We start from the raw sequence: 288,358 nt of genomic DNA, 5'->3' as shown, positions 1-288,358 counted from the left end.
GTTTGAGTAATTTCAAGTTCCTGGGTGTCAATATCTCTGAGGATCTAATGATCACAACATATTGATGCAACTATAAAGAAGGCAAGACAGTGGCTATATTTCATTAGGAGCTTGAGGAGATTTGGTTTGTCACCTAAAACACTCGAAACCTCCTATAGATGTACCATGGAGAGCATTCTGACTGGCTGCATCAGAGTCATGGGGCAGGCTTACCACACCGGATTGAGGTAAGTTGCAGAAAGTTGTAAACTCAGGAAGACAGCATCCATTATTAAGGACCATCACCATGCTGTCTTCCCATTGTTACCGAGGAAGAAAGTACAGAAGCTTGAAGGCACACACTCAGTGATTCAGGAACAGCTTCTTCCCCTCTGCCATCCAATTCCTAAATAGACATTGAACCCCATGAACACTACCTCACTACATTTTTTTTTAATTTTTTTTTGTATTACTTATATAACAACTATTTAATCTACATTATGGATGTAGAGGATGTGGAGGATGAGAGGTGACTTGATAGATGTGTATAAGATGATGAAAGGCATTGATCATGTGGATAGAAACATAGAAACATAGAAAACCTACAGCACAATACAGGCCCTTTGGCCCACCAAGTTTTTCCAAACATGTCCCTACCTTAGAAATTACTAGGCTTACCTATAGCCTTCTATTTTACTAAGCTCCTTGTGCCTGTCTAAAAGTCTCTTAAAAGACCCTATTGTATCCACCTCCTCCACCGTTGCCAGCAGCCCATTCCACGCACTCACCACTCTCTGAGCAAAAAAACTTACCCCTGACATCTCCGCTGTATCTACTCCCCAGCACCTTAAACCTGTGTCCTCTTGTTGCAAACATTTCAGCCCTGGGAAAAAGGCTCTGACTATCCTCATGATCAATGTCTCTCATCATCTTATACATCTCTATCAGGTCACCTCTCATCCTCCATCACTCCAAGGAGAAAAGGCCGAGTTCACACAAGCTATTCTCATAAGGAATGCTCCCCAATCCAGGCAACATCTTTGTAAATCTCCTCTGCACCATTTATATGGCTTTCACATCCTTCCCGTAGTGAGGTGACCAGAACTGAGCACAGTACCCCAAGTGGGGTCTGACCAGGGTCCCATATAGCTGCAACATTACCTCTCGGCTCCTAAATTCAATTCCACGATTAATGAAGGCCAATACACAGTATGCCTTCTTAACCACAAGGCTTTTGATTGTCAGAGGCTTTTTCCCAGGGCTGAAATGGGCACAAGAGGGCACAGTTTTAAAGTGCTTGGAAGTTGGTACAGAGAAGATGTCAGGTATAAGTTTTTTTTATGCAGAGAGTGGTGAGTGCGTGGAATGGGCTGTTGGTAATGGTGGTGGAGGCAGATACAATAGGGTCTTTTAAGAGACATGGAGCTTAGAAAAATAGAGTACTACAGGTAAGTACATGTTTGGCACAGCAGGAAGGACCTGTATTGTGCTGTATGTTTTCTATGTTTCTTACATATGTATTTACTTAAAATAATTCAGTTTTTTCCTACATTTATCACATATTGCATTGTACTGCTGCCACAAAGTTAACAAATTTCATGACATATGCCAGTGTACTTAAACCTGATTCTGATTCTTCTATAGTATCCTTGAAGCCTCTCCATTTCCTTCTCACAAGCTTAGTATGACACAGCCTACAATCAGAAACAAACTTCCATATATTGTATGTGAATCCCCATCTAATTGATTGGCAGAAATAGTATTGGAGGGACTGCAATAACTGTTTATCAGATTGATTTCCATGAAATGAGATTCAGCACACTGGAGCAATACATGTTTGAGTTTAGAAGAATATAACATGATCTCATTGAAGAATAAAATATTCTTTGCGGGTTTAATAAACGAGATGCTGGGATGAAGTTGCTCCTAATGTCTAGAATGAGGGTTCACTCCACTGGTCATATCTACCCATGGAGTTTGCGATAATTTGCCTTCAGATTTTAGAACTGGCTTATTTATATTGTTTTATTGAAGGAATTATTCAGTGCACACATTTTGCTGGCACTGGGCAAAAATTGCACAGCACAAGATTTTTGTGCACACTGGTCATTACAAATTAAAAGGAACACTGTTGGTCGGTACCCTGTCTGGGCTGGATGCTTTCTGTGGGTTCACCTTTCTAAAGGATTTTCTCATGTCAGCCTCAGATACTGAAATCACAGTCTTTGGGGGCTATGGGAGTTTGTGAAGATGTCTCCATGTTTTGATTATCAAAGCGAGCATAAAAGGCATTGAGCTCATCTGGGAGCAAAGCCTTGTTATCACCTATGTCATTTGGTTTCACTTTGTTGGTGGCATTCGAGCCCTGCCTCAACTGTTCCTTCAGGTCCTGAATTGCCACTTTGCATGTGAGATGGCTTTTTGGAGATTGTACCTGGACCAGACCTGAACACACTGATCTGGCCCTCAGCAGACTGCGGATTTCTTGGTTCATCCAGGTATTCTGGTTAGGAAAAACTCTGAATGATTTGTGGGGACAGTCTTTATAAAGTTTGTAACAGCCGTGATGTTTTCATTCAGATCTCTGATGAGTCCCTGAAAATGACCCAGTCCACCATCTCAAAGCAATCCCCTAGCCGCTGCTCTGCATCCCACGACCATCTCTTTGTTGTCCTTAATTCTGCAGTCTTACACTTTAGCCTCTGCCTGAATGCAGGCAGAAGGACAGCCAAATGGTTGGATTTCCTGAACTGCGGTCTACGGATGGAACAGTACACCAGGTGCAACCTCACTGGTACCCTGCACAGTTGCAGCATAACCTCCCTGCTCTTAAATTCCATCCCCCTAGCAATAAAGGCCAACATTCCATTTGCCTTCTTGATAGCCTGCTGCACCTGCAAACCAACCTTTAGAGATTCATGCACAAGCACTCCCAAGTCCCTCTGCACAGGAGCGTGCTACAGTTTTTAGCATTTAAATAATAACCTGCTCTTACATTGTTCATTTCAAAGTGGATGACCTTGCATTTGACAACAATGTACTCCATGTGCCAGGCCCTTGCCCACTCACTTAAGCTATCTATATCGCTCTGCAGACTCTCCATATATTCTGCACAATTTGCTTTTCCATTCAATTTAGTATCATCAGCAAATTTAGATGCATGACACTCAGTCCCTCTTCCAGATCATTAATATATATTGTGAACAGTTGCAGGTCCTGCACCAACCCCTGCAGCACGCTGCTCACCACTGATTACCAACCAGAGAAACACCCATGTATCCCAGTTCTCTGCGTTCTATTAGTTAACCAATCCTCTATCCATGCTAATACATCACCCCCAACTCTGTGAATCCTTATCCTATGGATAAGTATTTTATGTGTCACTTTATGTGTCTTCTGGAAATCCAAGTAAATAACATCCATCTGTTCCCCTCTGTCCACTGTGCTTGTCAAACAGGACCTGCCTTTGTTGAATCCATGCTGTGTCTGCCTATTGGATCCATTTCCTTCCAGAATACAACCCTGAGATTAATTTTCTTGTGGGCACATTTAATAAATCCATAACAGAATCAATGAAAGACGGCTCCAAGTTTGTGTTCAACCAGTGTGCCGAAACAACAAACTATGGAAATACAAAAAGAAAGGAATAAATAAGCAATAAGTATCATGAAAATTAGAAGATGAGTCTTTAAAAGTAAATCCATCAGCTGTGGGAGCATTTCAATGTTGGGGCAAGTGAAGATGAATGAAGTTATCCCCACTGGTTCAAGAGGCTGATGGTCGAGGGTAGTAACTGTCCCTGTGGTGTGAGTTCTAATAAGGATAAGAACAACAGTTAACAAATTTCATGATATATGCCATTGATATTAAATCTGATTCTGAGATTGTAAATCAAAAAACTCCTACTCAAGCTATATAACATGTAGATCAGGTCCTATCTTCAACATAATATTTTCTTGGTTCAACAAGATCTAAACTCCCAAAATAGTTTAGACTGAATTATAACCTACATGATCTATGAAGAAACTCCAGTCTTAATTAATTGGATAAATCTTAAAGGCTCTTCACAAGACCTTAGATCACCTGGATGATACAAACACCTAAGTCAGGATGTTGTTTATTGACTATAGCTCAGCGTTCAACACCATCATTCCTACAGCCCTGATCGATAAGCTATGGAACCTGGGTCTCTGTACCTCCCTTACAACTAGACACTTGACTTCCTAACTGGAAGAGCACAAACTATGGGGATTGGTATTAATAACTCCCCCCTCACTGATGATGAACACCTCAAGGATGTGTGCTTAGCCCATTGCTTTACTCTTCCTACACCCATGACTATGGCTAGGCACAGCTCAAATGCCATCTAAAAATTTGCTGATGATACAACCACTGTTGGCAGAATCTCAGATGGAGATGAGAGGAGTACAGGAGCGAGACATACCAGCTAGTTGAACGGTGCCGCAGCAACAACCTTGCACTCAATGTCAATAAGATCAAAGAGTTGATTGTGGCCTCAGAAAGGATAAGATGAGGGAACACAAACCAATCCTCATAGAGGGATCAGAAGTAGAGAGAGTAAGCAATTTCAAGTTCTTGGATGTCAAGATCTCTGAGAATCTAACTTGGTCCCAACACATAGATGCAGCTATAAAGATGGAAAGACAGTGGCTCTATTCCATTAGGACTTGGAGCAGATTTGATTTATCACTTAAGATACTCTAAAACTTTAACAGGTGTACTGTGGAGAGCATTCTGACAGGCTGCATCACTGTTTGGTGAGGGGAGGGGCTGGGCTATTGCATGGGATCCGAAAGACGATACAGAAATTTGTAAAATTAGTCAGCACCATCATGGGTAGTAGCCTCCATAGTATCCAAGATATTTTCAAGGAGCCAAGTCTCAGAAAGGAAGCATCCTTTATTAAGGACCCCCAACACCCAGGACATGCTCTCTTCTCATTGCTATCATCAGGAAGGAGGTACAGAAGTCTGAAGGCACACACTCAATGATTCAGGAACAGGAATCCCTCTGCCATCCAATTCCGAAATGGACATTGAACCCATGAACATTACCTCACTTTTATTATTTCTGTTTTTGCACTATTTTTAATGTAACTATTTAATACACATATATACATATCTACACTTACTGTAATTGATTTACTTATTTATTTTTTTCTCCTATATTATCATGTATAACATTTTATTGCAGCTGCTAAGTTTAACATATTTCACAACACATGCCGGTGATATGAAACCTGATTCTCAACTAGGTGTTGATTCTAAAAGCCATTTAAAGATTTAAAGATCCAATTTGGAAAGAAATAATTTCTTTTTGTAAATCTGGAACATTAAATCACACCTCAACTGTGAACTCCACAAGTGTTACACAAGAGATGCCTATATCTATTCTTTCTGAGACAGCGCCATCAGTTCCCTTCCCATCAGCACCTGAATTGTGATCAGCAACAAAACGCGACAAGTTCGATGCCATTCGGAAAGATATCCATTGCAACCTCCCGAGCAGATTTGGTTTTAATTGAGGACAAGCTCTTATCTAACACAGGAAGTGAGATCTGTTACATGGTTTCCAATGTAGCAGCACAGCTAGAGGAACTCAATAGGTCAGGCAGCACCTACAGAAACGTTCCAGGCTGAGATCCTGCATCAAGACGGTGAAGGGTCTCAGTCCTGAAGAAGGTCTCGGCCAGAAGCGTTGACTGTTTATTCATTTCCATAAATGTTGCCTGACCTGCTACATTCCTCCAGCATTTTCTATGTGTTGCTCTGGATTTCCAGCATCTGCAGAATCTCTTGTGTCTCTGAGTAGCAGGTCTGTATAACATTGACACTTTCTTGAGTGTTGGTAAATTAAACCCTTGTAATTTGTGAAAGTATCAAGAAATCAGGAATAGCAGTTAAGAGCTGTGCAAACCCATTACAGTACAAAGGATGTGGTGACAGGACAGGTTGAAAAATAATAATAGAAATGGAAAAGGTCAATACTGACAATGTAAAAAGGAACAATTATTTAACAAATGAGTTGGAGTTTTTCGTGCAGTTGCAAAGAGCAAAACAGTTAAGATGAATCTAGTTACAGAGGCATATTCACTAAGATGCCAGGCATGAGATTCTTAACAGAAACAAGAGAAAATCTGCAGACACTGGAAATCTGAGCAACACACACAAAGTGCTGGAGGAACTCAAGCAGGCCAAGCAGCTTCTGTGGAAAAAAGTACAGTCGACGTCTTGGGCCAAAACTTTCAGAAGGACTGGATAGAGTGCTCGGTATTGGGGATGGTAAGATGGCTTCGTTAATGGATAGAAAGCAGGAACCAGAAATAAAGCAACATAAAACCAAATTCTGGAGGAACTCAGCAGGTCAGGCAGCATCTATAGAAATGAAGAAACAGTCGATATTTTGGGCCGAGACCTTTCTTCAGGACTGGAAAGGAAAGGTGAAAACATCAGAATAAATAGGTCAGGTGGGAGGGGGAATGAGACTAGTTGGAAGGTGATGGGTGAAGCCAGGTGGGTGGGAAAGGTAGAGGGCTGGAAGGTATCTGAGAGGAGAGTGGATTATAGGAAAAAGATAAGGAATTAGGGACCTAGTTGTAAGGAATAAGCAGGTGAGGAGAGGTAGAAGGCCAGTGGGGAATAGTGGAAAGGGAGATTATACTTTACTGGAAGGAGAAATCAATATTCATGCCATCTAGTTGGAGGCTACCCAGATGGAATATAAGGTCTTGTTCTCCACCCTGAGGGGTGCCTCATCTTGGCACAGGAGGAGACCATGCACTGACATGTTGGAACAGGAATAGAAATCGGAATTATAATGTGTGGCCACCGGGAAGTTCCACTTTTGGTGGATGGAGCAGAGGTGCTTGGCAAAGCAGTACCCCAATTGACAACAGGGCTCACCAGTGTAGAGGAGCACTGGGCCACAATAGACGACCTCAGTAGATTCTCAGTTCAAGTGTTGCCTCAACTGGATGAACTCTTTGGGTCCTGAAAGGAGGTGAGGGAGGAGATGTGGACTAACGTATACAATTATCAATTGTATACTTTTTGTCTATACCAAGGTTTATTTTGTACCACATGTCAAATAAAATAGGAATCCAAAAATCAGAAGAGTAAGTGTTCAGAATTGCTAATGTTAATACTCTCTTACAGTTACTGTCATAGAAAGACAAGGTGAGTGCTGGAAATAAAATTAACATGATTGGTACTTGATGGCCAGCATGGGCATGATGGATTAAAGGGCCTATGTCTGTGCTCTGTGACTTTATGACATTAAGACCTTTTATACATGGTACTGATATCACAATACTCCCTGAAATATAAACTTGTCATAAAATTTAGAATTAAATCATCAGTAGTACTCAAGTAAAGTTGATTGTTATTTAACTATATACATATATACTGGCAAATGAGACATTTCTCTGGACCTGTCTGCTCTTGGCTTTATGCATCAGAGTCCCCTGACTGACGGTAAAATGTCAAATAGGATGCTGGATGGATGGGTGGGATAATGCTAACGGCCCTGTGTATGCAGCACTCCCGATAAATGTCACCACTGGATGGTAGGGAGATCCCTGTAATCTTCTCGAACGTTCACGCAGACCTTTGTAGGGACTTCCTGCCTGATGCTCTGCTGCTGTTCCCATGCCAGATGGAGACACAGCTTGTCAGGATGCTCTTAGTGGTGCTTCTGTAAAACTCAGTTAAGGTGGGGGTGTGGAGCCGGGGGAGCCTCACTTGCTTTGGAGCACAGAGATATAGGAGACTGTAGGCCACCTCATGCTCAAGTGCTGTGGCATCACAAATATTCATTCCAATAAAATGTTAAGCCATGAACAAGTTGTCATGGAAGCAATGAGCTTAAACAGAAAATTAAACTGTTATTTAGTTGTTTTGATACATAACCCGTAATCTAAAGAACATACTAAATTACTAGCTTGCAAGCACATAATTTTAAACTAGGACAACCCCGGCAGCACATCAATTGCACTTTGGAGTTACAGATATTAAAAACACTGCAAATCTATCAGAGATAAATGAGTCAGATGGAAAATAGCTACAAAAATATGAATAAACAGCTTAAGTAACTAAGCATAGAAAGCAAACTTTCTTGCATCTAATAAATCTCCATAAGGTTATTCTGGATTCTTAAATTGAATCGAATTATTCCATCAAAATCTCATGACATAAGATCAACTATTACAACATCAGTAACTATTCAGGGAGTCATAAGAGTTATACGGCATTAAACAGCTCTTTTTCCCAACTCATCCCTGCTAACCAAGGTGCTTATCCAAGCTACTTCTATTTGACAGTGTTTGGTTCATATCTCTCTAAATATTTTCTATCCATTTACCTGTCAAAATGACTTTTAAACATTTGTAATTGTCTCAAATCTTCCAGCTCCTTCTAGCAGCACATTACATGCATCTCTGTGTGAAAAAAGTATCCTTTTAAGTCCTTTTAAATCTTTGCCTTCATATTAAATCTATGCCCTATAGCTTTAGTCTCCCCTATCTTAGGATAGGACAACAGGGTGGAGATACATCTTTATCAAAGGATGCAAAAGACACTCCTTCCCTCCACTAGCCTGCAGGTCACTCTTGGACAAGGTGTAGCTCCTGCTTAGCCCCTTAAACAGGGTCACATGAAGCCATGAGAGCCGGTGGTGGATGGTCGTATGAGCAACTGGTGCACATCACAAGTCCCGGTTTTGTGACCATTGACGACAAGCAGAAATTCTCTGAAGAGTTTTGATTATGTCTGGAGTCACCTGTCTTGCAAAGATATTGCCAAGAAGAAAGCAATGGCAAATGATTTCTGTAGAAAAAAATTGCCAAGAACAATCATGGTCCAAGACAAGGAACACCCATGTCATACGACATGACTCATAATGATATGATATCCTAGGATAAAGACACCTTATCAATGCCCCTAATTAGTTTATATACCTGTGTCAACTTTCAACTTCCTATGCTGCAGGGAAAAAGCTCTCTGCGTATCCAGCCTCCTCCTTATAACCCATGCCTACTTTCAGTAACATCCTTGTGAATCTTTTTTTGCACCCTTCCCAGTTTAATGGCATCCTTCCTAAAGGAAACACACAATACTCATTGTACTTTCACAACATGATGACCCATTCCTAAATTCTTTACCCTAAATGGTGAAGGCAAGCATGCGAAGTGCCTTCTCAGCTACCCTGTCTATCTTTCTTCAAACTTTCAAGAAACTATATACCTAAACCCAAAGAGAACACTCTTAAATTAGAGGCATGGGATCACCCTCCAGGGCCCTACAATTTTCCTTAGCCAGATGGTGATGAATCTGTAGAATCCTTTGCCTCAGGCAGCTGTGAAGGCCAAGTCTTTATGTATATCTAAGGCAGAGGTTGACAGTTTCTTGATTGGTCAGGGCATGAAGGGATATGTGGAGAAGGTAGGACATTGGGGTTGAGAGGAAAATTGGATCAGCTATGATGAAATGGCAGAGCAGACTCGATGGGCCAAATGGCCTAATTCTGCTCTTATATCTTATGGTCTTACAACACCGACTCAGTTTCTCTCATCAATGTTGCTGCTTGATCTGTTTGTTTCCATTAGATTATTTGTGTGTTTTCTTTTCCAGAGATAATAGGCACAGTTTACTCAATATTTACTTGCAAGACAACTCTTCGCCTCAATAATCAGTCCAGTAATTCTTTTCACTGCTTTCAAGGCAAGTACACTCTTCAAATGAGACATTTTTCAATATAACTTCAATTTTAGCTTCAGAAGTCATCCCCTTCATAATTGTGACAAAGGAAAATGTTTCTTTTGTACGCGTTAGCAAAAATACTGACTGAACCTAACCAGATATACTGTATATTCAACAGACAGAAAATCCTTGTGAAGGAGGCTACTTCCTATACCTTGGCCTGGCACTACGTGGAAAGCAACAACAGTAACTATATGTATCTACAAGAAAAAATATCAGCTTTGTTTCTTCACTTTGGCTGAAACTGGCTGGCAAATGGATGCAATTACAAAGAAGGCACAACAGTGGCTGTACTTCATTGGAAGTTTGAGGAGAGTTGGTACGTCACTTGCAAATATCTACAACTGTACTATGGAGCACATTCTAACTGGTTACATCATCATCTGGTGTGGTGGGGGCACAGCACAGAATCAGAAAAGCTGCAGAAAGTTGTAAACTCAGCCAGCAGCATCGTGAGCACTAGCCTTCCCAACATCCAGGACACGTTCAAAAGGCAATGCCTCAGGAGGGCGGCATCCATCATTGAGGACCCCCATCACCCTGGCATGCCCTCTTCTCATTGCTACCATCAAGGAGGAGTTACAGGAGTCTGAAGATACACACTCAACAATTCAGGAACAGCTTCTTTCCCTGCAGCATCAGATTTCTGAATGGACACTGACCCCACGAACACTTCCTCAATATTTCCCTCTCTTTTTGCACTACTTACATAATTTATTTATTGTTAATATGTCTTATTGTAATTTATAGACTTTATTCATGTACATTGCAATGCACTGCTGCTGCTAAACAATAGATTTCTTGACAAAATCCAGTGATATTAAACCTGACTCTGATTCTGACATCTTGATTACTACCCTTCAGGTTCAGATTGACAGCATCTGTTTCTTACTTCCAAACTCCATTTATTTACAACATTTTATCTGCGGGAGGCCTTAAAGCACCTGACAGGAATTATATCAAGTTTTAAGTCTGAGTAACAAGAAGACAGAAACATAGAAAACCCACAGCACAATACAGACCCTTTGGCCCACAAAGCTGTGCCGAACATGTCCTTACCTTAGAACTACCTAGGGTTACCCATAGCCCTCCATTTTTCTGAGCTCCATGTACCTGTCCAGGAATCTCTTAAAAGACCCTATCGTATCCACCGGCAGCCCATTCTACGCACTCACCACTCTCTGCATTAAAAAAAACTTACCCCTGACATCTCCTCTGTACCTAAGAGGTGATAGAGCTCTAGCTCTAAGAGCTAGAGGTGATCTTTAAGAAGCATTTTGAAAAAAAGAAAATTGGCAGAGAAGCAGTAAGGTTTGGAATAGACTCAGCAGGTTGGGCAGCATCCGTTGAAATGAGCAGTCAACGTTTCGGGCCAAGGCCGAAACTTCTTTGAGTCCTGATGAATGGTCTCGGCCCGATACATTGACTGCTCATTTCAACGGATGCAGCATGACCTGCTGAGTTCATCCAGCTTGTTTGTACGTGTTGATTTGACCACAGCAACTGCTGTGTACTTTTTTGTATAGGTTTAGAATAGATATTCTAGGGTTTAGGGGATTGGTATGTGCAGGCATGGTACGAACAAGTTTGTTGACGTGAGACAGGGCAGATCCAATACAAGCTGACTGCCATGCTTGCTCTGAAAACTGTACTAACAGAATTTAACCCTACACCAGCTGTACCTCACTGAGTGAGAGTCAAAAGTTGAGTAACCCACAATACAACATGGGCCATGCTGGCTGCACTATGCAACTTGCAGTTGCCATTCTCAGAAACTAGTACAATTTCACCACATCCTAAAGATCACTTGGTATGTTGAACCTCACTAACTTCTTTGAAGCATTGATTGAAAAGAAGTGGGAAAGAATGTGGTTAGTTTTCTTCTCCATTGACCATTGAGTGCCTGCATTACTTTATAGAATTTATGTCATACACATAATCAAATATATGCAACTTAAAGTTTTCTCTTCCATGCCAGCAAGGACGATGACGCTTTTCGGGGCATCTCCTGTGTCACTGGTTTGCTGTTTGCCAGTTGCTGTTTATTGCTGTCTCTGTCATGGCTGTGCTTGCAGACACATGCACTCAGGAAGTGTGAAGAAAATGAATCAACCTCAGAGGATGAAACTTGGGTTCCACCTCATCTGCTTGTTAAGATATCACATAGTGACAATGAGGGAAGTAGTTCCAAAAATCATTACGGCTAAAAACAGACATTTTTCAAGAAAACTTATTGGAAGAGAAAGGACGTCTAATTACATCTGCTTTAGCACTTGGCTCTCAAATTCGCACATGGGATGAATGTTATGTGATATAATCACATTTATTCCATGAAAACAGCATTGATAATGGGAATAAACAAAAGTCTCTCCTTACCGCTGTGGTAAAGGTAATAATCTAGAACTGGGAACTTGGGACATACAATAATACAGTACAGGAACAGGCCCATCTGCCCATAATGTTGTGCCAAACTAATTAAATTAATATTTAAATGTCTAACTAAATTAATCCCTTCTGCCTACATAATGTCCATATCCTTTCATTTTCTGTACATCCATGTGTCACTCGAAAAGCACTTTAACACCTCAATCATACCAGCCAATTACGGGCCCTTCAGTACATGATGCTTTGTCAACTGTTTACCCAACTCCAAGATCAACCTTACCCTTCCCTCCCACACAACCCTTCCCTCCCACATTTTTCTGTCATCCAGGTGCCTGTGTAAGAGTCTCTTAGAAGTCCCTAATGTATCTGCCTCAACCACCACCTTGACAGCGTGATTCAAGCATCCTATCAGTCTCTGTGTAAGAAGAACCATCACCCTCATACTTTCCTCCAATCGTCTTAACATTATGCCCTCTTGTACTAGTCATTGCCGCCCTGGGAAATAGTTGCTGACTGCACACTTTATCAATGCCTGTTATCATCTTATACATCTCAATCAAGTATCTCTTACCCTCCTTCACTCCAAAAAAAAAGCCTTTGCTCATTCAAACTTTCCTGATAAGACATGCTTTCTAATCCAGACAACATCCCGATCAATCTCATCTGTACCCTCTCTGAAGCTTCCACATCCTTCCTATTATGAGATGATCTTATCAGAACACAATACTCCAGATATGGTTTAAGCAGAGTGTAATAAAACTGCAACATTACCTCACGGGTCTCGAACTCAACCTGCCAACACACTATATGCCTTCTTAACCACCTTATCAAATTGGGTGACAACTTTGAGGGATTGACGGTTGTGGACCTCAAGATCCATCTGTTACTCCCCATTGCTAAGAATCTGTTGTTAACCTGTACTCTGCCTGCAAGTTCAACCTTTTAAAGTGCATCACTTCACACTTCTCAAGATTAAACTCTGCCAGTTCTCAACCCAGCTCTGCATCCTATCAATGTCCTGTTCTAACCTACCATATGACAATCTATCCACAAAACCACCAACTTTCATGACATCTGCAAACTTACTAACCCACCCTTCCACTTCCTCATCTAAGAAAATCACAAAGATCAGGGGTCCCAGAACAGATCCCTACAGAACATAACTAGTCACAGCCCTCCAGGCAGAATATGCCCCACCTCCTCCTACTACTACTCACTGCCTTCTGTGGGCAAGCCAATTCAGAATCCAAGCAGCCAAGTTTCTCTCTGAATTCCATGCCTCCAGACTTTCAGAATGAGCCAACCATGGAAACCTTATCGAATGCCTTACCTTGTTTGAAAAACTGCAACATTACTTTCTGAGCCTTGAACTCAATGCCTTAACTAATAAAGACAATTTTGCTATATGCCATCTTTATCATCTTATCAACCTGTGTAGCCATTTTCAGTAAGCTATGAACTTTGACCCAAGACCCCTCTGTACATCAATTAATATTCTTTTTACATTTGATCTCCCAAAGTGCAACACCTCACATTTTGCCAGACTTAAATTCCACTGACATTTCTCCTTCCATATCTGCAACTGGTCTATACCCACTGTACCCTTTGGCAATCTTCTGTGCTATCCTTAAAAACACTAATCTTTGTATCATATTGTGATTGTTGTCAATATTGTAGCTTACTGAGAATCCTACTAAACCTGAAGAAAACAGTTCAACAAAATATTGATGGAATTGATAGATTTTGTGAAGAATCACTTTAACCTCAAGCAATGCAAGATAATGCAGTGGTGTAAGTTTGATTCAGTCAGGAAACCTAATGGAACAGTGACTTAGTTATGCAGCCAAATTGGGGAAATTATCACAAGACAGTAATTACAACACCATGCTTTCATAGGTAGGTTAGAGTGCACAATTGATGATGAGTGGATGCAAAAGATTGCTATCAGAGGTGAATCTGACCTTTGAGAACGTGTTGAAAATTGCCAAAGTAGTAAAGTCAGCAATTGATAATGTGCAGGACTTACAAATTCCACCTAACAGTGAGCATGGTGGACAGGCGATAAAACACATTGGTCTGAAGCAAAGTGGAATGCTTTAAGAAGGTAAATAAATGGCTGTTATAACACTATGGTGGGAAGCACACTTTCTCAATGCAGATACAAGCAAGAAAAATGTCAACGGGGTGCTTTAAAAAGCCACATTGCCAGATCTTAACATAATCCATTTAAAGTTGAGCAAACAAAATGAAAGTGAGAATGTAAATGAACTTCCAAAATTTCTTCTGTCTTCAGCATAATCAAGTGAAGATTGTAATACTGAGCTAGTATCCACCTTTAGCACAAAGTTCTCCCTAACTTGTAATGACCAGTGTCTGCAAGATTCTTGAGCTGTGCAATTTTTTTGCCCGGTGACAACAACGTGTGTGCACTGAATAATTTCTTCTATAAAAACAGTATAAATAAGCCAGTTCTAAACTCTGCAGACAAATTATCGCAAACGCCACACTGTCAACACCATCCGCATCAGAAACCAGAAAAGGAAATGTGATTGTGTACGATTGTGAAATACACTTAACATGACATGAGGTGGAGGATGACAACCTTTTGTGTGCAGTTTAAGTTCCTTTGTACACTCAGCAAATCACACACACACACACACACACACAAACTCCCCCCCCCCCCCAAAAGGGAACATTTGGTTGTAGGATATTTTCCGTGATGCATCAATAAAAATTTGTGAGGAGCAAATTTCTTTAGTATCCCAAGGAAGCAGTGGCACTGGTGAGCTTTCTTGGTGGTGGTGTCAACATGGTTGCACCAGGACAGGCTATTATTGGTGATATTCGCTCCAAGGAACTTGAAGCTCTCAGCCCTTTTGACTTCAGAACTGTTGATGTATATAGAAGAGTGTGCACTGCTCCCCTTCATGAAGTCAAAGACTAACTCTTTTGTTTTGCTAATATATAGGTAAGGTTGTTGTCAAGACACCATGTCATTATGCTCTCTATCTACTCCCTGTAGACCATTTCATTTGTATTTGTAAAATGGCCCATTGAAGTGGTACCATCTGTAAATGTTTGCAAAACACAATGCAGCCAAACAAGTCATCAATCACAGAAACCAAAGTTGGAGTAATGTATTCTAGTCCACCCTGTTTTTCTTCGATGTTTCTCCTTGATATTCCTTACCCCATTCCTGATAAGCCAGAACCACTCTCTACATTTAAACCCTTTTCTCCAACTTGGATGACTTCATATCCATATGATATTTCCTCAGATATCCTTTTAACACAAATGGTCTAAAAGTGTTTTGGAGACATGAACTTTAGCTAAGGTCTGTAAATGCTGTGTTTTTAACTTCAAGCTGATTACTGATGCCATTTACATTTTAGGAACTAAAGACTGACTTCCATTTATGATCAGAAAGTAAACAACACATATAATTGGAAGTTTACTTACATCTTTTTTTGTTCTTATAAGTGGCAGATGCTATGTTTAGAAAGCTGACATTAGCAAACATAAGCCAGGAAGTGAATATCTATCGCTGCCCACTCCTCGCGAAGTGAAGCTTTCTAACCCAGCTTCTTCTTTCCGATATCAGCTTCAAGATCAAGGCTTCTGCCGAGACTCCTTCTAGGAAAACACTATCACTCCACCATCAATTCTAGCAGGTTACCAGAGCTAGAAAGGGCTCTCTTCACTCTGATGCTCAAATAACTCAATGTAGGAGTTCCTGTGTGATTTTCTCTTTAGAGTATCCACTTCTTCAATCTGTACATACCTCCCAAACCTCAAATGAATGTCACCATTATAATTTTCCATAAACGCACAACAACCACACATCAACGTCCATGTTATAAATCCGTATTATTCCGTCTTTAAAATCATCTTCCCCGCAAACATTTCTTCCCATTTCCCGATGCAAATTTGAATCACCGTCTCTGTCACCACAGTTCATTAGGTCAGCTGGCTCTCAATAAGCTGAAGGAAGCTCATCTCTTTCACAGAACTGTTCGAGTTGCTTTCGATGCGATGCACAACTTTACTCAGTTTTCCTGAAAATGAGTCAAAGCATCGACTGTTTGTTCTTTTCCATGGGTGCTGCCTGGCCTGCTGAGTTCCTCCATCATTTTATATGTGCAGCTTTGGATTTCCAGCATCTGCAGAATTTTTCATGTTCCATACAGTATATAACTGTTCAGGTCTTTTCCTTTACTTTGCTAAGGATTGGACCTAACTGAAAATAGTTGACACACCTTCCCAACTTGCGTGTTTCCCAGAAAGCTTTAACTGAGCAAGGCTGTTCCAACAAACCCTGGGATTTTATCAAACAAATATACAAATTATTCTTGTAACATTAAGTATAATACAAATAGCAATATTACTAGGCTTTGTGCTCCTACATCACATTGTAGAAGCAGTACATACATAATATAGGCTTATACCCAAATAGTAAGAAAATCACATTCAAATCGTTCTACCTTGTGACAATATAACACTTTGTAAACCTCGAAGGTTCTGGGATTACATCTTCATTTCACAACAGGATAGGTAAAAAGGTTATCAGGAGTACAGAATTCCTCAAGGGTAGCTATCTTACTCCTCCTAGTAAGTCTTTACCACTGTATAATATACACACAAAATACAGCAAGATCGATGGTTTTAAAAGTCAAAGGACAAACCATGATAGCATAATGTCATCATTAGCAATGAACAACACACTACATTATATAAAGTATTAACCATATATAAAATAATGCATATATAAAAATAAAACATATAAAATTACCCATGTCAAAAAGTAAATATGCAACACCCAAATAAGTAAGTGAAAAATAATGTTTTCCAATTCACCTTTCCATGGGATTTTGTTATTAGACCAATGGTTCATGACAGACATATCACAACGTTCCCTCAAGATGAGGCAAAAACATACATCCCTTACCCATTAGTGGTCAAGACTAAAAGAGAGGAACAAGCATAATATGATCAGGGCAGTTCCTGTTCTTCACTCTTTAGCGAATATTTATCACAGCAATGGACATTTTCCAATTGGAAACCTTTCCACCTGGTGGAATGCCAGGAAAGTTTTGGGTAGTTGTTGAGAAGCTGTGTCATTCTACCATCTCCAATAGAGCAGAATAGCATGACATGGGGTAGTAATTAGTAATGTATGGTTGGGCATGGGGAAGGTGGATATGTAATATCCTGACGGGATATGTCAAGTGGATCCTGACAGAGCAATTAAAGGGAGCTTTGCCACTAATTTGGAGCTCAGTAATAATTAGGGGCTGATTCACTTGGAAGATTGTGTTCGGTTCTGGTCACCTCCTTACAGGAAAGATGTGGTAGCTTGAGAGAGGCACCCTAGAAGAATTACCAAGATGCTGCCTGGATTAGAGGACATGTCTTATGAAGATCGGTTGAGCGAGCTAGGGCTTTTCTCCTTGAAGTGAAGGATGAGAGCAGACTTGATAGAGGGGTACAAGTTGATAAGAAGCATAGACAGAGTGGATAGATGGAGACTTTTTCCATGGACAGAAATGACTAATACAAAGAGGGCATAGTTTTCAGGTGATTGCAGCAAAGTATAAGGGGATGTAAGAGATAAGTTCTTTACACAGAGAGTGCTGAGTGCATGGAACACTTTGCCAGGGATGGTGGTAGAGGTAGACACATTTGGGGCATTTTTAAAAAACTCTTAGATAGGTACATGGATGATTATGTTGGAGGAAAGGGTTAGATTGATCTTAGATTGGGGTACCACGTTCTATTACAGCTTGGGGTGCCAGCGTACGGAGCTCATTTCCAGCGCCATCTGTAATGAGCTTGTATGTTCTCCCCGTGACTGTCTAGGTTACCTCTAGGTGCTCTCGTTTCCTCCCACATTCCAAAGAGCTACTCTTAAATTGTCCTGTGATTAGGCTCGGGTTAAGTTGGTGGGTTGCTGGGCTGCACAGCTTGTTGGGTTGGAAGAGCCTGTTATGTGCTGTATTTTTGAATAAATAAAAATAAAGGCTGGCACAATATCATGGGCTGAAAGTCCTGTACTGTGCTGTAATGCTCCTTTTGTCCTTGATGAATATTATAATTTCATGTGTATTTGAGACAAACTATTTGAGTCAGGAGACTGCCAGCTAATCATTAATCATAACCTCAGTGGGTGATTTGGCACCATCAGGGGAAATAACTCAAACAATCTTGGTGCCTGTTTTACTGACTTTCCATTGAGATTACAATGGATGATCAGGAACACTTCTTGGTGAAATTCATTCCGAGTGAAGCCAAGTCCACCGGAGATAAGATGGAGGCCCATTTTGAGACACAGAATCTACAAACCGTTGTTGGAAAACAAGTTGGTAGTAAAGTAAGCCTGGGGTAGTTACGTGGATTGCAATGCTAAGTGTGGAGGAGGGGATGGAATGCCAGCGTGATGTGGTCCAGAAGAGACTCCTGCTGACAGCTGGTCATATAATACTAAAACAAGGTAAGGTCCAGCTTCTTGATAGCTCGGGTTTGGCAGTGGGGGCCAGCACCAGGAGATCCATAGGATACTCTCTGTCATGAAGTCAATTAAATGTGCTGGGAGCTAAATCTCAGGCAGGGCTGCTGGGAAGGGAGGACCTTGGGACCTAGGAAAGAGGAGTGAAGGAGCTCCTTGAAGCCCGCAAAGTAAGGATGGTGTGAAACCCACTTTGGGGGAGGGGGAGGAGAGAGGGAGAGGGGGCATTGCTAAGGCAGACTTCAAGCTGGATTATAGCATTGAGGCCTGACAGTTTAAAAAAAACAAACTGACTTCCTGCCTCACTACTTCATGCCAGCCTACCCCACCTGCCTGGGTTTGACCTGCCTCCCTGTCTTCTCGCGAGTACCATTGGGCAGGGGTCCCACGCGGTCAGGCCTGCAACCACTGGTCTCCTGGGCCAGACTCTCTTGACCCAGCGCTGAGCTGGCTCAGACACATTGCAGCTCAGTTATAGAGTTGGAAAGCACTACAGCGCAGGGAAAGGCCCTTCAGCCCATCCAGTATTGTTTTTATTACTTGCACGACTTGTCCTCTTTTGCACATTGGATGTTTGTAAATCTTCGTTGCATGTGGATTTTCAGGGATTCCATTGTATTTCTTTACATTCCTGTGTATGCCTTCAAGAAACAATCTCAAGGTCATGTATGGTATACCTACATTGATAATAACTTTATTTTGAACTTTAACTGAGAAGTCTTCACACAGACCTCAGGTCAAAATAGTGCATGAAGCACAGATGAAGTCCCTGAAGACCAGTGACAAAGTTGGTGCAGATGATATCTGTGATTAGAAAATTAAGTTGGACAGATGTGGACTGAAGAGGAGTATGACCACTTATTCCTTTCCTTGATAAATTAAAATTGATAAATGATCAATTGAAAATTGATAAATGCAGTTTTCTCCTTTTGCTTTCTTGACTGCAAGGCAACATAGCTCAGTTCTGATCATTTACACCTTTCCACATCCAGAATTCGCTAATGAGAGCATTTAACATGTGGGAGTGTAAATGGGAGGTGAGTTTAGAGTACATGATGTTCTCAGCAATCCTGAAAAGGAAGAGGCGCTGTGAGAGTTGTAAAAACCTACAAATCTCTCCATTGAACACAGGCAGCAGAGTAAGCATTTCACTCTGCTGTCAGACCTATGATTCACTGTCAATCTGCCCACAAGTTTCAAGAAAGTGCTTCAGTTGTACCACTGAAATGAATTAAACACCACAAGGATGAGACCTAGAATTTAAGATGTACAGAACCTCTTAATTGCCAGATTCTGTTCCTGTAAATTAAAATAAATCTCCAAGATTGAAAGGGAAAAAATATTGAAGACACATTTACACATTCATCAGTGTGTAGGGTAGTGAAGAAGGTACTCGACTGGCAGCTATAGCTCTGGACCACTGCTCCAGAGACACCAATTCAATTTCTACCAAGGAACCTCTGCAGTAGCAGCCTTGAAACTACTGTAATGTCATTAAAACACAACTGGTTTTCCAATGTACTTCAGGAAAACAAAATCTAGTATCCTTACATAGTGATTATAGTGTCAATCTGATACTGAATGGAAACCGTTAACACACCTTGTCAATGCTGACCATTGAGTATCTAATTACATTAATCAAATTTCCCAGCACTTGGTCCTTGGCCTACTTATCCTGCAGTGTTTCATTAGATCATCTAGATACAAATGATTTTACATAGACACTGTGAAAGTCACCATATACAACCCTGAGATTCACTTTCTTCTGGGCAATCGGAGTAAATACAAGGAGCACAATAAAATACAAAAATCAATGAAAGACCACACCAATAGGATGGACAACAACCAATTTGCAAAAAAAAACATAAACTGTGCAAATACATAAAGAAAGAGAACAAAGAAATAATAATAATAAACAAACAATACATATTGAGAACATGCGATGAAGAGTCCCTGAAAGTGAGTCCATAGCTTGTGGGAAGAGTTCAGTGATGGAGCAAGTGAAGATGAATGAAGTTATCCCCTCTGGTTCAGGAGCCTGATGGTTGAGGGGTAATAACTGTTCCCCAACCTAATGGTGCGGGTCCTGAGAATCCTGTACTTTCTTCCTGTTGGCAACAGCAAGAAGAGAGCATGGTCTGGATGGTATAGGTCCTTGATGATGGATGCTGCTTTCCTGTGACATGTAGATGTGCTCAGTGGTGGGGAGGGCTTTACCCATGACAGACTGGTTTGCATCCAATACTTTTTGTAGGCTTCTCTGTACAAAGATATTGGTAGTTCCATACCAGGCCATGATGCAACCAACCAATTAATAGACTCTCCACCTCACATCTATAGAAGTTTGTCAAAGTTTTAGATGGTAGGCCAAATCTTTTCAAACAGCTAAGAAATAGAGGCACTGCCTGTCTTCTTCGTAATGGCACATGTGTGCTGGATCCGGGACAGATCCTCTGAAGTTATAATGCAAAGGAATTTCAAGTTGCTGACCCTTTCCACTTCCAATAACCTGATGAGGACTGGCTCATCAAACTCCGGTTTCCTCTTCCTGAACTCAATAAGCATCTCCTTGGTCTTGCTGACCTTGAGTGAGATGCTGGTATTATGGCATCACTCAGCCTGATTTTCAGTCTCCCTCTGATATGCTGATTTGTCACCATCTTTGATTCAGACAACGGCAAAGGTGTTGTCAGCAAACATAAATCTGGCATTGGAGTTGTGCTTAGCCACACAGACATAAATGTAAAGCGAGTGGAGCAGGGGGCTAAGCACACAACGTTGTGGTGTAGCTTTGCAGATGGCGATTGTGGAGGACACGGTATTGTAATCAGAACTGACTGGGGTCTGCAAGTGGTGGTGAAGGCAGAAACGATAGGGTCTTTTAAGAGACTCCGGGATAGGTACGTGGAGCTTAATACAACAGAGGGCTACAGGTAACCCTACTTAATTACTAAGGTAAGGACATGTTCAGCACAGATTTGTGGGCCGAAGGGCCTGTATTGTGCTGTCAGTTTTCTGTTTCTATGTTTCCAGATACTTCCTGACCTGCTGAGTTCTTCTGGCACTCTGTGTGTGTGTGTGTGTGTGTGTGTGTGTGTGTGTGTGTGTGTGTGTGTGTGTGTGTGTGTGTGTGTGTGTGTGTGTGTGTGTGTGTGTGTGTGTGTGTGTGTGTGTGTGTGTGTGTGTGAGAGAGAGAGAGAGAGAGAGAGAGAGAGAGAGAGAGAGAGAGAGAGAGAGAGAGAGAGAGAGAGAGAGAGAGAGAGAGAGAGAGAGAGAGAGAGAGAGAGAGAGAGAGAGAGAGAGAGAGAGAGAGAGAAAGCAAGCAAAAGCAGGCTTCCAGATTTTGTAGAATCTCTTGTGTCTACCACGTCTCCCCATTGTACCAACTAATCAATATCTTTACTTAGCCCAAGACTACCTTCCTGATTGTCAGCAACACTAACAACCTTAACGCTATTTGGTCTAGTTCCAGCCACACACTGTTACTCCTGTACTTGTCTCTTCAGTTCATAGGCAATTATGACAGGCCACTAATGATGACAAGGCCATTAATAGCCATATCCCATCGGGAAACACGTGGTACAAACATTTAATAAGTAAAATAAATGGCACTTGTCACAAAAAAGCAAAGCTAAGCACTGAGCTGGACATGAGATGTAGCTGATTTCAAGCGCTCGTACTTATTTGGCTATGTCCTCGAAACCTTCCTTATCAACATGTTCTACTTTCCATTTCTATACCTCAACAATTAACTCTGCATCTCACTCCCGATCCTTACTCACGGAGGAAACGGTGAACAATGTGGTAGGTGAAAGCGCTCGGATTTGTATTTGCCCGCGTGGGCACGTGCATGTTCTTGTTACCGGGGTGTTTTATTCGATGCTGAAGCGCATGATTGTGTCCGCCACTCGGGGCCACTGTCCATTCGCGCCGTTGTGAAACGCTTCCAGCAATATTCTGGTGGGATGGAAGCTCACGGAGTTTCCCGCTGTTCTCCATGGACAGAGTCGCTCGCTGACTGCGGCGGAAAATCCCTGAAACCAAAGCGCACGTTTTCAAGCACTGCTCGCAGCTGATAGAGGAAACGTCGGAGGACTTCCGCTACTTTCTTGGAAAGCTCTGTAGGTATGCAAATCTCCTTGGTTACGTGCATCGAAAAACACACTTTGTTTTATATATGCAAATTATATAGGTAAGCATTAGTTCTCGGCATTATAGGATGTACGTGCACAGAAATCTGCAAATATGCACTTTAAACACCCCCCCCCCCAAATAATGCATTGTCTTTTTTTTAATCAGAGTGGCTTCAATTAATCCTGCAATAAAATGATTCTGTTTCAGATCCGTTCCCGATATGAAACAGAAGAGATTCTCTTCACAATAGACAAGGTATCCGGAGTAACATACAGTGACAATGCGGGAGGAACTCAGCATGCAGGGCAGGCAGCACCCATGGGCGGGGGTCGATCGAGACTCATTCTCAAGAAGGAAGGATATTTATGCTGCATCAACGGTTGATCGGCAAGGAAATCAGGGAAGCCGGATCTCCTCATCAGTTCTGTCCACCATTCCTCAGCTGCTTTGCAGAGAGTTATTGAAAAATATTTTAATAGCTCCTGTCGAGTGTAAATGGCAGCAAAACAACCATTTGTGGCACTCTTTGCAGTTGATGGATGTTACTAGTGCACGGGGCACAGTAGCCTTCTTAACTGCTAATGCATTTTTTGGGTTCAATCCACATTTTGCTTTAAGAATTAAATCCTTGTCGAAAAGAAGGTTCACTCCGAAAGTGGTAACACCAAGCTGACATTTACGGTTAACTCTTATACGTATAGATGACAAAGTCATTATTTTTACAACTAACATTACTCTGTTGACTTCTCGGACTGCAAATATTTTCACTATATTGCATGTAAAGTTAAAGTTAGATTACACTTTTCATAGCAATAATTTTACTGTAAAGTTTTAGCAACTAGCTAACAATTTTAGTTCTCAAAATGAACAGACACAGAACAAAAAAATTAATTAAGGATTAAGAAAAACGGAGACAATTTTTTAATGATGTGAGACTACATGGTGTTGGTGATCAGACGTGAATCACTGAATGTTAACATGCAGAAATAGTGAGCAATTAGTTTGCTGTGTCTAAAGCTAGAGGGCATTGGTTTACAGAAGAGCTTAACAGATTGAGTGAGATTTTTCATACAAAGATGAGGCTGCAGGAAAAGTAGCAACATTTAGGAGAGATCTTGACAGATATTTGAAAGAGCATGGCATCGATGGATATGGAATACAAGTAGCCAGTTGGATTAGTATAGGTAGGCATGGTAGGTTGGCATAGTCACAATGAACTAATAGGCCTCCTTCTACACTGTCCAATTCTAAGAGTCCATCATAAATTGTATATTTGGGATGTATTGTAAGAGGATTTAAGTGTAAGAGTGTCAGGACGCTGGAGCAGGGATCAAATCGCAGACCCAGTACCATGCACACAGTGATATTAATTGAGTAACAAATCTCGAGGTGCAAGCAAAGTTGGCGTCAACGTGCAGGCAGCGATCAAAACATCCCAAGAAATCCAAAAACCAGAATCGGGATACAGGCAGGGCCAATATTCAGACAGACAGAGTACAGATACAAATGCTGGAAAGGCTCAGGAAATTTCACTGGCTCAATCTGGCCACAAACAGGTGAAAATACAGCACTAAAATACACTGAGCAATAAACAGGGAGGCAGATGATAGGTGCAGCACAATGAGACAGAAGTGGCAGCAAAACAGGTAATAATGAGAAACCGGTGAGAGGTGGAGTACTCAGCAATACAGGGGCCGGAACAGAGCAGGAGTGGGGACATGAGCACATGGCAATACGAAACCACAGACTGATGGCTAGGAGGAAAACACACGCAATGACAAAGTTCAACCGGAGGTACTGACAAAGTCTTGCTTTGTCTTGCTCCAATTGTACAGGAGACTGGCAAGCCTCATGTGGAAAATTGCTTATAGACCTGACCTTCCTACATAAGTAAGTATAGGAGCCATGCATCTGTTCTCTATCTGCATTGTATTCTCTGTTGCACATTTATTATGGTAACTAATCACATTAGTAGGGGTGTGGTAAAAACTAAGGGAATAAGTTGCATCTTCATGCTTTGTTCTAGGCAGTTTGAGCTTGGGACCAGTAATGTATCCTTTGCTGACTGCTCAATGTCACTCAATAATATTTAATTATGCTTTGCTTATACTTGGGCTTAAGTTTTATTGCTTCAAGATTGTATGTTTGCTAATTGTTAATAAAAGGTTGAGTAAAGGATTCAACTTTTGGAGCAATCTTTGGAACTGGGGGTGCGACATGCAAGTATAACAACTCCGTAGGTTTGCAGGCAGGGGCAAATGCTTTGCCACTACAAACAATATGATGAAGAGTTTGCAAGAAAGATTCATTTGGTTGATTCTTGAGATTGGACAGTTAGTTGTATGAGAAGGTTAAACAGACTGCATGAGGAGATCAGTGTTTCAGGAACAGCTTCTTCTGCTCCGCCATCAAATTTCTGAACGGACAATGAACACTTACTCATTATTTCTTTCTCCCTCTCTGTGCTACTTAATAAATTTATTTTTATATATGCTTATTTTAATTTATAGTTTATTATAATTATGTATTGCAATGTACTGCTGCTGCAAAACAACAAATTTAACGACATTTGCCAATGATATTAAACCTGATTCTAACAGAAATTTTGAAATTCTTACATTTCAAAGAGTGAGAGTTGATCTCATTGAGACTTAAGATTTTTTTAAATGGGATTTGAGAGGAGAAATGCAGAATTGACATTTTTCCTGGTTGGGTGTCTAAGACAAAAGGTCACATTCTCAAGGCAGAGATCCAGGGTTCAGGGCAGAGATGAGGAGAAATCTCTTCACACACAAAACAATTTCCAACCAAGAAGGTCAGTAGAGTCAGTCAGCCAGCATGTTCAGGACAGAAATAGATTTTTTAGAATTTATTAAAGAAATCAAAGGATGGGGAGAATTTAAGAGAGTGGCAGTAAAGGATCAGTCATGATTTTTAGAATGGGTGAACAGGTAAAGGAGGCTGAATAGGCAATTGCTATTTCTATTTCTTAAGTTCCATTATCTTTATAAGCTTGCACAATTTATACAATTAATAGCTAAATGAGGAAAAAGCTTTATTCTAGTATCATATGTATTAGCTGTATTTAATGTTGGAATAGCCAAATACTGTATCGCGGACAACTTTGTATTTTGAAATCTTCAGTCAACGTCTCACATATACATTTGGTGTATTAGATGCACCCATACACCTGCTCATTAATGCAAATATTTAATAAGCAAATCATGCGGCAGCAACTCAGACACGGTCAAGAGGTTCAGCTGTTGTTCAGATCAAACATTAGAATGGGAGGAAATGTGATCTCAGTGACTATGGAATGATTTGTTAGTGTTAGATGGGGTGGTTGGAGTATCATAGGAACTGCTGAAATCCTGGGATTTTCATGTATGATAGTCTCTAGAGTTCTCGGTGCGAAAGACAAAAGACATTCAAGTGAGTGGCAGTTGTGTGGGTGAAAAAGCCTTGTTAATGGGAGAGGTCAGAGGAGAATGGCCAGAGTGTTCAACCTAACAGGAAGGCAACAGTAACTCAAATAACAATACAAGAGTGGTATGTAAAAGAGCTTCTCTGAACACAGAACACATCAAACCTTGAAATGGATGAACTACTGCTACTGAAGAGCACAGACATTTACTCACTGGCCGCTTTATTAGGTATGGGAGGTACCTAATTAAATGGCCACTGAGAGTATCTTTGCATCTGGTTAAATAGGTTAACTATATGGTGCTATAAACTAAGATCCCGGCATTAATCTTGAATGACTATATTTGTATTTACAGTATTCTAAATTTTGACCATGTAAAAAGGTGAAGCTTTATCCAAATTCATTGCAAAATTGAGACACACCCACATCAATCTGATACCAATTTCAATAAATTAACTAGCAATTACCTTTTAACACTGCACACACTACTGAATTTCTGAAAGCATATCTTTGTCTTCACAATTCTAAGAGATCCATTTCATGTTCTTCATCAATTCACACCAATTTCATGCTGACTGAAAGGGTAGCAACATTTGTGATACCATCTTCTATTGTATCATTTTATTTTAGTGTGGCTTTCGGTGAGGAGATAGATATTTCTATTGTGCATTAGCAATATTATCATCCTAAAAACAGGAATAGACATTTCATTGCCATGGAATATTCTGTATACATAACCTATTTGTTTTGGTCATAGCAATAATTCCGTTGACCATATACATAACAATAACATTTAACAATGAGATGTTTCAGACATCTTTGAAACACATGTCATGATAGATGATGATTAATCTGTTTGATGTCAGCAAAACAAAACTCATTTGATACTACTTTGTAAATAAAAGCTGGGCTTTTTCCTGTCAAAAGCACAAAAACTAAAAAAAAAATGCTCTTCCTTTCTTATTTTGCATGATCTTGTCCTGGTTAATTGGTCTTTATAATCTGTACCTTGTAAAGTCCAGCGCTGTTGTGCAGGGGATACGAGGAGTCTGTAGAGGGATATAGATAGGTTAAGTGAGTGGGGAAGGGTCTAGCAGATGGAGTACAAAGTTGGTAAATATGATCTCATCCACTTTGGAAAGGAAAATGGAAAATTAGATTATTATCCAAATGGTAAATGATTGGAACATGCTGCTGTGCAGAAGGACTTGGCAGTGCTTGTGCATGAATCACAAAACGTTGGTTTTCAGGTGCAGCAGGCTATCAAGAAGGCAAATGAAATGTTGGTCTTCATTGCTAGAGGGATTGAATTTAAGAGCGGGGAGGTTATGTTGCAACTGCATAGGGTACTGGCGAGGCTGCAACTGGAGTACCGTGTGCAGTTCTGGTCTCCTTACTTGAGGGAGGATATACTGACTTTAGAGTTGGTGCACAGGAGGTTCACCAGGTTGATTCGAGCAGAGATGGAGTCGTCTGGGATTGTACTCGCTGGAATTTAGAAGGATGAGAGGAGATGCTATAGAAACATATAACATTATGGAAGAGATAGATAAGATAGAGGCAGGAAAGTTGTTTCCACTGGTAGGTGAGTCTAGATATAGGGGACATAGCCTCAAGGTTCAGGGGAGTAAATTTAGGACGGAGATGAAGAGGAATTACTTTTCCCAAAGAGTGGTGAATCTGTGGAATTCTCTGTCCAATGAATCAATGGAGGCTATATCAGTAAATATATTTAAGGAAAGGCCAGATAGATTTTTGCATAGTAGGGGAATTAAGGTTATGGGGAAAAGGCAGGAGATGAGTGCATGGCTAGCTCAGCCACGATCATATTGAATGGCGCTGCAGGCTCAACGGGCCAGATGGTCTACTCCTGCTCTTATTTCTTAAGTTCTTATGTTATGATAAAATCACTGAGTAATCTTCAATATTAAATGTGCATTCCACAGCTCTCAAAGTTCCTTCACTTTTGACATGAAGGAAAAGAATTAGTTTTCATAATTTTTCTTCTTATCACAAGCTTTGATTATACTGTAGGTTTACCGTTTACTTAGAGAAATCAATACTTTAAAAGCATAATCACTTGCTTTAAAATTCAATGCATAATACAGATTGAAAATGGAAAGTAATGAAACAACAGGAATTCATTGGTTGAAGATGTGTACTACAGCTCAATAGCTCCCTCAAAAAGGCATTTTTGAAATTACATCAAGATGAATTCAAAGCTGCAAAATACTGTATATATTAATTGGAGATAAAATGACTATTTTTAGTGAGGTACTTAACTCTGAATATTGAAGTAGCTACAAATGTAATCACACTTACTTATTTACAATTTTGCATTAGTCACTGTGCAGCTACTTACCAACGTTACCCAAGCATTTACCTACTCATCTGGATCGGTGCAGTACAACCCAGATTTAACCTGGGTGACAGAGGACCACTTTAACCGGCATTAAATTTAAGTTCAAAGTAAATCTATTATCAAAGTACACACTGTATATGTCACCATATACAACCCTAAGATTCGTTTTCTTGCAGGCATGCTCAGAAAATCCAAGAAACATGATGAAATCAATGAAAGACCACACCCAACTGGACGGACAAATGACCAATGTGCAAAGGACAACAACCAGTGCAAATACAGAAGAGAAAAAGAAATAATTAACATTAAATAAATAAGCAATAAGTATTGAGAACATGCGATGAAAAGTCCTTGAAAGGGTGTCCATAGGTTGTGGGAACAATTCAGTGATGAGGCAAATGATGTTAAAGTTCTGGTATAGGACCCTGATGGTTGAGGGGTAATTGCTATTCCTGAACCTGGTGGTGTGAGTCCTGAGGTTTCTGTACCTTCTTCCTGATGCCAGCAGCAAGAAGAGAGCATGGCCAGGGTGATGGGGGTCCCTGATGATGGATTCTGCTTTCCTGCGGCAGAGCTCTGTGTAGATGTGCTCAATAGTGTGGAGGGCTTTTTCCATGATGGGCTAAAACATATCCAGAACATAAAACGTACTTTTTGTAGGATTCTTAGTTCAAGGGCTCTGGTGTTTCCATAATAAGTTATCTACATTATTTGTAGCTAACACACACCTAGTTCCATCTTGGAAGACATGATCAAATTAGGGTATTTCTAGAGCCACAATCTAATGAGGTTGTATTACATTGAAAATGCATTGAATTTTGCTTCTTCATATTCATGTGGGCAAGACAACAAAAGTATTCAGATTTAATGTGACTGGAAAATAAATCCAAATGGTATTAATTCGAAAACAAAATTTATTGTTTATATTGTGCTTTTATATTGTAATATTATGTAAGACTTTTGTTTAAGATGCTTTTGATTTTTGTGGATTCGTACATTTAGAAGCAATTTCCCGATTCCTGTTTCTGATCTTTCCAAGTTGACTCATTGGTTTAACAAGACAGTAATCATTATTATTATTATTTAATAATTATTATTTTGAATAAATGAAAATGAGAAGTCGATTGTCATTTTCCACAACTATGTTCCTTTAATTATGATAGCGAATTTCCTAATCACAAAGAAAATATTTTTTGGAGGAAACTTATAGGAGACACTGCCGAAAAGAGTGTCTGCAGGAGATGGATGGATTTTAAGGATAAATTTTTAAAAAATTAGACTATAGTTCACAGATAATGGATATACAGTATTGTATTCTATATATAAACTGATTCAAAATGCACATAAAATCTTACACCAACTCTGTCAACACCATTATTAATATGTTCTATGAGGTTAGCTTCTACTAAGTAGACAAAGTTGTATTAAGCTGAAACAGAAGATTTCCTAATAATGGAAAACAAAACAGTACAGAGAAAGCAGGTTTCTTTACTGCCCACCCAAGCTCTCACCTAAAATATTTTCAGTCCGGTCCTCTCTGAACTGGCTGTCTCCATATCCCTAATGATTTAAACCTTTTCAATTGAGTTTGCTTACCCCTCTTTGATTTCCCCAGCCTAGCTTTTTACATTTTAACTTTACTGTGCAAATGCTCCAATCAGGACCAAGGGGGCCGACACAAATGTGAGAATTCCTAGAGAGGAACACCAACAACAGCACACTGAGGATGTGACCTTGATTGGCAATGAAACGTCTGCAAGTTAATCACTAAACTCTGTGAACACTGCAACATCAAGCCCCTCAACCTGAGCTACCGATGGTCACCACCATCCAAAACCCCAATTTATTTTCAATCAATTCCTCGACCAGACTGAGCTGTCACTGATCTCTTCCTTATATTCTTCATCAGTCTGCCTTTCCCCTCCTTGCAACACCACATTTATTCATGTCTACACACCATTTGACCTCACCTGGAGAAGAGGGATGTATATGTTAGAATGCTGTTCCTGGACTGCAGCTCAGCATTCGACACCGTAATTCCTCCAATCTTCACAGGGAGCTCAGAGACCGTGGCCTGCAACCCACCTTGTGCAGCTTGATCCTAGATTTCCTATTGGATCACTGACAGGTGGTAAGGATGGGCTCCCTCACTTCTGACCCTCAGCAGAGGCCCTCCCCCACCAGGGTTGTGTTCTGAGGCCCCTCCTCCACTCCCTTTACACCCATGACTGTACTGCCACACACAACTCGAACCTGCTGATCAAATTCGCAGATGACACTATTTGATCGGCCTTATTTCTAGCAGTGATGAGACAGCCTACAAAGGAGAGGTTGACACCCTGACACAGTGGAGCCAAGATAACAACCTCTCCCTCAACGTCCAAAAATTATAAGAGCTGATTGTGGATTACAGGAGGAATGGAGACAGGCCCTGCGGTTGAGAGGGTGAGTAGTTTCAAGTTCCTCAGTGTACATATCACAAAAGATCTCAGCTGGACTGTACTTACCGGCTGTGTGGCAAAAAAAGCACAACAGCATCTCTTCCAACTCTGGCGACTGAAGAAGTTCAGCGTGGGTCCCCAAATCCTCAAGACATTCTACAGGGGCACCATTGAGAGCATCCTGACTGACTGTTTCACTGCCCTATATGGGATCTGCACCAACCTTGATCGCTGGGCACTTCAGAGAGTGGTGCGGGCAGCCCAACGCATCTGTGAATGTGAACTTCCCTCCATTGAGGACATTTATAGCAGCAGGTGCCAAGAGAAGGCCTGGGAGATCACCAGTCACCCAAATAATGAACTGTTACAGCTGCTTCCATCTGGCAAACAGTACTACAAATTAAAGCCAGGACCAACAGGCTATGGGACCAGTAGACTTATAAATTCACATGTCTGTACAATGCAGCAGAGTCATAATGCAAAGATTTTTACTCCCTCACATTGTGGGATGGATGTAAGATTTCAATAAGTTCTAAACTCTAACAGCCTATCTCCAACTCTGTCCCTTCCACAGCTACTAAACCATTTTCACGTATTTCATTTTAATCGTTCATCTGGACAATGCTCTTATAGACATGTTGCCTTTTCCAATGCACAAGAAACTTCAGACATCCCTGAAAATAGACTTGCGCCTCCAGAATTCACTTACCTGATGTCACCAACGTCTAGTGCCTCCTGCTCCAAATTTAAAGCAGGTCCCTCCATCACCTCAGTTCTACTCCTCACTCCAAACCCCACAACCCATCTGCCTGACACATTCCACTTATAAAATTCCATTGATTTGATCCACATTTTGGAAGTGATGAACCAACTCTGGTCTCTTACCCCTTGTCTCTTCTGCACTATTTGCAAAACTTTTGGTGACTATACCTTCAGTTGTTTTAGATATTACATTGAATTTAATGTGATGCCTCATCTTCCCCAGGACCCATGATAAAACGTAACTCTTGAGCCTAGCTATCGCTGTTCCTCCTAATACTGAGTGAAATTTTTGTCTAATTATACTTCTGTATGGTACCTGTGGATGTATTCCTGTTAAATATGCTACATAAATCCGAGTCATTATTCCATTTAGGAAGCTCAGATTAATTCCGCACAAATACTGCAGTTGTATCAAGTATCTGGTTTATAATGCATGGAACAGGAATAAACAGACATATCCACCTAACTCAAGCTGACAGATTTCCCAAAATGCATTTTGTACATTTAGACAGAAACACATCGTGAACAGCAGTTGTTCTAGCTGACCTAATTTCACGGACAGCTCAACTGAGGGACTAATGCTATTTTTATTGTAAAATATGGTGTAAAATGAATCTGAATAATTTAATGTATCTGAAAAGTACAAAATATACTCTTTGTCTTTGAATTAGTACAATTGGTTAGGTGATCATCATACCAGGTTAAAGAGGTATTTTTGGATTTTCTTATAATGGACTCTGGGCATTAATTGAATGAAATTATTGCTATTTTAAATGTGCATGTACTGAGTAGATTACACCATGCAATACAAAGCAAGGTCAAAAATACCTGCAACACACACAAAATGCTGGAGGAACTCAGCAGGACATCTCAGGCATCTATGGAAAAAAGTATAATCAACGTTTCAGGCTGAAACACTTCGGCAGGACTGGAGGGAAAAAAAGCCGAGGAGAAGATTTGACAGGTGGGGGGGGGGGAAGGGGAGAGAAAAATGCCAGGCGTTAGGTGAAATCTGGAGGGGGAGGGATGAAGCAAAGAGCTAGGAAGTTGATTGGTGAAAGAGATAGAAGGCCATGTAAGAAAGAAGAAAGGGTGGGGGGGGAGCACCAGACGGAGGTGATGGGCGTGCAAGGAGCTAACATGAGAGAGGGACAAGGGGATGGGAGTGGGTGTAGGCATTACTGGAAGTTTGAGAAATCAATGTTCATGCCATCAGGTTGGAGGCTACCCAAACGGAATATCAGGTGTTGTTCCTGCAACCTAAGTGTGGCCTTATCCCGACAGTGGAGGCGGCCAGGGATGGACCTATCGGAATGGGAATGGGAAGTGGAATTAAAATAGGCGGCCACTGGGAGATCCCACTTGTTCTGGTGGACAGAGCGTAGATGCTTGGCGAAGTGATCTCCCAATCTACGTCGGGTCTCACCAATATACAAGAAGCCACACTGGGAGCACTGAACACAGTACGTGACCCCAGCAGACTCACAGGTGAAGTGTCGCCTCACCTGGAAGGCCTGTTTGGAGCCCTGAATGGTAGTGAGGGAGGAGGTGTTGAGGCAGGTGAAGCATTTGTTCCTCTTGCAAGGATAAGTGCCAGTAGGGAGATCAGTGGGGAGGGACAAATGGACAAGGGAGTCATGTGGGAATGATCCCTGCGGAAAGCAGAAAGTGTGGGGGGGGAGGGAGAGAAAGATGTTTGGTGGTGGAATCCAGTTGGAGGTGGCAGAAGTTTCGGAGAATTATGTGCTGGATGCAGAGGCTGGTGGGGTGGTAGGTGAGAATAAGAGGAATTCTCTCCCTGGTGGTATGGTGGGAGGATGGGGTAAGAGCAGACAGCATGAAGTGTTAGAGATGCAGTTGAGGGCAGTGTTGATGGTGGAAGAAGGGAAGCCCCTTTCTTTGAAAAAGGAGGATACCTCCTTCATTCTAGAATGAAAAGCCTCATCCTGAGAGCAGATGCAGCAGAGATGGAGGAATTGAGAGAAGGGGATGGCATTTTTACAAGTAGCAGGGTGGGACGAGGTGTAGTTCAGGTAGCTGTGAGAGTCCATTGGTTTGTAGTAGACACTGGCAGATAAACTGTCTCTGGAGATAGAGACAGTGAGATCGAGAAAGGAAAGGGAGGTGTCAGAAAAGGACCAGGTGAATTTGAGGGCGGGGTGGAAGTTGGAGGCAAAGTGGATGAAATCAATGAGTTCAGCACAAGTGCAGGAATCAACACCAATGCAGTCATCAATGTAGCGAAGAAAAAGTGTGGGATAGTCAGCAGTGTAGGCTTGGAACATGGATTGTTCCACCTAGCCGACAAACAAGCAGATATAGCTGTGACCCACATGAGTGCCCATGGCTGCCCCTTTGTTTGAAGTAAGTGGGATGACCCAAAAGAGAAATTATTTAGAGTGAGGACTAAGCGGAGGAGAGTGGTGGTGGAGGGGAACTGGCTGGGTCTGGTGTCCAGAAAGAAAGGGAGAGCTTTAAGGCCTTTAAGGTGGGGGACGGACATCCATAGTAAAAATAAGATGATGGGGGCCAGGGAACCTGAAATCCTTGAAAAGATCAGAAGTGCGCTTTTTGTTTTGCCAGTGGGGAGAGGGGAGATTGTTGTTCGCCGTACTTACGTGCGGGAGGGCAGAGGGGGGGTGGAGGGGGGACTTCGGGCTTCTCATGTTTAACTGTTGTTCATTCTTTGGGGCACTTCTATGTTTTGCGAAGAAAAAGCATTTCAGGATGTATATTGTATACATTTCTCTGACATTAAATTGAACCTGAACCTTTGATTGTGTCAGGTGTTGCGATGTAGGTTGGAAGGTGAACCGGGGGGGGGGGGGGGGATAAAACAGAGTCGAAGTATACAGATATGAGTTAAGGGGGCAGGAACAAGCTGAGACAATGGGTCTACCTGGACAGGCAGGTTTGTGGATTTTGGGCAGGAGGTAGAAATGGGAAGTGCAGGGTGTGTGAACTATGAGGTTGATGGCAGTGAATGGGAGATTCCCAGAGTCAATGAGGTTGGTGATGGTGTGGGAGACAATGGCCTGGTTTTTCTTAGTGGGGTCCTGTCGAGGTAAGAGTAGGTGTCTGAGAGCTGGCGCAGGGCCTCGCAAGGTAGAAGTCAGTTTGCCGGACTACTACAGATATCTGTACTGCCTGTTCAATAGCCAGTCAACTTACCCATTTGACTTTTACAAACAAATAGTTGCTAATACACCTCCCTTACCTCTTCCACCATTCAGTCTTCAACTCTGCATTTTTCTGGTGTATTTAACTAACCCACCAATTACAAAAAAAGATCATCTTTAATATTGACAGTGCTCCCCCTACCTTCCCATCTTGAAGAATCTATTAGAGACTCAGTAGGTGGAACACTGAATCGTTGCACAAAATAGAGGGAAAATCTGAGCTCTTTCCAAAACTTGTGTTCTCATTTCTATATATTGACATTAACATTGCCTTTCAACTATATAAAAAATTCAAATAACCTCTACCTTGAATTTGACAAATATTAATACCAATCCTACCAATTTGTGATGAAAAGGCAGGAAAAACAGAGGACTTGCCACCAATAGTTGGCAATAATTTCCCTTCTCCCAGAGATGGAAAACGTTACCCCGGCCAGGAGCTGCTGCAACAGAAAGACCAGCTTGAATTAAGAGTTCCCTTTGTAACACCTGAATACAAAGCATTCCTATGGTTAACGAATCTTGACAACAAACTAAAATTACCTCTTGATGACTGCCGTACTCAATAGATTTGATGAGCCACGACTTGTCTGTGGGAACTTTTCAGGATCAGTGTAGCTCTAACAACATTCAAGAAGTTGACACTACCCAAGACAAAGAGGTCCATTTGATTGGTGCTTTGTTGACCGCCCTAATATATATTTTATATGTGATTCTACAGGCAGTGGGAAAAGTATCCCTCTAACTGTTTGTAGATCTCCTACTGGAGATGCAGTATCACTTCACACTGCCACTTTGTCTTCATCAACCAAGTCCCCCATTTGCCTTCATTAGGATCTTCCTCCTTGTTAAATCCGTTTAAAAGTTTAAGGTTACCAGTATGATAAGGTGATGAGGTTGTTACTTAGGCTTAATGTTGGAGAGGTTTGAATATAGGGAATGGGTGCTGTGATTTGAGGGGTTATGCACCAACTTCTTTAGGTGTGGAGGGAAGGCCGGGAATGGGGGTAGGATTGGACAATGGAGGTGGAGGCTACAAGGCAAAGGTAGGGGGTTACTGGCAGTGCAGGTGAGGGCTGGTGCAAAACCTGACAGTGTGGGGGTGAGGGGGGTTAGGGAAGAGGAAAAGAACTGATGGTGCTGTGGGCTGAGCCTGGTCCCCTGGTTGGGAGAAAGCTCAGGTTTATATAAATGTGTGTGTGTAAAGGTATGAATGTTTTATTAGTACTGCAGTAAATGCTATGTTTACCATTTACAAAATCACTCCAGTTACTTGCTATTTCTTCAATAACATCTATAACGGCAAACTCTACCACCAAGAACAAAAGCAGTGAATTAGGAACTCTGCAAGTAGTATACCACCCTGACTTAAAACTTACATTGTAGCTCAATCAGCATCATTGGATCTAAATCCTCAATTTTCCTCTTTAGTGGTATTGTAAGTGTACCATCACCGAAAGATTCCTGAGGTTCAAGAACACATCTCAAGGATTTTCACAGACTTCTACAGACGTGCTATAGAAAGCAATGTGGCAGGCTGCACTTCAGCCTGGTGATGCAGCTCTACTCTGGACCATCAGAATCTGCAGAGAGCGGTAAATGCTGCCAGGTCCATCACAGACTCAAAGCATCCTTCCATCCAGTCCATTTTCACAATATGTTGCATCGTGAAGGCTAACTGTATCATAAAGGATGCCTTCTGCCTTCCAGGACAAGAGATGGGAGCTTGAAAGCCTGTATATGAGAATAAAACAGTCTGAACGTGAGCATTCTAAATGGCAATTAGGAATGAACAATATAAGTTGGCCTTGCCAACTATACGCACCTCTGAGAAATAAATAAATAAACAAACATTCCATTAATAAGAGATAAATAAAATTGATTGTAATGTAGACTATTGCAAGCTGTTTCACTGGTAACATAGAATACTGCAATCCCAGTTCCTGGTTCATTGGTGAGACTGATGGCAGGGAAGCTGCGTTGCCTTGGTTGTTGAGCAGACAAGGCCCACATGCCTTCGAATCACCTGTTCCAGTCATCAGTGAGGGAGACTCTGGAGTTGGCTGTGTGCTGGTGGATTTTCTACTGGGTTGGGGACTGGCTCCTCCAGTTGGTGTTACCCTCAAGTGTTCGCTCAATGGAAGAAAAAGCTGGACCAGGACAACTTAGGGGCTTGGGCTATATATTTTTTTCTCTTTGTGACTGTTTTTTTGAAATCATAACCACATGTGTTTTGTGTAAGGTGCTGTGAGCTGTTGGTAATGTGTTCTGCATCTTGGCTCAAGACAAACGCTGTTTCGTTTGGCTATATTCATGTATGGCTGAATGATTGTTAACCTTGAAGCTTGGAACTTGAACTTGATTAATAACAAAAGGGTATTCGGCAAAAAACATTATAGGCAAGTAATGCTGAAGGAAGTCCTTTCCTATACTCATCAGGATAAGAAAAAATGAGCACCAGAGGAAGTGACATCAGCTCCATCATGCACCTGAGTGTTAGATTGATGGATGTAGGAAATGAGATGAGAGAGAAAATGAGGACTTGCAAAGGATTCAATTGAAGATTACCAGAGAACAAATGAGAGGGAAACTGTGGGGGGGGGGGGGGGGTGAGGAAAAACCAATGAAAGGTTATAATAACTGAAAGGTTTAGAATAAACCCCACTTGTACGCCCATAGTTGACAATGAAGTTCAGGCATTACCCCAGCATTTACGATGGGGAATCTGCCTAGATTTGGAAGTCCGAACATTACAGTAACAGCAAATCCGTTTACTTTAACAGACCAGGTGAAATATTGGACAGGTAACTTTTAAAATTAATTTTAATATTTTAATTGTTGCTGAAATACTTTCATTAAAATAATTTAATTGTATGATTAATTTAATAGCTTGTAAAATCAGTAACTAAAACCTTGGGCTTTCATTTCCTCCCACAGTTATTATCATTTGTAACCATTTTCAAAATAGAAGGGCTTTTATTTTCCCTAGAACTTACTAAAATCATCTGGATTAGATGTGCAAACCTCTGGCATTACCTCACAGAAGCACCATAAATCAGTCATACATTTTGCCTGATTATCTTCAAAATTTCTAGGTACTGTATTCTGCTATAACAAATTCTAATATTTTCCCTATAACAGTCATTAAGCTACCTGGTCTGTAACTCCTTTCTTTCTGTCGTCCAACAGTTTTTGAACATTTTGAGCTCCATTAGCAGTTTTCTAATCTGAAGGAAGCTTCACCTAATTTAGTGAATTCAGAAAATTAAAGCCAATGCTACCTCAATGATTGCTTTTTTAGGACCCTGGAATGAAGTCCATCAAGATCTGGAGACTTTTGACTTCTTGCACTTCCAAACTTTGCTCTTTGTGATATCCCTGTGACTGGAATTTTCCTGAATTCCTTCCTCCCTTCCAATTCTCATTAAGTATTTCTGGTATATTATTTGTGACTCCCTAAAGTGAAGAATATGCTAAATATTTGTTTGATTCATTTGCTATATTCTTATTTTCTTTGTGTTCAAGACGCACTTTCTACAAGATCAACACTCACTATTTGTTTTAAAAATAGCTGTAAAAACTCATCGAGTAACACATACAAAATGCTAGGACCCTTCACCAGGATTGAAAAGAAGGGGTAAGAAGTCAGATGAAGGTTCTTGGCTTGAAATATTTATTCATGCTAGAATCTTTCCTGTAATACCATGGGCTGGTAGCTTGTGAAGCAGCATCACATGTTGCACCTTGTCAAAGTCCTCCTAAAAATCCAAGTACACAACATCAAGCAATTCTCCTTAGTCCTATCTTGCTTGTTATTTTATTAACTTCCTATATTTTGACACTGATGAACTATAACTGTTATATTAAATCTAAGGTTGAAAACTTGGCTGAGTGGCGTAATAACAACAGCCTCTCACTCAATGTCAATAAGACCAAGGAACTGTTTGTAGACTTCAGGAGAGGGAAACCAGATGCCCATGAGCCAGTAATCATCAGAGGATCAGAGATGGAGAGGGTCAGTAACTTTAAATTCCTGGGTGTCACTATGTCAGATGATCCACTCTGGACCCATCATATAAGTATTATTGTAAAGAAAGCATGACACCAGCTCTACTTCCTCAGGCGTCTACAGAGGTTTGCCATGTCATTGAAAACCTTGGCAAACTTCATTAGATGTGAAGTGGAAAGTGCACTGACCGGCTGCATTACAGCCTGGTATGGGAACACCAATATCTCATAGCAGAAAATCCTACAAAAGGCAGTGGATTTGGCCTTATACATCACAGGTAAAACCCTCCCAACCACTAAGCACATCTACGTGAAATGTTGCTGTAGAAAAGCAGCATGAATCATCAAAGATCCTCACCACCCAGGCCATGCTCTTTCCTCGCTGCTGCCTTCAGGTAGACGGTACTCGAGCTCAGGACTCCCACCACCAGGTTCAAGGACAGTTACTCCCCCTCAACCATCAGGCTCTTGAACAAAAGGGGATAACTACATTCATTTAAGGACTTTGTTATTTCATCCTCGTTATTTATTGCTATTTATTTATATCTGCACTTGCACAGTTGGCTTTGTTGTTGTCTTGATACTTTAAACTGTTTTGTGCTTAGAACACTTTACAGCATCAAGAAAGATTCATTCAAAGAATATTTAGACCTCAAAATTAAATCACACTGAACTCTGTTGTTAAGATGTAAAAGAAATGCACAGAGTCTTACCTTCATTCACCCAGCATGTGAACAATGTCCATTCTCTGTTAATGGAGAAGGCCAGAGAAGAAATAAAACTAACATCTCAGATTCTGTGAATAAAAAAATTTACATTTATGTATACGACAGCTTCTTCCCCTCAATTAGCTGCTTAAACGAGCTTAATGTTTTTGCTGTTGGCCATAAATGTCCACAAACAATTTACCACATATGTTAAAGAAAAAGAACTCTTAATATGCTTATAATTATTTTCCAAAAATGTATCTTATCAGTATTTTCATTAAAAGACAATATGGATCTTCTCAGTTTCAGATATTTTAGTATTGAAATAAATTTACTAGTGAACTGATTAAATCACCACAGAAAAAAAGGGGGTCAGGGTGTAGCTGAACATGAGATCACAGATGTGCTATTCTCATTAAAGATTCTTGGAGTGTCACAGGAGTGTATTATTATTTATTTTTAAATCATTTACATTTTAAAAATTAAATATGCTCTGAGATGGAATTGGCGTATTATCCCCAGCATTGCAACTGATTGTTCTAAAATTTCCACAAATAGAAGCATAAACATTAAAACCTGACGAGATTCCATGATATTGCTACAAGACGAGGTTCAGCTAAGTTGAAATGTAATTAGAGGAGTGGAGGAGTATTAATATTGAATGTCCTTCTGTTCCAATGCAGTTTGTTTTTAAATCATGGCTTCCCCACAGCAATTAGAATTACAAATGCATTAATATTTACTGCACTTCTGATAAAGAGCATCTAACTGCATTATTTACAACTTGCTGAATAAACATGTCATTAGGATTAAAGATCTTAAGGTTCCTACTTTGAATTAATTTTAAAATCATTATATTTTTGTAAATTCTCACAAACAAAAGAATAACCATTAAGTCCAACCACCCTAACACTTTCTTGGCAGCTTTAAATGAAAGTTACCATGGAAACAATATTAAGGTGCAGACAAAACCAGGTATCGTTCAAGAAACTAGTGACTAGTGGAGTGCCGCAGGGATTAGTGCCTGGTCCGATGTTGTTTGTCATCTATATCAATAGTTTGGATAATAATGTGGTTAACTAGGTCAGCAAGTTTGCAAATGACACCAAGGTTGGAGGTGTAGTGGACAGCGAGGAACACTATCAAAGCTAGGCAGTTGAAATAGTATGCCACAGTCTAGATGGGCTGAAGGGCTTGTTTCTGTGCAGTAGTTTTCTATGACTCTAAACTGAATTCTAAGAAATTATGTATTGGAAGCTCCTTTTAAAAATGTTCAGTAGTCTGGCCTGTATGTGAATTCTGGCCCACACATGTGCTGTCTCTTTAAATCTCCCTTAAATAGCTTACATTTGCAATTAAGTTGTCTGATAACTGCTACACTGAAAGAATAAAAACGGACATACCAATTACATTGACTGGGGCACCAAATTTAGGCAGAGGAAAGTCACTCCCAGTTTCAAAGTCTGTTGTATAAACAAATGGCGACTGATGATTAAATTGTCCCAGAACGCTGGTTAAGCAACAGGCTGACTTTGTTATTCTCACTCACACATAACATACCAAACTCCTCCATCATAATCCCTATGTGTGTCCTGTCTATCTGACAGGATCAACCCATCAGACGGAGGAGCAGAGGTACATAGAGACAATCTGGAGTCTAAACATTGACATCAGTCCCTTTGAATTCTCGAGTACCAGACCAGATATGGGCAAGAAAATCTCTTCCTGATTACCATCATCTGTGCTCCTCCAGATGATGAATTTTTGCTGCACTGTGTATGTGGCTTAGTGCCAAGAGTTGAAAATGCAACATGTTAGATATTGTTTGGTTTCAAATACAGTGAATTCCAGTTAATTGAGCCCATTGATTAATCAGGGCAGCTGCATATTTGGGACAACTCTTTAAAAAAAAACAAATCAAGAAAATTGCTGGCATTCCCTTTGTTTATTTGGGACACTATGCTGATTGGGACAGAAGACTTGCCGAACAGGTTCAAACTGGCTGTTAGACACAGTTTTCAATTAGTGTAGTTGCATGTGTTTGTGTTCAAAGAGCAGTTACTGTATACCTTACACTGATAGTTGGTGAGAAATAAGCTGTAAGACAAATCAGGACTGTTTTGCTCACTGTCGTTTTAAGCACTGAGGCTTCGACATGCCTGAAATAGCCAGGAATGAAAATGAAACTGTTTCACTGTTTCAACAAGTTAGGAACTACAAAGAATTTGAAGGTATCGACAATCATCTTGAATGTTTCCTTTGTTCCCCACAGGACACTCAGCTCTCACCTGTGGTACCAAGTACCTGTTTGCATGTGACAGCGGTCACACCCCAGTACACCTCTTCGACAGGTGGGCTAAACCAGGTGAGAGTAACTGTCAGGTTTCATTCCCTGGTGAGATAGGGACATATCTGCCCTAATGTGCAAAATCTGCTCCAGTGGACAGGGCAGATGAGATCTACAGTGAGATCCAATGGCCAGGAAGGCGGTACTGCAACACTCCGTGGAGAGCGAGGGGCATGACAAGGCACAGAAGAGGTCATGGTCATCTACTGCAACCAGGGAATACCCCAACTGAGATGTCTATTCATAGCACTAGACCCAGACTTCTGAGGTCAAGAGTGGAACTGTCTCAGTTTAATGGCTTTTCCACTTAGAAAAACCTCTGCCGCTCAGATTTCCTGTCATTGTCAGATATGACCAGTAACCGCCAGCAGGTAGTGTCATAATTTATTCTGTATTCCACTTACATGCATAATTTGTCACTCAGTTAAATAATAGCTTTTTGTTTTTATAACTTTTAAACTATTTCCTGAAAACTTCGGCTATGTGAAACAGCCGCTTAATTGGGCCAAAATTTATTAGTCCAAATGTGTGTTCAGAATCCACACATTCTTAAAGCTTTACTAACAAGCTGGTGCAGTTCAGAACTGTATTCTTGTGGGTGGTATTTGATCCTTTCTGAGGTTTTTTAGCATTAGTGAAAAGGTCCTGTGGATAATCATTTGGTGATCACTAATCACCATTAAAGTTATTTTTGTTCTTTCAATCCCTCCAACTTTTTTTGCAAGTTTGAGTATGTTGTGCCACATTGGGTGGCAACCTTGCTGTTTCTTTAACATTTTTGCCTGCTTTTTACGAGGTCAAGCTGCTAGCTCGACACTCAACTCCCACCACAGAAGGAAAGCATGCAAGGAGCCGGCTGGATTCGAACCCGGGACCACTCGACTTGAAGTCCGGTGCGGATGCCACTATACTACCAGCCAGCTAGTAGCTTAAATGTGGTATATCCTAAAATGTGGTAAATCCTAAAACATTCAAGAAAGGATGTTGATCTGAAAAGTTAACTGTTTTTCTCTTTATAGATGTTAACTGAACTGCTGAGGTATTTCCAACATTTTCAATTTTTATTCTAAAATTCAAATCTATTTAACCATATTTATACCTACCTCTTCAATTTCTTTCCATTGTTCTCAGATTGCATCATAATCCTAATTTCAAATGTCACTCACTTATTAGCACTCCAGCACCTGATTAAAAAGGATCTTGGGTTCAGGTCTATCGGAGCCATCAAAAATCCGGGTGAATACAACTGCACTCTTCTTCTGCATAAGATGTACAGCATAATAAAATGCTACATCATTCAATGTGCTGTTTTTCAGTTAAGGTATTATATCTGAGGCCCTCTTTAGGCATAAAAGATCCCACTGCACTACTTAAAAGAAGAGCAGGTCCAATCCCCCGTTGCCTTAGCCAATTAATGTAAGATCCAGTGGATAAGCCATTTTTCTTTTGGGGATTTCAATTTTCAGAAAACACATTTCTTGGAAAATCCTCCCATCTAATGCTGTGGTGTCGGCTGAGCTTGGCGATTAGCTTGCAGCTGTTTCATCAGCAGTCAAGGCGACATCCTCAGTGCACTGTTGTTGTTGTTTCTCTTGGTCTGCTTGCATTTATATAGGGCCCCATTCTCTTCCTCAGTCCTGATTTTCTACCCCTTCAGTTGGCCTTTGAATTCTATTGGCTTGCATTTTTCTTAGGGGTTTGTAGATATCGTCTATTTCAATATGTTTGTTTACAAAGTTATCGGGATGGAACAATGCTTCAAATTATTCTCGTGCCTGCTTCATGTGTGCCCATGCACGAATCCCTGTGGTGTCCTTTTTTGTCTTCATGTACCGAGATCAATGGCAGTGGATCATGACTCCGTACCGCCCATTTGTATTCCCATAAACGAGTTGAGAGCCTACATCCTGACTGGCCGACGTAGTTCTTGCTGAAGTCTCCACAGGAGATCCTGTACACCACATTGCTTTTGTCAAAGGTTAACTGAAGGGGTAGCCAATCAGGACTGAGGCTAGCCAACAGGGTCCTATACAAACACGAGCACTCCCAGAGTGAAACACCAACAACTGCGCACTGAAGGTGTTAGCTCGACTGGTGATGAAATGTCATGTTTATGTTAGAGCATTTTATTAGTGAACTGTTCTGGTCACTCTTTTCTTTCTCGTCGACTGCTCGAGACAGCAAATCAGCAGCAAACTTATTTTCCTGGTGTGTAGATTATCTTCACATTATACTTTTGCATGGTTGTCACCTCCCTTCCACTATCAACGTGCGCTATACCCTCATGGGACAGTCATTCAGTGGTCTGGACATAATTCAGACCAGTGGTTTATGGTCTGTCTCCACATCAAAAGCTTGTCCATAGATTTACTGATGGAACCTTTCGCACGCATATGTGCTGGTGAGAATCTCTTTCTCTATCTCTGCACAGTTGGCTTCCACACTTGTTAAAGTCTTGATGCCAAGGTCACTGGTTGCCATGTGTCATCATGCAGCTGCAGTAGTACTGCTCAAGGCCATGCCGGGACGCATGAGCCGAGATCCTAGACACCTTTCTGGATCATAACATTTCAGCACCAGCTCTTCAGTTAGGATTCATTCCAGCCTCTGGAAAACCTCTTTCTTGCTCGTGAAACCAAATTCACTCATTTTGCTGCTCAAGGAGTTTCTCAAGTGGTGCTGACACAGGGAACCATCCCCAAGAAACATCTCATCTCCTCTTTGTTTTGGGGCCTCTCCATTTTTTCAAAGGCTGACATCTTTTTTTGGGTGAGGTTTCACCTCCTCTTCAGATATGACATCTCCTAAACTCACACTTCTCTTGACTTAATTTCAAATTGAAATTCTGTGTCACATCCGCACTTGTCTCAGTCATGCATTATTGATGCACCATCAATAACTCACTCTGAGATGTAAAGGCGAGATATCGGCTTTTATTGACTGGAAGAAGGAACAAACAGTGAGTGACCACCATACTACATCCTGGAGACTGAGAGGCCGGGCTCAGGCCTCAGTCGCCTTTATACCAGGGTCTGTGGGAGGAGCCACAGGAGCAGTCAGCAGGGGGCGTGTCCAGACAGGTATATGTAGTTCACCACAATTATGTTCATCCTTGGTGGACTCCCAGACGATTGTGTCATCCATCGACACCAGGTATGCTGTCGAAGATCATGTGGATGATTTTATGGTAGTGCAGACAGAATCCCATATTGCAGCCAAAGAAAGCAATATCTTCCCTGTAGTGTGTTAAAAGTACACAGTCTTGAACTTGCCTCATCAAGCTTCATCTGCCAAAACCTAGATGACCCAGTGAGCTTGCTAAACCACTTGGCACCTGCAAACTGGGACATGGTCTCATCCTGTGTTAATAATTTAAAATCCCTCTCTTGATGGCTTTATTGACCCCTCTTGGGTCTAGAATGATCCTTTTTTTTGCATGATGGCCAGTGAGCTCACTCAATCTGTTGGTTCTTCAATTTTCTGTTTGATATTCATCCATTCCTTGCATGCTAGTTCTTGTTTAAGTTTGTCTCTAAGTGGGACTTCCCTGCATGCATGGACAACAGGAGCCACTATCTCATCTATTTGAATTTGGTGTCCACCAGGAAAGCATCTGAGCCCCTCAAACACATCTGTGTACTCTCCCATGAGTACTGGGTTGTCATCTTTGGTGTGTGAAGACACTATGAGAACTCTTTTCACCAGGTTGAGCTATTTTCATGTACTCAGACCTAATGTTGGCTGTACTCTTTTTTCTACAGTCAGTAGCTGTGCCTTCAGGTGCTGCCCCTTGTGCACGAAGGTCACCATACAGCCCCCATTTACTTGAACATTCTCTCCAGCATAGACTGTCACTTTTAACTTCACTGGGTAAATCTTGCTCTTTACAGTGAGAATCTTGTAATCATCCATGGACAACAGCTTCACCTGGGCTCCAGTGTCAAAATTGGATGGAATTACTTTCTCATCCACAGTCGGTGGATTGACCCATTCTGTTTTACCAGCACCAGCAGTCGGCAGAGAATCTACAAAGAATTCCTCTATTTCTTCACCAACCATGTGCACCTTTCTCTTGGTAGGGCCACCTTTGCAGCACTTTGCAAAATAATTCTTCTTCCCACAACTATTGTAGGACTCTCCATAAGCATGACATGTCTTTGGAATGTGCCTACCTCCACATTTGCTGTTTGGACCTTCCTCTTTGATTTGGGAAACACCTTGTGGATTGCTCCTCTGTTTTCACAGCATGCACTGTTGTGTCTGCCCTGTGCAACTCCTTAGCTTGTGCTTGTATGGTCTCTGCTGCCCTACACATATTCACAGCCTTTTCCAGTGTCAGATCTTTTTCACGCAGCAGTCTTTCACTGAATCCATTATCTGGAATTCCACAAACTATTCTGTCTCTACCTAGTGAGTATCTCAAATCTCCAACTTCACAGGACTTACTCAGAGTGTGAAGTTCAGTCAAAGCTAACACCTTGTTTCTGGTCACAAGAAAAGAAACTTTTATCTCTCAAACATGGTGTCCTTACTTGGGGCAAAATACTTCTCAAATTTTGTCATCAGAATGACCAACTTAAAAGTAGCCTTATAATTTTGAAAGCTGTTATTGATATCCACAGCATCTTTGCCATTTACATGCCAAAAAATTCAGTCCCTCCTGCTCTACTAGCAGCTAAATACATATTGAATCACTGTTTGAAGTGTTTTCAGTTATCAGTTAGAATGCTGTTAAACTGCATAGTGCGGGAGGACTTAGCTTATCCACAACGGGAACTTTCGCCCACTCTCTTGGTGAATCCGGGGACTGCTGAACTTCAGGAACAGCGAGCTCCCTCATCTCACTGGCCAGCTTCTCTCCGTCGTAACTGCTGTCCGACCTCATTTCCTGCTGGCACCTTTCGTACTCACGCACACCTATTCTCATTTGTGCACGGTATTCATTTGCTCTCCATGTTTAGACCTCATGCTATCTTCTGACACCATGTTATGTTTGCGCTTAATAAAGACAAACTTGGCTTGGGTTTACATTAGAACATCTTATTACTGAGCTGCTCTGTTCTGTCAGGAGATGGTGGAAGAGAGGTGACAATCACATCAACATAGGCCTGTAGATCTGCATTAACCTCTTGGTTACTTCTCTTTCTTGACGACTGCTCGAGACAGCGCATCAAGCTGTCACTTTTATTGTCATTTTGACCATAACTGCTGGTACAATACATAGTAAAAATGAGGCAACATTTTTCAGGACCATGGTGTTACATGACACAGATCAAAAACTAGACTGAACTACATGAAAAACACACAACAACTACACTAGACTACAGACCTACCCAGGACTGCATAAAGTGCACAAAACAGTGCAGGCATTACAATAAATAATAAACAGGACAATAGGGCAAGGTGTCAGTCCAGGCTCTGGGTATTGAGGAGTCTGATAGCTTGGGGGAAGAAACTGTTACTGTTGTGAGAGCCTGAATGTTTTGGTGCCTTTTCCCAGATGGCAGGAGGGAGAAAAGTTTGTATGAGGGGTGCATGGGATCCTTCATAATGCTGTTTCCTTTGCGGATGCAGCGTGTAGTGTAAATGTCTGTGATGGCTGGAAGAGAGACTCCAATGATCTTCTCAGCTGACCTCACTATCTGCTGCAGGGCCTTGCGATCCGAGATGGTGCAATTTCCGAACCAGGCAGTGATGCAGCTGCTCAGGGTGCTCTCAATACAACCCTTGTAGAATGTGATGAGAATTGGGGGGTGGGAGATGGACTTTCCTCAGCCTTTGCAGAAAGTAGAGACGCTGCTGGGCTTTCTTTGCTATGGAGCTGGTGTTGAGGGACCAGGTGAGATTCTCTGCCAGATGAACACCAAGAAATTTGATGCTCTTAACGATCTCTACCGAGGAGCTGTTAATGTTCAGCGGAGAGTGGTCGCTCTGAGCCCTTCTGAAGTCAACAACCACCTCTTTTGTTTTGTTCACATTAGGAGACAGGTTGTTGGCTCTGCACCAGTCCGTTAGCCGCTGCACCTCCTCTCTGTAAGCTGACTCGTCATTCTTGCTATTGAGATCCACCACGGTCATCGGCGATCTTAATGATGTGGTTCGAGCTGTGTGTTGCAGCAGTCGTGGGTCAGCAGAGTGAACAGCAGTGGACTGACCACACAGCCCTGGGGGGCCCCGTGCTCAGTGTGATGGTGTTGGAGATGCTGCTCCCGATCTGGACTGACAGAGGTCTCCCAGTCAGGAAGTCTAGGATCCAGTTGCAGAGGGAGGTGTTCAGGCCCAGGAGGCTCAGCTTTCCAGTCAGTTTCTGAGGAATGATTGTGCTGAATGCTGAACTGAAGTCTATGAACAGCATCAGCAGTAAACATAATTTCCCTCTGTGTAGGTCACAGATCACCCATGGGCAAGATGTAGCACCTGCTTAGCACCACCTACCCCCATCTCCCGATCAGGGGAGCAGGTGGTGGATGGTCATATGAGCCACTGGTGCACATCACAAATCCTGGTTATGCAGCCACTGATGCCAGGCAGACAATCTCTGAGGAGTATTGATCATGAACAGTGTCACCCATCCAGTGAAGACATTGCCCAGAAGAAGGCAATGGCAAACCACCTCTGTAGAAAACTTTGCCAAGAACAATCATGGTCATAGAAAGAGCAACAGCATAAAGAGGGGGTTTCCCTCCTCTGCAGGCAACAATTCCTCACTCAGTAGTCAGATTAAAGGCAGATGGATGACCATGATCATCCACATGGCATATAATGATGATAATTAAAATTAAAGCCCTCTTTAGCCATGAAAGATCCCATTGCACTTTTCAAAAGAAGAGGTCACACTCCCCATTTCCTTAACCAATAATGTAAGATTTAATGTATAAGCCATTCTTTTCTTGAAAAATCCTCCCATCTTTTCACAAACTATTCTCTCTATCCATCTGAATGAGAGCTGTTTGCTTTGGCAATCAATTCACAGTATGCAAAAAACAGAAATGTTGGAAGAACTCAGCCAGTCAGGCAGCATCTGGGGGAAGAGAAATCAGTCATCATTTCTGGTCAACAAACTTCCTTTGGGTTTCAGATTCCAGCGTCTACAGTTTTATTTGTTTGCCAAAGTACGGGAAAACCTGGCGTCTATAATGCAAAATCTGAAAATCTGCAAAGCAGAACTTGAAACCTCACCCGTAATTGCAGTCTGTGGACCCAGTGGGTAAGTTAAACATTGGCCACCCAAACAGGGAGAGGAGATGGGCTCTAATAGCAGAATAGGCAGAACAACAACGAGAGTCAAAAGAACAGTCCAATGGTTTGGGAGATTAGTTTATGCAGCAAGAGTAGAGAAGTCAGTCTGAGAGTGCGAGTGAAGAGGCCCACCTTTCACCTGAAGAAGTTATACCAGCAGCCCCGCGTGTAAGAGATGCCAATCAGTGAATGGGCATATGGAGCCCAGAACCATATACAGGAGAGACAAATCTGAAGAGTGGAAGAGGTCAAAGTCACAGGAGAGGAGAGGGCAGTCCAGCAGCAGAAGGAAAGGGTGATCTAGCAGCAAACGTGCAGGAAGTCTGAGCAAATGTCCAAGGAAACATGATGAACTAAGTGTGACCAAGCTGAAGACATTACTCACATTTTGGTATGACTGAACTGTGATAGATGGAAGTCACTCTGCCGCTCTGCTGTATCTGTTGCTTTACACTCACTGCTGTGTTGTCACCTGTTTTCTATGTGAGTTTCCTGCAAGCAAGGAATTTCATTGCACCCTGGTGTATATGTCAAAACCTGTGAGTTTCACACGAGCAAGGAATCTTATTGCACCCTGGTGTATGATGACAATAAACTATCCTGAATCTGAATCCAGCTCTGAAGAATCAACCCCTTTGTGGGCTTTTCAATAAACATTCTTAGAAAATGAATTAACATACCAGATTTTACAGTACCCTTCAATCAACATTACAAGAAAACAATGATCTTAGTCATTATTTTGTTGATGCTCTGAAGGAATTGATAGTACAAATTGCTGCCAATTTTCTTATGTTACATAAGAGATCATTTCAAAAGGTAATGTTTCAGCTGGTTTGTGGTTTGGGACATCTTGAGGTCATGCAAGGTACTGAAATATTAAAAGTCATTTGGCAAAGTTCATTGGCCATTTCTGCTCAAGTCAAATACAGGTGGATTCAGCTTATTATAGCTATTTAAGTCTAATTGAAAATAGTTTAAAAATAAACAACAATGTTTAAAATGTGATACAAACACGAGGAAATCTGCAGATGCTGGAAATTCAAGCAACACACGCAAAATGCTGGTGGAATGCAGCAGGCCAGGTAGCATCTATAGGGAGAAGTGCTCAGTCCTAACAAAGGGTCTCGGCCTGAAACGTCAACAGCGCTTCTCCCTATCGATGCTGCCTGGTCTGCTGCGTTCCACCAGCATTTAGTGTGTGTTGCTTTAAAATGTAATAAATGTTCAACTTGCAACTCAAGTCTGTTATGGGCACAGGAGAAAAGCTACAGCCTACTCATCCATTGAAAGAACCCAGGATCTAGTGAATAAAAAAAAACTTAAATAATGAAATTATTTGGCTTTGGAACAAGGATATAAAATGCTCTTTGATTAATACTTTTTGATAAAAAATGTAGTTTCAGTTTAAAGAAAACTTCTTTCAACATTATAGCCATTACCAATAAAGGCCAAATGCAGCTCTCCATAGAAGATACTATTCTTAGAGCTCTGATCAGCCGAGTATGACCTTTCCAATTGCTTGACAATTGTTCAAATTGCAGAACCGACAGGGTGTTGCGTACTTTGAAACAGTCAAATGATCTTTCACCTTGGATCTCTAGCCTTAAAGCCTTTTGTAAGGAACAGTAACCGTGTACGTCGTTGAGGAAATTCTGATTGTTTCAACTGAATGTAAAAGTATTGCTCCAATAAAATATGTACAGTGGTGCTAGAAAGTTCTGTGAACCCTTTAGAATCTTCTCTATTTCGCATAAATATGATCTAAAATATGATCAGATCTTCATGCAATTCCTAAAACTAGACAGAGAACACAATTAAATAATTAACATACAAAATTTATACTTGTTCATTTAATTATTTTCCGGTAACTGTAAATCAGTTCTGTACATCAGCTTGGAGGAATTTTAGACCATTGCTTCATACAAAACTGTTCCATTCCATCAATATTTCTGGGGTACCTTGTATGAACAACTCTTCGCAGGTCATGGCACAGCATCTTAATTGGGTTAAGGTCTGGACTCTGACTTGGCCCTTCCAAAAAAAAACATTCTGTTGTTGATTTGCTCTTGTGTTTCAGATCATTGCCTTGTTGCATTATCCAACTTCTATTTAGCTTCAACTGACAGACCGCTACCCTGACATTCTCCTGTAAAATGTCTTGATAAAATAATCCCTCAACGATTGCAAGCTGTCCAGGACCTGAGGCCAAAGCAGCCCCAAAACATGAGGCTCCTTCCATCATGCTCCACAGACGTTTTGAGGTTTTGGTGTTGGTGTGCAGTGCCCTTTTTCCTCCAAACATAGCAGTATGTATTTCTGCCAAAAAAAGTTCAGCTTTTGTCTCATCTGACCACAGAATATTGTCCCGGAAGCATTGCAGAACATCCAGGTAGTCCTTGCAAACTTGAGACACACAATTTTTTTTTGGAGAGCAGTGGTTTCCTTCCTGTTATCCTCCCATGAGCACCATTTTTGTTCAGTGTTTTTCTTATAGTGGACACATGAACAGAGACTTTAGCAAGTCCTAGAGATTTCTGCAGGTCTTTTGCTGTTACCCTTAGGTTCTTTTTCACCTCCTTCAGCATTGCATGTTGGTGCTCTTGGCAATCTTTGCAGGACACCTACTACAAGTGAGAGTAGCAACAGAACCAAATTTCCTCCTTTTGGAGACAATTTCTCTTACTGTGGACTGATGAACACTCGGGTCTTTAGAAATGGTTTTGTTCTTCTTCCAAGGTTCTCTGAAAGTTGTTTTGATTGAGGCATGTTGCACACAAAGAGATCTTCCTGGAGAAGCGCAGGCTGTTAGTAACTTGACATAGTGCATCTTTTTTTAAAGGGCAAAGGTATCTCTACAATCCACACCTCTCATTGATTGGAACACCTGACTCCAAATAGCTTTTGTAGAAGGCATTATCCCAGAGGTTCACATACTTTTTTGAACCTAGACTGTGATTACTTAAATGGTGTACTCAGTAATGATGAGAAGAAATACAATTGTTTGTGTGTTATTAGTTTAGGCAGATTGTGTTTGTCTATTATTGTGACTTAGATAAAGGTCAGACCACATTTTATGAGTAGTTAATCCACAAAACAGGTAATTAATTGCAAGAGGTTCACAAACTTTTTCTTTCAGCTGTAGATTTGCATCCCTCCAGACAATGGAATTTATTGGTGGTTAGAACTTGTGAAAACACCCATAAAGAAAAATAACTGATGTAATATCCTGTAAGCCGCTCTATTAATTTACTTGCACAACATGTTCTAAAACTTTATTTGTCAATTTGTATTTATACTTCTCAGCACAGTTAGTAAAATTGTCCGGAATTGGGTGTGACTAATCATCAGTTTTTCACACGAGCAGCTGGACTCCTAGGGTGAAGGTGTGATAAATATAAAGTATTTTAAATTCAGTGCTCAATATCAAACTGAACAGTGAGGGGGTGGAAGAGCAGAAAATATTCCCTAAATAGCACATAACAAAATGTTATGGAACCTCTCCCCTCTGAGGAACTATGTATGGGAGATATTTGGATGCATCCAAACCTTGCCTGTTCAATACAAATTAAGTCCAAAGCCTAATTTCAAACTTCAAATTCAAGTTAAGTTTATTGTCATTCAACTATGCACATGTATATAATCAAACAGAACAACATTCCGCCAGACCAAAGTGCACAATGCAGTACACATAACTCACACGCATAACAAGTTTGGTGGTGTTCTGGACAGTGTATAAGTTTGTCACAGTTTACAATGGGATATAGACAGAATGCATAGCTGAGCAGAGGAGTGGCAGATGGGGTTCAATCTGGAAGAGTGTGAAGTGATACACTTTGGAAGATCATAGTTGAAGACAGAATACAAGGTTAATGATAGGATTCTTAACAGTAGATTGGAACAGAGGGATCTTGAGGTCCAAGTGCATAGATCCATCAAAGTTACCATGCAAGTTGATAGCACTACTAAGAAGGTATATGGTGTGTTGGCCTTCATTAGTTAGGGGATTGAGTTCAAGAGCTGCAAAGTAATCTTTCAGCTCTGTAAGACTCTGGTTAGAGCACACTTCAATTGTGTTCAGTTCTGGTTGCTCAATATAGGAATGATGTGGAAATTTCACATACGGTGGAGAGGAGATTTGCCAAAATGCTGCCTGGATTTGTCTTATAAGGGAAAGTTGAGCCAACTAGGGATTTTCTTTTTGGAGTGAATGAGGAAGGAAGTGACCTGATAACAGTGTATAAGATGATAAGAGGCATGGACAGAGTGGATAGCCACCATCTTTTCCCCATAGTGGGAATGGCTAATTATAATGGCATTCTTTTAAGGTGAGTGGAGGAAGGTGTAGAAGAGATGCCATAGATAACTTTTTTTTTTACATAGAGAGCAGGGTAAGTGGAATTGCTGCAGGGGATAGTGGTAAAGGCTGATACATTAGGGACGCTTAAGAAACTTTTAGATAGATACATGGATGGGGATAACCCCATGGGGCTCTGTTAGAAAGAATGGCTAGATTGATTGTAGAGTAGGTCAAAAGGTTTGCACAACATTGTGGGCTGAAGGGCTCATACTGTGCTATACTGTTCTATGCTTTAAAAGGCCAGAAAAACCCTGGAAGCTCTTGACCACAAAATCTAGACCAGCATCACTTATTTAATGTTAAAAGACAATGAAATTACTCCCATTCATATTCTAATCCAATTATCTATCTGAATGTCTTATCAAAAGAAGTACTGTAATAAATCATAAATTCCTTATCACAAATTGAAATTAGGCATGACTTTGAAATTATTTTAAGTGCTGTTCCCAGAACTTCATTGCTGACAGTCCTTTATTTCTTGGCTTGGGATAAGTGTTCTCTCTCTTTTGTTCTTCAGTTAACTGTGGGCCTTTTTTGAAACTGCATATTATGTGCAAAAAGGAAACTCAATTTCAGAAGTCCAATCAAATCTTCATTTTAGATCTAAATGAAACATACAGAAGTGGTGTTCTAATTGAACTGCACAATACCTTTATAAGGTTTGACACTGAGATGCAGGGCTGATGTTAACCCAAGCTGAGCTGCCTAATTCCTGGCATCACAGTGCAAGATAAAAGGGTTCTTCCATTCTGGGCAAAGATGAGTGAAAACAACTCTTCAACCAATGATTCTTTTGGAATTCACCAAACAAAAGAGAAGTGAAGTTTTAGTCACTGAGTACAATTAAGAGAGATTGATAGACCAAAAACAAGAGAAAATCAGCAGGTGCTGGAAAACCGAGCAAAACACACAAAATGCTAGAGGAACTCAGCAGGCCAGGCAGCATCTACGGAAAAAAGTACAGTCAACGTTTCAGCCAGAAATGTCGACTGTACTTTTTTTCTATGGATGCTGCCTGGCCTGCTGAGTTTCTCCAGCATTTTGTGTTGTGAGAGATTGATAGAATCCAGGGATATGGGGTTAATATTGAAGGTAGTATGGAGGTAACAGATCAGCCATGATTTTATTGCATGGTGGAGCAAACACTAGCGGTCCAAATAGCCTATTTCTGCTTCAGTTTCTTAGGTTTTTAATTTATCCGTTAAGAATCAGAACTAAGTATAAATAAATATCACAGAAACATTGACCTATCCAATATATCCAGTGGTAATCAGGCTACCTTGTCCTGCCTAAAAATGATACAGTACACTTGCAGAGATAGGAAACCAGACAACTGCATGGGCCAATGAGTTTTAAAGCAATCTGGGAAAATGGTTTCTGAAAATGGACTGCACAAGAACTTTATACAAACTTAAACGTTCATGCCTGAATGAAATGTAGACAATGATTATTAGGCAGGATGAATAGCTTAAGCTTGCCTCTCCCCAGTAACCCTGTGTATTCCCCCATTTCTGACCAAATCAGAAACTATAAATTTTGTTGAATGTTATACATTTTTTTGTGAAACCATATAACCACAATCTCAGCCCAAAGCATACCTGACTGGGAGCATTTGGTGAACAGACGTACATTATATGAGCCATCTAACTGCTAGGTAAAGAACCAATGTTTCCTCTAATTTGTAATGACCAGTGTGCACTAAAATCTTGTGCTATGCCATTTTTTGCCTAGTGACAACATGTGCCCACTGAATAATTTCTTCAATAAAAAATAAATAAGCCAGTTCTAAAATCAGCAGACAAATCATCGCAAACTCCACGTCAACATGGTCCGCATCAGCAACCGGAAAAGGAAACGTGATTGTGTACAATCATGAAATATACTTAACATTGCCAACGAGGTAGTGGGTGACCACCTTTTTTGTGCAGTTTAAATTCCTTTGTGCGTTGGTCGCAAAAGATGTGTGCACATGCACTCGGGCACACCTTACAAGGAGCATTGAGAACAACCACATTTTATTATCACGCTTTTCCCTTTACATAATGTGAGATGGAGTTGGAGATTCCCTAGCCTTTCTTGCTCTGTAAACAAATCAACTTTATCCTTGCTGCATTCAAAATCATAGTGAAAATATATTTATAAATATGTCAGGTTTAGACTTCATCTTGCTGTTATAGGTTTTAGACCAAGACATAGCCTCTCAGGATGGATAAACTAAATATCTGAAATTAAAAAGTTTAGTTGATGATGCTTAATTATTATTTTGTTTGGAGAAATCTATGAAGGGAGCACATCAAAGGAGTTTGATAGTGCAGTATGAAAATATTGCTGTCATGATGTTTTTATACTTAGATTTCATACTTTGTAAAGCTAAATCAAAAACACTTCAACACCTTATTTAAATATACAGCTTACATTATCTTCTCTATTATGGGCGCAGTAGTGTAGTGTTTAGCACAACGCTTTACAGTACCAGTGATCTGGGTTCAATTCCTGCTGCTACCTGTAGGGAGTTTATACATTCTCCACGTCACTCTGTGGGTTTCTCCAGGTGCTCCGGTTTCCTCCCACAATCCAAAGTCATACCAGTTGGTAGAATAATTGGTCATTTGTAAATTGTCCAGTGATCAGACTAGTATTAAATTGGGGGGATTACTAGGTGGCGTGGTTTGAAGGCCTATCTCAATAAATAAAATAAATAAATTACTTCTCTCTAAATGGATACATAACAGTTTAGTTACTTTTGTATTTGGATCCCTTTTAGATATCTCCTTGACACATGCCTGAATGACGTTCATTAATTTGACCAATTCTATACATTTCCAAACTATTATACTGTACAAATTAAAAATGAAGAAATTAGATGTATGATTTTGGAAATGGATTCAGTAATGTTATTACAGATTGAGTACCTCTTATCCAAAAATTTTTTGCACACTGACACAACGTCACAAATGAAAAATTCCACAAGGCACTGGGAAAGTTCCCAGGTGATGCACAGACCTCAGTGCATCACAGACATTTCTGGGAAGTGACATCACATACGTAATGAACAGAAGTTAATGAAAAATGGAAAAACACTGCATTAAGCAAAATATGAAGATCTCAATCATGTATTGAAAGAATGAATTCGTCAGCATCAGAGTGAACATATGCTGCTTAATGGTGTGCTGATCATGAAACAAGCAAAGAGCTATCAAGATGAACTGAAAATTGAAGGTAATTGTGAATATTCAGCAGGATGGTTGCAGAAATTTAAGAAGGGCATGGCATTAAAGATAAAGCATCTGCTAATCACGAAGCAGCAGATAAATTCATTGCGAGCATCATCGCTGATGAAAATCTAATACCAGAACAAGTCTACATGCTGATTGTTTTTATACCTTAAGATAAAGATTGCTTGCTGATAGCACATAAATTCAGAGTCAGAAATGAGGGTGATCCCAAACTATCTCATTATATATTCCAAACTTTGAAAAAATCCAAAATATGAAACATTTCCAACCCCAAGCATTTTGGCCACCTGCAGTACTATTTGATGGTCTGCATTGTTTTAGAGGTTTTAAATAGCAAGGAGAATTGCTGTACAATGGAAAATCTATAGTCAAATTAATTTATTTGTAACTACCATCCTTCTAATCTCCCAATTTGAGTTTACTAACTCTGCAGGACGATTTTTTACCTATTCCACTGCATCTTTATTATCCTCACTCCCCACTCAAGTGCTTCAGATGAAATATAATAATTATTATGATGTTAAAACTCACTGCCTTTCCTTCAGTTTAATTAAATAAATGATACTAGTCATAGTGAACTAGGTGTCTATGGTTTTCTAACATTGTCATAGGGCTTATTTAAGGCTGATATTGGATGCCATCATTGAAAGCAACCAGAGCCTGCTGAGACATTGACAGATATTTCACAAATACCTTGATGAGTGCAGGAACCAATTCAAGATTGTTTAATATAATTTCCTGTACCACAAGTGTAAAGGAGAAAGAAATATTGTTACTCCAGATCAGATGCAGCACAAAAAAACCCACAAAGGATAAAGAATACAAAAATAATAATAATAAACACAATAAATGTAATTACATAGATAGCTTATATACATGGATTAATTGTATGTCCATAAAGTGACACTAGGCTATACATCAGGAGACTGGAGGGAATTGATAGAGTAAATGGGTGGAGTTGTTGATCAGCTTTACTGCTTAGGGAAAGCAACTGTTTTTGAGGCTGGTGGTCCTGGTATGGCTGTTATGTAGCCTCCTCCCTGATGGGAGTGGGGCAAACAGTCCATGAGCTGTTTGGGATCCTTCATCATGTTACTGGCCCTTTTCCAGCACTTTCTGTATACATGTCCTTGATGGTGGGTAGACTGGTGCCAGTGATGCATTGGGCATTTCTGACTAACAGTTGTAGAGCCTCCTGTCTGCCGTAGTGCAGCTTCCATACCAAGCAATGATGCAGCTTGTCAGGGTACTCTCTACCACACATCTGTAGAATGACGTGAGTATGGATGTGCGAAGACCAGCTCTCTTCAGCCTCCTCAGAAAGTAGAGGCGTTTGTGAACTTTCTTGACTGAGTAGAATGTGTGCGACCCCGAGAGGTTGTGTGTGATGTGCACTCCCAGAGGTCTGAAATTACTATGCCGCCGCTGTAAGGTTGGGGGGTGGGGGGTGATGGTGGTGTGAGTGATGTGAGGTCTCCTGAAGTTGATAACCATCTCCGTTGTCTGTTCACATTCAGCAAACTTGACTATGTGGTTATTCAGATGTTTGGCGGTGCAAGCATGTGTAAGCAGAGTATACAACAATGGACACAGCACACAGCCCTGGGTGGGGGACAACCATGTTGAGGATGATGGGGAGGGAGGGGCAGCTGTGCATCCTGGCTACCTGAGGTCTGTTCATTAGGAAAACCAACACCCAGCTGCACAGCAGTGTATCTACATGAAGGAGTTGGGAGTTTGTTCACCAAGGTCACCAATAAACAGGCACTAATTGATATTACATTGCAGTATCAATAAGTCATGTGCCTTCATATATCTGTTAACATTTATGGTCAACAAATAATAAATTATCCCAACAGGAATATACCACAATCTAAAACACTTAGCAAATAGATATTAAGAAATCACACACTTTCAGTTGGGAGCATCAGTCACAAAAATCACTTTCCACAATGCGCAGAACATTTGGAAAGGTCTAAAATCTCCCGGTTAAAGAAATGCAGAGAAATCTAATGTTATAACACCAGGCAAAATTCCAAGCTAATCGCTTGCAGAATGAAGAGCAATTGCATCCTCCTAACCCTCATATTGCACGCTTACCTCATTATTCGATTAAATTGATTAACCAAAACCAATGAATTGCAATTAAACGCTGAAATGGAAAATGAGACCCAGATTACTGCAGCAGGCTGTAGCTAAAACAATAATAATGGGCATATTATTGAAGCCTCCAGGAAAATATATACAGGCAACTATAGCAACAGATTAAAGATTTTATAAATGGGGTACTTTTCATTCTTGTGATCTTACTTCCCGAAAGACTAAGTCTCAACATTTATAGTAGGAACTGCCAAAATAAAATAACAAAAATAAAATTCTTGTCAGTTGTAATCTTAACAGAAATATACAGAGGAACCAGGTGAACAGTTAATTCTCAGCCTATAGTTTAATTTCAATTTGTAGGTGTATGGATGAATCATGCTTGAGTGGGCTCAGTGAGTCATCTCAATTAACCAGTATGAGATGAAATGAAATTAATTTATTATTTCTCCACTAAGTCACCCCACAGATGCTAAGTGAAAAAAATACTCTTGTCAAATCATCAAGAAAGAAGCCAGTGCACACATCATGTACGAAACATTTTTACTTGTTACAAACCACAAACTTTGCTTGCAGGAGCACTTAAGAGATATTCATAAATGTAATCAGTGTTACCAAGCATTTGAGTTGCAAATCAATAATGTTTAGTTACTTAACAAAATGAGTAGCAAAGTTAAGACTACCAAGCCAGTAAATCACTGCAAATCAGCACTAACAGCTGCAGGTTATTAACTAGAGCAGTGAGCAGCCCGATATTATAAACTGGAGAGATTATGTTGACTAATACCTCAGAGACCTAACAAATTAACAGCTTTGAGTGGCTTCAATCAAATAGCTATCTTTACGTATGATTTACAGTGGTTACATGACCTAATCCTTTTGAGCAGTCTGCTTGTATTTTATCTCCTTTCTGTGCCAGAACGTGGCCAAAATGCTCTACTGTTAAGGCAGTGGATTGGGTAGAATGGTCAAGTCAAGTTTTTGTCATTTATCTATATATAGGTATACCATCAAACAAGACAACATTTCTCCAGACCAGGTGTAAAGCACAGTAGTACACATAACACACAATAACTTGGGAAAGTAAGAATTAAATCTACAAATGATTTACACATAAATAAAGTGCATAAATTCAATGTTGTAGGGTGCTTTTAGGAATAGCCACATTCTTACGTTCTCCAATTTAATCTACTCCCAATTAAATTTACTCTTCAACTCTGCTTACAAGAGGTCTATGTTTCTACAGCTTTGGTATTAGCTTTTGACATTCTACCCTTAAAAGGGTACATTTTACAGTGGTTGGAGATTATATTTTAACGCAAACAGCTCCCATTTATCACTGACAATCAGAAGTTTGAAAATAAAAACAAAGGATATCAGCAATGAGAAATGATAAAAATTACAAATACAAGTTATGACAATGCACAGCAACCACAGATCAGACACAAGACTGATTTGTACCTCAAAGTAAGATCCAAGACAGCTTTTGCTCCCCACTCCTAATTTCACCAGTCTACTGAGAAAAGATTTGTCAAGCCTAACAACTAGAGAAAAAAAATGCAATGCATAAAGACCCACTGAAGGGACAAATCTTTGAAATCTGAAAGGACTGCAGTTCTGTAATCCTGAACTTCAATGAGTTGGTTTACTTCTGAAATCAGACCTATAAATAAGACCTAGCACAACTAGTAAACAAGAAATCCTCATTTACCCACCATAGAACAAGAAACATGGACTAAAAATTTGTTACACTATCATCATGAAGCTTCCAATTAGCCTGATTTTCAAGATTTAAGAGATTGTCTAGAAAGGCCTTCAATACATCTAAGAGTATTCCAGGCACCAGGCTTACCACAACAACTGAAAACAAGTATTAACTATTCACTTGAATGATTCCCGATGAGCAATCAAGTAACCTTTCACCCCACTTTTTTAAAAACTAAATGTAACCATTAAATTGAAAACAAAATTTTTTTTTTTAGCATTCTGATACTTTTGCTTTATTGTCACAAACAGTTATGTCCTTGATGCTTTGGAGGCAATGCTGTTGACGAGTAAAAATGAAAAGGAAAGATTACGAAGTGATAAGATGTGGTATAATGGGATTCAAAGAAATAGATTTGGTTCCTGTTGTCCACAAAAAGCTTTAAGACCTGCTTACCAATTCCCAGAGAGTTTCATTATGTATTGTCATTCATCTCCAAAGCTTATTACAGCCATTAGCTTTGCAGTGACTCAAGGAGGTGGTCCATTAGTTTATTACCAATGGTAGCCATAAATGCTGGTAGCAATCCAAAGAAAAAAAGATATGAAGGATGTGATGTTTGTAGGTACCATAACAGTGAGACAAGGTCGAAGACTTTGGGATGACGATGGTGTTAAATAGTTAGAAAGTTTAAACATGAGTATATGATAAATTTGTAGTCAGTGAGATTGAAAGAGATAGATGTAGGTTCAGTGACCTAGAGGGAGACAGAGATGGATTCAGTGAGATATCGTGAGAGAGGGAGATGAGGAAGGATTCTATGAGAGATAGGGAGGGGTGGGTTCAGTGACCGAGAGGGAGACAGAGATGGATTCAGTGAGATATAGTGAAAGAGGGAGATGAGGAAGGATTCTGTGAGAGATAGGGAGGGATTGATTTGGTGAGATGGAGAGAGATAGGAATGGATTCAGTGAGATGGAGGGATATGGATGGATTCAGTGAGGTGAAAATACAATTAGATAAAGAGAGATGGGGTGGATCTAGCAAGATGAAGATGTAATTACAGAGGTAGACGGTGAGATAGGGGCGGGGATGCAATGAGATGGAGTAAGATAGGGATGGATTGAGCGGGGTGGGAAAAGGGGGTCAGCGGGATGGAGACCGGGGGACAGAGGAATCGGGAGCGCGCCGCGTGCTGACGTCAGGCGGTGACTGCGGCCGGTGGCGGCGCTGACGACAGAAGCTGAAGTGGAGGCGGCCTGAGTGCGACTCGAGTGGCCGCCCCGCACTTCACATCGCGCCGAGCGACCGCGGGCTCCCCTCCCTCCCTCCCGGTGAGTGACCGACCAGGATGCCGGGCGCAGGGAGGGCCAAGCCCTGAGCGACGGGCCGGCCGAGGCTTGTGTGCGGGTGGCCGGAGTGCAGTGGCCAGGGCGGGGACGGGGGCGGGGGCGGTGATGGTAGAGGGGAAGCCGGTGACTTGCCGCTTCGGGCGTGCGGAACTGTCGGCGGGTAGTGCCCGTAAGATGGCGGAGCGGGGTCCTGGAAGGAGCGGGGCGCCCACTGTGTCCGCGGTCCCGCGGGAGTCAGGGATGCTGGCTCTCAGAACCCATCCCTTCCTCTGGCCGCCCACTGGGCTGCGAATGAGACGGGCGGGGCCAGCATCTGTAAGGTGGGTCTGGCCCGTGGGGGAATATAGGGTGGTCCCGCCGGGCCCCGTGTGTTGGGCCGCGACCTCCGCTCTGGCTACCGCGGGTTGAAGTTAGCAAGACAGAAATATAAACTTGTACTTTCCATCCGAAAGATGTCTGGACAGCTCCGGAACCATAGAATTTAAGCGAAAATCGACCATTGCTATTTGTGGTCTTTTTTTTACCCTCCTCGGTACTTTATGTATTCAGCAGTAATTTATATTCTTGCCAGTGACAGGCTTGATGTGAGTGAGGCAAGAACCCCGCCTCAGTATCCCCGGAGGCCGCTGTACAGTCAGGGCGGATGCTGTATTCGGATGCCTGCTTTATGCCGTCTAAAACCACCCATTAATCCAGAATCGATTTGAGCCGAAATAGGGTACCGATTCATTAGATTTCAGCACGTCTCCCTACTTTTACTTTTAGAACTGATTGCATTCATAATATGGCGAATGTGCCACAAGTTTGAATTTCAGTTGGGGAAGTACTTTACTGAAAATCGTATTGTTGTATGCTTTTTTTTGTGCGCAGTTTGCTTAATGTTGAAGGGTTGCCTGTTTAACATGATTTCTTGTACCTACTTGTGTTTTTATCTTGGAGAGACTGTCACTGAAATTTGTCAGATTCAGCATTGTGGATTGAAGCCTTGATTTTTATCCTATGGGGGAATGTGGGAACATAAGGGCGAATTCCTGTGCTTCATTAAGTCAAAATGACAGGAAGTGTTTTTTGGTAATCCTCTCGAGTTTTGGTTTAAATATCATATGGTATGTTTTCTTGTGTGAAAAATGTGAAAGCGAGAAGCTGTCTTTTAGATTTGTTAATGTAGATTAAACTTTTAAATTAGTATGGCAATATTAAAAATGAAACGTGTTGAGTAAAATGGAATGTTTTAGCAAGTTGTCCTAAAAAGCACCCTATGATAGAATGTACTGTAATTTGAAGAACTTGTTTTGTGTGTATATTTATTAATTGTTGCTTTGGTTGTGGTAGAAATTCTCCAGAATGCTCACTTCAGCCCAGAAGAAAAGAGCTAAATTTCAATGCTGCCATTAAGGTAACGTCTAACTTGGGCGTGATACCTGGGTGCCCCTCCCAAATAAAACTAAGTGGGAATCAAGAGAAGTATACTTCCCTGCTGCAGTTCTATTTTGTACAAAAACGGTTGTGATTTTGGAGGCTAATTTTCTTGCCCAGGCATATCACTCTGTACAATTTCTTCAGAATAATGTCTTAGCCTAACAATTGTTAATTGTTTTAATAGCCTTCACTGAGTGAGGTCAGAAATGAGGGTGTTTGCTGATTGGACAATATTCAGTTCATTTGCATTTCCATAGAAAATGAAGTCAGCATATCCAGGTCTTGCTGCATGCAGCATGCATGATGAATGGCAAATTCATGCTGTGTACTAGAAGCGATAATTACCATTATGAGATTAAAGCCATGCATCTCTGTTCAACCGCATTGCCATCACAGATATCCCTTCCTCGACACCAGAGAGAGATGGGAATTGGGGTTTAAACTCAAAAACAATAAACCCTGGTCATGCCACAGATCCTGTAACTTTGAGAGGAGGTCAGAGGCTGGGTATCCTGCTGTACGTGACTCACTTCCTGATTCTGCAAGGTCCCTTTCCATCATCTGCAAGTTGCAAATCGGAAGTGTGATGGAATAAACCTTCACTTGCCTGGATGAGTGCAGTTCCTATACTCAAAAGCCACACCATCCAGAAACAAAGTGGCATGCTTGATTGGCACCTCATTCTTCACCCTAAATTTTTTCATGTTCCCTAAATGGTTCCTAATGGTAATTTTTGTCCTAATTTTAGCTGATGGAAGGATATATTTGCATTAAGGTAGAATATTGACAGGCTCTGATTGACTAGTTTGAAGTCAATTTTGACTGGTCATATGGTAAAGACACCTGCCAGTAGTGTAAAATTGTATGCCTGAGCCACTACTCTCAACTAATCCCTGGTTTGCACTAAAATTAAGCAAACCTAGTCCATGATTTTAGATTAGGTTCTGTAAACTAGCTGAACAACTTGAAACAGTGCAGTTTGTCTTGGTTCAAACTTAAGTAGAAATCTAATTGGGTCAGTGGTGCAGCTTGTAGAGCTCCTGCTGTGCAACTCCACCAATTTAAATTCAATTCTAGTCTGAGCTATGTGTGTGGAGTTTGCATATTCTACATTCTCTCTGTGATTGCATGGGATTTCTCCAGGTTTTGCAGCTTTCTCCCCAAAAATTGGGCTGATGGCTAGGCTAATTGGTCACTGTAAATTTTTCTTAGTGTATAGTTGAGGGAAAAAATCTGGGGAGAGATTATTAGAATGGTATAAATTGGTGCTTGATTATGAACTGTTTCCGTATGAGATTCTGCAGTGAATCCTTAGAAACTTAATAGCTGATTCTTACTTAGTTTTGACAATATCTTCAACAATTAACTTCAATTTTCAGTCATAGTTTTAAATTGCATTGATTCAAGGTAATTGGAAATTGGTTTAATAGAAAGGTCATCTTTTTAAAAATATCAAAATATATTTAGATGGTGGGGTAGAAGCACTATTTTATCTCTAGGCATTTAGTTTTAATACATCTGACAGAAATCTTTGGATTAGGGGTCTAAATACACCAGTGTAGAACTGGGTGTTGTATTTCATAACCAATGGACCTCAGTTAGGATACAAAAACACTCCTCATCATTGTCAGCACAAGTGCCCCTCCCCCCTTCCCGGGCTGCTTGCTGAGCCCACAGCTGTACACTCTACTCATACATGACTGCATGGCCAAACACCTGACTCATCACATCATCAAGTTCGCTGATGACTAGACAGTGCTGGGACTCCTCACCAACAATGTTGATATGGCCTATTGAGAGGAGGTGAAAAAGCTTGAGGTGTGGTGCCAGGCGAATAACCTCTTCCTCAATGTCAGCAAGACAAAGGAAATGGTTGTCAATTTCAGGAGAACTCGCTCCACTCACATTCCATGAGACACAGGTACAGAATTAGGCCATTCAGCCCATTGAGTCTGCTCCACCATTCCATCACGGCTGATCCTGGGTCCCACTCAAACGCATACACCTGCCTTCTTGCCATATCTTTTGATGCCCTGACCGATTAGGAAACTTTCAACTTCTGCCTTGGCCTCCACTACTGTCTGTGGCAGAGCATTCCACAGATTTACTACTCTGGCTAAAAAAATTCCTCCTTACCTCTTTTAAAGGGTCACACCTGAATTTTGAGCTGTGCCCTCTGGTTCTGGATACCACCACCATAGGAGACATCCTCTCCACATCCACCCTAGTCCTTTTAACATTCAGTACATTTCAATCGGATCTTCCCCCCCCCCCCCCACATTCTTAAGTTCCAGTGAGCCCAGGCCCAAAGCTGAAACGCTCCTCATGTTAACCCCTTCATTCCCAGAATCATCCTCATGAACAACCTCTGGACTCTCTCTAATGACAACACATCCTTTCTGAGAATGGGGCCCAAAACTGTTGACAATTCTCCAAGTGCAGCCTGACTAGTGTCTTACAAAGGCTCAGCATTACCTCCTCGTTTTTATATTCTACTACCCTTGAAATAAATGCCAACATTGCATTTGCCTTCTTTACCACAGACTCAACCTGTAAACTAACCTCTGGGAACTTTACATGAGGACTCCCAACTGATGTTTAAACCACCTCCCCATTTATATAGTCTACACCATTGTTCCTTTTACCAAAATGCATTATTGTACATTTCTCAACACTGTATTCCATCTGCCATTTTTTTTGCACACGCTTCCAATTTGTCATAAGTCCTGCTGCAATTGCATTGCTTCCTCAGTACTACCTACCCCTCCACCTCTTTTTGTATCATCCACAAACTTTGCCACAAAGCCATCAATTCCATTATCTAAATCATTGACAAACAATGTGAAAAGTAACAGTCCCAATACTGACCCTTGTGGAACATCACTAGTCACTAGAAGCCAAACAGAAAGGCTTCCTTTTATTCCTACTCACTGCTTCCTGCCATTCTGCTGTCCATGCCAGTATCTTTCCTGTAACTGCATAGGATTTTATCTTGTTAAGCAGCCTTGTGTGGCACCTTATTAAACGCCTTCTGAAAATCCAAGTAAATGACATCCACTGCCTCTTCTTTGTCCACCCTGCTTGTTAGTTCCTCAAAGAACTCTAACAGACTTGTAAGGGAAGATTTCCCTTTACAGAAAGCAAGCTGATCTTGACTTATCACTAGTCTCCAAGTACCTCAAAACCTCATCCTTAACAATAGACTACAACACTTTCCCAACCACTGAGGTTAGGCTAATAGGCCTATAATTTCCTTTCTTTTGCTTTCCTTTCTTCTTAAAGAGTAGAGCGACATTTGCAATCTTCCAGTCTTCTGGAACTATGATGCCAGAATCCATGATTCTTGAAAGATCCATGACCATTGCATCTGTTACCTCTTCAGCAACCTCTCTGGGGTCTCTGGGATGTAGTCCATCTGATCCAGGTAACTTATCCACCTTAAGACCTTTGAGTTTGCCTCGCACTTTTTCCTTTGTAATAGCAATGGCACTCACTCCTGCTCCCTGACACTCTCAGACATCTGGTACACTGCTAGTGTCTTCCACAGTGAAGACAGACCAACTCTTTCCTCCTTTTTACTCTTTATATAGCTGAAAAAAAACTTCAGTTTCCTGCTTTATATTATTGGTTAGTCTGCCCTCATTAAATCTGTTCCCTTTTAGCTTTTTTAGTTAGCTTTTGCTGTATTTTAAAAGCTTCCCAATCATTCAACTTCCCACTCACTTTTGCTACCTTGTATGCCCTTGCCTTGGCTTTTATGTAGTCTGTAACTTCCTTTGTTAGCCTTGGTTGCCTGCCCCTGCCATTTGAGAACTACTTCCTCTAAGGGACAAATCTATCCTGCCTCTTGTGAACTATTCCCAGAAACTAAAACCATCTCTGCTCAGCCAGTATCCTCCTTCAATCTACCTAGGTAAGCTCCTCTCTTATGCCTTTATTCCATTGCGATACTGATGCAGGTGACTTGTGCTTCTCCGTCTTGTCATTGGTGGCACACAGTTCAAACTCCTGCACGCAGACATTTTGCACAACCTCTGATTGTCCCAGAACACATCCTACACAACCAGGAAAGTTCACCAATACCTGTGCTTTCTGATGAATGAAAGTTGGAGTATGCACGTTTATATTCTCATCATTCTACAGATGCACAGTAGAGAGCATTAACAAGCTGCATCACTGTGTGGTATGGAAACCTCAAAGTGATGGCAGGAAAGCTCTACGAGTAGTTAAAACTACCCGATACTTCACCAGCACCAGCCCATCAAGGACATATATATAGCAACAAGCTGGAGGAACTCAGCAGGTCAGGCAGCATCCGTGGAAACGAGCAGTCAATTTTTCTGATGTTGACTGCTCGTTTCCACCGATGCTGCCTGACCTGCTGAGTTCCTCCAGCTTGTTGTACATATTGCTTTGACCCCAGCATCTGTAGTGTTCTTTATATACTGCAAATTGCCAGAAAAGGGTGAGTAACAGAAGGATTGCAGTCACCCTGCTCATGAGTTGTTCCTCCCACTCGCATAGGGAGGAAACTACATAGAATCCACACCAGGACCACCAGACTCAAAAATAGTTGTTTTCCCTAAGCAGTCAAGGCTGATCAACATCTCCACCCACTAACCCACCCCTCGACACCCCAATCACCACTACTTTATCATTTCCTGTCAGTCACCTTAAGTGCAGGCACTTCTGTGGCTATTATCTCTTTATGGACATACAATCAATTCATGTATATAAGCTATCTTATGTATTGTTTTTAAATTATTATTGTGGTCTTTATTTTTTTGCTGTGCCAGATCTTACTTACTGGAAATGACATTAAACAATTTTGAATCTTGAATCTATCTTAAACTTGTATTTCAGTTCATTGCCTAAAAGATATAATCTAACTCATAACTCCCTCCATAGTAGGTATTAAATATTCTTCAGAGAAACATCATAACAGTTGAAATAGAAAATGTGACTTTCATGTGCAGAGGTTTTTATAGTTACAATCAAATTTTTTTATTTGGCATGTTATTGAAATTTGAAATTCCTTCGGCTCCAATGATGCTATGATAACACAACATATGGTATTCAATTTTATTTATATAGCATGAATGACATTGTTTTCAGCTGAGTCAATGTGGTTTTGAGAACTTTACATAATATATATATACACGCACACACGCGCACACACACACACACACGCACACACACACACACACACACACACACACTGGAAAGGTTTGGTTTGTGAATCATTACACAATGTGCTGGAATTCTTTGAATCCAGACACTAGAACATGAGAATGCTTTGATTAGTGTAGATTATGTGCATTAAGGCACTGTTAATGTTTACCCCAAAACAGACATTCATTGCTACTTCCATTGAAGTGAACATTGCAGCTGCTCATTGAAGAAATCGGAAAATGCACAGTGACATCAATCACAAAAGTTGGTTGCTGTTCACTAGTAGCAGCAGCAATAATCTCACACCAGTTTTATTTTGCTTTAACTACTATGGCTAGAAACATTAAACAAAATAAATTATGATATTATGTACTGTGATGTGATGGAATTTTTGTAGCCCATCATTTTAGTTTGTTCCTATTATCTTTAGATTAGGTTTAACAAGGAATTATTTTTGCAATTTTCCAATTACTGTTAATTATGTATTAATGAGTGCAAATCAAAACTAATGTATGCTCAAGTATAGTACACAAAACTGGTCAAAATCAATTCAAAGTAACTAATGGAATGCAACTGTCAAAATGCATTTTACCATGAGAATTTAGAGAAAGTTTCTGTATTGTCATTGAGTGTGAACACAAAATCTTCCAAGGTTAAACAGTGTAATGGATCCAAACTGTTTTGTGACTGGAACAGATCATTCTCAGTGTAACAGTGGAGTTGACAGAATCAGTTGAATAATGGTGTTATCTTCCAGCTTGTTACAATTGACTACTTTGATCTGTCCATGGCCCAAATGACCTATGACCAATAACCAACTGAAATTGTACATAGAAAAGTAAAGCACATAAACAGGCTGTTTGGCTCATCTAGTCCATGCTGAAAGCACTTAAGCTGCCTACTCCCATCGACATGTACCAGAAACGTAGCCCTCTATGCCTATTATCCATGTACCTATCCAAACTTTTCAATGTTGAAATCAAGCTTGTATGCACCACTTGTTCTGGCAGCTTGTTCCACACGCTCATGACCCTCTGAGTGAAGAACTTGCCCCTAGTGCTTCCCTTAAACATTTCACCTTTCACCTTTAACCCATGACCTCTGGTTGTTGTCCCAGTGGGAAAAGCCTGCTTGCATTTACTCTATCTATACCCCTCATAATTTTGTATACTTCTATCAAATCTCCTCTCAGTCTTCTATATTCTAAGGAATAAAGTCCTAACCTATTCAATCTTTCCTTATAACTCAGGTCCTCCAGACTCACAGCATCCTTGTAAATTTTCTCTATACTCTTTCAACTTTATTTACATCTTTTCTGGTTATCCACCAGATACCAAAGCTGCACACAATACTCTAAATTAAGCCTCACCAAAATCTTATACAACTTAAACTTAACATCCCATTTCCTTTGCTTAATACTTTGATTAATGAAGGCCAATGTGCCATAAGCTCTCTTTATGACCCCATCTACCTGGCACGCCACTTTCAATGAAGTATGGACCTGTATTCCCAGAGCCCATTGTTCTACCACATACATTCCTCTGTGCCTCAATAATTCCTACTATGCTGTTATTAAAAAGCTCTCAGACCAGTTTCTAATTGCAGTGGTTTTAATGACATAGCCAATTGAGACCAGTATATGAGTGCCAAAGCTGAAGCATTTCCAATCATATTCAGCCTGAAGAATTGAGTGGATGATACATTTCTGCACATTCGTGAAGATCCCTACCATCACAGAAGACAAACTTTTTATTTGTATGATACCAAAAAATTATTGATTGCACTTGAGGCTAATAGACCAGTCTATCCCAGCTGTGGTACTGAATCCCTGTAGTCAAGCTTTTCTAATACAATTGGAGAAATTCACAGGCTGGATTCTTGAGAGAAGCAACTGAACAACATACTCCAACTCAAAGATTAGTATGTGGAGTGGTACCACCATTGAAAATACGTTTTTTCATATTTATAGAAATATTTAACTGCAATTTTTCTTCCATTTAAGATCACAGCAGTTTGTCCTGATTTATTAGGATAATAAGCCTTCACTGAATTCATTACTGTCATACTCACATAATGATTTAATGCTCTAAAGGTGTGCCATCTGAAGATTTTGACAGAAGTAGTCTTGGAAGTTGAGACTTATTCAAAGGGTATTGCTACAATGTGTCATGTTACTGTTGAAGAACTGAAAAAATATTCTTGTATACTGTGAGTTAACAGCTTAAGGGTTTGTGATCTAGTATAAGTGGGCAGCAAGCATCCAGTAGTCAGAATCGAAATCAGTATCATTGGTTTATTATCACTAACATAAGTAATGAAATTTGTTGTTTTGTTGCAGCAGCACAGTGCAAGACATTTAAAAAACTATTATAAGTTAAAACAGGAAATAAAATAATGCAAAAGAAGAATAGTGTGGAAGTGTTCATGGGTTAATGGACCATTCAGAAATTTGTTGACAGAAGAAAGAAACTATTTTGAAAACATTGAGTATGTAACATCAGGCTCCTGTACCACCTCCCTGATGGCAATAATGAGAAGGCATGTCCCACCATATGCTGCCTACATTTGGCCCATCTCATTCTATACCTGTCCTATTCATGTAATGTCCAAGCATCAAAAATTTAAGTACGATTAATGTTAGTCTATTAAGGGATGAGGTTTTGGCTTACATGGTAACTTGCTCCAGTTGAGGATCACAAACCTTAGTAACTTTCCAGCAGAAATCTATCTGATGAACCTGTTACAGGATAGGCCTGTCACAGGTTCAGTGACTCTATCCATTAACATGGAGAGGGATCTGTGCGGCATGTCGGTTTGGTAAGTTTGTGGTATGCTCATACTTTGTGTAGTGAAGAGTATATTGACTGGCTGCATCATGGCTAGGTATTGAATGGAAAATCCTACAGAAGGTAGTGGATTCAGCCCAGTACATCATGGGTAAAGCCCTCCATTCAACACATTCACATGAAAGGCTGTTGTATGAAAACAGCATTGATCATTAGAGATCTTTACCACCCAGGCCATGCTCTCTTTTCACTGCTGTCAAGAGCCTCAGGACTCGTACCAGCAGGTTCCAGAGCAGTTACTACCCATCTCAATCATCAGGCTCTTAAACAAAAGGTTAACTAGACTCTCTTGCCCCTTACATTAACATGTTCCTACAACCAATTAACTCACTTTAAGGATGCTTTATCTTGTTATCTCATGTTCTCGTTGTTTATTGCTATTTATTGATATTTGCATTTTCACAGTTTATTGTCTTCTGCACTTTAGTTGATCTTTCATTAATCGTGTTATAGTTACTATTCTGTAGATATGTTGAGTATGCCTTGCAGAAAACGAATCTCAGGAATGTATATGGTGGCATATATGAACATGGATTAGAACGTACTTTGAACTTGCTTTTTTTTGATTTGAGAAACTTTAAACCGATTTTAAATGTTTTCCTGTGACTTTTTGTGCTAATTTGTTTTTTTAAAGATTTTTAAAAGATAGTTTAATCTCTTAAGAGCTGTGGGTTAAAGCCAACAGCTTTGGCTGGTACAGCATAGGGTTGTGGCTTCAGTGGCTGAGAAAACAATCTGCTGGTTTGGTTGGAAGAGTTGGCTGCTATGACTCTAAAACATGGAGCAAGCATGCGCACTAAGTCAGTCTGTATGTGCTGTTTGTGTTTCCCACACTGATTTCAACCTATTTGCAAAAAGTTTTCTTTATTCAAAGTCTTTTCCTAAAAGCATATTTGAGTAGCAAATCAAAAATAAATGAACATGGTAGATAAGTGCATTAAAATAGTACCTACATTTTAAAAGAACCTTGTCTGTATAGTCTTTGAGGCACAAGGTCTTATAGGCACTTCATAGACAGATCTCAATTTGAGTAGTAAAAACAATACAGTATTATATAGTATGTTTAGTCAAATTGGACCCCGTGGTTTACTCACATTGAGCAAATGCAGGATCATTGGGTTGTAAAGAAAGTGCTTTTCTTTGGCAGCTTATGAAGAGTTGTAGAATGGGATAATTTGAAAACATAATATATAAAGCACATTATCAGCTTTGATAGGAGAAGAATGTAATCCCACTCAAACTCTAATCCTGCAGATTGTGCCTTTTCAAGTAGACATCCAAGTATCTTTTAAATGTGATAATGGTTTCTGCCTCTGCTACCCTGTCAGCCTTGAGTTCCAGAAACATACTACCCTCTGAGTGGAAGAATGCTTTTTTAAATAATCTTCCATCTATGTTCCCTAATTTTTGAGAGAAATAGAACCCTATCTCTTCAATAACTTTACATGGTTTTGATTTAATTTACTCTTTTCTAATGGACAGAGACATACATTGTTTAGTCTTGTCAAAATATTGAATTTCTGGAAGCTTTCACATAAATCCATTATGTAGTCTCTCAGAGCAGTCACATTTTTCAAATAATCTCACTGGAGCTGTACTTAATACTTGACCTGTGTAGCATAGTATACATTAATAGCATAACATCCCTCCTCCTACTCTCTTAGCTGAAGCATAGAGTAAAGAATCTCATGCATCTTTTTAACCACTTTATTGACCTATTCTGCTTTTCGGGATATGATGTACACACCAAGGTCTCAGTATCCCTGAAGGTCACTGGAGTTTATGGAATGAATGCAAAGGTAATTTAGTATCTTTTGTCTGACTAGGAAAGGAATGTCACTGTATGTCACAAAGAGTTTAATAGATGGACTAAGTTGTTACAAGGCAGGCAGGATGAAGTATTGTCATGAGTGATGTCAAGGGAAAATAGTCTGTTGTGCAAATTTAGAGCATTGCAGCTATAAGGGTGTGTCCTAGATACTGTCACCGGCATATCACACCCAGCAATACATACACTGCATAACATAATGTTAAAAGCGACTGTAGCATTTTTGTATTTTGGGCATCTAGAATCTGGTTTATTTCAGCTTTAGTAAGATGGTTGGTTGGGCTGTGAACTCGTGGAAGGAAGAAGTGATCAGGCCAAAAGCAAAAATTGAAATTCTATAATCCTCATGTGATATATGACTGCTTTGATAACTTTTTTCTTTCAGTGAGAAGGAGCAGGATAAGTTTATGAGAGATAAAATATGCATGTAGTTCAAATGCTAATCAAACAATTGGGTGAATTCTTTGTTGAGAACCAGAACTTTTCAAAACGCATGAAATAGTTTCTCAATGCAAACTCACCGCCACTACCAATAGGATCTTTCAGCAAGTTGCCAATCTTGATCCTCGCAGGAAGTCCAATATAAATACATCTTGTACTCAATTGAACTGAAATTTATTTGCCTCAGCAGAAAATATTCCCCTTTTTTTTATATATAAAGCTATGCACAGTTCTTGTATTATATTAACCTTTAGGACTAAAGAAGTCACTTTTGTGAATGTGGTCATATTGCCATATAGCACCTAGATATTCCTAAATTGTTATTTTGTCAAATATTTTTATACATGTAGTGAAATAGTCCACAGAAGTTAATTTTACTGAGACTATCAAACATGTTGCACAAATAGGTTATTAGGTTCTGCAAGTGGTAGTTGCGGAAATGTGTATCAAAACACAGTATTCTGACCTTGTAAGCCTTTATGACAGTCCAGCTAATTTAGGCTTGATCTATCTTTACAATTGACAAAGGGCATATTTGAAGAAAATCTCATGTCTAATATTTGAGGTTAGGGTCCAAAGGTGACTTGATATGAATATTTTAAAGGGAAGAATAAAGTTAAAGGGTGAAAGGTGACATATTTAAGGGGAACATGAGTGGGAACTCTTTCACTCAAGAGTGTGGTGAGACTGGAACGAGCTACCAGTGCAAATGGTGTATTTTGAAATTTTAAGAGAAATTTGGATAAGTACACAACTGAGAGGGGTATGGAGAGCTATATTCCATGTGTGGGTTAATGGGGCTAGGCAGAATGGCCTGTTTCTGTGCTGTGGTGCTCCACAACTTTTAAATTGCTGTCCTCTTTCTCAGTTATGATTTACTTAGTCAAATTGTTTGAAGTGTCTTTTTTTAAACATCTATATCATTGTTTCAATGGTCAAAGTAAATTTATTGTCAGAAGTACATGAGTCACCACGTACAACCTGAGATTCATTTTCTCGTGGGCATTCACAGTAAATGCAAGAAACACAATAGTCAATGAAAGGCAGCACCCAATAGGATGTACAATTAATGTGCAAAAGACAACAAACTGCAAATACAAAATGAAAAAAACATAATAATAAGCAATAAATATCAAAAGCATGAGATGGGGTGGGGGAGCAGTTGCTTCAAAAGCCTAATGGCCTGAACTGCCCTGAACCTGGTTCCCAGTAACTGAAATTTCAAATGTATAAATAGTTGTAAGTAAATCTATATTTTAAAAATACATTTTACAAAATTTATCAAGTTGGTGTTGTGTCTTAAAATGTCATTCACTTTTTGTTTGCTTCCAATCCTTTTACCTGAATAAATGTAACATCCTGTAGTATGAGAGTTTACAGCTGCAAGAGCATTGAAGTTGAGAATAGGATCATGCAACTTTTCATGCTAATTTGAGATTATTTACTCTAAAAAGACTGAAAGAACAAGGAGAAAAAAACACCAGTGTTTGCAGAGATGTTATTCAGTCACCATGTGATATGCCATTCCACATTTTAGATATGGGCTGTTACTGAGAATTTGCATTATCTCAATTGCTACTCAATTGACCTTGCTCAGTGTAAGGTATTTCATTCATACTCAACACTCTTGGAGAGTTCAGTCAAAATTAGTTTTGAGGTAGGGCTTTAGAGTAGATTGGCAGGAGAAATAGAGTTGATGAGCAGGACCATGAGTGTGGACAGATGAAGTGATGACCAGGATAGAGTTAGCAGATTGATAAATTGGTGATGTGTGGGTTTGATTTGTTGGGGCAGGTTGAAGTGGCTATTATTCCAAGGAAACTTGTAAATAAACAACTTAAAAGATCTGCCCAAGTTGCGTCCCATCCCAAGGGAGGCTTCCTTTCATATTGCACATCTGCATTACATAAACCAGGTTGTTTTGTGAATAACTAAAAGCACAGGCATTTTGGAGCTATTGAATGTAAGTTCACTAGATTTTGTTGCAAACAAGGATTAAAGTTGTAATGATGAAGACATGAGGCTGCAGATGCTGGAATCTGGATCAACAAACAAGAAGCTGGAGGAGCTCAGTGAGTCAGGTAGCATTGTAAAGGGAAGTGGGAAGCCAATATTTTGTGATGCAAGTTTCCTTTCCAATTGAAGAGCTTTTATGCAGAGTATTGACTGTAGAAGGACCACTGTTGGATGTGTTGGTTGTTGCTGCAAATAACACTTCATTGTTTTGATGTATGTGTGATAAATGTGAATCTGGAATGAACATGTACTAATTTGATGCTGTTCTAAGACTCAATCTGAGAGTTGTTAATGGCATGTTGCATCAAAATTTTGTGAAATATTATCTTTGTTTCTGAAATAATGCAGCGTATGTTGGAAAAATATACCAAATGTGCAGTTTATTGCACAAGTGTCAAGTTCTAATCAACGTCCTTCATATTGGTACTTAATGAAGCTTGTGAGACTGAAGAATTTGGTTTAATTTTTTGCTTTTTGTTCAAACGTGCATTGTATTTATTTGTATTAGTACATATTGGAAAAGATTACTTTTTTATTTTGCCTGCCTTATGGAAAAGTGTGTATATTGGCAGGTGTGGAAAATAATGACCTTAATTTAGCACTGATTTAGATTTATAACTAAACTTGAAGGTTCATTTATTCTACAATTTTGCTAATTTTTTTCTTTTGTAGGTGGAAGCTATTGAAAGCATAATTCTATTACATAAAGGAGCAGTGTACTGAAAAATTGTAAGTAATCAAGATTTGTGATAAATACTGTAACTTTTTATATTCAAACTTTTGATATTTTCAAAATTTTAATTACGCTATGTTTTAGAATTTGTTGGCACAATTTGTATTTGGAAATGTGCAGCAGTTTGAGCCTTGTAGTTAAAATGTCACTGTTCAAGATGTCTTTATAACGTTATCGTATATTCTGGATCACCACCTAGAACCAAACCCTTTAATTGCTCTGTTCTGTGTCTGGGGTGAGACAGATTTACGTCTGAGTTCGTCTAAGTGTCGAATATTATCATTTGCCTCTCTCCTGGCTAGACATTTAATCCTTCTTAGATGGAGAGATGTTGCCCCGCCCATGCATGCTCAATGGCTTAATGATATTATGGCCTGCTTGGACCTTGAAAAAATTCATTATTCAATTCTTAATTCGGACAAAGTTCCATAAGGTCTGGGGACCTTCTATTGAGTACTTTCATAACCTTCCTCCTAACTAAGGTTTTTTTTTCGGTCCCTTGCTTTCAGCTCCTTTTTCTTTTGGTAGTAGGCATTGATATCGTCTGTTGCTAAGTGTATTCACAGTTTGGGGGTTTGATTGTCCTGATTTATATTCTCTATATTGTGTTGTGGGTGGTCTGAAGTTTCCTTTTTTTTGTGTTGTGGGGCTTGGGGAGGACACTAATTTTGTCTTCAATTTGGTTGTTTTTTTCAATTATCTTTCTCTGTATCAGATTGTTATTGTATGCTTATTTTTGCACTGTATCAATGTTCTTCATTTTGATCTGGGTTTTTTTTTAATCTGTAGCTATGTAGAAAATGTATAAAAAAAACTAATAAAAAATGTCACTGTTGTTGGAGAATGAGAATTTGGGGATTTGAATAATTCTATCGCGTAGTTTTGAGCAATGAGCCAAATGGAACAATTTCTGGTCCTTCAGGAACTGCTAGAGGGAGCAATTGATGGCTCCAGTGTTGGTAAGATTGAGGGGGAGGGGAGTTGGAGTGGGAGTAGAAGCAGAAAGTTTGCTGCGGGTTCATGTTTTCTCAATTTAATGAACGCTGTTGAAAGTGTATTTGAAAGTAGTTACATCACCCTGAGGAATCTACAAGTCTGTACCAAAGTAACAGCCTGGTACTTTGACACTATTTGACTAATCCATGCAAAAGATTCTTTAGGCAGTCTGCACATGTTATGATACTCAAATGTTGCCAACGTGGATTGCTATTAGATTATTAAAGAAAATTGTGAAGCACAATTAACCTATGGGTGCAGTTATCTTTGTGTTTGGTAGTGCTGTATATAAAATAAATGATCTAAAATATAAAATTACCAGGTTTATGGTTCAACTTGTTTGTTGTTCCCATCCTTGTCAATTTCATCTTGCAGCAGAAAACCTGATTTTTGTACTTGGTTTTTTATTATGATAAAATAACATACCGTTCACTTCCTCTTTCACCTCCATTCAGGGCCTCAAACAGTCCTAGGTGAGGCAATGCATCACCTGCAAATCTGCTGGGGTTGTTTATTGTGTCTGGTGCTCTTGAAGGGGCCTCCTCTACATAGGTGAGAACTGTCATAAATTGGGGGACCTCTTTGTTGAGCACCTCCTGTCCACCTGTCAAAAGTGGAACTTTCTGGTGGCCGAGCATTTTAATTCCAATTCCAATTCCCATTCCCATTCTGACACATCAGCCATGGCCTTCTCTGTGTCATGATAAGGCCACTGTTGGTGGAGGAGCAGCTCCTTTTTCCATTTAGGTAACTTCCATGCTGTTGGCATGAATATTGATTTCTCCTTCCAGTTTAAAAAAAGTCCATCACCCTTCCCTCTTCCATTCTCCACATTCCCCGCTCTGTCCTCTTCTCACCAGCATTTCACCTCCTGCTGGCTCCCTTCCTCCTTCTCTCTCTCCTCTCAGATTCCTTCTTCTCCAGCCCTTGACTGTTCTGACCCATCTGTCTTCACCTATCACCTTCTGTCCTCCTCCCAATCCCTCCACATTTTTATTCTGGCATCTTTTCCCCTTCCTTTCCAATTCTGAAGAAAGGTCTCAGCTCAAAACTTTGTTTATTCATTTCCATAGATGCTTCTTGACCCGCTGAGTTCCTCTAGCATTTTGTGTATGTACATGTGTGTGCTGCTTTGGATTTCCAGCATTGCAGAATTTTTGGTGTTTATAACATGCATGTATATTTATACTGCTGTGGTGAGCTGGCCTTGCACTAGATGAGTTCTCAGAAAATTCACAAGCTTTTTCCAATCCACTTAAACTGGTTTAAAAGAAAATAGCTTTGTCGTGTGTACATCGAAAGATACAGTGAAGTGTGCATCAACGACCATCACAGTCTGAGGATTTTATTAGGGGCAACCTGCAAGAGTTGCCATGCTTCGAACACCAACTTGGCAAGCCCACAATTCACTAATCTTAACCCAAGTCTTAAAATGTGGAGGACCCAGAGGAACCCTATGCTCTCATGGGAGGAACGTGCAAACTCATAACATACAGCAGCGGAAGCCAAGCCCCAGTCAGTGATGCTGTGCTGTAAAGCAACTATGCTAACTGCTGAGCTACTGTGTCACCTAGGTTCTAGGTATCTATGGCTGACCACTAGAAGCAGTGTGAGATTCTTATACTGTCAGTTTATCTCCTCTTCAGTTTATTTCCCATTTGCGGTACAATGAGTGTTGTGGGATTGATATTGGAGTAGGTTAGCACACATTGTGGGATGAGGGGCCTGTATTGTGGTGTACTATTCTATGTGCTATGCTGGAAATCTAAAGTAAAAACTGAAAATGTTGCAGACATTCAACTGATCAGTGCAGCATTTGTAGAAATTGAACCAAAGTTAACATTTCAGGTCAGGCGACAACACTGGCCTCGCCCTCCCTGCAACTTAGTTAATTTTAGCATCCTTGACCTGAAACAGGAAGTTTATCTAATCTGAGTTTTAACAGCATTTTGCTTACATTTGGGGTTAAAGACACAACCATTGTGTTAAACATTTCAATTCCAATCCCCATACTGGCTTGTTGGTTCACGGCCGCCTCTTCTGTCAAGATGAGGTCACTGTCAGGTTGGAGGAGCAGCACCTCATATTCTGTCTGGGTATCATCCAACCAGATTTCTCCAACTTCTGGTAATTTTCCCCATTTATCTCCCTTCAATTCCCCATTCTGGCTCCCTTCTTGCCCCTTTTCCTCATTTGTCTGTCAACTCCTTCCCTGTTTCTAATGGTCCACCCTCCTCTCCTTTACCATTTCCACCTGTTCCTTCCTCCTCTCCCAGGTTCCTACTGCATCCCTCTACTCCTAGCCACTTGTCACCATCTATCTTTGTACTCATTTCCCTCCCACCCCCACTTTATTCTGGCATCACCCCCCCCCTTCCTTGCAGTGCTGATGAAGGGTGTCAGGCCAAAACCTCAGTGTTTATTCATTTCCATAGATGCCTAACCTGCTGAGTTCCTCCAACATTGTGTGTGTTGATTAGTGCAATTCTAATTTATTTATTAGTGATCAAGTTTCTCATTACTGGTGAAATCATTCCAGACCAACACTAGATTGATCTAGCATTTTGACATGGCCCATGGATTAGCTTCCCTCGTTGAACTGATCACATTCATCTAAGCATGAGAATTAGTCATCATAAATGTTACTAACATAGTATTTAACTGTTAAATTGTAACAGTAAATTGTTAAAAATATCTGGTGTTAATGGAAAGAGCATTATATAAAGTTAAGTCTTTTGACCACTAAAATCAAAGTTTAATAAGTTTAATATTTAGTCATCCAGAATGTCTGTCAAAACAGGAAAGCACTGTCCTGCAGAGCAACCAATACTGGGGCACTGAAAATAATCATATTGACAAATTACTCTACCAAAATAAAGTTTACAAAAATGTATACAAACTTGTATAATCAAAAAACAAAAACTGCAATACTAGAGGCCTGAAACAAAAAAAATGCTGATAATACTGGGAAGATCAGGCAACGTGTGGAGAGGGAAACCGCTGACATCACAGTGGCATTTTTCTGCCTCTGAATTCCATTTATAGCATTACTATAATTGTGAAGCATTTCAATGTCCCCACATTAAACAATTTTGGTTATGAAACTAGAGTTCAACTTAACAGAGCTTTAACAACAATGAGGTTTACGAAGTGGATAATTTGCAGTGCACATACGTTAACTTAATTGATGTGGTTTATTCAACATATTTCACTATTCCAATAATTTGTATTGTGTTCCACACATAGCATGCATATCAAGATATCTTATTGTAATTATATAAGGCTACATTTGAACTATTTTGAATAAGTCTTGTCATCCTCTAAGGAATGATGTCCTTATGATGAAGGGAATGTCTTGAGAAAAGTTCACCAGATTGATTCCTGTTTTTGGGGATGATTGTCCTAAGATGAGAAGTAGATTAGGTCTAGTCTCAAAGAATAGAAGGTCAGCTCAATGGAACATACACAATTTTTATGGAGTTGATGGTGTAAACGTAAAGCTGATGTTCCCCTTAGCTGTGGTGCCTAGGACCTAGGCTCAAAGATTCGAGGGATTGGCTGTTCGGAACAGAACTGGAAGAAATCGCTTCATCCAAAAAGTAGCAGGAATTTGGAATTCTCAGTCCAAGTAGCTGTGGAAGCCCATCACTGATGCATTCAAGACAGATGAGTAGATTTTTGTAAAAGGAATCAAGGGATGTGCAGTTAGTGTCGAAAAATCATTACAAACAATAAAAGCAAGCAACAGCATTCAGAGTGAAAGTGAGTCTATAGACACAAAGCCCAGAGCAGGCTCACTGCCTCAGCCTGAGTTCATCACACACTGGAGCACAACGTCATGAAGCTCGCAGACACGAAGCTTACAGCAGCTGGAGTACGCCCTCAGCCTCAGTGCAGTGGAGAGCAGAGCAAATGTCGCAAAGCAGTGAGCAGAACCAACTCGACCCTTGCCTCCAGACCTAAAACCTGACCTGACGTTTAGATTGTCCAAACATCAGGTTGTTCTTTGCTATATTCTGTACAACTAGAGTCTTGCAGCTTCTGTACTACACAATGATGCAACCAGACAGGACACACTCGATGATACTCCCGTTGAATGTTGTTAGAATGGGTTTAGGGAGCCTTGTGTGTCTAAATCTTCTCAAAGTGTAGATCATGCTGTGACTAGTGAGGAGGTGTTGTGGATCCAGGTTAGATCATCCATTATGTGCACATCAAGAAATTCCATTGCAGAGCCAGTGATGTGCAATGGATAGTGGTCGATCTGTGCCTTCCTGAAGCCCACAATCATTTCTTTGGACTCAGGTTGTTGTTCTTGCACTTTTTGTCAAGCCTCTGTGCCACTTGGTATGCCAACTAATCATTGTAGCTGATGAGCCTAACCACGGTAGTATCATCAGCAAACCTGGTGTCATTTAAGCTGAATTTGGCAGTGCAGTCATGAGTCAGCAGCAGACTGCGCTCAAAACCCTGGGGGGGGTGGGGGGGGGGGCTGGGGGGAGTTTTTACCAGTGCGCAACACAATGGAGCTTGAAATGCTGCCGCAAACTCGTAGAAAGCATTCAGCCCATCAGGAAGGGAAGCATTGCTGTCATTGACGCACAGGGTGGACGTAATCATCTATGGTGTATACGTCTTGCTGAATGTCCCTGCTGTCACAAAGGTGTCTGTGGATTTTCTGTACATACTTAGGCTTTGCTACCTTAATGACATGGGAGAGCTTGGCTCTTGCAGTCCTTTGAGTTGTCCTGTCCCCCGATCTAAAGGCAGCGTCCTGATCCCTAAACATTGCACAAGCTTCTGCAGTCAGCCATTGTTCTGGTTTGCCCTGGCAGTGTAATGTTTAATTATCTTAATGTCCTCAACGCACTTTCCTATGTAGCCAGTCTCTGATCTCACATAGTCATCAATATTGATGTGATGATTGCAGCTTGCCGCCATGAAGCAGTTCTGCAGAACTGAGGTGACACCTCCTGGCTAGGTCCTGTGAACTGGTTTGACTTGTTTAACCAGGGGTTATGCAGGGGTTAGCAAAATGGATCTGTGGTCTGAGTATCCAAGATGAGGACAGTGTTGTAGGTTCCATGAATGTTGATATAAACCAGGTCCAATATATTCTCTCCTCTGGTTGTGAAGTTAATGTGCTGATAGAACTTTGGCAGGACTGTTGTTAAATTGGCATGATTGAAGTCACCAGCAACAATGAAATCATCAGGGTGAGTGGCTTCGAGGCTGCAGATTGCACCGTAGAGCTCCTGTAGCGATCCCCAAAACAAGCTCAAGGAGATGTAAACAGCAATAATTACAATGGCAGTGAACCATTGGTACAGGCCAAATGGCTGCCATCTGCTTTTGCTTCTCCTATTCATATAATAGCAAATAACTTGAGTACAGCTGTTTGATAATACTGAATAAATGTTCTTTTTATGTCATTTAGTGATTAAAACTTGTTACAAAAAATGTTCTTCCACATTATGGAACTGAAAAACCTAAATGGCAGACTGTTGTGGATACATGTTTTGAGGAAAGAGATTAGGAAGAGTCATAAAAAAGCAATGAAGGCTTGAAAGTGAAAAGTAGAATCAAGATGAAAAAGATAAAGAAATGAAACTGTGATGCTGGAGAGTAGTAATGGGGGACAAAGAAGTGGTGGATGAACTGTATAAGTACTTTATGTCAGTCTTCACTATGGAAGACCCCAGTGAATGCCAGAAATGTGAGGGCATCAGGAGGCAGAAGTGAGTGTCATTGGTATTATAGAGAGACAGACGTACTTTATTGATCCCGAGGGAAATTGGGTTTCGTTACAGCCGCACCAACCAAGAATAGTGTAGAAATATAGCATTATAAAACCATAAATAATAAGTTAATCATGCCAAGTGGAAATAAGTCCAGGACCAGCCTATTGGCTCAGGGTGTCTGACACTCCGAGGGAGAAGTTGTAAAGCTTGATGGCCACAGGCAGGAATGACTTCCTTTGACACTGTGTTACATCTTGGTGGAAGCGAAAGGTGCTTGACAAGCTAAGAAGTCTGAAGGTAATGTCACGAATCCCGTGACAAGTTGTAAAGGACCAGCAGAAATGGAACACACCTGGAGTCTGGTTTACTATTAATTAAGACTATATTTATTACTACTATGAATTAATATCATTAAAACCGGATAATACGATACAGGTTATAAACTATTTTTTTATATATATCTCTGTGTGTGTGTGTGTATATATATATACACGTACAAAGATAATAGTCCTGGAGGTAGATATCAGTCTCATGGTATTATGAACGTTTAAGCAGTTCAGTTCACTTTCTGTTGCATCGAGTTGAATTGATGGGGGGAGAGAGAGAGTTAATTGAGTTGATGTTTAAGTTGACAGCTTTTGTTGTTCTTGCTTCCAAAGTCTTTAGAGTCACTTTGTGTGAACGCCACACAGACACAGATGGACAGAGCCCCTTCTAGGGAATGGTCTACTAACCCACGGCACGGGTTCACCACCAGCAGACCCCCACAGGCAAGCTCTTACCCACACTGGTAATTACAGGTCGAAATTAATCGGTCCGTGGCCTCCACCCTCATAGTGGTCTTAAACTCCACCAGTGGTTTCTTGGTTAGCTTCCGCAATTCTCCTTTGTCGTGTCTCCTCTGCCGTAATCAGACCAACAGCCTCAACTTTTTATAATCCATTCTAAATTCCAGCCATCCGTTAATTCAACCGCTCTGAGCTGTTACCATGGTGACTTCCCAGCTCGTGTCTCAGCTGGCGCTGTACTCTCTCTCTCAAGGTCACAATCAAAAGTGTTATCAAAACCAAGTCAGTCATCTGTCTCTTTTAATTACTTCCTTGTTCATTAGACTGCTGAATTTTCTAGCAGCTTCTCACCTGTGTGACAGTAAGTATAGACCAGGTGGACTACACCCAAGGGTTTTGCAAGAGGTAGGAAAGAGATTGTGGAGGCATTCATAATGATCTTTCAAGACTCACTGGATTCTGGAGTGCTTCCAGAGGACTGGAAAACTGCAGATGTCCACTATTAAAGGAGGGAGACAGAAGAAAGGAAGTTATGGGTCAGTTAGCCTGAATTCAGTGGTTGGAAAGATGTTGGAGTCTATTATTAAGGATGAGGTTTAGGGGTACTGTACTTGGAGGTACATGACAAAATAGGCCAAAGTCAGGATGATTTTCTAAAGGGATACTCTTGCCTGGCAAATATGTTGGAATTTGTTGAGGAAATAACAGGCAGGATAGACAAAGGAGAGTCAGTGGGTGTTGTATACATGCATTTTCAGAAGGCTTTTACAAGGTGCCTCACAGGCTACTTAATGAGCCCATAGTATTACAGGAAAGATACTAGCATGGCCAGAAGATTGGCTGTCTGACAGGCGAAGAGTGGGATAAAACTGGCTTTTTCTGGTTGGCTACTGGTGAATTGTGGTGTGCCACAGGTGTCGGTGATAGGATCACTTCTTTTCATGTTATATGTCAGTGATTTGAATGATGGAATTTATAGCTTTGTAGCCAAGTTTAACAATGAAAGGAAAATAGGTGGAGTGGCATGTAGTGTTGAGGAAGCAGGGTGTCTGCAGAAGGACTGAGACAGATTAGAGAATGTGCAAAGAAGTGGCAGGTAGAATGTAGTGTAGGAAAATACATGATTATACACTTTGGTAGAAGGAATAACCGTATGGACTATTTTCTAAATGGAGAGAAAATTCAGAATTCTGAGGTGCAAAGGGATTTGGGTGTCTTCATGCAGGATTCCCCAAAGGTTAACTTGCATGTTGAGTCAGTGGTGAGGAAGGTAAATGTAATGTTAGCATTCATTTTGAGAGGACTAGAATACAAAAGTAAGGATGCAATACTGAGACTTTATAAGGCATCAGTCAGAGCGCAGTTAAGTTGCAGCTATATAGGACACTGGTCAGACTCCACTTGGAGTACTGTGCTCAGTTCTGGTCGCTTCACTACAGGAAGGATGTGGAAGCCATAGAAAGGGTGCAGAGGAGATTTACAAGGATGTTGCCCGGATTGGGGAACATGCCTTATGAGAATAGGTTGAGTGAACTCGGCCTTTTTTCCTTGGAGCAACAGAGGATGAGAGGTGACCTGATAGAGGTGTATAAGATGATGAGAGGCATTGATCGTGTGGATAATCAGAGGCTTTTTCCCAGGGCTGAAATGGCTGCCACAAGAGGGCACAGGTTTAAGGTGCTGGGGAGTAGGTACAGAGGAGACGTCAGGGGTAAGTTCTTTACTCAGAGAGTGGTGAGTGCGTGGAATGGGCTGCCAGCAACAGCAGTGGAGGTGAATACAATAGGGTCTTTTAAGAGCCTTTTGGATAGGTACATAGAGCTTAGAAAAATAGAGGTCCTGTAATTTCTAAGGTAGGGACGTGTTCGGCACAACTTTAAGGGCTGAAGGGCCTGTATTGTGGTGTAGGTTTTTTTATGTTTCTGTTGTCAGTGGTTTTATGCTCCTTATCTAAGAAAAGATGTCCTGGCATTGGAGAGAGTCCAGAGAAAGTTCATGAGAATGATTCTGGGAATGAAAGGGTTAACATGTGAGGCGTGTTTGAGTCTGGATCTGTACTCACTTGAGTTTAGAAGGGGGAAATCTGATTGAAACCTATTGAATATTGAAAGGCGTAGAAGATGGGATATGGAAAGGATGTTTCTTAAAGTGGGGGAAGTCCTGGACCGGAGGACACAGGTTCAGAATTGAAGGCAGTCCATTTAGTACAAAGATTAAGAAGAATTTCTTTAGCTAGAACCTGTGGAATTCATTGCCACAGATGGCTTTATAGGCCAAGTCATTGGGTATATTCAAGATGGAGGTTGATAGATTTTGAATAATCAGGGTGTCAAAGGTTACAGGAAGAAGGCAGGAGAATAGGGTTGAGAAGGACAATAGATAAGCCAATTTGAAATTGCAGAGCAGTCTCTGCGCCAAATGGATTAATTCTACTCATACGTCTTGTGGTCCTGTATGCCTGTTTATCCAAATATACCCTGGCTTGGGAATTTACCAAGATTATGCCAAGATATGGTCTAAAAGGCCGAGATGGCCTGTTTCCGTGCTGTAATTGTTATATGCCCTCTTGCTTGGTTAGCTGTTTTAATTAAGACTTCCACTTCCACATTAATGATTCGAAACATCTACAATTCACTGCTAAGTTGACAGATTTTCCTTGGTATTTCTGATTTCGTCTGTATTTGTGTCTCCGTAGATGGTGCCTGAGTTCCAAAGAATTTCTAGGATTTTCAGTTCATCTGTAATCAGGGCATTTCTCATGGTTTTTTTTTAATGTCCCATGCTTAATTCTGAAATCCCACAAAATTCTGTCCTTGGCACCGTGCATAATACACCATTGCAAAACTACTTGTAGACTTTGGAGACTAGTGTCAGCCACTTCTAACTTCTCATTATTTTGCTTGACCCCTCTATTGCCTTGTTCTGCAAGGTTACCTAGTAATGGAAAAATCTACAGTTAATTATTATGAAAACTGAAACCACCATCTGTACTCCTATCAGGAATGGTCTGACTGCTCGTGATTCTGTCTCCTTAATGTCATTGTCTTAAACTAAACCAGAATTTTCATAGCTCTGTGCTCTGTTGCTCCTGATTTGAACCATAGTCACAAAAGTCATCTATGTTCTTTAACATTATCTGCTCCTGTCTTTGCTTTAGCATATTTGAGAACAATCGAAGTTGTTGATCAACACAGTGTATACCTGCATTTGGTCTATTAGTCCAATTCTAGGTGCTGTACTTCAGGAAAAATGCAGAAGCTGTAGAGAGAATGCAGAAGGTGCTTACCAAAATGGCTCCAGTGAAAAGTGACTTGTAATATATGGAAAAACTTAAGAAGCTGAAGAAACATAGAAATGTAGGCTTATCATGTCTGTGTTGTTGCAGTCCCATCTGCCTGCAAGTGATCCACATCCCTCTTTTTAATGCCTGTTAATGTGAGTCTAGATGCCATTTAAACAAAACTTTCAAATCTCCTTTAAACTTGCCCTCTGTCATCTTAAACCTATGCCCTCTAGTTGGTTTTGACATTTTAGAAAAATGATTGACTCTCTACCCTGTTTTTGCCTCTCATAATTTTATTTGCTTCTATGAAGTCACATCACTGCCTTCAATCTTCCAGAGAATATATTTCTAAGTTTGTTCAATCTCTACTTGAATTTAATGCACTCCAGTGAAAGTCTTATCCTTGTGAACCTCTTCTGCATTGTTCCTTTCCATGCCTTGTGGTGCATTGGGTGGCAACTTTGCCTTTTCTTTAGCACTTTTGTCTGTTTTTTACATGGCCAAGTTGCTAGCTTGATGCTCAATCCAGCACAGCTGGAAAGCGTGCAAGGAGCTGGCCAGTTTCAAACTGGGGGCCACATGCCTCGAAGTCCAGTGCAGATGTCTTTGACACCCTATCCACTTGTACTACTGCTTTCAGGGAACGAGGGACTTGCATTCCAAGATCCCTCTGCCATTTACTGTATATTTTTTGCAGATGACCTCATACTTGTCTGGATTAAACTCCATATGCCATTTCTCCTCCCAAGCCTCCAACTGCTTTATCCTTTGTCAATCTTTCTTTTTATTCACAACTCCGCCAATTTTCATGGTATCTGCAAGCATACTACTAATCAGACCACCAACATTTTCATCTAAATCATTAATATGACTTCTTCTTGGAACAGCAAATATTACGAGGTCTGCGATTTGCATTTTCAAGATTCAGTGCCTTGAAAATGTATTCAGCCCCCACAACTATATTCACATTTTACTGTCTCATTTTCTAAATTGAGACAGGATTTTTGAGCTAATCTACAAAACATTATGTATCATGTCAAATCAAAAGAAAAATTCCAAAACCTGTCAACAATTTATGAAAAATTAAAAACCAAAAATTGTGAGGCTGAAGAAGTATTCACCTTCTTTGTAATTACTACGCTAAATTTCCTCAGGTGTAATAATGTATTTTACCTTACCAACTCATCCAATTTGTTGATGTAGAAAATTGGATCACCTGCTTTTAATTACCGTAAATTCCGGACTATAAGCCGCTACTTTTTTCCCACGCTTTGAACACTGCGGCCTATACTACGGTGCGGCTAATGCATGTTTTTTTTCATGCCGCCAAAAACATTTTGCCTCGTAACAGTAGACCAATAAAATTGATGAGTAGTTCACATAGGTCCAATGAAATTGTACGATAAATCAAGCGCACTTTCACAATTAAATTATTGTAAATCATTCATTTGTACTCACCCTCATCAACATGGAAAACACTCGAAGAAAAGCATATGATGCAGCTTTTAAGTTAAAGGCGATCAATCTGGCGGTTGAAGAAGGAAATCGAGCTGCTGCACATAATCTTGGCATAAATGAATCGATGGTGAGACGGTGGAGACGCCAGCGTGAAGAACTGAGTCAATGCAAAAAGACGACAAAAGCTTTCAGAGGTAATCATAGCAGATGGCCCGAACTTGAAAACTTTCTTGAAGACTGGGTTAACACACAGAGAGCAGGTGGCTGCGGTGTTTCCACCGTGCAGATCAGACTGAAGGCTAAAGCAATCGCCACCAAAATGAAAATCGAAGATTTTAGAGGTGGGCCATCATGGTGTTTTAGATTTATGAGACGAAAAGGCCTGTCCGTCAGGGTACGCACGACTCTGTGTCATCAGCTCCCTCCTGACCACGAGGGAAAAACTTGCTAACTTCCGCACATTCACTCAAACAAAGATAGCGGAGAATTCCATCGGGCCAGATGATATCATAAATATAGATGAAGTACCTTTGACGTTTGACCTGCCTCTCACTCGGACTGTTAATAAAAAATGTGACTCGTCTATCACACCGAAAACAAGTGGCCATGAGAGAACGCATTTTACTTGTGTTCTGAGCTGCACAGCATCCGGACTAAAGCTTCCACCGATGGTGATTTTTAACTGGCTGACAATGCCAAAGGAAAAATTCCCAAAAGAAATCATGGTGAAAGTCAATAAGAAAGGTTGGATGATGGAGAGTCTAATGAAGGATTGGCTGAGAGAGTGCTACGCCAAGCGACCAGGGGGATTTTTTCACAGAAAAAAAGCATTGCTCATTATGGACAGCATGAGGGCCCATATAACAGATTCAGTGAAAGCTGCCATCAAGAGTACAAACTCAATTCCAGCTGTGATTCCTGGGGGCACCACGAAGTATTTGCGGCCACTGGACATCAGCGTGAACCGGGCATTTAAAGTGGCGCTGCGCGTTGAGTGGGAGACTTAGAGGACGAGCGGCGAGAAATCTTTTACCAAAACAGGCCACATGCGAAGAGCATCTTTAACTCAAGTCTGCCAGTAGATCCTAAATGCGTGGAGCCGTGTCACAACATCCACCATCACCAACGGGTTTCGAAAGGCTGGACTGCTGCGTGATGAAGAGGACCGCTTGCGCTCAAGTGAGAGCAACAGCGAAGAGACTGAAGTGAGTGACGAGATCCTGAGGTTGTTCAATTCGGACACTGAAGAAGAGGACTTTGATGGTTTTAGTGCGCAGGAGGAAGATGAAGAAGGCGATCAATAACTTTTCCTGGTAGGCTGCAGTATATTTATTTTTTTTACCAGTCGTTAGGAGATATTGGAATGTTGTTCGTGCACTGTTCAGTAAAAAAGTATACGCAACGTAATTTGTGTGTTACCGATACGTATGTATATTTAAAAGTAGCTGAGGGGGGTGGAGTTTCAAAATGGCGACGTAAGCATCTGCCTTTTAGGCGCTCTTCATTTTTTCAACTATAATCACCCTTTAATCAAATCTTTTTGAACCTAATCATATGAGTTGATACTTTTGATTAACATTTTTTTTCCTAAAACAATATTTGATTTAATCTTGTCAAACTTAAAATGGCTACAAGCAAGAAATTGTCTAAGGATCCTTTATCCATCGACAGATCTTCTGGATGCTAAACTTGCAACTCTGGAAAGCAGGCTAGAAAGTAAATTGGAAAGTAAACTGGCAAGTTTGGAAAACAAGCTTACCACGAAAATATCTGAACTCGAAGGAGTTGTTAGATCGCTTGATACTAAGCTTCAATCGCAGGCATCGGATATTCAGCGGCATGAAGATAAGATCACGACTCTTGAAAAATTAATTTGTGAAAAAGTATGTACAATTGAAGCGCTGGAGAAGAAGGTACATTCGACTGTTAAAACATTAGATCAGTATAAGTTTAAAATTACTGATCTCGAAAACCGATCTCGCAGACAGAATTTGCGAATTATCGGGTTCCCTGAAAAAGTTGAGTCCGGTGATTTAACTGAATTTTTCTCTAAATTATTGTGGGAAATTTTCGGTGGTGAAGGTTTGCATACTAAACCTGTTATCGACCGCGCGCACAGAGTTGCGAGGTTTTCGGCTGCGAGTGGCAAACCACGAGCTGTGATTGTTCACCTTCATTATCCTCGGGGGAGAGAGAGCTTTTAATTCGATTAGCTCGTAAAAAAGGTATGATTTCTCACAATAGCAACACATTTCGAATTGTTGAAGATTACTCATTCGAAGTAATGAGAGCGAGAATCGCTTTTAAGCCAGTGATGGCAGAGATTCATTCGATTGGACTTAAACAAGCTTTAAGATTTCCAGCGAATCTTAGAATTACGTTGAACGACAACAGTCAGCAATTTTTTAATACTCTGGAAGAAGTGAAGAAATTCGTTGAAGAATATCAATCTTCTAGTGCAAGTTGAACTATGTGTTATGCTGAAGATTTTTTGGAGAGAAGATGCCATTTCATTTTAAGTTTTAACCTATGAAGCTGGGTTATAACCTTATCCTGATCCACGGGTCTGGTTTCTTTTTTTTTACTATCTCCATCGTTTATAGATGTTTTTTTAGTTTTTTATAATATCTCTTTTTTTTATTACTATTCTTTTTTCTGTTTCGGATATACACGTTTATATTTTGTAATAAGGATTTACTTTTTTTAAGATGTCGTTTCTTCTTCCCATAAGACTTTGCTTTCTGTAAGCATTTATTTGTTTGCCTGCACTTGGAAATGGGACGAATGTTTTGGATTTTTTGGTCTTGTTTTTATTATATATTGTAGTGTCTATTAAATCTTTTTTTAATCCTATTTTGATAACTTTTTTTTATTAATTTTTTTAATAAATCGTTGAACTTACATTTATATTTTGTAATATGGCTTTTTCAAAATGTCGTTTCTTCTTCCCATAAGTCTTTGCTTTTGAAACGTCATTTTTCTTGTATTTGAACATGGAATTTTTTTTTAAAGGTATATTACACTTTCAAATTTTAATTTTTATACTTTTTTTATTAATGATCGTTTGTTTTATTATTTTTTTTCATTCTGATTGATATACATTTTCTCTTTGCAACCCTATATTTAAATCTGGGTGTTATATAGTTTTTTTAAAATCTTTTCATGGAGCTGCCATCTTGAAATGGGGGTAATATTAGTGTTAGTTTATGCGCCTGCCGCTTGGCTTTCTTTCGAGGGGAGGGGGTGTGGGATCTTTTTTCACGCCTTTGCTTTTTATATTTTTGCTTTTTGTTCATGGGCCAACTTCAAATTATTAATATTGGTGAGGTGTCATGTTCTCCGGTTGCTCCTGTACCATTTTTTCTTCTTCCTGAATTATGGGTTATGTGTTTTTTTCAACCTTTCATGGTATATACAATTAATATTAGCATGATGGATAAGTCTATTAATTTTATTTCTTGGAATACTAATGGTTTAAATCATCCGATTAAACGTAAAAAAAAATATTTAAAGTATTCCATAGACTAAATGCTAATATTATCTTTGTACAGGAGACCCATATTAGGAGGGAGGATAATCAACGCTTTTTTAGGTTCTGGAAGGGTCAACAATTTCATTCGAATTGTACTGCTAAAATTAGGGGTGTGTCTATTTTTATAGACCCCTCAATCTTGTTTATACATCATGAAATTATATCTGATCCACAGGGCAGATTTTTGTTGATTACTGGTTCACTTTTTAACCGAAAAGTGGCTTTAGTTAATATTTACGCTCCAAATTTTGACTGCCCTAATTTTTTTAAATGTTTATTTACTACCCTTCCTAATCTAAATGAATATATGTTGATAATGGGTGGAGATTTCAATTGTTGTTTGAATCCTTTGATGGATAGATCTAAACCTATTCGAACTCTTCCGAATAGATCAGCTTTACTTATTAACTCTTTTATGGTTGATTCGGGAATTACTGAAATATGGCGGTTTTTGAACCCTAAAGGTAAAGAATTTTTGTTTTTTTCACATGTATATCATAGTTATTCTAGAATTGATTATTTTCTTATTGATCATCATTTATTAGCAGATGTTATTGACTGTAAATATGATTCTATTGCTATTTCGGATCATGCACCTTTAAAGTTATCTATCAAGATTTCGGACTCTTTCATTAATACTAGATCTTGGAGACTCGACGCTACTTTGCTTCAAGATCCAGAATTTATTACCTTCATAAAACAGCAAATTGACTTATTTTTTTCAACAAACTATACCGAAGAGATTGACAGAGGAATACTTTGGGACTCTCTTCAGGCTTTTATTCGTGGACAAATTATCTCATATTCTGCTGGTAAAAGAAAACAAAGATATTTAAATATAGCTTTATTGGTGGATAAAATTAAAGAAATTGATAAGATTTATTCCGTTACTCCTACCAAGGAACTTTATAAGAAGAGAGTTGAACTGCAAATGAACATAGCTTATTGTTATCTTCTTCAATTGAGAATCAATTAATTAAGACCAGGGCTCAATTTTATATCCATAGTGATCGAACTGGTAAATTGTTAGCTAATCAATTAAAAGCTATTTCGACTAAGTGACAAATTATTAAAATTTGTAAACAAGATGGTAATCTGACTACTGATCATAAAGAAATTAATAATACTTTCCAAGATTTTTATAAATCTTTATATCAATCAGAATTTGATGGTGATCTGTCTATGATGGATAATTTTTTTAACAATTTGAATATTCCCAAATTGACAGATGAAGATCGAAGTTTATTTGATGCTCCTATTTCTGTGGCTGAGGTAGGAGAGGCTATTTCATCGATGAATTCAGGGAAAGCTCCTGCCCCTGATGGTTATATTATAGAATTTTTTAAAACTTTTTCTTCTTTGCTTTCCCCTTGGCTATGTGAAATCTTTAATGATGCATTTATTAAGAAGAGACTACCCCAGTCCTTTTATGAAGCTACTATCTCTTTAATTCTTAAAAAAGATAAAGACCCTACTTTATGTGCATCTTATCGCCCTATATCGTTATTAAATGTAGACTCTAAGATTCTTACAAAAATTTTAGCTATTAGGTTAGAAAAGGTACTATCACAGATTATTTCAGGAGATCAAACTGGTTTCATTAGGAACCGATACTCCTTTTTTAGAAAATTGATTAATATAATTTACACTTCCTCACCCACAACCCCAGAATGTCTTATTTCATTAGATGCTGAAAAAGCTTTTGATAGAGTTGAATGGACATACTTTTTTAATGCCTTGAAGAATTTTAATTTTAGTTCTAATTTTATATCATGGATTAAATTAATATATTATAAACCTGTTGCTTCTGTTCTTACGAATAATTATAGATCCTCTTTTTTTCAATTATCTGGTGGTACGAGACAAGGTTGTCCCTTAAGTCCTTTATTATTTAATATTGCATTAGAACCTTTAGCCATTGCTATTCGTGAATCCCCTAATATTTCTGGTATTACCCGTAATGAGAAATTATACAAGTTATCGCTGTATGCTGATGACTTGTTGTTATATATTTATGATCCTGATAATTCTATTTCCGCTATTCTGTCCTTGTTGGTTCAGTTTGGTAGTTTTTCTGGTTACAAATTAAATTTGGATAAGAGTGAACTCTTCCCTTTAAATGCACAAACTTTACTGAATGACAGGATACCATTTAAAATTGTTACTGATAATTTTATTTATTTAGGTATAAAAATTACCAAGAAATATAAAGATTTATTCAGATTGAATTTTTTACCTATGCTTCATCAAATTCAACAACTTACTACTAGATGGTCTCCTTTATCCTTATCATTGGTTGGTCGGATCAATGCTGTTAAAATGATGATTTTACTGAAATTTTTATATTTATTTCAAGCCTTACCAATTTTTATTCCTAAGTCTTTTTTTGATAGCATTGATTCAAAAATTTCCTCATTTGTGTGGCAAAATAAAAACCCCAGATTAAGTAAAAGACAGTTACAGAAATCTAAAAAAGATGGTGGTTTAGCTTTACCCAATTTTAGATTTTACTATTGGGCAAATAATATTCGGAATTTATTATACTGGAAATTAGATTTAGATTTACCATTGTGCCCACAGTGGGTAAATTTAGAATGTAATGGTACACAAGGATATTCTTTATTTTCTGTTCTTGGCTCTTCTCTCCCTGTTGATTTAGCTAAACTTAATAAACAGATATCTAACCCTATTGTCAAACATACATTACGAATTTGGTTTCAATTTCGTAAATTTTTTACTCTAAAAAACTTCGTTCTTGATAGCCCTATCTAACTTAATTTTTTCTTTAAACCCTCTTTAACAGATCAAGCTTTTAGTACATGGAAAAGGAAAGGTATATGATTTCGCGATCTTTTTTCTGAAGGTAGTTTGATATCTTTTGATCAACTTTCTAACAAATTTAAATTACCTAAATCTAATTTTTTTAGATACTTACAAATTAGAAACTTTTTGTATGAAGTTTTACCATCCTTTCCTAATTCAAATTTGATAGATTTTTCAGATATGATTTTTACTTTAAATCCCTGTCAGAAGAGATTAGTGGCTCTTATTTATAATATGATTATGAAGATACAACCAGAGATATCAGGTAGAATTAAACAGGAATGGGAAAAAGAACTTCAATACAATATTTCAACGGAAAAATGGGAAAAAATTTTACAAATGGTTAATTCTTCTTCTATATGTGCTAAACATGCTTTAATACAATTTATGGTTGTACATAGAGCTCATATGTCTAAAGATAAGCTTGCTCGGTTTTATTCTCATGTTAATCGTCAATGTGATAGATGTCATTTAGATGTGGCTTCATTGACCCACATGTTTTGGTCATGTCCTACTTTACATAATTATTGGAAGGACATATTTGCTACCATTTCCTCAATTTGGAATATTGATTTACAACCTCATTTTATCACTGCAATTTTTGGTATACCAAATGAAGATGATAGTCGATTCTCCCCTTCAATTAGACGAATGATTGCCTTTGTAACATTAATGGCCAGGAGATCTATATTACAAAATTGGAAAGAAGTAAATCCTCCTACCACATTTCAGTGGTTCTCTCAAACTATTTCTTCTTTAAGTTTAGAAAAAATTAGTACTATTTTTGATTCATCAATTAAATTTGAAGAAACTTGGGGACCGTTCATTCGACACTTTCATATGAATTAATTTGACTTCTTCCAGACCTTTACTCTTATTATTCTTGTTCTGGTGTGGAGTTCCGGAGTTTTTTGACACTATCATATACTCAAACTATTATTATTGCCCATGTTAGTTTAGGTTTATTTTTTTTTATTATTTCTTAAATATACATTTTTTCTTATATTTTATATTTTTTTTCTTTTGATGATTATTTTTAATCTTTTCATGTATAATCAATATAGACTAGATTGATATCGTATGATCCTTTTTCGCTGATAGTTTAATAAGATATTGTTATCTTGTTACCGACTTAATTTCAAATCTATTGTATTCATAACCTATTTAATATAATATTATGTTATGTTTTTTTTAAAAAACTAATAAAAAGATTGAAAAAGAAAGAAAGAAAAGTAGCTGTGTTACAGGCACTGTTCGAAAAAAAGCATTTGCAATATGTATTTATGTTACCATACTGATTTAATTAAAAGTTAAAAAATCCTCATGTATAATATCTATCTGTGTAAATATCTCATATTACAACATGGGACACCTGCGGCTTAAAATCCGGTGCGGCCTGTACAAGTACAAAATTGATTTTCTTTCTAAAATTAGAGCGTGCGGCTTTTAATCAGGTGCGCTCTGTAGTCCGGAATTTACGGTAATTCATAAGAATAAATAATCACTCGCTCTGTAAGGTCCAACAGTATGGTAAACTTTTAACAGACCAAACCAAAATTAAGACAAAAGAGCAATCAAGACAAGTCAGGGAAATGATAACAGAGAAGCACAAATCTGGGAAAGGGTATAAAAGTCCATCTCAAAGGCACTGAACCTACCCCAGAGCTCAGTGCAGCCCGTTGTGGAAAAAGTGGAAAAAGTGGAAAAAAAATATGAAACCACAGTCACACTGCCTAGGTCAAGTCACCCATCAAAATTTAGTTGGAAGAGACTAATGGTGCTTGTAAGAGGCAACTGTGATGCCAATGGTCACTCTGAGTGAGCTGCAGAAGTCAGTAGCTGCATCTGGAGATGACGTTCATGGCTCCACAATCTCTAAGGCCTTGTACAGAAAGGATATGAAAGTGGCAAAGAAGAAGCTCTGTCTTTTTTTTTAAAAAAAGAAGCATATCTTTGCCCACAGTAGCTTCTCTTGCAAGCACCATTATTCTCTTCCAACTAAGTTTAGAAGGGTGGCCTGACCTAGGCATTGTGGCTGTGGTTTCATATTTTTTTCCACTTTTTCAAAGTTTCACTTAGAAGATAACAGTAAAGATGTGGAAGAAGGTCTTGTGGCCAGATGAACCTAGAGTGGATGTTAAATTTTTCTTGGAGCTTATAAATTAATGGATTAAGGTGGTCTTTCAATATTTTTTGAGATCTACCAAAAGCTAATTTTTTTAATAAGGTGCATAAATGGTATCTTCAAATTCTTGGAGTTTACTGACATAGCCTGATTGAAGAATACATTCTTTTAGGCTGGTATTGTTCAATAAAAATTGCTGTGTTGGCACATAGCTGTACAACTGCAGGAGTCCCCCATTTTTCGAATGTTCGCTTTACCACACCTCGCTGTTACGAAAGACCTACAATATATTGCCTGTTTTTGCTAACAGAAGGTGTGTTCACTGTTACAAAAAAAAGTCAGCACGCCTCGTGCAGCCAAGCTCCTTCCCCAAAACTGCATTCTAGCCGCCATTGTTTAAAAACGTGCCTGTGAGCATCTGTGCTTTATCTCGATTTATTTTGTGCATCAGTTAGCAAAATGAGTTCTAATGTATTGGAAAAGCCTAAAGGAGCTCGTAAGGGTGTTTACTTAGTGTAAAACTAGACACAATTAAGCATTTCGATTGTGTGTAATCAAATCTGGAGGCAAATGTGAATATGAGAATAAAATGGAATTAGTATAAATCGTTTATTGATGTAGGTATGAACTCAGACCTGTAGCACCCTTTTCTAAGCTGTGTAAATCTTTGTAGATTTGGCAACACCATTTTTGCTTTGTGTAAAAATTTATAAGCTTGCTGTGCAGAATTCTTGATGCCGATAGCACCCTACACTGGCTAATTAGATTTTGCTTTGGTTGATGATCCTCTGAATTGCTGCTCATTTAAAGCGTCAATTTAATTTAACAATTGCATTCTTTTTAAGAGTGTATATATATTTACCATTTATATCCTGCATTTTCCGGATGCAGCATTTTTACAAGGTAACAAAGAAAATTGATGGTGGCAAGCATTATCATGCTTCAAGACCTGAGCCTCTTACCTCCCTCTGCAACTGAATCTTCAATTTTCTCATCAGCAGACCTCAGTCAATGAGGATTGGTAACAATATCTTATCCTTGCTGATCATTAACACCTGTGCACCTCAAGACTACACGTTTAACCCTCGCTCTGCTCTTTATACACACATGACTGTGTGGATAAGCACAGCACCAATGCCATCTTCAAATGCACCAACAATAATACTGTTGTTGAACGAATCACTGGTGGCAAAAGGTCAGCTTACAAGAGTGAAATAGGGCACTGAGTTGAGTGGTGCTGCAAGAAAACCTGTAGCTCAACAGCAGCAAAATTAAACGTCAGCTCAACTTCAGCTGTCTGGTGACTTCAGGAAGGGAAAGGAGGGCAAACTTACACCAGTCTGTGATGAGGGAGAATCAGTGGTGGAGAAAATCAGCAGCTTTGAATTCCTGGGTGTTAACATATGGGATGGCCTGTCCTGGGTCCAGCACATAAAGTAGATACATTTATAAAGGAGATGTGCCCACATCTTGGGATGAAGAGCAGGTTTGGTTCATCACCAAACACTCCAACAAACTTCTACAGATGTACTGTTGAAAGTATCCTAACTGGTTGCATCATGCTGTGTTGCTGAAGACATGGCCAAGAGCACGAGAAGTTGCCAAGTATAGGTAGTAACTATAGGAGGCACTGCCTCAATAAAACAACATCCATCATTAAAGATCTCTAACATCCAGGACATGCTATATTTGCAGCTACCATTGGGCAGGAGGCTGAAGTCCCAAATCACCAGGTTCAAAAACAACCAATTCCCTTAAGCCATTGGGTTCTTAAACTGCAAAACCCTAATCACATTGGAGTTTATAAATGCTATGGCCATTTTGATCATTTTGCAATCAAATGGATTTTGATTTTGATTTGTTAAATGCGTGTATTTATTTCTCTGAATATGATGCTCTGTACCTGCGATGCTGCTACAAATGTGCTTTATTGCACCTGTGCATATATTTACTCGTGTATATGAAAAATGCAACTTTGTGTTTCATTGGGATGTATGGGATCTGGCACATGTTAGCAGACTGGATCAAAGTTGGCTTGGCGACAGGAAGCAGTGAGTACTGGTGGATGACTTTTTCTGACTGGAGTTCAAGTGTCCATGCTATTAAAAGGATGGGAAGCTATTCCCATCAGAAAACCCGCATCTCTTTGACGAGAGAGTGAAATAATAGAAGCTTTCGAGATTAAGAAAGGAATTCATATCCGCTTAATATTAATGAGTCATTAATAAAACCAATAAGAAATTCAGGAGGAAATATTTCAGTACAAAGATTATTTTGACCATCATATTTGCTATCGCAAAGAAGAGTTGAAGATGATATTATGGATGCACTTAGAAGGAGGGAGAAAGAGAGTGAGTGTGTGTGCTCATGCACGCACACAAGGCTGAAATGTGTAATGCTGATTTAGTTAAATTAAAGTGATTATGGACTCTTGTGTAGTATAATTCTGGAATAGGCTTTATGGATGAATAGCCTATTTTTAAGCTTCTGAATTCTAAGGAATTTTAGTAATTTTGTGAAAGCATGTTTAATTTTGGAGTAATTTTGCAACTTTTTTTGGTGCAGCAGGAAGCACTGTTCACTGAATACGTTACACAATGCGTGAGTATAAGCTGGTGGTTCTTGGTTCAGGCGGTGTTGGAAAATCAGCTTTGGTGAGTCCTGTTGAATTTGTTCATAACTACATCTTCCTAGAGTTAACCACACTTGTATGGCAGCCTTTATATCTACCTGCAAGTGCAAATACTTAATGTTAATTCCATTAATGATGGATCAACATCCCACTGTTCCCTATTTTGAATATAATTTGGGTATGTGTTATGAACCCAATTTTTATTTTGTCTGTCTTCCTCTCACCTAGTCTGAAACTAATTGCCACTGAATTACTGCACAACTAGGTATGATTGAAGAACTCCACATGAAGTTGATAGAAAAACAATTCTGCATTTGGGTGCCACAGTATATGGTCTTGTAGTCATAGTGACTACATTGAAACCAGCCCTTTGGCCCACCATACCCAAGCCTTACATTATGCTTGCTATACTAATCTCATGCACCTGCTATACCAATCTCTTAATCCCATTTCCCTTTATGCCCTGTTCTTCAAGTACCTATCTAAATTCACTTAAATGGTGTTACTATTTGTGTCGCCGTCCTCCTCCCCCTCAGGCAGCTTATTCCAAATACTAACTTCCTCCTTCTTGCCTTCAACAAAAAGAAAGACAGAGCTGGGACCCATACTTGTGCCTATGACTACACTTAATGTTTGAGGAAAGTGGGAAGAGCCGAATGAGAAATCGGTGTGTGGTGGTGGAAGGGAACTAGTCAGGTCTGCTGTCCCGAAAGAAGCAGAGAGCTTTAGGGCCTTCTTGAAGTGGATAGAAGTGTAGAGCGACTGGACATTCATGGTGAACATAAGGTGATCAGATCCAGGGAAATAGCACAGATGTGGGTGGGAAGGTACTGAATCAAGGGAAATAAAATGGAGTTGAGCAATAACTGATAAGGCTGGAATGTCCAGGGGTATTAAGGGTCTGGTCTGGTTAGGTCAGCCACCTGATCCTCCAGTGAGGACTGGCTCTTGGACCTCTGGTTTCCTCCTGAAGTCAATAATTAGCTCCTCGATCTTGCTGATATTGAGTGAGAGGTTGTTGTCGTGGCACCATTCAGCCAGATTTTCAATCACCCTCCTACATGCTGATTCATCACCACCTTTGATTCAGCCTACGACAGTGCTATCGTCGTCAACTTGAATATGGTATAGGAGCTGTGCTTAGCCGCACTATCGTAATTGCAAAGTGAGTAGAGCATGGGGCTAAGTATACTCTGTAGTAGAGCACCTGTGCTGATGGAGATCATTGAGGAGGTGTTGTTGCCAAACTGAACTTAAGTTCTGTCTATTGACCCATCCATTTCACTTTGACCATTTGCTCTGATGTGATATATAAACAAGTGCTAATCACTAACCCCACCCCACCTAACCCGACCACAATGCTGTTATGGGAGAGCTGTGTCCATTTTCTTTTTCTGTAATGCAAAGCTATTCGGTAATGCAATTCTGTGGCAGCATATTTTATTCCTTATTTAAAATTTCTGGTTAATGATTTCTGAACTCGTTCGACATGAATATCCATAATCTGAATGGCTCTAATGTGAATGTTACTTGTATTCAGAGTAGATGTACAAAATTTTAATCTCTCAAATGCTGGTTTTGGATGAGGTCATTGTTGGACACTGTTCTTTAAAGTTCAACTTGTACAGTGTACTAGTTTCTTTCCATAACAACAAGTTGTACTGTTTTGCAGACGGTGCAGTTTGTTCAGGGAATATTTGTTGAAAAATATGATCCAACAATAGAGGATTCTTACAGAAAGGTGAGTTTACAATGAAGTCAATCTTGAATGTAACAAAGCTGGGATATGGGAATCCCCTTTGGGGACCAGAGCTGCAGGTCTCATCTAGATCTCTATATAGTAGACAACTGTGTTACCCAACACTTCTATTTCTCATGTTCTTACAGGCTTGTTTAGCTATAATGGGTTATTTTTTGTTCAGGGGTATAAATGTTGGATTTCAGCTAGAAATGTTAGTAGTGCAAATCTGTTTCACACAATTCTTTTCATAACATAATTCACTTTATAAAGATTGCAATAATCAGTAAAATGTCAGTTTTTCTATAGTATCTGCCACATTTAGTACTATAGTATTATCATTACTGTAAAAGTACTTTGAAGTTGATAATTCAGACCCATTTGTGTTAATTCCAGTGTTTTTCCTTTCTTACAGCAAGTTGAAGTAGATGGACAACAATGTATGCTTGAAATCTTGGATACAGCTGGAACGGTAAAAAACTAGTCAGAACCTTTCATCAAAGAGACAATTTCAGCCTAATTAGTCTCTGCTTGTTTATAGTTCATGTTTGTCTCTGATTCCATTTGCCTTCTAAAAATAGAAATGCCATATTCTAATTTCATTGGTTTTTTTTTGCTGTTTTTCATTTGCCCAGGCTGATGATTCATTTGGATAATCTTATCTGACCAAGGGCTTTCTGGAATTGTTGGAGAATAGTTTCAGCCTTGTAGTTTATCTTTATTTCTCTTCCCTAATTTGGTTTCCTTTTGGAAATGTTTTCCTTACCACAATTTGTGATACAAAGTTCTACATTATTACCAGTTATTTTTAAGTAAGCTGTGAATAGGATGTAGAGAATCTGCAAAGGAATATTGACAGGGTAGAAAGTGGATTAAATGGTGATAGGCGGTACACAGTACAATTTGGGAGTATTATGCACTGTTTGAGAGAAGGAATAGAGAAAAGTTTTCAGAGAGGAATGTTGGTGTATTGAAGGATTTGGATATGTGGTTCACGAGATACAAAATGTAAACGTGCAAGTGTAGCCAGTGTTGGAAAGGTACGTGAATTGGTTTTATTGTAAAGGACTTAATTTTCAAAATTAAGCAAATTTTTCTGGAATTATTTTAGGCTTTGAGGTTGGGCATATGTGCTGATTTAGTCATCTTATCTGCAAAGAGGATATACTTCCCTCAGTGGCGAGTTAATTTGCCACATTGATTCAGTCTTGAGTGGGCTGGACTAAGGAGATTGGATGAAGATGGCCTATGCTTGCTGGAGATCAGAAGAAGGGGCTTGTACAAAATTCTTGTAGTGATTGACAGATGAGGTGCCAAGGTAGTTCCGATTGTGAAGTTGGAACAAAGGTGCATTGAAATGGGTTGATATTTTAGGATTGAGTATTGGGGGGGGGGGGGGGATTGTTTATGGGAGATTTGTAAATTTTTGGCATCATTTTTTGTGGGTGTTGTTTATTTGTGAATATGCAAAAAGCTGGGATAAACTGATTTTTGGATACCAGAGGAATCAAAGGTTATGGCAATCAGACGGAAAAGTAGAACTAAGTGATTGGATCTGCTTCCTCTTACTGAATAGCAGAACAGGCTTGTGGAAGCCTTGTGCCCTGCCCTTTCTAATCCTTACAAATCAAAGTTGTTTTGAATACTTTCACCTCTTTATGCTGTTAGATTTATTTCTAGCTTTACCCCTTAATGTTAAATTTATTTCTATCTTTACCTCTTAATGTTAGATTTATTTCTAGCCACCGGTTTTAGATTCTAATAGAAATATTCTTATAAATCAGGCTTCAAGTCAGATGAGCAATGACTTTTTTTTTGAAAAGTGATTCTGGGCAATCTAATTATATTTTATGATGGTCAGCACTAGGTCTTGTAAGCTGTTCTTCAGGAGATTTCAAAACTCTATGTCATACAAGAAGGTATAAATAAACCACTTGGCTCTTCAAACCTGCCCTGCAATTCAATGTGCTGTATCCCAAGCCTCAATTCTTCATCTGTGCCAGATACCCATAGCTCTCTTGCTCAGCAGACTCATGTGCAGCACTCTGTCAAAAGCCTTCGGAAAATCGGAGTAAATAACATTCTCTGACTCTCCTTTGTCTACCTTGGATGTTGTTTCCTCAGACATGATTTCCCCTTTGGGGAGCAATGCTAACTTTGGCCTAGTGTGTGCCTCCCAATACCCCAAAACCTTATCATCAGTGATGGACTCCCACATCTTCCCAACCACTGAAGTCAGGCTAACTAGCCTATAATTCCCTTTCTTCTGTTTCCCTCTGCTCTTGAAGAATGGAGTGACATTTACAATTTCTAGTCCTCTAATGATTCCATAATCTAGTGATTCTTGAACGATCTTTACTAATGCCTCCACAATCTCTTCAGCTGCCTATCCATCTGGTTCAGGTGACTTTTCTACCTGCAGACTTTTCAGCTGGCGAAGCACCTTCTTGGTTATAGCAACTACACTCATTTCAGACCCTTGTCACTCTCAATTTTCTGACACACGGCTAGTATCTTTATATATCTGAGAAAACCTTTGGTATCCTCTTGTATATTATTGGCTAGATTATCTTGGTATTTCATCTTTTTTTTATCCTTATTGCTTTATTAATTTGCCTTCTGTTGATTTTTTAAAAACTTCCTAATCCTCAAGTTTCCAATTAATATTTGCCATATTATATGCTCTGTATTTTGCTTTTATGCTCTCTTTGACTTCCCTTGTCACCCACGGTTGCCTCATTCTCCTTTTAGAATATTTCTTTCTCGTTGGGATTTTTCTGTCCTGCACTTTTCAGATTGCTCCCAGAAACTCCAGCCTTTGCTGTTCTGTTGGCATCCCGGCTAGTGTTTCCTTCCAATCAACATTGGCCAGCTCCTCCTCACCCCCATGCCTCTGTACTTCCCTTTACTCCACTGTAATACTGATCATCCAATTTTTAGCTTCTCAACTACTAGAAGAATTCTTGTCATATGATGATCACCTTCTCCTAAGAGTTCCTTTACCTTAAGCTCCCACATCAACTCTGGTTCATTACACAACATCCAATCCACAGTTAATCTTTCCCACAGTGGGCTCAACCACAAGCTGCTCTAAAAAGCCAATTATTTGGCATTCTAGAAATTCCCTCTTTGGTTCCAGCACCAACCTGATTTTTAGTCTACCTGCATATTGAAATCCCCCATGACAATTGCCTTTTTTATCTCCCATTGTAATTTGTACCCTACATCCTGGCTACTGTTCAGAGGCATGTATATAACTTGCATCAGGGTCTTATTACTGTTACAGTTTCTTTACCCTACCCATAAGGATTCTGTGTCTTCCGATCCTATATCACCTCTTTGTAAGGATTTGATTTCATTTTTTACCAACAGAGCCATCCCATCCCCTCTGCCTTATGATACAATATGTATCCTTAGACATTAAGAATCTCAACCATGATCTTCTTTCAGCCATGACTCGGTGATGCCCACAATGTCATACCTGCCTATCTCTAACTGCCCTACAAGGTCAGCCTGGTTATTTAGTATACAGTGTGTATTCCAACAGAACACCCTCAGTCTTGTACTCATCATCCATTTCAATTTTGCCCCCATGTTATACCAACTCATTCCATTGACTGCAATTTTGCCCCATCATCTGCCTGTTCTTCCTCAGTCTTATCATTCCAAATTCCATTCCCCTGCCAAATTGGTTTAAGTCCTTCAATTGGTTTAAATAGCTCTAACACATCTGCCTGTCGGGGTATTGATCTCCCTCAAGTTCAGGTGCAACCTGTCCTTTTTGTGCAGCTCATGCATTCCCCAGAAGAGATCCCATGGATCAAGGAATCTAAACCCTCCCTCCTGCACCAATTCCTCAGCCACGCATTTATTTGCCCAGTCATCCTACTCTTACCTTCGTTGGTATGTGGCACAGGCAGCATTCAAGAGATTGCTACACTTGAAGTCCTGCATTTCAGCCTTCTACCTAACTCCCTGTATTCTCTCTTCAGGACACTTTTTTTTCCTACGTACGTTGTTGGTACAAATATGTACCACAACTTCTGGCAGTTTGCCTTCCCCCCCCCCCCCCACCCTTTTAGAATGCTGTGGACCCAACCCGAGACACCTCTGACACTGGCACCTGGAAGGCAACATGTTATCCAGCTGTCTTTCTTGTCCACAGTATCTGCTATCTCCCCTAACTATGGAATCCCCTATAGCCAGGTGACTTTAACTTTCCACATATTGACCGGGAATCCAATAATGTTAAAGGTCTAGATGAGATGGAGTTTGTAAAATGTGTTCAGGAAAGTTTCCTTCATCAGTACATAGAAGTCCCAATGAGAGAGTGTGTGATACTGGATCTGCTATTAGGGAATGAGACAGGGTAGGTGACAGAATTTGTGTAGGAATACACATAGCATCCACTGACCACAGTGCCATTAGTTTCAAAGTAAGTACGCAAAGAGAGGGGTCTGGTCTGCAGGTTGCGATTCTAAATTGGAGAAAGGCCAATTTTGTTGTTATCAGAAATGATCTGGGAAGTGTGGGTTGGGACAGGCTGCTTACTGGCAAAGGTGTACTTGGAAAGTGGTGCTCTTCAAAAACAAAATTTGAGAGTATAATGCTCGTATGTTCCTCTTGGAATAAACGGTAAGATAAAAAGTTTAGGGAACCTTGGTTTTCAAGTGATATTCAGGCCCTGGTTAAGAGAAGAAATGGAGGTGCATAGCAGGTACAGGCAAGTAGGAACAAATTAGATGCTTATGGAGTAAAAGAAATGCAAGTTAACACAAGAAATAAATCAACAAGGCTAAAAGAAGGCATGAGGTTGCCCTAGCAGACAAGATGAAGGAGAATCCTAAGGAATTCTACAGTTAGAGTATGTTATGAACGAAATGATAGCTAGGGACAAAATTGGTCCTCTGAAAGACAAGAATGGTAATCCATGTGTAGAGCCAAAAGAGATGGAGGAGATCTTAAATGCATTCTTTGCATCTGTATTTACTGGACGGACAGATACAGAATCTATAGAAGTGAGGCAAGTGTCATCGCCTTCAGAGACCCTGTACAGATTACAGAGGAGGAGATGTTTATTACCCTGAGGCAAATCAGGGTGGATAAATATCCAGGGCCTGACAAAGTGTCCCCTCACACCCTACGAGAGGCAAATGCAGAGATTGCCAGGGTCCTAGCTGTGAAATTCAGAACATTCTTAGCGACAAGAGAGGCACCAGTGGATTGTAGGATTACCATTGGTGTTCCACTGTTTTAAAAAAAATTGCTGTAAACAGAAACCAGAAAATTATAAGCAAGAGAATTTGACATCAATTGTGGGAAAGTTATTGGAAGGTATTCTGAGGGACTGGATGTCCAAGTTCTTGAATAACCATGGACTGATTAAGGGAAGTCAGGATGCCTTTGTATGTAATAGGTCATGTCTAACCAGTCCTGTGGAGTTTTTTTGAGGAAGTTACCAGGAATCTGGATGAAGGAAAGATGGTGGATGTTGTCTACGTGGACTTCAGCAAGACATTTGACAAGGCCCCAAATGGAAGTTTGGTCAAGAAGGTTCAGTTGCTCGACATTCAGGATGGGGTAGTAAATTGGATTAGACATTGGCTTTGTGAGAGAAGCCAGATAGTGATAGTAGAGGGTTGTTCATCTGACTGGATGCCTGTGAATATAGTGTGCTGCAGGTGCTGGGTCCTTCGTTTGTTATCTGTATCAGTTATATGAATGAAAATGCGGTTTACTGGATCAGCAACTTTGTGGATGACACCAAGATTAGGGGTGTAGTGGACAATGACGAAGGCTATCATGGCTTGCAGAGGAATCTGCATCAGCTGGAAAAATGGCAGATGGAATTTAATGCAGACAAGTGCGAGGTTTTGCCCTTTAGTAGGTCCAACCAGGGTAGGTCTTACACAGTGAATGGTAAGGCACTGAAGAGTATGGTAGAACAAAGGGATCTGGGAAAACAGGTACACAATTTGTTGAAAGTGGCAACACAGGTAGATAGGGTCGTAAAGAAAGCTTTTGGCACATTGGCCTTCATAAATCAATGTATGGAGTACAGAAGGTGGGATTTTATGCTGAAGTTGTATAAGACATTGGTGAGGCCTAATCTGGATTATTGTGTGCAGTTTTGGTCACCTACCTAAAAGAAAGATGCTAACAAGGTTGAAAGAGTGCAGAGAAAATTTGCAAAGATGTTGCCAGATCTGGAGGACCTGAGTTTAAAAGAAAAGTTGAATAGGTTAGGACTGTATTCTTTAGAACGTAGAAGATTGAGAGGAGATTTGATAGAGGTATACAAAATTGAGGTGTACAGATAGAGTAAGTGCAAGCAGGCATCCTCTGAGGTTGGAGGGACTGCAACTAGCGATCATGAGTTAAGAGTGAAAGATGATGAGTTTAAGGGGAACATGAGGGGAAACATCTTCACTCAGAGGGTCATGGGAGTGTAGCATGAGCTGCCAGCACAAGTGGTGCATTCAAGCTCAATTTCAACGTTTAAGAGAAGTTTGGATAGGACAATAGGGATATGGAAGGCTGTGGTCCTGGTGCAGGTCAATGGAACTAGATGGGCTGAGGGGCCTGTTTCTGTGCTGTACTTCCCTGACCCTTTGATTTACTGGACTTCTTCCCCTTCTGTTCTGAGCCACGGAGCCAGACTGAGTGCCAAAGACTTGATCCCTCTAGGTTCAATATATCATGGACATTCAGGAATGTTATTCTTTCCTTTTTTTAATTTTAATTTATCCCATCAATTATAAAACTGACAGGGTCATAAAATGGTTTGCAATCATTCAGCCACTATTACTGTTCTTGTGCGAATTGGGTAATATTTTGAGCATTAAGCTGCTTCCAAAACAAGTTAACCCAGCATGATTTCATCATTGGTCTGATGCGTGTTACTATTTTTTTTTTAACTAGTGAGTTGCGTGAAGCAGTTCAATCTCAAACTTACTGAAAATGTGATTTTTGTTTTCCTCATAAAATGTATTTTTATATGCAGTCATTTAACTAGTATAAAATTGTACTTTAATACTTGCTAATTTAAGCAATATTTGTTAATTATTTAAGGTTACTGATAACTATAGAATGATATAGTCATATTTCATTTACAGGAGCAATTTACTGCAATGAGAGATCTATACATGAAGAATGGACAAGGTTTTGCTTTAGTGTATTCTATAACAGCACAATCAACTTTCAATGACTTGCAAGATCTTAGAGAGCAAATTCTTAGAGTGAAAGATACTGATGATGTAAGTATGTACAACCAGCTTTTTGTTTTGGAAAACCTAATTTAAAACTTTTCAAAGTTTTTTTTTAAATCAAGCTTATAATTAAAATGTTTGCTTCAATCGTGGGATAAATAAACCTGAGATCCAAATCATAAAATGATCTAAGGAAAAAACAGAGATTAGTGGTGCAGAGCTTTTAAAATTATACTGAAAGAGATTGATTTATTCTTGAAACAGCTGAGCTTATGCAGTGTTCTATAAAACTGATGCACAGCACTGCACAATATTCACAATTTACCATCTTATGATTTTGGCAGAACCAAAGTATTTAATCCATTTTAATTAGGCTAACCCCTGGTTAACCCCTTTCATTGTGTATTACTTGTTCCCTAATTGGCGCCTCAGTGTATATGGCCCTCCTCTGGTCAAGTTTGACCTTGAATGTTGCTTCCTACCTGTCAGTGTTGATACTTAAGCCAGGACAGTACGATAAGTTGTTGCCTGTGCAGCAGGCTGTGCTTCTCCAGGGAGCTGATGAATCTAAAGAAACAGCAGAGATGACACAGTTTGGCAGTAGCAGTGGCACAGGAATGGCCAGTCAGTGTTGGCAGCCTTAAGGGACTCCAACCCCAAATTTTTTCTCCAGGTTTACTCTCAAAGGTTTCCCCACGAGTGGGTATGGCCACAAAGTAGTGCAAGTTTGAAATCAGAGATTTCCTTCTCCTAGATAAGCTGCCAACCATGGCTGACAAGCCCCATCTGCCCAGTTTTAAGGTACTAGTAATCCAATTTTGCCACTTCTGTCAGTAGAAAAACTTCCGCCAGGCTTAGTAGCTAAGTCACACATGAAGACCAGGCCCCTCAATGTATTGATTGAAAAATATCCCATACACTCTCTCAGGAACTTATCTACTCTGGTTGTAAGAGCCTTAAAATCTAATATGTGCAGAAACTGGGGCTCTTCTAATACTACCTCCTGATCCTCATCACAAGCGTACTCACAGACATATCTTCTGTACAGGGACTGAGGCTCTATATACTTGACTGGCTTGTATCCAACTTTCCTAAGAATTCATCAGTTCTAAGGTTAAAAAGTTCAAGTTAAATTGTCATTCAATCATACTTGAATACTGAATTGCTTCACATACGGCTTGACTACTAGGCTCAGCAGGACTGTTTCTACTGAAGGGGTGAAGATGGACCATTGGCACTTCAAAACCAGTTGCTTTGGGCAGCTGGGGCCCATCAGCCTTGGACGGCAGCCCGCCTAGGAGATGGAAAACTCTGATTTTAAACCTCTGCTGCTTTGTGGCCATACCCACCCATGGGAAAGGCTTCAGGAGTAAACCTTGAGGAAGAAATCTGGAGCCGGTGTCCCTAAAGCAGTTTGATGTTGTTTACAATTTCACTCTGGCAACTTCTGCAATGACACTGGTGCCAGCTGTATCGGTGCTTACCCTTCCCTTGGACTATATCAGTGATGTGGAGGGGGGAGCCTGCTGCATGGGCAACAACCAGTTCTTCAAATCTTCCTGCCCAGGCTTGTGCTGTGGAGAGGACACTTGACTCAGAGTTGACACAGCATGGAAGCAGCAGTTACTGGTGATAAGCCACTGCACTCAATTGGCATAGAGATGAGGCGCCAGAGACTGCTTCTAACAGTGGGAGAGGTCCTAGGACCTCACTAGGTAGCTACTGCCCTCCTCAAGCTGGGCAGTCCCCTTTCAAATAGGTGATGCCTTGCCACGGTCCACATGCTCCACTGAATGTGTAGAACTCAGGGAACCCCCAACAGGTGGATCGATAACCTTACACCTGGCAAAAAAAGGAAATGTCAAAAGTATCCAGCCCTCAAGATAAGTACTTAGAACGTGTGGACCATGACACCAGGCCTTACAGAAGACCTGCAAAATTTGATCAACACCTGCAAGACTGCAGTGATCAACAGTGGACTGAGTAGACTACAGATAGACATCATCCATCATCGCCTCTTCCTCTGTAGGCTTATGCGCCTACATTAACCTCTACCCAGAAGCTAAAGACAAGTTCTGTGATGAACTCAGTGCTGCCACTGTTCATTCACGGTGACTTTAACACAGGAGTCTCTGCATGTGAGCAAAACAAAAGAGATGGTTGTTGACTTCAGAAGAGCACGGAGCGACCACTCTCCGCTGAACATTGACAGCTCCTCCACTGAGGTATTTAAGAGCACCGAATTTCTTGATGTTCACCTGGTGGAGAATCTCACCTGGTCCCTCAACACCAGCTCCATACCCAAGAAAGCCCAGCAGTGTCTCTACTTTCTGCAAAGGCTGAGAAAAGTCCATTTCCCACCCCCATCCTCACCACATTCTACAGGGATTGTATTGAGAGCATCCTGAGCAGCTGCATCACTGCCTGGTTCGGGAATTGCATCGTCTCTGATTGCAAGACACTGCAGCAGATAGTGAAGTCAGCTGAGATCATCGGGGTCTCTCTTCCCACTATTACAAACATTTACACCACATGCTGCATCAGCAAAACTAACAATATTGTGAAGGATCCCACGCACCCCTCACAGAAACTCTTCTCTCTCCTGCCATCTGACAAAAGGTACCAAAGCATTTGGGCACTCACAACCAGAATGCAATGGTTTCTACCCCCCAAACCATCAGACTCCTCAATACTCAGAGTCTAGATTGATATCTATATAATTTATTATTATATTGTAATTTGTCCTCTACTGTGCCAATTGTCTTGTTTATTAATTATTGTTCTACCCTGCACTGTTTTGTGCACTTTATGTAGTCCTGTGCAAGTCTGTAGTCTAGTGCAGTTTTTATGTTGTTTTATGTAGTCTAGTGTAGCCTTGTGCTGTCTCACATAGTCTAGTGTAGTTTTGTGTTTCATGTAGCACCAGAATATTGTTTTGTTTTTACCGTGTATTGTACCAGCAGTTTGTGGTCGAAATGACAATAAACTTGACTTGAACTTGATCTCATTCTCGCAAGACCCAGTAGACTTCAGACTGTCAAGGTGACATGCAGTTGCCAGAATGCAGATTGTGACACTGACCACTCCCTTGTGTGCAACAAGATAAAATTTCAGCCAAGGAGACTTCATCATTCCAGAAGGGAGGGGAGGCCACACATTGTCACCAGCAATACTCGTGACTCTGTAAAGATAGCAGAGCTTATGCAAGCCCAAGCTCCCGACACCAATGTCAGCAAGAGATGGGAGAACCTGTGGGATACCATCTACAGCGCTGCAATATCCACCTTCGGGGAGAGAAAAGACAGTTAAGTCTGCTGACTGGTTTGAGGCCCACTCTGAAGTGCAGTTGCCTCTGATGGAGAAGAGAAAAGCACTGACCACATACAAGTCTTCTCCTAGCAAGAAGAACCTACAAGTACTCCGGTCTACCCGGAACAAAGTTCAACGGCCTGCCAGTTGGTGTGCAAATGACTACTGGCTCCAGTTCTGCTCTAAGATCCAGGAGGCTGCTGACACTGGCAACATCAGAGGAATGTATGATGGAATCAAGCAAGTCATTGGCGTATTACAGAGCAAGACTGCCCCACTAAAGTCATCAACTGGAGAGGTTATCGAGGACAGAACACAACAGATGGAATGCTGAGTTGAACATTACTCGGAGCTGTATGCCAGAGAGACTGTCGTTACAGAAAACACTGAACACCTTTGAACCTCTGCTCACCGTGATTGAACTTGGTGAAGAACCCAGTGAGGCACAGGAAGCACTTTCTTTTGGGAAAGCACCAGGAAAAAATAGCATCCCTCCTGAGATTCTCAAATGTGCCAAGGGCACCCTCATCCCAGAGCTGCACCATATCCTCTGCCAGATTTGGAGAGAAGGCAGTGTACCCCAAGGCATGAGGAATGCAAACATCATCACTCTCTACAAGAACAAGGGCGATAGGAGCAGCTGTAACACCTATCATGGCATCTCTCTTCTTAGAGTTTTGGGGAAGCTTTTTGCTCGAGTTGCTCGCAGAAAGGGTCTATCTTGAGTCTCAGGGCTGAGTGGTCCACCATCGACATGATCTTCTCCCTCATGCAACTGCAAGAAAAATGCAGAAAACAGCAGAAACCACTCTGTATCGCCTTCATCAGTTTTACTAAGGCATTCGACCTTGTGCTTGGAAAAGGCCTCTTTGAGATCCTTGCCAAGATTGGCTGCCTCCCAATCCTACTCAGTATCATCGGGTCATTTCCTGACAACATGAAGGGGACCATAGTGTTCAACAGCTCTACGTTAGAGTCCTTTAACATCCTCAGTGGGGTAAAACGGTTGTGTCCTCGCTCCGACGCCATTCGACATCATCTTTGCTGTCCTACTCAAGTCCGCCTTTGGGGAGGCCACTGAGGGCACTTAACTCCATTCAAGGTCAGACACAAACTGCTTCAGCTTGTCAAGACTCAGAGCGAGGACCAAAATGCGGATAAGGCTCCTCAGAGACTTCCTGTTTGCTGATAATGCAGCTGTTGCAACTCACTCACAGCAGGAGCTACAAGATTTCATGGCTCACTTTGCAGAAACCTGTAGAGAGTTCAGCCTGAAGAAGACACAGGAATGGGGCAAGACATTGATGATAAGCCATCCATTAACATTGTCAACTATGAGCTGGAAGTCATCCACAAATTCACATACCTGGGCTCCACCATATTGGATAGCCAGTCACTTGAAAGTGAGATCAACAAGCGCATCGGAAAAGCAGCCTGAGCTTTCTCAGGGTTGACTAAGGGAGTCTGGGCCAACAGACTCACCATGAACACCAAAGTCCAGGTGTACACAGCCTGTGTGCTGTGTGCTGAGCGCTTTGCTCTACGGCAGCGAAACTTGGACCCTGCACACAAAACAAGAGCAGCAACTCAACGCTTCCCATTTGCGCTGCCTCAGACACATACTTGGTATCACCTGGGAAGACAATGTTACCATCAACAGTGCTTGAGAGAACAGGTGCCACCTCCTTGTTCACCTTCCTCAATCAGAGGCATATGCGTTGGCTAGGTCATGTCTCTTTGGGTAGCTGGACTCTGGAAAGAGGCCAACAGGAAGACACCTGCCGCACTACAAGGACACCCGCAAGCGTGACTCCAAGGCCTTTGGTATTAGCACCAACACATGGCAGTTACTTGCCTCAAACAGGTGTACCTGGAAGCAGGAGGGGAAAAAGGTCTTGAGGTATAAGACCTACTCTGATGCAGCAAGCAGAGGAAAAGAGAGCCCACTGAAAGCTCTGTGCCCAAGCTGCCCAAGATGTCAGAGCTGCCTCAGCATTCTGCTGTACAGAATGTGGCAAGGATTGTCACCTCCACATTGGACTCCACAGTCACAGCAGGCGGTGCTTAACTCAGACCACCAGAGGTGCAGACCCATGATCCCCTGGGATTGATGGCTGCCTATATACTATATATATTCTATATACCCATGAATACAGCCAAATGAAACAGCATTACGACAGGACTACAGTGCAAAGCACAGACGTATACCACACAGGGCACATGTAGCATATATAAGAGAGCAGTAAAATACAGTCACACAAAAAACATAGTCCAAGTCCCTGAGTGCATGAGCGTTGCAGCAGTCAGCAGTTGAGCACAATACAGCTGCCGAGTGAACACTGGAGAGCAACACTAATGCACCAACATGGATGCTGTGCCACATGTCTCCTGGCATTGACTCTGATGCTTCTCTGCTGAACAGCTGCAAACAGGCTGCACTGCCATCGGTCCTGCAATAAACCACAGAACCATCCTTGCAGCATTCCATAGCACGACACAAGTAGGAAAAGGGAGGAGGTCCTGAAAGCAAGCTACAGGGAGTTAGGAAGGAAGTTGAGAAGCAGGACCTCAAAGGTAGTAATTTCGGGATTACTGCCTGTGGCATGCGACAGTGAGTATAGGAATAGAGTGAGGTCGAGGGTAAATGCGTGGCTGAGGGACTGGAGCAGGGGACAGGGATTCAGATTTTTGGATCATCGGGACCTCTTTTGGGGCAGGTGTGACCTGTACAAAAAGGTTGGGTTGCACTTGAATCCGAGGGGGACCAATATCCTGGCAGGGACGTTTGATAAGCCACTGCGGAGAGTTTAAACTAGAATTGCTGGGGGGTGAAGAGATGGAGGAAGAGGCAGTTGGCTCACATGTAGAGAAAGCTTGAAGACAGTCTGACAGGGAGAATAGGCAGGTGATAGAGAAGAGATGCGCTCAAGTCGATGGTTTGAGAAGCAAGAAGTATCAGGAGCAAAGCGGATGAGCATAGAGCGTGGATCAGTACTTGGAGCTATGATGTTGTGGCCATTACAGAGACTTGGATGGCTCAGGGTCTTGGAATGGTTACTTAGAGTGCCAGGCTTTAGATGTTTCAGAAAGGACAAGGAGGGAGGCAAAAGAGGTGGGGGTGTGGCACTGTTGATCAGAGATAGTATCACAGCTGCAGAAAAAAGAGGAAGTCATGGAGGGATTGTCTATTGAATCTCTATGGGTGCAAGTAAAGAACAGGAAGGGGTCAATAATTCTACTGGGTGTTTTTTTTAATATATAGACCTCCCAATAGTAACAGGGACATCGAGGAGCAGATAGGGAGACAGATTCTGGAAAGGTATAATATTAACAGGGTTGGCATGGTGGGAGATTTTAATTTCCCAAATATTGATTGGCATCTTCCTAGAGCAAGGGGTTGAGATGGGGTGGAGTTTGTTGGGTGTGTTCAGGGCACAATATGTAGATAAGCCTACAAGAGGACAGGCTGTACTTGATCTGGTATTGGGAAATGAACCTGGTCAGTTGTCACATCTCAGTGGGAGGGCATTTTGGAGATAGCGATCACAATTCTATTTCCTTTACCATAGTGTTGAAGAGAGATAGGAACAGACAAGTTAGGAAGGTGTTTAATTAGAGGAAGGGGAAATATGAAGCTATGAGGCAGGAACTTGGAAGCATGAATTGGGAACAGATGTTCTCAGGGAAATGTACTGCAGAAATGTGACAAATGTTCAGGGAAAGGATGGAAGGGTACAGGAACAAAGGCTGTCAGAGCCCACTTGGAACACTGTGCTCAGTTCTGGTCACCTCACTACAGGAAGGATGTGGAAACTATAGAAAGGGTACAGAGGAGATTTACAAGGATGTTGCCTGGATTGGGGAGCGTTCCTTATGAGAATATGTTGAGTGAACTTGGCCTTTTCTCCTTCATGCGGCGGAGGATGAGAGGTGACCTGATGGAGGCACTAATCGTGTGGATAGTCAGGCTTTTTCCCAGGGCTGACACGAGAGGGCACAGTTTTAAGGTGCTGGAAAGTATGTACAGAGGAGATGTCAGGGCAAGTTTTTTATGCAGAGGGTGGTGAGGGTGTGGAATGGGCTGCCGGCGATGGTGGTGGAGGCGGGAACGATAGGGTCTTTTAAGAGACTCCTGGTTAGGCACATGGAACTTAGAAAAGTAGAGGGCCAAGGGTAACCTTAGGTAATTTCTAAAATAATTACATGTTTGGCACAGCATTGTGGGCCGAAGGGCCTGTATTGTGCTGTAGGTTCTCTATGCTGCTTTCCAATAGGGTCCTCTGATCACAAGAAAAACAACTAAGACAATCACTAACTGTTAGACTGCACACAGCCTTTGCATACTGACTCTGACACCTCTCATTAGCAGGGAACAACACAGTCTGCACCAGGTCCAGCTCCTTCAATTTCTCCACCAACAAGCAACTATGCTTTAACTACCATCAACTTGTTCAGGATTAGATTCCCTTTTTATCTAAATCTTTGACAAAACCTTGGTAATTTTTATTGGAGGACATGCTGATAATGCTGTATGGATACCTTGAGCAAGTGAATGTTCATATTTAAGCTCTAGAGCTTATCTTCAGTTCTTTTCATATCAATCATTTGTTCTTTAATAGTACTTTGTAGAAACCAAGCCCCAAGGTAATTTGGGGCAAAACACTAAAGCTATTCTTATGATCTAAGAATTACAATTTTTAAAAAGCCTGCGGTCTTGAGGACTACTTGGATAATTCAGCAAGTTTCTATCAAAAAGGGCTGCTGATGTTGTGCGTTATCATAAAAATTTCTCATGTTGACCAGTAGTAAAACGCCGAAGGCTGTATCAGCTATCAACGTTTTGTTTTCAACTGCAAGATCAGCACTTGAAGCAATAAATAGCTGATCTGCTAACTGATGGTGTGGAAGATTTCTATTTAGAATATCAACTTTCAGGCCATTTGCAGCTAATCAACTGGCAACAGCACAGAGAGCAAGCGCAACATTGAAATGCTACCTGATATTTTCATCTTTTTTTGAGTGTATTGTGCATTAGATTTTAGACTCCAAAATAAAAACCTGTATTTAAAACGTGTCTTTATTTACTTCCCACCTTGTATGTCCATTGCTCATTTAATTTTTGGATTTTTGTCTAGGAGAAGGTTGTTTTGTGCTTTTTCTGGAAAAAGATTGGTTTTGTGCTAATTTCTTGTGTTTTTTGTCATTCTGTCAATATTAAAGAGAAACGTTGTTGTGGCTTTATTTGTTAGAACATTTAAATTTCCATCCTGCTTCATCTACGTGGGAGAACATAACTTTTATTAGCAACCCTTCATTTTTTTAATTCTATCATGTCATGGATGTTCTTGCCAAATAGTAAAGCTCTTGTATTATTTCTGCATGGGAATGACACATCCTTTGAATAGTAATTATGCTGCTTGGGTTTTTTGAGGCCGAGGGGAAATCTGACAGTTTATAAGATCATTAGAGGTATAGGTAGAGTGGACAGTTGGTTTCTTTTACCCATGCTTGAGCTGCCTAAAACCATAGGGCATACATTTAAGGTGAGAGGGAGAGTTGAGTTTAAAGGAGGTTTCATCATTTTCTGGTGAACCGCTTCTGCACCCTCTTAAAAGCTTCCATAACCATCCTATAGTATGGTGACCAAACTGCACACAATACTCCAAATATGATCTAACTAAAGTTTCATGCAGTTGTAGCATGACTTTCTACTACTTATACTCGGCCCCTGGCTCATGAAGGCAAGTCTGCCATAGGCTACCTAACCACTGTGTTGCCAGTTTCAGACAACTATATACTTGCATCCCTAGATTCCTTTGTCCAAAAGTGTTTCGAAGGCTCCATATATTTACAATATACTATAACTCTTACATTTGACTTTCCAAATATCTAATTGAGCTATATCCTGCTGTATCCTTTCACACCCTTGCTTTGTATCTGTAATGAGATTTTCGGAGTTGAGGCAAGTAATGGTGAATGCCATATGGTCTGCGAAAGTTGGCCATGAGCTCAGGAATAAAACAAGAGACAGTCTTGGATTCATGTTTCATTGTTTGATTTTTTTGTTGTAATTGTAGAAAAGCAACTAAGACTTGAATTTGCTTTGTACTGGTATTTAAGGTATCCAATCCAGTTACCCAGTTGAAGGCTGCCAAGTCTTGTTGGGAGAGTACACTTCATGTTTTGGTTCCAAGGATTATTGATGAGGCAACATAGCGATCCTGTTACAATTGTTTTGTAAAATAACTTTTTGATACAGATTTTTTTTGTTACCAAATACTAATTCCTGCCCACTGGATGCTTTCTCAGCAGATTCACATTGTAACCTGACCTACTAATGGATCACCACTGCACTTTTAGATTTTAAGCCTAGATTGTCTGTCAATGCTTTCTTGAACAGACCATTTCAAGCAGTAAGTTACTAATGAAAGCAATGCACATGAAATGCTGGTGGAATGCAGCAGGCCAGGTAGCATCTATAGGGAGAAGTGCTGTCGACGTTTCGGGCTGAGACCCTTCATCAGGATGTCTGTCCTGACGAAGGGTCTCAGCCTGAAACGTCGACAGTGCTTCTCCCTATAGATGCTGCCTGGCCTGCTGCATTCCACCAGCATTTTGTGTGTGTTGCTTGAATTTCCAGCATCTGCAGATTTCCTTGTAATTACTAATGTAATATTTATTGCAGGTAAATGTTTGGGATCCATTCCAAGATACTGAGTCAGATGGACATTGTATGCTGCTCATTTTTATAGCTGTCACCCACTTCAAGGTTCAACATGTGCATTTAGAGATTCTTTTCTGCTTACTACTGTTGTAACATGTGGCTATTTGTTACTGTTGCCTTCCTGTCAGCTTGAACTAGTCTGACTATTCTCTTCTGACCTCTCTCATTAACAAGAGATTTTTGCTCACAGAATTGCCACTCACTGGATTTTTTTTGTTGTTTTTCCACACCTTTCTCTGTAAGTGCCAGAGACCTGTGTATGAAAATCCCAGATCATCAGTTGTTTCTGAGATATTCAAACCACCCCATCTGACCAACAATCATTCTACTGTCAAAGACACCTAGATCACATTGCTTCCCCATTCTGATGTTTGTTCTGAACAACAACTGAACCTCTTGACCATATCTGCATGCTTTTATGCATTGAGATGCTGCCGTATGATTGGCTGATCAGATGTTAGTGAGCAGGTATACTTAAAGCGGCCACTGAGTGTATATTAAATATACCCAGTGGCAATGGAAACAACAACACACACAAAATGCTGGTGGAACACAGCAGGCCAAGCAGCATCTATAGGGAGAAGCGCTGTCGACGTTTCGGGCCGAGACCCTTCGTCAGGGCTAACCGAAAGGAAAGATAGTAAGAGATTTGAAAGTAGTGGGGGGAGGGGGAAATGCGAAATGATAGAAGACCGGAGGGGGTGGGATGAAGCTAAGAGCTGGAAAGGTGATTGGCGAAAGTGATGCAGAGCTGGAGAAGGGAAAGGATCATGGGACGGGAGGCCTCAGGAGAAAGAAACGGGGTAAAAAGAAATGCGTTCCACCAGCATTTTGTGTGTGTTGCTTGAATTTCCAGCATCTGCAGATTTGCCCGGTGGCAATGGCATTGTTTTCTTTGGCACAACTATAAATATAATTTATATATTGCTATTTGGTACATTTTAATAAAATAGGAAGAGAAGAAAGTAAAGCATGTGACTTTCTAATTGTATAAATGTTTTGTTAACCGTTAACAATTGAACTTTTTACTTGTAGGTGCCAATGATTTTGGTTGGTAATAAGTGTGATTTGGAGGAAGAGCGAGTGGTTGGAAAGGAGCAAGGACAGAATCTAGCAAGACAGTGGTGTAACTGTGCCTTTCTTGAATCCTCTGCAAAGTCAAAGATTAATGTTAATGAGGTGAGCCTTGTTCTTTCCTGCAAATTAACTTTCAGGACAATTTTCAGTCTCATGTTGTATTAAACAGATCTACCTGCTGGGAAAATCTCCACTCATTTGTTGATTTAATTTCAAGCAAATTGCACAAGTCTGATCCTTTCTTCAATAGCATTCAGTTTGCAGGCCATGGATGAAGAATTTAAAATGTGTGAAATGTGTTGAAATTAAGTTTGAGGTGCATTGTTGAATGCAGATAAAATCTATCCATGCTTGAGAATGGCTTATTTGAACATATGATACTGTATTTATTGATCTACACTGACAGCATGTTAATGGACCACTTTCTCGAATGTTCATGTTCTTGTGATGTGATGTATGGTAGAATGATGTGCAGTTTGTAGTCATTGGTATTATCTCTTCTTGGCCTTATGGTCAGTATGTATGGGTATTGTAACACCCTGGTTCACATTTTTATTAATATACTGTAAGAGCAGTCTGCTCTTCTTTCAGCCTGTTTGAGTTATTGTTGAAGACGAGGAATGTGTGCCATCCAGTTAGGATGGTGGAACTGGGGGGAGGTTTTTGGCGAGGGACACTAAGGTTGGTCTTGGGGCTTTTGTTTGGCGGGAGATGAAGAGAGAAGACACTGGAGAGAAACGGTCGTAGAATTTGACCAAGTGCGGACTGAGGTTTGGTGGATCCAGGTGCCGAGATCAACTGAGGATGAAGCGTTGAGCTCCAACTTGTGCACATTTGACTATTTAATTAAAATGGGTCCTTATAGTTTTGTTTTTCTTTATTAACCCTTTAGTTGGGTTAAGATTCATAAAAATAATTACTTTAATCATATGCAATGTATTGTCTGTTACTACATGGCACTAATTTGTAACAGGGTTGCAGATTACACAGCATCCACACAAACGAGGGTTTGGGGTGGGAGAGCCATCTCAATCTCATGGGTTTGGTGGGACCAGAGTGTGTCTTCCCTTGACTTGAACAGCCAAGGAAACCAGGGGGTTTCAGTACCAAAAAAAATCAACATCCAAGTTATCAAATTCCAACTCCTGCCTGCTGAACGATTTCTCAGCAGGTTCATGTTGTAGCTTGACCTACCGAAGTGCCATCACTGCAGTTTTAGATGTTAAACCTAGATTGTCTGTCAATGTACAAATGAAATTTAGTTATTACAGTTAAATGGGATTCATTCTAAGATATTGGGTTAAAAGGACATTGTATATTGTGTATTATTACTACCTTGGTATTGTAAAAGACTTTTGATATATTAATAGATCAGCCAAATTACTATAGAACCAGCTTTGACCCCTGACTTTAAGTATCCCAAATAACAATCACTGGTTGAGACTGGTTTGTAGTCCTTTCATTTCCAGCTTCAAATACCATGAAATAATTAAACACAAAAAGCATGTGGTGGCTTCAAGAACAGTCCCTGTTTTTTGATTATAGAGCCCAGCAAATGAGTAACCAGATGAAGTTGAAGCTATGAATACTGAGCAGATGAGTTCCCTCAACTGCTTCATAAAATCAGACATCACAGAAGCTGGTCAAAGGCCATTTAATTCATTCCACGTGTTATCTAAAACTGGCAAAGAGTACTTATTACAGCAGAAAGTGTGGAAGCAGAGGAATTTTACTCAGGAACTACCTGCTCTTGGTCAAGTTATTCCATTGCATTTGCAGCACTGGTATCTACCACATAGCATTAACAACTTCATAGAGACATACTGTTCATAAAGATAATCAGCCTGTTCTCAAAATGATGGAAGGTGCCATTACAATTTCCTCCAAGTGACACTTTTATTTCCAATAATCTTCGCCAGGTGGAATAAAGTGTTTCAAGGAGATGGCTCTCTGTATTACCTTTGAGAGCTGTTACTAATGGTGGCATTAGAAAACAAAGGAGATGAAAATTTCTTGAACCTTTTTGAAAGTAGATTATAGAATATTTGGTATTCTGAAGAATATTCAGTGTTTTTACTGTCAATATCTCATTGTTTTTACATTCAATGTAATTGGATTTGTTTAATGCGCTTAAAATCAAACAGCATTAGAGGCACCCACACACCCTACTGCTGTATGGTGAGGAACACTAAGGTTGGTCTTGGGGCTTTTGTTCAGCAGGAGATGAAAGAGAGTGATCTAATTCCTTCAGTTTTAATTTTCCCTGCAGAGTTCTTTCATGGATGTATCCTAATTAGAAGTTGATATCAAATTCATTTTCCAGTTTCTGCCAACTTTACAAACATAACAGCACAGTGCAGGCCCTTTGTTCCACAATGTTGTGCTGACCTTTTAACCTACTCTAAAGATCAATCTAACCCTTCCCTCCTACACACCCTCATAATTTTGACTATCCTTACTAAATACCTTTTCAATATTTTCTCTATTGAGAATTAATCCAGCTTTTCTGGTCCCTGCCATCAGGTGATGAAATGAGGTGGCATCAATCTAAATCTTTGACTTTGCTTCCATCTACAAAATGCTGCCTGACCCAGAATGATTCCAGCATTTTCTGTTTTTGCATCTGATGTTAAACTTGAGCAGTATTTCTCCTTTTTTGCTCAGAGATCAACTCTGCATTTTCTATAGGACCTTAATAAATTTGCTAAAGTGCTGTGCTAGAATTGACATAGTTTTCTAGTTGAAAGCCAGTTGCTTGTTTTACACTAAGCTTCTTATTTACAAAGACAATGGTATTTAAATATCCTTGATTACATATCCCGCAGTTTCTGTTCAATTTGAGCCACATAATTGTGAGTAATTTATTGCAGGCAGACAAGATTAAATGAGAATGTAAAATGCTAGCAGTGGCAAAGATGATTATGCAAGGCTTGGATTGACAGCCCTCGAGTGAATTTCATTATACTTGCTGCTAAAGTATTTTTATTTTATTTAAAATATCATATACAACATAGAACAGTACAGCGCAGTACAGGCCCTTCAGCCCACAGTGCTGTGCCGACCCTCAAACCCTGCCTCCCATATAACCCCCCCATCTTAAATTCCTCCATATACCTGTCTAGTAGTCTCTTAAACTTCACTAGGGTATCTTCAATGATTGCAATATTGCAATAACATCTTTTATTTGGATATTATGAAATATTTTAGTTAATTTTCTTAAAAAAAAAGAGAAATTTAATTAAACAATATATACCATAAATTCAGTTGTTTGTGTGAAATAATTTTGGGGTTAGGCAATTTAACCAGTGCCATTTATTCAAATGCACCAATGCAAAAAATGGTCTGGCCTCTTACCTCTTCTCACCTGTCTTTCACCTCCCCCTTTGCCCCCTCCTCCATCCCTTTCTCCTGTGGTCCACTCTCCTCTCCTATCAATTTCCTTCCTCTCCAGCCCTTTGCCATTCCTATCCACCTGAGTTCACCCATCACCTTCCTTGCAATCCTCCCCCTTTTTTATCCTGATGATATTCCCCTTCCTTTCCAGTCCTGAAGAAGGGTCTCAACCCAAAATATGAAATGTGTATTCATTCCCATAGATACTGTCTGACCTGCTGAATTCCTCCAGTATTTTTTTGAAAATCTTGTTTTTAAACAGTATGAAAGTTTTTAAGGACATTGTGAAAATTAAGTATTCACTTACACTTTACCGTTGAAATATTTTTGTTTACAGATTTTTTATGATCTGGTCCGACAAATAAACAGAAAATCACCGGTTTATGGAAGGCCTCCAAAGCCAGCAAAATGCCAGCTGCTTTAATAATCCTATTTTAACTTTGAGCCAGGTAAAAACAAAGTTGCATTCAACCTCCTGTTGATAACTATATGTAAAGGATGGCTGGGGGTGGGTTCTATGAAGGATGGTAACACTATATATATTTTAAGCAAATGCCCCTTTTATCAGCAAACATTTCTCTTGAAAATTGTGCACACATCCCTTTGTGACAAGAGGGTCAATTTATCAGTATTCTAAAGTCTTCTATTATATTTACAAAACCTGATGGTTGCAGGCTAAGCCTGCAGAGTCAGTCCAGTGCCAAAGTGTCTCGCAAATAGTAAAAAGAAGTAAGCACGTAAGCGTGGAACATGAACTGCAGGGTACCGGAAAGTCAGTTCCTTGGCATGGTGCGTGTCCATCACTGAGGTGAGTGAAGCCCGTACAGTAGCCTGATGGCTGCAGGGCAACAACTGCTCCTGAATTTGATGGCAAGGGAACAAAGTCTCCTACACCTTCCACCAGCAGCAGCAAGGAGGAGACCCGTAAAATGCAGACAAACAGCGCTGAACACCTCTTTATTTTCCCCTTCATCCTCGATAATTTTAATCACTGACTCTGGTTAATTTCTCTTGCTTCCCTTTGATTTTTGCCCTTCCTTTCCACCCCATTCTGTAGCGTTTCCGCATAATCTTTGATAGTCTTACTAGTAAAGAATCTATCAACCTTCGCTTTAATTATACCTAATGACTTGGCCTCATCACAGTTATAAAGGAATATCCTATTTTGAGGCTGTGCCTTGTGGTCCTAGACTCTCCCACTGTTGGAAACATTCTCTCCATGCCCAGTCTGTTTGGGCCTTCCAATTTACAGTAGCTTTCATTGTGATCTTCTCTCTTCTCTTCCCCACCCCCCCCACGCCACCATGCTAGCAGATTCTTTATTAGACAAGGTGCCCAAGACTACTCACAATACTCTAAATGTAGTCTGACCAGTACCTTAAAGCCCCAGCATTGCAGCCTTGCTTTTCTCTTGTCATCTTCTCAAAGTGAATGCTAATTATTGCATTTGCCTTCCTATAGCACAAAGTAAGGATCCAATATGGCACTTTTGATTTCTTGCTCAATACCACATCGGCATTTGTTCTCTAAACAACTGAAAGTTTAATGCTGTATTTTGAGCAGTGTTTTTGAAGACAAATTGAAGAGTCTGCTCCAGCCTATCAGACTTATTCAATAGTAAACAAAAGAATGTTTTAAAAAACCGGGTGTTAATATAAATACTGGTTGTAAAGTAGATGCTAATTTGTTAATTATTATATTGTTTTCGTAGAATTTTCACTTGAACTTTTTAGAAATGCTACAGATATGTATGGGTAATATTGAAAAGTACTGCTATGTGCATGTGATGCTACTGCAAATAAGCTCGAGACAAGTTTTAAGTAGGTTTGTATTGATGTAAACCTAAGGAACATATTCACATTGGATATATAATTTGTACTGAAGATTTAAAATGTGGAATAGTCAGGAAGCAATAATGAAAAATTGATTTGTATAAGCCTATGTTGAGAAGGTTGATGGGTTTCAGGTCAGACAACAATTGGTTTGGCTTTCGTCTCTCAATGACCATCTGTATAGTACAGTGGATTCTGGTTAATTGGCACAAATCGGGACCAGTATATTTTGGTCAAATTACGTGACTGCCCCCAATTAACTGAAGTTTCGTGGAAATAGTTTTTTTTAGTATAAGAAAAATGCAGACTGCCATTTAATTGAGTTACATATTATGTACTTAAATGAAATACAGAAATTAGAAACTATCAATACTACTGCTGACTGTCCATGTCCGATGATGACTGGAAACTTGTGCAGGAGAGTTTCTAAAGTGGAAAAGCCATGGCACTGGGGCAGTTACACTCTCTCAACCTCAAGTCTGGGTTAATGATATGAGTATCGTCACAACTGGGGTCTTCCTTGGCTTGCGTAACACTGACTTCTGTGCCTCGTCATGCTCTTCGCTCTCCACGGAGCTTTGCAGAACCACCTTCCTAGCTGTTGGATCTCACTGTAGACCTCATCTGCCCGGTGTGCCAGAGCTGACTTCGCATGCTAGGATAGGTATGTCCCTATCTCACCCACGGCTGGGTAACCTCACCTGGTTTAGCCCAGCTGTGAAAGTGGCATACTGAGGTGTGATCACTGTCACATGCAAACAGCTACTTGGAGCCACAGTTGAGAGCTGAGTGTCTGGTGGGGATCAGAGGTAACATTCAAGATGATTATTGATGCCTTCAAATTCTTTGGAGTTCCTAACTTATTTAAGTGGTGAAGTACAGTTGGCCTTCCTTATCCGCGGATTCCGCAGGCGCGAATTCAACCAACAGCGATTCGTGAAAACCCAGAAGGGCTCTTTCAGCACTTGTTGTTCGAGCATGTACAGACTTTTTTTTCTTGTCATTATTCCCCAAACAATGCAGTATAACAGCCATTTTACATAGCATTTACGTTGTATTAGGTATTGTAAGTAATCTAGAGATGATTTAAAGTATACGGGAGGATGTGCATGGGTTATCGTGCATCAGAATCAGAAAAAAATCTTAAGTTCTCTTACTAAGTAAGTCGGAACACATACATCCGGTATTATTTATCGTCAGTTAGTCAAATGTTTGTCTTAGTATATAGTATATATTTTGCCTTTCTGTGCATATAAAACACTTAAGAACGTATGTTTCAGCGCCGGGCTCGGGAACTGAAGTTCTCGGGACTCAGGACAGATCGCTCCCAAGTGCGCTTTCCACTGTGCCGGGTTGATGTGGAGGATCAAAAACTCAAAACCCCAAAACCTAATAACGAAAGCACTGCATTGCCTAGTAATAATTGTAGCTTTTGTCGGGGCAGAGCCTTTCTCACTTTATCCTTTAAAATTGTTCTGATCGTTGAGCGACGTAGCCTAACGCTTTTCCAATGACCGATGGCGTTTCACCTCTTTCCGATCACTATTATTTCCACTTTATTTTCAATCATGATCGTGATTATTTTCGTGAACAGAAACACTGCATTCAGAGCTCTTGCACCAGGTCCTAATGTCCACCACTCTGAGACAGGTTAAATAGGGTCTGGGGTTCTGCTGGGTCCTAAGATCCACCGGGTTGAGACAGGTTGAATAAGGGACTTGAGCATCCGCGAATTTTGGTATCCGCGAGGGGTCCTGGAACCAATTCCCCGCAGATAAGGAGGGCCAACTGTAATTTCATTTTCACTCCTGGCTGTTTCTGGCATTTCCAAGCCTGAATGTTTAAAACCGCAGTAAACAAAACAGCTCTGAATTGGCTTTCTGCTTATTTCTTGCCGACTATCAGTGACAAAAATCACTGCATTTTGAACACTAACACTATTTAAAATCTATTCGCTCTAAGTAAGGTGTATTGTCTAAAAGCCACATGAGCACACGTGACAGATACTAGTTAGAAACTGTACGGCAACCAGTTAAACGGCATAGAGTCCCAAATAAATAAAGTGAATATTGGCTATTTTTTCAATTAATTTTGTTCTCCAAGAGTTGTACCAAATGTGCCGCTGTCCTGATTAATCGATTGTCCAATCAACTGTATTTGATAAGGTTGTTCTTTTTAAATTCAACCTGTATTAACTTACCAAAGTTTAACCTTTTTTTTATACCTCTAGATATGATGAACTATTTCTCATTTTGACAGTGCCAGCATTCCACTTTACTGAACTCATTGACAATTGAAAAATGGATTTTCCTGTGGTGGTATCTTTCAACAAGCAGATGAAAGCTCCCAAGTCATTTTGCACAAAAACAGAAAGCTATTTTTTAACTTCAGAAACATTCTATTAGTAGGTAACTGTTAAACTGCATCCTACTTTCAGTGTTATTGCTGATCATATTGGAGGAAGTATACCTTTTACCAATGTTGTATTGAACTTATAATTAGTAGTAAGTCCGGTTTTGTCAAATAAAAGCTGTAATTTACTGGAAGCACCACTATTTTAGCATCATTTAGATGGAAGTCCAAAGATATCTTTAGATGATTTCTCACAGCTGACTCTGCTTCTTTGATATTTGTAGCTTCTTTAAAATGGAGATGCAAGATAATAGTTCCAGTGATTAACTGTGCTCTGATAATTGCAACAGCTATTAAAATGTTTTTTTAATTTTAGAACAACCTGTGGAAATTATGATTACTATGTACAGAAAATGTATGTTTCTGTCTCATTTATATTTTGTCTTTGGTCTATAATAATGCTTTTAAATAGCTGTTAACATTTTCAGAAAAATGTTTTTCCTTGTGAGTTTCTTCTGTTTACATGAGGAATAATGTTTATATGAATTGTACAGTGCGGGTCTACATCCGGAAGTATATATTTTAACATATTTTAAGATTTTGCAAGTTTGCTTGGAGGTCTAAATTCTCCTGCAGCTGTAGGTTCTCACTGTAATTCTGCTTGCTTATGCATATTTGTAATTATCAGTACCAAATATACATTAAATTGGACATTGCCTGTTAGTGGTTATGTTATGCGTGTGCTGTTTTGTTGAAATGTTTCTTGGTGGAAGAGTATTGTGGGTATTGATGGTGAATGTGAGAAATAATTATCTGAGTGTACTTGGTTACATGGCCTAAATTCTGCTAATTTTATTTAACAATGCATTTATGCTTTGTATGCATTAACTTTTGGATAGAAGTTTATCTGAGGAATTGAGGCACAGTAATTTGAAATGGAAAATTAATGCTACATGTGCTTTAAGGTGGCCAAATGCAAACTTAAAAAGCCTTAATTTTCATAGTGGTGCAATGTTTTTTGCATAACCTATTCAGTTCCATAAAATTTAGATTGCCATGCAAGGGCTTGCATTATGATTATCTGCCACTTGAATGTTTTGTCATGTTTTAATTGCAAGTAAATAAAGTATCTGTTTAACTTTTGTAAATGTAATATTTGAATGATGTGTGTGAAGTTGGTGGTTGTTTCATTTCTGAAGTTTTATTAGCAATTCAAAAATAGCACCTTGGAGTAGACTACATCTTTTGTGCATGGTATTGGGAATAGCTATGTATATCTATTCATCTTTTAGTTTGCTATTGTATTTGGTAAAGTTCAAAGTAAATTTATCATCTAAGTACATATGTCACTATTTACAACTATTTTCTTGCAGCTATACTCAATAAATCCATAATAGAATCAATGTAAGACTGCACCAACATGGGCATTCAACCAGTGTGCAAAAACAACAAACTGTACAAATGCAAAAAGAAGTAGTAATCATAATAAAAAAAAAATTATTGAACATGAGATGGCGTTCTTGAAAGTGAGTCCATTGATTTTGGAAGCATTTCATTGATGGGGCAAGTGAAGGTATCCCCTTCGATTCAAAGGCTTGATGATTGAGGGGTAATAACTTTTCCTAAACCTGGTGGTAATCACTGCACCAAAGTAATTGATTAATTTAGAAATGTGCTAGGGGAACTGTGATAATTTCTTAGTGCCTGGAAATACTCCTCTGCATCAGTAAACCCTTTAATTATAAGCCAACATTTGATTTATAACATTCCAAAATACCTTCTAGCCCATTTCATAATTTAGAAAATAAGTTTTTATCCATGTTTTCTATTTGCAGGGCTAACATTTGTATTTTTAAACTTAAAACTAATATCTGTAAATTCCCTCAATCAGTAAGTGATTACTTGTGAAACCCAATGCAGTGCTCTACCATATGTGTCAGTTCAGAAATTCAGAGGCCACTAAAATTGAATTTCAGTTCTTGAGTGAAATGTCAAAAAAGAAAGACAATGCACTTTGTTCAAATTCTATTAAGCTGATTATATTATAATATTCTGTCAGTTTCATTGGATGCCTGAGGGTGCTAATCAGAAAGGTTATTTCTCTTTTTGCATCTGTCCAGTGTAGGTATTCACACTAAGGCTACGTCCACACTACCACCGAATAAATCTGTAACCGAAGCTTTTTCTCTTAATTTTTACCCTTCGTCCACAGTAAAATGGCGTTTTCATCCCCCAAAACTGGGGATTTTCAGAAACACTCTACAGGGTGTGTAACTTTGAAAATGCCGCTTGGGCAGATCAGTGTGGGTGGGGTAACCGGAAAAATCTGAAAACATTGTCATGACTTGCCAGAACAGATTGTGGCGGCAGTACGCCATTTCATTGCTTTCTTGAACGCAACCTAACAATTTCAGAACAGACGGCAACGAGGCTGAAGCCAGAAGAGTTAGAAATGCACTCACCAAATACTTTGACCCATAACTTACTCACTTTGCCCTGTTTTCTGTCCTTGCTCATGTGAAGGTGGTTTACCTACTTATGCAAGTACTTCTCTGACAATGGATGTGTAACAGCCTAATGTAACGTTGTGTGGAAATACAAGATAATACTGATGCAGACATTTTGTATACATTTAACAAGGGGCTTTATTAATGCAACAGAGTTCATCAGTTTTTCAATGTTCGTTATTAGCCGGGTCATACTGTCTGTGAACTCCCTGTCGGTGTCTCTATACACTCCAGTATTTGTTTTTATTTTACTTTTAAGTCCTGCGCGAAAGGCAACAGCTGTCCACCTTTTAAGTTTTTCTAGTCTGTAACTGAACAAACACGCACAGTCTTTCACAACGAGATTCAACACCAAACATGTCGCTTGTGTTCGGTAGATGTGTCCTGTGCATGCACAGTAGGAGGAGAGTCGCCAAAATATCCGTTTCAATGTGGACAGAGGTATTTTTTAAAACGCATAGTGTGGATGCCTATCGTTTTTACACAAAACAAGCGTTTTCAAAATTATCCAGTCTAGTGTGGACTTAGCCTAAGTCTGCCCTCATTTACAACAGGTGAGAATTGAGCTACAACTCTGTATAAAAGTCCAAACTTGAAATTTAATAAAAGATGAGAAAGCAAAATTTCAGATTACCTTAGATGACCTATTTTTAACCAATGGGGTTACAATAACTGTCCAATACCTTTTCTTTGTGAATTTAACCCCATTTGCTGTGAGCCATTCTAGTGGTCAGTCCAGTGACGATCCAATGATGCAAGCCTTCTAATGACAGACCTATTATCAGTTGTCTCCACTACTTTTATCTCTATTTTTGTTTAAATCAACTTGTAACTAAAGATGTAACTGTAAGACATGGGCAAAGAATTAGGCCATTTGGTCCATCAAATCTGCTCCAATATTCAACCATGGCTGATTTATTCTCCCTCTCAATCCCATTCTTCTGCATTCTCCCTGTAACCCTTACTAGTCAAAAACCTATCAACCTCTTCTATAGGAATGCCACTTTATCTTAATGCTGTGTCCTCTGGTCCTGTACTTGTCCACAATTAGAAATATCCTATCCACGTCCACTCTATCTAGACCTTTCAATATTCAGTAGGTTTCATTAAGATCCTTCTCCATTCTTCTAAACTCCAGTGAGCACAATCCCAGAGCCATGAAACTCATAAGTCAACCCTTCCATTGCCAAGATCATTCACTTGGACCTCCCCTGGACCCTTCCAAAACCAGCTCATCCTTGCTCAGCTATGGAGCCCAAAAATGCTCACAATACTCCAACTGCAGACTGAACAATGCCTTATAAAGCATTAGCATTATATCCTTGTTTTTATATTCTAGTCATCTTGAAATAAATGCTAACATTGTATTTGCCTTCCTTTCTACTAACTTAAACGGCGAGCTAACCTTTAAAGAATTGTGCACTCGGGCTCGAGTCCTATTGCACCTCCAATTTCTGAATTTGCTCTATTTAGAAAATACATCTTTACACCTTCTACCAACATTCATGACCAACACTTTCCTAAATTGTATTCTACCTCTGATTTCTTTGCCCATTCTCCTAATCTGTCCAAATCCTTCTGCAGACCCTACTTCCTCAATAATGTCTGCCCCTTCACCTATGTTTGTAACATCCACAAATCTGGCGACAAAGCTATCAATTTTATCAAACAGATCATTAACGTATAACTTGAAAAACAGCGGACCTGAAGCAAACCCCTGCAGAACACCACTAATCTCCAGCAACCAATCAAAAAAGGCCTCCTTTTTTTTTTAAACCTACTCTTTGTTCCCTGCCAGTCAACTAGTTTTCTGACCAGGCTAGTATCTTTCCTGTAACGCTATGGGTTCTTATCTTGTTTAACAGTGGCAGCTTGTCAAATGCCTTCTGAAAATCCAAGTAACCAGCATCCACAGGACTCCTTTATCTATCCTGCCTGTAACTTCCTCAAAGAATTCGTCAAGCAAGATTTCCCCTTAAGGAAACCATGCTGACTTTGGCCTATCTTATCATGTGCCTCCAAGTACCCTGAAACATCCTTAATAATGGACTCCAACATCATCTCAACCACTGAAGTCTGGCTAAGTGATCAGTAATTTTCTTTCTTCTGCCTCCTTCCCTTCATAAAGAGTGGCATTTGCAATTTTCCACCTCTGGAACCATTCCAGAATCTAGTGATTCTTCAAAGATCATTACTAATATCTCTTCACCTACCACTTTCAGAACCTGGTCCATTTGATCCAGGTGAGTTATCTACCTTCAGACCTTTCATCTTCCCAAGCACTACCTCCTTAATAATGGCAACCACACTCACTTCTGCCCCCACTCTTCCACAGTGAAGACTGATGCAAATACTTATTCTCCCATCGATGTATCAATTCCCTTCAGGTTCTGTCGCTCACCTACACCCTATGGGGAAGTTTACTGTTGCCAATTAACCTGCATATGTGTGGGTTATGGAATGAAAATAGAGCACCTAGAGGAAATGCATGAGGTCACAAAGTCAAACCCAGACATACAGCACTAGGGTCACTTCATCTCTGAGTTGTGGGAATTGGAGGAAGTGTTAGGATTGTTGTGATACCTATGCAGTGGAAGCTCTCATAATGTATAGGTGCTCAAGTTTCTAATTGATCTTGATCTTGTAAGCTGCATCACTAACCATAGCAAACAATGAGGAAATGCCCTCATTCTGAAAGTTAGGGTGGTTCATTTTGGCAGGGACATTATGTGCCTGACACGTGAGGATAGTGTATGTAGATTTCACTCATTTTTCTTTTTAACTTGACAAAAACAGGAACTGTTCTCCGAACTTGACAAGTGCAGTCATTGTGATTTCATTGAGGTTTTTCCAAAGTAAATTTATTATCAAAGTACATGTACATTATGTGAGATTCACTTTCTTGCAGGTATACTCAGTAAATGCAAGAAATGTTTTAGAATCAATGTAAGATCGCACCCAACAGGAGGGACAAACAGCCAATGAGCAAAAAAAGCATCAAACTGTGTGAATACAAGAGAGAAAAAACCTAAATAAATAAGCAATAAATGTCTAAATCATCCAGCCCCCATTACCTACTTGCACCACGTCAAGTTCTTCACTACACTTCAAGTATACTCAGCAGGGAAGAGCACTGATATATCATCGAGGAGAGGATGGGATGTTTCATAGGATTTGTTCGTAATGTATCTGAAGTCAGTGTTGAAGATTTCCATGACCACACCATTGGGCTCTATCCTGGTCCAATAAGCAACATTTTATGGAATGGGTCAAGGATGGAGAAGAGGAAAGTACATGACAGTATGTAGAAATTTAGTTAATATGATTGCAATCAAGGCACTACAACTTGTTTGGAATGTCTTTCTCTATCCTGGAGGTATACCAGAGGGAGAACTAAAGAATGGTGGAATTTTTGATTGATCTGATATATTTTATAAACTAAATTTCCTTTGATATTGCTATTATGTTGAGGTAGATACATTTAGGAGCAATGACCAGGATTAACATTGATGGAGACATTCTAAAAGCATACAACATAAATTTTCAGTTTATTGATGAGTTGAAGTCAGGAGTTTACTATCTCATCTATGAACTAGTGATGTTAAATTTGTCCTGGCAGATTAATTTGGCACCAGTTATTTGAGGTTATTCCAGTAGGTCACTAGAAGAACACAGTTGTTATGGGTACTGAGTAAATGAATGGAAACTTGGGGAATTGTAGGTACTGAAACTTGGAGGAAAACACAAAACAGCTGGGAGTACAGGTGGGGAATTAATATCTGTGGAGGCAAAAGGGATGTGTTGATATTTCAGATCTGTTGCAAGCTAGTTTTTTCTTTGCTGAGTGAATTAATTGTTACAAAAGTTGAAATTAAAAGTCTTTTTTATCATCTTTAGTATCATACTATGTATTACTTAGACATATAATATGCAAATAGCTTTGAACGAAAAAGTTTACAGGTCAATTATATAAGTTAAATAATAGTGACAATTTATTTTAAATTCCAATTGAAGTCTGTATGTAAGGTTATTTTAAATACACATCAGACTAAGATTTGCCCTCTCTCAGACTCAATAAGTAAATATGAAATAGCCTGTATGCTGCAACAATTAAAATATATGTCTCTCAGCAATATTCAGGAACTTGTTTGACCTGTTTTATTTAGTAACCTCCCTGTGGTGCTGGCCTTCTAAAATTATCCATTTGCAGAAGTGTTGCTCAATTCTGTGACTTGCATTATCTGCTGTTTACTGTGTTTTCTTATGCTATCTGGTACTATAGTGGCAACCACGTCAGACTTCAGGCCAAGTGGCCCCGGATTCAAATCTGACAGGCTCCTTGCACACTTTCCATCCATGCTGGGTTTAGTGTCCAGCTCACAACTCAGCCTCATAAAAAAACTGACAAAATGCTAAAGAAATGGCAACGATGCTCGATGTGCCACAAGCTTTCTAGATTTACGAGCTTCTACATCAACTAATTTGTCACAACAAATAAGTGAAATCAAAATATAAGTCAGCTGTGATCTGATAAAGTTGGGTTAAGGGGTGAATGAACTGCAGCTCTTGTTTCGATGAAATTAAAGTGAACTGCTGATTTAAGTTCTGACGAAGGGTCTCAGCCCGAAATGTCGACAGTGCTTCTCCTTATAGATGCTGCCTGGCCTGCTGTGTTCCACTAGCATTTTGTGTGTGTTGCTGATTTAAGTGGTTACGTGTTTCCCCAATGTTCAATTTAAACCCAAAGGAATGAATATCGATCAAACTATATTTGTAAATTATTTCTTTCTAATAGCTACAGTTCGTAAATTCCATGATGCAACAAAATGTGACTGCTAGAAATCTGATCTGACAGTCGAAAACATCAGAATATTCATTTCTGTGGGAGAGAAACTTAACATTTCAGGTCAATGACTTGTAGCAGAGCTTAATGGAAATGACAATTGACTTTAAAAAGCACGATAGAGCATGACCCATTTCAATGATAGCTGGTAAGCTGAAGCTGACATATTGCCTTTGAAAAATATGGTTATGTTCAATATTTTATAATCTTAATGACACATAAAACTACATTACATTGAACTGTCAAAGCTTAAAGTTTTGAAATTGTCTAGAAATGTAATCAAACTTTCACCAGGCTTTTTCGGACTGAGAATTCTTCTTCCTAGCAGAAATTGTGTATGCAGGTTGATAAACTATAAATAGAGCCTCTGCCATTTTCTTAATTTATAGATGAGCTTTGATTTTTCTGCATTGATTCCATTTACTTAAATCTAGTACCTGTGCCACATGTTGCTCTGGTATTATTAGATTCTGTTCTCTTATATTCTACTGTGGGAATAATAGACACAAGTTTCCTTTATACCTTAAAGATCGGTGTTACTGCCTTCAGCAACGCTTGGCAATGTAACTATGTTTGTCAACACAAACAAAATGCTGGCGGAATGCAGCAGGCCAGGCAGCATCTATAGGGAGACGCACTGTCGACGTTTCGGGCCGAGACCCTTCGTCAGGCGGTCCTGACAAAGGGTCTTGGCCTGAAACGTGAACAGCGCGTCTCCCTATAGATGCTGCCTGGCCTGCTGCGTTCCACCAGCATTTTGGGTGTGTTGCTTGAATTTCCAGCATCTGCAGATTTCCTCATGTTAACTATGTTTGTCAGTGTTTTCTGGGGTTCTACCATTCATTCTGTACATTAAAGCCTTAAGACACCTCCCAAAAAATGTATTACCTTGCATATTTGGGGATTTAATTTCTCTGCATATCTTACCAACTGATCAGTATCATACTGCAGCCGAAGAGTGCCCTTCACACAAATCATCATGAATTTTTATCTCACCTGTGAACATGGTTCACCTTCAGGTCATTAATGTATATAATAGATATCAAAGTCAGCACGGATCATTATGAAATACCACTGTTCACAGCTATCCCTGCTGTAAATATGTTCTACCTACCATGCAATCAAACAGTGTAAAATTCATCTTAATAGACTATTATTGCAATGAAAGAAAAAAATTAGATGTTACATGTTCTTGTTAGATATCTTTAGGGAAAGCAAGCACTAATTCTTTAAACATTACCTTGGTGTAGATATGGTGACCACGTTTTCAGCACACCTGCTTGTTAATGAAAATATTTGATCAGCTAATCATGTGGCAGCAATTCAATACATAAAAGCATGTAAACATAGAAAACCTACAGCACAATACAGGCCGAACATGTACTTCCTTTGGAATTACCTAGGGTTACCCATAGCCCTCTATTTTTCTAAGCTCCACGTACCTATTCGGAAGTCTCTTAAAAGACCCTATTGTATCCATGTCCACCACCATCGCTGGCAGCCCATTCCATGCACTCACCACTCTCTGCGTTTTTAAAAAAAAAACACCTTACCCCTGACATCTCCTCTGTACAGTACCTACTTCCAAGCACCTTAAAACTGTGCCCTCTCATGTTAGCCATTTCAGCCCTGGGAAAAGGCCTCTGACTATCCATATAATCAGTGCCTCTCATCATCGTACACACCTCTGTCAGGTCACCTCTCATCCTCCGCCTCTCCAAGGAGAAAAGGCCAAGTTCACTCAACCTATTCTCATAAGGCATGCTCCCCAATCCAGGCAACAGCCTTGTAAATCTCCTCTGCACCCTTTCTATGGTTTCCACATCCTTCCTGTAGTGAGGTGACCAGAACTGAGCACAGTACTCCAAGTGGGGTCTGACCAGGGTCCTATTTAGCTGCAACATTACCTCTCGGCTCTTAAACTCAATCCCACAGTTGATGAAGGCCAATACACCGTATGCCTTCTTAACCACAAAGCCAACCTGTGCAGCACCTTTGAGTGTCCTATGGACTTGGACCCCAAGATCCATCTGATCCTCCACACTGCCAAGAGTCTTACCATTAATACTATATTCTGCCATCATATTTGACCTATGAAAATGAACCACCTCACACTTATCTGGGTTGCACTCCACCAGCCACTTCTCATCTCAGTTTTGCATCCTATCAATGCCCCACTGTAACCTCTGACAGTCCTCCGCAGTATCCACAACACACCCAACCTTTGTGTCATCAGCAGATTTACTGACCCATCCCTCCACTTCTTCATTCAGATCATTTATAAAAATCATAAAGAGTAGAGGTCCCAGAACAGATCCCTGAGGCACACCACTGGTCACTGACCTCCATGCAGAATGTGACCCATCTACAACCACTCTTTGCCTTCTGTGGGCAAGCCAGTTCTGGATCCACAAAGCAAGATCCCTTCTTAGTTTCTCAATAAGCCTTGCATGGGGCAGCTTATCAAATGCCTTGCTGAAATCCATATACACTACATCTGTTCTACCTTCATCAATGTGTTTAGTCATTATCCTCAAGAAATTCAATCAGGCTCATAAGGCACAACCTACCTTTGACAAAGCCATGCTGACTATTCCTAATTATATTATGCCTCTCCAAATTTTCATAAATCCTGCCTCTCAAGATCTTTTCCATCAGCTTACCTACCACTGAAGCAAAGATCATTGCCAGAGGCTCAGCAGTCTCCTCCCTCACCTCCCACAGTAGCCTGGGGTACATCTCATCTGGTCCCAGAAACTTATCCAACTTGATGGTTTCCAAAAGCTCCAACACATCCTCTTTCTTAATGTCTATATGCTCAAGCTTTTCAGTCCGCTGTAAGTCATCCCTACATTTGCCAAGATCCTTTTCCATAGTGAATACTGAAACAAGGTATTCATTAAGTTTCTCTGCTACTTCCTCTGGTTCCATACACACTTTTCCACTGTCACACCTGATTGGTACTATTCTCTCATGTCTTATCCTCTTGCTCTTCACATACTTGTAGCATGCCTTGCCATTTTCTTTACTCCTGCCCGCCAAGGATTTCTCATGGCCCCTTCTGGCTCTCTTAATTTCTTAAGCTCCTTCCTGCTGGCCTTATAATCTTCTAGATCTCTATCATTACCTAATTTTTTGAACATTTCATAAGCTTTTCTTCTTGAATAGATTTTCAACAGCCTTTGTACACCAGGGTTCCTGTCCCCTACCATCTTTCCCTGTCTCATTGGAATGTACATATGCAGAGTGCCACACAAAAATCCCCTGAACGTTTGCCACACTTCTGCTGTACGTTTCCCTGAGAACATCTGTTCCCAGTTTATGCTTCCAAGTTCCTGTCTGATAGCTTCGTATTTCCCCCTACTCCAATTAAATGCTTTCCTAACTTGTCTGTGCCTATCCCTCTTCCATGCTATGATAAAGGAGATAGAACTGTGATCACTATCTCCAAAATGCTTTCTAGCTGACAGACCTGACTCCCGACCATGTTCATTTTCCAATACCATATCAAGAATAGCCTCTCCTCTTGTAGGCTTATCTACATAGTGTATCAGGAAACCTTCCTGAACACACCAACAAACTCCCCCCCCCATCTAAGCCCCTTGCTCTAGGGAAATGCAAATCAATATTTGGGAAATTAAAAACTCCCACCACAATAACCCTATTATTATTACACCTTTCCAGAATCTGTCTCCCTCATCTGCTTCTTGATGTCCCTGTTACTATTGAGTGGTCTATAAAAAACACCCAGTAGAGTTAACACAAAGTACACTGCAGATGCTGTGGTCAAAGCAACATGTACAAACAAGCTGGAGGAACTCAGCAGGTCAGGCAGCATCCATGGAAACGAGCAGTCAATGTTTCGGGCCAAGACCCTTCATCACGTCTTGGCCCGAAACGTTGACTGCTCGTTTCCACGGATGCTGCCCGACCTGCTGAGTTCCTCCAGTTTGTTTGTACGTGTTACTCTGTAGAGTTATTGACCCCTTCCTGTTTCTATCTTCCACCCATATACCTCAATACACGATCCCTCCATCACTTCCTCCTTTTCTGCAGCTGTGACAGTATCTCTGATCAACAGTGCTACGGCCACACCTCCTTTGCCTCCCTCCCTGTCCTTTCTGAAACATCTAAAGCCTGGCACTCTAAGGAACCATTCCTGACCCTGAGCCATCCAAGTCTCTGTAATGGCCACAACATCATAGCTCCAAGTACTGATCCACGCTCTACGCTCATCCGCTTTGTTCATAATACTCCTTGCAATAAAACAGGCACATCTCAAACCGTCGGTCTGAGCGTGTATCATGGTCAAGCGGTTCACTTTTTGTTCAGAACAAACTTTAGAATGGCGAATAAACGTGATCGAAGTTACTTTGACTGTGGAATGATTGTTGGTGCCAGAGAGGGTAGTATCTCAGAAACAGCTGATGTCCTGGGATTTTCACGCACAACAGTCTCTGAAATTTACAGAGGATGATGTTAAGAAACAAAAAAAAATCCAGTGAGCGGCAGTTCTGTTGGTGGGGGGGCGGGTAGTGAAACTCCTTGTTCAATGAGCGGTCAGAGGAGAAAGGCCAGATTGGTTCAAGCTGACAGGAAGACGACATGAACTCAGATAACCACGTGTTACAATAGTACTGTGCAGAAGAGCATCTCTGAATACACGGGCATGTTGAACCTTGAAGTGGTGGGCTACAGCAGTGGAACCCTTCACTCCGTTCAGGAGGTAGCTAATGAAGTGTAGAGTCATACACCACAGGATTCAGTCCACTGAATCCACACCAGCCATCAAATTTTATTTCGTTCCTCCAAATTCATGTTCCTATAACAAAAGACTTAAAAGTATTTTTTTAAAAAAAGGATTAAAGAGCACCTAATTTGTAGCGTATAAATAATGAAAAATATTCTGCATTTTAATTGTTATATTTTTTTGCTTTCCTTCCTTGCAACAGTAAAACCTACCACAGGATTGATGAACACAAATTCGCCCCGTTCATTGTCTGCCGCTACACTCCCGACTAGAATCTGTCAGCAAGTTTTAGAGTTTGAACTCCAGCGTAGTTCTGCTGACTCGCCAAATTGTCCGCATTTGAAGATTCGGTTGTTGTTGAATTTGTCGTCCACTAGAGAGAGCCAATAGCAACGGCAAATAAATTAGGCTTCAGATCAGTTGCTTTCAAAATAAATCTAAACGAGGCAAGGATTAAAGTAGTAATAAATTTTAAAACTGATTGCAATAATGTGTTTATAAATTTCCATTATAATCTAAAGTCATCTCTCTGATAGTTCAAAATGTATTAACAAAGTACATGTGTTACCATATACTGTACTGTACTTTTACAGGAAAAATGAAATATAATAGAACTTTATGGAAAAGCTATAAATAAATAAAGAAAGAAAGAATTGCAAAACACCATTGTGCAAAAGAAGACATCTGTGCAAATAAAAGTAACACTGAGAACATGAATTGTAAAGAGACCTTGAAAGCGAGTCTGTAGGTGGTAAAAGCATTGCAGAGTACTGGTGATTGAAGTTATCCGCGCCGTTCCAGGAGTCTGATGGTTGTAGGGTAATAACTGTTCCCGAACCAAGGCTTCTCTGCCTGATTGTAGTGGTGAGAAGAGGGCACAGGGTCTTCGATGTCAAATGTTGCTTTCTTGTGCAGTGCTCCATGTAAAAGTACTCAGTTGTGTAGAGGACTTTGCTGTGATGGACTGGGCTGTATTCAACACTTTCTGTAGCCTTTCCGTTCCCGGACTTTGGCGTTTCCATACCAGGCCATGACGTAATCAGTTAGAATACTCTTCACTGTGCACCTATAAAAGTTTGCCTTAAGTAGAACTGTATTAAGATGCAAACTATTCAAAGTTCTAATAGGTTTATTATCAAAGTAAATATATATCACCATACACATATATATTCTGTGGTTAAGAAGGCATACGGTGTATTGGCCTTCTTCAATTGTGGAATTGAATTTAGGAGCCGAGGGGTAATGTTGCAGCTATATAGGACCCTGGTCAGATCCCACTTGGAGTACTGTGCTCAGTTCTGGTCACCTCACTACAGGAAGGATGTGGAAGCCATACAAAGGGTGCAGAGGAGATTTACAAGGATGTTGCCTGGATTGGGGAGCATGCCTTATGAGAATAGTTTGAGTGAACTCGGCCTTTTCTCCTTGGAGTGACGGAGGATGAGAGGCGGCCTGATAGAGGTATATAAGATGCTGAGAGGCTTTTATCATGTGGATAGTCAGAGGCTTTTTCCCAGGGCTGAAATGGTTGCCACAAGAGGACACAGTTATAAGGTGCTGGGGAGTAGGTACAGAGGAAATGTCAGGGGTAACAGCCCTCCTCACAGCCCCCCACCCTGCTCTCGTGACTACACCCCTCCCTCACCTGAAACCACCATGGTGGGCTTCACAGCTGAACAGGTGAGAAGACAGCTGAAACGTCTCCACCCAAGCAAGGCTGCAGGCCTGGATGGTGTCAGCCTCAAGGTGCTCAAAGCCTGTGCCCCCCAGCTATGTGGAGTATTTCACCATGTCTTCAACCTGAGCCTGAGTCTCCAGAGGGTTCCTGTGCTGTGGAAGACATCCTGCCTCGTTCCTGTACCGAAGACGCCGCACCCCAGTGGCTCCAATGGCTACAGACCGGTGGCATTGACCTCCCACATCATGAAGACCCTGGAAAGACTTGTTCTAGAGCAGCTCCGGCCTATGGTTAGGCCACACTTAGACCCCCTCCAGTTCACCTATCAGCCCCAACTAGGAGTTGAGGATGCCATCGTCTACCTGCTGAACCGTGTCTACGCCCACCTGGACACACCGGCAAGCACTGTGAGGGTCATGTTTTTTGACTTCTCCAGTGCGTTCAACACCATCCACCCTGCTCTGCTGGGTGAGAAGCTGACAGTGATGCAGGTGGATGCTTCCCTGGTGTCATGGATTATTGATTACCTGACTGGCAGACCTCAGTACATGTGCTTGCAACACTGTGTGTCAGATAGAGTGGTCAGCAGCACTGGGGCTCCACAGGGGACTGTCCTGACTCCCTTTCTCATCACCATCTATACCTCGGACTTCTACAACACAGAGTCTTGCCATCTTCAGAAGTTTTCTGATGACTCTGCCATAGTTGGATGCATCAGAAGGGAGACGAAGCTGAGTACAGGGCTACGGTGGGAAACTTTGTCACATGGTGCAAGCAGAATCATCTGCAGCTTAATGTGAAAAAGACTAAGGAGCTGGTGGTGGACCTGAGGAGGGCTAAGGCACCGGTGTCCCGTTTCCATCCAAGGGGTCAGTGTGGACATGGTGGAGGATTACAAATACCTGGGGATACGAATGGACAATAAACTGGACTGGTCAAAGAACACTGAGGCTGTCTGCAAGAAGGGTCAGAGCCGTCTCTATTTCCTGAGGAGACTGAGGTCCTTTAACATCTGCCGGACGATGCTGAGGATGTTCTACGAGCCTGTGGTCGCCAGTGCTATCATGCTTGCTGTTGTGTGCTGGGGCAGCAGGCTGAGGGTAGCAGACACCAACAGAATCAACAAACTCATTTGTAAGGCCAGTGATGTTGTGGGGGTGGAACTGGACTCTCTGACGGTGGTGTCTGAAAAGAGGATGCTGTCCAAGTTGCATGCCATCTTGGACAACGACTCCCATCCACTCCATAATGTACTGGTTAGGCACAGGAGTACATTCAGCCAGAGACTCATTCCACCGAGATGTAACACTGAACGTCATAGGAAGTCATTCCTACCTGTGGCCATCAAACTTTACAACTCCTCCCTCAGAGTGTCAGACACCCTGAGCCAATAGGCTGGTCCTGGACTTATTTCCATTTGGCATAATTTACTTTACTTATTATTATTTATGGTTTTATATTGCTATATTTCTTCACTGTTCTTGGTTGGTGCGGCTGTAACGAAACCTAATTTCCCTCAGGATCAATAATGTCTGTCTGTCTGTATGTATTTTACTCAGAGAGTGGTGAGTGCGTGGAATGGGCTGCTGGGGGCCCCGGATGATGGGTGCTGCTTCCCTGCAATAGTGCTTCATGAAGATGAGTTCAGTGGTGGGGAGAGATTTACCAGTGATGGGTTGGGCTGTCTCCATTACTCCTTGTAGGATTCTCTGTTCAAGGGAATTGTTTTTCTATGCCAATATTTAATATATTTTGATGGGTAAATAGAAATCTATTTAGCATTCATTTACATTTGTAAAATGTATTAAGAGTTATATTGTGTCTGGGTCACCTCCAACCTAATGGCATGAATAGCTATCTCTCCTTCTGGTTAAAACAAATTCCCCCCCCCCCCCACTTCCCCACTCTGGCCTCTTTTCACTTCCCACCCACCTATTACTTGCCCCTGGATCCCCTCTTCCTTCCTTTCTCCTGTGGCCCACTCTCTCCTCTCCAATCAGATTCCACCCTCTCCAGCCCTCGACCTTTCCCACCCACCTGGCTTCACCGTCACTTTCCAGCTTGTGCTCCATCTGCTCCCCCCCACCTTTCTATTCTGGTGTCTTCCCCCTTCCTTTCCAGATTGAATGATCTCAGCCTAGAACGTCTAATATTTAATCATTTCAGCAGATGCTGCCTGACCTGCCGAGTTTCATCCGCATTTTGGGTGTGTTGCTTTGGATTTCCAGCATCTGCAGACTTTCTCATGTTTATTAAATAGGTTGACTATAAGAATTTTTTTCAATTAAAATGCTTTTTTATACTTTTAATATAAAACATGTAAAATCATGTCGTTACAAAATGTAAGTAACTGTAAAATAACAAAACAAATAAATTATAGTCAATTTTTCCTCCCCAGATGCTACCTGCTCACTGAGTTCCACCAGCAGTTTATGTTTAGCTCGGGATTCCAGCATCTGCAGTCTCTTACGGCTGTATGGAGTATAATGATAACACTACCCTGCTGCTTACAGTCACCACGAGCAACCAGTTACTACCACACAATTAGTCTATCCGAGGAGGGTCTAATTTGCATACTGGACTCCACCAATAGGGCTTGAATGACACTGAATAAATTATTCAAATAGATGTAGCACAAAAGCCCTGCCTTGAAAAGCCCCTGGAAGTTTTGCAGCTAGGAAAACTTTACCCCAAAGTTTAACTTACCTCTATTGTGTATTTCTGGATTTTGTTTTCCCTCTTTTTGTCGCTGTTCCTGAGCGGTTCAATACAGACTGGGGAGCTTCAGCGAAGAATGGCTCTGTGTGTGCAGCCTGCCGTGGGTTAGCCCCGCTGAGCTGAGGTAAAGTGAAAATTACTGGACTCCTGGTTCGATGTTCGATGTGCTGCTTACTTGCTTTTTGCCAGTTGCGCAATTTGTTCTTTACCTGTTTGGTGTTTGATGTTTTCTTCAACGGGTTCAATGATGTTTCTTTGTTTTGAGGCTCTCTGTGGGAGGAAGAATCTCAAAATCATATTCTGTATACGTCGATAATAAGCGTACTTCTGAATCTTAAACACTCGTGTAAAACCTGTGAGGCTTTTTATACATGGCAATCAAAAACAATTCTAAGGTTCAAAGTACATTTATTATCAATGAATGTATAAGTTATGCAGCCTTGAGATTTGTCTGCTTACAGGCGGCCGCAAAGCAAGAAATCTGAACGAACCCAATTTAAAAAGAAAGACCAACACCCAACGTGCAGAGAAAGAGAAAGAAACACAAATCATGCAAACAATAGAAGCAAGTGACAGCATCCCGAACCAAATGGAATCCTTCGACCCTGAATCCCCAGATCAGCCTGAGTAGGCCCAAAGCCTCAGTTCATCATATAGCGGGGCAAATCGCTGTGAAGCTCGCAGACATGAAGCGCGTAGCAGCGGGAGCAGTCTCACTAAAAGCTATTGAAAATTAAAATTGACTGTTTAAACATACTTGCTTTCCCTTCTGTTATCTCAACCAAATCCAACGACTTAACATTTAGATCCCCTCACCTGATCTTTAGACTTATTCTATTAATCCAGTTCAGGTATGGGGGAGACAGTCAGAGCAGTGGTGTGCTCCATATGCAGTATGTGGGAGGTCAGGGTCAACACGGTTGTCCCTGATGACCACACCTGCAAAAGGTGCGTCCAGCTGCAGCTCCTATCAGCCCGAGTTAGGGAGTTGGAGCTGGAGCTGGATGAACTACGGATCATTCGGGAGGCAGAGGCAGAGATAGATAGGAGTTATCAGGAGGTAGTCACACCAAAAAACCAAGAAGTAGGCAGATGGGTGACGGTCCAGAGAGGCAGGGGGAGCAGGCAGAGAGAGCAGAGCACCCCTGCGGCCATTCCCATTAACAATAAGTATACCGTACTGGATACTGTTGATGGGGATGACCTACCAGGAATGAGTTGTAGTGGTCCTGCCTCTGGCACAGAGGTTGAACCCTCAACTAGAAAGGGGAGGAGGGAAGAGAAGAGAGTGATAGTTTTAGGGGACTCTATAGTTAGGGGGGCAGATAGGAGATTTTGTGGGGCAGATCGGGAGTCTCGGATGGTATGTTGCCTCCCTGGTGCCAGGGTCTGGGACATCTCAGATCGGGTGCAGGCTATTCTTGAGAGTGAGGGCATGAACCCAGATGTAGTGGTCCATGTAGGGACCAATGATGTAGGTAAGGTGAGTGAGGGGGTCCTGCTTAGAGAGTTCAGGGAGTTAGGAGTGAAGCTGAAAGGCAGGACCTCCAGGGTGACAATCTCAGGATTGCTACCTGTGCCACGTGCGAGTGAGGCGAAGAATAGAATGATTATGCACATTAATACGAGGCTGAGAGCATGGTGCAGGAAGGAAGGGTTCAGGTTTTTGGATAATTGGTCTTTGTTCCAGGGACATTGGGATCTGTTTCGAAGGGATGGTCTACATCTGAACCGGAGGGGTACTAACATTCTTGCAGGAGTATTTGCCAGTGCTGCTCGGGGGGGTTTAAACTAGATGTGCAGGGGGCAGGGATCCAGATCCAGAGGGTTGGTCAGAAGGTGCATGGGGTTAAATGTGTACAAGGTTTGGGTGATCTTGAGAAGGTCATCAAAATTCAGGGTGCAATTTGCCCGATGGAAGTTCAAGGAGCTGGGTTAGGTACAGTAGACAGTGTTTTAAGCAAAGAGAGGAGGAATGGGCTAAGAATTCTATACTTGAATGCGCGTAGTGTCAGAAATAAGACAGATGAGCTTGAAGCTCAGATGAAAATGGGGAACTACGATATTGTTGGGATAACGGAGACATGGCTGCAAGGGGATCAGGCCTGGGAATTGAGTGTACCAGGGTATACGTGCTATCGTAGAGACAGAAATATGGGAAGAGGGGGTGGGGTGGCCCTGTTGGTGAGGAATGAGATTCAGTCCTTAGCAAGAGGTGACTTGGGAACAGGGGAAGTAGAGTCTGTGTGGATTGAGCTGAGGAACAGTAAGGGTAAAAAGACCCTAATGGGTGTTGTGTACAGGCCCCCAAACAGTAGCGTGGATATTGGGTACAAGTTGATTAGGGAGTTAACATTGGCATGTGCTAAAGGTAATGCAGTCGTTATGGGAGATTTCAACATGCAGGTGGACTGGGAGAATCAGGTAGGTGCTGGACCCCAGGATAGGGAGTTTGTGGAGTGTCTAAGGGATGTATTTTTGGAACAGCTTGTGCTTGAGCCAACCAGGAACGAGGCTATTTTGGACTTGGTGATGTGTAATGAACAGGAATTGATAAGTGATCTTGAAGTAAAGGAGCCATTAGGAAGTAGTGATCATAACATGATAAGTTTTTATCTACAATTTGAGAGGGATAGGGGCAGATCAGAGGTGTCAGTGTTGCAATTAAATAAAGGAGACTACGGAGCCATGAGGGAAGAGCTGGCCAAAGTTAAATGGGCGGATGCCCTGGCAGGAAAGACAGTGGATCAGCAGTGGCAGATATTCTTGGGCATAATACAAAAGATGCAAATGCAGTTCATTCCAATGAGAAGGAAGGATTCAAAGAGGGGGAAGGGGCCACAGTGGCTGACAAAGGAAGTCAGAGATTGTATAGCATTAAAGAAAAAGAAGTATGACAGGGCTAAGATGAGTGGGAATACAGATGATTGGGAAAGGTTTAAGGAACAGCAGATCTTAACTAAAAAAGCAATACGGAGAGAAAAAATCAGGTATGAGCTCAGTCTAGCCAGGAATATAAAAGGGGATAGCAAAAGCTTTTTTAGCTATGTGAAGAGAAAGAAGATAGTTAAGAACAATGTTGGCCCCTTGAAGAATGAATTGGGAGAAATTGTTATGGGAAACAGGGAAATGGCAACAGAATTTAATGCATACTTTAGATCTGTCTTCACCAGGGAGGACACAAGCAATCTCCCAGATGTATGGATGGGCCAGGGTCATAAGATATCAGAGGAATTGAGACAGATTGACATTAGGAAAGAAACTGTGATGAGTAGACTGGTAGGACTGAAGGCTAATAAATCCCTGGGTCCAGATGGTCTGCATCCGAGGGTTCTAAAAGAGGTGGCTCAGGAAATTGCGGATGCATTGGTAATCATTTTCCAATGTTCCTTAGATTCAGGATCAGTTCCTGAAGATTGGAGAGTGGCTAATGTTGTCCCACTTTTCAAGAAGGGAGGGAAGGAGAAAACGGAGAACTATCGCCCTGTTAGCCTAACGTCAGTCGTGGGGAAGATGCTTGAGTTCATTATTAAGGACGAAATAGTGGCACATCTAGATGGCAGAAATAGGATTAGGCCGAGCCAGCATGGATTTACCAAGGGCAAATCATGCTTGACTAATCTGTTGGAGTTTTTTGAGGGTGTAACAAGGATGTTAGACGAGGGTAAGCCAGTAGATGTTGTGTACCTAGATTTTCAGAAGGCATTCGATAAGGTGCCACATAGGAGATTGGTGAGTAAAATCAGAGCTCATGGCATTGGGGGCAGGGTTTCAACGGATAGAAAACTGGTTGGCAGATAGAAAGCAAAGGGTAGCAGTGAATGGGTGTTTCTCAGACTGGCTGGAGGTGACTAGTGGGGTACCACAGGGCTCTGTATTGGGACCACAGCTCTTTACGATTTATGTCAATGATTTAGTTGAGGGCATTGAAAACTATATCAGCAAGTTTGCTGACGATACTAAACTGGGTGGCAGTGTGACATGCGAAGAGGACGTTAGGAGAATACAGGGAGACTTGGATAGGCTGAGTGAGTGGGCAGATACTTGGCAGATGTCATTCAATGTGAATAAATGTGAAGTTATCCACTTTGGAAGCAGGAACAAGAGGGCAGAGTATTGTCTGAACGGTGTCGAGTTAGATAAGGGAGAAATGCAAGGAGACCTAGGAGTCCTAGTTCACCAGTCAATGAAGGTGAATGAGCAAGTGCAACAGGCAGTGAAGAGGGCAAATGGAATGTTGGCCTTTGTTACAAGGGGAATTGAATACAAGAGCAAGGATGTTCTTTTGCATTTGTACAGGGCCCTGGTGAGACCACACCTGGAATATTGTGTACAGTTTTGGTCTCCAGGTTTAAGGAAGGACATTCTGGCAATTGAGGAAGTGCAGCGTAGATTCTCTAGGTTGATTCCTGGGATGGCAGGGCTGTCTTACGCAGAGAGATTGGAGAGATTGGGCTTGTACACACTGGAATTGAGGAGATTGAGAGGGGATCTGATTGAAACGTTTAAGATAATTAAAGGATTTGATAGGATTGAGGCAGGAAATATGTTCCAGATGTTGGGAGAGTCCAGTACCAGAGGGCATGGATTGAGAATAAGAGGTCAGTTATTTAAAACAGAGTTGAGGAAGAGCTTCTTCTCCCAGAGAGTTGTGGAGGTGTGGAATGCACTGCCTCGGAAGACAGTGGAGGCCAATTCTCTGGATGCTTTCAAGAAGGAGCTGGATAGATATCTGATGGATAGGGGAATCAAGGGATATGGGGACAAGGCAGGGACTGGGTATTGATAATGAATGATCAGCCATGATCTCAGAATGGCGGTGCAGACTCGAGGGGCCGAATGGTCTACTTCTGCACCTATTGTCTATTGTCTATTGTCTATAACCTGGCACAGAAATAAGAGTCAATTCACATGAGTCATTGCTGGGGAATCTCAGCGAAGTGAACCCCTGTCACAGATTCATTCATTGTACCGTCCACGTCTTCTGTTTGGAAACACCAGTATATCAAAGCAAGACCCAATTCATATTTGTAGAGAGCAAAAGGAAACTAAATCACCAATAAAAAAACTGTTATAATATGTTCAAACGCAAGCACGAGGGAAATTTTGTTCTGTGGAGGAAATTACTTTTCCTTATTTATTTTAGGGTAAAGTCATAGTGAATATTTATGGTTTGAAACCAGCTTTTACCTGTTGGGATGTGAACACCAATGCAGGATCAGTGCCCAATGTCTTTTGTCGGTCTCATGGGAAACAAGGCCTGGCTGTGATTGGTTGAGGTGTAGTCATGCGTCTTGACATTTGCAAACCCTGCAGGAATGTGTGTTTTAACTCAGCACATGCAATGTTACTCAGAGTTTTTTTTACTGTTGATAACTATCGTATTCATCAAAATAAATCCAGTCACTCTTGACCTTACAGGTGTTAGTTTAAATCATTAACACTCACGTCAGATCAAATCTTACACAATAGGTAACAATAAAATCTCTTGTATCAGCCTTGTTACATTGTGTTTAATCAAATAAGTCACTTATAAAGGGAATTGTGGATATTAAGGTAACTAAATGTTTGAAACAGTGACTTTAATGCGAATTAGTTTGAGCCGTGCAAATGGCTCCATGCATCACTGGTCTATTTTACAGCGTATTGAATTTACAAATCCAGTCAATTGAGTGAAATTCCTTTCATTATATTTACAAAGAACAAGCCCCCCATGGAATTATGATGATGCACCTTTCAGAACAGGGGCAACAACTAGGCAAGCCATTAGCCACTCACAAGTAAGTATAGATGGTTGACTTAGGCCAACCATGTCTTTCTTTTATAAGTTGGAGTGGAATGTTTGGTAATTTACAAGTCAGGTAAGTACCTCAGTCATAGCGGGCACCCATGAGCTGGTTCGTGAACAAAAGGAGGCAGACGTGAAAAGATCTGTGGTATCATATCATTCAACACCATCAACATCAACATCAACATCATCAGATCTATCAGCACACCATCTAGAAGACTATGTAAAATCTTTGTTGAGCCACAACATCAGTATGGGATCTGTTCAATAATACGTGTTCAATAATTCTGAGGCAATTCAAACTCAAATTTGAGTTTATTATCATATGTATGCACAGGTGTAATGAAAAATTTTATTGCAGCAACAATTTCAAGGTACAAACTAAATTCATTATTGAAGTACATTTATGTCACCATATGCTACCCTGAGATTCATTTTCTTGCAAACATTCACAGTGAGTACAAAGAAACTCAGTGGAATCAATGGAAAACCACACACAACACAGACAGACAACCAATGTGCAAAAGATAACATAATGTGCAAATACAGAAAACAAACAAAATTATAATAATAAAGAAATAAACAATAAATACAACCATATAACAATTACAGCATGGAAACAGGCCATCTCAGCCCTTCTAGTCTGTGCTGAACGCTTACTCTCATCTAGTCCCACCTACCTGCACTCAGCCCATAACCCTCCATTCCTTTCCTGTCCATATACATATCTATTTTTTTAAATGACAAAATCAAACCTGCCTCTACCAATTCTACTGGAAGCTCGTTCCACACAGCTACCACCCTCTGAGTAAAGAAATTCCCCCTCGTGTTACCCCTAAACTTTTGCCCCTTAACTGTCAACTCATGTCCTCTTGTTTGTATCTCCCCTACTCTCAATGGAAAAAGCCTATCCACGTCAACTCTATCTACCCCCCTCATAATTTTAAATATCTCTATCAAGTCCCCCCTCAAACTTCTACGCTCCAAAGAATAAGGACCTAACTTGTTCAACCTTTCTCTGTAATTTAGGTGCTGAAACCCAGGTAACATTCTAGTAAATCTCCTCTGTACTCTCTCTAATTTGTTGACATTTTTCCTATAATTTGGTGACCAGAACTGTACACAATACTCCAAATTTGGCCTCACCAATGCCTTGTACAATTTTAACATTACATCCCAACTCCTACACTCAATGCTCTGATTTATAAAGGCCACCATACCAAAAGCTTTCTTCACCACCCTATCCACATGAGATTCCACCTTCAGGGAACTATGCACCATTATTCCTAGATCACTCTGTTCTACTGCATTCTTCAATGCCCTACCATTTACCACGTATGTCCTATTTGGATTGTTCCTACCAAAATGTAGCACCTCACCCTTATCAGCATTAAACTCCATCTGCCATCTTTCATCCCACTCTTCTAACTGGCCTAAATCTCTCTGCAAGCTTTGAAAACCTATTTCATTATCCACAATGCATATTATCCACATTATCCACATTAGTATCATCTGCACACTTACTAATCCAGTTTACCACCCCATCATCTAGATTATTAATATTAAGAGCCTGAGATGAAGAATCCTTGAAAATGAATCCATTCATTGTAGGAAGTTATTCCCTCTGGTTCAAGAACCAATGGTTGAAGGGTAATAACGGTTCTCAACCTGATGGTGCAGAACCTAAGGCTCCTGTACCTCCTTCCTGATGGTAGAAGTGAGAAGAAAGTATGGCTTGGATGGTGCGGATCTTGATAATGGATGCTGCTCTTCTACGACAATGTTTCATGTAGATGTGCTCAATGATTGGGAGGGTTTTACCCATGCTGATGGAGACCATGGAGGAGATGCCTTTGCCAATCTGGACTGACTGGGATCTACAAATGAGGAAATCCAGGATCCAATTGCACAAGGGGGTATTGAGGCCCAGGTCTTAGTGTTTACTGATTAGTTCTGAGGGAATGGTTGTGTTAAATGCCGACCTGTAGTCAATAAAGAGCATCCTGATGTATCTATCTTTGCTGTCCAGATGTTGCAGGGTTGTGTGAAGAGCCAGAGAGAAAGCATGGGCTGTAGACCTGTTGTTTCAGTGGGGGGAATGCAGCTGGTCCAAGTCGCCACTAGGACAGGAGCTGATATGCTTCAACACCAGCCTGTCAAAACTCTTCATCACTGTGAATGCAAGTCACTTAGACAGGTTACCACGCTCTTCTTGGGCACCAGTACGATTGAAGCCTGCTTGAAGCAGACGGGTATCACACACTGCTGGAGAGAGAGGTTGAAGACACCAGCCAGTAGATCTTCTGTACTCGGCCAGGTACTCCGTCCGGAGCGGATGCTGGCCGTCGATTCACTCTCTTGAAGGTAGCCCGCACGTCGCCTTCAGACACTGAGACCAAAGGACCGCCGGGAGACCCGGAGGTGTGCGATCGCTGTCCCGATGATCAAAGCGAGCAGAGAAGGCATTGAGCTCACCTGGAAGCGAAGCTCTGCTGTCCCCTATGTCAGAAGAAGTTAGGGCATTCAAACTCTGCCACACGTCCCTCGTTGATTCCAGTAGAGCCCGGAATCTCATACCGTTAACTCGACCAACGAGAATGGCGTCGTCAGCAAATGGCGCAATGATTAGTGTAATCGCTTTGCAGCTCGGTTCCTGCGGCTGTCTGTAACGAGTTTGTACTTTCTCCCGGTGACCGCGGGTTTCCTTCAGATAATCCGATTTCCCCGCACTCTCCAAAGACATCCATTGTCAGGGTTAGCGAGCGGCGGGCATGCTGGCGCAGGAATCGTGCCAACACCTACGAGCTGTCCCCAACACAACCCTCAGATACAAAACGACAAATTTCACTCTATGTTTCAATATAATGTAATAAATAAAGATAATTTTTAATCTGTAACAGCACTGGAGACATAAAATTCACAATGTCATCAATTTAAAATGTTAATACCGTTTATTCCTCCACCAATGCTTCTTCGTGTGGTGGAAACCCATTTTCCGTTTAATTCTACCTTGCTTTTCGGCATTTGTGTTTTGGGTTTTTTTTATGGTGCTTTCCAAAGTCTTATAGAAAACTACTTTCACCCTTCAAGCAAGCGAGGTCCGTTAACACTTTGATCACTGGGAGCCGAGACCAGGTTGCTGCCCATCCGGCAGAGGGCGCCCCGCCTGGAGCCGAGACCAGGTTGCTGCCCATCCGGCAGAGGGCGCCCCGCCTGGAGCCGAGACCAGGTTGCTGCCCATCCGGCAGAGGGCGCCCCGCCTGGAGCCGAGACCAGGTTGCTGCCCATCCGGCAGAGGGCGCGCCGCCTGGAGCCGAGAACAGGTTGCTGCCCATCCGGCAGAGGGCGCCCCGCCTGGAGCCGAGACTAGGTTGCTGCCCATCCGGCAGAGGGCGCCCCGCCTGGAGCCATGTCACCTCTTGCCCGGCCTCGGCCCCGCGTTGTTTGGCGGTTGGTTTGAGGGGTGGAGTGGCGGCCGCTCACTCGCGGCATCCCGGTGGCGACCATGTCGGGAGCGTGGGCTGAGTCCACGCCGAGGTAGGAGCAGCGGATTTCCATTCGTCCGGGGTGTTGGGGAGTCAGCGGCCGGGGCTGGGAGAGAAGCCGGGAGCAGCCGGGGATGAGGGGATCCGGGGGCCGGGGAGAGAAGCCGGGGGCAGCCAGGGATGAGGGGATCCGGGGACCGGGGAGAGAAGCCGGGGGCAGCCGGGGATGAGGGGATCCGGGGGCCGGGGAGAGAAGCCGGGGGCAGCCGCTGAGGGAGAGGTGGATGTCGCAGAGAGAGTGTGAGTGGGGGCGTGAGGAAGATCCTGAGCGGTGTGTACGGGGCAGGGTTTGAGAAGGAGAGGGATGTCGGGGTGGGGGAGCAGTATTAGAGTGGAAACAGGCCCTTCTGTCGAATTGATCCAAGCCAACCAAGGTTCCCATCTAAACTAGTCACATTTGCCTGCGTTTGACCAATTCCCTCTAAAGTTTAGACTCGAGGTGAAGAGCATAAACATTTCCTATCCTATGTGTCTTGTCGGTGCTGTTGTAGCTACTCAATCATTTCCTCTGGCAACTCATTCCATATACTGACCACCCTCAGGTTCCTGTAAAACTTACGGTAAACTTTTAGTTCTTGATTCCCGAAGACTGTGCATTCACTCTATCTATGTCCCTGTTGATGTTATACATCTCTGTAAGGTCATCCCTATGCTACTGAATACAGTCCCAACCTGATCAACTTCCCGTGTCCTGGAAACGAAGTATGGGAAAAGATCCTTCGGCAACGATGTTGTGCCAAACTAATTAAGCTAAAAACATCGTTTCTCTCTGCACACGATTCATATCCTTTAATTCCCTGTGTACCTGCGTGCTAATCCAAGAGCTTCTTAAATTCCTCTGTTGGATCTGCTTTTACCACCAATTCTGGGAGTCTGTTCCGGGAACCCATTCAGTTTTTGTGTGTAAAAAAACATTGCTCCTGACGAAGGGTCTCGGCCCGAAACGTCGACAGCGCTTCTCCCTATCGATGCTGCCTGGCCTGCTGTGTTCCACCAGCATTTTGTGTGTTGTTGTTGTTTGAATTTCCAGCATCTGCAGATTTCCTCGTGTTTGCTCTGTACATCTTATTTGACCTTCTCCCCCCCCCCCCTCAACTTTTATGCGTGCTCTCTGGAAAGAGGTATCCTTCTCAATTTAGCAATTATGACAAATTGCTATCATAATTTTATAAACCTATGACCTTCTGTCAGCTTCTGCCACTGGAGGGGAGAGAAAACTTTATTTATGCAACTTCCCCTTATTCCAGGCAGCTGCCTGGTTTAAAAAAAAACTTCTGCACCCTCTCCACATCTTTCCTATTTAGTATGTCCTGTAAATCAGATTCCTTTGGTGAAAAAGAGGTTGAGGCCTCAGTCAGACAGGATCAACCATGGACATTGCGTCTAGCTGTCTAGATATGAGGGCTTGGGCAGTACGATACGGAGAGTGAGCAGTTGCCCATGTGGCAAGCTCCCCCGCTCCATGTATCTGATGAACCTCAAGGAACAGCAGAGGCCGATACAGTTTGGTATCAGGAGTGTCGCAGGAGTTGTCAATCAACATTGAACTCAATGTAAGGGTGTCTTAGGGGCTCCGGATTTATCTATCTGGTTGCCCCATGAGAGGGTGTAGCTGCAGATTTATCTGTCTGGGTATACTCCCAAAGCCTTCCCCATGAGTGGGTGTAGCTGCAGATTTATCTGTCTGGGTATGCTCCCAAAGCCTTCCCCATGAGTGGGTGTAGCTGCGGATTTATCTGTCTGGTTATACTCCCAAAGCCTTCCCCATGAGTGGGTGTAGCTGCAAGGCAGCAGGTATTTGAGATCAGAGTTTTCCTTCTCTGAGATGAGCTGCCAACCATGGCTGACAAGCCCCATCTGCCCAAAGTGACTGGTTTTAAGGTGCCTTTGCCCCTTCTGTCAGTAGAAATGGTTCCACCGGGCTTAGTAGCTGAGTCACCTGTGAAGGCAAGGATCTTGACTTGGTTGTGAGAGGCTATTTGAGGCTCATGCCATTGGGAGCATTTAATAAGTAGTGGGAGCCAATGCCCAATACCACCCCTGGCTAAAACAACCTTAAGGAAGGTTATCAATAAACTTTCAAAAACTGTCATAGATTCTTCTTCCTATATAATTTGTTTCTGTAGGTATATTTAAAGCAGAGCTTAATAGGTTCTTGATTAGTAAAGGCATCATAGGTTATGGGGAGAAGGCAGTAGACTGAGGTTGATAGGGATAATAAATTAGACATGATTGAATGGCAGAGCAGACTTGATGGGCTTCATGGCTAATTCTACTTGTATGTCTTATGATCTTATAATGGTAACCAGAATTGAAGGCCAAATGTCAGATGCAACCAGATCTGAATTTTATAAAGCTCTTCCTGACTCTTGAACTCAATAATCCAACTAATAAAGGCAAACATGGCATGTGTCTGTCTTTACCATCCTATCGATTTGTGCAGCCCATTTCAGGAAGCTGTTAACTTGGACCCACCCTTTCCTCTGCTCTCCCCTCTACCACTCCATCTTCTACTCTGTCCCTCTCTATCCTACCCTCTGCTCTTCCCTCTTCTCCTACCCGATCCTCTACTCTCCCTCTCCACATCAATACAACTAAGCATCCTCCATGGACAGTTCACTTCCTGTTTACATTTGATCTCTCTTCTCAGTTTAAACTCCATCTGCCATTTGTCCATCTGTAGATACAGGTGACCTATATCCTATCGTATCCTTTGGCAAGCTTCTACACTGTCAATAACGCTGCTAATCTTTGTGCCAATATTCTCGAAAATCCTTTCTGCACTCTCTTCAGATTAGTGGCATCGTTCATACAGCAGGGTGACCAAAACTGAACGCTATTCCTCGCCTACATCTTGTATGACTGCAACATAACACCACAACTTCTATCCTTAGTAGCCTGAATAATGAAGGCCAACATTTTGAAAGCCATCTTCACCACCCTGTCTACTGTGATGTCACTTTCAGTGAACCATATACTTGTACTCCTTGGTGCCCAGGGTCCTACCATTCACTGTAAAAGTCCTACCCTGATTTTTCTTCCCACAATACCATACATTGCACATTCCTAAATTAAACACTATTTGCTGTCCCTCAGCCTGTTTACCTGGCTAATTAAAACCACGCAATAATTCTTGATTTCCGTCTTCACTGTATGCAACACTTATTTTAGTGTCACCTGCAAGCTTCCTAACCATCCACTGTTCGTTTTCATCTAAATTGTTCATAAAGATGATGCCATGATCTGGCATTGGCCCCTTTGGCACGTCACTTGTCGTGGGCCTTCAGTCCGAAAAACTTCCAGTCCGAAAAAGGCCTTCCACCATTGCAGTCTACCATCAGGCCAATTTTTTTATCCTATTAACTAACTCCCCTTTCATCCCATGCAATCTTAACTTTCCAGAGCAGCCTACCCCACTTCCCTGCCCCGATCGACCTTCTCAGTCACTTCCTTTTTAAAAAAACATCGTTTCAAATTCATGAATTCATGATGCATGGTCTCCCATGCAAAGAGCCATGCTGAAGATCCCTGATCAGCCCCTCTCTTTCCAAATATGTGTATATGCTATCTTTCAGAATCCTTTCCTGTAGCTTATCTACCACAGGAGTGAGGCAGGATGAATGGAGAGAAGTGGGATGGCAAGGGGGAATCAGATGAGCATGGAGTGTTCTCAACATTGGGTTTAGTTCTGACAGAGATAAGTGGGGTTGCATTGGAAGGGCACATTTGGCCAGAGGCAGGGACAAAATTCAAATTTATTTAGAGATTCAGCACAGAGTAGACCCTTTGAGCCATGCTGCCCAGCAAACCCTAATTTAACTCTAGCCTAATCGCAGGACCGATACTTCCTTGGACTTTGGGAGGAAACCCACTTTTTCCACGGGGAGGACATACAGACTCCTTACAGATTTGGAGTGTGTGCGATGGGATCTGTGTATGGGATGAAAGTGTTGTGTGATAGGTGCTGGAGCAGGTGAGGATGGAGAAGAATGGTTGATTGGGCAGGGAGTTTTCTTTAGATTAGGTAAATAGGATCCAAGGGATGTCACTGTATGGAAGGATCTGTATGGTTTGAGGTATATGTCAGATTGTAGTAAGTATTGGACCCAAAGAGAAGAGTCTTAGTCTGCCATAACACAGCTGTCTAGAGTCTTTGACTTGAAAAATTCTCTCTTTTCCCACAAATGTTGCTTTTTATTTTGGTTTTAGTTTTTCTGCATCTGCCGGTTTATTTTTAAATTGTCACTGTCCAGTTTAATGTCAGTCCAAGAGAGTATCCTACTGATTCAGTGTTACAAAATATACCCATATATCACAATGATGTATGGGTCACCACTGTCTTCAACTTTAGAGAAAAGGTTTTCTCTGATTTGAAATTAATATTCTTCCCCACAAGCTTTAAGCCAATAATGAAGGCAAAAGACATTTCCAATTTAAATGTTTTTATTAAAATTGATAATTCAATTAATGTTTATCAAATTTATTGCTTGAAGTGAAATTTAATATAACAAACAAATTTGAAGGCACATCAATAAGAAGTGTTTTTAAAAAAATAACCATTGAATTGTACAGAAATAAATTTTTGGTGATGTGTTCAATTCACCTTCCCACATTTTTAACCCCTTCCGAAAATACAATATGCAGCAGTTTTCATGGTCGATGCAGTATTTATAAAACCTGTTGTAAAATAATAAAGTATTGTTCATTATTTTTAAAACACGAAAATTATTTTCTAAATCTGGTAAATCTTCTATTCCAGGCATGAATCTGAAGAAATGGCATCTCCTCTCATTCGGAAATCTGAAGTTAGCAGAGCGGCTCGACGGTACAGCGCTGTAGAGATTCGTATCCTTTTTCTCAGATTTCTGATAAAGGCTCTTCACATATTGGATCAGTGGTATATTGGTCAAATTTCCAGTACTTGTGCTTTTCTTTTCTACTTTAAAGTGGGTGTTGCATGGATTCTGTATAAGTTTATCGTTTTGATTTGTGGTATCACGGGTATCATTTAGAAGGAGTTGCATGAGAATTGTATTTATTTAGAAGTTTTAGGACAAGGAATTCATGGAATTTTTAGAATGTAAAGTCTGGAAGAAAAATTATCAAGAAGGATTAGATCAGGGAACATTAAATTGACCAACATGTCAGTAGAATGATCAAATCAACAAAAAATACATGAGAAAAGATAAAGGGCCAGTTTTGTCTCCTCTATGCAGTGAGTTGAGTGGAATAAATAAGTTTTCCAGGGAATTGAAATGGGGAAACGCTGGCAGTTGTGCATAGTATTTTTTGATGGCTGAGATGTCATTGAGTCCAGGATTCCTGTTACGCCACTGGCATTTAGGGCAGCAGTGAGAGTCCACCATCTTTGGTGGTGTTCAGGGCTTCCTTCATCATGTCAGTAGCGTCTCCTCAGTTTGCACTACTGACAAGTCATGCAAGTCCCAAAGGTATTCCCACAGTGCTGTTGGGTGAAAACTTTAAGATTTAAACTTGGGAACGATGAACAAAGGGGAGCGTGATGAAGTAGATGTTTCCATCAACGGGACAGAGTTATATAGTAAGGAGGCAGTCCATTAAAAAAAATTAAGTTGCTTAAGAATTTGATGCCTCGAAAGACCATGTCCAGCAATTACTTATTATGAGTGCTGAGGTGCAGGAATTTGTTAAGCAACAAATACTGGACTGAGAGGGTTGTATTTGAATGCACGCAGCATAAGAAATGAAATGGACGATCTTGAAATTCAGCTACAGATTGGCAAGTATGATGTTGTGGCCATCTCTGAAACTTGGCTGAAGGATGGCTGCCATTGGGAGCTAAACGCCCAAGTATATACAGTGTATCGGAAAGATAGGTTAGTCGGCAGAGAGGATGGTGTGGCTTTGTGTATAAGAAATAATAAATCATTAGAAAGGGATGACATAGGATTGGTAAGTGTAGAGTCTCTATGGGTTGAGTTAAGAAATGACAAGTGTAAAAGGACCCTAATGGTAGTTGTATATAGGCCTCCAAACAGCAGCTGGGATGTGGATTACAAATTACAGCAGGAGATAGAAAAGGCCTGTCAGAAGGGCAATGTCATGATAATCGATGGGGATTTTAACATGAAAGTGGATTGGGAAAACCAGGCCAGTACTGGACCCTGAGAGAGAATTTGTTGAATGTTTAAAGGATGTTAAAGAACGTTTAGGGAACAGTGACCACAATATGATCAAGTTCACTTTGAAATTTGAGAAGGAGAAACTAAATTCCAATGTGTCAGTATTTCAGTGGAATGAAGGAGATTACAATGGCACGAGAAGGGAACTGGCCAAGGTTAACTGGAAGGAGACACTAGCAGGAAGAACAGCAGAGCAGCAATGGCTGGAGTTTCTGCGAAAAATGAGGGAAGTACAAGACAGATATATTCCAAATAAGAAGAAATTTTCAAATAGAAGAAGGATACTACTGTGGCTGACAACTGAAGTCAGAGCCAAAATAAAAGCAAAAGAGAGGGCGTACAAGGAAGCCAAAGCCAGTGGGAAGATGGGGGCTTGGAAAGCTTTTAAAAACTTGCAGAAGAGAACTAAGAAGGTAATTAGGAAGGAAAAGATGAATTATGAAAGGAAGCTGGTGACTAATATCAAAGAAGATACTAAAAGCTTTTTTAAGTATATAAAGGGTAAAAGAGAGTTGAGGGTAGATATAGGACCAATAGAAAATGACTCTGGGGATTTTGTAATGGGAAATGCAGAGATGGCAAAGGAAATTAATGCGTATTTTGCATCAATCTTTACAGTGGAAGGCAGCTGCAGTATACCGGACATTCAAGAGTATCAGGGAAGTGAAGTATGTGCAATGAAAATTACGACTGTGAAGCTCAGGAAGCTAACTAGTCTGAAAGTGGATAAATCTCCTTGATCTGATGGGATGCACCCTTGGGTTCTGAAGGAAGTAGCTGGAGAGACTGCGGAGGCATTCACAATGATTTTTCAAGAGTCTTTAGATTCTGGCATTATACCAGATAACTGGAAAATTGCAAATGTACTCCGCTATTTAAGAAGGGTGGGAGGCAGCAAAAAGGAAACTATAGACATCAGTGGTTGGGAAGTTGTTGGAATCAATTGTTAGGGATGAGATTATGGAGTACCTGAAGGCACATGACAAGAAAGGCCAAAGCCAGCATGGTTTCCTGAGAGGAAAATCCTTCCGGACTAACCCACTGCAGTTTTTTGAGGAAATTACAAGCAGGGTAGACAGAGGAGATGCAGTAGATCTGGTATACTTGGATTTTTAGAAGGCCTTTGACAAGGTACCGCATATGAGGCTGCTGAGGATGGAATTATGGGGGAGTTACTAGCATGGATGTAGCATTGGCTGATCGGCAGAAAACCAAGAGTGATATGAAAGGATCCTATTCTGGCTAGCTGCCTGTTACCAGTGGACTTCCACGGGGTCGGTGTTGGGACAGCTGCTTTTTACAATGTAGGTCAATGATTTGGACTATGGGATTAATGGATTTGTGGCTAAATTTGCTGATGCTACAAAGATAAGATGGAGGAGTGGTTAATGTTGAGGAAACAGAGCCTGCAGAGAGACTTGGGTAGTTTAGGGGAATGGGCAAAAAAGTGGCAAATGAAATACAATGTTGGAAAATGTATGGTCATGCACTTTGGTGGAAGAAATAAACAGGCAGATTATTATTTAAATGGGGAGAGAATTCAAAATGCAGAGAAGCAAAGGGACTTGGGGGTCCTTGTGCAGGATACCCTAAAGGTTAACCTCCAGGTTGAGTCAGTGGTGAAAAAGGCGAATGCAATATTGGCATTCATTTCTAGAGGTATAGAATATAAGAGCAGGGATATGATGTTGAAGCTTTATAACACACTCATGAGGCCACACTTGGAGTATTGTGCACACTTTTGGGCTCCTTATTTTAGAGAGGATATACTGACATTGGAATGGGTTCAGAGAAGAACGGGAATGATTCCAGGAATGAAAGGGTTACTGTGTGAGGAATGTCTGGCAGCTCTTGGGCTGTATTCCCTGGAGTTCTGGAGAATGGGGGGGGGTCTCATAGAAACATTCCAAATGTTAAAAAGCCTGAACAGATTAGATATGGCAAAGCTATTTCACGTGGTCAGGGAGTTCAGGACAAGAGGGCACGACTTCAGGATTGAAGGACGCCCATTTAGAACAGAGATGCAGAGAAATTACTTCAGTCAGAGGGTGGTAAATCTGTGGAATTAGTTTCCATGACCAGCTGTGGAGGCCAAGTCATTGGGTGCATTTAAGGCAGAGATAGATAGGTTCTTGATTAGCCAGGGCATCGAAGGGCATGGGGAGAAGGCAGGGGAGAGGGGATGACTGGAAGAATTGGATCAGCCCATGATTGAATGGCAGAGCAGACTCGATGGGCCAAACGGCCTACTTCTACTCCTATATCTTATGGACCACCATGTGAATCTGCAGATTGAGGCACAGTGGTCCCCCCGCATCCCTCTTCCCAAGTTAGCCAGTTCCAGGAACAGAGATCTGTGCAGGCAGAAGGCAGAGGACAGAACAGCCAGTGACTCCTGAAGTTGGTGAGTCCCAGTGTGAGGACGGAGTTCAAAGTTCCATCGTGAATGAGTCTTGGGGTCACGACTGAAGTCGGCAAGCACAGAAGTCAAGGTTGTTGTTTGAAGCTCCTGGGTCACTGTGTTGGAAGTCGATGTCTGAGAGTCCAGGCCTAGGACTGGAGACTGAAAGCCCAGAAGCAGCTTGTCATGGGGTTTGAGGCCTGTCTGTGTGGGTGGGTAGGAGGGAGGAATGGGTGATTTTTTTTTGCAGCTGTTATTTTAATTTGTTACTTTTGTTGTAGCTTCTGTTGACATTACGAACATGCTATATTGGCGCCAGATTGTGTGGCATCACTTCCAGATTGCTCCCAGCACATGTTTAGGTTGTGTTGGTTGTTAACACAAACATTATATGTTTTGTTGTACATATGAGAAATAAACAAGTCTGAATTTCTTATATGACTTGTGCCGATATGTGGTAAATAGTGTGGCCAGAGGCAGGGCAGTAATATAAGCTGGTGAGATGCTCAGTACTTAATATGTTTATTATTCACAAATGTAAAATTGCAGTCAGAGCTGAAGCCAGGATTGGGGTTAGAAACAGTTAGGGTCAGGAACTTGGTTAAGTTTGCAGCCAGAACTGGAGTTGGGAACATGGCTCAACATCACTAAGACAGAGGTGTTGGAGGTGGACTTCAGCAAGGTGAAAACACCTTGCATTCCCATCTCCATTAAGGGAACAGATGTGGAAGTTGTCCAGGACTACAAATAGCTGGGAACTCAACTGGTCTGGAATAAAAATACAGGGGCTCTGTACAAGAAGGGGCAGTGCTGACTATATTTCCTGAGGAGGCTCCGATCATTCAATGTCTGTAGTACTACGTTGCAGATGTTCTCTGACTCAGCGGTGGCCAGCATTCTATTCTACGCTGTCGTCTGCTGGGGCAGCAGGATGAGAGTAGCTGACACCAAGAAGATCGATAAGCTCTTCAGGAAGACTGGTTCTGTTCTGAGGGCGGAACTGGATTCCCTAGCAGTTATGTCTGAGAGGAGGATGAGGCTGAAGCAATGGAGCATTATGGACAATCCCTCTCACCCTGTCCATGGCATACTGGACAAACAGGAGCACCTTTAGTGACAGATTGATTCCATTGAGGTGCACCACTGAACACCACAGGAGATCCTTTCTCCCTCTGGCTGTAAGAATCTACAGCTCCTCCACTTTAAATATATAAGTGTATGGTTACATTGCGCAACTGTATTTTGCACTGTTACTTTCAATGTACATTTTGTATTTTACTTTCATACTCAATGCTTACATTTTGTATCTTAAAGTACATATTTCTGACTGAGCAACCTTGCAACAATTATTTCCGAGAAAAATAAAGTTTTATCTTGTATTATGGCCGGTTTTACAGGCAGCTTTGCTGTTAGGTGCTTAAGTGGTCACCACTGGTTACCACTTTCCACAGCCACTGAGAAAATTCTTCAACTCCTCCCTTTTAGCATGCTGTAAATCAAAAACAAGCCATGCTTGTTTTTTACAAGCTGAAAAACACAAGATGAAGCTTACAAAGAATTTACTTTATCCATGAAGAGGTGGTACGAGTCCTGAGGCTTTTGTACCTTCTACCTGATGGCGGCAGCAAGAAAAGAGCATGGCTTAATTGATGAGGATCTTTGATGATAGATGCTGCTTTTCTATGGCAACGTCTCATGTAGATGTGCTTGATGGTTGGGAGGACTTTACCCATGATGTACTGGGCCAAATCCACAATCTTCCATTCAAAGGCGTTGGTGTTTCCATACCAGCCCATGATGCAGCCAGTCAGTACTCTCTGCACTGCATATCTATAGAAATTTGTCAAAGCTTTAGGTGTTGTACCAAATCTCCACAGACTCCTGAGCATAGTGGTTGCTGACTCTAGGCTACTCTGACACCTTTTAAACTTGCTTTCCTCACGAGGCTTCAGTCAGATGAGCTCTCCACCAGCTCCAGTTTCCCCTCGATGTTGCATGCTAATCATATTTGGAAATCGTTCACTGGCCTTTCATTGTCATTGGCTCTGAACCTGGAACTCCTCAACATAACTGTGGGAGTATCATCATGACAAAGGCTACAAATAGTCACTGTCTTCTCAAGGACATTGGGGGTGGCAAATAAATTCTGGCTTTTCAAGTGACATCCACATCATGAAAAGACACCAAATACAGGGGAAAATCTTCCTCCTTATTGCAGTGCAATGATGAAGACAAAGAACTTCTATTCCTACAGTGCTTTTCATAGCCTTGGGTCACCTCTTAATACTTTACAGACAAATAAGTACATCGGAAGTTTAACCACATTTGCAGCATTAGGGACGTGGCAGGCAATTCACCTCCAAAATCAGCAGAAAAATGATTAATAATTTGTCTTTGTACTATCAGTGTCAACCTTAACACATTCTTTAGAACCACTGAAGGCAGCTGCGTCAAAAGTTTCAAACCTGCCAGAAGTTGACCGAGCTGAAGCTCATATATTCCATGAATTCTGTAAGTATTAATTAAAATTATTTAACCCTTTTAGTGAACTAGATTAATTCCATGTTTTAGATGTATAGATATTATAAATTAAAAGGCAATAGTTGAAGTACTTAATAGGTCAGGTAGCTTCTGTTAAAAACATGGCTGATATTTCCGATGCATGAACTTTCAAAGATGCAGAACTAGGTATAATGAATGGGGTGCCAGAAAAAGGGGTGGAGTGCAGGATCTGCAGCTCTTCAGAGAACGTGTTAAGGAACTGGAGCTGCAGCCTGATGATCTTTGGCTCATATAGGAAATTGAGGAGATGATAGGGGCAAGGAGGTAGTCACCTCTACGTTGCAGGAGGCAGGAAAATGGGTGACTGTCAGGAGAGGGAAGGGAAATGATCAGCCAGTACAGAGTAGTGCTGTGGCTTTTCTCCTTAATAATAAGCATACCATTTTGGGACACAACCTATCTTGGGAGCCGCAGCAACTAGGACATTGGCGCTGTGGCTCAGAAGGAAAGGAGTAGAGGAGGACTGCAGTAGTGATAGGGATTCTATAGTCAGAGGAGTGACACGAGAGTCTGTGGATGCAATAGAGACACCCAGATGATAGGGTAGGCCAGAAGTGCAGCCAGAAGTTTGGTATGTATTGGCATCAATGGTGTAAGAAGGAAAAGAGAGGTGGTTCTAAAGAGAGAATTTAGAGTGCTGAGTAGAAAGCTGAAAAGCAGGACCTCCAGTGTAGCAATCTCTAGACTGCTGCATGTGCCGTTATCTACCTTGTTATGACCAGTGCATGTTCACTGTCGTGTAACACTTTATTCTGCATTCTGTTATTGTTTTACTTTGTACTACCTCAGTGCGGTGGTGTCTTATATGGCTGCTTTACAAGTTAGGCTTTTAAAATATATCTTGGTACATGTGACAATAATAAACCAATTTAACAAATCTATTTTGACACCCAATCCTCTTTCATCCATGTCCACTTAAATACAAAGGTTAATTTTGTTTTTGAAATACACATGTACAACACAACTCTGATGTTGGTCTTCTCCAGATAGCCATGAAATACGGAAAAAGTCACGGGACTAGTTGAAAGAGAAACATCAAGCCCCTCCCCTGCACGAAAAGGAAAAAGAAACAAGATTTCCAACCCCCCCCCCCCCCCCCAGCCTCTCCCTCACACAAAAACTAACAGATCGCCCACACAGAAAATAGTGGCTAGAGCATCAAACTCCAAACCCCTTCCTTGCAAAAAAGAGCAGCAACAATAGTATCAAGCCCCCCCACCCCCTCTCTCATGCACCAAAAATAACGGTTCGTCCACACAGAAAAACCAGCAAGAACTTCAAACCCCAAATCCCCAACATAGTAAACTGAAGGAGAGCAGCATAAACTACAGTCCAATAATCACATAAATCTCAGAATTTTGAAAACGAGTGACCACTGCATCGCCGATCTATTGACCCATGGCCTCTGGAGAGTGACCGCTGACCACCTCCACGTTTGCCTCAATGTGTCAATCTTCCTCAACACTTCAAAATAGAGTTCCCATCTCTGGTCTTCTCCACGAGACAACTCACTGTCCTCTCCAGGGACAGTAGAGTGCTGGAATATTCAATCAAATTGCAAATTGCACATCACAAGCTCCAACATTTTCCAAACCACAGTCAAGACAAAAACTGCATAATGGCCACCTTGATCTCAACTCTTCCACTGAAACCATCATCTACATATTAATAACCTCTCCTTAATTATTCCAATGATCTCCAACTCTACACACTTGATAAACGAGCTTGGCCATATCTCTGCTTTAGTAGTCACTCCTGCTTGTATCTCAACTTGCACCAACACCTTTTTGCACTTTCCATATGTAGCTGATGATTAAATCAAATTTTAACAAATTCCAATTTTTAAATTGTTATCTTTGTTTTGGATGTTATGCATGTTCCCTCCAACTCTTCAGTCCTTTGAAATGTTTGTCTACTACAATCTTGGTTTATTTTGCTTTCCTGATTTAATCACTGTACTTTTGATTAGAAGTTTGGGTCCAAGCTTAACCCCATGAATATGAAGATTTAAAAAAATTGTTTTGAAGTAGAATTAGTTTTGGATTGTTTTTGTGAATAGCTGGTACAGAAATGATGGCTTGAACAGTTTCACTCTATACCTGCGCTCAATTGAAGATATTTTATTACTCTTGTTGGCATTTACCAGTTTCTAACCAACTGAAAACCTGGCAAACTAGAGAGGGTAAATTAGTTTCTCTTTCATGTCTTCGGGTGTCAAGCTGAAAGGAGGCAGTAAAACTCTGAAAATCAGGCATCTGGCTCAGACATTGGTCCGGAATGTGGACTGAGGGTCCAGAGTGCAATAAGGCCAGTGTCTGGACTGCAAGCCAGGTGTGCAGTCAAAGCAGAGGTTGTGGTGTAGAACTCGAGGGCCAGGAACGTTGATAGTTTTGTGACCAGAGTGAGGGGCCGCTGTGCTTATATAATTCCCATTCCCTTTGAATTCATCAGGTTCACTGGAAAACTTACTACATCACTATGTTATGTAAAGACAAAAGGAAGTAAGGGTGTGAGTAATTGTAAGAGTAACAATGTTTAATAATCTGGAAAATCTGCCTGTCTGGCACCAACAAAGTCTGAAGGGTTCAATGCTTCTATATTTGGTCCTCCTTATCCGCGGATTCCGTATGCGTGGATTCAACCAACCGCAGATCGGGAAAACCCGGAAGTTCTCTCCCCAGCACTCATTGTTTGAGTATGTACAGACTATTTTTTTCTTGTCATTATTCCCTAAACAATAAAGTATAACAACTATTTACATAGCATTTACATTGTATTAGGTATTACAGGCAATCTAGAAATGACTTAAAAGTACAGGCAGTCCCCGGGTTATGAATGAGTTCTGTTCCTGAGTCCATCTTTAAGTCGGATTTAGAGTCGGAACAGGTACATCCAGTATTTAGCGTCAGTTAGTAAAACGTTTGTCATAGTACATAGTATATATTTTACCTTTCTATGCATATAAAACACTTAAGAAACATGTATTTCAATAATTAAACCACTGCGTTGCTTAGTAATAATTGTAGCTTTCATTGGGGCAGGGCCTTTCACATGCTCAGTTAAAATTGGAGTATTAGCCTGTGGCCTAACACTTTTCCAATGACCGATGACGTTTCACCTCTTTCCGATTGCTTTATTACTTCCACCTTATTTCAATCGTGATCATGATTATTTTCATGAACAGAAACACTGCACATTCAGTGCTTCGCCGCTGGGTCCTAATGAGACATGTTAAATAAAGTTTGGGGTGCTGCTGTGTCCTTAAGACCTCCGCACTAAGACAGGTTAAAAAGGGACTTGAGCATCCGCGATTTTTGGTATTGGGGGGGGGGTCTCGGAACCAATCCCCCACAGATAAGGAGGGCCGACTGTATTTGATATCAGAGAATGTGTATAATGTACAACTTGAAATTCTCACTTTCCACAGTCATCCTCGAAACAGAAGAAAAACACTTTAATAAAATAAGAACTGTAAAGCCACCCTTCCCACGCAAAAGCAGCATTAACCCTCTCTCTCCCCTTTCCCCTATTTAATCTAGCATAAAGCATCAGTATTCCCACCACTCATCATGCAAGCAACATCAAAGCCCCCAAAGAGAGACCATGGTCTACAGAACATTAAGAACTAAATTCATTCCAACATTTCTACATCCCACAGGTTCTTTCCCTCAGTAACAAGGGAGAGACAAATACCACTCTTTCCACTGTGAGAGGGGAGACAACAGTCACTATTTCAGTGTTACAGTTAGTCTGATATGTTGCTTTTTATTTCAAATTCCCCAATTCAAGAATTGGCAGCAAACTCTCCCTCACCATTGGGAGAGAGAAAGAGCAATCGAGCACTAAGTGCAGAGCCCTTCGACAGCTGCTCTCAATGATCTGGCTCCCACTACGCTTCAGTTCGTGACACCAGCGCGAATTTGTGTCCACAGGGCCATGCAAGGCTGCTCAACCTCAGGCCTGTCTTGGAAGTGGTTGGTCGGTGACCCTGCAAGAATGGGAACACAGCACTGTGCAGAACTGCATTTCAAATGCCGCTGTAGATCAAAGATCCTGACAGGACTCCAGCCACCCTCTAAAGGAATATAGAGACATTAGGGTTTCAAGTGGTCAAACTTTTACCATACTTTGTCTAAAAGGAAAAGCCTTCAACTTGGGTCAGAGACACCGAAAGGATAGACTAAAATTTTTTGTGAGTATCATCAAGCTACATTAGAATTACCATCTTTCCCCATTATTTTCAAAATTCGGGAATAAGCTGAATCTGTTGAAATGTCATGTCTGGCTCTTGGTTTTAAGTTTCCTTTGTTATGTCCTATGTTTTGATAGAGAATGTTCTCACTAATATTGAGCTGTACAGCATTGATTTTTTTGCCTTTTATTCACTGTGGCACATTCTACAAAAGTGTCAGTTTCTGTGATTGATTAGAGTAACCAGGTTTAATGGAAATTATGTAAATTCTAGAGTATTATAAAAATAATGTTCAAAAATCAGTATATATTAATGGTATCTGGCATTGCATTACAGACACTCCACAGACTAGAGTTTGCCCTGTAAAGAAAAGTGAAATATCTAATATCTTATCATCACTTCGACTTCCCATAATGGTAACAACTCCAGAAGCATCAATGGTAAGAACCAACCATTACCTCTAATATTTGAGTACAGTGGATTCTGGTTAATTGGGTTATCAGTTGATCAGGGCAGCTGTTTATTTGGGACAACTCTTAAAGAACACAGACTAGTCAGAGGCTTTTTCCCAGGGCTTGAATGGCTAACATGAGAGGGCACAGTTTTAAGGTGCTTGGAAGTAGGTACAGAGGAGATGTCAAGGATAAGTTTTTTACACAGAGAGTGGTGAGTGTGTGGAATGGGCTGTGGTGGCGGTGGTGGAGGCAGAAACGATAGAGTCTTTTAAGAGACCCCTGGATGGATACATGGAGCTTAGAAAAATAGAGGGTTTTGGGTAACCCTGGGTAGTTCTAAGGTAAGGACATGTTCGGCACAGCTCTGTGGGCCGAAGGGCCTGTATTGTGCTGTAGGTTTTCTATGTTTCTAATCGGGAAAATAGCCAGGATTGTTATGTTTCCCCTCTCACTGTGAAATAGGTACACCTCATTTTCCCTTATAGATAGACTGAAGGAGCTGTTTCTGAGCTGCAGTGGTCTATGGCTCAAATGGTGATAATTGTCAATCGGGTTGAAGAAGATTTAGATCATTGTAAAGTTAAAACTGAACGGTAATACATAGGAAATAAAAAATTTGAATCACGTGGAGAGAGCAAAATGAAGGTTGGAAAGTTCAGATGAAATTGAGTGGGATAAAATCAAGTGGGGGAAAATCGACATTTCTTTAAACCCCAGCACTGCATATATATAAGAGAATGAGATTTCACATTTAAAATCACTTGTTGAAAGGCTTTTATCTGGTGAATGAAACTACTTGCTCTTCAATACATGAGCCCTATTTTCAGCTGTTTAGTCATAAAAACAGCTAAATCATGCTTTTGAAATTATTTAAGTAACGTGTTTAAAGGCAAACCCTTCTACAATCTACGTCCCTCTCCCTAAGCAGCCCAATACATCTTGTTCATCATTAGTGACTTTGTAACATTTCGTCATTGATTTTTGTTCTTTTATTATCTGTTATCTCTCATTTGGTGCCAGCAGTTTAATGTTCTTGATAGTTCAATGAGAATAATTGCTTGAAAACATTGCTTTCTGCTTAATTAATTTTTTTTGTTTATAGTACCAAATTTCATCTGAGTTAGATGAGATTGAAACAGATCAATTCAGTAAGTCAAGGTTTGATTTCAAGACTATTGGTTCACCAGGAAACTTTACCGAAGACCTAACTCTTAGTGCAGCTATGCTGAATGAGGATGATCCAGGAGTAACTGGTGAGAATTGGGTTTGTCTATTATAGAAGCAGTGATAGATCCGATATTCTGTTAATAAAATGGTCGGAATGTTCACTTTTTTTATTGAAATTACTTTTAGCAGTCTGCCTTATTTACATGGAATTGTGGAGCTTTGACCTCTCTAGTTGGTGAAATTAGAAGATAAATCTCTGCAATAAAAGAAGAATTATTTTTGAGTGAATCTGATGAACTTAAGTAGAAAAAAGATCCAGCTTCTATTTTTCTTATTTTGTTGTGCTTCCTTTTATTGACCATGTAAAACGCACTATATTATGTTACTAAGGTAATGAATGCAGTATATTTGCAAAATTTAAGTCGGCAATTAGCCTTTGTAACAGCATGCGTTTTTGAAATTAAAGAAATACATTCAACATCTAAAGATATTTTAGTGACAGCAATCCAAAATATTTAGCTATAATGGAGTAACACTCCAAAATTGTAATTTTCTGTTGACAGCATCAGTCCACTTGTTCCCAGAGTTCTTGCATTCTTTCTTGAGTCATTCATCTAGACCTATCTTTGATCTGATTGAATCTTATGAAGCCATTTGTAATGAACAGGTAAGAACTTAAACTCCAGATTCTGTAGCTTGTTTTGTATAGAGTAATGCAGTCCTATATTGTAAATGATGTTCATTTTGGTTTTATGCCTGAGGATCGTTCACTTCTGTCTAATCCAGGCATCATCTTGCTAATTATCCTACCCTCTCTAAAGCTTCCACATTCTTATCAGCCCAGCTATGCATCCTATCTTGTAGCCTGCTGTACGACAACTTTCTAAACTAACCAGAATACTACTTTGTTTCTAACTGCTAATCACAGTCAGAGATATTCCCTTTACCCTTGCACATCCTTGCTCCACTGAACTCTGTTACCAAAAATTAATTTGTTTTTCTTTCGAATTCTGGTGAAGGTTCTGGGACTTGAAGCATTAACTAAATCTATCCCTTTCCATTGATGCTTCTTGACCTGCTAAGTATTCCAGCATTTGCAGTTCTTAATTCAGATTTCTTAACATTTGGATTTTTAAAATTAAATTTTATTCTATGGTCTTGGATATTGGCAGTTTTGGAAACATAAAGCTTGCTTGTTTTCTTTCGGCAGCATGCAGAAACATAGAAAATTTGGAAATTTTAACAAAATGGAAAAAGAGAAGTTGTTCTGAAAAATTGCTTCCTTACCAATTTGGACCATAATATTTAGGAGCAGAATTAGGCCATTTGAGCCATCGTGTCTGCTCCACCAGTTCATCATGGCTGATTCAGTTTTCCTTGTAGCCCCAATCTCCTGGCTTCTCCCCATATCCCTTCATGCCCTGACCAATAAAGAATCTATCAATCTCTGCCTTGAACATAAAGACTGCCACCACAGATGACTGTGGCAAAGAATTCCACAGATTCACCACTCTAGCTAAAGAAATTCCTCTTCTCCATTCTAAAAGGACACCCCTCTATTCTGAGGTGGTGTCCTCCAGTTTTAGACTCTCCCATCATAGGAAACATCCTCTCCACAACCACTCTATTAAGGTCTTTCACCATTCGATAGATTGCAATTAGGTCACCCCTCATTCTTCTGAGTTCTAGTACTGACCCAGAGCCATCAAATGCTCTTCGTATGGCAAACCATTCAATCCTGGAATCACTTTCGTGAATCTCCTTTGAACCCTCTCCAGTTTTGGCAACCCTTTCTAAGATGAGGGGCCCAGACTTGCTCACAATACTCCAGGTGAGGCCTCACCAGTGCTGTTTTATCTTCTAGTCCTCTTGAAATGCGTGCTAACATTGCATTTACTTTCCTTACCACAGACTCAACCTACACATTAACCTTTGGGGAATCCTGCACAAGGACTCCCAATTACCTTTGCCCCTCAGTTCTTTCCATTTAGAAAATAGTTAACCCTTTCATTTCTTCTACCAAACTGCATGAATTATAAAAGGCAAACACGAGGAAATCTGCAGATGCTGGAAGTTCAAACAACACACACAAAATGCTGGTGGAACACAGCAGGCCAGGTAGCATCTATAGGGAGAAGCACTGTCGACGTTTCAGGCCAAGACCCTTCGTCAGGACTAATGAAGTCCCTTAGCACTGACAAAGGGTCTCAGCCTGAAACGTCAACAGTGCTTCTCCCTATAGATGCTGCCTGGCCTGCTGTGTTCCACCAGCATTTTGTGTGTGTTGTTTGAATTGTAAAAGGATATGATTTATTCTTTGATTGGGTAGATTAAAACGATAGATGGGTTAACTTTTCTTGTAAGTATTTGTTTAAACACTAAGTAGGCAGTTCTAAATGCTCAATTGTTTTAGGTTAAAATGCTTCAGAAGATTGTGAATCGTGCAACCCCTGGACAGCAGAAATTTTCAAAAACAGCCAGTGTTCTTTGGTTCCTTCAGCAAGAGATGATCACTTGGCGTTTAATTGGCTCTCTTTACAGGTAATGCATGTAATTTTATTGTGGGAGCAAGATCATTTGTGAGACTTATTCAATGATAATATCAGATTTCTCGTGCTACCATACAAGCTTTTGTCAACATTTTACACTCTGTAATTGATGCTATTTTGCCATATTTATTATATCTTGCATTACTAATAATTCATATGCCATGATGCAATGGCTTTAAATGTCTTTGTATCTGCATCACCTCGTATAGGTTACTTGCAACTATCTTTAGCCTCTTGTAAATAGCTTTGTTCAGTGAAACTAAAAAGCTGATCACTGTATTTTTATTATCCAAAATTTTTTACTGTTAGCACTATTTTTCAGTAGAATTAATTGTTTTGCCTGCTCCTTTTGCTATAGTTTATCTTTTGTTTGTAGTTTATTTCCATTCAACTTTTGATAAGGCTTATCAAGGCTTATCAAGGCTTATTGAGAAAGTAAGGAGGCATGGGATCCAAGGGGACATTGCTTTGTGGATCCAGAACTGGCTTGCACACAGAAGGCAAAGAGTGGTTGTAGACGGGTCATATTCTGCATGGAGGTCGGTGACCAGTGGTGTGCCTCAGGGATCTGTTCTGGGACCCTTACTCTTTGTGATTTTTATAAATGACCTGGATGAGGAAGTGGAGGGATGGGTTAATAAGTTTGCTGGTGACACAAAGGTTGGAGTGTTGTGGTTAGTGTGGAGGGCTGTCAGAAGTTACAGCAGGACATTGATAGGATGCATAACTGGGCTGAGAAGTTGCAGATGGCGTTCAACCCAGATAAGTGTGAAGTGGTTCATTTTGATAAGTCAAATATGGCAGAATTTAGTATTAGTGGTAAGACTCTTGGCAGCATGGAGGATCAGAGGGATCTTGGGGTCCTTGTCTATAGGACGCTCAGCAGCTGCGTAGGTTGACTCTGTGGTTAAGAAGGCATATGGTGTATTGTTGTTCATCGATCGTGGAATTGAATTTAGGAGCCGAGAGGTAATGTTGCAGCTATATAGGATCCTGGTCAGACCCCACTTGGAGTACTGTGCTCAGTTCTGGTCGCCTCACTACAGGAAGGATGTGGAAACCATAGAAAGGGTGCAGAGGAGATTTCCAAGAATGTTGCCTGGATTGGGGAGCATGCCTTATGAGAGTAGGTTGCGTGAACTCGGCCTATCCTTGGAACAACGGAGTATGAGAGGTGACCTGATAGAGGTGTATAAGATGATGAGAAGCATTGATCGTGTGGATAGTCAGAGGCTTTTTCCCAGGGCTGAAATGGTTGCCACAAGAGGACACAGGTTTAAGGTACTGGGGAATAGGTACAGAGGAGATATCAGGAGTAATATTTTACTCAGAGAGTGGTGAGTGCGTGGAATGGGCTTCCAGCAACGGTGGTGGAGGCGGATACAATAGGGTCTTTTAAGAGACTTTTGGATAGGTACATGGGGCTTAGAAAAGTAGAGGGCTATAGGTAAGCCTAGTAATTTCTGAGGTAGGGACATGTTCGGCACCACTTTGTGGGCCGAAGGGCCTGTATTGTGCTGTAGCTTTTTTATTTTTCTACGTTTCTAACTTTCAACATTTAAAACATTTGTTAATGAATCTGCATTAATTGTGATTGACTTCAGTGACGTAACTCTTGTTATAAAGCACTTTTGCAAAAGTAAACTTATTTTACTGAAGCAGATATTCAAAGGTTGATGAGATACTGCATATTGTGTTTCCACTGTTGCATACCACTTCTTCCTAATTTTGCTAACCGAACTTTTGCATATACTTGGACATTTCTATAGCATGCAAATGCTTGAAATTTGGGTGTAATGACTAGGGTCTTGTCTGTTCTTGCTTCTGAGCAAGACAGCAGTCAATAGTGTGCTATTCCATTTAAAGTATCAGAAATATATTGTTACGTATTCAGGCAACAATAAATACATGAGTTCGGCAAGGGTTTCATATAACAAACAACACGTTTATTAAACACAGAAAACAAACCCCCAAAAAGTAAACAAACACTACCGTAACCGGAAACCAACTGCGGTGCGGCAGCCCAAACAGTTCTTAAAGCGATATTGCAAAAACAGTTCTTTAAAGTGGTATTGCAAAAACAGTTCTTTAAAGTGGTATTGCCAAAAGTTCGATATGCTCACAGTCCATTTAAAAAAAAGGAGAGACTTTATAAGACGATTCAAATTCTCTTTCACGTCGCTTGCTTCGATCCCCGACGTCAAACTTCCCACAAAGAATTTACAAAACGAAACGGCTTAAAGACACTAACCTTTCCTTCCTCACTACCTTCAATCCTTTCTGGTAAACCCAGGGATTAACACGAAGATAGTCAACGAAATCCTTCCGAATAAGGATCAAACAAAGGTTGAAACCCGTTTCACCGTAGAAAGCGATTCTCCTCGATCTTTAACTCTCGAACTTCCGATCTTCACTCTCCACTGATTTTTGAACTAGCAGAACCGTAAAGAACCTGCTGGCAATGACCTTTTAAACTTTAGGCATTAAATAAAAACTTCATCCTTCAACTAACTGCGTCATCACTTAAAACACGCAGTGGCATGAAGTCAACTTGGCAAATCCAGCCACGAACTGCCCCTCCTCACAGGGTGGGGTCTACCTTTAATAACCTGTAAAAAAAAACCTGTCACATGATCTCTACTGGCGGGAAAATGATGTCATTCCACCATCACAAGACCATCACCTCAAGTCCAGTATAGCTTCAACCCCAGTCACGTGACAAGGGCACCACTGTCATGTGTCACGAGTACGTAACAATATTAATTTATTGCAATATTTAAATAGACTACAGTTTTTTTGTACTTGTACTTGAATGTCTGTGTGACTATTGCCAATGATTCATTCTCTGTCTTTCCAACAATGTATTCCTATTCAAGTTCAAGATAAATTGTAATTCAGCCCTACATGAATACCCACAAATACAGTCAAATGAAGCAGCATTGTTCTGGGGCCAAGATGCAAAACACAGTAAACACAGCATAAGGCACATATAGAATATATATGACAGCAGTATAATACAGTCACACAAAAAATATATATAGTTGGAGTTCCTGCATCCAGGAATGTTACAGGAATCTTCAGTCGAGCACAATACAGTTTCTCTTCTGCTGAGCAAACATTGGACGCTGCACCTCATTGCCTCCAGCACACCAGTGGAGCACTGAACTCCAATGCCTCCCAGAGGGCAGCTGCAGGCAAGTGACACTGTGGATTAAAGCCTAGTCCTCGTTAATATCGAGGTCGCACAGCTCCACTGCCATCCATACCACCATTCGCCAATAAACAAATGAACTGGACTTGCAACTCTCCACACCACCAGTGTTCAGCAGGGTCTTACATTCACAATAAAAGCGATAAAGACAAACATTTACTGTTAGACTGCACACCACCTTTGTCTTTGGCAGCATCATGATCCGCACCAAGTCCAGCTTCTTTAGTTTCTCTGCCAACAAGCAACTTACAGCATCCTGGAATCATAAAATAGATGTTTGAAAAAATTAGTAACACCTTTGGTTGACCCAGTAGAAGCTGCTATGTCGGAGTTGCAGCCATCTTACCAGAAGGAAGATGTAGCAAGAACACTGGATAATAAAATTGTATACATCAGACCGTTTACATGACTAAAATAGCATTTTTCAAATTATGCAATAGTGCTGAAATTCATAGATATGCACTAGGAAGTTTATTTGATATTCAAGCATGCTTAAATATAAGATTCAACTTCCAATTACAATTACTGGTAAATGTTATAATACAATTTTGTTACCTAATGAATCTCCTTGGTGTATGTTATTAAATTAAGAGTGCAACATTAATACAGTTCATTGCATTACTGTCATTAGAAAAAGAGCTTAGCATTTTTCCAACCATATCTTCTCAATTTTCACTGACTCTAGAAATATATTTTATTGCAGTTGGAAATAATTTACATTTATATAGGGTCAGGCTATTTCAATCTGCATCAGTCTAACGAACACTTTAAATATACTCAAATCATTCACTACAATGAATATAAAACACTACTTAATTGTTGCTATTTGCTGCTACCAGTCCCATGTTAACAGCTAAATTGAGTTTTATCTTTATTCAATTTTTCTGTTCTCATAAGGAGTGAGTGTACAAAAGAGATAAAAATCCTATTTAAAACAAAAGTGAGAATAAGCAGACTCAAACACCTACTTTTAACATTAATATTTGTAAGTCTTGTTAAGTGAATCAATGTTGCCTAGAAATATTTTTGGTCTATATTTAATGAGAATGGTGCAAGAAATCATAAAATAGCTTTATTTTATTCAATCTATGTTTACTTTCTTTGTTTTGATGCAGGGATAGAGTTGAATCTGGTGGGGAAGAGGGGTTGATGTTTGATGTATCTGTAAGTACTTTACTGTTTACTAATCTAGAAATTTTGAAGTTAAAACTATCAAAGTTACAAATTAGATATAGGATTAAGCTATTTGACCCTTCAGATCTGCTCTGTCATTTAATAAGGTTTTGGCTGACTTAATTGTATCTCAACTCTGTTTTGTCAACCCATAAACCTTTAAGCTTTGAAAAACATTTTATCAACTATTGCCTTAAAAATATTCATGGTTTCTGGTTCCACCATTCTTTGAGAAAGAGAGTTTCAAATACTCATATATGCCTTATACTATGTTAGACTTTGTTTATAAACACAGACTGACCTCCAAGCACTGATGACTTGCAGTACTTGGTTCTCCTAAATGATTGACAAGGAATCTTTGAGAACATTTTTTAGTGATTTTCTATTTTTTTAAGGCAGTAGGGTCTACTTGCCCACCTGGTCCAAACTAAGGGCATAACTGAGATATCTCAATTTTGTTTTCCTGTGTCATTCACCTGGGACGATGAGTATGTTATTGTAATGTTGAATCAGGTTTGCAAATCTGGCAAGTGAGACAGGAAATGCACTGACTTCAAATTGGTATATCAATCATTTATTTACAAACAGTAAAACTTCGACCAAACATTCATGTTCCCCAAGTTACAGACACGGTAAAGCTGAATACTCAACGAACATACTTAGTTAAAAATGGGCGCAGAGCATACCTGCATTTTATATACCCAGGATATTTGAACCTGGACACTAGGCAGTTATCCGATGTGAAAAGCAACTGCATCTTCTAAACTAACCAATCATAACAGACGTGACTTTCAACAATCAGAATAAGGCACACCTCAACAATTCAGTTGTATATAAATAAATTTAATCTTAAAGTTGAATTTATCCTCCTTAAAACAATCCTTTTCTGTCTCCTTCCCATAGAGACAAGCAGGATCCTTAACAGCATTGATCTTAATTACCTTAAATCAGCAATGCAAATAGGCAGGGTGGTAAAGAAGACATGTTGCAAACTGCCTTCATCGGTTAGGACATCAAGTGAGAAAGTCAAATGTCACGTTACAGCTGCATAGATCTTCAGTTATGCCCCATTTGGAGTTTTGTGTGCAGTTCTGGGGTACTGCATAACATGAAAGATGTGGAAGCTTTGGTGAGGATACAGAAAGGGTTCACTAAGATCAACACAAAAAAATCAGCAAATGCTGGAAATCCAAGCAATGCACACAAAATGTTGGAGGAACTCTGTAGGCCAGACAGTATCTATGGAAAAGAGTAAATAGTCGATGTTTCTGATAAAGGGTCTTGGCCTGAAATATCGACTATTTACTCTTTTCCATAGATGGTGCCTGATGTGCTGAATTCTGCCGGCATTTTGTTTGTGTTCACTAGGATTATGCCTGGATTGGAGAATATTAGCTATAAGGAGAAGTTGGATAAACTCGGGCTGTTTTCTCTGAAGTGTCAAAGTCTAAAAGCTGAGTTCATAAAATTATGAGAGGCACTGATAGGATAGGTGGTAGGATCGTTTTTCCTAAGAAGAAATGTCATATATTAGAGGGCATAGCTTCAAAGTGAGAGGTGAAAGTTTAAAGATGTGTAGGGTACGTTTGTTTACACAGAGTGGTATGTGCCTTGAACATGATGGCAGGGATGGTGATGGAAGCAGATATGATAGTGGGATTAAAGAACCATTTGGACAGGGATGTGAACATGAAGGATGTGAATTATATGCAGCTGACTAGGTTTAGTTACATTTAGCATCACGGAGTGAAGCCTGTTCTTGTGCTACAGTGTACTATGTTCTACAAGATCAAAGCTTATCACTACATTACTTGACATCTCTCTACACCTGCCTTCCTCCCTTCACCTCATAGATGGGCAGCACATATTAAGAATTTATAATTATAAAATGTGTTACATATGAACAATTTCTTTCCAGACACCAAATGTAACAGAGAAGACCATTGTAGAAATGCTTTTCCAGCGAGATTCACTGATCCGTCAAAGCCAGGTACTATACTATTACAGAAAAACTTGAAAAAAATGTATGGTACATACAAATTTGTAATGCTTAGCTGATAATTTTTCAGTTTGTTACAACTTAATGGAAAAAATTTAAAACTGTTTTAACAAGAATAGTTCGTCAGTTGTTTGCATTGACTTGTAGCAAGTATTTAAGCTACTAATTAAGAGTTGCCTGCTTAAAATCTTATTCCCTTTAACTGTATGTGCTGAAAATCAAAATTTCTTATTTTAATGAACCATGCATGAATTTGATACACCATTAAATTGTTTAGCACTTGTCAATTATTTGAACAAGTAAAATAAAATCGAAGTCCAAACTTAACAGCATAATTTAATTTTAATTATCTTGAATATTTTTAGTTTAAATAAACAATTAAGACAGTACCATTGTTTCCGTTCTCTAGAGTGAGTTACATTGCTAATGGTATCAGCACATGGCCTATAGATTATGCTGCTCCAAGTTTATCACAATTCATTACTCAGTGGCATGTTGTAATCAATTGCCAATGCATTTGAGGTTTCTGTTTGCAAGTAGGTGATTGTGAAGTGTAGGAATCTAACTTCTAGTGTTTGTACAGCTGTCGTATTGCACAGAAAGGAAGAATATGTAAGGAAGTAAATGTTCAGCGTGCATTCAGTATCAGCTTGCATATTACAGTTATCTCAGTTTTCAGTTATTATGATTAATTATTATGCTTTTTTAAAGATTTGAGCTCTAGCTCCTGATTGGCTTCATTTCCTTACTGGATGTTTGTATAAATATGAATTTAAGGATACAATTGATCTGTTAATAATGGCTTTTTAATTTCATAGATCGTTGTAGACTGGTTGGAAAGTGTTGCTCGAGATGAGGCTGGAAATTTTGCAGAGAACATTGAATTTTATGCAAAATCTGTATACTGGTAAGCACCACTGTTTCCTGTGAGGTGTGTGGGTGAATCAAGTTGACTGATCAGTCAAGATCTTTGTGCCATCTCTGATCATTAGTTGAATTTTTGTAGCTATTTACTTTCATTAATTCTATGACTTGATTTTTAAATTTTTAAAGAAGTTTTATGTCATTCATCTGTGGGGAGAGTCATGGGTTAGAAATGGGTCATTTAAAGGAAAAGGTCAATACCAGTGCTTTTGCACCAGTTTAGGAATGTGCTCAAGAACTTAAATTAACTGGCAATTGCACAGATCCTTCACATGGGTGCTTGTTTGTGACCTTACTTTTTTTTAAGATGTTGCTAAGTCATTGCCTGTGCCTTTCCTTCTCAACTCCCCAAACCCCTGCAATACAAGCCAAAATAAATAGCATGGAGTGGAATATTTAATAGTTCGTTAACCTCTTCCATAAGCTGGCCAGTGGTATGATGGCATCTGCACTCGACTTGGAGTCGAGTGTCCCCAAGTTTCAATCCAGCTGGCACCTTGTACACTATCCGTGCTGGGTTGAGCATTGAGCTAGCAACTCTGCTTTGTAACACACACACACACACACACACCCACACCCACCCCCCCCCCCCAGCAAAGTTGTTGCCCAATACACCACAACGCGTAGAACAGCTATCCTAAAATAAACAAATAGCAACTGATGTGCCAGCATTGTATTAGCTTTAGTTTTGCACAATTTCTGATGTATTTTGTTTTCAGGATATGCCATTCATTGTTCAAGATAAAGTCAAGCACCTATTGTTTGAGCTAATAAAATAGTAGACCAAGCATTCAACTAAAGACTAATGCTGGGGAGTATTGTTGGTGGCAGGTGATGTCAATCATCTTGGAGCTCATTAAACCATGTTACTTGCTGGGAAATAGTATGTTGGGATTAGGAAGTAATGCAGATATAAATAGACAAAGTTAATAAATGTCAAGTAATCTGCTAAGAAACATTACATGTTAATTCTATTTTGTGAACACTATTTTCATCTTGTAGGGAAAATACACTGCATGTGTTGAAACAACAAAAATCTGGGATCTCTGGATTTTCAAGGCCACTTGTGACTGAGCTGGTAATATTTTGTTATGGTTTTCCTCATTTGATTCATGGGGATCGAAATATTTCCCTGTTTTAAGTGGAAGTGCTGCAGACCGCCATGCATGAATGCATGCAGAAGTTCTGAACTTTATGAAATATTGAAACTAGACCTTGTGAATTTTACCAGCATTTCCAGTTGCAAGAGCACAACTGTACTGAATACTGAATCCGTAATCCTAGGCCTATGGATAATGAAGCAAACTTCTATTTAAATTATTTTCAGCTTAACATTTTTAATGATTTTGTGTATATTTTAGACAATTTCATTTCTCTAATAATGACTACAAATTATTTGAAATAAATATTAAATAGCACAATGATAGAGATGTTTAAAAACACAGCTTTTGCAGCTGCAGATTTGTCTGTAGAGCTTTTGCCAGCTCTGTGACTTAAGATGTTGGAGTTCCAAACCAACAGGTTGGAGCTCCAGCTGCCAATCAAAACACAGACCTAGAATGGCAAGGTAGGCTTTCTCTGTTTGGAACAGGTAGTACAAGCCTCCACCTACAAGACTTGGCCTGTTTAGTTACTTGGAATAGCTTAACAATCCTTTTTTTTCCAAATCCAGTTAAACAGAAATTTATTTGCTGAATTGAGCAATATGTTAAAGTATACCATCTCTTTTTCAACTAAGTAAAGCTAAAATTGCTTTTTATATTCAGCAGGTCAGCAGAGGGATAAAAAATAAATTTCCAGGTTTGATGACTTGTCAACAGAACATTTTAGCACACCAGTGTGAAACATCGACTGTTTCTCTTTTCACCTGCTGACCTGCTGTGTATTTCACACTCGGGGTGGAGAAGCAACAAATTATATTCCATAGAGTATCCTCCAATCTAATGGCATGAACATTGATTGTTCTAACTTGCAGACATTTCTGCTATATCCCCCTTCTCTCTTTTCCCTTTCCCCCATGCTTGTTCCCCTCTCACCAATACTTCTCATCCACTCAGTACCTCCATCTAGTGCCTTTACTCCTCTTTCTTCCATGTACTCTCCTATCAGATTCCTTCTTCTTCAACCCTTTACCTCTTCCACTATCCCCTCACAGCTTCTTTCTTCATCCCCTCTTCCCCCACCCCACACACATCAGTTTCAGCTATCATATGCCAGCTTGTACTCATTCCCCACCCCTCGCCCCACGTCTTCTTCACCCTTCCTTTCCAGCACTGATGAAAAATGTTGGCCCAAACCTTTGACTGTTTATTCCCCTTCATAGATGCTTCTTGACTGGCTGCGTTCCTCTGCAACTTTGTGTTGCTCAGGATTTCCAGCATCTGCAGAATCTCCTGTGCTTGGAAATTTCAAATTAGTTTATATTTCTAGCACCAATAATACTTTGTTCTTTTTTAAATTAAGCTGACCAGGTTTGAAACTTGATGACAATGCAAAAACAAAATTCTGATCAAATGTTTTAATTTTTTTCTCCCAAGGATCCAGATGCTCCTATAAGACAGAAAATGCCTCTTGCTGATTTGGATCGGGAGGATGATGCCAGATTCATGAAATATCTTTTTGCTCTTATACGAGCTGGTATGACTGATAAGGTAGAATTTTTCTTTTAATTTTAGTTAGGCATTAATAATATAAACAGTCTTAATTTGGTTATCAGAAAAAAACACAATTTATAATTTAACACCATCAGGCTCAGCGACTCTGTGAACGTTGTGGTCAGGCTTGGAGAGCAGCAACACTAGAAGGCTGGAAACTGTACCATGATCCAAACCTTAATGGTGGTGAGGATTATTCTATAATTGTTAAATTTCTGTTAGCTGATCTCATGGCCTTGTTTAAATTGCTGTTTGCTCTGATTTTAGGAGCAAAGCTTGAAACTGTAGAAGGAAATCCATACAGAAGTGTTTGGAAGGCTTGTTGTTGGAGGATGGCAGAAGATGTAAGCTACATAAGCATAATTTAAAACATTATCAACTTATTGAATATGTGGATAATTTTGATTCCAAGGTATTTTAGAAATATTTAAGAAATTAAAGTATAATGGGCTTTATTTATAATTTAGAATGTTGGAATTATGAGGAAATATTCTCCACGTGCCATTTTAGAAAATGGATTTTTATACGGGTCTTTATATTGAAGCCATTACATTAAGTCAACTTTTGTACAAAGGAAAGAACATTTAAAGAAGTCAGGACTGATGCAGAGTCTCAACTAGAAGAGCAAACTAAATATTGTGCCATCACAGGTACTGCTTGACCAGCAGTGTTATTCCGGAGTTTTGTTTTATATGTTTCACATTCCAGCATCTGCAATCTAACTTAATCTTCAGAACTTTGCAAGTGTTTATAGTGTCCAATAACCATGAACTATTTGGATTTCTAGGAACACTTTAACCGATATGAACGAGCAATCTATGCTGCTCTAAGTGGAAACCTCAAACAGGTAAGAAATCCAAGACTGTCAGGTATTTTACAAAATTCATACTGAAAACACAAATGCTGAAGTGCTTTTGCTCCTACAGTATTACATTAAATTTTGTCATATATTGCAGCTCCTTTCAGTTTGTGATACTTGGGAAGACTGTGTTTGGGCATACTTCAGAGTTATGGTAGACAGCCTTGTGGAACAAGAAATCCGTTCACTGAGTACTATGAGTGAATTGGAAGAATTACCTAAAGAGTACATGGAAGCAAAGTAAGTATGAACTTCAAAGCTATTACTAAACTTATAAAGTAGAACAACTGTATTTCAACATTCATGCAGTTTTCTTGAACAAGTCAATACATACCAGTTCTTGTGTGTTTTCAGTTGGACACCAGAGGCAATATTTGAAGAACTGCAAGCAATAGACAAAAGGGTAAGAGAAAACAGAAAATAGCATGTATTTTTCCTAAGTTATACTATATATTTCTTTTAATTTGTTGATTTTTGTGCAGTTGAATAAGAAGTTGTTTCCATGGTTTCTTTAATTTAAAACGAGATCCCAAAACACCAAATGATTGATGCAAAAATAACATTGGCCTTGGAAAGCAATGAATTTCGTTGCATCATAGCTATCAAGAGATCTGATGGGGCAGGACTCTGAGCAGAAGGAATGGTTCCTTGATATTTGTTAAATTGAGAAGGTTTACAAAAATTGGGGTTGTATTACCTAGAATTTTCAAGATATTAAAGGGAACAAATGGAATACATAGTAACTATTTCTGGTGGCGTAGTGGCATCAGCACCGGACTTCGAAGCGAAGGCTCCTGAGTTTGAATCAGCTGGCTCCCTTGCCCGCTTTCCATCTGTGATGGGTTGAGCGTCAAGCTAGCAAACTCAGCCTCATAAAAACAAGAAAGTCTACTAAAAACTAAAACGCTGTCATAATGGAGTCCCGATGACTCTAATCGGAGTTAAGGACTTCCTTCTTCTTTTTCACTTCTGATTTTGAAGTTAAGTCTGTGAAGTACTATCCAAAATATTAGAGGCATGTCTTTCAGAAATTAAGTTTGGAACATTTCTTTGCACAAAGGGAAATGGAAGTTTTGGACTCTTCTTGGAAAAATCGGTGATGATAGATCAGTTGTTAATTTTAATACTGACGTAGAGTTTTGTTAGTCAAGGTTATTGTGTGCTGGGTGGAGGGTGGAGATACATTTATACCAAAGGAGATGTAAGGGTCTCCTTCCCTCCACTAGCCTTCAGGTCATCCTTGGGCAAGTTGTAGCAACTGCTTAGCACCCCTGCCCCCCCCACCTGATCAAGGTTACGTGAAGCCATGGGAGCAGATGGTGCATATCACAAGTCCTGGTTATGCGACAACTGACACCAAGCAGACAGTCTTTGAAGAGTATTGATAATGGCTAAGGTCACCAGTCTTGTAAAGACACTGCTTAGAAGAAAGCAATGGCAAACCAGTTTTGTAGAAAAAATTGCCAAGAACAATCATGGTTGTGTAAAGACCGTGACCATTACATCATACAGTATGTCATAGCACATAATGATGATTGTATGATATTAATTTGGGAAGCAGATAAGACATAGTTTCTTTAAATGCTAGAACAAGCTCAAGGAGCTGAATAGACCAATGCTGTTCCAATTTTCCAGGGATTGTGCCACTTGGGGATTATCAAAATATCTGAATTGCAAATTGTGTAATCCAGAGAACATGTGCAACTAGACCTTCCAAAAATAGGATGGAACGTGTTTAAAAGAGAAGCACAAAGTTTGATTTCATGAAGCAAGTTTGATTTGATCTGTTGGGACTGTATTGTGCATCAAGTAATGAATTTGAGATTGGTGCTATTGTAGTTGTATCATAACAGGAATAAGTAACTACAGGAATTGGAATATTGGTCATCCATGTGTCCTCGTAATGGAATATAGATAAAACTTCACAGAAATTGAAGAAAATAGTTTATATGGGGGTTAATTTCTTTTAGGGAGGCTTGAAGAAGTCAAAACAGGCCTGTAAACCAGGAATTTGTCAGATCTTGAGAGTCATTGTAATGTTTTTTCAATCCAGTTTTGTAACTTTCATTCAGTCAAGCATCAACTCCAAGGCCCCTGGGTATATACGTCTGACAAAGATGTAGTTTTGTTTGGGTGTAGTTTATTATTGCCACCTCAACCAGAGGAATGGAGGTCAGTGAAGAAGAAACACTTAAAAGAATTGGAGTAAATTTTAAAAGTAAAAATAAAGGTATTTGCAATATGTTAAGAATGGAGCATAATGAATGGAACCTTGATGGCTCAGAATACAATGCAGTCCCAACAGGCACTGCTACAGCTGGTATATTCTTGTTAAATCAACAAAGGAAACAGGTCAGTATATACATTTCAGAATGTTAGCTCTTCAGTTAAAAAGCTTAAAACCATAGAACCATAGAACACTACAGCACAGAAAACAGGCCATTTGGCCCTTCTTGTCTGTGCTGAAACTTTATTCTGCCAATCCCATTGACCTGCACCCAGTCCATAACCCTCCAGACCTCTCCCATCCATGTATCTGTCCAATTTATTCTTACAACTTAAGAGTGAGTCCACATTTACCATGTCAGATGGCAGCTCGTTCCACACTCCCACCACTCTCTGAGTGAATCTTTCCCCTTTCACCCTAAAGCCATGTCCTCTCGTATTTATCTCTCCTAATCTAAGTGGAAAGAGCTTACTCGCATTTACTCTGTCTATACCCCTCATAATTTTATAAACCTCTATCAAATCCCCCTCATTCTTCTACGCTCCCAAGGAATAAAGTCCTAGCCTGTTCAATCCTTCCCTGTAACTCAACTCCTGAAGATCCAGCAACATCCTAGTAAATCTTCTCTGCACTCTTTCAATCTTACTGGTATCCTTCCTATAGTTAGGTGACCAGAACTGCACACAGTATTCCAAATTTGGCCTCACCCAATGTCTTATACAACCTCACCATAACATCCCAACTCCTATACTCAATACTTCTGATTATGAATGCCAGGATGCCAAAGCCTTCTTTAAACCCCTGTCTACCTGTGACGCCACTTTCAGGGAATTATGTATGTGAACTCCCAGATCCCTTTGTTCCTCCGCACTCCTCAGTGCCCTACCATTTACTATGTATGTCCTACCTTGATTTGTCCTTCCAAATTGCAACACCTCACACTTGTCTGCATTAAATTCCATCTGCCATTTTCTGGCCCATTTTTCCAGTTGGTCCAGATCCCTCTGCAAGCTTTGAAAGCCTTCCTCGCAGTCCACAACACCTCCAATCTTAATGTCATCAGCAAAATTGCTGATCCAATTTACCACATTATCATCTAGATCATTGATATGGACAACAAACAACAATGATCCCAGCACAGATCCCTGAGGCACACCGCTAGTCACAAGCCTCCAGTCTGAGAAGCAATCATCCACTACCACTGTCTGTCTTCTCCCACACAGCCAATTTTGAATCCAGTTTACAACCTCTCCATGGATACCTAGTATCTGAACCTTCTTAACTAACCTCCCATGTGGGACCTTGTCAAAGGCCTTATTAAAGTCCATGTAGACAACATCCACAGCCTTTCTTTCATCTACTTTCTTGGTAATCTCCTCAAAAATCTCTACAAGATTTGTTAAACACGATCTACCGTGCACAAAAGCCATGCTGACTATCCTTAATCAGTCCTTGACTGTCCAAATACCTGTATATCTGATCTCTCAGAACACCTTCCAATAATCTATCAAAATTTTCCAAAAATTGGAGCCTCAGGAGATGATGCAAAAAAACTGTTTAAGATCTCCCCCATCTCCTAAGACTCCACACATGGATGACCACTCTGATTTTCTAGGGGACCAATTTTGTCTCTTACTATCCTTTTACTCATACTTGTAGAAACCCTTCAGGTTTACCTTCACATTATCTGCCAAGGCAACCTCATGTCTTCTTTTTGCATTCCTGATTTTCTTCCTTAGTATTTTCTTACATTTTCTATACTCTTCAAGTACCTTATTTGTTCCTAGTTGCCTATATCTGCAATACACTTCTCTGTTTTTCTTAACCAGATTGCCAATATCCCTTGAAAACCAAGGTTCCCTATGCCTGTTTGCCTTTAATCCTGGCAGGATTATCCATAATTAACTTGAAACTAATGACGTTATGATCACTGGACTCAAAATGTTCGCCTACACTGTCACCTGACCTGTCTGGTTCGCTAATAGGAGATCAAGTATTGCATTCTCTCTCCTTGGTACCTCTATATATTGGCTTAGAAAACTTTCCTGAACACATTTAACAAACTCAGGTGAAAACTTTAGGTGAAATTGAAGTAGTTGCTAATATTGCAGTCTGTAATCCTAGATACAGAACAGTGGACCATTTGGGCATTTGTAGCCTATATTGGTACATTGTAAATTAATTTCCAAGATTCAGGAGAACACATTTAAAATAAAAATTGATTTTTTGATTCTTCAGTTCTCTAAATAGTTTAAGGGTTTCTAAAGTTCACAAATGTAAGTGCCTGATCTCAAGGTATGCAGACATTATTTTTTTTATTAAAGAGTTGCATTGTCTTTAATGTGTATTTAATGGTATGAAATGCTTTGGTCTGTTTTACATTTTTTTACATTTTGAACTAATTTCTTTATTTGTAGCAAGTCTTGGAGGAGAATAAAGCTCATTATCATGTCATTCAGAAATACATCATCTTGGGAGATATCGATGGTGAGTTTTTAGATGTAAATTCAGTAGAAATAAAGTATCTGCAGATAAATTTTGACATATCTAACAGTTGTTAAAACTCACCTTTTGTTTGATAATGATAGGTTTGTTGGATGAATTTCAGGATTGGCTTACAAAGTGTAAATTAGTTCTTCCTCCTCACCTCCTTCGATTCATGACACATCTTGTGTTGTTCTTCTGGAATTTGGGCATGCCAACAAAGGTAAGTTGGATCTTCATGATTCTGTGGGGGAAAATTTCTTCCCACAGTGCAACACTGACATTCATAAATTGAAATTTTTTAACTGTAAAATGTAAACCAGATGAAATTGAAATTAATCTATGATAGTTTCAACTTGATGGTTCATTATTAAACTAAGTGAATATTGTTTTCTTTTGCAAACAAGACAAATGTATTTTTTATGAGTTATCAGCTTTTTGAAATATTCATATCTGTTACTTGAGATTGGAAAGAACTAAAAGCAACCATAGAATCATGAATCAGTCTTTGTCATTTCTCCCTCTGGACTGACATACTTACTGCCCATTACACCACTGGCTTTTAGGGCAGCAGTGAAGGTCCTCCATCTCTGGCAGTGTTTAGGGCTTCCTTCATCATATTAGTAGCTCGGTTTACACCACTATCAAACATGCAAGTTCTGGGTGGAGACTCGGGGATATCATCACACTCAGATGTAGAAGGATTCTTCATTGCTGTTTCCATAAGGATTTTGTGTTACTAGTCTGGGTTTTTAGCCCAGAGCTGAACCCCCAAACCTGGAGGACTAGTAGATCACTCTTAGTGATTTCGTTGACCTGTTTGGCATGGGTGAACCTAGCAAGAGCTAAAGCACGAAGTCCTGACTCCAGCTAATATAGCTCTCTGGGTCATTGAGACACATAAGGCTCTAAACCATGAAAAAGTCATGGTCCTCTTGGAGGCTCTCTCTGGAGTTAGTTTAGAAATGCAAAGGTATATTTTATCCTGTAATATATATGGCCCAGTGTTGGAATGGATCTCTTTTCCTCCATTTATTTCTTTCCTTTGATATCTGTCCAAATTTTTATACAACTGATGAAATTAAATTAACTTAGACAATTAAGTTAAAATCTTATACAGATACTTTTAGATAAATTATCTTATTATTTTCAGGAGGAGATTTGTATGGACATTATAAAAAGTTATATCGAGGTAAGATAATTAACTTCTTTCCAATTACCCCTTTGAACATGCTGTACATAAATATATAATTATTCATGTGTTTATTACATGTAATGTAACAAATTTGAGCTTGAACGTCAGTGTAATTTATGGGGTTTGCTGTTTATGCCTTTTGTTTCTAAATAAGGTAACTATACGTTCAACGTTTTAAACTAAAACTAAATAAGTTTTATAGGTCAAACACAAAAACTGTCTACTAGATAATAGCAAAATTATATTGTTTATCTTGAAAACTCACTTCTGAATAATCTTTTGCAGTTTCTAATCAAAATGAAGCACACAGATTTGATAGCATTTTATGTAAGACACTTGCCACATCAGATGGGTATCGCTCAATATTCAACATTCTTGGAGACTGTTACAGAGACTGAACAAAGGAAACGTTGTCTAGATCTTGCAAGAGAGGCTGGTAAGGAGAAGTTTCTCATTTCTCTTAAGTCTTTTTTCTTGCAATATTAAGTTTTTGATTATTCCACAATAACATTTGCTCTGATCAGTCTTCTATTAAACTGATAACTTGAAGCTCAAAGTACATTTATTATCAAAATATGTATACTATATACAACCTTGAGATTTATCTCTTAAAGGCAACCACAAAACAAAGAAACTCAGTAGAACCCATTTAAAAAAAATAAGACCATCAAACGCCCAATGTGCAGAACAAAAAAAACAAATTGTGCAATAAAAGTAAGGAAATAACATTCAGAACTGAAGTTCATGAAAGTGAATAAACTGTCACCGTTGTCAGCAATCTCTTTTAAATAGCTATGTTTTCAGTCTGGTTGCTCAGATATTCTCAAATGACTTTGATAAAAGCTCTGAAGAAACCTGTGTGTAAGAACTTTCATTGAATCAGAAGGATGTTGCCCTGTCCCCGAAGACAATAGTATGTATTTTAGATGCAGAACATATTTGTATACAGATTTCCCCCACTATCTGAAAGTAGAGCGTCGCTATGAAACCTTTCATAAGCCGTAATGGCATAAAGCGAAGAAGCAATTACCATTAATTTATATGGGAAAAATTTTTGAGCATTCCCAGACCCAAAAAATAACCTACCAATCATACCAAATAACATATAAAACCTAAAATAACACTAACATATAGTAAAAGCAGGAATAATATGATAAATACACAGCCTATATAAAGTAGAAATAATGTATGTACAGTGTAGCTTCACTTACCGGAATCGGGAAGACAGCGAGCACAATGATGATGGTGTATTGGGCTGAGTCGTCGGAGGTTGGGGTGGTGGGAGGTACAGGAGACTGGGGTGTCATCTCATTGTCGTCTGAATCCATCAGGGCAGGCAGGTCACTAACATCTACACCTTTTTCTATGTCTGCCTGCCTCGATGTCGAAGGTCCAGGTTCGTTGTCTGATGTGGAATGCTTGAAATACGACAGTATGCTTGACTGCTTAGCCTCACGCATTTTTCTATCACACAGTTCTTTGTAAGCACTCAAAACATCCTGCAAACCTGCCCTAAACCTACGTGCCCTTTCAAAATTAAAGTCATACTTTTCTGCAATCATGTCAATCTTAGCGAAAATCTCACACAAGTGCTTCACATTCAGTTCCTGGATGACTTCACTATTCACTTCACTATGCTGTTCGTTATTGCATTTGTTTTTGATCCGTATCTTTTCCTCTTGTAATTGCATCAGCTCTTCATCTGTCAGTTCTTGGTCATGGAACGCCAAAACCTCTTTAACATCATCTTCGTCAGCTTCCACAAACCAGCCTCCTTAGCCAAAGTCGCTATTGCCGTATTTATTGTTGTTGGTTCGAAGCCTTTAAAATTGTTCACTGCTTCGAGAGACCGTTTCCTCCAAACGCCATTTCTCGTCCAGTGCTTTCTGTTTCAGCTTATTAAAAAGACTGACTGATTTCTCCTTAAGTATAAGATAACTTAATGGAACACCATGCTTTGTACACCCATCAATCCACTCAAGCAGTAGACTTTCCATTTTATCCATTACTGGATGCCAACTAAAAGAAACCACTTTGCTACAGCAGAACCAATAGTAACATAGACAGCTTTCAAGATTCTTTCTCTCTGCGTGTAAGTAGTGTGAATGGTGGACACAGGCAAGTTCAATGCATGCACAAATGTCCTTATTTTGTTCACCACGATCGAAACGCTTAATTACGTCCAGTTTTACACTAAGCGTAACACCCTTACAAGCTCTCTTAGTCTTTTCCAATACCTTAGAATACAGCTTGCTAACGGATACACAACATAAATCTAGATAAAGCACAGATGCTCACAGACACGTGTTTAAGCTACGGCAGCTTGATGCTGAGTGTAGTTCCCGGGAGAGGAGCTTGTTGGCTCTGCTCGGGGCACGCGCTGCCTTTTATCGTAAAAGTGAAAATCCTCTTCGGTTAGCGAAAACAGGGTACTAATGTAGGTCTTTCATAAAAGCGAAATGGCGTAAAGCGAACTTTCGTAAAGCAGGGGACACCTGTATAAAAAAGATCATGCCCCCTCTCACTTTTGTCCTCTGTGCCCCCTAGTATTTGACATGTCTATCCTGGGAGAAGGTCTCTGACATGTACGCTATCCATGTCTCATAGTTTTATAAACCTCTTGACAGGTCTCCCCTCAGACTCTGCTGCTCCAGAGATGATAATCGAGGTTTATCCAACCATTGTTTGTAGTTAATACTCTCTAATCCCTGCAGCATCTTGGTGATTTTCTTTTTCACACTCTGGGAAGTCATTACATCCTTTCTGTAAAGCAGTAGCCAGAAGCGTGCACAATTCTCCAAATGTGGTACAACCAAAGACAAATAGCTCTGTAATATAACTTCATTACTCTTATACTCAGTGTTCTGACTGATAAAAGCTAGCATGGCATACACTATTATCACTCTATCAACTTGTGCTGCTACTTTCAGGCAAATATGAAATTGGACTTCAAGATTTTATTGTACATCAGTGTTTGTAAGGATCCTGCCACTTACTTTTTCCTTCTCCATTCATTTGACCCCTTGGACAACCAACGTCAGGGAGTACGTAAAAAGATCTGGCTTTCAATCAGGATGGCGACTGAGATTTTAAAGGCAAGGTTTCACAGCACTTTCTCTAAGTTGAGGAGCGACTGATCAGCAAGAGTGATTATTAGAAAGGGCCAATGAAAATAGCACAAGTGCAAGTGGAGTGGTCATTCCTTTGAGTGTGCTAGTGTTTAGCGTGGCCTTGGTCATCAAGCTTGGGTGATGTAAAGTGTCTTGTAAGTACACACTTTCTGTTCTTATTTGTTCATTCCATGTCTGTTAGGGCATAGTAGTTGAGTGAGAATAGCTTCAGGTGCAGAATTTTTACTCTGTGTGGGATGTGGGAAGTCTGGGAGACCTCCAATCTCCCAGATAAAGCTGCAGCTCCCGAGTGAACGTATTAAGGAACTGGAGCTGCATCTCAATGACCTTTGGCTCGTATGGGAAAATGAGGAGGTCATAGACAGGATCTACAGGAAGGTAGTCACCCTAGGTTGCAGGAGACTGTCAGGAGAGGGAGAGGAAATGCACAGCCAGGGCAGAGCGCAATTGTGGCCATTCCCCTCAGTAATAAGTATACAACTTTAGATACTAATGAAGGGGGATAGCCACAGTGACTAGGTCTCTGGCACTGAGTATGTGGCTTAGAAGGTGAAGAGAATTGTTGTGTTAATAGGAGATTCTGTGGCACCCAGATGCCAGGTTGCCTCCCTGGTGTCAGGGTCAGGGATGTCTCAGATCGGGTCCATGGCATTCTCAAGGGCAACAGTGAGCAGCTAATTGGCACCAGTGACGTAGGTAGAGCTGAAATCTGAGAAACAGGATCTCCAGGGTAGTAATCTCTGGATTGCTGCCTGTGCTATGTGCCACTGAGGGTAAGAACAGGATGATTTGGCAGGGGAAAGCTTGGCTGAGGAACTGGTGCAGGGGACAGAGGTTCAGATTTACGGATCATTGGGATCTATTCTGGGGAAAATATGACATATTCAAAAGCGACTGGTTATACCAGAATCAGAGGAGGTCCAATACCCTTTCTGGCAGATTGGCTAGAGTTGTTCAGAAGGGTTGAAACTAATTTAGTAAGAGGATGGTAACAGGAGTGATAAAGCTGAAGCCTTGGTAGCTGGTTTACAAGCAGAGGCAATGAATAGTGAGGAGAGGCTGATGATAGAGCAAAATTGCAGTCGACAGGATGAGTTGCAATATAAAAGGCAGACAAAATCAAAAACAGTGAATACGGGACTGAAGGTGTTGTATCTGACTGCACACAGTATATGGAATTAGGTAGCTGAACTTCTGGCACACTTACAGATTGGCGTGCATAATGTTGCAGGCATCACTGAATCATGGCTGAAAGAAGATTATTGCTAGGAGCTTAATTCAGTTCGGCATGGACTAGAAGGGATGAGATGGCCTGTTTCCGTACTGTAATTGTTATATGGTTAATGTCCAAGAATACACATTGTATCGAAAGGACAGGCAAGAAGGCAGAGCAGGTGGTGTTGCTCTATTGGTAAAAAATGAAATCAAATCATTAGAGAATGGTGACATGGGGTCAGAAGGTGTTGAACTATTGTGGATAGAGCTAAGCAACTGCAAGGGTAAAGAGACCCTGATGGGAGTGGTATACAGACCCCACAAAATGGATGTGGCCTACAAATTACAAAGTGAGGTAGAAAATGCATGCCAAAAGAGTAATCTTATAATAGTTGTGGGAGATTTCAATATGCAGGTAGATTGGGAAAAGAAAGAAAGTGATGGATTCCAAGAGGGGTAATTTTCTAGAATGTTTACGAGATGGCTTTTTAGAGCAGCTCGTGGTTGAACCCTCTAGGGAATCAGTTATTCGGGATTGGGTGTTGTGCAGTGAACCAGAATTGATTAGAGAGCTTAAAGTATAAGAACCCTTGAGGGCAAGTGATCATCGTGTGATCGAATTCACCCGGAAATTATGAGAGGAGAAGCTAAAGTCAGATGCATCAGTGTTACAGTGAAGTCAAGAGAATTAACAGAGGCATGAGAGGGGAGTTGTCCAGGATTGATTGTAAAAGAACACTTGCAGTGATGATGGTAGATCATCAATGGCTAGAATTTTTGGAAGCAATTTGTAAGGCCAAAAAGGAAGAAATTTTCTAGTTGCAAGGTAACACAACCATTGCTGACAAGGGAATACGAAGCCAACATAAAAGCCAAAAAGAGAGTATATAATAGAGCAAAAATTAATGGGAAGTTAGTGGATTAGGAATCTTTTTAAAAAAAATACAACAGAAGGCAACTAAAAAAGTAATTAAGATGGTAAAGATGGAATACAAAAGTAAGCTAGCCAGTAATATCAAAGGGGATACCAAAGGTTTCTTCAGATATATAAATATAAAAGAAAATGCCAAGATTGGATATTAGACTGCTGGAAAATTATGCCGGAGAGGTAGCAAAGTGGGACAAGGAAATGGCAGAAGAACTGAATCAGTATTTTGTATTACCAGTGTGGTGGAAGTTCCAGGTGTCGGGGCCTGAAGTGTGAAGTTACCATAACTAGAGGGAAGGTTCTTGGGAAACTGAAAGTTCTGAAGATGGATAAGTCACCTGAAGGAGCTAGTATATACCTGAGTTCCAAAAGAGGTGGCTGAAGAGATTGTGGAGGCATTAGTAGCGATCTTTCAAGAATCACTAGGTTTTTGGAATGGTTCCAGAAGACTGGAAAATTGCAAATGTCACTTCACTTTTCAAAAAGGGAGAGAGGCAGAAAGGAAACTATAGGCCAGTTAGTCTGACTTCAGTGTTTGGGAAGATGATGGAGTCGATATTACGGCTGAGGTCTCGGTGATTGGAGACACATGATAAAATAGGCCATAGTCAGTGTGGGTTCCTCAAGGTAAAGTTTTACCTGACCAATCTTGGAATTCTTTGAGGAATTGTCAAGCAGGATAGACAAAGGAGAATTGGTTGATGTTGTGTACTTGGATTTTCAAAAGGTCTTTGACAAGATACCACACTTGAGGCTGCTTAACAAGCTATGAGTCTATGGTATTACAGGAAAGATCCTAGCATGGATAAAGCAGTGGCTGATTGACAGGAGGCAAAGAGTGGGAATAGTGGTTGGCTGCTAGTGATCAGTGGTGTTCCATTGGGACTGATTCTTTTTCTTTTTACGTTATATGTCAAATATTTGGGTGATAGAATTGATGGCTTTGTTGCAAAGTTTACTGATGATATGAATATAGGTGGAGGGGCAGGCAGTTTTGAGGAAGGAAAGAGACTACAAAAGGACTTGGACAGAATAGGAGAATTAGCAAAGAAGTGGCAGATAGAATAGCGTGTCAGGAAGAGTATGGTCATGTACTTTTCTAGAAGAAATAAAAGCGTAGACTGTTTTCTAAATGGAGGGAAAATACAAAAATCTGAGGTGCAGAGGGACTTGGGCGTCCTCGAGCAAGTTTCCCTAAAGGTTAATTTTCAGGTTGAACTGCTGGTAAAGAAGGCAAATGCAATGTTAGCATTCATTACAAGAGAATTAGAACATAAAAGCAAGAATGAAATGTTGAGAGGCCTCACTTGGAGTAGTGTGAGCAGTTTTGGGTCCCTTATTTTAGAAAGGATGGGTTGATTGGTGAAAAGTCTTGTTAAAGTGGACATGGAAAGGGTCTTCCTATTGGGGAGACTCTTAAGGCCAGAGGACACAGCCTCAGAATCGAGGGACATTCTTTTAAAATAGAGACAAGGAGGAATTTCTTTAGCCAGAAAGAGGTGAATCTGTGGAATTCTTTAACACAGGCAGCTGTGGAGGCAAAGTCTTTATGTATATTTAAGGCAGAGGTTGATAGATTCTTGATTGGTCAGGGCATGAAGGGATACAAGGAGAAGGCCGAAGATTGGGGCTATGCTGAAATGGCAGAGCAGTCTCGATGGGCCAAATGGCCTAATTCTGCTCCTATATACAATGCTTACATTTGTCTAGATTAAGCTCCATTTGCCATATCAGCAACGGATCTATATTCTGGTGTATCTTTTGACAACTTTCTTCACTATCCACAACAACTCCACCAGTTTTTGTGTCAGGCACATATGTAGTAATCGGCCTATTTACATTTTCATCCGTCGCTTACATACATCACAAAGAACAGAAGTTTCAGCACTGATATCTGCAGAACACCTCTGGTCACAGACCTCCAGTCCAAATAACACTCCTCCATCACTACACACTGCCTTCTGTATCCAAGCCTATTGTGAATCCAAAATTGTGATGTATTTTCAAAATTGTTGCACAGGTCTTGATGTAGCAGCTGTGACAAAGTCTGTGGTGGAAAGCATTAGGAAGAAAGATGCCAAGGACTTTACTCACCATGACCAATCACCATCTCTGGATACTGCCACCACAAAAGTGAGTGTTGTTTTCTGTCTGCTTGTGACCTTAAATAGCAATTAGTAAGCAAAGGTACTTTTCATCATTCCATAATAAGGTTTTGAAATTCATTCAATGTAATTTTAGCAAAATACCTGAAATAAGAATAAACCAGTATTTTGTGCCATGTTCACATAACTTTCAAGAGTAATTAACTAGAGGAGTTATGTCCCTCAATCTAATCTATTTTCTTGGATTCTGTTTTAATTAGATGAATATTCTAAACTATTGTGATCAGATCTCGATTTCCAAAATACCGTACTTAGGTTCAAACCTGTTGAATTAAAGCTATTACAAATGAATATTAGGAGGGAAGGTTTTAGAACAGTGAAGTCAGTACACTTTAAATATTATCATCTGAGCCAGCTAATAACAACTGACCTTTACCTAACTTTTACAGGAAGATCTCTTGAAGATCAATGTTATTGAATGGTTGATGTTTGATCCTGCACAAAGGGCAGAAGCACTAATCCAAAGCAATGCGATAATGAGGAAATTCTTGGGTATGTTCCGCTTTCTACATGCAGGTTTTTAAAACACAATTAGAGCACACTGCCAGTGTCTTCCACAGTGAAGACTGATGCCAAATACTTATTCAGTTCGTCAGCAATTTCCATGCACCTATTACTGTCTCTCCAGCATTGCTTTCCAGTGGTCCAATATCCACTTTTACACTTCAGGTATCTGAAGAAGCTTTTGGTAATCTTTTTACTATTATTGGCTAGCTTACTTTCGCATTCCATGTTAACCTTCTGAATGACTATTTTAATTGCCTTCTGTTGGTTTTTAAAAACTTCCCAATCCTTCTCACTAATTTTTGCTCTGTTTATGCCCTCTCTTTGGCTTTTATGTTGGCTTTGACTTTTCTTCTTAGCCATGGTTGCATCATCTTTCCTTTAGAATACTTCTTCCTCTTTGGGATGTATATATCCTCTACCTTCTGAATTGCTTCCTGAAATTTCAATCATTGCTGTTCTGCCATCATCCCTGCCAGCCTTCTTTTCCAATCAATTCTGACCACCAACTCTCTCATGCCTCTGTAATTCTCTTTACTGTACTGTAATACTGATACATCTGACTTTAACTTCTCAAATTTCAGGGTGAATTTGATCATGTTATAATCACGAGCCCTTAAGAGTTCTACCTTAGGCTCTCTAATCTATTCTGGTTCATGGCACAACACCCAATCCAGAATAGCTGACCCCCTAGTGGACTCAACCACATGCTGCTCTAAAAAGTCATCTCATTTCCCAACCTACCTACATACTGAAATCCCCCATGACTATTGTAACATTGCCCTTTTGGCATGCATTTCTATCTCCTGTGGGCCACATCCTTACTACTGTTTGGGGGTCTGTATACAATTCCCATCAGTCTTTTTACCCTTGCAGTTGCTTAGCTCTATCCACAATGATTCAACACCTTCCGACTCTATGTCACCTCTTTCTAATGATTTAATTTCATTTTTTACCAACAGAGGAACACCATCCCCTCTGCCTTCCTGCCTATCCTTTCAATTCAATGAGTATCCTTGGATCGTCAATCTCCCAGCTATAATCTTTTAGCCATGATTCAGTGATTTCTACACATCATACCTGCCAATCTACAACTGTGCTGCAAGTTCATCTACCTTATTCCATATACTGCAGGCAGTCCGGTACAACACCTTCAGTCCCGTATTCACCCTTTTTAATTTTTTTCTGCCTTTTACGTTGCAACTCATCCTGTTGACTGCAATTTTGCTCTGTGAACAGCCCCTCCTCACTACAATTTGCCTCTGTTTGTAAACCTACTGGTGTCATCTTCAGCACTATTATCCAAGAAGTATTATACAATACTTCTGGCATTGAAATATAGGCAGCTTAGGACACTAGTTGCAGCATGCTCAACTTTTTGATTCCTAACTTTGTCTGACGTCTTACCAACATCTGCCTCCACAAACTCCACTAACTCTGGCCCCATCCTCCACAACCCTAAAAACCACCATGCAGCAATAACAAACCTTCCTGCTAGTCCCCTTACAAAAAGAGTACAGTTAACGTTTCAAGCCAAGACCCTTCCGTAGGGTCTCAGCCTGAAATGTGGACTGTACTGTTTTTCATAGATGCTTCCTAGACTGCTGAGTTCCTCCAGCATTTTATGTGTGTTGCCTGGAGGTCCTGCCCTGACACTTAGCACCTAGCTCCCTATGAAGAACCTCATCACTCATTCTACCTGTGCCATTGGTATCTACGTGGACTATGACTTCTGTTCACCCTCCCACTTAAGAATAGGTGAGTATAATTTGTGTAATTAGTGTCATGATTGTGTTTTGCAGCTTCTAAGAAACATGAAGCAGCTAAAGAGGTGTTCAGCAAAATCCCACAGGATTCTGTTGCTGCTGTGTATGCAAACTGGGAAAATTATGGAATGGAAGTTATGCCTCCAGCAGAGGATGAAAACGCTGTCCGGGAACATTTGTGCATACGAGCTTATCTGGTAAATCGGGAGAGAAAATATTTAAATCTTACATCCCTAGCAGTGAAATCACTCTCGAGGAATGCTGAACAGAAATAAGGCTCTGTTTTTGGAATTACAAACTTGGAATTAATGGCTAGTTATCCCTATAACCTCAAATGGATTGATGACTTAACACTAAATTGGCCAGAGCGCCAAAGGATATTGATGCAAACATAACCAATTTTTGCCAACTAATAATCCTTTCAAAAAATTAATTATCTAAATATTTCTGTTGCAGTTTAAATTTGAAAAAAGCTATAATCTTTGAAAGCATGCTTTCACATTTTTCTGTGCAGTTTTGTTTTTGTGTTGTATGATTACTGATTGTTAAAGTTTCTGCTTCTAGCTAATGAAGTTGTGTAAATTATGCTCTGTTTCAGGAAGCTCATGAAAAATTTAATGAATGGTTCAAAGTGAATCAATCTGCACCACAAGAGCCCACCATTACTGAAAATGCAAGCTTCACAGAAACGGTGGCTCATGAGCACAAGCAGAAAAAGTTCAAGGTTCAAAATATATGTAAAATTTTCAGCTGTTGTAGTTTGTATTTTTCAATGCCTTTTCTATACTTATTTCTTTCATCCCTTCTCTCCAATAGATGGATTATAAAAGATGGAGTGACAACTTGGAAGAATTGACCAATGAAGTAAAAGAGAAAATCTATAATGTCTTGCTTTTTGTAAATGGAGGATGGCTGGTTGACATCAGAGAGGTAAAAGTAAAAAGTAATATTTATTGAAGTATTTGGTTTTTTTTTGGTAAAATATTGAAAATTAAGCAGTTGAGTTAGTTACCCCCAATGTCATGACAGTTCAGGAAATTTGCCCTTGCAGAATTCAGATCACTACCCCAAAAAAAAATGGAATGAAAATGTGTTGTTATGAAATCTGTGAAAAATAAATAAACACAAAATAAAGAAAATTGAACTAGTTTAGCAAGGACAAACATTGCAGGCTGCCAGTTCACAACGGAAGGCCACTTAAAGGGTTTGCTTTGGAAATTGACATGGCAATCTCTTCATTTGATACTTGTACACAGTGCCTTATTGAACAATGTAAAATCCATTCCTAAGGATTTAAAACAACATGCCTTTCTCTTCTGTGTACAATACAGTCAGAATTCTCCTACCTGTAGAAATGTTTGTAACACAAGGTCCAATGGAGTGCAGTGGGGAGGAGGGGGTGGAGGTTATCCAGAAGCCTGCTTGTCCAGGTAGACTCATTGTTTCAGCTTGTTCCTGCCCCACTGAACTCATATCAGCTCACCTTGACTCTGTTTCATTCCCCTCCCCCCTCCCCAGTTCAGTCCCTTCCTACCTACATCTGTGACATCTCACACGGTCTTGATCTTTTCAAGGATTTCAACTTCTCTGGCTCCCTTCATCTCACTTTTACTATGGATGTCCAGTCCCTATACACCTTCATCCCCCACCAGGAAGGCCTCAAATCTGTTTTTTTCTGGACACCAGAGTAAACAGTTCCCCTCCACCACCATTCTCCTGTGCCTAGTGGAACTTGTTCTCATTCTCAATAATTTCTCCTTTGGTTCCTCCCACTTCCTTCAAACAAAAAGGGTAGCCATGGACATTCGCATCGGTCCCAGCTCGTGCCTGCCCGGCATGATCGATTTCTCAACTACCAGTAATGCCCCCCAACTCCCCCCACCCCTACCACCTCATCTTACCAGTCAACTTCCCAGCTCTTTACTTCATACCTCCCCTTCCAGGTTTCACCTACCACCTGGCTTTTCTCTCCCCTCCCCCCCACCTTTTAAATCTACTACTCAGCACTTTTTCTCCAGTCCTGCTGAAGAGTTTTGGCCCAAAACATTGACTGTACTTTTTTCCATAGATGCTGCCTGGCTTCCAGAGTTCCTCCAGCATTTTGTGTGTTGTTGTTGGGTGGAGATTCATGTTGTGTCAGTGCACAACTATATATCAATTAAATAAAAGCATGCACATGGAAGATGGTTTTAATTGGTGTATTCATGTTGAAGAGAGAGTACATTGCATATGTGTAGGCAACAGCGCATGCAAAGACAACAGTTCAATACGTAGTGCTAAGGGGGGTCATTGCTGTAAAAGAAATAGATCCATAATTTACCCTTCCTCCCCCTTTATTTTAATGCAACATAAAATGGTACATGAACAAAACATTCAATTTCCCTTTCATAAACCCATATTCCAAATAAAGGTGCTTTCACAATAACAGTCCATAACGAACTTCAGAGTTCTAAAGGTTTGGTCTTTTGGGTGACGCTCTGTTTCAGGATAGCGCCTCGAGCTGTGGAGTGGCATCAGGTTTGATAGGTGTCTTGTCTGAGACAACGTTCTCAGTTTTTCATGTCACGTCACTGTCGGTGACATAATCATCACTGAGAGGCAAGTCCGGTGACTGTAATGTGTCCATCTTGTTGGATGCAATTGACTTGGGTGTGTTCTTTGGTTGAGCATCCAGTATCTGGTCCACATGACATCTCCATGTCTGATCTCCAATATCCACTGTGTATATTAATGCTCAGTTCTTGTACCTATTCTACCAGGTGTCCACTTGTCTTCTTGGATTTCCTGTCCAAACTGGAAGCTACTTGCTGCTTCACTTGCCAACTGGGTGATCTGTTTATTCTGTACTTCCACCTGAAAGTCTGGTTTCAGAAGGTCAATGCGAGATCTCAGATTCCTGCTCAGGATCAGCATTGCAGGTGTTTGATTTGACGTCACGTGAACAGGGTTCCAATACACAAAAAGGAAGCTGACTACCTTGTGCTGTAAAGAAATGTCCTCCTTGTCCATCGCTGTAATGGACTCTTGAAGGTTTGGATCAACCTGGATCAGCTAATCTATTCATTGCTGTGTGATGAGGAGCTGACTTGAAATGTCTGCCATTTTTCTTCATGAACAATCAGAATTCTTCTGATGTATGTTGTGGTCTGTTGTCGCTCACAGTTTGTTCTGATAAGCCATTTCTGGCAAAGAGCGTCATCAGGGTGAAGACGGTCTTTGCTGAGGTGGTTAACTTCATTGGTATAACGCCAGCCACTGCAAGTGAGCATCCACAGCAATCAGAAGCGTGGAGTTCATGAATGGGCCAGCAAAGTCAACATGTACTCTTTGCTATTGTGACGGCCACTTCTATGGGTGTGATGATGCCTGTGTATTTTGATTACTTTGGCATCCCAAACAGCTTTTGGCCAACTTCAATCTGCTTACCTATTCCCAGCCAGCTCTGGGCGTGACTCTTCCTCTTGACTGTATCCAGGTGTCCTTCATGCAGATTTTCTAACACTCTGCTGCACAGTTTAGAGGGAATCACAACACGAGATCTACATTTCAGCATTCTTTGACAAAAAATCCATCTCTAAAGTCACAGTATTGGGGAAGTTTGCAATGTATTTAGAAATGCTCTCGTCTTTTAACTGGTTCCTTTTGTAAGATCTAAATCTCTCGGCTATTATGAACGGTTTAGGGCTCAATTCATTTTGTAAAATCATAACAATTTCATCGAAAGTCTTGCTTGCTGGCTCTGCGGGGGTTACCAAGTTGTGTAAGAGACTATGTTTTTGGCCCCATTAAGCTAAAAAGTGTAGGGGCTTTCTTTTGCTCCCCCACATTGTTTGCATTACAATACAGTTCCACCCTCTTGATATATGTCTCCCAGCCTTCATTACCACCATCAAATTTGTCAACTTCTCCAACTGAAGCTATTGCCATGTTATTTTCGCTTTAAATTCACTGTTACTATGCACTGTACTCACACGTTTGTTAACGTCTGTGATGGCTTTCTCATACTGTTTAACTCTCACTGTTTTGTCCTGTAACTGTCCTTGAAGTTTGTGATATTTTCTGACATACAGGTTTGTACTTGTCACCAATGTATTGTGTCTCTGCACAACTACATACCAGTTAAATAAAAGCACACAAGCGGAAAATGGCTTTAACTGGTGTATTCACATTGCAGTGAGGGAGAACAATGCGAATGCATAGACAACAAATCATTATGTAGTATTGGGGGATAGTCATTGCTCTAAAAGAACGTTACAGTTCATATTATGGAAAATCATGATACAGTTGTTTTTAGGAATTTAACCCGTCCTTTATGTGGGGATACACAAATTAGTCATTGTTCGTTGGTTTATTTCAACATATGCAAGGAAGTCATCCAGTTATACAACTGATAAGTCAAAATTACACCAAAATCATACGACCTGTATCATACATTTCTGAAGTCATACATCATGAAAGAGCAGTGTACAGGCATATATTTATCAGTTGACAGCCTGATATGAAATCTTCACCCTGTTCAGTGTCCGATCATGACAAACTGTCCATAGGACACTCAAAAGTTGCTGTGCAGGTTGACTCTGTGGTTAAGAAGGCATACGGTGCATTGGCCTTCATCAACTGTGGGAATGTTACAGCTATATAGGACCCTGGTCAGTGCCCACTTGGAGTACTGTGCTCAGTTCTGGTCGCTTCACTAGAGGAAGGATGTGGAAGCCATGGAAAGGGTGCAGAGGAGATTTACAAGGATGTTGCCTGGATTAGGGAGCATGCCTTATGAGAATAGGTTGAGTGAACTTGGCCTTTTCTCCTTGGAGCAACAGAGGATGAGAGGTGACCTGATAGAGGTGTATTACATGATGAGAGGCATTGATCGTGTGTAATCAGAGGCTTTTTCCCAGGGCTGAAATGGCTGTCACAAGAGGGCACAGTTTTAAGTTGCTTGGAAGTAGGTACACAGGAGATGTCAGGGGTAAGTTTTTTTAAGCAGAGAGTGGTGAGTGCATGGAATGGGCTACCAGCGGTGGTGGTAGAGATGGATATGATGGGGTCTTTTAAGAGACACCTAGACAGGTACATGGAGCTTAGAAAAATAGAGGGCTATGGATAACCCTGGGTTATTTCTAAAGAAAGTACCTGTTCGGAGCAGCATTGTGGGCCAAAGGACCTGTATTGTACTGTAGTTTTTCTGTGTTTCTGAACTATTCCATTTGTATCAACAAATTAATGGATCATTGCTTGATTGTTATCACCTCACTTCAAAGATCACTTAGTAATTAGTAGCCACATTTCCTTTGTTGAAACCTATCACCCCTTTGCCATTTCTGCAGAAGTTAGTTATTTTAGACACAAACCTCTGGATTTATCTCTCTTCCACTCATGTAGCTATCCATAGTCTGCTAATCCAGAAACAGTGGATTGGATATCTATATTTGGGACATATATTTTGTACATATATTGTTCTGCTTGACACTTATGTTGACCCAGACTGTGATTAGCATGGATGTTCCTACAAAGCCTGCAACGTTCCTCTGACCTTCACTGAAGAGACATTATCTACAAGGGAACATCCCAGTGAGCCACATCTGTAGGCTAGTAATCAGTGCAACAGACCAAATTGTTGAAGAGCTGGTCTGCTGAAGTGCATGTAGAAATAAAATTAAGCAAAAGCAAAATTTTCATATCAAATATTTGAAACATATTATCTCATTTAAAAATAATTGACCACTGCAATGTAAAATCGCATTTTCCTAAAATCAAATTTCTCTTAAATGTTACATTGATATGTATTTTTTCTACAAGACTTCAAATGAGTTTTTACTTAGTCCAGTGTTATCAGTTTTATTACTGTGATTGCATGCCTTGAAAATGGTTATTTGGCTTGGTGAAATGATGGAAATAGTTTAATTTCACTTCACGTACCTAGTGATAATGTACTTTATATCTGTAGCAGTGTTAACGTGGTTCCTATATTTAACTGATAATTCCTATGATCCAGAATGCTGAAGAAGATGTTGAGCGCAGTCATCAGTTAAACTTGTTACGTCAGCTCTGCCTTCCAGCAATGTGCTTCTTGCTTCACACAGTGCTGCACAGCACAAAGCAATACCAACAGTGTTTAAAGCTGGCTGATGTGATTGCATCCGAACAACACAAGCTTTATCAAGTAAGTAAGCAGATTTCAAATCTGCTTGGAGTCCTTTGTCTACCAATGTTTAATTCTTTTGTGAATCGCAAGTCACTTGAATGTGCAGAGGGTAAAAAAAATTGGCAACTAATCCATGATTTTTTTGAAAACATCATTCCAATAAATGTAAGCTATTTACTTTCTATTGACCAGTATTAAAATGTTTCCTCCAATGGCTAAAAGGGTGGTTTCTGCAATAACGTGTACGGTTTTCATTAACTTTTGCTACAAGGGTAAAACATAATTATGTACTTTTTAAAGGATGTGTTTGGGTAAGCTCTTGTGGAAAAGGAATAATCAGTAATACCTGAAGAATTTTATTAGGCCAGATTTTGCTGGCCTGACATACTCAACTACTCATCATTCAACACTGTCGTCAGTTCTGAGAAGTGAGGCAGGGGGCACAGTAGCAGAGCAATTGCATGATGCTTTACTGCGCTATCAGTGATCAGGGTTCAACTCCTTCCACTCCGGGGTGCTCCAATTTCCTGTACAAGATGTACAGATTAGGGTTAGTAAGTTGTGGGCATGCCATGTTAGCACCAGGAGAGTGGCGACGAGTGCGGGCTGCCCGCAGCATAAGTCTACTGTTCCTCTCCTATCAAATTCCACGTTCTTCAGATCCTTGCTTCTTGCATCATTCCCACTCTACCCTTTCCTCATCTGCCTATCATCCTCCTCAGTTGGATTCACCAGCTTTTTCTCCACCTCTCCCACACTTTTTATACTCATTATCTCCCTTATTCTTTTTCATTCCTGGTGAAGGGTCTTGACTGGAAATATTGACTGTCCATTTTCCTCCAAAGATGTTGCCTGACCCACTGAGTTCTGCACCATTTTGTGTGTTGCTCCAGATTTCCACCATCTGCAGAATCTTGTTCCTCCAAAATGTTTATGTTCATTTTTTAAAACATTTGAGTGAATAGATTTGTCTTAACTTTGCTCCTTTGCATTTCATTTTTTCTTGAATGTAAATATGAGGTTATTTGATAAAATGTGAGCACCACAGCTCTACACGCAGTATATTTTCAACATTTACTATATGTTATAGGCAATAAAACTTATTCCAAAACTGTAAAGATATTATTGAGAATCAGTGATGGAGTCCTGAGCATGGGTTGATCATCTCCCAGCAGGAGCTCCCCTTATATCATTTCAGTTTCTCTGCTGGGAAGATATCCACTTGTGGAAGAGCTACAAAATGTCATAAATGAACTCAAATTTATACTCTTCAAAAGACAATTAACAACAATATTGAACAAAATGATTTTTGGTCTGTTGGTCTAGGTAACAGTTAAAAAAAACAGTAAGGTAGAAATCAGTAGAATGGGAAGCATCTATGAAGAGAGAAGCAGTTAACATTTCAAATAGATGATTTTCCATCAGAAGTACTAGAATTCTGATCATGTCATGAAATTAGTTGCAAAAGATGCTCTGTATATAGTAATATACTAATATATATAGTAATTATTATGTAATTTTACTGTGATTTGCATTTTCATACAACAGGTATTCACAAAAGAAGAAATGACAAAGTTTTTGCGGCTATTGAGAGAGTCATCACTCATGCTATTGGATCAGAACCTTGATCCTCTGGGGTATGAATTACAACCCTGATTATCTGAAATAGAGTGAAAAGACATAATTTCCATAAAATAGGAGTCCAATTTTTGTTGAAGTAACTTCACAATTTCTCGCCCACCACACTTCTCCATTTCAAAAAGTTGTGTTTTCTTTAACTGGAAATGGTCGATATTTGGATTTGTAATTTTATTTACACTCTAATTTTTTATACAAAGATCTTGTACCGTCTTACTGAATGCACTGGTTTGCTCTGTAATTATAAATCAATAAAGTTTCAAGTTATAATCAACTTTTTATTTACCTATTTTTAATTAAATACATGATAGAACATCCCTTTTATTGACCATGGTTGCAAATGGTGCTGCAGTGATTGCAGTGATTAAGTTATTGAATCCAGGGATAGAAATTCCCTGGATTCCTGACCTTTGCAGCTATGGAATTTAATTTCAGTTAACTGATTTTTTTTACTAGAATTTTTAAAAATATAAGTTCGGTAATGCTACGAAGCACACAATGATAAAGAAACTAGATTCATTGACCTAGGCCTGTTTCCGTGCTGTAATTGTTATATGGTTAAGGGTGAAAGGTCAAGTATTAAGGGGTACCTGAGGGGGACTGTCTCCACATGGTAAGATCCTTTAAACAAATAGTACTCATCTCATGAATTGATCAAATAGCAGGCTGGATGTAGTTCTATGGTAAGGCATACCTTGCATCCAGCACACCACATTCATAATCTCACTAATTGCATGCTGTCCCTCTGCTGAGATGGAAATGTTAGAAGTATACAGGGAGGAGAGAATGCTCCAGTAAAGTCTTGTGTATCATGCCAAATACAATCAAGAAAAACTGCTGATGATCACTGTCCTCCCGCAGCTGAATCTGTATGTTTTCAACATTTGGAAGAACAATGAACAGCAGCAGAAGTAGCATTCAATGTGGCAAGTAACGTTCACACTATACACATTAACTACAGGTTCTTCCTACATTACAAATGCCTGACTTATGGACACCTTTGGGAGAGCAGCCAAATAGATTTGCTAGCTGCTGTGGGGTTGGGTAGGAAAGGAATGAGGTATATGAGTTTTTTTCTTCCCTCCCCAAGCAACAATATTCATCTGGGTTGAGCAGGCCCCACCCCACCACTCTCCTACAGCATTCCCCATTCCCATTTTCCTTTCTCATTACCTCCCTCTGGTGCTCCATCTCCTTTTCTTTCTACCACGGCCTTCTGTCCTCTCCTATCGGATTCTCCCTTCTCCAGCCCTGCATCTCTCTCACCAATTAACTTCCTAGCTCTTTACTTCACCCCTCCCTCCTGATTTCATCTATCACCTTGTGGTTCTTCCTCCCCTCCCTCCACCTTCTTGCTCTGACTCCTCACCTGTTATTCTCCAGGTCTGATGAAGGGTCTCGGCCCGAAACATTGACTGTATTCTTTTCCAGAGATGCTGCCTGGCCTGCTGAGTTCATCCAGCATTTTGTGCGTGTTGCTTGAATTTCCAGCATCTACAGATTTTCTCTGTTTGTGATTGGGTACCTTCAACATAGTATCATCATATGTATCATCCAAACGCAGTCAAGAAAAACTGATGATGGTCACTGTCCTCCGTTAGCTATATCCATACTTGTTCAACATTTGGAAGAGCTATGAGCAGCAGCAGCAGCAGCAGCATTCAATGTAGCAAGTAACATTCACACTATGCAATTATTGACTACAGGTCCTCCCAACAGTACAAATGCCTGACTTATGGACACCTTATACATATGAATGAGCATTTGGGAGAGCAGGCAGATGTATGTGCTGGCTGCTGTGGGGTTGGGTGGGAATGGAATGAGGTATATGAGCATGCTTTTTCTTCCCTCCCCATTTGTCTGGGTTGAGCCAAGCAGAGCTAAGCCCACTGAGCGGTCACTCATTCGCTCACTGATTCAGTGACCTCAACTGGAAACTGCTCTTGCGCCTGCTTGCTCTCCCATCATAACTGTTATAGTGATCCTCTTGCATCCACTTGTTCATTTCTGACTTACAAACAATTCAGGTCACAAACACTTCTTGGGAATGGAACCCTGGGAGGACATGCATCTCCAATGACAGTACCTAACTCTTGATATTTAGTGGCTTTGCCATTGCTGGATCCTGCATAATGAATATCCTTGAAGATGAGAAAATCTGCAGATGCTGGAAACCCAAGTGACACACTCAAAATGCTAGAAGAACTCAGCAGGCCAGGCAGCATTTACAGAAAAAAGTAAGTAGGCAGCATTTTGGGCCGAGACCCTTCATCAGGACTGGCAAAGGGTCACAACCGGAAACATTCTTGAAGAATTGCTCCAGAAGCTAAAAAGTGTGTGGAATGGGCTGCCAGTGGCAGTGGTGGAGATGGAAATGATAGGGTCTTTTAAGAGACTACTGGATGGCTGCATAGAGCTTAGAAAAATAGAGGGTTATGGGTAAAGCCCAGGTAATTCTAAGGTAGAGACATATTTGGCACAGCTTTGTGGGTCAAAGGGCCTGTATTGTGCTATATGTTTTCTATGGTTTGGACCAATTGCCACTACAGGTAAGAGGAAGAGTATCTTATGAAGAGTGACTCATTTTATGACACCCATTGCCTGCCTGACATCAGTGCAATCATCTCTATTTACCTGGATGAGCACAACTCAAGCAGATCAACAAAATCAAGGACAATGCAGCCTAATTAATTTGCAACCCCATTCACACTTTAAACACCCACTCCATCACTTTGCTTCTCTCCATGTCAACTACAGAATGTGCTGGGGTTACTGGCTTGGGCCACTGCAAAAGCTCCTTACAAATGTGTGACTTCTACCACAAAGGGAAGTAAATGTGACATAAACAACACTCGGAGTTCTAAGTTGCACACCATCCTGATTTGAAAATATTTCTGCTGTTCCTTCGTCATCATTTTGGCTAAATACTGGAAAACTACTCAACAACAATGCTTTCTCCAGAACGACTGCACTCTCATGAATAGGATTCACCATCATTATCTTGAGCAATTAGGAATTGTACAGTAAATGCTAGCCCTCCCTGAATTAATACGATATGTTGATAGTTTTACTAAGAATAGCATCAACAGCATTTTAATTCACTCAATTAGCCTCCACAAATATTCTTTAACCCACTGAGTTCCTCAAGCAGTTTATTATTTTCTGCATCTGCAGTCTGTTTATCAATTCTCTTACATTACCTCTCCTTATTTTTCCAATCAAAATATTATTTCACACACCCACTTATTAAATTCTATTAGCTGTGTACTTGCTCCTTCCTTTGGTTTATGTATTCCTGTTAAGTTTTTCAACAAATCCTTATGATGAACCATTTTTTCCAGTTTTATATGAAAGTACTTAAGTATGAGTCATTTATTTCTATTAAAAATATCACCCATCCAACACAGGCAAAGCCCTCCACATCATTAATACTCTGAATACATTTACATGGAGCACTGCCACAAGAAAGAACATCCATCATCAACCCCCACCATCCAAGCCATGTGCTCTTCTACCATCTGAAAGGAGGTACAGTAAAGCTTGGGTCCCACACCACTAGGTGTGGGAGCAGTTATTGAGGGATATCAACAGGCTCCTGAACTCGCATGGATAACTTCAATCACCACTACTCTGAGCTGATTCTACAACCTAAAGATTAACTTCCAAGGACTCTGCAACTCATGTTCGCAAACTTGTTTATTTGCACAGTTCTTCCTTCGCTCACTGGCTGTTTTAACAGTCTTTGTTTATGTATATTTTTCATAAATTCTATTGCATTTTCCCAGTGCAAATGTCCACAAGAAAATAAAACTCAAATTATTATATAGTAACATATATGTACTTCAATAATAAATTAACTTTGAACTCATCTCACTCAACATGATGAGAAAAAGCATACATATATTCACCCCATCTACACCCTCAACTTTATATACCTCTCTAAGATCTCCCCTCACTCTCTTGGGCTCCAGGGGAAAAAGTCCTAACCTATTTAAACTTTCCCTAAAAGTCAGATTCTCATGTCCCAGCAAGATCCCTGTAAATTTTCTCTACACTCTTTAGAACCTTTATATCTTTCCTGTTGTAGTGTCCAGAACTGCACACAATACTCCAAATATGGCTTCGCCAACATCTTAAAAGTACTCAATTCACTGTTTTATTAAGGCCAATGTGCCAAAAGCTCTCTTTATGACCCTATCTACCTGTAATGCCACTTTCAAGGAATTGTGGATCTCTGTTCCTAGATCCATTTGTTCTACTGGACACCTCAAGAGTTATATCATTCACTGTGAAAGTCTTGCCCTCGGTTGTCCTTCCAAAGTGCAAAACATACGTGGTCGGCACAGCATTGTGGGCCAAAGAGCCTGTGATGTGCTGGTTGATTTCTATATTATTCTAATTCTACATCTCACATTGGTCCGCATTAAATTCCATCTGCCATTTTCAGCCCATTTCCCAGCTGGTCCATATCTCGCTGAAAGGGAAAGTTTTGATAGCCATCCTCGCTGACTACTATCCCCCAAATTTTGGTGTCATGTACACATTTGCTCATCTGGTTTAGCACATTATCATCCAGATCGTTGATATAGACGACAAACTCAACGAACCTGCGGCAGACTTTTAGTCACAGATCTCCAATCAGAGAGACAACCATTGTCAACTACTCCACTACCGAAACGTCGACAGCGCTTCTCCCTATAGATGCTGCCTGGTCTGCTGTGTTCCACCAGCATTTTGTGTGCGCTGTTGTTTGAATTTCCAGCATCTGCAGATTTCCTCGCATTGTCTACTACTTTCCGGGTTCTAATGTCAAATCCAATTTACTACCCCATCCTGAATGCCAAGTGACTGAACTTTCTTGACCATCCCGAGTAAACAGACAGAAAAAGACTTAATTTAAGTCTTCCCCTTCTCTCCTGGACGAGAAGACAGGTTTAGCTGCTCTGAGGAAATTCCGCCCCTGAGCGGGCGGAGCGCAGGGCGGGACCGGGATTCGGGACGCTCCGCCTTTCCATTCCTCCGTGTATTCTAGCCGTGGAGTGGCAACATACGTTGGCAATGGTAGGGAGGTAGTGCACTGTAGGGCTCTGTTTCTCCATTGCGGGTTCGGGCGGCCGAGCGGAGCCCGCCGTTTCCAGGAGGGCCATGGCGGCCTTGGAGATTCTGAAGCTGCGCGACAGCGGGCGCCTGACGCTCGGGCTGCTGGTCAACCTTATGGCCTCCATCTGCATCGTCTTGGTCAACAAGTGGATCTACGTGGAGTACGGCTTCCCCAACATGAGCCTAACCCTGGTGCACTTCGTTTTGACCGGCGTGGGCCTGTGGCTCTGCCAGGCGCTCGGCGTCTTCTACCCCAAGAGCCTGCGGCCCAGCCGGATCCTGCTGCTGGCGCTCAGTTTCTGCGGCTTTGTTGTCTTCACCAACCTGTCCCTGCAGAACAACACCATCGGCACCTACCAACTGGCCAAGGCCATGACCACACCGGTCATTATAGGCATCCAGACCTTCTACTACAGAAAGACTTTCTCCACCAGGATAAAACTGACATTGGTAAGAAAGTCTGAAAGTAAACAGGAAAATGCCATTGCGGGGCTAGAAATGTTTTCATTTCATATAGTATCTTTTTTAAAAAAAAATGGGTACCCAAGAGAAGCTAAGCAAATGTTTCCTTGTCACTCATCTTCAGTTTTGCAGATGTTGAAATTAACTGCAGAACCCACAGACTCGAAGGTTTATCATTTCTGATTGGATGGAAATATTTTTACTGATGTACGGTTTGTTTTAGAGACGGTAATTTTGGACAAAATAGTAATCGTTTGGTGTTGAGTACTGTATTTAGGATTGACCCTAAGCAATGCAGTTTTTAATTTGGAATTGTTGCAGGGAGTAACTCTTCTAAAAGTGCTTAACTTCTTTGACCAGTCTTTTTTCTGGACATTTGGGTAGATTTTGGATGAACGGGCAAACAATTAGCTAAAAGCATCTGCAAGTACTGTCATCTCTTTAGTACACAAGGCTATAATGTTTAAAAAAACACGATAAATGAAACTTTGTGCATTTGAAGTTAAACAGAGCAGACGATATAGCTGAGAAATCAGTGGCTCAGTATGCTTTAATTCACTTTATAACACTTGCAGCGAATCAATTTTGCTCCAGTTTTGAGAATCTCTGAAAATGCCAAGCAGTATTTAAGATCTACAGAACATTCAGTCTTATGAAAGCAATGCAATTTGTCATCTCCCCTTAGGACTGCCTAAAGTAAATAGATTTATCAATAGTCACATGATCCAGTGCTGCCATACCAAACATATTTCCAAGTTGCCTTTAAATTTACCGTGCATTGCATTTCCGTTTGTAGTAAGATAAATAAATACATCAAAAATGTAAGCCACTTGGCACCAATAATGTACTCCTTTTTAAAAGCAAAAGCTTCTACATGTACTGAAAATACTGAGCAAAACACGCAATGCTGGAGGAACTCATCAACTCAGGCAGCATCTATGGAGGGAAATAAACAGTCGTCATTTAGTGCTCCTGATAAAACACTGTTTATTCCCCTCCATAGATGCTGCCTGATTTGCTGAACTCCACTTTGACAAGTTTGTACTTGACGAGGATCCCACAATATTGGATTATTTTAATTTGTGCTGAAATCTAAATCAACTCCTGATCTTCCATTTGCTCTGCACATTTTTAGAACTCTATATTAAGACTAACATTTATCTTAATAAAATGAAGTTAAATATGTAACTGTTCCCTGCAAAATGTTTTGTCAATTATGAAAATCTTATTTAATCTAGAAACAAATAAAACAACCTACCAAAAATGCACCAAAATTGCCATGTTTTACTTGGTATTTATTCTCTGAATAACTTACATGCTTGTAATAAATATAATTGGTTTTATTGGATCAGATATTAGATGCATTTGATGTTTCTTCACTCATTTAACTATCTAACTATCCATTATAAATATAGAACCTACATAAAATGTTCAACACACACAATATGCTGGAGGAATTCTGCAGGCCAGGCAGCATCTATGGAAAAAAAGTACAGTTGACATTTTGGGCCAAGGCCCTTCAGCTCCAGATTTAAATCTAGCCCAATCACAGGACAATTTACAATGACCAATTAACCTACCAGCCGGTACTTTTTTGGATTGTGGAAGGAAACCAGAGCACCCGGAGGAAAACCCACACAGTCATGGAATGTACTAGCTCTGTAAGCTGGGAATTGAACTCAGATCACCTGTACGATAAAGCGTTGTGCTAACCACAACACTACTGTGCCGCTTTAGTTATGGGAACCTATCCACTTTTCAAAACATCTTGAAGCACTTAACAGGAGAATAAAAGAGAATAAAACTCTGATCGTCCAGCACCTTGAGACTTGGTGTTCAACTAACAGATTTTCTGGCTGTTACTTTTAATATTACCACAGCACCTTTTTAATTCACTTTTTAAAAGATGTTACATCTTAATAAAACTACAAGTGAACCTGGTGAGTTTAAAGGGAGCAAACCTTTAAAGAAAGAGCAAGAGATGGGATCAGGTGAGCACAATACTGAACCATGAGAATTTCCAAATAATTTGACAGCAGGTTCTGAGTTTACAGCTTCAAGCAATATTCTTACTCGCTTAAAAAGAGAGGCAAATTTTAAGAGGAGTTTAGAATAGCAATAGAGGAATTTAAGTTTATGGAGAGAATGCCAAACAGAAGTAAGGACCTTTGGCAGCTTGGTTTTTAATCTTTGAGTGATTAAAACTGAAGCATTTCAAAGGTCAGAACTGGGGAGCCCAGGTCTCATTTTGTTCAAAGTTCTAAGTAAATTTTATTATCGAAGTACACGTATATGTATCAAAGTACATGTATATGTCACCATATACAACCCGGAGATTCATTTTCTTGTGGATATACTTAGTAAATCTATAGAATGGTAACTATAACAGGATCAATGAAAGATCATCCAGAGTGCAGAAGGCAAACTGCAAATATAAATAAATAACAAGAACGTGCGATAAAGTCTCCTTAAAGAGAGATCATTGGTTATAGGAAAATTTCAATGACGGGGCAAGTAGTTATCCTCTTGTGTTACAATGACAAGGTATAATAGTTGTGAGAAAACGCAAACATAAAATGGTGGTAATGCTCACCAGGTCAAGCAGTTTGTATGAAAAGGAAAAGTTGCCACCTCAGACTGATAGTCTTTCAACAGAAATGGGAAAATTTGAAGAAACAAGTTTCATGTTGTATAGGAACAAAAAGAAAGGTATATTAGATTGAGACTGAATGGCTCTGGTAAAAGAGAGGCTGGCTGTAAAAAGAAGATAAATGAAATCAAGTGCAAAGGGTTTAGAGAGAATGTTGGCTGATTTTCTTTTTCATTCCACTGTCTTCTGCTTTTGTTTCAGATTTCCAGCAGCTACCATGGGTTTTTCAATCTTGATTAACATAACTGTTAATGCAATTTATCGTACTGACTTTTCTAATACGCATTCATGGGAAGTTTAAAGATTAGAAATAAATTCAAATATAAAAGTTTAACATGAGAGAAGTAACTATGTAAGTGAATAATCAATACTGTGCTCTTTATGCAGTGTTTATTAAAATACCTGGTGCTTGAATCAGTAATTTTAGGTAGCTCAGCTTTTTTGGGTGCATCCTTATTGGTAATATTAATGGAAGGATTCTTGAAATTGTTTTTCCACAATAATTCATAAAACAAATTCATTAGTATATATCTACTGAACTCGAATGTATTTTGATATAAAGAATATTTTTTTTGGAAAGATGTTGTCTTAAAGTCAGTAATTGCTGGTTTTCGTCTCAGCATAAACTCCATTCATAAAAGTTTAATCTTTTTTTTAAAGACAATCTCTGCAAAAATGTCACAGTTTGTACTAGCTATAAACTTGTAGATGTTATAAATTCCTTATCTAATTATCTCCTGTTTATTTATTACAGATCCCTATTACGTTGGGTGTAGTTCTCAACTCTTACTTTGATGTGCAGTTTAATTTTCTAGGAATACTTTTTGCAACTCTTGGTGTTTTGGTTACCTCTCTATATCAAGTGGTTAGTAGTCTGATATTTTCTTAATAGTTTATATTAAAATGCTTTCTGCTCATAATATGAAGGGTGAGATTCTAAACAACCTAATGGTTTTAAAACAACAGCAGGATTTTTTTTAAGTAATTTCAAAAATAGTTTATATACCAAGTGCATATTTAAAATCTTATTTGAATGATATTTACTTGAGGGAATATTATTTAAAACTATTTTGAATGATTTGACTAATTTATCTTTATGTTTGGTACATTTGGACCAGAGGGGACAGCCTCAGAATAGAGGGATGCCCATTTAGAATGGAGATGAGGAATTTCTTTAGCCAGAGAGTGGTGAATCTGTGGAATTTGTTGCCAGAGCCGACTGTGGAGGCCAAGTCATTGGGTGTATTTAAAGCATGTTCTTGATTAGTTAGGCCATGAAGGATTACGGGGAGAAGGCAGGAGATTGGGGCTGAAAGGGAAATGGATCGGCTATAATGAAATAGTGGAGCAGACTTGATAGCCAAATGGCCTAATTCTGCTCCTATATCTTCTCGTCTTACTCACTTCCTCTGTTATAATTCCTTAATTGTTTTAAGGATGTTTTTCCAGAGTATCAAGTGCCATATGCAGTTCATTTGATAGTGGTCTTGCTGTGGACTCTAGCTGTACTTCAAATACTCGAAGTACATAGGCTGATACTTCACTGTACTGGAAGAGTAGAGAAACTGTTTCAGGGCACCTTCTTTCAGATAAAATGTTAAACTGTGGCCATATCTCCACTTAACTGGAGATAAAAGATCCCTTGTCGTGACTCCAAAGAAGAGTGTGGGAATTATCCCTGACATAATGGTCCATATTTATCCTTCAGCTAATTTTATCTGGTCATTTCGCTTAGTTGTTCGTGAGATTACAGTCCTGCATTTCTTAAATTTCAATATAAAACACTTCAATTGGTTGTAAAGTGACATGGATGCTTGAGATCACAGTGTCACGTAAATATAAATCTTACTTTGCTGTTGGTGTATTTCTTATTTTTTACTGTTATAAAGAGGTGTCAGAAAGATTTAACTTTTCATTTAACATAAAGCTTTCCAAATCCTGTAATTTAGTTCTTAAATCTGAAGAATTGAATATTATTTGCTTTTTTTGTGAACTGTTTCAAAGTTTCAGAAAGTATTGTTGACATAGCAGCTGAAAAACTTTAGACTAAGTTGTATTGACATTTGTAGAGTTTTATTTTGCCTTTGAGCTCATGGAGATGAGAAACTACAATGCCAAGAATGTCTCTGAATGTGATTTTTAAAAAGTACTACACACTATGCAAAGATCTCTTATTAGTCTCTTATTGGTGTTGAATTAACTGAGACTGGGCAATGATCTGTTGTCTTAGCTATAAATTCCTATCTTTCCTGAAAACTGCCATAGAATTATATGTCGAAATGGCACTGTGAAAATATTTATTATGGTTGTATGCCAGCAACTCTTACGTTCAGACCGTGCTAATTTAGTGATACTGTTCTGGAATTCTTTTTAATGTCTGCTTAACAAATAAAACATAATAAAAGTGAACCATGGCATATTATTTTCCCCTATATTAAATAAATTTAGTGGTTTTCTAATCTACTGTTCCCATCAAGGAGCGGTATAGATCAGGTGTTCCCAACTTCTTTCTTTATGCCACTAAGCAAGGGATCTGTGGACTTCAGGTTGGGAACCCTGGTACAGAGGTTAAATAGACGGAAAATGAAGGTAGTGAATTTCTCCCCTTTGCTGTTAAGTGACATCACTTGGCATAGATTGCTGGATCTGGGAATTTCCCAAATATCATTTTTCTAATTACTTATCAGGCTCGGGTAAGCAACTTGAAAATGGTTATTTACTGATTACATAATAGGAGTTTCTTTGTTTTTATTTTTTTTAGTGGGTAGGAGCCAAGCAACACGAACTACAGGTGAACTCAATGCAGCTGCTATACTACCAAGCTCCCATGTCCTCTGCCATCCTGATGTTTGTTGTTCCTTTTTTTGAACCAGTGATTGGAGAGGGAGGAATTTTTGGAAAATGGTCTGGTACAGCAGTGGTAAGATTTATTTAATATGTGGTGTCATAATACATGAAATTGTTATAATCCTGGGGTACTGAAGTTTAACATTTTTTTTCTAGCAGAAAAGTCAAGAATACTGTAAAACTGTTAAATCCAATCAAAACTACAGGGGTGCTTCTGACCTATTTGAAGTAGTAGAAAATTGATGTGCAGTTTTAGAACATAGAATAGTATAGCACAGTACAAGCCACTTTGCCCACAATATTGTGCCAACCCTTTAACCTACTCCTTGATCACTCTAACCCTTCCCTCCCATATAATGCTCTATTTTTCTTTCAACCATATGCCTGCATGATAATAGAGGAACAAAGTAAATCAATTACAGCAAGTATATAAAATGGCATGCAAAAGTTTGGGCACCCCTGGTCAAAATTTCTGTTTCTGTGAGTAGAAGATTAACTGACCTCCAAAAATCATAAAGACGAAACATTCTTTTCAACGATTTGAACAAGATTAGTGTATTACTTTGGTTTTATACAATTTTAGACTGGAAAAAAAAAGGAAAGGAGCACCAAGCAAAAGTTTGGGCACCCCACGAGGTTTGAGCTCTCAGAAAAATTTTACCAAGGTCTCAGACCTTAATTAGCTTGTTAGGGTTATGGCTTGTTCACAGTCATCGTTAGGAAAGGCCGGGTGATGCAAATTTCAAAGCTTTGTAAATACCCTGACTCCTCAAACCTTGTCCCAACAATCAGCAGCCATGGGCTCCTCTAAGCAGCTGCCTAGCACTCTGAAAATTAAAATAAATGATACCCACAAAGCAGGAGAAGGCTATAAGAATATAGCAAAGCATTTTCAAGTAGCCGTTTCCTCAGCTCGTAATGTAATTAAGAAATGGCAGTTAACAGGAACTGTGGAGGTCAAGTTGAGGTCTGGAAACCAAAAAAACTTTCTGAGAGAACTGCTCGTAGGATTGCTAGAAAGGCAAATCAAAACCCCTGTTTGACTGTAAAAGACCTTCAGGAAGATTTAGCAGACTCTGGAGTGGTGGTGCACTGTTCTACTGTGCAGCGACACCTGCAGAAATATGAAGAGTCATCAGAAGAAAACCTTTCCTGTGTCCTCACCACAGAATTCAGTGTCATAAGTTTGCAAAGGAACATCTAAACAAGCTTGATGCATTTTGGAAACAAGTCCTGTGGACTGATGAAGTTAAAATAGAATTTTTTGGCCACAGTGAGCAAAGGTATGTTTGGAGAAAAAAGGGTGCAGAATTTCATGAAAAGAACACCTTTCCAACAGTTAAGCATGGGGTGGATCGATCATGCTTTGGGCTTGTGTTGCAGCCAGTAGCACGGGGAACATTTCACTGGTAGAGGGAAGAATGAATTCAATTAAATACCAGCAAATTCTGGAAGCAAACATCACACCGTCTGTAAAAAAAAAAAAGCTGAAGATGAAAAGAGGATGGCTTCTACAACAGGATAATGATCCTAAACACACCTCAAAATCCACAATGGACTACCTCAAGAGGCGCAAACTGAAGGTTTTGCCATGGCCCTCACAGTCCCCTGACCTAAACATCAACAAAAATCTGTGGATAGACGTCAAAAGAGCAGTGCATGCAAGACGGCCCAAGGATCTCACAGAACTAGAAGCCTTTTGCAAGGACAAATGGGTGAAAATTCCCCAAACAAGAATTAAAAGGCTACAGAAGCTGGCTACAGAAAGCGTGTACAAGCTGTGATACTTGCCAAAGGGGGTGTTACTAAGTACTGACCATGTAAGGTGCCCGAACTTTTGCTTCGGGCCCTTTTCCTTTTTTGTTATTTTGAAACTGTGAAAGATGGAAATAAAAAAGTAACCTTGCTTAAAATATTAAAGAAATGTGTCATCTTTAACTTTATGCCTTTTTGGAAATCAGGTCACCTTTTACTCGCTTAGCTATTCACAGTAACAGAAATTTTGACCAGGGATGCCCAAACTTTTGCATGCCACTAAAAGTGAGGTCATGTAAATGGGTTCAATGTTCATTTAGGAAATGGATTGCAGAGGAGAAGAAGCTGTTTCTGAATCGCTGAGTGTGTCCCGCTTTTGAGTTATTTTTTAAAAACTTGGCTTTGACATCTCCCTTTTACTTTCCTGCCAACACTTTAAATTATGCCCCCCTGCATTAGCCATTTCTGCCCTGGGATGTAGTCTCTGGCTGTCCACTCGATCTATGCATCTTATCATCAAGTCACCTGTCATCCTCCTGCTCTCCAAAGAGAGAAGTCCTAACTTGTTCAACCTATACTTTTGAGACATTGCTTTCTAATCTAGGCATTTGTAAAGCTTCCACGTAGTTCCTATTAGGAGGTGACCAGAATTGAACACAATACAGGTTGCCCCCACTATCGGAAAGGTAGAGCATTCCTATGAAACTGTTTGTAAGCTGAGATGTCATAAAACGAAGAAGCAATTACCATTAATTTATATGCAAAAAATTCTTGAGCGTTCCCAGACCCAAAAAATAACCTACCAAATCATACCAATAACACATAAAACCTAAAATAACACTAATATATAGTAAAAGCAGGAATGAATATGATAAATATATAGCCTTATATAAAGTAGAAATGTTATATGTACGGTGTAGTTTCACTTATCACAATTGGGAAGCCAGCGAGCCAAAATCGATTTGGAGAAAAAAAATCGGCACGTAGACTCATACGTAAGTACATGCGTAAGCATGTACACGCATGACACACAACTGCACGCACAAGGCTTCACGGTCATGGTAGTCTTTCTCAGGGTAAACACACGTATTAAGCAGGTGTCTTTTTTTCATAAAAGCAAAAATCCTCTTTGGTTACCAAAAAGAGGTACTAATATAGGTCTTTCGTAACAGCGAGCTGTCGTAAAGGAAACGTTCAAAAAAACGGGGGCCACCTGTATTCCAAGTTAACCACCCTATCAACTTGTGCTGCAACTTTGAAGGATCTGGGGATGTGAACCCCAAGATCTTTTTTGCTGCGCGCTGTTTGGAATCCTGTGATCAACCCTGTATTCTGATTTCAAGTTTGACCTTCCAAAGTGAATCACTTTGGACTTTCCTGAATTGAACTGTGCTGCCACAGGTGGGGCAGGAGAGGGCTGTTGGGTCAGATGGGTGGACCGCTGCTTATGTCTGTATGGTCCCGGTCCATGGATCTGAGATTCTATGACTCCAAATCCGTCAGTCACTTCTCAGCCCAGCTTTGCATCCTTTCAATGTCCTGTCGTAATCTATGACGACCTTCTACACTACACAACACCACCAACCTTTGTGTCTTCTGCAAATTTACTAGCCCACTCTTCTACTTCCTCATCCAAAATCATTTACTGAAATCACAAAGAGCATGGGTTTCCAAATGCTCATAAATTCTGTCTCTAGGAATCATTTATAAAATAATATTTTGTCCAATTGTTAATCAAAACTGATTAGTGCATGGAAAACAATATTTTGAAGACCTACTGGACACAGCTCATTCTTGTATTCACCACAGAAGAGAAATAAAGCCCTATATTCTTTGTCAAACCACAAACTTCAGAAGGACATCTATGCTGCATCATATCTTCCAATTAACATATAACAATCACAGCACGGAAACAGGCCATCTCGGCCCTCCTAGTCCGTGCCGAACACTTAATCTCACCTAGTCCCACCTACCCGCACTCAGCCCATAACCCTGCACTCCTTTCCTGTCCATATACCTATCCAATTTTACCTTAAATGACACATCTGAACTGACCTCTACTACTATTACAGGAAGCTCATTCCACACAGCTATCACTCTTGACTTTGACTTTGAATCCAGACTCAATTTTTATTTAAGAATATATGTTTTTATGTAAACATTTTTTATATATGAGGCAGTACTCATCCCCTCAACATGCATGGACAATAGCTTGAATGTTTGCAAGCATGTGAGATAGCAGATAAGTGCATATATTTTATGTGTTAACAAATGTGAAATTAATCTTGCCTCAAGCAGAAAAACTAGACCAAGAGCAAAGGTCAATTTGATCCTGATATAACAGGTGTAATCTTTCAGAGGAGTCACAGGAACCTGGTAATGACAGCAGCACCATCTGTAAAGCCAGAAATGATGATTGCATCCAGAGATTGTAAATTCAGTCTTGGTTCGAATCATTATAACAGTATACTGTACATGGAGCATTACTCTCTTTGAATTGTAAAATTAGATAGGTTGCAGCTTAGGTGCCTGCATTCAGCTGCAGCAATTCACCCTCCACTTAATGCTTTTATTTAAATAATGAGTTTTATTAGAAATATTGTAAAAATTGCTTTTATCCTCCACTACTTTATAATTGTAGAATATGACAAGTAAATATAAGTTTTTCCTTTTGTAGATGATGGTATTGTTTTCTGGAATAATTGCCTTCCTTGTGAATTTGTCCATTTACTGGATCATTGGAAATACCTCACCTGTTACGTATCCTTGTATCGTGGAACTGTTGACAAGTTAATCACCGTTGCTGAAACTCTGAATTTTGTATTTTGACTTAATTACATGAATTATTCCCATTTAGTTAAAATTTGAGTTTGTACAAGTGTTGAAAATTTTTCCAATGCCTAATCACCACATAGACTTTCTTCCTCCCTACAGCTTTTTGATTTGAGTGAACTGCATTAGGTTTCTGCCAATTCTGTGTGTTTTAAACTGGTCTGCAATTCATATATTTTCCTCTGAATCAGAAGTAAGCATGTCCTGTGTGACCATGATATGTAGGTACTCCAGCACACTACACTGCTTATGTTGACTGCATTTTTCAATATTTTTACATCTCTGCCATGTTTTAAAAATACTCAGTGTGATTTTCTAAGGGCTTCATTCCTTAATTTTTTTATTAAGGAAATGTAACACTCAAACTAGATTGTTAAGCACCTAAATTAAATAACTTGAAAAGAGTAGTGTTCTTTAGGATTAGAAAACCATGAATTGTGTACAATGAATATATATTATTTGCCAGAAGAAGCAAAATGGTTTAGATATGACTATATTGAGTATTCATTTGAAAATTAATGGAATTGAATCTCAGAGCCTCAGAAATTAAATTAGATTTCCAAGGTAGTAAAGTTAAATTTTCTGTGCCACAGCTAAAGCCTCGGTGAAATATTTTTGAAATTATCTACAAATCTGAAGTAACATTGATATATGAGGATCAGACAGAGGAAAACAAATTTAGTTCTGTAGCTTTAGATTCTTAACTTTATAAAGACATAATTGTAAAACTGAGGAACACACACACGCACACACACAATGCTGGATAACTCAGCTGGTTAGGCAGCATCTGTGGAAATGAATAAACAATCTATGTTTTGGGACAAGACCTTTCTTCAAGACTGGAAATGAAGGGGGAAGATGCCAGAATTAGGAGGAGAAGAAGGATTACGAACTAGAAGGTGATAGGTGGAGCCAGTTGGGTGGGGGAGGAGGATGAAGCTGGGAGGTGATAGTTAGAAAAGGTGAAGGGAGGAGGAGGAGAGGAGAGTGGACCATGGGAGAAAGAGAAGGAGGAGGGGAACCAGGTGTAGATGATAGGCACATGAGGAGAAGGGTAGGGAGCTAAGCAGGGAAATTGAGAAAAGGAAGTGGGAAAGTTACTGGGAGTTGGAAAAATTAATGTTTTTGCCATTGGATTGGAGACTATCTAGGCAAAATATGAGTTGCTGCTCCACCAACCGGAGAGTAGCCTCGGCAGAGCACAAGAGGAGGCCATGGATTGGCATATTGGAATGGGAATGGGGATTGAAATGAAATGGTTGGCTAATGGGAAATCCTGCTTTTTGCAGATGGATTGAATGTGCTCAATAAGGTGGTTTCCTAGTCGATGTTGGGTCTTACCTGTAGAGGTCTTACATCGGGAGCACTGGATACTTTCTCCTGTGGTCCCCCTCTCCTGTTAGACTTCTTGTTTGCCAGATCTATGCCTTCCTACTTAACACCTCCCAGCTTCTTCCCCACCCACCTGGCTTCACCTATCACCTCTGGCTTGTATTCCTTCCCTCACCACCCCCCCATACTGACATCTTCCCCCTTTCTTTCCAGTCCTGATGCATGGTCTCAGCCCAAATTGTCTGCTGTTTATACATTTCCATAGATGCTGCCTGTCCTGCTGAGTTCCTCTAGAAGTTTGTGTGCTCTGTGGATTTCCAGCATCTGCAGAACCTCTTGTGTTATTGTAACACTGAACTCTCCATTTTGGAAAATAGTTTGAAGGGAACATTATTCCAGTCTTCAAAAAACAATCGAAGATACGGATGAGATCAATGTTAATTGGATATTTAAATCAAATGAAAATGAAACTACTTCATTTAAGGGCACCAAAATATAAATGTGAGTAATTTTGAAGTTTGCAGAAATGCTAAGTTTGCAGCTGTGTAAAGTAACATGTAAACTGATGTAAATACAGAAGATGTAAACTTACTCAAATACTGGAGAGCTATTTTGATGGTAAATAGTTTGACAAAATCTCGAATGGAAAAGAACCTTCTATTACTCAGGTATTTGTTTTCTTTAAATAAAGTTTACTCAGCATTGTTTTGTTCCTTGACTTAAATTCCAGATATAATATGTTTGGACATTTCAAGTTCTGTATCACCCTTCTAGGAGGATACATTTTATTTAAGGATCCTCTTTCAGTTCATCAGTGTTTGGGAATTCTGTGTACATTGTGTGGCATTTTGTGTTACACCCATTTCAAACTTAGTGAACAAGAAGAAGAAAAGAGCAAATTGGCACAAAGGCCATAAGAAACCTTTTCTAGGACTCACTGATAAGGTGGAAGAATTAGCAATTAAATACAGCAACTTCAATCACATGAACAAATTTGCCTTTTATTACAATTTGTCAGTTTTCATGTGCCATTATTGTATTTGAGCATTGCCTATTTTTAAGAATCTTTACTGATAAACTGTTTACCTGAATAAACTGGACCTGATGCATGACGTCTTTAGATTTACAGAAATTCACGGTACAATTGTGCCCACAACAAACAAAATTAGAGCTACTTAGTTTATAGTCCTGATTTTAGCTCTTTTGCAATCTTGCCGAATAGATCTCTTTGAATGCTCAAACAGGTACATTTCGTACATGATATGGGTTTCTGCATCCATTTCAGGTTGAGAGATTCATATTTCACCATTTTCCTTAATTCCCTCTACTAATCCTGCTAGTTTATCAAACCAGGTCCTCGGGTATCAACTTTGTCAAGATAAATTTGTCCATCCTCTTCACCTTGTCCAGGCCTCTCAAAATTTATATCCGTCCAATAAACCCATAATTTTCTATCTCTGTGCCTAATGTTTACTACAGTTGGCCGAGCAGAGCTAAACTTGGTACTCTGGCTGTGACGTAACATATGTTTTATGCGGTTCCACAGTAGGCTGTCCTTGGAAGTATGTTACTAATGCTTTTAAAGGACTTGTGTTGCATCTGTAAAGTTCCTGACTGAATTTCTTCTAAATCCAATGTACATAAAAAAGATTTGTTTAATCATGTATTTTCTGACAAGGGATATTTGCAATTTACCATTTAATGTTTTCAAACATGTGAATTGTATTTTGAATATCTAAAAAGCTGCACATTTTATCAATGCTGATTGACAGCAGGTAACAATCTGATTGATGTCCATATTGGAATAGATGGCCAACCCATAAGACATAGGAGCAGGAATAAGCTATCTGGCTTACTGAGTCTGCTCTGCCATTCCATCATGACTGACTTATTAACCTTCTCAATCCCATTCTCTTGCCTTTTCCCTGTAACTTTTGTGCCCTGATTAATCAAGAACCTGTTAACCTCCATGTTTAATATTCCCAATGACTTGGCTTACACAGCCATCTCTAGCAATGAATTCCACAGATTCACCGCCTTCTGGCTAAAGAAATATTTCCTCATCTCTTCCAAATGGATGTCCCTCAATTATGAGGCTGTGCCTTCTGGTCCTGGACTTCCTCCCTATAGAAAACATCCCCTTCACATCCACTCTTCTAGGCCTTTCAATATTTGATAGGTTTCAATTAGATCTCCCCTCATATCTTAACCCTTTCATTCCTAGAATAATTCTCATGAGCCTCCTCTCTTCTTAGATAAGGGGCTCAAAACTGCTCACAATACTCCAGTGTGGTCTGATCAATGTGCTGTGAAGCCTCGGTGTTACATCTTAGATTTTGTACCCTAGTCCTCTCCAGCGAATGCCGCCACCAACTCAACCTGCAAGTTAGCCTTCGGGGAATCCTACACAAGAACTCCCAAATCCCTTTGCAACTCTGATTTTTGAATTTTCTCCCCAAGTGAAAACCTGTAAAAATAGAATCTCTGTTGTGTTTTGGGGTGACATGCACTGTGCATCCTTTTAAATTACATTCATCAGTCTGAGCGACAAGCAATTAATCCTTGGAATCTGTTAATATTTATTACAATTATGCACTAATAGAAAAGTATAATTTATGCAAAATACAATTTAATCCAGTCCATTTTAACTAAAATTATTTGAAAGTGCTTTTGACCTCCAAAAAGATCTGATTGAAACTGGCATTAGAAGTTATCGGCTATTTAGCCAAACTAATCAAAGCTGATAAGTAATATTTGGAGTTGTTTGGTTTGATAACACCAGCTGAATCCTGTACTATTCCAAGTTAGAAACAAAGTTCTTCAGTTTTAAGCAAAAATTACATCACTATAGTTCATATGTCAAGAATCCAAGAGTGTACTGTTCTATTTGTTTACTTGGTTTATACTGCTTATTTATTAGCTTCAATGGAAAAATATTGAATAGTCTGTAAATGTCCTCGTCTGTTTCTTTCTAATGTGCTAAGGTGATTAAACACAAAACAGCAGAAAAGATTGCACAAATTTACAAAAGGTGATACAAGTGTTTTTGATATTTCAGAAACAAAGTTTGATCACTAGCATCTCGCCATTTTCCATGTATGCTATAGGTACATTAATAATTAAACTGAATTTTATTTTGTTAATTTCTACAACTTTATTAATAAAACAGTTCAAAACATTTTCTATTTTTTTTCAGCACTCTGTACTGCTGAAGTGATAGACCCAAGGGAACAAATGCATTTTTGTTTAAAAGTAAATCTAGTGTGTGAAATTTGACTCTTTGTATGGTTTACTGTGATACAGATTTTAAAAAAAGTATGGGCTCCAAGCCTGTGATGTTTACAATATCAATAAAGTATTATATTCATGTAAAGTGATTTGTGTTTTTTAGTTATAACTTTATAACTTAGTTCTGTCCACCTCACCAGTTTTTTTTTGGAAGCTCTCATGTACAAACATAGAAAACCTACAGCACAATACAGGCCCTTCAGCCCACAAAGTTGTGCCAAACATGTCCCTACCTCAGAAATTACTAGGCTTACCTATAGCCTTCTATTTTACTAAGCTCCATGTAGCTATCTAGAAGTCTCTTAAAAGACCCTATCATATCCACCTCCACCACTGTTGCCGGCAGCCCATTCCACGCACTCACCACTCTGAGTTAAAAAATCTACCCCGTGTAATACTTGTGAATACCTTATCCAAATAAAAATAAAATTAATAAAAGAATTACCCCTGATATCTCCTCTGTGCCTACTCCCGAGCACCTTAAACCTATGTCCTCTTGTTATATTACTGTATATCTGAATAAGTATAACCATTTGCATGAAAAAAGCTGAAATAACTGCTAAATTAAATCTGATAAAACTTAGAATGTGCACACTTTTTCTGTCTCCCAAGTTTATTTATCAGTCTCTTTTGGTGAAAACAGCCAGAGGTGTTACTCTGGGGCCAAGGTGTAAAACACAGTAGCAACATTCATACACAACAGATAAGATGAGCAGTAAAATACAGCCACACAAAAAATATATAGTCCAAGTCCATGAATATTGCTCCAGTCTTTGACAAGGTGCCGTACATGAGGCTGCTTAGCAGGAAAAGAGCACGTGGTTTTGCAGGAAAGATAATAACATGAATAGAGCATTGGCTGATCGACAAGAGGCAAAGAATGGGAATAAAGGGAGCCTTTTCACATTGGCTTCCGGTTACTGGGGTTCCCCAAGGGTTAGTATTGGGACCACTTGTTTTGTACATTGTATGTCAATGATTTGGATGACAGAATTAAAGGCTTTGTGGCCAAGTACGCGGATGATATGAAGAGACGTGGGAGGGTGGGTAGTGTTGAGGAAGCAGGGAGCTGCAGAAGGAATTGGACAGATGAGGAGAATGGGCAAAGAAGTGGCAGATGGAATACAGTTTTAGGAAGTGTATGGTCATGCACCTTGATAGAAGAGTAGACTGTTCCAAATGGAGAGAAAATTCAAAATTCTGAAGTGCAAAAGGACTTAGGAGTCCTCGTGCAGGATTCTTTAAAGGTTAATACGCAGGTTGAGTTGATGGTGAGGAAGGCAAATGCAATGTGAGTGCTCATTTCGAGAGGACTAGAATATAAAAACAAAGATGTAATGCTGAGGCTTCATAAGGCACTGGTGAAGCCTCACGGAGTATTAGAGCAGTTTTGGACCCCTTGTCTAAGAAAGGATGTGCTGACATTGGAGAGGGTCCAATGGAGGTTTATGAAAATGAATTCAGGATTGAAAGGCTTGTCACATGAGGAGCGATTGATTGCTCTGGGCCTGTACTTGCTGGAATTTAGAAGAATTGGTGGGGATGGAAGGGGTATCATATTGAAACCTATTGAAGGTTGAATAGCTGAGATAGAGTAGATGTGGATCGGATGCTTCCAATAATGGAAGGGGTCTAGGACCTGAGGCCGTAGCCTCAAAATAGGGAGACATCTATTTAGAACAGAGATGAAGAGGAACTTCTTTAGCAAGAGGGTGGTGAATATGTGGAATTCATTGCCACAGGTGGATGTGGAGGCCAGGTCACTAGGCATATTTAAGGTGGTGATTGATAGGTTCTTGATATGTCAGGGTGTGCAAGGTTACGAGGAGAATGTTCGGCACAGCTTTGTGGGCTGAAGGGCCTGTATTGTGCTGTAGGTTTTCTATGTTTCTATGAGAATGGAGTTGAGAAGGAAATGGATCAACCATGATCAAATGGCAGAGCAGGTTCGAAGGCTGAATGGCCTAGTTCTGCTCCAATGTCTCACGGTCTTGGGGTGGCATCAGAGGTCAGAATGAAACTTCAGTTGCCGATGCTTCAAAGGTTTACTTTCATTGACCATCGTATTTCAGTGTTTATATTTTATGCATTAACTGTGGACTATGGTCAGCACAATAGTATGTTAATAGCTTGAAAATGGTTTCTTATTGTCACCTGAGGTACAGTGAAAAGCATATCTTGCCTACTGTTCATACAGATCAATTCATTACGCAGCACATTGAGGTAGTACAAGGTAAACCAACAACAAACCCCAGAATAAAGTGCAACAGCTCCAGAGAAAATGCAGTGCAAATAGACAATAATCTACAAATCATAACAAGGTAGATTGTGAAGTTAAAAATTCCATCTTATAATACTAAGGAACCATTTGATAGTTGTGGCATTTATGCAGTTCGACGAGAACAAGCTGTTGGTGATGTTGGACTTGAAACTGTCACCCTCTCAACCTCAGCACTATTGATGAAGACAATGAAGAATTCGAAATTATAGTATGAAAAGTGGGCCTGTAGTAAATGAACAATAGTCTAACATCTGGACTTTTCTGTCCAGATGCTCCTGGGATGAGTTTAGGACCATGAAGATGGTGTTCATGTAGATCTGTTTCAGTGGTAGTCGAACTGCAGTAGGTTGAAATTGTCTGGGAAGCTGGAGTTAATATGTGCCAATAACCAGCCTCTTGAAGCACTTCATGGTGGTAGATATCAAAGCTACTGGGTGGTTTTCATTATGACATATCATAAAACCATAAGATTTCAGAGCAGAATTAAGCCATTTGACCCATCGAGTCTGGTCTGCCATTTCATCATGGCTGATCCAATTTTCCTCTCAGCCCCAATCTCTTGACTTCTCCCCATATCCCCTCATGTCCTGACCAATCAAGAGTCTATCAACCTCTGCCTTAAATTAACATAAAAGACATGAAAACAGTTCCACAGATCCACCACTCTCTGGCTAAAGAAATTCCTTTTCATCTCCATTCTAAAAGAATGCCCCTCTATTCTGAGGCTGTGTCCTCTGGTCTTAGACTCCCCCACCACAGGAAACACCCTTTCTGCATTCGCTCTGTCAAGGCCTTTCACCATTCAACAGGTTTTGTTGAGGTCACCCGGCAGTAGAGCATAGAGCACAGGACAGTACACAAGAACAGGCCCTTCGGCCCTCATTGTGCTGACCCAAATAAATTAGAAATCAAATGGCCAACTAGTCTAATCCCATCTGCCTACACAATGACCTTACCCTTCCATTTTCCTCATATTCACATGCCTATCTAAACACCTCTTAAAAATCTCTCATGTACCTGCCTCTATCAATACGCCAGGCAGCACGTTTCTGGCACCCATCACTTAAAAAAAACAACGTGCCTCTCACATCTTTGAAATTATACCTTCATCTTAAGTGCATGGCCTCTGGAATTAAGACATTTCAAACTTGGGGAAAAGGTACTGTCTACTCTATTTATGTCTCTCATAACCTGGTAAGTATGCATCTCTGCTGCTCCAGAGAAACAATCCAGGTTTGTCCAACGTCTTGGGACAACACACACTCTCTAAGTCCTGGCAACATCCTGGTAAACCTCTTCCACGCCCTCTCCAAAGCCTCAACATCCTTCTTGTAAAGTAGATGACCAGAATTGTATGCAATACTCCAGATGTGGCCTAACTAGAGAGTTTTAGAAAGCCGCAACATAACTTCCTGACTTTTTAGCTCTGCCTCAACCAATAAAAGTAAGCATGCCATATGCTACCCCCTTAACAACCTGTGAAGCCATTTTCATGGAGCTGTGAACTTAGGCCCAAGAGCCATCTGCTCATCATCACTGTTAAGGGTCTTGCCTTTAAGTGTAGTGTCTCCTTACACTTGACCAAGGTACAACACATTTGGCTGGGTTAAACACTGTCACACTAAACACAGGGCTCCCTAGGGCTGTGTGCTCAGTCCACTGCTGTTCACTCTGCTGGCCCACGACTGTGCTGCAGAACCACATCATCAAGATCGCCGATGACACCACCGTGGCGGGTCTCATCAACAAGAACTACAAGTCAGCATACAGAGAGGAGGTGCAGCGGCTAATGGACTGGTGCAGGGCCAACAACCTGTCCCTGAATGTGAACAAAACAAAAGAGATGGTTAACATGAGGAAATCTGGAGATGCTGGAAATTCAAACAACACACACAAAATGCTGGTGGAACACAGCAGGCCAGGCAGCATCTATAGAAAGAAGCACTGTCGCCGTTTTGGGCCGAGACCCTTCGTCAGATGGTTGTTGACTTCAGGAGGGCACGGAACGACCACTCCCCGCTGAACATCGACGGCTCTTCGGTAGAGATCGTTAAGAGCACCAAATTTCTTGGTGTTCACCTGGCTGAGAATCTCACCTGGCCCCTCAACACCAGCACCATAGCAAAGAAAGCCCAGCAGCATCTTTACTTTCTGCAAAGGCTGAGGAAAGTCCATCTCCCACCCCCCATCCTCATCACATTCTACAGGGGTTGTATTGAGAGCATCCTGAGCAGCTGCATCACTGCCTGGTTCAGAAATTGCACCATCTCGGATCGCAAGACCCTGCAGCGGATAGTGAGGTCAGCTGAGAAGATCATCGGGGTCTCTCTTCCCGTCATTACGGACATTTACACTACACGCTGCATCCGCAAAGCAAACAGCATTATGAAGGACCCCATGCATCCTTCGTATAAACTCTTCTCCCTCCCGCCATCTGGGAAAAGGCTCCGAAGCATTCGGGCACTCAGGACCAGACTATGTAACAGTTTCTTCCCCCAAGCTATCACACTCCTCAATACCCGAAGCCTGGACTGATACCTTGCCCTACTGTCCTGTTTATTATTTATTGTAATGCCTGCACAGTTTTGTGCACTCTATGCAGTCCTGGGTAGGTCTGTAGTCTAGTGCAGTTGTTTTTTTTCTCTCTCTGTTTTTTTTTACGAAGTTCAGTCTAGTTTTCGTACTGCGTCATGTAACACCATGGTCCTGAAAAAAACGTCGTCTCATTTTTACTATGTACTGTACCAGCAATTATGGTCGAAATGGCAATAAAAGTGACGACTTGACTTGACCCGCCATTTCTCTCACCATCATCGGCAACGGTTTGAAACTACAATGTGATCTTTTAAGTTAATAACCTACGTACGAGTTAATAACCGATAGCTGCTGCCTTTCAGCATTCCATATCTATCTTTCGGATCTCGGGTGTCGTCGGAATGCTGCTACATGGAATCAAATTGTTGTCCAGTACAGTGTTCACTTCAGAAAATGATGCAATGGAAAATGCATGTCATGAATTAAGAGTGTTCTGCCAGATTTTGTCATTTCGATCACTGCATCCCATCATGTCCCACCGAAACCCGAGTTCGCCAAGGTTTTTAAGTAATCTGTCCCTGAAGCCTCTTTGGCTTCTTGAAAAAAGACGAAACATATTGGAGGGAAATTGAAACAGTTCGTCATGCAGACTATATTGTATAGCGATATAATGAGTCCAATAATTATACTGTATAAGCTAAAGCTGCTTTGTAAATATTCCTGTCTTGACTCTCCATATTTAAATATATCGTTGTAATTCATGTGTTTATGCAGTATTTTACTAATGGAATTCATTTTCTAATCTCGCTCGTTTAAGTAAGCGGTTATAGTACATTTAAAAAACTTGCGCAACTTTCCCGTACCCTCTATTTTAGTTTCGTGTACATATTATGAAGGTTCGCTCACTCGTCTGCTGATAACTAACGTGAGGTGGGTAATGAATGCATCTCATTACCTCGAGCAGTGCATCCCGGCTTATGTGGTTGAAATGTCAGAATTTTCTCGCGCATGAAGGATAACGTTCCCGCAGGCGGAGGAGGATTGGGTGGGGTGGGTGAAGGAGAGAGCGGAGAATTGTAACAGTTGGGACTATAACCTGGTGTAGAGGTTGCGCGATCTAGAGGCAGATAGAACTTTCTGGGAACGAACGAAGCCTGCCAAATTGCTGGGTCATCACAAGCTCCCCAACCCATTTAAAAGCAATCCACGGCTAAAGGAGCACCAACAATATCGGCATCTTCTGCAACAAAATGTCCTTCTCAGGTACCGAGCGAAAACAACCCCGCTAACACGGGAAACTTCAAACTTAAAAACTAATGGAACATAGAAAAAAAGCGAGTGAAGTGAAATGTGTTACTTTTGTATTTCGGGCCTCAACCTCAAAACTGAAAAAAGTTAAACTAATTTTTTAAGCATTTAAGCCTTTTAAACATAGATTTAAAATAACATTTTAAATAACAATGCCCTGCCATTAGCACCAATCAATCATCCGCTTAAATGATACAAGTAACACGGAATCCCTGAGTTTATCAAAATAAATTTAACAAGTTTAAACAGAAGGCACCTGGAGTCCGCATTACAGAGTACGGCTCTCGAGAAAAACACAAGGAACTCTAAATGATAAATGAATCTCATTAAACAACTATTAACTAATTCAGGTGCTCTAAAACTTCGAACAGAAACTGGGGGGGGGGGGTAAACTGCAGGAGATTGTGATTTGGGGATTGAGGAAGATCAGCATAGTTAACACATAAGGTCGTTAGGTAAATTAGTAAGATTTAGAAGGCGATACTTTCTGGAGACTGGACAGATTAACAAGGCCAAAAAAAAAAATGAATAGGTGTTTGTATCAGAAGGGAGTTGACCGTGAATGTTTTTCAAGAGGGCATTGGGGAAAGGAGGAGTTGAGGTAGGTACGGGGAGGATGGAAAAAAAATTAAACTAAGCGAATAACGTCTGAGGATTGTGTGAGAATATTACATACCATTGGATATTAGATTTTGTGGGACCGGAAAGAATGTTAAATACATCAGGTGAATCGAGCTGGATTCCTGGGGGAAGGCTCCAGATTGAGAGGAGAACATAGGAGCTGTTTCATGGTGGAAATTCAGTATGGTCGCCGAGGGAAAGAAAGCTGGTCTAAATAAGATTGAATAAGAAGCTTTGTTGCCGCTTCAAAGCCGTCTCAACCAGTCCTTTGGTTTCTTCAACTACAAGAATAAAAACTGATTTTGCAGAAAACAGAAAATAGGGGCGAGGAGAAGCAGATGGGCGTGGTCACTGGAGGTTAGAGAATGTCCCATACAAGAGCCCGATCGCCATTAACCAGAGTTGAACTTCAGGGATGTGTGCGGAGTGTAGTTGGCGCTGAGGACGTAGTTCTTTGCTTGTTCTCGCGCACGTCCACGTCGTTGACAAGATTCATTTCAACATATTCTCTCCTCACCCAAGAGAAAACAAAGTATCTATTAATATCAGTTTTATAGAGATTTTACATTGTTCTCGTTTTGTCCATTTCCCTCTATCTGAACACACCAGATACTCTTTCCCTTGTACGCCGTAAGTGTCATCTCTGTTTGCAACCAGACAATTTGGAATGTGCGTCCATACTTTCCCTTCCACTGTGGGAACCCTTCGGTTTCTGGTCACCGAATTATAGGAAAGATATCAATAAATTAGAGAGAGTGCAGAGACGATTTACTAGGATGTTACCTGGGTTTCAGCACTTAAGTTACAGAGAAAGGTTGAACAAGTTAGGTCTCTATTCATTGGAGCGTAGAAGGTTGAGGGGGGATTTGATCGAGGTATTTAAAATTTTGAGAGGGATAGATAGAGTTGGCGTGAATAGGCTGTTTCCATTGAGAGTAGGGGAGATTCAAACGAGAGGACATGATTTGAGAGTTAGGGGGCAGAAGTTTAAGGGAAACACGAGGGGGTATTTCTTTACTCAGAGTGATAGCTGTGTGGAATGAGCTTCCTGTAGAAGTAGTAGAGGCCAGTTCAGTTGTGTCATTTAAGGTAAAATTGGATAGGTATATGGACAGGAAAGGAGTGGAGGGTTATGGGCTGAGTGCGGGTAGGTGGGACTAGGTGAGATTAAGAGTTCGGCACGGACTAGGAGGGCCAAGATGGCCTGTTTCCGTGCTGTGATTGTTATATGGTTTCTGGTTCTCCCTCCGAGTCCGAGGCACATCTGATTATTCTGGTCACCGGTGATCCTCGGGGTAGGGGGTCTGTCGTTCAAGTTGCACAAAGCTTGGTAGAGCATAGTCAACCACTCCGTAAGTTCAAAGTAAATTTATTATCAGAGTACGTATATGTCACCATATAAAACCCTGAAATTCATTTTCTTGCGGGCATATTCATTAAATCATAATAGAACGGCAACCATAATAGGATCAATGAAAGAGCGCAACAACTTGTGCATTCAACCAGCGCGCAAAAAAACACAAACTCTGAAAATACAGAAAGAGAGGAATAATAAATAATTCTGGTAACAGGCCAGAACACGGGATGAAGAATCCTTGAACGTGAGTCTATAGATTGTGGGAACAGTTCAATGATGGCGCGAGGGAAGTTTTCCTTTTTGGTTTAGGTTGAAGGGTAATAACTATTCCTGGTGGTGTGAGTCCTGAGGCTCCTGTACCTTCTTCCTGATGGCAGCAGCGAGAAGAGAGCGTGTCTTTGGTGGTGGCGGACGCCGATGATGGATGCGACAACGAGCGTGTGTAGATGTGTTCAAGGGTGGGAAGGCTGCAATTGTCCTTGGGAAGTGATTTAATTGTAATTTAAAACACAATTTCTGCATCTTCGTTACAGGGTTAATATTCTAGTTGCCCACACAGCATCAGAGCTCCTCCACAAATTTGTCTCAGTTGCTGACTTGTTGCTACATGTATGTTTCGGTCACTCTTTGTTTCAACATTCTAGCTAGTGCAATCTTTTCTTTTTGCCTGTCTCCCCACCAGCCTTGCGGACTGTAATTAGGAGTTTTATCCAAGTTGATTATGATTTAGTCTAAAGTTCTTGCTACAACTGAATAAAACTGGTGATGATTCTTTTTCAATTTGTTGATAAGTATTTCACTTATTTATGTGCAGCATGAGTAATATATGAATATTGATTTAATGTTTCTATATTACTATCAGAATTTGAATCTGGTAGTTATTAGTGTCAGGTCTATTTCCAGATTTTAATTATTTTTTTTATCCTTTTTACTCCACTGATTATATTCTCCACCTGTGGAGACATTTGGGTCCACAACTATTAGAGTCCGAGAAAGTACAGCACAGCAACAGGCCCTTCGGCCCATTTAGTCTGAGCTAAATCATTTAAACCGCCTACTCCCATCCACCGGCACCAGGACCATACCCCTAACATCCACCTATCTATCCAAACTTCTCTGAAACTTTGAAATGGAGCTCGCATGCACCCCTTGTGCTGGCAGCTCATTCCACACCCTCATGACCCTCTGAGTGAAGAAGTTTCCCCTCATGTTCCCTTTAAGCTTTTCACCTTCCACCCTTAACCCATGACCTCCAGTTGTAGTCCCACCCAACCTCAGTGGAAAAAGCAGACTTGCATTTACCCTAACTATACGCCTCATAATTTTGTATATCTCTATCAAATCTCCCCTCGATCTTCTATGTTCCAAGGAATACAGTCCTAACCTATTCAATCTATCTTTATAACTCAGGTTATGTTAGAGGTTTATTCAGAATTGAAACTTGACAGAGGTTTGAAAAGGGCTATTTTAGTGCAGACAGTATAACAACTAAGTCTGATCCCTTCATCTCCATTTGTGTATTTGTCGTACCCAGACTGATGCTGCTCTGCACATTCTGGAAGCTCTTGTGTGTGTTGTTCCTCAACTTGGTGTGCTGCATGTCATGTGTAATTCTGGATACTTCATGAATTATCATGATTAAGTAGGAGAACAACTTTAACATAGATTAAAATGTAACCATAGTATATAAGGAGTTCAAAGTAAATGTATTATCAAAGTTCATATATGCTTCCATATACAATTGAGATTTGTTTTCTTGCAGTTATATGCAGTAAATCCAAGAATCAGTGAAAAATCGCACCTAATAGGACAATCAGTGTGCAAAAGACAACAAACTGTGCAAATACTAAAAATGAAAAAATATATAATAATAAATAAGGAATAAATATCAAGAACGTGAGATGAAACATCCTTGAAAGTGAGTCCATAGGTTGTGGGAACTGTTCAGTGATGAAGGGTGTGGCATTGAGTGAAGTTATCCCTATTGGTTCAAAAACCTGAGAGAAGAAAGTAAGATAGCAATATATCAACATCTGCTCCTGGGCCATTGTGTATCAAGGAAATTTAAGTTTTGAATATAAAACAATACTACAGAAAACTGTCCTTGCTTGTCAAATGTCTTTTATCATATTATTTTTAATTTAATGCTCAATACATTCTTTGTAGAGCTTCTTCAGAGTTTATATCAGTGTTGGAGCAGTGAGTCAGACAGCCCCCATTCAGAAAAAAATGAGTTCATTTTTCAGGTTAGTGATCTTGCATCAGAACTTAAATGTGAAAACACTTGTTTAAAGTTCAAGAGAAGCAGAGGTGGAAAGAACTAAGGGAATATCTATAATGGGGTGGAGATCAGGATTGCCTTGGTGACAATGCCTTAGATATTATCTGGCTAAAACATTAAATTCTTCATGCAATGGGTCAGCCGTATTTAGAATGAGTTGCCAGAAATGATGGTTGAGATGGGCATATCAGCAACATTCAAATAAATATAGCTAACAAGATAGGTCTGTGGATAAGAGTTGTTCAGGTGTCTATTGGCCAAATATGGGCAGATGAGACAAGCTCACAGTTGGCATGGATGAGTTTGGCTGAAGGCCTTGTTTCCATGCTATTACTGAAAGCAGTTAGAGGCAAAAAGGAATTCTGCTGGAATTGCTCAATGCAGAACGTACATAGCACTTGCTGGGAATCTGAAACAAAAAAGAATGATGGAAATGCACATCAGATTAGGCAGCATCATGAAGAAAAGATTATTGGTGTGAAGCTGACCTCGATCCAAGACTTATATGCATCTAGAGTCAGGAAGTGAGCAAGCAGTATTATTGTAGACCCATCACACCTTGGACATCACCTGTTCCAACAGCTTCCTTCTGGTCGGCGCTTTAGATCACTGTATGCCAGGACAAATAGGTACAAGAACAGTTTCTTTCCGTATGCCATCAGTCTTATGAACACTTGAATCTGCCTCGTGTGGTATCTCTCTCTATCGATGAACGTTGGTGATATCACAGGATGGTGTTGAGAATCAGCATTTATAGCTTGGACTTGCACTTATAGGCTGTGGATCTTTTTCAGACTTATGGTTTGCATACTCTTGTTTTTATTGCCTGTTCCTTTGCCGTTTTGTTGTGCAAGGGATGGTGTTTGGGGATTGATATTCTACTAGTTTTTTGTGTGGGGGAGGGGTTCTTTTTGGGGGTTGGTGATGGGGATGCTGTTCTTTTTTGTGTGGGTTGGGGGGGGGGGGGTTCAATGTTTCTCCCTGAACGACTTTCATGTTTTTGTTTGTGTGGCTATCTGGAGATGACAAATTTCAGAGTTTTATTTTGAAACATGCTTTGATAATAAAGGAACCTTTGAACCTACTCTTCCCAAATGGCACAAATAGTGTAACATAGAAAATTCATGCACTGTGTTAATTTCAATGTAATTGGAAAAAGTTCTTATTTACTAATGTTCAAAAGTTCAAAGTGAACTTGTTATCAAAGTATCACCATAGATTCATTTTCTTGAAGGCATTCATAGTAAATACAAAGAATCACAATAGGTCAAAGAAAAAAATGCACACAACAAAGACAGATAAAAAACTATCATGGAGAAAACAACAAATTGTGCAAATACAAAAAGAAAAAATCTAAAATAATAATAATAAATAAGCAATAAATATTGAGAACATGAGATGAAGAGTCCTTGAAAGAGAGTCCACAGGTTGTGGGATCAGTTTAGTGTTAGGGTGAGTAAAGTTGAGTGAAATTAACCCTTCTGTTTCAAGAGCCTGATGGTTGAGGGGGTAAAACTGTTCCTGAACCTGGTGGTGTGGGTCCTGAGGCTCCTTCTTTCTGATGGCAATAGAGAGAAGGGTCATATTCAAGGACATATTATTCTAAGATGTATATAATCAAAAATATTTTACATTTCAGTGGTCCTCTAATTCTGACATCCATGCTCTTCCAGTTTAATTAATTCACTCTTTCCATTTTTGGGTATCAAATTTACTTTAATTTATTTTCACTTCAATGCAATTGCAGGTACTAAATAAACCCAGGTTTATTTAATCTGACTGGAGTTAAAAATAAAATGGGTGAATATTGATGTTGCAGCTTGGAGCAGTTTAATTGTCATTGCTGCCATTTTATTTTAAAAAACCTAAACTTGTTCACAGAATATGTGTGAAGATTTTCTCATGTTTCTGCAGCTTTGGGAAAAAGTGGTCTGTGCAGCAGCCAGAAGAACTCTAAAGGAGGAATTTCGGGCTATCAGCATCAAAGATGAATTATTTTGGACAGTATGGGTATGGAACTTGATTAGTTTTCTTTTTCATCTGTAGTTGTTTTTATTTTACTTATTTTTCCTCAGGAAATGAGGCACTCACAAGATGGTACCTCATGTCTGTTCCTAATATGATCAAATAATTATTTTGTACAATCACTTTCCTGTTATGTCACTGGAAAAATGGTCTGCTTATGATTAGTCCATTCCAATTTTGTCCAAGTCAGAGTACTCTAAGTGTACTTCATTGTCATACGTAATTGAAGCTGTTACGTACCCGTGGGTATCTTGTACTTGTCACGTGACAGTGGTGTTGAAGCTATACTGGACTTAAGGTGGTGGTCTTGTGATGGTGGACCGTCATTTTCCTGCCAGTAGAGATCTTGTGACAGGTTTTTTTTTACAGGGTATAAAAGGAGGACCCCTCCCTGTGAGGAGGAGCAGTTCGTGGCTGGATTTGCCATTTTGATTCCATGCCACTGCGTGGTCCAATATTATGACGCAGTTTGGTTGAATAGTGGAGTTTTATTTAATGCCTAAAGTTTAAAAGGTCATTGCCGGCAGTTTCTTTATAATACTGCCAGTTAAAAATCAGTGGAGAGTGAAGATCGGAGTTTGGGAGCTAAAAGATCGAGGAAAGTCAATTTCAATGGTGAAACAGGTTTGACCTTGTTTGATCCTCATTCGGAAGGAATTCATTGGCTCTCCCCGTGTTAATCCTTGCAAAATATAGCAGAAAGGATTGGGTACAGTTTTGTAAAGGAAAGGTCAGTGCCTTTAAGCCGTTTCATTTTCATCTTTGTAAATTCTCCGGGAAAAGTATAGTTCGACTGGGAACTGCAACAACACGACGTGAAAGAGAATTTAAATCGTCTAAAAAGTCTCTCCTTTAATGGACTGTAAGCATTTTGAACTTTTGCAGTACTACTTTGAAGAACTGTTTTTGCAACATCGCTTTAAGAACTGTTTTCGCTTTATTCCTTTAAGAACTGTTTAAGCTGCCGCACAGCAGCTGATTTCCGGTTACGTTAGTGATTTGTTTACTTTTGGGGGGTTTGTTTTTCAGTGTTTAATAAATGTTTTATTTGTTATAAAAAAAACCCTGCCTCACTTATATATTTATTGTTGCTGAATCCGTAACAAAGCAAAAAGTTCAGCTTTAATCATCAGACAGAATTATCTCCACCTGGATGAAGTCTCTCTTGTTTGACAGAATGTAAGACTTTGCCTGTGATGGACTGGACTGTATCCGCTACTTTTTGCAGGATTTTCCATTCAAGGACGTTGGTGTTTCCCGACCAGAAGTGGTGTAGCCAGTCAATATTACTCTTCACCACATGTCTATAGAAGTTTATCAAAGTTTTAGATGTAATGCCAAATCTTTGCAAAGTTCTAAGAAAGTAGAGGCTTTGCCGTATTTTCTTTTTAATGGCACTTACATGCTGGTCCCAGGATAAATCCTCTAAAATGATAACACCAAATAATTTAAAGTTCCTGACCCCTCCACTCCTGATCCCCAGATGAGAACAAGCTCATGGACTTCCAGTTTCTTCCTCCTGAAGTCGATAATCAGCTTCTTGGTCTTGCTGACACTGAGTGAGAGGTTGTTGTGGCACCACCCAGCCAGGTTTTCAGTCTCACTCCTGTATGCTGATTTGTCGCTACCTTTGATTCGGTTAATGGCAGTGTTGTCAGCAAAAGTTAAATACGGCATTGGAGCTGTGCTTAGCCTCACAATCATAAGTATAAAGCAAATAGAGCAGGGGTCTAAGCACACTGCCTATGCTGATGGAGATTGTGGAGGTGTTCTTTTTGCCAATCTGAACTGACTGTGATCTGCAAGTGAGGAAATTGAGAATCCAATTGTACAAGGGGGTATTGAGGTCAAGGTTTTGAAGTGCAGTCAAAACAAAATAAAATAGAACAAAATAGGTTTGTGTATTTTGCAGGTAATACCACTTATATTTTCTACTTCTGTGTTTATAGGAGCATGTTTCCTTGAGTGCTTACTATGACTACATTCTACATTAATGATCCTGCCCCAGAAATGAAGCTACAGGAAATTAAGGTAAAATTGGTGATATGAACTGCAAAATACTGAACCCACTTTGATAAATGTCTCTGATAATTCTGCTAATATTGCTTATCCTCAATGTATACCTGTGTGATCCCATATATAAAGAATTCTTTGCAACCTGTTAGAAGGATACGACACACAAATTTCTGCCTTTTTCCCCCATTATCTGAGAACCTGATCTTGCTGTTGCTATTACTGTGATCAAGAACCAAAGTTGCTGGATTGATACATCATAGCTGGCTTTCTTCATGTTTTTATTAATCTTTTCTTTTGACTAGCATGCTATGTTAACTTGCTTACTGCAAGCTACCAACTTGATTACAATTCAGTTTAATGCTGTTTCTTGTCAAACTTATGCCATCAAATTGTATGGAACTAAATAGAAACTAAAATAATTATTAAATATGTTATTGGATGCAATCATATGGTACCTATCGTATAGATAGCCACCAGTCCAGTTGCACATTTCATATCAATTTGCTTTCTGGTGGTAATTCAGTTTGTTTTTCTTTGCAGCAGTATGGGTAAAATGAATGGTAATAATTTCACAACTACACAGAATGATCTTTATAATGGAATTTAACTGCAGGACATCAGTTTTATTTGCCAAGTGACACCACCTGCAGGTCTTATCTAAATCAGGTCTTTCAAAACTACATTCCATGGGATATAAGACCATAAGACTATAAGATATAGGAGAAGTAGGCCATTTGGTCCATCGAGTCTGCTCTGCCATTCAATCATGGGCTGATTGAATTCTTCCAGTCATCTCCACTTCCCTGCTTTCACTCCATACCCTTTGATGCCCTGGCTAACCAAGAACCTACCTATCTCTGCCTTAAATGCACTCAATGACTTGGCCTCCACAGTCGCTCATGGCAAAAAATTCCAGATTTACCACCCTCTGACTAAATTAATTTCTCCGCATTCAGATCTAAAAGGACGTCCTTTAATCCTGAAGTCATGCCCTCTTGTCCTAGAGTCCCCTACCATGGGAAATAACTTTGCCATGTCTAATCTGTTCAGACCTTTTAACATTTTGAATGTTTCTATGAGATACCCCCCTCATTCTCATGAACTCCAGGGAATACAGCCAAGAACTGCCAGACATTCCTCATATGGTAACCCTTTCATTTCTGGAATCATTCTCGTGAATCTTCTCTGAACCCTCTCCAATGTCAGTATATCCTTTCTAAAATAAGGGGCCCAAAGCTACACACAATACTCCAAGTGTGGTCTCACAAGTGCCTTATAGAGCCTCAACATCACAACCCTGCTCTTATATTTTATACCTCGAGAAATGAATGACAACATTGCATTCGCCTTTTTCACAATCGACTCCACCTGGAGGTTAACCTTTAGGGTATCTTGCACAAGGACTCCCAAGTCCCTTAGCACCTCTGCATTTTGAGTTCTCTCCCCATCTAAATAATCTGCATGTTTATTTCTTCCACCAAAGTGCATGACCAAACACTTTCTAACATTGTATTTCATTTGCCACTTCTTTGCCCATTCCCCTAAACTATCTAAGTCTCTCTGCAGGTTCTCTGTTTCCTCAACACTACCCACTCCTCCACTTATCATTGTATCATCAGCAAATTTAGCCATAAATCCACTAATACCATAGTTCAAATCATTGACATACATCATAAAAAGCAACGGTTTCAACACTGATCCCTGTGGAACTCCACTGGTAACCAGCAGCCAGCCAGAATAGGATCCCTTTATTCCCACTCTCTGTTTTCTGCTGACCAGTCAATTCTCCACCCATGCTAGTAACTTCCCTGTAATTCCACGGGCTCATATCTTGCTGAGTAGCCTCATGTGCAGCACCTTGTCAAAGGCCTTCTGAAAATCCAAGTACATCACATCTACTGCATCTTCTTTGTCTATCCTGCTTGTAATTTCCTCAGAGAATTGCAGTAGGTTTGTCAGGCAGGAGTTTCCTTTCAGGAAACCATGCTGGCTTTGGCCTATCTTGTCATGTGCCTCCAGGTATTCCATAATCTCATCCCTATCAATCGATTCCAACAACTTCCCAACCACTGATGTCAGACTAACAGGTCTATAGTTTACTTCTGCTGCCTCACACCCTTCTTAAATAGCAGAGTAACATTTGCAATTTTCCAGTCATCCAGTACAAAGCCAGAATCTATCGATTCTTGAAAGATCAATGTTAATGACTCTGCAGTCTCTCCAGCTACTTCTTTCAGAACCCGAGGGTGCATTCCATCAGGTCCAGGAGATTTATCCACCCTCAGACCAATAAGTTTCCTGAGCAACATCTCAGTCGTAATTTTCCCTGCATAAACTTCACTTCCCTGACACTCTTGAATGTCCGGTATACTGCAGATCTTTCACTGTGAAGACTGATGCAAAATACGCATTCAGTTCCTCTGACATCTCTGCATCTCTCATTACAATATCTCCATTTTGTGTCGGTCCTATATCTACCCTTGACTCTCTCTTACCCTTTATGTACTTAAAAAAAAAAACTTTTAGTATCTTTTTTGATATTAGTCGCCAGCTTCCTCTCATAATTCATCTTTTCTTTCCAAATGACTTTCTTAGCTTCTGCAAGTTTTTAAAAGCTCCCCAATCCTCTATCTTCCTTGTATGCCCTCTCTTTTGCTTTTACTTTGGCTCAGACTTCACTTGTCAGTCACGGTAGTGTCCTTCTTCCCTTTGAAAATTTCTTATTTGGAATATATCTGTCATGTACTTCCCTCATTTTTCACAGAAACTCCAGCCATTGCTGCTCTGCTGTCCTTCCTGCAAATGACCCTTTCCAGTCAACTTTGGCCAGTTCTCCTCTCATGGCATTGTAATCCCCTTTATTCCACTGAAATACCGACACATTGGATTTTAGTTTTTCACTCTGACGTTACAAAGTGAACTCGATCATATTGTGATCACTGTTCCCTAAGGGTTCCTAAACCTTAAGCTCTCTTACCACCTCTGGATCATTGCACCACACCCAATCCAGCACAGCCGATTTCCCATAGTCAGTGGGCTCAACAACAAGCTGTTCTAAAAAGCCATCCCTTAGATATTCTACAAATTCTCTCTCGAGGTCCAGAACTGATCAAGTTTTCCCAATCCACTTTCATGTTAAAATCCCCAACAATTATTATGACATTGCCCTTCTGACACACCTTTTCTGTCTCCTCCTGTAATTTGTAATCCACATCCCAGCTGCTGTTTGGAGGCCTGTATACAAGTGTCATTAAGGTCCTTTCACCTTTGCCAGTTTTTAACTCAACCCAGAGGCTCTACACATTCCAATGCAATATCATATCTTTCTAATGATTTAATATTATTTATTATACACAGAGCCACACCACTCCTCTGCCTACTAACCTATCTTTCTGATATACCGTATATCCTTGGATGTTCAGCTCCCAATGGCAGCCATCCTCTAGCCAAGTTTCAGAGATGGCCACAGTGTCCTATTTGCCAATCTGTAGCTGAATTTCAAGATTGTCTATTTTATTCCTTGTGCTGTGTGCATTCGAGTACAATGCTCTCAGTCCAGTATTTGTTGCTTTCTGTTTTAACTGCACCATGCCTCTATTGCCCTGTAACTCATGCCACTGGCTTTGAATAAGCCTCACCTCCTGCCTGTTCTTTCTATAATCTCCTTTGCACGCTATCTTTGATTTATTTCTGTTTTCCTCTTCCTCAGCCCTATCACTCTGGTTCCATCCCCCCGCAAGATTAGTTTAAACCCTCTCTAACTGCTCCATTAAATGTGCTCGCTAGGATAATATTGGAGCCCTTTGGGTTCAGGTGGAACCCGTCCTTTTTGTACAGATTGTACCTCCTCCAGAAGAGGCCTCAGTGATCCAGGAATCTGAAGCCCTGCCCCCTACACCAGTCTCTTAGTCACATATTAATACACCTGATCATGCTATTCATGCACTCGCTAGTACATGGTACAGGCAGCAATCCTGAGATTACTACACTAGAGGTCCTGCCTTTCACCTTCCTACCTGACTCCCTGAATTCTCTCTTCAGGACCTGCTCCCTTTTTCTACCTATGTCATTGATACCAATGTGTACCAAGACTTCTGGCTGGTCACCCTCTCCCTTCAGAATACTCTGCACCCGATCCGAGACATCCTGTACCCTGGCACCTGGGAGGCAACACATCATGCAGGTATCTCTATCAGGCTGACAGAACTTCCTGTCCGTTCCACTCACTATGGAATCCCCTTTGACTACTGCATTCCTCATCTTCCTCTTTCCCTTCTGCACCACAGAACCAGGCTCAGTGCCAGAGATCCGATCACCTGATTGTCCTCTGTCAAGTAATCCTCCTCAACCAAATCCAAAACGAGATAACGATTACTAAGGGTGTTGGCCACAGGGGTGCTCTCTACTGTCTGAGCTCTTCCCATCCCTTCCCTGACCGTCACCCACTCATCTAACTCCTGCAGCCTCGGGGTGACTAACTCCTTGTAGCTCTTCTCTATCTCCTGTTCACTCTCCCTAATTAGCTGTAGGTCATTGAATCACAGCTCCAGATCCCCAAGATCCTGGAAGATAGACAGACAGACAGACATTAATCCCGAGGGAAATTGGGTTTAGCTACAGCCGCACCAACCAAGAATAGTGAAGAAATATAGCAATATAAAACCATAAATAATTAAATAATAATAAGTTAATCATGCCAAGTGGTAAGTCCAGGACCAGCCTATTGGCTCAGGGTGTCTGACACTCCAAGGGAGGAGTTGTAAAGTTTGATGGACACAGGTAGGAAGGACTTCCTATGACGCTCAGTGCTGCATCGCGGTAGAATGAGTCTCTGGCTGAATGTACTCCTGTGCCTAACCAGTACATTATGGAGTGGATGGGAGTCATTTTCCAAGATGGCATGCAACTTGGACAGCATCCCCTTTTCAGACACCACCATCAGAGAGTCCAGTTCCACTCCCGCAACATCACTGGCCTTACAAATGAGTTTGTGCCCAGGATTCCCATATCCAACACCCAGAGCAAAATACTAGCCCTATCGACGTGCTTGCTCTTCCTCAAAAATGTGAAGAAAAACCAAAAACGAAGTTCACTTACCCACTTACCTCGCTGAAGCCTGAATGAGCAAAAGCCTGTGGCTTCTATTCTCGCCACTGGCCTAGTCCCAACAATGGCCATTCCGCTTATCCCTTCTGTGTTTTTACTTAGTTCGTTAAGTTCAGTTGCCGCCGCTGATAGGCCCCGCACGATGGACTAACGCCTGTGAAGCTCTCATTTTAAATCACCAACTCTGACCTGTGAGAAGCAGTCCTCTGTTGAGCTCAGTTGCCACCGCTGATAGGCCCCGCACGATGGACTAACGCCTGTGAAGCTCTCATTTTAAATCACCAACTCTGACCTGTGAGAAGCAGTCCTCTGTTGAGCTCAGTTGCCACCGCTGATAGGCCCCGCACGATGGACTAACGCCTGTGAAGATCTCATTTTAAATATGTACTTGATCTTAATAAAACTGAGTTGACACAATTTAATGCAGAACTAAATCTTCTATCCATTCATTAGGTCTAAGATCATTTTTAAAACATGCTATCCTGACCCTCCTGCATTGACAAACCAAGCCAATGAAAAACTCATCCCTCCAACTAATTCCAATATTCCTATCAATACCAACACTACTTGTATACCTAATTCAATTAACTCCTTGACTAAAACCAAGACACCTTAGATATCTTCCTAGTCTTAGCACTATGACCAATACTTGCAGGCTAAAACCTAAAAATAGGAATGACTGAATTGCTCACCTTGCTAAAACCCTCAAGTTCCATATACACTCAGTGGCCTCTTCATTAGGTACCTCTTGTACACCTGCTTGTTATACCTAATCAGTCAATCATGTGGCAGCAACTTGATGCATAAAAGCATGTAAACATGGTTAAGAGGTTCAGTTGTTGTTCAGACCAACATCAGAATAGGGATAAAATGTGATCTAAATGACTTAGACTGTGGAATGATAGTTGGTGCCAGATGGGATGGTGTGACTATATCAGAAACTGCTGATCTCCTGTGATTTTCATGCACAACAGTTTCTAGAATTTACAGAGAATGGTGCAAAAAACAAAAACATCCAATGAGCAGTAATTCTGTGGGTATAAACACCTTGCTAATGAGAGCGGTCAAAGGAGAACAGCTATGCTGGTTCAAGCTGACTGGAAGGTGACAATAACTCTAACCACACGTTACAACAGTGGTGTGCAGAAGAACATCTCTGAATGCAGAATATGCCAAACCTTGAAGTGGATAGGCTATAGCAGCAGAAGACCATGATGCAGGAAGTACTTAATAAGGTGGCCACTAAGTGTAATTACAATGACGATTTGTAATTTATAATTTATAATATATATGACGATTCATAAATTTAGTGACACCTATCATGTATCCTTGAATGGTCAACACCATTACTAGAGCATAAGAAGTCTTTTAAGCTTTTATAGTTAATACATATGGTCTCATCAACTGTAGTTAAGATACTTTTGACACCTCATTTAAAGTTGAGATGTACAATTCAGATATCATTAACCAACAAGATTTCAACCTGACCTTAAGTAAACCTGTGACAAATTTGTTAAATGCAATCACATGTACATTGGAAACAACTGCTATATTTGTTAATCAAATTATTGGTGAGGAACAAATGCTTTTACATTACTATGTTGATTAGAAGTTAGTAAATCAAATTATTGCAGCATTTTTAATTACAAACTATACCTGTATGTGTCTTTGTTTCGACGAAGTCTTTCAAATATCATTGCCGTTATGTCATTAATTCTGAACTTAGACCAGATCAGAAATAAGAACATAAGAAATAGGAGCAGGAGTAGGCCACCTGGCCCATTGAATGGCGAGGCAGGCTCAGTAAGATCATGGCTGATCTATCCATAAACTCAGCTCCATCTACCTGCCTTTTCCCTATAAACCCTTAATTCCCTTACTATGTAAAAACCTATCTAGCTGTATCTTAAGCATATTTAGTGAAGAAGTCTCAACTGCTTCCCCGGGCAGAGAATTCCACAGATTCATCACTCTCTGGAAAAAACAGTTTCTCCTCATCTCCATCCTAAATCTTCTCCCCTGAATGTTGAGGCAATGTCCCCTAGTTCTAGTCTCACCTACCAATGGTAACAACTTTCCTACTTCTATCTTATCTATCCCCTCCAAAATTTTGTATGTTTCTATAAGATCCCCTCTCATTCTTCAGAATTGTAGAGAGTATATTTATAATTAGTGACATTTAAAATTGCCAGTAAGGGAATGAGATTTCCAGGAAGATGTTTCCTGCTTGGAGTTACCATCAATAGTGTCCTTGGGTCAGCTGCAGGGTCATCAGCTGCGGACTACTGTTCACTGATGTTCTTCTCCCTTGGCCCTGGTACATCACATCTCCTGGTGGTAGAGCAGTGGCAGGGACGTCACACTGTCACCCTCTGCAGTTTCCAATGGGGTCAGTCAGTCCCCCAATTTCTGTTCTTCCTCCTCAGCCACAACCAAAAGCTGCCTTTTTACTACTGATTCACAATCATTGACACAAATTTGATTAATTGACATTAATTTGAACTCCAGATGTTCTATTAATATTAAATATAATATTAAAATATTGATGTTAATTTGAGCATTTTTTCATTTGTGTTTGGCAAGCTGGGTCAAATTAATCCTTCCCTGCTCCGTAGGTTAAGAGCTGTGGGGATTAAAAATATAAAAGGTGCTGATAAATTAGTCAAGGAAATCCTTTGAGGCAAGAGGCTCTTTTTGGGGAATGACTTCTCAGGTGTGCCTGTGAAGTATTTTTTTGAAATATTATTACTGTTGTATTATTCAGCATGAAGCATCTAATTTACAGTTGGCATAGTCCATAAATCTTCATCCAATAACTTGTATTTGTGGTGCTGGTTGAGGGATGGATGCAAGGACACTGAGAACTCTCCTGTTTTTTCAAATGTAGATGATTCAGTGATATTATTTGAGTGGTCAGATGAGCTTCAAGTTCACTATCTCAAATAAAGACCACAACATTGAATGACAAGGGATGCTTCAATATCACATGTATGTGTCAAAAATGCATCTATTGATGGTACCAGTTTCTACAAATATTGATATAAATTGAGGTTAAATGCATTTTGTTTTTATCAGTGACAAACATGTCTCTTAAAATATAGGCGGCAAGGTAGCATAGTGGTTAGCATGATGCTTTACAGTACAGGTAATGAGAATTTAATTCCTGCTGCTTCTGTAAAGAGTATATTCTCACCGTGACCACATGGGTTTCCTCCCACAGTCCAGAAACGTACTGGTTGATAGGTTAATTGGTCATTGTAAATTATCCTGTGATTAGGCTGGGATTAAATCGGGGTACTGCCAGGTGGTGATGCTCAAATGGCTGGAAGGATCCATACACACTGTGTCTCAATCATTGAACAAACAAACAAACAAACAGTACCCAACTGGAGATCAACAGAGATGAAAGTTAAAAAATCCCTAGAGCAGGGGTTTCCAACCTGGGTTGCACTTGGGCATCTGTCTCCATTTCACTCAGTAAAGATTTGACAGCATAATTCCACTTTCTATCACTTTATAGCTAATCCTATAGGTCAGGATTCTTCAAATGTATTTCCAGGTAGATGATAAATCTGGCTAGTGTTCCTGTTATAGAATTATACAGAATGGAAACAGAAACTTCAGCCCAATAGGTCTATGCCATCACTCCCATCTTCCAGCAGTTGGCTGCCCCGTAGTCATCACTACCAGGCAACTGAAGTAGTATGTTAATTTCTACCTTTGTTAGCTTTCCATAAATGACATTATAGATACAATCAGATAATGTTATGATTCATAACATAAATAATACTTTAATGTAATATTGTAAAACCCAAATCCATTTTTTACAAGACATAACAAATATTTCTTTGGCAACAGGATCAGTATAGCAGAATGAAACTGGGATGAAAGATAATACATTGTATAATTTATCCTCCTTTGTTAATAACAGATGCAACTAAAATTGATAAACAGCACCATTTATAGTAATATAGATGGTGGTGTGCATGAGAATTATTATTCTGAACATATGGTATATACAATATGCAGACATATAAGTAATAAAAAGTTTATTCAAGGATACTCTAGATAGACCAAATTGCAAAGTTTACACTGTTGTCCCAAGTAATACTTCTCTTGTAACCAGGAAGACAATTCCAGCATCAACTCATTGTGAAGTAACTGAAGTCTCTTTCAATGAGTTATACACCTGCAAAAGCATTAACATATTTTTTACATTTGAGATTTAAAATGGCAATGAACCCTTTAATTCGAAGATGCATCAGAGCTACATACCTCTGTGATACTCGGTCTCTTGTTCTTTTTTTCATGTAAACACTGCCTTGCTGTTAAATACATTTTCTTAATTGATACAGAGTTCCAGTCATGCATTTTTTTGTCAACATAATCTTCAACTGTCTTTTCTTCTTCATCTATTTCCTCCTTGATATCAAGCTTTAGGGTTAAAGAGCAAGTGAAGCTAATAAATGTGAATATTAACTTTAATACAATGGTCAGCTGATTTATATTTTATTCATTATTTAACATGATTCTGCAAATATACCATCTCACCATGTTAGTACCTCACAGCATCATAAGTTGTATTCACAGCAATGTTGGGAACTAAAGTTTATATTTCCTTATGATACAGAAGGAGGCCCCATAGATTCACTGAGATTCTGCCTATTCCCATCTGTCCAATTAATTTCCCTAATTTCCTTGCTTGCTGAGATAATTATTAACAATTCATACATGAGCCACCTACAGGGGTAATTTACAATGCCTATAAAAAGAATTCACCTCCCTTTTAAGTTTTCATGTTTTATTGTTTTACAACACTGAATCACAGTTGATCTAATTTGGCTTTTTTGACATTGATCAACAGGAAAAGACACTTCCTGTTAAAGTGAAAACAGATCTCTACAAACTGATCTAAATTAATTACAAATACATAATACAAAATAATTGAGTGCATAAGTATTCACCTCCTTCAAATCACTATTTAGTAGATGCACCTTTCACTCTATGTGGGTAGATCTCTATCAGCTTTGCACATCTGGATACCGCAATTTTCCCCATTCTTCTTTTAAAAACTGCTCAAGCTCTGTCAGTTTGCATGGGGATTGTGAGTGAATGGCCCTTTTCAAGCCCAGCCACAAATTTCCAATTGGATTGAGGTCTGGAATCTGACTTGGCCACTCCAGGATATTAACTTTGTTGGTTTTAAGTCATTCCTGTGTAGCTTTGGCCTTATGCTTGGAGTCATTGTCTTGCTGGAAAACAAATCTTCTCCCAAGTTGCAGTTCTCTTGAAGACTGCTTCAGGTTTTCCTCCAGGATTTCCCTGTATTTTGCTGTATTAATTTCACCTTCCATCTTCACAAACTTTCCAGGGGCTGCTGCAGTGAAGCATCCCCACAGCATGATGCAGCCACCACCTTGCTTCATGGTTGGGATGGTGTGTTTTTGATGATGTGCAACGATTTGCTTACACCAAATATAATGTTTAGTCTGATGGCCAAAAAGTTCAATTTTGGTTTTTATCAGACTACAGCACCTTCTGCCAGCTGACTTCAGAGTCTCCCACGTGCTTTCTGGCAAACTCTAGCCGAGAGTTCATGTGAGTTTTTTTTTCAACAATGGCTTTCTCTTTGCCACTCTCCCGTAAAGCTGTGACTCGTGTTACATACCCACATTTTGAACACGGGACAGTGGGATGATGTAAAGGTCTCATGTCCATGGGGTGATGTTATGTCGCGTGATGGCATGTTCCAAACGCTATTTAAACCAAGCCCGCAGTCTGAGACGCAGTTCTCATTTTTATTTTTGATGCACATTTATTTTTTTCTTGAGGTCCAAAATCGGAGAGTGAAGGTGTTACTGGAGTTATCTGAGTTCAAAGGATTGGATAAAGTTAATGTCGTTCAGCGTTTTGGGGAATGATAGACCTTGGTGACTTTGTTCAGGAATTGTGGGTTTGAGTTAAACCCCTGCAAAGTCGGGAAGGTTTGTGCAGTGACCATCCTCCAGTCAAAAGGTCGGTTCCTTTTATTTCCTCGTGATTTCTGCGAACAAGGGATCTCTCGGCTCTGGGATCAGCAGATTGTCGTTACTTTGAAGGAATTGTTTCGGGGAAGTATCTCCTTAATGACTGTATAAATCACATGGACATGAATTTATCACTTTAAGTCTGTGCTTGGATGAGAACTCATTAAGAACAGTTTCTGCATTTGACTCTTAGATATTGCTGCCTAACTGTTATCTTCCAGTTAATTTAGTCGTTTGTTTACTTTTCTAAGTTTTGAGCGGAGGTTAATAAATCTCGGGATTTGGTTTAAACTCTGTCTCAGTTTCATATTCATTGCTGCTGCATTCGTAACACTGGTGAAGCACCCGGGCAACAGTTGTTGTAAGCGCAGTCTCTCCCATCTCTGCCACTGAAGCTTGCATCTCTTCCAGAGTTGTCGAGTGTCTCATGGTGGCCTCCCTCACTACTGGTCCCCTTCTTGCATGGTCACTCAGTTTTTGAGGATGGCCTGCTCTAGGCAGATTTACATCAGTGCCATATTCTTTCCATTTCTCTATGATTGACTTTACTGTACTTCAAAGGATGTTCAGTGACTTACAAATTATCTTGTTATCTATCTTCTGACTTGTGCTTTTCAATAACCCATTCATGGAGTTGCTAGGACTGTTCTTTTATTTTCATGGTGTAGTTTTTGCCAGGATATTTTTAATACAATCAATTGAAACACCTTGGCTGCACACTGTGAACCCCATTTAATTATGTGACTTCTAAAACCAACTGACTGCACCAGTGGTGATTTGGTGCATCATTCAAAGGTGGGGTGGGTGGTGTGAATACTTATACAATCAATTGGTTTGTGCTTTATATTTGTAAGTAATTTTAGATCACTTTGTTGAGATCTGTTTTTACTTTGACGCAAAAGTCTTTTTCTGTTAATCAGTGTCAAAAAAGCCAAATTAAATCCACTATGATTCAATGTTGTGAAACAATAAAACATGAAAATTTCCAAGCCACGGGGTGGGGGGGGGGGGGGTGGTGAGCACTTTTTATAGGCCCTGTACTTCAGCCAAGCTTTCTGGTCCCATAATCAGGAGGTTTTGGTAAGTGGGAGAAACCTGGAACATATGGGTAAGCCTATGCAGGAACAGGGAGAATGTGCAAGCTCAAATAGACAACATCAGAGATCAGAATTGAACCCAAGCTGTACTGCTGTGAGACAGTTGCACTGACTGCAGCAACACTGTGCCATTCCAGAAGGAGGAAAAACTAATTTTCTTCACAATGAACTAGACATAGGCCTACTACATTAGCTCTGAAAGTGTAAAGTTGAAATATTGTATTACCAACAGTTGTGGTTCACGATGTTCATCGACTGCTTTAAGTCCTGTTATTATTTCCAGCAAGACCTAAATGCAAAGACGAGAAAGGCACAGTTATTCATTTTTTCACAACATGCCTAGTAATATGCTAAGTCTACAACATTTGTTGATATTGTTTTGTCTAGTCTTGCTGGATTGCTTCATGGGAATTGAAGAGGAAAATGGGAAATCCATTGGGGGGAAATCAGATCTTTTTAATATCAGTATTCCTCTGTAATATGCACCTGATTTATTTTATTATCAAATAATAAATAAATTTATTATTATTTTATTATTTGTCACAATAGTGCAATTATTTGAAGTCCTATTCATTTTTATTCATCTTTTTATACTAACATTAATCTTAACAAATTTCACAACATATTCCAGTGATATTAGACCTAATTCTGATTAATGTAATACTTATAACTCCCATCTTTAGAAGGATAATGTAAGATGTCAGTCTGATTTGTAGACTGTACAAACTCTATGAAAATGTCTGAAATGATGGTGCCAGAGATTTTTGCAGACCTAGATAACTTCTTCCAGTTCGTCTGTGACACTGTTTATTCTTGTTCTCTCATGTCTTCCTTTTCCTTTCAAGGTGGCTGTGGTCCTGTTGGAGTCCATTATCTATAGCTGCAGCTCAAACTACGATTCTCCATGAGCAGTGGGTTCTCATTCTAAGACTCACCATGCAGCCTGGCGTTTCGATATCTCTACGTGTGGCCTGGGGGAAGGCCTGCATCTTTGGGGTGCAGCTGGAAGCAGTGACTGAAACATTGAGACAGCAGATGGTATACGCTGCTGTCGTTAGAAGGCCCTTATACTCGAGCGATCCTCTCTGTCTCCTCATCTCTGATGGTGAGAGAGAGCCTGTTGGTTCTTGAGTCAGGGGACTTTTTCTGTGATGTGGAAGATTGCAATATTGAAACAGTGAGTCCCGCTCTTGCTGTTGCAGGAGCGATCTCTCTTGCCCTCGCTACTGAGAGAGAGCCTGGCTCAGATACTGAAGTGTTGGGATGGACTGTAGTTTCTGTTGGCCTTTAGATCAAGGTCTCTTTGAGGGCTTTCCTATGGCTTGTATGGTGAGAGGAGTGATGGTGAGTTCTTTTACTAGTGCAAGTGGAGGGAGGTGGAGGGTTGAAGCTTTTGCTGTTGTTTGTGTATGAGAGGGCAAAGGGGGCTTTGGGTTCTGATGTTTCTGTCATTCATTCTTTGAGGCTTTTTCTGTTTCATAGATGGCTGCGAAGAGGAAGAATTTCAGGTTGTATACTGGATCCATTCTCTGATATTAAATTGAACCATTCAACCATTGAAAGACAATAAAAGTGAATGCTTTGAAAATGTCATTGTATTAGTAATTGGTTTAAACACTGGCTTTTTAAAATAGAACTATATTGATTTCTTATTTTATTCAACTTATAAGAATATAATTTTTATAGCTTTTAACCTGCCAATTTAAAGATGTTTAATAAATGCCAGAAATAAAGTTACAGAATAAATTGCAGTATTTTGTGTAATCAAATGGATGTCAAAAGGAAAGAGACTGAAAGTATGTTCATAAAGGATTTTAGAAAGGTCTCAAAAAAAAGTGAAGTACAGCGGTTAATGGGGAAAATACTCTAAATGACACAATTGTTCCAAGAAGCAGCATGAAGAGCAGTGAAGTACTGGAAAACTAGAGTCTGGAGGTAATATGGCCATTTTAACAGCATTAGGCTAAGCAAAAAGAAGTGGAGATAAATGGTGTAGTGACATCTGCACCAGACTTCAAGGCAAGTGGTCCCAGGCTTGAATCTGGCCTGCTCCTTGCACACTTTCCATTTGTGCTGGGTTGAGTCTGAGCTAGCAACTTGGCTTTGTAAAAAAACAGACAAGATGCTAAAGAAACAGCAAAGTTGCCACCCTGGAGAATGTAGCCAAAGCAAAATTATAACACACCATGGATGTTTCAGCTGTTTGAGATAGAGTAGAAAGGTCAAGTGAAAAACAGTTATTGGGGTTCTATAGTTAAGTAAGAAGAAATGCTTTTCTAGCATTGAAGATGTGATTTCATAATGGTACATTGCTTCTCTGGTATCAGGATTCAGAGTATCATTGAGTTGCTATGGAACATTTTGGAAGGAATACTGACTCATAGTCATTTTGACTAGAGTACAAAAAATAGATTTCAGATTGTGTAGGAGATAAGAAGTTTAAAAAAGAAGAGATTAAGCTGAACCTTGAGTGTAGCAATGTCTGGATTACAGTTAGATGCTCTTGCCAGTGAATACAGAATGAACAGGATGGTGCAAAAAATGTAGCTGCAGGGATGTGCAGAATGGAGTGCTCTAGGACTAGTTCTGGGAAAACTGGGCCTTTAAAAGACCAGATAGGTTGCACTTTAACATGGCCAGGAGTAATAATCTTGTGAGTGGTTTTGCTGTGCTTCTGGGAGGATTTAAACAAGATTGCGGAGCTAAGTATTGGAGCAGAGGAGAGAAAAGCAGTGTTGGAAATTAAAACCAGAAAATCAATAAGAGTATTTGGAAAAAAGAGCAAACTAAAGATGGAACATAGAAACAGAATCTGCTGTGCTTAATAGTATATAATTAAATATATGTATGTTAGGTGATTGCATTGTACTCAGGCTAAACTGAAATGGGGCTTAAAGGAAGGCAGGATGACAGTTTTATATCGAGTTAGAGAACTAGATATAGAAGGACTGGGATGTCAATATTTGTTGAAGATACAATTGTAGCTGTTGGCTTTTTATATTAAGGTGAATGTTAATTGGACTGCAAACAATTACTTGCAGTCAAATCAGTGTCAGAAATATGGGAAATGTTGTAGAAAGATTCAAGGAATACACCAAGTAAAAGTGAGAACCTGCCAAACCTTGTCTAAATGATGAAGTGTGTAGAAGGTAAGTAAAAAAAAAGAAGCTCGTATCAAACAGCAAGTGTGAATACTCCAGAAAGGCTAGAATATGGAAAATGCATGAAAAAATACTGTGCTATAAAAGAAAACTCAAAATATTTTACAAGTACATAAAGAATGAAAGAGGTTGGAAAATGAGAGACCAAAAAGAGCAAACAGATATAGATACAAACTAGGAGGAATTAGACCAGTCAACTCTTCGCATCTGCTCCATCATTGTATGATGTTACGTATTCAGGCAACAATAAATATATGAGTTCGGCAAGGGTTTTTTTTATAACAAACAAGATGTTTATTAAACACAGAAAACAAACCCCCCAAAAGTAAACAAACACTAACGCAACCGGAAACAGCTGCTGAGCGGCAGCCCAAACAGTTCTTAAAGTGATATTGCAAAAACAGTTCTTTAAAGTGGTATTGCCAAAAGTTCGATATGCTCACGGTCCACTTTAAAAAGGAGAGACTTTATAGGACGATTTAAATTCTCTTTCACGTCGCTTGGCTTCGATCCCCGACGTCAAACTTCCCACAAAGAATTCACGAAACAGAACGGCTTAAAGGCACTGACCTTTCCTTCCTCACTATCCTCAATCCTTTCTGATAACCCCAGGGATTAACACAAAGATAGTCAACGAAATCCTTCCAAATAAGGATCAAACAAAGGTCGCCCCCGTTTCACCGTAGAAAGCGATTCTCCTCGATCTTTAACTTCCGAACTTCCAATCTTCACTCTCTACTGTCTCGAACTAACAGAATCGTAAAGAACCTGCTGGCAATGACCTTTTAAACTTTAGGCATTAAATAAAAACTTCATCCTTCAACTAAACTGCGTCATCACTTAAAACACGCAGTGGCATGAAGTCAGCCTGGCAAATCCAGCCACGAACTGCCCCTCCTCACAGGGTGGGGTCTACCTTTTATAACCTGAAAAAAAAACCTGTCACATGATCTCTACTGGCGGGAAAATGACGTCACCACCATCACAAGACCATCACCTCAAGTCCAGTACAGCTTCAACCCCAGTCACATGACAAGGGCACCACTGTCATGTGTCACGAGTACGTAACAATGAGATCTGAGTTATCTGATTGTAAATAGAAACAGAAGTAAGTTTACACATTTTATACATACACCATTTGTAGACCCATTGACTACATTCTTAGCTTCAACTGTTCCAATGGCATTTGTGTATTGTTTTACCAATTTGTGGTCCTAATTATTCATTCAGGTATCAGGGGAAAATATTCAACTACTTACCACTCCAAAGCTAAAAAGATCTGACTTTGGTGTAATCTCCCCACGTAAAGCCTCTGGAGCCATATATGCTGTTGTGCCTACAACTTTATCAGTCATCACAGTCTGTGTTAATTGTGATGCAGCCCGAGCAAGTCCAAAGTCTGAAATTTTAGGAACAAACAAAGGATCCAACAAGATATTTGCACTGAAAAACAAAATGATCAAAGAACAACTTCTGAGGAACTTTAATTTATTTGAGAGAAGTAATTTTTATTGCTTCTGTAGTTACACATGCATGCCAGTGTTTATATGGTGTTTAGAATAGATAAACTGATTTACCATGTTTTGTGCTCAATGCAGTATATTAAACAGTCATTCTCAAAAATATATATTAAATAGAAACACAGGCTTGAAAATCCCTGCATTTTCTAATGGACATGAAAGCCACCAAATTCAAAGTGCTGGAAATCTGAAATAAAAACAAAAAAAAATGCTGGAAATACTCTATAAGATAAGATAGTATTTGGGAGAAAGAGAAGTAGAGTTATTGGGTCTTCATCCAAACTCATAAAATGAAAGCCTATCTGAGGTGACCAGAGCACTTTAGCAACAGGTCCTGTCCCTGTCTTTACCCTATGGAGTTAGTGGTGTAATTTTCTTTAGCTGATTATAATGTCTCCCTCCTTGCGGTATCTGATTAAAAAAGCATGACAGGTGGAATTGCCAGAATTTCATCCGTAGTTGGTCAACATTGTATTCACTTCCACATACGAAGTTTCACTAATATGTTTGTGGATGCCTAATGAGAATGAGATGAAAAATATAAAACTTACAGGAAAGTTAACAAAGTCTGGAGTTTTCCTGTCAGACAAGCAGTATGTTCCATTCTGCCAAGATGATGACCGAGTGGGATTATTACGTTCATGCCCACTGGCTTCCAATACACTTTTCACCCTTGTGACTGTGCATCATAGAGCATTCAGCTCTGAAGGGCATGATAGGTCAAAGATCTTTCAACAGTGGAGGTATCATTAAAATAGAGTCCCTTAAAATGTATGACACTGTTTCTTCAGAATACAATAGCTACAAGTATGAGAACAGGACGCTTTGCAGCTCTCAACTTGGGAATGCCAATTGGTATAAAAGATGGGGAGGAGCAGAGTGAAGTTAACAGCCAAAATGACTATATTACAAATCTAAGGCCACTGTAAAATATTTCTTACTACTCATTTTCATTAATATGTTTTTCTTCTTGCATTCAAACTCTCATCTTTAGGCAAACAGACATCTCCACATGTTAACAGGGAAATAATTTCTAGCGATATATCAAAACTTCCTTCTTTACCAAGAGTCACCATCTGGAGGGAAGCCTGAGACTGAAGGACACTGAGCATAGATTTAATACTGCTTCTATAGTTTTTATTTATTTTTTGTCCTCCATTTGCCTGGCTGTTAAGTTACTAAGAAATTTTGGTGCACTTATTTGGTTATAATTTTCTAACTTGTGCCTGGTTATTAATTCAAAACTAGTTTTTCTTTATTCTCATATGAAATATCAAAATGGCCAACTCTTTGTCATTCTGACGGAAATACCTGGCAGGTTCCTTGTTCAGAAAACATAGAATTACATAATTCTCCATCAATATTCCTTTGAGAATTACCTATCATTGGATATTCCTGGGCCCAAAATAGTCTTGAAAAGCAGTGAAGTGATTTAATTTCATCCTTGCTCTCAGCACATGCACTGGCACATCACATGGCACTGGCCCTCCATGTTAATTCCCAGTTTTCAGCCAATCCCCTGATCCACTGTTTCAACGCCATACCACTACCATCTGCATCTTACCTTCTGTCGTCATCATCTCTCCAATGAAAACACTAATCCGTGATTCCCTTCTTTACTGACTGCTAAATTGCCAAGTTCTAATCATCCAAACCAATTACTTCACCTTTGGTCCATGATCCTTACTCCCACATTCTATGATGAATTTCTGTTCCTAAAAAATGTTTGTTTCAACTTACTATACGCTTGTAATAAACTAACTCATTTCTACCTCTATGATGTTAGATTTTTGGGTGGCAAGGTGGGGATACATCTCTAGCAAAGAAGATGTAAAGCAATCTTTTCCTCCATTAGCCTGCAGATCATCCTTCAGCAAGGTGTAGCACCTGCTTATCCCTCCAATCAGGGTCACGTAAAGCTATGGGAGCAGGTGGTGGATGGTCATATGTGCAGCCAGTACATATCACAAGTCCCAATTATGTGACCACTGACGCCAGGCAGACAATCTCTGAAGAATTTTGATAATGGCTGGGGTCACCAGTCTTTTAAAGACACTGCCCAGAAAAAGGCAAAAGCAAATTACTTCTGTAGAAAAAATTGCCAAGAACAATCATGGTCATGGAAAGACCATTATCACCTACGTTATATGACACAGCTTATAACAAGCGATGTTAGATTAGAACTGATAATTACGAATGTTGAAAATATTAGTTAAAAATAAAAACTATAAATTTAATCAGAAAGATCATTGACCTGAAATGTTAACCCTGTTTCTCTCTGCATAGATGCTGACTGACCTGTGTAGTATTTCCAGAATTTGTTGTTATACTTCAAATAGCATTTGTAGTGTTTTGTTTTTTGGATTAATTCACTAGCAGTTGCATATTGGTTAACAAGATGAGTGAATATATTTTGTTTTGGAATGCTTCTAATAACAATAGTTTCTCTAGCTAGTGTTTTCCAAACCATTTTTACATTAATGACAAGAAAATGCTATAAATGCAATGCAGGAAATGCAAATAAACAATGGAAATATTAAAGATATTCTTTACCTCTTTACATCACGATGTATATGATTATTTTCATGCAAGTATTTTAACCCATTGGCTGTGCCTAAAGCAATGCTGCACCTTCTGTGCCATGTAATTGGAGGTGTCTTTCCCTGGAAATGTTTCAGAATATTGACCAATAAGTGAAGGTCACTGTAAATCAATCAGTATTTTCAATGACTATAAAGATCACTATTTTATAACTTTTATCCAGGATAAATGTGGTTACCAAGCATGCTAATCTGTCCAGCAATGACCCATTGGACATGTAGGCATATACCAGGCAGGGATGTTCCCAATCATTGGAAAAACCAAGTAACTCGACCAAGTTTTCATGTCGACACCTACAAATGTATTGCATGAGGGTTACGGTCAAAGTTCAAAAAATTACTTACAGATTAATCAGAGTATCAACAACTAATTATAAAAGCTTACTATACCTTGCTAATGTCTTAACTTCTTGAAGGAACTGATGTTTCAGCTCTTCAGGACTGATGTTATGTTGATGAGATGGCTGTGGAAAACAAAGACAAAGTTTATAATTGGTTTATAAATAAGTTCTAGCATCAATTTTCACAATCTTTTCTATGTCAAATAGATGTGAAAACAATAAAAAGACTCATCAAAGAAAATTTAATTCATTAACAGTAAACAGTATAATTCACATACCCATGTCATTACAGAACTATGTACATCTTTATCTTTTGATAATTTATATTTTTTTTACCACTTCTAATATCCTGAATACTGGACAAATCAAGTGAGAGTCATGAAAGACGGAGTCGCTTTACTTGACACATCCTATAATCAAAGAAATTCTATAATGCAGATATAAACAAGAGAAAATCTGAAGATGCTGGAAATCCTAGCAATACACACAAAATACTGGAGGAACTCAGCAGACCAAGCAGCATCTATAGAAAAGAGTATCGTCCACGTTTCGGGCTGAGATCCTTCCATAGGACTGGAGAAAAAAAAGATGAAGAATTGGAGTTAGAAGGTGGGGGGTAGGGGAGGAAAAAAAGGTGAAACTGGGAAGGGGGGTGAAGTACAGAGCTGGGAAGTTGATTGGTGCAAGTTGATTGGCTGGAGAAGGGGAAATCTAATAGGAGAGGACAGAAGGCCATGGGAGAAAGAAAATGAGAAGGAGCACCAGAGAGCACAGGCCACAAGATAAGGTGAGAGGGAAAAGGGATGGGGACTGGTGAAAGGGAGGCCATTGCTGGAAGCTCGAGAAATCGATGTTCATGCCATCAGGTTGGAGGCTACCCAGATGGAATATTAGGTGTTGCTTCTCTAACCTGACTGTGGATGCATTGCAACAGTAACCTCCTCTATATGACAAAGAGGGAGTCCATGTTCTAAGGGGTCATTATTGATGTGGGAAGAAATTAATGAAAGAAGGATGCAAGAAATGGAGAAAAAGGCTCTACAAGGGATTAGTAGAGATGAATAACACAAGATCAAGAAATGGGGATTTCAGGACTCTTTGAGGTCTCTTATAACAACATAAGAAATAGGAACAGGAGTAGGCCAACTGGCCCATCAAGGTTGCTCCACCATTCAATAAGATCATGCCTGATCTGGCCGTGGACTCATCTCCACCTAACCATCTTTTCCCCATAACCCTTAATTAGCCTACTATGCAAAAATCTATCCAACCTTGTCTTAGATATATTTACTGATGTAGCCTCCACTGCTTCATTGGGCAGAGAATCCCAGATTCACCACTCTGGGAAAAGCAGTTCTTCCTCATCTCCGTCCTAAATCTACTCAACTACTAGTGGAAACAAATTTCCTGCCTTTATCTTATCTATCCCTTTCATAAATGTATATGTTTCTATAAGATCTCCTCTCATTTTTGTGAATTGCAGTGAGTACAGTCCCAGCAATTAAATCTCTCCTCATAGTCTAACCCCTTCATCTCTGGAATCAACCTGGGGAATTTCCTCTGCACCAACTCCAAAGCCAATATATCCTTCCTTAAGTAAGGTGACCAGAACTGCATGCAGTACTCTAGTTGTGGCTTCACCAGTACCCTGTACAGTTGCAGCATAACCTCACTGCTCTTAAATTCAATCCCTCTTGCAATGAACTCCAACATTCCATTTGCCTTCTTGATAGCCTGCTGCACCTGCAAACCACCCTTTTGTGATTCATGCACAAGCACTCCCAAGTTCTTCTGCACAGCAGCATGCTACAATTTTTTACCATTTAAGTAATAATCTGCTGTTTCATTTTCCTTTCCAAAGTGGATGACCTTGCATTTCCCAACATTATGCTCCATCTGCCAGACCCGTGACCACTCACTTAACCTATCTATATCTCTCTGCAGATTCTCCGTATTTTCTGCACAATTTGGTTTTCCACTCAATTTAGTATCATCAGCAAACTTAGATACACTACACTTGGTCTCTCTTCCAGATTGTTAATGTATATCGTTAACAGTTGTGGGCCCAGCACCGACCCCTGCGGCATACCGCTCACCACTGATTGCCAACCAGATTAACACTCATGTATCCCAACTCTCTGCTATTAGTTAACCAATCCTCTATCCATGCTAATACATCACCCCAATTCTATGCATCCTTATCTTATGGTTAAGTCTTTTATGTGGCACCTTATCGAAGTCTTCTGGAAATCCAAGTAAATAATGTCCATCTGTTGCCCTCTATCCACTGCACTCATTATATCCTCAAAGAACTTCAGTAAGTTTGTTAAACAGGACCTGCCTTTGTTGAATTCATGCTGCGTCTGCCTGGTGGATTAATTTCTTTCCAGATGCCTCGCTATTTCTTTAATGATACCTTCAAGCATTTTCCCAACTACAGATGTTAAAGAAACTGGCCTATAGATACCTGTCTTTTGCATGCATTCTTTTTTGAATAGTGGTGTGACATTTGCCATCTTCCAATCCGCCAGGACCTGCCCAGAGTCCAGAGAATTTTGGTGAATTATGACCAATACCTCTACTATAACTTCTTCCATTTCTTTCAGTACCTGGGATGCATTTAGGTTCCCAAGTTTGCTCAGCACTACCTCTTCAGTGATAGTTATTGTATCAAGGCCCTCCCCTCCCATCACATCCATAACATCTCTCTCTGCATATTAGACATGTCCTCCACTGTGAAGACTGACACAAAATAGTAATCCAAAGCCTCTGCTATTTCCTCATTACCCAATATCAATTCCACCTTTTCGTCCTCCAAGGGACCTACATTCACTTTAACCATTCTTTTCCGTTTTATATAATTATAAAAACGTTTACTATCTGCTTTTATATTTTGTGCTGGTCTATTTTCAAAATCTATCTTCCCTTTTTTTTATTGCTTAATTACTGGTTCTTTGTTGCTTTTTAAAGTTTTCCTAATCTTCCAGTTTCCCACTACTCTTGGCAACTTTGTAAGCATGAGCTTTTAGCTGGAAGCCTTCTTTTATTTCCTTAGTTATCCAAGGCTGGCTCTCCCCACTCTTATTGTTCTTGCTTTTAATTGGAATATCCTTTTGTTGGGGACCATGAAAAATCCTTTTGAAAGCCTCCACTGTTCCTCATCCGTCCCACCATATAGCCTATGTTCCCAGCCCTTGGAATTTAGAAGAATGAGGATTACCTTATTCAAACACATAAGGGGCCTGACAGGGTTGATGTTGAATTATTTTACAACAGGGAGAGTCACGAACAGGAGGACATACAGCACCTATAAAAAGTATTCATTCACCTTGGAAGCTTTCATGGTTTATTGTTTTACAACATTGAATCACAGTGGATTTAATTTGGCTTTTTTTTACACTGATACACAGAATAAGACTCTTTGTCAAAATGAAAACAGATCTCTACAAAGTGACTTAAATTAATGATAAATGTAAAACACAAAATAATTGAATGACAAAGTATTCACATTCTTTAATATGACACATCTAATATCATTCGTGCAGCCAACCGGTCTTAGAAGTCACATGATTAGCTAAATGGAGATCACCTCTGTACAGTCAATGTGTTTCAATTGATTTTAGTAAAAATACAACTGTATCTGGAGGGTCCCACTGCTAGTGAATCAGTATCCTGGCAAAAACGACACCATGAAGACAAAAGAACACTCCAAGCAACTCCATGAAAAGATTATTGAAAAGCACGAGTCAGGAGATAGATACAAGAAAATTTCCAAGTCACTGAATATCCCTTAGAGTACAGTTAAGTCAATCATCAAGAAATGGAAAGAATATGACACAGCTGTAAATCTGCCTAGAGCAGGCCATCCTCAAAAACTGAGTGACTGTGCAGGCAGGGTCTGTGCAGAGGGAGGACCAAGTCACAGTTTCATGGGAGAGTGGCAGAGAAAACCACTGTTGAAAAAAAACACTCACACGAAATCTTGGCTAGAGTTTGCCAGAAGGTATGTGGGAGACTCTGAAGTCAGCTGGAAGAAGGCTCTTTGATCTGATGAAACCAAAATTGAGTTGTTTGACCAGCAGACTAAATATTATGTTTGGCATAAGCCAAACACCAAACATCATCAAAAATACACGATCCCTACCGGGAAGCATGGTGGTGGCTGCATCACGCTGTGGGGATGCATCATAGCAGCAGGCCCTAGGTTTGTGAAGCTAGAGGGTAAAATGAAAGCAGCAAAATACAGGGAAATCCTGAGGGAAACCTGATGCAAGAAAACTGCAACTTGTGAGGTTTGTTTTCCAGCAAGATAATGACCCCAGTCATGAAGCCAAAGCTATACCAGAATGGCTTAAAACAACAAAGTTAATGTCCTGGAGTGCCAAGTCAGAATCCAGGCCTCAATCCAATTGAGATTTTGTGGCTGAATTTGAAAAGTGCTGTTCACTCACAATCCCCATGCAATCTGAGAGAGCTTGAACAGGTTTGTATAGAAGAATGGAGTAAAATTGCAGCGTCCAGATGTGCAAAGCTGATAGAGACCTATCCACACAGACTCAAGGCTGTAATTGCTGCCAAAGGTGCACATACTACATACTGACTTGAAGGGGGTGAGTAATTATGCAATCAATTATTTTGTGTTTAATAGTTGTAATAAATTTAGACCAATTTGCAGAAATTTATTTTCACTTTGACAAGACTTTTCTGTAGATCAGTGTGAAAAAGTCAAATTCAATCCACTGTGATTCAATGTTGTAAAACAATAAAACACAAATACTTCCACGTGAATATGGATATGTAAACATGAATACTTTTTATAGGCACTGTAACTGCTAAGTAATGGCCTGTCACTTAAAACTGATAGTTTAAGGTGGACAGTATCTAGTCGCTATCAGATTGCTGCTTGTGAGGCCATACAGAGCAGAAACTGGTAGGTGCATTTCAAATATTGCAAGTGACCAAATTCTAAACAGCTTCTTCTAAAAGATGTAAGACATGTTTTGAAGTGCAATGAGATTCTTTCCCTGATTTGATTTTTTTTTTGGTATGCTGGTTTTTTCTCCCCCAAATATTTGTTTACTAATTTTGTCCAGATGTTGAATTTCATCTTTACTGCCTTTCACATATGTGCACAGTTCTGTTTTCTGACCCGCAAGCAAAGGTATATAAGTGAATCCAATTAGGAATCTTCATGGTCTGACATCAGTATATATGAAAATGCACCCCAAAAAAATCAAGATGAAATAAAATGTTCTGCCGTAGGGAGAAAAATAAGTACGTTTTACTAAGTTATTCACAAAGCAATCAACTTTAACATCAAATAACCCGGCCCAGTTTACATTTAACTCACAAGATTTATTTATTTACACACAGGATCTTTGTCTTTAAAATAAAACTCATACTTTTGTTTTCAACAATGAATCTCTCCATTTGGATTTAATAAATGTTGATATTAATGCTGTTATGTTAATTAACTTGAACACCATATGAACTTCATATTAATAATTATTTATTTTTTGTCAAAGGCAAAAAGTGGCCATCAAAAAGGACAGTTACTGTTTATCTAGCTGACTTCCAGTTGTATGACAGTAATGGTGGTAATTCAGTTACATAATTCAAATGTAAATTACTGAAGTAAAGGTGATGAATGCACTGTTTTTTCTTCGCATGAGAATTTACTGTATCTACTAAGTTAGTTGCAGAACTTCTTGACCTTTTCTCCCCATTCTTTTACAACACTTCTTTTATTTTTAATGAACTTGTAATAGCAAAGCATCCAGCCTTTCACATAACTACCTAAAATATTATAAAAAGGGTTGTGCAATAATATTATTATGCTAAAGCACTAGCTGTTTCTAGGATTTAAAAGTGGAGTTTACACTCAGAAGATATATAATGGTCATGTAATCTGGAATATTAGCCAAATTATATCACACCAAATCTGCTGCACAAATGCATAACATCTTAGAATCTGGCAGTCCAGGTCACAGGAGAACATTCTGGAAAAATCCTAGAAAAAAAGTATAAATCTCATTGAGAAGTATTAAAAGTAGAAACCTCCCACAGAGAAGTTGAAGAGAAGCCAGACAATGACAAATACATTTCTTAGCACAAGCAACTTGAAATGTTCACATTTGTGTTGAAATTGCACACTTAATAGAACAGATGTATAGCTTATATTTTCATATACTTTTAAGCTCAGTTAATTGTCCAATACTGCACTGAGTCAATTAAATGGAATGACCAGTTGGCAAATATAGGGAACCTCCTAGTCTTCTTTGGATTGAAATAGAGCCATTCAGTCCTGTTCTATCATTTACTTCTATCATATACATTTAATTACATAACTAAATTTCTCAACTTTATTTACCCATCTTTGAAAAACTATCTCTTGATATGTTCTTCTATTAAAAATCTGTTAATTTGCCTTGGAAATTCAGTTTACTTAATATCAATAACTGTTTGCTAAAGATAAGTCCACACTTTCTCTATTCTATGTGTAAGAAAATGCATCCTTATTTTTAAAATTCTAATTTTAAGGATTTTTCCTTTTTTTCTATTAAAACAAAAGGTACATGTTGATAAGCAGCACTCAGTCACTTGTGCCAATTGGATTATGTACATAAAATCCGAAATGGAATGTGCACTCATGATTTTGAGCTTTTCCCCTCTGCCATCTGATTCCTAAATGGACATTGAAGCTTTGGACACTACCTCACTTTTTTTAATATACAGTATTTCTGTTTTTTACACATTAAAAAAAATCTATTGAAAATACTTAATTGATTTACTTGTTTATTTATTGTTTTATTTTATTTATTATTATATATTATGTATTACATTGAACTGCTGCTGTTAAGATAACAAGTTTCATGTCACATGCCAATGATAATAAACCTGATTCTGAAACTTACAATTTAATTTTCTTAAATTAATGGTTAGCCATAAACTAAATCTGCAGTTGGAATATACAATAAAAATTAAATGTTCAACAGAGAATAAAAGTTGAGGTATTGACATATTACTCAAAAATATTACTCACCCCTGCCAATTTTTTCACTGCCACCATCTTGTTGTTTATGAGACCCCTGTAAACAATTCCAAACCCACCCTCACCGATCTTACTGCCACCACATGAAACTGGACGCTCGTCAAAGTTACTAGTCCGCTGCATTAATTCATAATAGCTGAAACTTTGAAGACCTGAAATACAAATTATAAAACATATCAGTAAGGCAACAAAATGATAAGACAATTCCAACATAGATATCTGATTCAGTAATTCCTTGTTTCTCCATACCCTGCTTTCTTTGTCACTTCATCTTATTTTAACTTGCATTAATTACCTTATCTTGTTAAATGTGAATGGTATTAATTTTAATATTCAACGTTCGCCAAATGATAGGTAAAATATATTGGATATTTTTTGAATACTTGTTATTGACTTTCAGCCATAGTTTGTCTACAGTAATTGCTTATATTTATTTCTGGAGATGCAGTGCATCTTACACTCTTCTGGCTCTTTGAGCTGTGCTGCCCAGCGACCCCTGATTTCATCCTAACCTAATCACAGAATAATTTAACAATGACCAATTAACCTACCAACCAGTATGTTGTTGGACTGTGGGAGGAAACCGGAGCACCTGGAGAAAACCCAGCAGTCACTGGGAGGACGTACAAACTCCTTACATTTCAAAATGATTGTTCTTGAGAAAACAGAAGGATATCTTAATGGCAAAGATCTAATTTTATCTGAATTTTAGCTGATTAGAGAATAATGATGAATGCAAATACACTAAGTCAGATTATGTCATGTAATGAGGATGTTGCTGGACTGGTTGTCAACTGAACACAAATTTCACCAGATGGTAAATTTGATGAAAATTAAAGATAATATTAGTACACAATTCTCATCTTCAAATGAATCAACATACAACCTTGGGAAGCATACCACAATATGATTTTTTGAAAGCTCTTTAGCAAGACTATTAACTTTGACCTTGTAATTGCTGGCTATATTTTTAATTATATCTTTACAAACATGACTCCAAAATCTTACTTACTAGTTTCCATAGAATCAGAAGCAAGGTTTTGCTGAATTGAACTGTTAGCCACTAAGGCAGTTTGTTGGGTGGTGCAGTTTGTATCATGGTAAGTTGCTTCATGATCAGAAACTTGTATCATTGATTTACATGCAGCATTAGAGTTAGACGTAGTAGTTATTTCCATTGGTGAACAAGATGGTATTGCCTTTGATACTTCTTCTGTTAAGTTAAATCATAGATTACAATCAACAAATTCACAGAATATGATACTTAGGGCATATTATTATTTGCTGTTATATAATTCACTAACATATTGGATGTAGTCATATGTACATCAAAAGCAAATAATTACTTTGTTCTTTCATTAAAACATAACAGGTGGTATAAACACAGAATTTACATAATGAGCAGCTGGGTAATTAGATTTGCTATTGGTACCTCCACAACAAAAACTACAAAGCACATGTTGTTTGACATCAATAGGAAATCTTTTCTTTCCTTTGCACAACAGTTCAAACAGATGATGTCTAATTAGTTGGAATGGGACTTTAAATAATGCATATCGTGGAACACTATTTTCTTTTCAACTTCCAGAAGAGCATACTGTTGATTACAGTTTGCAGAAAACTAATTTTAATTTGGTTTTAAAATTAAACTTTAATTTTATTCTTAATTATTTAATTATTATTTTGAGGCATTTTGATGACTTTGCCATAAACTCAATGCTGCAGATATTAGAAATTAGAAATTAGAAATGTAAATGTAAATGTAAACAAAGAACAAAAAAGCAGCAATACACAGCGAATGATTGTGTCTTTCAGATCCTTCTTTTGTTACTTACTACTTACTGTCAAATAATTTTGCTGAACACAAACTCTTTTGTTACTTGAACTCTTTCTTTTACTCTTTTATAGGATTGTCTGGTGTTCTTTCTTACCTTCCTCATTTAACACTTCTTTTATCTCTAAGTTCTACCACTTCCAGTCTATCTGAAAAAAGTAAACTCTCATTCTGTCTCCACAGAAACTACCCGGACATCTGAGTATTTCCAGCACACTCTGATTTCAGTTAATTAAAGGACATGTTATTTTCCCCATCCTAATTAGCAATCATTAATCAGAAAATTAACATTAATATAATTGTACTGATGAATTGTCCAGTCCTGACGAAGGGTCTTGGCCTGAAACGTCAACAGTGTTTCTCCCTATAGATGCTGCCTGGGCTGCTGAGTTCCACCAGCATTTTGTGTGCGTTGCTTAATATAATTGTGCTTGTGCTGATGTTTCTTTACAACATTGTATGCTAATTTGTCAAAAATAAATGCTTCTGCATTAAGCTACACAATTAAGGAAAAACACTGATAAAAATTTACATTGTACAATATGGTTTGCATCATTTACAGTACATATTACATAGGTCAATGTTATTTGTACTGTCTTCATATAAACTGTCTTCATGCCTTCTTAGAACAAACATTTCTCTTAATTTCAGCAAATGAAATATGAAGAGGTCTTTTTTTTTAAATAAGTTTTTTTAATACATTTTCTACATAACTACAGATAAAAAACCCCAGATCAAAATGAAGAACATTGATACAGTGCAAAAATAAACATACAATAACAATATGATACAAAGAAGATAATTGAGAAAGCACTCAAGTAAAAAGTACTTGAAGACAAGTAAAATTAGTATCCTCCCCAAGCCCCACAACACAAAAAAAAACTCCAGACCAACCACAACACAATATAGAGAATATAAATCAGGACAATCAAACCCCCAAAGCTGTAAATACACTTAGCAACAGAAGATATTAATGACTACTACCAAAAGAAAAAGGAGCTGAAAGCAAGGGACCGAAAAAAAAACCTTAGTTAAGAGGAAGGTTATGAAAGCACTCAATAAAAGGTCCGCAGACCTTATGGAACTTTAAATCCGAATTAAGAACTGATTAATGAATTTTTTCAAGGTCTAAGCAGGCCATAATATCTTTAAGCCATTGAGCATGCGTGGGTGGGGCAACATCTCTCCATCTAAGGAGGATTAAATGTCTAGCTAGGAGAGAGGCAAAAGATAATATTCGACACTTAGTCGAACTCAGACGTAAATCTGTCTCACCCCAGAAATCAAACAAAGCAATTAAAGGGTTTGGTTCTAGGTGGTGATTCAGAATATACGATAACGTTATGAAAACATCTTTCCAAAATTTCTCCAAGCTAGGACAAAACCAGTACATATGAATGAGAGAGGCCTCGCCCCTTTTGCATTTATCACAAAGCGGACTAATGTTAGGGTAAAATTGAGATAATTTAGATTTAGACATATGGGCTCTATGAACAATCTTAAACTGTAAAAGGCAATGGCAAGCACAAAGAGAGGTTGAATTAACCGATTTGAGAATCGAGTCCCAAGTCTCATCAGATAAAGAGGTATTTAAATCCTGCTCCCATGCCATTTTAATTTTATCCACAGGGGCATGTCGTAAGGCTGCTAATTTATCTGGAATAAATGATATCAAACCTTTACTTAGTGGATTAATGGAAAAAAATAAGTCCATAACATTTTTCTCAGGCATTTCAGGGAAGTTAGGAATTAAAGGAATAATAAAGTTTCTAATTTGGAGATATCTAAAAAAATGAGCATTGGACAGATTGAACTTAGCAGAGAGCTGTTGAAAAGAAGCGAAGCGATTATCAATAAAAAGATCTTCAAAATGTCTAATGCCCTTCCTATACCAATCATGGAATGCTTAATCATACGTAGTAGGTAAAAAAAAGTTGATTAGGTAAGATAGGGCTAGAAACGGAAAAACCATGGAAACCATAAAATTTCCTAAACTGAGCCCATATACGCAAAGTGTGTCTAACAAGAAGATTAACTATTAATCTGGACAAGCTACTAGGGAGTACAGAGCCGAGAAGTGCAGAGATAGATAATTCTTTAGTGGAGCTCAACTCCATTGCCACCCAATTAGGGCACTCGGGTTGGCCATGGAAAAAAGACCAAAAGGTAGCACAACGTATATTGGCTGCCCAATAATATAAACGAAAGTTAGGTAAAGCCATGCCACCCTCTTTTTTAGGTTTTTGGAGATAGACTTTATTAATTCTAGAGCGCTTATTCTTCCACAGATATGACAAAATAATAGAGTCTAAGGAATCAAAAAAAGATTTAGGAATAAAAATTGGGATTGATTGAAATAAATATAAAAGTTTAGGGAGAACATACATTTTAACAACATTAATACGACCTACCAAAGACATAGATAGAGGTGACCATTGTAACAGACTCTGTTTTATAGTATTTGAAAGATTGGCAAAATTTTCACGAAAGAGATCTTTAAACTTCCGTGTGACTGTAATCCCAAGATAAGTAAATTGATTATGAACTACTTTAAAAGGGAGATCACGAAATGTTAATTCTTGTGCTTCTTTATTAATTGGGAAAAGTTCGCTCTTATGTAAATTAAGTTTATAGCCAGAGAACTGGCTAAACTGGTCAAGAAGTGAAAACATTGGAGATAAGGATGTAGACGGATTTGAAAGAAAAAGTAATAAGTCATCAGCATAAAGAGAAACTTTATGCTCAACACCCCCTCTCCAAATCCCGGTCAATTCAGGACAATTTCGAAATGCTATCGCCAAAGGTTCTATAGCCAAATCAAAGAGAAAGGGACTTAAAGGGCATCCCTGATGGGTGCCACCTTTGAGGTTAAATAACTGGGATTTCTGAAAATTAGTTGAAACAGAGGCAGTAAAGACACAAATACAGCAATTTGATCCAAGAGATAAAACTTTGACCAAAGTCAAATTTTTCTAAAACTGCAAAAAGGTAGTTCCACTCTATACGATCTAAAGTTGGAGGTGAATATAAAATGTTAAATAAACGCCAAATGTTAAAAAAAGGAAGATGGTTTTTAATAAAACCAGTTTGGTCATCAGAAATAATAGAGGAAATAACAGTTTCTAATCTATAAGCCAAAACTTTAGCCAAGAACATCAACATCAACATTAAGCAATGAAATCAGCCTATATGAGGAACACTCTGTTGGGTCTTGACCCTTTTTTAATAAAAGATGCCTCATTAAAAGAGGGTGGCAATTTGCCGTAATTAAACGAGTCAGATAATATTGAGAATAACTGAGGAGAAAGAAGTGAAGGGAATGATTTATAAAATTCTACGGGGAACCCAACAGGTCCAGGAGATTTCCCTGAGGACAATACAGAAATTGCAATGAAGAGGTCTTTTAAAATTATTTATTCATAGCAGTCATGCAAATGGAAGAAAATGAACAATAAAGTCATTGGCATGGTAAATCCTTTCTCTATTAACATATGTTTACTGATTGAGTGTTGGAGTATATCAAAAATGGCTCTTTATTTCTGGCCCTGATAAGGATGTTAATCTGAAACTTGGACTGGCCATTTCCCTTCCTGCCTGGCCCACTGAGTTCCTCCAGTTCCTTGGTCCATTGCTCTTTTGAATCATGCGGGCTGATTCCCATTGCAGGTTCAACAAGATTCTGCTCAGTTGTTGTTGCTTGGGGGTAGATTGGGCAGAGGGCACATAGAAATGCTGTTCCCAGCAGTAGCAGCCCACGGGAACCAGAAAACCCATCCCAGCAGTCTTCCTAATGCTTATTCATATGTACAGACATGCTCATAAGCTGAGTGGACGTGTACTAGTTAGCAGCAATATGCAACCATTTTGAAACTTCCTTGAATGCAATTAAGATCTAAAAAAATTAGTACTACAATGAATTACACAGCCAGTATCATTTTATTTAAGACCGTGCTATTTTGACCATTAAAATAAGAAAAAGATATAGTATAGACAATTCAGCCCCCCCCCATAAATTGCTCCGTCGTAGTTGATCTTTAACCTCAGTGTTATTTACCTGAATTGACTTTATGTCCCTTGATCCCCTTAATATTCCAAAATATATTGACCTTGGTCTCAAATATACTTCTCCATAAATATCCATAGACCTCTTAGGTGCACAATTTGCCATATGAATAAATTTCTTCTCACCTCAGTCCTAAATGGTCAACTCCTTATTTGAGATAATGATGCCTAAATTTAGACACTATAGCCAAGAAAAACATCAATGTCAAGCCTTTGAAAATTTAATACATTTTAATAAGATAATTTTTCATTCCACTAGACTCTCGTCAGAATAGGCCTAATCTGCTTAATCCCTCTTTATATTGTCAAAAAACATCAGCCCTTGCAGAAGCCAGGTGATCTCTCACTGCTTTCCCACTAGCACAATATATCCTTCAACCTAGTTTGGAGATTTCAGTACAAAAGATTAGATGAACACCAGAGCAGCCATCTCTTGGATAAGATGCTAAACTAAGATCTATATGCTTTCTTAGATGAACCCAATTATCCACAGTCCCTTAGGAGAGAATATATTTAATCTGGGTAAACACAGTTCATCTAAGAAAGACCAGCTTATTTTGAAAACCTGAAGCTTAGTTCTAGACATCTCAGCCAATGGAAATATTATACCTGCATTTACCCTGTCAAGTCACTTGAGAACTTTACATATTTCAATCAGGTCACCACTCATTATTCCAAACTCAAGAGAGAGACTAACCTTCTCACCTAAGTTGATTCCCCCGTCCTTGATATCAACGTAGAAATTCCTTGTTTTACTCCCTCAAAGGCAAGTAAATTGTTTCACTGATAGGGAGGCTAGATCTTTACACAATAAAACAACTGAATTACACCAATGCCCTATGCCATTCATAGCAGAATGACTGTGCACAAATCCTTGTAATCAAGGTTAACACATGGTCTGCCCTTTTTTATCTGCAATATTTACTTGCAAGGACTTTCAATCTAACAATTTATTTTAATAGAGTTCTGCTTTTCCATTTTTCTACCACAGCAAGTAGCCTCACACTCTTCCATGTGCTATGAATTTGTTTATTAACTTTGTTAGTCTCATTCTAGTACCAGCTTTACATCATCTGCTTGGACATATTACACTTGATCCCTTCATACAAATCCTTGAATATCAATTGCACCAACACATTGTTCCCTGTCAGCCTTATACTTTGGTTCTAGTGATCAAATTTGAATTACTCCTTCAGACATTCTGATAAATAGTCATGAGATTCGCTTGTATTGTGTGTATTAAATTAAACTAATCAGCATCTTCAATCAGAAGGTGATGTGTTAGAACTTTTTATGAATATACAATAATTCCAAAAATACTTACAGGTAGACATCAATCTGCTTTAATAATACAAGATGGCAGATTGTGACTGAAGTTGCGGCTAAGGAGTGTGGTGAAAACTTGACCAACTATGCATGTCATGTAGATGCAAAAATCAGATGATTCAGAAGGAATAGTGGGAGATTAAGAAAAGTTGAGAAGCACAGCAAAGAAGAATAGAATCTAAAGAGATTAAAGGGCAGAAAAATAACTTGAGATGGCAATATTTCATTCATGCTATTCCTACCAAGCTATTATTTTATATTTTTACTTTAAATTTATTAACTTCAAATGCTATTATCATATATCCCTTTTTAAATAGTTACTTAAATAACTTAAGTTTCAGTAACTTTATTATGGACTCATTTCTAAGTTCAGTGGGCTGTAGATAATAAAGTAATGTAATTAATCGAAGATACACCTTTAATGAAACTTCACAAGAAATTTTAATTCATTCTAACAAAACTCCTTCGCAATTAATTTTCATGATCAAATCTGATATGTTTACAATCTTATGTAACTTTGTTTTAAGTAATAAATTATTTTCTCTATCATGCTGTATTGGTCTTAATTACCTTTCATGTCTTCTTGATACAACTAAACTTACCTTTGGATGAGTCTCTCAGTTTGATTTCCAAATTGCTATTGTTTACCTCCTCACGGCTAAAGGAGTAAGCTGGTGGTAGAGCTATTCAGGATGTGTTTGTATAATTTTGCCTTTTCCTTTTCATTATTGCTATCATATCCAATCAATTGTTGCTGATCTAATCAATATTGGGGCAGTATGGCAGTTAAGCGATTAGCATATCGCTATTACAATGCCAGCAATCCAGGTTAATGTCCTGCCACTGTCTGTAAGGACTTTATACATTCTCTCATGACTGTGTGGGTCTCCTCCTAGTACTCAGGTTTCCTCCCACATTCCAGAGACATATGGGTTAGTAAGTTAAATGGTCACATGCATGCAATTGGGCAGTTAGGGGCTCATTGGACCAGAAGGGTCTGTTACCATGCTGTATCTCTAAATAAATATTCTATCTGCCACCTAATAACTGTGATCCAATACAATCAAATCTCACGGAAATCATAGTACCTCCAGCTTTCTAAACCAATGTCAAATCAGGTGGCTTTACAGTAATAAAAATGATACTCTGGCTAAAATTCTTCAAATGCTTACAAATCGCTATGTAAATTTTGTGTTTAATGATTTTTGAGGTAGGGCCAACTCCCAATATACAAGGTGTAGTATATGGTAGGGATCTTGTATAATGGTCTGAAAAAACTAATGCTGAAAAAAGATTAACAATATCTAGTTTAAATTATGCCTATTATCTGAGTCATAAGTAGTTAAATCCTTTTAAAAATGTTTTCCCTTCTGGCTATCTATTCTCTTACCTTTCTGATGCATATTACCTCTCCCGTGGCGAATAAGCACAATATCTGAGCGAACATCTCAACAGCCCACAATTTTACTCCTAACAGTATACTCTGAATATGTTAGTACTCAGAAGCATCTTGCAAGTAGGTTAGTACAACCACAGCCTGTCCGACCACAGAACAATCTCAACAGTCACATTCCGCAGTGTTCTACAACCAGCACTAAAATATTTCACAGCTTATGACTGACTATACTGATATGTCACAACCTAAGTCCTAGCAAACCCTTCTAACTTCCATTCTAGTCTTTTAGTTACCAAAGCACCCCTACTACATTTTGTAATATTATGATAGCTGTTGTAAAGTCCGTAAGTCTGAGTTCTACAGCACAGAGACAAGCCACTTGACCCAGCATATACATACCAACCATTTGCCCACAGTAGGACTGCATCCTATGTTCTCTCTAAATGACTTATAAATGACTTTTATAAGGCTCTTGACGAAGTCCCACATGGAAGGATGATCAGAAAGTTAAAGTACAAGGGATCCTTAGGTGTTCCTATTAATGTACTGTATACTTCAGTGAGACTGGTATCATCCACATCCTTCTCTGTGGTGAGTACAGATGAGATGTATTCATTTAGAACCTTTGTTATCCAAGGTTCCAAAATCTTGCCATCTTTGCCTTTCACCCTTATCAAAATATTTTAGACCTTGATACCTCCTTGTGCAACTGGATCTTTGATTTCCTCACTTCAGGTAGGTAGCAACATCTCCTTCACAATCACCACCAGCACAGGTGCATCACTCGCTTTATATTTATGACTGTGAGACTAAATAGAGCTCCAATGCCATATACAAATCTGCAGACGACACCACTGTTGTTGGCTGAATCAAAGGTGGTGACGAATCAGCATATAGGAAGGATATAAAACATAGAACAATACAGCGCAGTACAGGCCCTTCAGCCTACAATGTTGTGCTGACCCTTAAACCCTGCCTCCCATATAACCCTCCACCTTAAATTGCTCCATATACCTGTCTAGTAGACTCTTAAATTTCCTAGAGAATTTCCCATTAGAGTTTGAAAATCTGGTTGAATGGTGCCACAACAACCTAAATGTCAGCAGAACTAAAGAGCTCTTATTGATTACAGGAGGAAACCAGGGATCTCATCAGGGAATTGAAGGAAAAGAGGGTCAGTAACTTTAAATTCCTAAAGGGTCTGTCCTGGGACCAACAAGCAAGTGTCATAGCAAAGAAGGCATTGAAACAGCTCTACTTTCTTAGAACTCCGTGTCATCTAAAACCTTGACAGATTTCTTTAGGTGCGCATGGGAAATTATCCCAACTGGTTACAAAATGACCTGGTATGGAAGCACTGATGCCCATGAACAGAGAAACCTACAAAAAGTAGTGAATCCAACACAGGAAAAGACCTCCCCACCACTGAGCACACCTACAAGGAGCAATGCCACAAGAAAGCAACATCCATCATCAAGGACCTCCACCATCCAGGCCACGCTCTCTTCTCGCTGCTGCCATTGGGAAGGATGTCCCGCATCACCACAGCCTAGAACAGTTATTACTCTTCAACTATCAGGCTCCTGAGCCAGCATGGATAACTTTACTCATCTCAATGCCCACAAGTAAATGTATCTCAGCACAGAATAAGGTAACATATACTTACTTCGATAATAAATGCACTTTGAACTTTGATCTTTGAATATGCTGGCTCTGAACTCTTGCCAACTCTCTTTGTACCTTTCCATAATTACCTTGAAATTTATAGAACTTTGTTTGTTCTAAACTTACACCTCCTGCCCTGTTTCATTTCCTAAGACCAGGTCAAGTACAGCTCTTTCAACAGTAGGACGACCTACATATTGTCTCAAATGAACTTGTACAAGACATTCCACTTCAGAAATTTGGTTCCAATAACAAGAAGTTATCTAAGAAAGATATATATCTCATGACATCTGGCCTCAGATTTAAGGGCCATTATTTGGATGATACCAACACAAAGGGGCTCTTCAACTTTCAGTACTACGAAACACATTTCCTTTAATTTACATTTTGTCCATTTAGAAAATCAAAACATATTGAATACTTCTCTCTGTATCCATTGTTTTATTTATTTTATTTTTTATTTAGAGATACAGCTCTGTAACAGGCCCTTATGGCATAACAAGCATATACTGCTCTATTAACCTGTACACTTTTGGAATGTGGGAAGAAAAGGGAAGGGCCTGGAGGAAACCTACAGTGCCTATAAAAAGTAATCACCCACCCCTTGGAAGCTTTATGGTCTCACACCATTGAATCACAGTGCATTTAAATTGTTTTTTTTTTGACATTGATCAACACTCCTGTGTCAAAGTGAAAACAGATCTCTACAAAGTGACTGAGTAATTACAAATATGAATCACAAAATAATTGATTGCATAAATCTGCACCTGCTTTAATATGACACACCAAATCATCACTGGTGCAGTCAATTGGCTTTAGAAGTCAGATAATTAGTTAAATGGTGTGCAATCAAGGTGTTTCAATTGATTGTAGTAAAAATACACCTGTATCAGAAAGGTCCACCTGCGAGTCAGTCAGTGTCTTGGCAAAAACTGCACCATGAAGACAAAAGAACACTCCAAGCATCTTTGTGAAAAGGTTACTGAAAAGCACAAATCAGGAGATAGGTACAAGAAAATTTCCAAATCACTGAATATCCCTTGGAGTACAATTCAGTCAATCATCAAGAAATGGAAAGAATATAGCACAGATGTAAATCTACCTAGTGCAGGCCATCCTTAAAAACTGAGCGACCGAGCAAGAAGGGAACTAGAGAGGGAGGCCATCAAGAGACCTATGACAACTCTGGAGGAGTTACAAACTTCAGTTGCTGAGATCAGAGAGACTACGCAAAAAACAACTGTTACCCGGGTGCTTCACCAGTTACAGATTTATGGGAGAATGGCAAAGAGAAAGCCACTGTTGGAAAAAAAACCCACATGAAATCTCGGTTAGAGTTTGCCAGAAAGCATGTGGGAGACTCTGAAGTCAGCTGGAAAAAGTTTCTGTGGTCTGATGAAAACAAAATTGAGCTTTTTGGCCATCAGACTAAATGCTATGTTTGGTGTAAGCTGAGCACCACACATCATCAAAAACACATCATTCCTTTCGTGAAGCATGGTGGTGGCTATATCGTGCTATTGGGATGCTTCACTGCAGCAAGTCCTGGAAGGCTTGTGAAGGTAGAGGGTAAAATGAATGCAGCAAAATACACAGAAATCCTGGAGGAAAACCTGATGCAGTGTGCAAGAGAACTGTGACTTGGGAGAAGATTTGTTTTTCAGCAAGACAATGACGCCAAGCATAAAGCCAAAGCTACACAGGAATGGATTAAAAAACAACCAATTTAATGCCCTGGAGTGGCCAAGTCCAAGTCCAGATCACAATCCAATTGAGGATTTATGGCTGGACTTGTGAAGGGCTGTTCACTCATATCCCCATGCAAACTGACAGAGCTTGAGCTGTATTGTAAAGAAGAATGGAGGAAAATCTGCAGTGTCTAGAAGTGCAAAGCTGATACAGACCTATCCACACAGACACAAGGCTGTAATTGCTGCCACAGGTGCATCTACTAAATACTGATTTGAAAAGGATAAATGATTATACAATTATTTTGTATTTTAAATTTGTAACAAATTTAGATCACTTTGTAGGGATGTGTTTTCATGCTGACATGAAAATGTCTTTTTCTGTTGATCAGTGTTTAAAAAAAGCCAAATTAAATCCACTGTGATTCAATGTAAAACAATAAAACTCTCTGGGGGGAGAGTGAATTCTTTTTATAGGCACTGTACATGGTCACAGAGAATGTACAAACTTCTTGCAGACAGCAGTGGAATTGAACTTGCATTACTGGTGCTGAAATCGCATTATTACTGTATTGCCATGTTGCCCAGAGTGAAGTTTTAAAGTAGGTAAAGAATAAAAAGGCATAGTTAAACAAAATTTTACTAGTAATTAAAGCTGATTTGTTGAGTTTCCATCCTAATATGAACATACAGAATATAAGCACATGAAAATTTTGTTCTCCTGCAAGAACTACTACATTGAGTCATTTAATTCTGATATTTTGCTCTTTACTGGGCATTGCAATAAGTTCTGAACCTTCTATAAATAATCTATCAGGATTTCCCAGTTTAAAGAAAATGAACAAAGAAAAGCAGCTGATCATACTTCTTGAGATAACTGTATCTCAGAAGAAGAATCAGACTGCAATGCAAATGGTGCTGGGGTATGTTCCATAGCAATGACAGACAAAAGCATTTCGAAAAAATCCACTCACAACACTGTTGTACAAAATGACAGATTAAATTACCTGGAAGCAACAAGTTAGCGGCAGCAAGGAAATTATTTTGAATCAGTATCTCTACAAGCTCAAGGACTGTGGTGTTGGTTGTTCCCCAGTCAATCAAGAGTTCTGTGGTAGGGCTCTTTCCCATTTTAACCACTCCTTCCAATCTCCTTAAGACAAGTTACATGAAATTAATTTGTTCAACATAACATATACACATTCTGCTTTGTCAAATAACAATTGATGCATTTGTTTCACAGCAATTGAAGCTTTAACTGAATACTGTGAATCTGATTGTGTACTTCTAAACAATTTACAGTATTTTAAGTGTTAAATAAAAATCCTCAGGTATTATTTAATTAGCAGTATACATGACAAATATATTATTCAGAAATTTTGGATGCTAAAAATTAAGACATTTGAATTTTAATGTAAGTAATGCAGCAAAATGGGATTTGAGTTCCAAGATCTGTCAGACATTTAGAAATAAAAATATTCCCTAAGAAATGCACCATTAAACATTCAGATTGTACATCAAGTCCTTGTTATTCATGTAAGTTAGGGCATGGACTTCTAATGGATGTCAATGACATTTTGGGTGCAGTAACATACACCAATCACCCCGTTGTGAATATAGCAACTTGCATTATGGTAGATAAAGAGGGGTCAGGGTATAAATAGTAAATAGTGGGATATTGAAAGAAACAGATAAAAGTGGGGCTTGGAGTGAATATACATGGATTTCTGAAATTAGCTGGACAAGGAGAAAAGGTCATTGGAATATCTTTTTTTATTGGGTAACGCATAGAATAGAATAAAATACTAATTCAGCCAAAGCTACAGAACTGTATACAGTTCCAGTCACCACATTACAACAAAGATGCAATAGATCTCCAGCAGATATGAGGGACTGTTGAATTTCAGTTATGTGGAAAAATTAAATAAATTATGGTTGAGTTCTTTGGAAAGGATTTAGTTGAGGTATATAACACTGCAAGATGTAGTATGTAGTAGGCCTCCGTTAGTCTCGATAGACCATGGATTTGCACCTTGGAGAGTTTCCAGGGCGCAAGCCTGGGCAAGACCTTTTTTGGAAGACCGGCTCTCCACACCACCGATGTTGTCCAAGAGAAGGGCATTAGGACCCATACAGCTTGGCACACTGCAAGATAGAGTAAACATGAAAGGTTTACTTCTTTGATGAAATGGTCAAAACTTAGGAAAATTAGCTTCAAAATAGATAGTTGATGGATTAGAGGGGTGTAAACATGGTTCATCCATAAAGGTGGTAAGATCTTGGAACTTACAAGAAATGTTTACTAGAAAGTACACAATAAGTTAATGTCTAATATCTACAAAAGCTGAACTGTGAAATTAGACTGTAGGTCTCTTTAACAGCTTGCATGAAGAAAAAGAAAGGGCCTCCTTCTTTGTTACCAATGCTAATTCTCTGGTTGGGTTCTTACTTTGATGAAAATTATTAAGCAGTTAAATAACTAAATGTTTCAAGTAATTTTGCCTACCTTATATGTAACTGGCTATATCTTAGCTCTCCACTAGGTTTTCTGATGTTCACTGCCAATTTCTTCCACCCATCTTGTGGATCCAATAAGTCTGATAGTTCTCTAATGAGCCTATGGTTCAAGGATCGAATGTAGGATTGTGGGTTTAATGAATTGTTCATCTTTCTTCACCTGCTGGGAAATAAATATTGTATGATTTAATTCCACTGGGGAAAAAACAGATACATACAAATAATACCACGATGAAGAGGGAAAATAAAGAGGATGCAGTTAATAGGATTAATTTTGAAAGGTAAATCCACAAAGAAAACTATTTTAATCCCAAGGTAGGACGAAGGCAAAGCTTGCTGCACACCTGCTGAGATCACACCAGTACTGGGTCTTCATTGACAATGCTGCAAGGGGGTTGCTGATAAGTGGTTTCTCAAAGGCTGAACTCAGATGTTTAGAAGCTATTGTCAGGGTGCTATGGAGACTGCCTTATACAGGGGTCCCAGGAGAGTTGTCAGCCTTATAAAATGTGTGGAGTGAAAGTGTGAAAATCCAGTGAGATCCTAATGTTCTTTATAGGCTTTGAAAAAGCACTCTTTTTTCAGGCCTAGACTAAAACCTTTTTACTAACCTTAGATCCTTTTTTTGAGAAGTTTGACTTGACAGATATTGCCGTTCCCTGTTCAAACTTCTCAATAAAATTACATTAAAGGCCCATACAGCATGATCAAAGCATGGTCTGTACATTTAAAAAGCATTCTGTTGGCTTTATCAAGTTTGTTGTGTGTAATTTGTTGTATGTAATTTAATATTGTCGTCTGGGAATTTGCTGTCTGGAATTTAATATTGATCTATATTCAAGTAGATCAGGCAAGAAAAAATAAGTCAACTTAAATAACTCCTCAACTCTAACTCCAACTTGGTTTCTGCCAGGCAGAGTGAACCAAAGTTGATTACAGCATGTTATATTACCTCTCATCCACCCCCATTCCTTTTTGGGATGAAGGGAAGTGAAAGTATCAGGTTTTGAGAGGGATTTCAAGATTGCTGAGAATAATTAAGCCATCATAATTTCCCTATGATATACAGCAATAACAAAACTTACTGAGAGTATTACTTCAGTTGCAGTAAATAAGAGGATCTCGGTGACAGGAGGACATTGGACATCCCCCGGCAGTTCATATCTTACAGCTTCCTTAAGGTTGTTATAGCAATATGCCCCTTTTCTGATTCAAATGTACATTACATATTTCCAGTTTTCCTTGGATAGAACTTCTTCTTTGTCATAATAATCGAAACCACCTCCATGCTTATAAACTTCTCAGCTAAAATGTTTGTGACATTACAATAATGATTAATGTTGCTCCATTTGTATGTCATTTGCTTGCTCTAGAACTCTCTCTAGATAATTCAAAATGCAGAGATGCAAAGGGACCTGGGAGTCCTTGTGCAAGATACCCTAAAAGTTAACCAGCAGGTTGAGTCAGCTGTGAAGAAGACAAATGCTGGCATTCATTTCTAGAGGTATAGAATATAAGAGCTGGGATATGATGTTGAGGCTCTATAAGGCACTCGTGAGACCACAGTTGGAGTATTGTGTGCAGTTTTGGGCTCCTTATTTTAGAAGGGATACACTGACATTGGAGAGCATTCAGAGAAGATTCACGAGAATGATTCCAGGAATGAGAGGGTTACCGTAAGAGGAACGTCTGGCAGCTCTGGGCTATATTCCCAGTTCAGGAGAATGAGGGAGGATCTCATAGAAACATTCCGAATGTTAAAAGGCCTGAACAGATTAGATATGGCAAAGTTATTTCCCATGGAAGGGGATTCCATGACAAGAGGGCACGATTTCAGGATTGAAGGACTTCCTTTTAGAACTGACATGGAGAGAAATTACTTTAGTCAGAAGGTGATAAATCTGTGGAATTTGTTGCCATGAGTAGCTGTGGAGGCCAAGTCATTGGGTGCATTTAAGGCAGAAGTAGATAGGTTCTTGATTAGCCAGGGCATCAAAGAATGTGGGGTAAAAGCAGGGGAGTAGAAATGACTGGATGAAGTGGATCAGACCATGATTGAATGGCAGAGCAGACTTGATGGGCCGAATGGCCCACTTCTGCTCCTAAATCTTATGGTCTTATAGTCTCTTTTACTGTAATAATTTTGCAATACACCATGGTCACAAATATGATGGATTCCCATTCTCCATCCAGCACTTCAGTGGAATAAGAATTATAACTGCTGATTCTCTGTCATTAACTCTAGTCCAATACAATTTCTTTTTCAATTTTGGCAGTATTTCTCTACTTTCAGTGACACAATAAGCAGGGGACTTGAGATCATATCCTTATGTCTACACTTGCTTCAATTTAATGCTAACCCTAAATTTTCTGCTGCTTTTACTTAGATTCATAGAGCACTACAGTGCCGAGAGAGGCCTTTCATCCCATCTAGTCCATACTGAATGGTTATTCTGCCTAACCCCATTGATTCACATCATGACCATTGTCCTCTATGCCCCTTCCATCCATGAACTTATCCAAGCTTCCCTTAAACTCTGCAATCAAACTGACATCCACCTCTTTTGCTGACAGTTTGATCCATACTCTCACCACCTTCCGAGTGAAGAACTTCCCCCTCCTCAAATTCTCCTTAAATATTTCAACTTGCGCCCTTAACCTACGACCTCCAGTTCTGGTCTCACTCAACCCCGGAGGAAAAAAGCTCACTTGCATATACCCTAATTATACCCCTCATAATTTTGAATACCTCTGTCAAATCTCCCCCTCTTTCTCATGCAATCCTGGGGAAAAAATGCTAACCTACTCAGCTTTTTCCCATAACGCGGATCCTCAAGTCCCAGCAACGTTCTTGCAAACTTTCTCTGTATTCTTTCAATCTTATCAATATACTTCCTGTAGGTAGGTGACCAGAATTGCCTCACATGTAAGGATGCATTGGAATTGTGATTTTGCAGACGTTTCAGTAACTACAACATAAGGTATCTATCACAATATCTATCCCTGGCCATCAATACCCAGTATAATACTACTCAATATCTCACTCACTCACTGGCTCTTTCTCTGGTAAATACACTAAAAAATCCTACTCCTTTGGCTGTTTGCTTCAGAAAGAAAGATAGCATCAGCAGTGCACGAGAAGGGCAGAGGGGAGTGTGAGGAAGTTTAATGGAGTGGTGTGCCACCTATTTGAATCATCACAATACTGTTCTGGAGGGAGTTCTGGGATCATGTGATGTAATTTGGTGGGGAAACATGGTATTCCCACATTTGTGTTGCCCTCCTCCTTTTGAAGATAGAAGAAGTGGGTTTGGGAGATACTGCCGGAGATGAGTAACAACAGTCTATTTTCTAGTTGGTATACATTATACTGACTTGTCCTGGCTGGTGCTGAGTTGCTGGTAATGGGATGCTGGCATCATTAGCTGAGGGAATGAAGCATTGTGCATTAGCAACCTTCCTCATTTTGACTTTATGATGGAAGATAATCATTAATGAGCCAGTTGATGAAGATTGGACCTAGCATACTGCCCTGAGGAACTCCTACGATGGGTAGGTAGCACAGAGGTGCAGCTCATGGAGCTATGACTCAAAGTGCCAGAGACCTAGGTTCAATCCCCTGATCTTGGCTCCTGTCTGTTCGGAGTTTACAAGCTCTCCCTGTGACTGCAGTGTTTTCCTTTGGGTGCTCCAACATCCTCCCACCCAAAGGACGCGCAGCTTTCTAGATTAATTGACCACTGTAAATTGCCCTATCTGGAGGGCCTTGATGAGAATTTGGGGTGAATAAAAACATGATTTATGTAGAGTTAATAGAAACGAGTGGTTGATGGTTGGAACAAACCCAGTGAGCACCGTATATTGTATCTGTCCTGGTCTATGCCCTCGGTCTAGGGTGAATAACCTTTAACTCCAATCGCAGCAGTGCCTCAATAATTCTTTCAACAATCTGACTGCGATTATTAATCAGTTTTTACTCATAATTTATCAGTAGTTTGTTTTTTTTATAAGTCACAGTTTTGGAATAAGGATCAGAACTAACCCAACGATTGCGAACAGCCTTTTGAAGTTTTGCTCCAGATTTCGCGCACATTTTCTTCTCTCTCTAGCTTTTAGCGTCCATCTAGGTTCATTTGGAACTATAAAATGCGAGCCTATGCTGTACTTAAAACACACACACACACACGTACTAAATTGCTCTTGTACGTAACATCATCTCCGAAGAACAAACAACAGTTTAACTGAGTCTGCTCTGCATTATTTTGTTTTCTGATTATAGCCGTCGTATCTTCTTTCCACTTCCCAAGAGAGAGGCCACTTCCTCTTTTGGAGTAAGAGAGGGAGCAGCGGTGGCTGAGATTACATTCAATCACCACCAAGGCTGGGAAAGCGAGTACCCATTATTGTGATCATTCGCCACAATCACAGGGACCCATCTCCCAGCAGCACAGATACAGTCCCGGTCTCCCCATCCCACGGTTACCGTGGTAACCCTGGGCCTGTCACTCACCGGCTCTCACCGACTCCACTGAACGCAAGGGCCACACGCGTCACTTCCGCCTACCGGCTGGCGTCCACTTCCGTTCAAGTTCTGCCCTCTGCCCTCCGCCTTCCTCTTTAAATGGTTGCTTCACTTTCTCAAACCGCTGCATTACTTTCACATCTCAGGCAGCAGAACTGCTCTCTGTCAAAAGCAAAACGCGGTAGATGCCGGAAGCAGGAAATTTAAAAAAAAAACGCGTTGAAGGTATATGGTAGGTGAGATCGCAAGTGTGGAGGGAGAAACAGAATTGACGTTGGTAATTGATGACGAGGTTAGAGATTAAACGTGTTTTAAATTGCAGAGGGGAGGATAGTGTAAATCTAGGGAATAGCAGTGATAATGCAAAGACCAAGAGAAACTTTGGCTGAGAAAGTACAGTAATGGCTTGTTAAAGACAACTGATTTGTTCAGAGAAAGTTTTAATATTTGGATAAAAGTGACAGCGTGTCACTTTCTATGAAATACAGAACAATGCAGCTGATGGAAACTTGAAATAATATAAACACTGGAAATGCCCTGTTGGTTAGACAATATTTATGGAGAGAGAAATTTTGAGGTAGTGTAACAAAGCAACGACCTTTCATCAGAACTAGTTAGTTAACTGAATGTCCCATGAACTGGAATTTTTGAATTGTTTGTTCAGCATAAAAATATAGAAAACAGGAAAGCATAATCGCCCCTCTGTCCTGTTTTATTTATGGCTAATCCAGTCTTGACTTCAACACACAAACCTGTCCTGT

At 39.9% G+C, this 288,358-nt stretch overlaps 4 protein-coding genes across 10 annotated transcripts; 3 read left to right on the top strand and 1 right to left on the bottom strand.

Annotated features, from left to right (window-relative positions):
* The first annotated feature begins 61,840 nt into the window (after nt 1-61,840).
* On the top strand, nt 61,841-128,603 carry LOC132398637 (ras-related protein Rap-1b). 3 transcript variants are annotated; one of them, XM_059978341.1, is made up of 9 exons: nt 61,841-61,977; nt 76,390-76,446; nt 99,762-99,850; nt 101,501-101,569; nt 101,982-102,038; nt 108,682-108,822; nt 119,843-119,986; nt 123,615-123,726; nt 127,369-128,603. In XM_059978341.1, exons 3-8 carry the CDS (start codon nt 99,794-99,796, stop codon nt 123,699-123,701), a joined length of 555 nt encoding a protein of 184 aa, XP_059834324.1. In that variant the 5' UTR covers nt 61,841-61,977; nt 76,390-76,446; nt 99,762-99,793; the 3' UTR covers nt 123,702-123,726; nt 127,369-128,603. The 3 variants fall into 3 exon arrangements, with proteins under 3 accessions (XP_059834324.1, XP_059834323.1, XP_059834322.1); XM_059978340.1 differs by having other exon boundaries at nt 61,842-61,977; nt 99,765-99,850; nt 127,340-128,603; XM_059978339.1 differs by having other exon boundaries at nt 61,843-61,977; nt 127,340-128,603.
* A 24,521-nt stretch (nt 128,604-153,124) lies between these two features.
* On the top strand, nt 153,125-207,269 carry nup107 (nucleoporin 107). The gene is made up of 28 exons (XM_059978338.1): nt 153,125-153,282; nt 158,050-158,135; nt 164,283-164,363; nt 168,943-169,046; nt 170,164-170,314; nt 170,792-170,895; nt 172,642-172,769; nt 177,104-177,152; nt 179,080-179,151; nt 179,979-180,067; nt 181,087-181,162; nt 182,622-182,735; nt 182,834-182,924; nt 183,006-183,082; nt 183,526-183,585; nt 183,695-183,837; nt 183,952-184,000; nt 188,242-188,311; nt 188,413-188,531; nt 189,462-189,500; nt 189,789-189,939; nt 196,798-196,910; nt 197,332-197,434; nt 199,249-199,409; nt 199,811-199,936; nt 200,029-200,142; nt 205,208-205,375; nt 206,906-207,269. Exons 1-28 carry the CDS (start codon nt 153,251-153,253, stop codon nt 207,011-207,013), a joined length of 2,778 nt encoding a protein of 925 aa, XP_059834321.1. The 5' UTR covers nt 153,125-153,250; the 3' UTR covers nt 207,014-207,269.
* Nucleotides 207,270-211,988: 4,719 nt separating this feature from the next.
* slc35e3 (solute carrier family 35 member E3) lies at nt 211,989-227,336 on the top strand. The gene is made up of 5 exons (XM_059978337.1): nt 211,989-212,545; nt 215,962-216,072; nt 217,969-218,127; nt 222,487-222,569; nt 224,704-227,336. The coding sequence occupies exons 1-5, from the start codon at nt 212,141-212,143 to the stop codon at nt 224,888-224,890; spliced, it is 945 nt and encodes a 314-aa protein (XP_059834320.1). The 5' UTR covers nt 211,989-212,140; the 3' UTR covers nt 224,891-227,336.
* A 23,489-nt stretch (nt 227,337-250,825) lies between these two features.
* Nucleotides 250,826-287,702, bottom strand: LOC132398633 (interleukin-1 receptor-associated kinase 4-like). 5 transcript variants are annotated; one of them, XM_059978335.1, is made up of 12 exons: nt 287,586-287,702; nt 283,065-283,238; nt 281,566-281,708; nt 269,600-269,800; nt 268,579-268,739; nt 261,586-261,659; nt 261,375-261,489; nt 261,149-261,258; nt 258,335-258,518; nt 254,141-254,203; nt 251,067-251,225; nt 250,826-250,980 (listed from the first exon to the last, which is right to left on the bottom strand). In XM_059978335.1, exons 2-12 carry the CDS (start codon nt 283,223-283,225, stop codon nt 250,939-250,941), a joined length of 1,413 nt encoding a protein of 470 aa, XP_059834318.1. In that variant the 5' UTR covers nt 283,226-283,238; nt 287,586-287,702; the 3' UTR covers nt 250,826-250,938. The 5 variants fall into 5 exon arrangements, with proteins under 5 accessions (XP_059834318.1, XP_059834313.1, XP_059834315.1 ...); XM_059978330.1 differs by having other exon boundaries at nt 281,566-281,711; nt 287,586-287,700; XM_059978332.1 differs by having other exon boundaries at nt 281,566-281,711; nt 283,065-283,235; nt 287,586-287,634.
* Between the last annotated feature and the right edge of the window lie 656 nt (nt 287,703-288,358).

Source organism: Hypanus sabinus, chromosome 8, assembly GCF_030144855.1.
Source record: "Hypanus sabinus isolate sHypSab1 chromosome 8, sHypSab1.hap1, whole genome shotgun sequence".
In the NCBI taxonomy this organism is placed as follows: Eukaryota; Metazoa; Chordata; class Chondrichthyes; order Myliobatiformes; family Dasyatidae; genus Hypanus; species Hypanus sabinus.
This window is presented reverse-complemented; position numbering and strand designations above follow the sequence as displayed.

Excerpts from the sequence above, each read along its gene's own strand:
- LOC132398637 (XM_059978341.1), top strand. The coding sequence starts at position 99,794 with ATGCGTGAGTATAAGCTGGTGGTTCTTGGTTCAGGCGGTGTTGGAAAA. Across the intron at positions 99,851-101,500 it reads GTGTTGGAAAATCAGCTTTG|ACGGTGCAGTTTGTTCAGGG; the intron begins GTGAGTCCTGTT and ends ACTGTTTTGCAG. Across the intron at positions 101,570-101,981 it reads TAGAGGATTCTTACAGAAAG|CAAGTTGAAGTAGATGGACA; the intron begins GTGAGTTTACAA and ends CCTTTCTTACAG.
- slc35e3 (XM_059978337.1), top strand. The coding sequence starts at position 212,141 with ATGGCGGCCTTGGAGATTCTGAAGCTGCGCGACAGCGGGCGCCTGACG. Across the intron at positions 216,073-217,968 it reads TTACCTCTCTATATCAAGTG|TGGGTAGGAGCCAAGCAACA; the intron begins GTTAGTAGTCTG and ends TATTTTTTTTAG. Across the intron at positions 218,128-222,486 it reads AATGGTCTGGTACAGCAGTG|ATGATGGTATTGTTTTCTGG; the intron begins GTAAGATTTATT and ends TTCCTTTTGTAG.
- nup107 (XM_059978338.1), top strand. The coding sequence starts at position 153,251 with ATGTCGGGAGCGTGGGCTGAGTCCACGCCGAG. Across the intron at positions 177,153-179,079 it reads GGTTGATGTTTGATGTATCT|ACACCAAATGTAACAGAGAA; the intron begins GTAAGTACTTTA and ends ATTTCTTTCCAG. Across the intron at positions 183,586-183,694 it reads TAAGTGGAAACCTCAAACAG|CTCCTTTCAGTTTGTGATAC; the intron begins GTAAGAAATCCA and ends CATATATTGCAG.
- LOC132398633 (XM_059978330.1), bottom strand. The coding sequence starts at position 283,225 with ATGAACAATTCATTAAACCCACAATCCTACATTCGATCCTTGAACCAT. Across the intron at positions 268,740-269,599 it reads TTCTGATTCTATGGAAACTA|GTCTTCAAAGTTTCAGCTAT; the intron begins GTAAGTAAGATT and ends TTTGTATTTCAG. Across the intron at positions 261,259-261,374 it reads TGGACAGATTAGCATGCTTG|GGAAAGACACCTCCAATTAC; the intron begins GTAACCACATTT and ends AAACATTTCCAG.